This window comes from Lepisma saccharinum, chromosome 15 (assembly GCF_977018435.1).
Source record: "Lepisma saccharinum chromosome 15, izLepSacc3.1, whole genome shotgun sequence".
Lineage (NCBI taxonomy): Eukaryota > Metazoa > Arthropoda > Insecta > Zygentoma > Lepismatidae > Lepisma > Lepisma saccharinum.
Window position 1 is genome coordinate 67014477 of NC_139243.1, and position 288358 is coordinate 67302834.

At 37.8% G+C, this 288358-nt stretch overlaps 1 protein-coding gene across 1 annotated transcript; it reads right to left on the bottom strand.

Annotated features, from left to right (window-relative positions):
* Positions 1–70316: 70316 nt before the first annotated feature.
* LOC145999310 (uncharacterized) lies at positions 70317–208659 on the bottom strand. The gene is made up of 3 exons (XM_083136250.1): positions 208579–208659; positions 195854–196262; positions 70317–70505 (listed from the first exon to the last, which is right to left on the bottom strand). The coding sequence occupies exons 1-3, from the start codon at positions 208657–208659 to the stop codon at positions 70378–70380; spliced, it is 618 nt and encodes a 205-aa protein (XP_082992376.1). The 3' UTR covers positions 70317–70377.
* Between the last annotated feature and the right edge of the window lie 79699 nt (positions 208660–288358).

The window sequence follows — 288358 nt, forward strand, 5'->3', positions numbered from 1 at the left end:
AAACATGTTAAATTTAAGCGCTTTTCACAGCGACCTTCGCCAAACTCCACCGCCCTCTTAACCATAAAAAATAAAAACCCAATAAATAACTTTTTTTAACCCAATACTATAATTAACATATAAATAAGATGCCTGAAAAAGGATTACCATGATAGAGTAAAATATACATGAAACCTAACATGTTCTTATTATCCTATATATTTTATAACTGGAAGAATTAAACTTTCCCCGATTGTATCAAACCCCATAGTGCATCATACACCAAAATATAATAAAAAGGTAAGCTAATTAAGCTAGAGGGCTCATATCCCACATATGAAGGTTTATAATCAATCCTTCCCTTTTTAATGCTCACAACCCCTAAAAAAATAATATTCCTATTGACCCTCACAATGGGAACCCTCCTTTCTATTTCTTCCACCTCATGATATGGAGCCTGAATAGGCTTAGAAATTAATCTAATATTCTTTATTCCATTAATTTCTACATCAAATAATCAACGAAATACAGAAACATCACTTAGATTCTTCTTAATTCAAGCGCTAGCATCATCAATAATTCTGACAGCAGCACTCATTATAATTAACTCAATAAATTTTAATTTAAAAATTCATCTTCTAATCTTAGCATTATTAATAAAAATAGGAGCAGCTCCATTCCACATCTGAATGCCAGAAGTTATAGAAGGAATAACATCAATTAATTGTTTGGTAATAACAATTATTCAAAAAATTGCTCCATCAACACTACTTAGCTACGTAGTTGATGACTTAAACATAATATCACAATCGGGATATCAGCAATTATTGGAGCAATTGGAGGGTTAAATCAAACTTCATTACGAAAAATTATAGCCTTTTCATCAATTAACCACATATCATGAATCATCCTGAGAATAACATCAGAAGATAACACCTGATTAACATACTTACTCGTATACATCCTTATAACCTCCTCCGCTATTATGCTATTTTCAATAAACAAATCATATTACACCCACCAACTCTTCATACTAAAGCTTTGCTCTATAAAAAAGATATCCCTCTTTATTTCAATACTCTCCCTTGGGAGTCTTCCACCATTAGGATTTTTACCAAAATGAATGGTTATTATCCAAATAACCAACTTTAAACAATTACTAATAATTACTTTTTAAATCAGTATATCGCTATTAACCTTATATTATTGCTTACGAACCTCCATGACGTCAATTCTAATAAATTACAAAACCAATATGTGAATTATTAATAATACGCCACTAAATCTAAAAGAACAAGTATTATCAGTAATCACAATTTTTATATCAATTTATGGAATCCCACTAGTTCAACCAATTTATATGTCTTTCTAAGGTCTTAAGTAAATTTTAAACTAATGACCTTCAAAGTCATAAATAAAGGGCACTCTTTTAGGCCTTAATACATTGTATGTATTACCTTGAAATTGCAGTCCAAAATTATATATTAACTATAAAGCCAAAATTAATGAGAGTAAAACTCATAAATAAATTTACAGTTTATCACCCGTAATTCAGCCACCCCATTCTTGCAACGATGATTATTTTCTACTAACCACAAAGATATTGGTGCAATATATTTAATTTTCGGGGTATGAGCAGGAATGGTTGGAACATTGGTGTTCTAATTCGTATAGAATTATGTCAGCCAGGAAGTCTAATTGGAGATGATCAAATTTATAATGTAATTGTAACCGCACATGCATTTATTATAATTTTCTTTATGGTTATATCTATTATAATTGGGGTGTTTGGAAATTGATTAGTACCCCTAATACTCAGAGCCCCCGACATAGCCTTCCCATGATTAAATAATATAAGATTTTGACTACTACCCCCTTTACTAACTCTTCTTTTATCAGGAAGTGGTGTAGGAACTGGCTGAACAGTATATGCCCCCCTATCTGCAGGAATTGTACATGCTGGAGCATCTGTGGACCTGTCAATTTTTTCATTACATTTAGCAGGAGTTTCCTCCATCTTAGGGGCAGTCAACTTTATTACAACAGTAATTAATATACGAACCATAGGAATGTCCATGGAACGAGTACCACTATTCGTATGATCAGTAATTATTACTGCGGTTCTACTATTACTGTCACTGCCAGTTCTAGCAGGAGCAATCACTATATTATTAATAGATCGAAATCTAAATACCTCAATTTTTGACCCATCTGGAGGAGGAGACCCGATTTTATATCAACATTCTGATTTTTTGAACACCCAGAAGTCTACATCCTAATTTTAGGAGGATTTGATATATTTTCGCACATCGTAACCCAAGAAAGAGGTAAAAAAGAAAGCTTTCGAGTATTAGGAATAATCTATGCAATAATAGCAATTGGTTTCCTAGGATTTATTGTATGAGCACATCACATATTTACTGTAGGAATAGACGTAGATACACGAGCATACTTTACTGTAGCTACAATAATTATTGCCGTACCAACACGAATTAAAGTATTTAGATGAATTGCCACACTACATGGGACACAAATCAACTACTCCCTATCAATATTATGAGCCTTATAATTTATTTTTCTATTTACAACAGGAGTAGTATTAGCAAATTCATCATTATATATTGTATTACATGATACATACTATGTTGTAGCCCACTTCCATTATGTACTATCCATAGAAGTGGTATTTGCTATTATGACAGGACTAGTACACTGATTTCCACTGTTTACAGGAGTAATAATAAACCCAAATTGGCTAAAAATTCTATTTATTTCCATATTTATTGGAGTTAACATTCTTTCCACATTTCCTAGGACTAAGAGGGATACCACGACGATACTCAGATTATCCGGATGCTTACACAACATGAAATATTGTATCAAGATTGGGATCAATTTTATCATTTACAGCAGTAGTTATTATAATTTTTATTACTTGGGAAGGCATAACAAGTGCCCAGCCAACACTATTTAATTTACAACAAACATCATCAATTGAATGATATCAGCCACACCTCCATCCGAGCATACATATTCAGAACTTCCAATACTACTAACTAATTTTTAAGATGGCAGAAAAGTGCATTGAATTTAAGCTTCAAATATAAGGTTAACCTTTCTTAAAAATGGCAACCTGAAACCAAATTGGACTACAAGATAGATCATTCCCATTAATAGAACAAATAATATTCCTCCACGACCACACAATACTAATTTGAATTATAATTGCAGTATTACTAGGATATTTAATAATATCATTATTTAATAACAAATTAACCTACCGAATGCTACTAGAAGGACAAGTCCTAGAAACAATATGAACAATTATACCAGCAATCACTTTAGTTTTTATTCCACTTCCATCATTACGACTACTATATTTACTAGACGAAATCAATCAACCCTCACTAACTCTAAAAACGATTGGGCATCAATGACACTGAAGCTATGAATATTCTGATTTTATAAAAGCAGAATTTGACTCATATATAACCCCAACAAATGAAATAATAGCAAACTCATTCCAACTTTTAGATGTAGATAACTGGACAGTATTACTGATTAATATGGATATTCGAAACCTAACTACATCCTCAGGTGTCTTACACTCATGGGCCATGCCATCAATAGGAATTACGATAGATGCCACCTCAGGACGACTGAATCAAGCAGGGGCAAACGTAGTGGAATTGGATTATTGACGATTGCCAATCAGGGCCGTTTTTGCAGATCGTAAATCTTGTTTGTAGTAAATGGGATACTACAAGGTACACACAGTATCTTTATGGCTGAAAAAGCAAATGTGAGAACATTCATATATCACATGAACTTTTGGATATGGAAATATGGTAGACTGAAGTGGTTTGGTTGCAAGATAATCGTTTTATTTCCACATTTAATAACGATGTATTTTGAACTTCTTTAAATTGCCAAATTTCCAAGTATGTCTCAATATCAGCAGAAATTCATATGAGTGTTATCTCAACCCTAGTACGTGTGATGTGCTACTGTTGTTGAGTTGGTGTTTTAAGTCCACTTTATGCACAGAAGGCTAATCGGGACTGGACCTACAGTTTAAAGTGGGATCGGAACCACTTGTGCCTCCACCGGGCATTGAACCCGGGACCCCTTGATTACAAGGCGACGACGCTACCACTGCGCCATCTGGAAGGCCCGTGTGATGTGCTGCATTCAAAGTACTTATGTAGGATGCAATTGAATGGGTTTGTCATATTTTCTATATGATTTTGTCAAATAGGTGTTATTCTGTACAAGAGTAACAGTTCTGCCAAATTCATTTACCCTGAAGTCAAACTCGTTTCATTAATGGAATTAAAATATCTGAATTAAGGTCTGTCAAAGGAGAGAATTCTTCTATAAAACTTTTGAGAGGAGCAAGTTCTTCATGATTGACAGATTCTAGGATGGCACTTAGGTTACTCCACCACTTATCATATAGTTTCCAAATCAACACTACCCACCTGCACTGTACCCTTAGATTAAGGAACTTTAAGAATTGTGAAAGGATGCAAGCACCCATGTGGGGTGTCTATCAGTCAGTAAGTAAGGATGTTTGATACACTTGCTTCATTGCATTTAAGGTAAGTCATGTGATGAAAGGGACAATTTGATTTCCATGTTACTTCATAATTTCATGACAATATCACTTTTTGGTGTATGCACTTGGCTATGAAGATGTATCTGTAAAGCTGTGTTAACTGTAGCAATGAAATTGGGTAAGTAGGTATACAAACATGGGATTTAACCTCATTCGAGCACTACATGGTACATGGAAATCTACTTCCATAGTTTTTTACTCTTTATCAGGTAGGCTACATATTGTAATCCTTTGTTCTTCTTAAAGATATGCATAACCACTTTTTATAGATGCAAAATAATCTAACACAGTTATTTTTAGTGGTTATTATTTTATTTATCTGCGACGTTTCGTTCTGGTTTCCCAGAACTTTTTCTAGCTACACTAAGATATACATACAAAAACACAACCTCACATGGCTAGATTATTTTGCACATTCTATTCCTTAGTGAACTCCATACCAGGTAACTGTAGACCAGGCGAAGGAGAACAAGTCTCTGCGCAAGTAGTGACCCGAGACGGCTGCACCAATGAACAGTGAGAGAAACGGAATTGTGTAATGGACGACGGTTGTTACCCGATTTTTCGCACTGTAAGCATTGCAAACTTTTGAAAACGATAATACCAAATGCACATTGCAAACTGACCATATTTTTATCTCGAGGTGCGTACGACTGGTTTAAGAATTGCTTAGAGAAATATTAGGGATAAAACTGCAAGAGCAAATTTTGACAAGCTGTGCATTTAGCGTACGGACTAAGGTCTGGACCGTACGTCTGTACATGCCATGAAATTTCCGTACATGTATTGTTAGGACCATACGGTTGGCAATGCTGCGCTTTCACCACTCGATTTTCTTCCTCCTCCTCTGCCAATATGCACAGATATGCTCTACAGTTAGCTGGGACAGGGTATAGGTTTGCAATTTTGATTTTTGTGCTTTTCTAGGAATTTTTGTACATGATTTTAGTCACATATGTGCATTCTGTAGTATAACTTGCTTGCTTGCTTGCTTTATTGTGGCTCACACCGCCCATCCTTTGCGGTTTCTAGCCATCGGGACTGCTTTATTTGATCCTACTTCTTGTCTCCTTCAGTTGTTATTCCTTATGGCACTTGCACAATACACTTTCACTTTCACGCGTGATTTTCACTATGGGAGGGTATCCTGTTGGGTATGTTACACTGTGATCTTCCTTATTGTTTTTGTTTACATTAAGATGCTGTGTTTTCGTGCGAAGCTATATAGCATCCACATGATGGGAGCTCGAGGACGACTTATCAGGGTTGGGATTGACACCGGAAATGGAACAGCTAGTCGAAGTACAGTTTGAAGCAACTTTTCCCGATGGGCTTGTCGTAAGGGGCATTGGAAAAACAGATGCGTTATTGTTTGGCTGGGTTCTCCACATTGACAGGAAGTTATAGGTACCGCATGTATTCTTGCCAAATGTTGATTCACCTGAACGTGACCCGTGCGCATTCTCAAGGTGAACACAATCACTGCCCGAGGCATTTTCAAAGATTGATACGAAGGTTGTTTTGTGCCGATGTGCGTGTTCCACTTATAGGTGGTTGTGTTTTTTATTTCGTGTGCACACCATTCATCCCATTCGTGTTGGATTTTCATTTTTACTCGAGGGAGCAAGTTTGTATAAGGCAATCGTAAGGGGGTTGCGTGTTCGAGTGTTCGAGCTTGCTTGGCGTAGATGTCTACGAAGTCGTGAGATTTGTTTTGATTTAATGTGCCTTGATGTAAGTAAAGGTCACTTCTTGTCCCCGTTTTCAGAGCCGTATCGCTGCACTTTGAAAAAAATAAAGAAAAAACATAAGTTTATAGATTGTTGTGCCTGATCTTGACAACGTTTGGAGCACACTCAAGGCGTCGGTCAATATAAGAGACTGTGGAAGGCCCGGTTCTATAATATGAAGTAATGCACTATATATTGCATAACATTCCGCCAAAAAGATTGACACGTGAGGAGGTAATTTAAATTGTCTAATTATGTTCTGGGATGGAATATAAAATGCAGAACCTACTGCGGTATCGTCTTTTCATGCATCCTCTATAGTATAACATTTGAAAAATACACCCTGTAAATTATAACAATTATGGACTTATGCCATAATTTTTTTTAATAAATTGAGAAATTCTACCCGTTACGCATTTATTTTTCATTGCCCAAAGTGCAAGTCATACTCACTCACATTATGTATTTGTTTGCATACACCTACTACAAAACATACTAGTACGATGTGGAATACAGATAGCCAAATCCCGATAAAATTTTATCCGGATGTTGGAAAATTTTCTATTTGGGTTTCAAATATCCAAACATCACATAATCTGATATGAAGATATACCGATTATTCGGATATCTGAATTGTCTGCATTATCCGTATATCCAAATGTGTTCATTAGGTGAGGAGTTTTATGATTTATCTGTTTTACAGGCTATCCAATCTTTTATTTGTCGTATTCGTATTTCACTACACGGATTTCCTACAGAGTGACCAGAAACAAAAAAACCTTCTGGTAAAATGCTTTGCACACCTTTCCCTCAATCCGCTCAGCTCCGTTCACAAGGTAGCATGCTCCCCTCTGTTCCTCCCCTCCTTGCAGAAGTGCGGTGAACAGGAGTCACTGGTCTGCGCAGGTTCATTTGCTGGTGATTCCACCAAACAAATCATCCATCATCTCTGTTCTATCCGAATGATCAGGATATTCAGATTATCTGTTGTATCCAAAATGAATATCAGATGATTTGAATATGGATACCCATTACCTGGATTTTGTGGCCAACCCTAATCTGGTAGTGGTTGCAATATTTAAAAATTTTATTATTTTGATTGTCTTTAAAAATCCTTTCAATGATGGTTGAAAGTTTTAACAAAGAGCAACTTCTCATAGTTTCTTAGATTCATAGTATATCTGAAGTGACACAAGTGACAGGAAGTAAATGTGTGTGTCTTGTAATCTCTCTTCCTGGTCCCCTGCTTATGTTCAGGTCATACTTACTATGGTCTAGCACTGACTGAAGGGTAACTTCAACATGTGATTTAGTTTTCCTATCCTTCAGGGTAGCACCTATTCATGGCTTCTAGAACCTGGTTATACGAAGAGTGCATGTTTTGCTGAATGATTGATCAAGGTGTTAAATACGAACAAGCAGTTTTCTTGGAAAAATATCATATGCAGCATTTTACATTTTATTAATAATGGCAAGAATTAATTAATCTTGAAACTTGAGATATTATGCTAACATTCTTAACTTCTGGTTGTTTGTTGTTTTGTTACTCTATTCACAAACTTGAGTTATGGCATATTACAAATGCAACACTACATAAGATCACTTTAAAATTAGATTTTAGAAGTACAAATACTAAGTATCAAACCAGAATTAGCATCCATAAAGGTTTATAAAGACATAAAGCTAACTGGATAAAAGAGTCTATACTATTACAAATTAAAATATATTACATCATCAGAAGATGACTGTCATCTCATAACCACGGTAGTTTTCAATTCTAGGATTCTTATATTCCAGTAGTATCTTTCTGTTCTTGAACCTCAAGTGTACTCAATCTATTTTCACAACTTCTAGTTAATGGTGAATTTGTTTGGACCACTGTGCAAAGACTGGCCCAACAGAAAATGTTACATACTGGAAGTTTGTGTGTGTGTGAATTTATGTTGTCTTATAATAGCTTATTATATTGCCATATCAATTAAAAATATTAAAGAAAAGTTGAACACATCTAAAGAATAAAAATAAATTATTCAATCAGAGCCACACATGTCATCGAAAGATTTCAAATCTGTCTTAAATTCTGTCTTCACACAGCAATCTTGTTAATTACAAAATTCAACTGTATAGATTTTTTATGTACCCAGAGAATCTGCACATTTCACAATCATCTGATTATTATTCAGACATGTGGCACTATCCATAACAAAACTCACAATATTGTCATATAAATTATTTACTCATAATTTGGAAATGAGAGATGCTTAGTAGATAAATGCAAAGAAACTAGTACTCACTTTATCCGCAAAACTGCTTTTTTATATATATTTTTTTATCATTATTAATTTCAGTGGCCACTGCCACTGTTTTATATTGTATTTCAGATACAAACAAGGTTAATTGAATCATGTCACGTCCTAGGGTGAGACAGAGGCACACAGGGGCGTACCTGTGTGGTGGGGATCGTCGGCCGGTCACTCTACTCTACCTAGCTTATCCATATACGGAGTTCACGGGAAGAGTAGGAGACATACCTTCCTCTGATATGACTACGGACTAGCCTTCACCTATTTTAGTTCATAAAGTTAGAGAACTAGTGACTTCCTGAGGGGGGAGAAAGTGTAATTGCGAGAGTTATTCCAAAAGAGATGGGAGTGTTTGTGTACTTGTGTGGGGAATACTTACATTAAATAGTATAATCCTATTCGTCCCTTTCTACTGTGGCGGCAGGAGTGCCTTCATACGCACGACTGCTCCAGGTCTTCTTAAGTCTTCGTCTTAAAGTAAACCTTTAGGCTAACAGCAGTCACTGTGGACTCATATGAATTGGAAATCATGGGGGATAACAGATAGAGCAAGACGTTGGATTTTATAGTTTAATAAGCAACAAAACAAATAAAGACAAAGAAATAAGATGTGATACAAGAATCATGATCTACAAGCTTTTAAGACTTAGTTATGCTTACAATATGACTACATTGGCCCCTGGGGGTTTTTGGGTTGATTACATTTTAAGATGCTATGCTAACTGACATGAATCCTTCACATTCTACTGTGTAAACAATGATATAAGGGCAGGCGTACAAATATGGCCCTTCTGACATTAGTTTGTTTGATACAAACATAGCTCTCCTAACAATGAAGATGTGTCACTATACCAATGAATTTACTTATTATCATCCTAGCTAGTTCTGGATGTGTGTGTTAGTGTAATTGCTGGTGTTTGTAGGCGCGGTAGTGTATAGGCAGAAAGTGTGCCATAGTTTGAATATAGGGGAGTCTATTCCCTTGAGAAGTTAGTTGATTAACATACTAAGTATTAGAGAGTTACAGAAGATTATTCTTACCTTCGTAAGAAGAGGCTGTTACCACCGAAGAATCTCAGCGATCGTCTCTGGTGAGGGTGTCGATGAGGGTAACAGACTGAAGTCAAAAGCTTCGAGCATGACGTTTTAAAGTCAGATTATCAGCAAGTGGGAGGTTCCTTGCTCTGTGCAGTGCTCGCCCACGGGTCTCAAAAAGGAGGGGGGGATAGTGGCGGATTGGAGGGCAAAACCACAAAAAGGAAATAAAAGGAAGTTAAGCCATATGTGTGCTGGTGACGCCATATCCTATGCTTGGGAACAAGGGTCATGTTGTATCCCATGGGCTTACGCCTGGGATTTATCACTTTAGCGGAGACGGATGGGTATTTGTATCTGTCTGGGACGGTTAGACATCAACTAACCTTCAACTTTCCCAGTATGGTGTTGGCAAAGAATGCCCTTATTCAAAGTTCTTAGTACCACATGTGCACAGGCAGGGATCCAACAGGGGTCCCATTATGATCACTATTCTGTTGCAAAGTTCTTAGGAATTACATATGGCATGCTCTTATATAAGTTGTAGGCCCTGAAACAAAATCTACCTAGGGAGCATACAGGGTGATCACTGCCAGAGAGGACTCCATTTGCAATTTGGAATAAAAAGAAAAAAAAAAGAATTGTCCAAATTTCTGGAGGTGACAATCTCCTCCTCCTTAAAAATTTACTTATTTTCCCAAATAAGTGTTTGCAGTCGGGGTAACAGCCCTAGAGGGTAAGAAGTGTCAAGGGTCTGCCTTGTTGACCCTTTTGGTTTAAGTACCATTAGTAATTTACCTTTTAACTCAATACTTTTACCATGGTGATATTAAATTTTCACAAGATATGTTCCAGGGTAAGGAATGTCTATCGAATAATTGTTTAACATATCTACTCTGAAAATCATCTAAAAATGACAATTTCTTAAGATCCTCCTCTGTGTATGTCTTAAGACACTTGGGATCAAGAGAGAGTACAATGTTTCTGATAGGTTCGGAGTGAAGGACATGGTAATGTGGATTATTATACGTTGCACAAGATAAAAACCAGACGGTTAACAATTAACAAATTTAATAGAAACTGGACGTTATGTCCGAAACATTCAAATACATTGAACCATGATATAGCAAGAATTACACACAGAATACATCTGCTTATGATTTATCTTCTTCTGGCCGTGAAGATCAAGCCTTGTAGCCATACGCTTAATACCTGGACCGTATCATCCCTCCAGGTGTCCCATTAAAAAAAAAATCAGGTATGTGACCGTATCGATCTGGTGGGCGGCGAACCCTGGTAGACCTTCTCGGAGATGAGTGAGGTGTGCTAGGACCTGGTCCTGGGTATCCGGCTCTGCCTGGGGTAGGTTCTGGTACTGTTCCACCGGGGTTGGCTGAATTTCTATTTGGTATTGTAACGTTGAAGTCGTCGTCATCTGCAGTGTCACGTGAAACACGTCTCTTCAACCACCTGGGATGTACCACTCGTTTGATTCCATCTTCCAACATTATCTCGTAGAGGATGCTATCCCCAATTCGACGAATGACAACTCCTGGGATGTAATTTGGAGTACCGTGCTTAGGTGATTGAACCCAAACTGCTGAGTTGATGGCGAAAGTACCATATTTCGACGAAGAGTCGTTCCGAAACTTTGCTGACTTCCTCGGCTTGAACGGAGATTCACTCGACAGAGGCACATTGTTTGGTTCCCACCAAAATCTGGGTTGGTGTTTCAAGACCGAAAGTGCTGGTAGGCTTCCTTTTCCACCCAGTCGCGTGTTCCGAAGGATGAAAAGAAGGTTGGCGATCCCCATATCAAGTTCAAGCGTGCTCAGATTGGGTTTGTCAGTTATAAGCTTGACAAGAGCGGTTTTGACAGTACGAACGTATCGTTCGGCTAAGGCGTTGCTAGGGCTGTGATAAGGCGGTGAAGTAACATGTTTGATACCATTCTTAAGGCAAAAGTTACGAAATTCGAGAGAAGTGAACGTTGGGCCGTTGTCGGATACGATAGTATTTGGTATCCCTAGCGTTGCGCAAGATTGCATAAGCCAGCGGATCGTTTCCTTTGTGTCCAATGTGTGTACAGGCCACACTTCTGTCCACTTGCTGAAGGCGTCTACTATCAGTAGAAACTTACGCCCTGCAAAGAAAAAGTGGTCTACATGCCATCTCTCGTTCACGTACGAAGCGAGAGGCCATGAAGAATCGGGTCCGTTGCGGACCTTAGGAGCATTAGCTCGGCATGTATTGCAGCTCGCTACAAAATCCGTAATCTCTGCTGACATGCCTGGCCACCAAAATCTGGATAGACATAACTCTTTCATACGAGTTGAACCTATGTGTCCATTGTGTAAAGCTCTAAGTACTTCATTCCGTTTAACTGTGGGAATGATAAGTCTACCCGACCACATGAGCGTTCCCTGCTCGTACGTAAGATGAGCTCTTCTTTCGAAGAAAGGTGCGAGCTTCTTGCGTTCGGTAGACGTGTCAAGTTGATCTCGCCAACCATTTACTACACAGGAGACGACTAATGAGAGCAGTGGGTCTTCTGAAGTAGCGTTCTGTATTGAGTCTCGAGAAAGAGGAGTTACAGCGTCTTCAATGGACCCGAAATATGCATGAAGTTCTTCTTCTCCAGCTGGTATTGTGTCACGTGTTTGCGTAGGCAACCTGCTTAGCATGTCAGGTACTTCTACCTTGCTGGAATGAATAATATTATATTGGTATGAAGATAAAAGTAGAGCCCATCTCATCAATCTATTGGATGAATGTTTTGAAATGGCTCGATCTGGAGAAAATATAAACTTTACAGCACGTGCGTCTGTAACAATCTCGAACTTGGATCCGAGTAAAAATTTGTGAAATCGCTTGATACCGTGAACTAAGGCTAGAGCTTCTCTCTCTACCTGGGAGTATCTCCGCTCCGTCTCACTGAAGGTGGTAGAAGAGCAGGCGATGGTCTGTAGACCGCTATCAACTTGATGACACAATTGCGCGCCACAGCCGAAAGGAGAGCCATCAGTGATGAGTACAACTGGCTTCGTTGGGTCGAAAGGCACAATAGGATTTACCTGTCGAAGTTCCGCCATGATGCTGTCGAACTCGCGTTGACAGTTATCGTCCCAGTTCCAAGAGACGTTTTTCTTGAGTAAAGAAAGTAAAAAGTGAAGTTTCGAAGCTAAGTTCGGTACAAACTTTCGATGAAAGTTAATCATCCCGATGAAGGAACGTAATTGTGATTTGTCTTGAGGTGGTGGAGAATTTAGGACGGCCTCCAAGTTCTTGTCTGACGGCCGTATACCAGTGACGTCAATCTTGTATCCTAGGTACTCGATAGATGAGGTTAGGAATTGGCTTTTGCTGGCGCTCGCTTTGACATTGTGTTTGGCCAGACGATTCAGGACATCACACGTGCGTGTGAAGCATTCTTGCAATGTTTCACCTCCAATGATGACGTCATCAAAGTAGAAAGAAACTCCGGGAATGTCATCTGGAATCTTCGCTAGGACCATTTGAAACAGATCTCCACTTATGTTTATGCCAAAAGGTAGTCTGTGAGGTTTATATAAGCCCCAAGGTGTATTGACGACAGTGATGCGTTTGGCAGCTTCAGAAAGTTTCAACTGTCCGTAAGCCATTTGAAGGTCAATTACCGTAAAATATTTACACCTGGCCAACTTAGAGAAAATATCCTCGACTCTAGCAATGGGAAACTTGACGTTTTCAGTCATTTTATTCACCGTTCCTGAGAAGTCAGTGCAGAGACGAAGTGAGCCATCTTTCTTGGTAACAACGACAAGTGGTGAGGCCCAATCAGAATATTCGACCGGTTCCCATAACCCTACTTTTACTAGATTTTGAATAGAATCCTGAACACGGTCTCGAATACCGTAAGGAACTTCGTAATGTCTACGAAATATCGGTGCAGAGTTGGATCTCAGTGGTATATCGACCAAATAAGGTGCAATTGGCTTGGACAAATCACCATCAAAGATTTTCTCGTATCTAGAAGAAATGTCTCGCCTTAGGTCGTCGGCACCAGCGTTAGTAATAGTACATTGTACTGTGTTAGTTGAAAGAACACTGGCTGTAACTAATAATCGCCTCCAAGATGGTTTAATAATGTCCAACCATGTACGACCGATCAATGGATATAAAAGTTTCTCCTGACAGAGAAAGACAGGTAAAGTATAATCCCTATTGTCTAAGTAGAGTTTGACGGATGTTTGTGCTGTAACACGTACATATCCTTCGTTTACGCCTCGTAATCGTAGGCTGGAATTAGATTTATCATAGTGTGGAAACAACTGGTCAAAATACTTTTCGTTGAAAAGTGTAACAGCAGACCCAGTATCTACTTCACATTTAACAATACACTTATTGATTTGGAGATTTATTATGAAGCTATCCGAACTGAATTGTTGCTCCAAAATGTGTTGAGTAGAAGTAACCAGTGTGGAATGATGACTGAGCACATCAGTGTTGAGATGGTTGAAGCTGAACGTAGACAACTCATTGGATGTTGTGTTCCGTAAAGTTGAACTGGACGTTCTATTCTCGGCTCTATCTTTCTGTTTCTTTCTGCATCGTGTATTCCAATGGCCTTGTCGTTTGCAGTAGCTACAGATTGCGTTTCTTGCCGGACATAGACCTTGTGGGTGATTCTTTGTGCAGTTGCCGCACTGGGAGTGAGGATTTTGCTTGGTAGCAGTGAATTGTGATGTTGATTGTAGCTGTTCTGCCTCGTTTCGCCCGAGCGTGAACTCGTTGAAGGGCCTGTTTGACGATCTGGATTCATCCGCGTCAAATTTCTTGAGCTGGTGGCAAAAGTCACAGAATCTGCATTGTACTTATTTGAGAATAATTGAACTTCTCGTTCTAATAACTCACAATGTAAAGCAATTTCTTGACATTTAGCAAAGGAAAGATCACTATCAGATAATATTCTTTTCCGAGCAGAATCTGAATGTATACCAACTATGAATTGTTCAACAAGTGCCTCATCTAAATACTGCTCATACACACATTTGGCTGCTTGTTGTTTGATTCTCACTACGAATTGAGCAACTGATTCTCCTTGAGACTGAATACATTTTCGAAACTTGAACCTTTCTGTAAACTTGTTGGTTTTGGGCCTGAAGTGCTGAACCATTTTGTCTTGAATGACAGCATATGTTAGATAACATGGCATTTCAGGAGCAGTAATATTGCGATGTATTTGGAATGCCTTAGGACCAATGACTGCTAATAGAACTGCTGCTTTTCTTTCATTTGCCACATTCTGGGCGAGACAGAGTTGATCAAAACGCATAAAATAACTTTCGATATCTTCATTTTCTTCAGCAAATTCGCTGAATGTAATGTTGAGAGCCATGTTATCGAAACTTCAAATTACATTAAGTGATAGAAATAACTGGAAAATATAAAAGTTACGATGTGTAACTGAAACTTGCTTTTACTTAAGCGTGAATAAAATTAGCAAACTGAATGTTACCTGGAAAACACCGTCTTGTTGATTTGCTACATGAAATCGTACTTGTTATAATCCCGTGCCGATAAAGTCATAAAGTCATCCTGACGATACGATTAGAATCCTTCAAATTTTCTATTCACTGTCCACAGCGCCAAGTTGATAGGTTCGGAGTGAAGGACATGGTAATGTGGATTATTATACGTTGCACAAGATAAAAACCAGACGGTTAACAATTAACATATTTAATAGAAACTGGACGTTATGTCCGAAACATTCAAATACATTGAACCATGATATAGCAAGAATTACACACAGAATACATCTGCTTATGATTTATCTTCTTCTGGCCGTGAAGATCAAGCCTTGTAGCCATACGCTTAATACCTGAACCGTATCAGTTTCTTTTATCATCTGGAAACTCGTTTCGTTTACATGAGGAGCTTTTGCACTGATACCATTCAAACTTAACATGTAAATATGGATATGGAAAGATCAGAAGACATAACACTGTAAAGTCGTTTTCATAGACATAAGAGCCAATGTCAAAAGCTTTAAATAAAATTCTAGCAATATGATCCATAAGAGGACAGTGTTTGGTACGAAAGGATTCCATACCCAAAGAACGTACTATCTCAACAACATAGAACGTGAGATGGTAACGAAGGGAATATGGGATCGTATGTCCCGGTGGTAATTGAAATGTAGTATTGAATGCTTGGTACCGGTCTGTTAGAAAAAGCTGAGTATCATGAGTAATTTCATAGAATTTGTGTTGGTTGACTATGTCCACGCTTCTGCGTTGATTTATGTTTTTCTCCAAGGTATACAGGTTATGTTCTTTTCTCTTCTTTCTATATAAGGGTTTAAAACAATCAGGCATACGGTTTATACAGTCGTCCATGTCAGAAATTTCCAGGGTTATGTCTCTTGTAAATAAATGTAAGAAATCAAGCAAAAATGAACAAAAAGTAAAAGCTAAAAATAAATCAAAAATCGGAATAATAAAAATGAATAAACTTAAACTTAATTGAGACGTGATCCTAGGAATTTATAACTTTGACGAGATAAGTTACTGCAGGTAAATTAAGTGCGTATTTATAAATTGTCGATATAGATATATAGTTCTTGTAAGTATCTACCATGGAGTACTAAGTACTCCTACTCCAATTTTATGTTAGTTGATATAGTTTTAAGTGTAGTATGTAATATGTGTAATATGAAAAAGCGTAATGTTCCCTAGCTAACTTACAAATTAGTACTTACAAACTAGTGTGACACGTTTAAATACATGTGTCCTTAGTATTAATTCATTGTTTACCTTAGGTTACACAAAACAATTATAGGACTTTGCACAAACAACTGTGATGAAAAGAAAAAATAATAAAATAAAAAAAAAATACAAATGTTCTTAGTCACACTGAAAGTTTCTTTTGGAGAGTTTTCTTTAGAGTTCCTGGGGTCCTTTTTGTTTCCTTGTGACAGTGTCTTCTTTTCCACTCGTCGATGTCTTCATTTGCTGATGACTGTTCTCATTTGTTGATTTCTTCCTTTGCTGATGACTCTGCTAGTAACTCTCAGCTCTCAATTCTCCAGCCACGCAGTCTGGGGTGTGGAAGTTTCTAAAATATATAAAAAGACAACTACAAGTATCATGTGATCGGTAGGAAGACAATAGTGAGTAGTTAAACAATTGTTATGTAGTTTAGTTCCACCTGTCTGGGAACTTCATATACTTCAGCTGTCGCTATACTTGAACGATCAGCGGTGGCTACATTAGGCGGAATGCCTGGTAAGGGTCTGGAAGGCGAAGGTTCATCCAAGGTTCTAGTAGACCTCTGTTTAATGAACGTTTGTGACCCGGTGGGCATTACATCATCATAAAGCAGAAAAGGTGAAATTAGCCACTTTTTGCATATTAACCAGAAGGGGATGGCACAGATGGCCATAGTTAAGCAGATTAGCCAAATTATATGGTTATTCACAGGCGACTTGCTGTCGTTTAGGGGTGCATCCATTGTGCAATCATTCTTACATGGGTACGGGAGTTTCCTTATGCTGTTCCTGATTAAAGCATTATTGTTTATCCATTGTATTGGTATTAGACGAGATAGCGTCGCTTTTTCAACATGTGGTAGTATACAAGGAAAAGTGGGTTGCAGACGATGACTATCATTCAATTGCAATTCACATTGACATCCCACATTAATAAGCAAAACTCCATCATTATAAGATGGGTGAAATCTCACAACAATATCTTTACATTTTATTGAAATGGCTTCATACTCGGAGTCCAATCCGATAAAGGCATAGGTCGAAACATTATAAGCGTATATAGGTGTTGTAGGAGTATGTAAAGAGCATTCTATTAAACAATGTTGGCGAATTTCCATAACATGATTTGTTATATGTGCTAAGAAACATCGATCAATGTCAGAGAGACTGACCTTTCTTGGTGTTACAAAGCATAGATTATCTTTACTAAAGTCACAATGTGGGTCATATAATATTTTCAAGGATACGTCCAGGGTAACCTGGTACAGGGGTTCTTGGATAGACTTTACATTACAGATTTGATTTTTCCTACGAAAATAAACAGGAGAGACGTTCCAACTCTTCAATTGAACATTGTGTCTCATTAAAGGTACTTTAAGTGCGATTAATGCCTTCTCTTTGGAAATCACACATTCCAAAATAGGTAAATTATAATATTGACCCAAATTTTCTAATTTAACAACAAGGGAATAACTGAAATTACTTATCCTATGTTGAAGAATAGTTCCGCATTTGGCTGAAGTGTATTACAGATGGGTGTGCAAGTTTTGTCTGACAGGAATGTAGAAGCAAGTTGAAGGAATGCATATCATTGAGATTGGAGCTAGTTAAAGAAATCCAATCCTTAGCAGGGGATTCATAAATACGTTCTTTGATATTGTCATAACTATGTTTCTCTACAAACAGAGTTTTAACGTGTACTTTTTCTGCTCTGAAATATTGCCATCCCAACAATATAGAATCCGTTGAGAATGTATCATTGTGTATAAGAGAAGTTAGGGATTGCCACTGATAAGTGTCTTCTAATTTAAATACCTCGTAAGTGAACTCGTATAATAAAGGTAAGGAAGTCTCATAGTAGATTGGCAAATCTGTTTGTTCTGTGTGTAAGCCTGATATAACATATGATGGTATGTCCAAGGAATTTGCATTGGTACTGAGAAGAAGAAACACAAGATATACTAGTCATGCCAGTAAAGTATCCTGGGCTCTGAGTGGTGAGATGACGGTTTGACCGTTACTCTTTTTCATATGTCTCATGCTGGGAGATGGTCGGGTGGAGTTGGCGGTAACTGATTCGGCTTCTGCTAGGTTAATAAGTCTTAGACTTGGGGCTGACGGAATCGGAGGGGGTGACTGAGTTTCGGTAGACTGTCTACATTTCCAGCATAATTTTCTGATAAATACTATCCAACTTAAATAAAGCGCGAAAATGGCTACAACTATAATGATGATAGCTCCAGAGTAAACGGCTACTGTTTCAATTAAGGTTGGTTCACACGCATGTGCATCTACTTTACCTACAGCCATTGTGTCAAAAGGGATTCCAATATTTTGGATAGTGCGTGAGGTGTGTTGCATTTTGTAGAGTAACCATAAGGTGGTTATGGTTAAAGCGATATTCCAAACATACAATGTGGTGGGGGTAGGAGCGGAGGGTACTAAAGAATCACCTACATCTGATAGAACTTCATTTATCTCTTCCATTCGCATGACTCGTTCTTCTTCCATTTTAGTCTCTTTTACTGGAGATATTTTTATATATGGTATTTTCCTAGTCCAATTTTTATCTAAGCAATCATCGTATGATTTAAAAACTAATCTCTCTTGTTTTCTCTGCATATCTGTAATTTTCAAGGTAGGAATGTGAGACCAACTTGCAGGTAATATGGTAGAAATTTGGAAGTTGTGTTTAGCATTGGCTGAACAAGGAAAAGTGGTTGGAATTGAAATTTCATGGTTCACTTCTACAGAGCATTGACAGGGTAGGTCAATTTCTGCAGCTCCTGGCTGTTTACAATGAGTTTGAATACGTCGTATTTGTCCGTTACAAGTAACATTTATTGAATCAGGAGGGTTTGTAATAACATACCTATCAGGATTTATTTCGGTAATGATTATTGGATTACCAGAGATGCATGAGAAAGTACAAAATTTAGCTAATTCTTCAATCGTTGCTCCTTGTCTTATTTTAAGTGGGCATCCTGTGCCTACTACAGCATCATGTCCGTAGCGGGGAAGATAACACAGCTTGTCAATATGGGGGTCACAAGTGGATAAGAAACTTCCTGATAATATTCTAACTGAAGTTTGAGTTATGGCTGCATAACTGGTGGAGTGAACCAAAGTACATGTGGAGTCATTCCATCGAAAGGGGACCGTCTGAAATTCTTCTAGAATAATAGGGTCTCCTCGTTTAACGATGGGAACCTTGATATGGATGGCTACTTGTGTATCAGAAAACATGCAGTGGGAAATGGGAAGAGAGTAATACTTGGTTAATTGATTAATGGGTAAGGCCAACTTAAAATTTTCTCCTGCTATTTTGGATGCAATGGTTAATAAATCTTGCCTCAAAATGGTGGGTTTGATTAAGACCATAGGTATTTTATTTTGAAAACAGGCGGTTTGTAAATCTCTATATTCTTGTTCTACCATTATATTCAAAAATAGTTTGTAAAGAATAAGAGATCTTAGTTGTTCTGTAAGAATTTGATATTCCAAAACTTCTGATTTGTTTAATAAGGAATCAAATTGGCGTTTCTCAAATAAGGTTAGTCTATCAATTTTGTCTTCGACATAAGCTAACGACTCATTAACTTGTGACGCTATACTGGCAATATTGGACTGTAACACGTGGATGTCAGCGTTGTGGTGCTTTAGTGACTGAGTTATTCGCAAAACTGCTTCCTTTAATTTACGCGTTGTTGTCACACTATCGTCAAGATCAGAAGTGACAGCTATTCCACAACACCATTTAAAAAAGGTTCCTACAAAAGGTAGGGGGCTTCTTTTGTTACGTGTCACTTGATCAGAAAAATATTCACTGGTGGGAAAATCACACAGAGATTGATTGACGTGTTGATAAAGCACATTTTGCATCTTATCATTTAGCTCATCAATATAACAGAAAAGAGAATCGTGCTCCTTACACATATTGTTGTTTTCAGCTGTGACCATGTCCATCAGAAGTGGGTCCACCAAGGGTGGCTTGGTTAACATTTCCTCATACACCAATGGCACGGAGGCCTCATATACCACTACATTACCTAAAGGTTTCCAGTATCCACCACTAATCAACTTGATGGCAGGTTTTTCTGGATCTTCCAACGCCGTTGCCTGGGTTGCAATGGTTACAATCAGCAACAAGAACATGGAAGGAGTCATCATTAAGGCTCAATCTGTAACTTAAATAAATATTAGAATCGTTCGTCCTTATATATGCTATATAAAAACCAAAATGCGATTTTGAAGATTATGTACTTGTGTCTTCTGAATGTTATATCAGTGTAACAATTTACTGATAATATCACCTATCGACGATTAATATGAAACAGGGATGTACCCATAAAAATGCAAAAGTTAGGGAAATTATAACAATAATAATTATCGTGACTTTAAATGTCAGGCAGTAGGGATAGTCTCATTTCTGTTAGAGAAATGACGATCATCACTCTACCTTGCCAAGTGCAAATGCCAAATAATTTATTTTTAAAAAAACGTCGTTGTTTAAGGACAGGAACGAGGAAAGCCTTATAACTCGTTCTTTCCTGTTATTTGCCTAGAGGGTCGGCCGAAGTAGTATATTTGACCATCTTGGCTATTCCAGAGACAGTGGAAAGTCCAACGGTCGCCGAAATTTAAAACATTGCCCTGTACAAATGTTTGTAGCTGCATGGCGCACTGATGTAGCCAGGCATGCCGTTCTTCAAGGTTAGGTCTTAGCCTTAATCCTTCTCGTATATAAAAGGGGACGGTGGTTAACACATAGTTTGGGTCATGTCTATGACCTGGGGCTACTCTATCGAAAATATTTATTCCGGAGAGTATATGAGGGTTTTCTGGAGTAATAAAAGCATCTAAAAAATCATGTGTCATGAAGTGAAGAGTTAGTTCGTTAATGGCGGGATCACATATTGGATCCTCACGATAATGCACAGGCGCTTCATCCGCAGATGAACAATCTAGTCCTTCGGTACTTCTAGTACGGTTAGATAGAGAAGTAAACCCTGTTCTAAAACTTTGGGAAGTGTCACTCTCCACTGTAGAAGGTCGTATAAGGGTTGATGCTGATCCTACACTCCTTGAGGCAGGACTAGAAGGAGGTACTGAGAGGAATGCTGCCTCATCCTCTGAGCTTACTCGGCTTGTTGGAGAGTATGAAAGCGAGAAACTCTCTACAGGACGTGGTTGAAGAAAAAGAATTTCCGATATTATAGACTGGCTAGGTCCAGGCACGGATGTAGAAGGTTGTGCCTGATCCTCTAAACTTAGATGATCATTATCTGAAGGCAAGGTATCATGTAATGCGATTAATTCATTAACAACGTCTTCTTCAACAGATGTAAGTGGACTAGAAGTAGTTTGTGGCAATAAAGGTAAGGTCTCTGAAGATGGGGAAGAAGGATCACCTTCAGTTGAAGCTTCATTTAGTTGTTCAGCAGCAAATTGTTTAACAATTTCATTAGGGGTTAAACTGCTTTCTTCAGAGGGTTCCATTTTTCTAATATGCAAATAATCCTAAACTGTTGTCAGAGGGGTGATATACACACTCAAAGGTCCACTCTAGGCCATAGTTGGCCATGCAGGTGTAGATAAAACGTCGGAGTGTGGTAGCCACTCGTTTAAGAAATAAGTCCTTACAAGCAGGAGTCCGTACTGGTTGGGCTAAATTAGCCTCCAAAAACTGTTGTAATCTAGCAGGGGAGTCCACCTGGACAATTTGTTCTTGTATACTTTTATTAAGAGGGGGTATGGTAAAAAGTGTGTCAAAGTGGGTTTTGATCCAATCGTTAGAGGCACATATTTTTGGTAAATAAAAAAGCAAAATTTCGGTACAAAAACTGAGTCAATTTCGGGTTCAAAAGCGGTAAATAAAATAAAATATCGGTGTTATAGCGGTGAAAAATTGGATGAAAGGTGGTATATAAAAATACATTTTGGTTTTAAAATTGTGAATATAATCCTAAATTTGATTTAAAAACTACACTTATTCCACAGAATTAACATTTCACTTCTAATAGCACATTTATGTAGTTATCAGAGTATTAAGTTTATTTCTGTGTAAAGGAGTCTATTTTTGCTTCTCCAATATTAACAGCAGAATTAATCAATTTTCCGGGAATTGCATAACTCTCAGGATAATTCAGACCTCGGAAGGTGTCGCGTCGGTATATAAACGGTAAATTTCGTGTTTAAGAGTTAATTTCGCTTTTTGCAGTTCATTTCGCATTATTTCGTGACAAGACATGGTCACAAAATGCATCTCACACCTTTCAAAAACATGAAAAATTAACACTACAATGTGTTTTTTCAAATTTCGTTTTTTCGTCAAAAACGAAATATGCATGCCCCTACCAATAATTAATTATTACCATAATTGAAACAAAGTTAGAAGGGAGTCGTGTTAAAGTTGATTTAATCTCAGGATCGTGTAAAGTTATAACAGTACTTTGTGGTAACAATAAAAAGGGGGAGTTTGTATATGTCCAAGCATCAGGGACAAAAAGGTGTCAAAGTGGTAACAAGAGAACATTTTACTTGGTGAACACTGTAGCATTAGTTTCACAACAAAGAGGTGCCATAAAAGATAACACACCATTTAATGTTGGTCACTAAAGTGGTAACAAGAGGACATTTTATTTGGTCAACACAGTAGCCTTAGTCTCACAATAAAGAGATGCTATAAAGGATAACACACCATTCAATGGTGGTCACTAAAGTGGTAACAATGTGGTAGCACTAGTCAATGGTCGTGGGATTCGATGCGTGCCATGATGCTTCCAAATGCGAGGAAGGTAGTGGTAACAATTTAATTAAGGGAGAAGCTATATTACTTCTGACACAATTTGTATAACAATGTGCTGTATGATAATCTGGGACTAAGTCCTGACAAAATACAGCGGTTGACATATAAAATGATTCACCTGGATTTTAATTGGGCAGGTACTGTTATGGATTATCTTAATGTCAGGAGTGAACAGGCCAGGGAGTTTGGTAGAGTATACAGATTTCATAAAAATCGGTGACTCTCATGTGTTCGTCTAAAGTTCTGCCAAAGGCTAAACGAGAATGAGCTCCACAGAGCCATCGGCTTTGAAAGATTACTAACTTATTAAACAAGGTATGGAGGTGTTTAAGATGGATGTCCCTAAGGATATAGATATGAAGTGTATGTGGGCCAGCCTTCAAATGTCTAACCTCGCATTGAGGGATTTGGGAGTCATTGGAATGGCCACATAATCCTAACAAATATGCCTTCTCACATAAAATTAACCTATTGAAAAAAAAATACTTCGTCAAAGAAACTGATTGTGCAATGGGGAGGTAAATAACCGTGCAGATGAAAAGAGTTTATGTCTCTATTAGGGGCCTCGTTTATAATTAGGGTCCATAAGTCCATAGAGTTAACATAGAACAAAATGAGACGAGAGAAAAGAGAAGAGAATATATATATATATATATATATATATATATATATATATATATATATATATATATGCAAAATGGAATGTCTGTGAAGCACAAGTGATAGTTCAAAAACTTATTCGTTGATGCTTACCTGTTTCTTCAGGATGAACGAAGAGTTATATGGGGGATCCTAAAACAAAAGAACATGACGTTAAGGCATAGTCGCCTTCATTATGAGGAGTGATGTGTGTGGGATCAGTGACTCTTCGAAAGGGCATGAAGAGTAACGGATCTCACACCTCCAACCCTATCCCTCTTTGTACTTATGACGCCCAACCCCGGGGATCTGTGCAATAAAGGTTAAAAAAAATATCCCATGAAAAAACGTCTAAGTAAGACCGATGTTAATTATGCGTTTCTCACGCAAAAAGGCAACAGATCCTTCAAACCGAAAATGACATAATATTCATAACATCATAATATAAATATGTAGATATATATATATATATATATCCACATATGTATTCGACGATGGAAGTAGAGGTGCGCTATGCACAATTCTTCCTTGTAACTCCTGGCGGCCTTAGCCTCTTCTTCACCAAAAAAAAAATATTATCCAAGTTACCCAAAGGTGCCAATTATTCTCGAAAGGGTGGAAAATATAAAAATTTGTTATAATGTCCCATCCGGGTTTCATAATTTTTTTATACGGTTACTATATGAAGTATATTTATTTACCCTGAGTGGGGATTAAAACCGGTCCCCGCTCATATTACATGCATGACTGCAACATTATTGTGGTATTAATTATGATGGTATACTTACCAAGGGAAAGTAACAAAGGAGTAAGTAGGTAAAACCTCTCAGGGGTTGTGACCATTTATACTCAAGAATAAAACAAAAACTGGTATTTAATTGCACTTATATGTATTCCCAGTGGTCAGGATTTCGCAAAACACCGAATAGAAAGAAAAGAGAAGAAAAATAACTGTCTTGAAGAATGAATGAAAGAAAAGAAGAGTACAACTATGTGTACTATCATTATTGTTGCCACCCTATAAGCCGTGTTGTTAAGAAGGCTCCTCAACCAACCACCCATAGAGCATTGTTACATCGGAATTTCAAAAGTAGCATTTTTGATTATTTTCAACTTTGGCGCAAATGGTGTAATCGCTTGTTGATTTTTTTTTTTTTACAATAAAAATTTTGACAACGCAAAAGGAAAGGAATAATTTAACAATGTTATCTATGTAGCATGTGCAACTTTGCAGGGCTGAAAAGCAAGTTCTTTTCACGCCTCAAAACATAGGTTTTAAATTTTTCACCTTTCTGATTAATGCAATATAACCGTGTGGTTTACGTTGCGGATAGTAAATGTGGCCTCGTTTATAGGCTCTCTGCGTATTGGTCGCTCCACGAGAGATCTAGGTACTATCTCCAAGGGGTTACTTTTCCATAGCCTACCTGCACCAACTGCATGAGAGGTGGCGGTCCATAATTGGAAACTAAATAATACATTTGATGAATCACATTCTTAAGATAAATTTGGAAATCTCTCACACTTAGATTTTCCAAGGCGTTGTTAATTTCCGGCTCCAAGGCACGTATTTCAACGTTCCTCATCAATATATCCACCGTGGTGTAGAGTGGGTGTGTAAAGCAGTATAGGAAGGCTCTAAAATCTACTCTTCCGTTTCTCACATGGAGAGGTACATACTTGTACTGTCCTTGGAGACGCAACTCCATATTGGCAGGTAGAAAGAGAAGCAACTACAAGTTGAATTGGCCTGCTGGCTATATTAATACTGCAAAGAAACAAAACAAAAACTAGTGCACATACGACACTTATACTAGGGTCCTGTGTTAGTTAGTGAGCTTATAAGTAACCATGCATTTTAGTTGGTTTCCTTTTTTTTTTATTGGGGGGTTATTGGTGCGATATGGACGCAACCCTCGCTGTCTGCCATGACTCTTAGCTTCCAATTAAGATTATACTCTTGTCTCCAAATCTTTAAATGATGAACAAATCTTACCTTTACTTCCTGACGAACCCATTCAAACCATTTTTGGGGGGTCACTTTAGGCGGAAAAAGAGTGCTAACCAGGTAATGATTTCCTAAAACTTGTATCAGAAAGGGAATTGACTTTTCACCTAATATTCCCGCTAGTTGTGGTATGGTTAGGTCGGAAAAAGCTTCTGACATCATTTCGTTTACTAGTAAATAAATCCATTCGATTACTACTTGAGGTACTTCAATTCTCTGCAAAGGGGTCAAAGGTATTTGCGCGTTCTCGCGGGCCGCCATGGGCAATTGGGGAAGGACACACTTGACGATAAAGAATTCAAATCCTCTTAACTTGGGAAACAAGATATTTGCCTTCGGGTTTGTGTTTATTAAAACAACTTACCACGATATGGGTCAAAAAGTGTCTCTGCTTAATAGCGGAACGTCCGTTTCCTGGTCTACTAAAGGGTAATAGGCATCGTTGTCAAACGTCTAAAAGAAAGAAATAGGATAATGATGGATGAATAGTAATGAGGTGATCAGTCCTCGTTACTCACACACACACAAATGTGAAATAGATTTCATGAAATAGGGGGAAATGAGGTAGTGTGTAATTATATACCCGTAAACAGGATTCCTGAGTGTTTTCCTTCTTTTATGTAAAAGGAATAAGAGGGTGATGAATAAAAGAGTTATGATAAAGTCATATGTCGAGAGGAGAGAAAAAAAGGAAACGTAGCAGCTTTAACCTGACAAGATTCAAACCTTCTTTGCCGGGTTTCTTGAGACTACTTAAAGTTCATTAATCTAAGTTCAATGGCAAGGAAACTTTAGCAGGTAATACCTGGAAGTCCTTTCTTTTATTCAACTATAGATATAAAATACCAAAAGGAACTTAGGAGACTTTCTGACTCAGGCAATTTTTCCTTTGTATTGTTCCTGTCATTGTTGGGATGCAGGCCTCTTTAAGGAGATTCTACTTCCGTCCATTAAAAGCAAAATAAGGATTGGTTCTTTTACGTTCTTGGCGGGAAAGCGAATGTAATCGATATATTTCCGTACTTCCAAAACAAAATATTCCCTTTTGGTGGATTGGTTTCTTCTTTTTTTTTCTTTTGTAACTTCCTATCTTTTACCACTGGTTAGGAGGGTAATAGCGTTTCAAACGGTTAACGTTTACTCTTTACTCTTGTTGACCTTTTTCCTTCTTAATTTGAAACACGTTGTTTCCCGAATATTTTATAATTCTCCATGGACCATTCCATTTTCGTCTTAGTTTTTCAATTAACCCTACTTTGTGAGCAGGTTGATATAACATCACTAAATCATTTTCTTTAAACTTTACCTCAGTTCGTTTTGCATCATATCTTTTCTTGTCATATGCTTGTCTTTTACTATGTTGCCTTCTTGCAATATCCCTAATATCTTCTAAGTGTTCTCTGAATTGAATGGTGTGAGGATTTGGAGTGTTGGAGCGCAGGGGTTCTATCCCTAACGTTTCAAGAGGGAACACTGGTAACCGGCCGTACACTAACTCAAATGGCGAATGACCGATGTGATCAATCCTCGAACAATTGTATGCGCATACTCCAAGTTTCACGTAATCACTCCAGTTTTTCTGATGTTTGTCAATATATTTACTTAACAGAGTAGCAAGGGATTGGTTAAATCGCTCGGTTTTTCCATTAGTTTGAGGGTGATACGCAGTAGTATTTATCTGCCTTATTTTCATGAGTTCAAACAATTCCTTAGTAATTGTCGCCATGTATACTGATCCTCGATCCGAAAGTAATTCACGGGGACATCCGTGTCTGCAAATAACTTCTTCTAGCAAAAACTTCGCTACAGTCCTAGCTGTGGGGTTCCTTAAACATCTGGCTTCTACCCAATTTGTTAAATAACATGTGGCAGTAATAATGTACCTATATCCTTTGGATAACGGAAGAGGGCCCATTATATCTGTCCCTACTCTAGCAAAAGGCTCACCTACGGGTATGGGCTTCAAAAATCCTTGTGGTTTACCTGTATTCCTATTTCTTTCTTGGCAAAGTGGACATCCCTTTACATATGCCTCTATTTCCTTTTTCATGTTAGTCCAATAAAATCTTTCACATACTTTTCCATGAGTCTTGGTGATCCCAAGATGTCCTCCTGAAAGTGGATTATCGTGCATTTCTTTAAGTACTGTAAGCTTTAACTCTTCTGGGATTACTAACATGCTTCTGTTGCCGAAACGTCGGTATAAGATGCCATTTTCTATCTCATAATGCCTAACACTTAATTCATCGGGGTCTTTCTGTTTTAATGCAATAATGCTTTTTAGAAGTGGATCTCTCTCTTGCTTTTCTTGAATGTCATACCCCTTTGGGGCTGTAGGTGGTGGGGAAGGAGAGGGAGTTACCTGGGTGAAGGCAACTATAGCTCCTTCTTCGATGTCTTCTCTTTCTTTCTCAGACAATGCCTTACTGGGTATCCGGCTAAGGCAGTCTGGGGCGAAATGAATTTTTCGTGACTTATGGACTACAGTGTACACATAAGTTTGCAATCACAGACTCCATCTTGCCAAACGCCCTACGAGAGACTTGCATTTCTTTAGCCAACAAAGGGCATGCGAGTCAGTCACTACAGTGAAAGGAAAATCCGCTAAATAGGAATGGAAATGTGTAGCACCAAATACTACTGCAAGAGCTTCCTTTTCGGCAATTGAATAATTCTACTCAGGTCCTGTTAGGGTCCTACTTGCGTATGCTATAGGATTCACTAATTTATTTTTCTCGGAGGGGTCACAGGGGTCGTTTCGAACTTGGCAAAGTACAATTCCTAATCCCGAATTAGAAGCATCAGTATGGAGTTCTGTAGGCAAGGAGGGGTCAAAGTGCCTCAGTACTGGAGCTGTCATTAAACACTCTTTCAGTGTCTCAAAGGCCTGTCTCTGATCTGGACCAAAATGAAAAGCTACATTCTTTCTTGTTAATTGACTTAGAGGTCGTGCTATGTGGCTGAAATTTTTAACAAAGCGGCGGTAGTAACCGCACATTCCCAAAAAATCTCCGTAATTCTTTTAAGGTCCGTGGTTCTGGAATTTCCTTTATGGCTTCTACTTTCTTTGGGTCGGTTTTGACACCATCTCTTCCGACGATAAATCCCAAGACTTCGGCCTCGTGGTACCCAAAATGACATTTCGTCGGGGAGAGAGAAATATTATTCTTCCTAAGTCTTTTCATTACTTCTGTTAATCTACTCATCATGTCATCCCAAGTGTTTGCGAAAATTATTAGATCGTCAAGGTATACTGCTAAGCTATTCCATTTCATAGAAGCAAATATTTGATCCATGCAGCGCTGGTAGGCTGCTGGGGCTCTACTTAAACCCATTGGCATGCGTTTCCACTGGTACAGACCTTCGCTGGTGACAAAGGCTGTTTTATGCTTGTCTTTTTCTGCGATTGGAATAGACCAATATCCGCTTCGAGCATCCAAGGAGGTAATATACTGGGCACCTCCCAGATATTGGATAATGTCGTCTATCCTAGGTAAAGCCGAAGAATAGGCGTCTTGGTGACTTAGCTTATTTATAGCTCTGAAATCAATAGTTACTCTAAGTTCTCCATTTTTCTTTGGTACTAGCACTACAGGGGAAGCATACGCGGATTCACTTTTCTCGATCACACCGATGTCCAGCAAGTTTTGCACTTCTTGCCTAATAACTTCCCGTTGTTTTGGGCTCACCCTGTATGGAGGATGGCTAACGGGGTCATCTGATTTCAGAGGTAAGGTAAATTCATATGCATTGGTCTTACCTAACTGATCTACTGTCCATGCAAGACAATCCTCGTATTCAGTCATTAAACTAATAACTGCTTGTCGCTGCCCTTCGGTTAGTTCCGGATTAATATCCAATTCCTTACTTAAGTCGTGATATTCCCCTTTACCTAACGTAGTACCACTACGAAGGTTATCAAGATCAATGGCGTTACATGGAACAATATGTGCAAATGCATCATCATCATTCATCCCATTATCCAAGTCAAGTACCTCTGTAGTATTACATGATTCCGTGAGAACTGGTTCAAGTCTCCCTATTACTGTTCCGGCTGGAATAGTAAGTTGAATATACCCCATATTGACTATTGGAACTGAGTATACTTGGTTTGGTATTACAAGTAGGCGAGGAACTAAACACCTATATTTGGAGTAAACTCCATCACAAATTTCAAGAATATTTTCAGAGTTCATTGCAATATTGGTGGAAGGATTTTGATATCTAATAGCAATGAATGTGTGTTGCCGTGAGGGCAAAAGGGTGTCTGTTGCTACGATGGCACAAAATTTTAACTCTTTCTTCTTCTTTACTGAAGGCTCTGAAACGCAACAAGACGTAGAAGGGAAAGCCTTTTCAAGGCCTGAATTTATAAACTGAAGTGAAGCTCTGTCTGTATTCTCGGGTAATGTTGAAGCAACAGGCTGTTTATAAAACATTGTAAAAGAAGCATACTTTCCATCTGGCGTTAAAGTTCCTGCTGAGTCGTGAGATATGGTCTTCGTCTGACTTTGTTGACATAAAGTGGATGCCCTTGAGGTTGAGTGCAAGTTGTTATTGGTAACAGCTGCGGTTTGCAGCGTGGTGGGGGGCGGTCCGGCGATCCAAGAAGGAGGAGGGGGAAGGCTCTGCCTCTTGCGGTCTCCAAGTATCCTGCCTTATCAAATCTTCGTCGCCAGACTTCCTGATCGGCGTTCTATCAATCGCCCTTTTATTCCGATTTTGCTGGGCCTTTGACTTTACATATTTTGCCTTCCTACTCTCCCTACAAATCTTTTCCAAGCCCTCGCGTCCCACTGACTGTAATAAAACTTCATACATATATTCGCCTAATCCAAGATACGGGTCTTCAAGCTGGATTAAAGGTCCATAGGATGAAAAGAAAGTATTATCACCCTGATCTGGTGTCGAACTCTTGTCCAACTTCTTCCGAACTATAGAAAACCGTAGGATCTTCTTCCTTGATAGGTTCTAAATGTAAATGGTCACCAAATTGGTCGTCAAGGGGGTCTCTACATTCGGGTCTAAGGTAGGGTATTCGCGCTTGCCGTCTAGCTTGTAACCTTAATCTTTCACTCCTACGCAAATCTTCCATTTACTAACACACATAGTAACATGCATTGCATACACAACTACAGGTTATGCTATTAAAAGAAATACATGGTAATAAGAAGAAATCATATAACTAGTAACGTGGAACTTATAGATGTAAGGGTACAAAGTAACAACGCCAGTGTGTATGTTATGGTCTTATAATAGGGTTTTGCCTATTAAACAGGTGACGACATATATATATGTCAATTTCTAAACACAAGTTTGAAGAGATGCCCCGGATAGTGTCAATAGCAGTTTGAAGAGGTGCCCCGGATAGTTTCAATAGCAATTTGAAGAGGTGCCCCGGATAGTTTCAATAGCAATTTGAAGCACCTCCACCATTAAATCTGTCACGTCCTTGGGTGAGACAGAGGCACACAGGAGAGTACCTGTGTGGTGGGGATCGTCGGCCGGTCACTCTACTCTACCTAGCTTATCCATATACGGAGTTCACGGGAAGAGTAGGAGACATACCTTCCTCTGATATGCCTACGGACTAGCCTTTGCCTATTTTAGTGCATAAAGTTATAAAGACTAGTAACGTCATGGGGGGAGTGTAAGTGCGAGAGGTATTCCGAAAGAGATGGGAGTGTCTGTGTATGTGTGTGGGGAATACTTACATTAAATAGTATAATCCTATTTGTCTCTTTCTACTGTGGCGGCAGGAGTGCCTTCATACGCACGACTGCTCCAGGTCTTCTTAGGTCTTCGTCTTCAAGTAAACCTCTAGGCTAACCGCAGTCACTGTGGACTCACATGATATTGGAAATCATGGGGGATAATAGATAAAGCAAGACGTTGGATTTTATAGTTTAATAAGCAACAAAACAACTAAAGACTAAAAGATAAGATGTGATACAAGAATCATGACCTACAAGCTTTTAAGGCTTAGTAATGCTTACAATATAACTACATTGGTCCCTGGGGTATTTGGGTTGATTACATTTTAAGATGCTATGCTAACGGACATGAATCCTTCACATTCTACTGTGTAAACAATGATATAAGGGCAGGCTTACAAATATGGCCCTGCTAACATTAGTTCGTTTGATACAAACATAGCTCTCCTAGCAACGGAGGTATGTTACTATACCAATGAATTTACTTATTATCATCCTAGCTAATTCTGGGTGTGTATGTTAGTGTAATTGCTGGTGTTTGTAGGCGCGGTAGTGTATGGGCAGAAAGTGTGCCATAGTTGGAATGTAGGGGAGTCTATCCCCTTGAGAAGTTAGTTGGTTAACATACTAAGGATTAGAGAGTTACAGAAGATTATTCTTACCTTCGTAAGAAGGTTCTGTTACCACCGAAGAATCTCAGCGATCGTTTCTGGAGAAGGTATCGATGAGGGTAACAGACTGAAGTCAAAAGCTTCGAGCATGACGTTTTAAAGTCAGATTATCAGCAAGTGGGAGGTTTCTTGCTCTGTGCAGTGCTCGCCCACGGGTCAGTTGCAAAGTTCTTAGGAATTACATATGGCATGCTCTGATATAAGTTGTACTTAGGCCCTGAAACAAAATCTACCTAGGGAGAGTACAGGGTGATCACTGCCAGAGAGGACTCCGTTTACAATTTAGAATAATAAAAAAAAGAATTGTCCAAATTTCTGGAGGTGACACATCATACTCCAGGTGGCGTGATTACGAAGACGGCAAGATAAGCACAGAGCAGCTGCCCTCTGTTGTGTGTTGCACTATCTAGTTTTCCATCCAGATTCCTTAAATAGGATATTTTTTTCCTATTTGTGGCCAGTGTTATTTGCTTCTGCTTCAGTGTTAGTGCCATTGTTGTTCAACCGCCACACCAGAAAAGTTCCATTGCACCCAGGGGTTGAAGACTAATTTAAATTAATTTCATAAACTGAACTATGATATGTAATAGTTGATATACTTGCTGTCAAATATAAAATTAGATTTGATTGTGTTCTAAGTCCACTTTATGCACAATAAGGCTAATCAGGACTGGACCTACAGTTTAAAGTGGGATTTGAACCACTTGTGCCTCTACTGGGTATCAAACAGAGGACCCCTTGATTACAAGGTGACGACGATACCACTGCACCTTCGGGAAGGCCTGTAACATTAGATTTAAATTATTTAACCCCACGGTGCATATTAATATTAATTAAGGGTGCACATTAATTTCCATATAAACTTTAAAGACCAGAAATGTAATTGAGTGAAATTGTTGGGATCGGGATATTGACTTGTAAAAAATAAAATTACTGGGCTGTGGTCTGACAAAGGTTGAGAATTTCGCAACAAGCAGCAAAAATACATCACTAGTTGCCATTTAACCAAATTATACATTATGTACTGGAAAGCCAAAACACAAATATACATATTTTACTGAACAGAAAATTTAATGTAAAGAGATTTGATACTAGATTTTCAAAAGGATTTTTTTTTTGCTTCATGTATATATCCGTATAACAAATTCAAATATAAAAAAATCGTAACATAGTAAATCATAGTATTAGGTTCTATTAAAAACGCTTACAAAACTACTCTACTTATGTGAATATGATTATACTACATAGATTCAATAAGCCTACTTACGTAAATATGAAGATAACACTGAAAGAACCTCCCATTCAAAAAAGCCAGCTTTTCTGAAAACTGTTTGTCTATAGCTACGAATTTCATATTTTAATTTGTATTTTATATTTTGAAATGAGTGTATTTTCCAGTAGGGAGATAAATGAAATCCATGGAACAGTAGAAATACTGCAAACTCCAGTATTTTCATTGCTTTTAAAAACTTTGTGAAAAAAGTAAAAAAAAGCACAAGCAAAAAGAGCACTGAAAAAGTTTTTCTTCAAAAAGCCTTTTTTTTTTTAGACCACTTCCAACTCTACTGCTGATATGTTGTACAGACTTTTCAGAAATCCCACAAGCCTCCGCAGTCAGTTTTTGTACTTGTGCAAAGTTGCTGTTCTGCCTTGCTTCTTCATTAGATGCAAGATTTCTGAAAAACTATTAAAAGTTTCCAATATTTACCTTACTTTGTTTTTATTGTCTGTTTGCCAGTCACCTACACCACCATCACTTCCACCTGCTATTCTACCGCACATAGGATGCTGCTCCTCAATGTCAACCATACTGAATGCAAAACTAAATAATCCGAACATAATACACCAATGAAGGTGCAGTCAACTGCATACGAACATTGCACGAAGTGTAGACTGAGGAGTTTAGAAGAAGGGTTAGAGCTCAAAATTACTTATAAATGCATGTACTGTTGTTGGGAAAATGGCCAGATTTTTGATTGAATGTTATACATTAAATTAAAACGTTAACATAATTTATTGGTCTATTCATAATGCATAGATTACTTAATACTGTATTATTATTATGTGAATAGGTAAAAAGAAGGTATATACAACTGTACTATATGTCCAATAACTAAATTCTCAGTGGCTGTGGCCAGATCTGGAACTAACAATGGTATAGGGCCTGTCTATATATTCCGGAGGGACAATTCTTCACTTTGTTAATTTTTAAAACCACAATAATATTTCTTTTTTATAATTACAATTTAAGATATGAATTGGTATGAACTTCTCAGATAAAGACTACACAGGGTGAATTCCGGGAATTATACATGGATTTTTGACTCTGGGAATTATGCATGAATTCTACTCGATTTTTCTCCGTAGAATTGAAAAAATGCAACTTTTATTAATACAAATCAAATTGAGTTTATATTAATTTATAAATTCCCTGAGGCAAGTATTTCACAGTTTACCTTCTATTTTTATGAAGGAAGGAATGAAAAGATAGCTGTGTGGAAAATAAAAACTGAATTCTCTCAATCGGTTTACTTTGTTGGTGCCCTTTATAAAACAGACAGAAGGACGTTTATTGAGATTGTGAATTTTAATTGGGTACATTAGAGTTTGAAATTCTTGTATAAATAACAATTTTTTGTAGATTTGTATATTCCGCAACATTTGTGACTTTTTGTAGATGTATTTCGAGTGAGTATATGAAATGGCAAATGTAAACTCTAGGCCTTAGATTAAATACTTATATATATATTCCATTTAATGGAATTGAATCAGAATTTTTGGATACATTGGAATCACCAAGACACTTTATATTATTAATATACTGTATTTGTGTGTGTGGTGGGGGGAGCAGGGTGTGGTGAGAGCCAGTAATACGCAAGGTTGAAACAGTGATAACATTTTCTTGTAACTTTGAATTTTGGAAATTTCACCTTGAAAACTGGGAATTAAACTTGAATTTTATAATGGTCATACAGTGGCCAGTTGGCTACTTTATGCAGAACAATTAACCTTTCATTTAAGGAAAAATAAGAAAGGCAGTGTTGTAGAACAGAGTTGGTTCTTTTTCTATTTATAGAGTATCATTTAGTTATTATTTTTTTTTCAAAAAGTAATATATTTGTCATTGAAAGATTTTAAGCTAATTTGTACTGTAAAATATACATGCGAGAGTTAGTATGGTGATTCTAATATCTTGTATTTTTCTTTTCAGATGTTTTCAGAAACTGTCTATTGATATGGCAAGAAAAACCTGATGCAGGGAAATTCTTAATGTGCTAAGGTGAAATGAAACCTCCCGTCAGCACTCACATCATCTTCTTGTTGCTGAGCACCATCTTTCCGAAAAGGCATTTAGTTTACTCTTGAATGTTTAGAACTTGCATGAATATTTTCATTAGTCGCTTTGTGCTTACGTTATACTTTCCTCAGGCTTTCTCACTTCCACATCTTCACCCTCACTGCTTTCTGTAGTTTGGCATTTTCACATTTTCCTGCAATCTGGCACCTGACAAAAAATTATTTGTTTGAGAACAGAAACATAGTGTAATGGAGATGAACAAGATGTTTGCTCTGGATAATAAATAAAGAGGCAGAGAAAGGGTGAGTCCCTTATTGAAAATTGGAGAGGAATTTGGGAAAATGCCAGACTTCAGAAAGCACCGAGGGTGCTTGTGGAAGTGAAAAAGCATGAGGAAGGTAAAGGATCAAATAAGCATGAGGCAACAAATGAAAATGTTCATGCAAGATCTAAAAATAAAAGAATAAACAGCATGACATCTCGGAAAGATGATGCTTGGGACAAGAAGATGTGAGTGCTGATGACATTTCCATTTCACAGAAAAGCCATAAAAAGAATGAAGACAAATCACTAAATGAGCCATTAATCAAGCATATGCTTCTTGAAGCTCAATTAGAAAGAAGCACTTAGTGAAGAGATATAAAAAGGAATCTCAAATTTGGTCCACACTATGAGGGTGAAATCTAATCACAGTGTGACTATGCATAAGAGAAAGAAACATAAATTGTATAATCAGGATGACTGCCAAGGAATTTATGTAAAAAGTACATTCACCTGAAGAAAGGGAAGAGGAAGAGGGGGGCATGTTTTGGTTAGATGATAATTTCCAGCCTGTTGGCACAAACAAAAAGTTGACACCTACGGCAAACAGAAGAAGAAACTGTATAAACTCTCATTAATGCAGATGACACTACTGGTATTGAAACTAGTGCTTCAGCTAATTTTGTGAATTCTGCACATTCTGTAAACATAGTTCGATAAGAGGATCACCTCATTCTGTAAGAAATTGTGTTGGTTCGGATACAGAGGAAAATCTAAAGAACTGAGTCCTGTTGTTCCAACAGATTACAGATCATATAGCAGACATGAAGCTTGGAGTTGGTCATATCTGCGAACTTCAGGTGAGTGGATAAACTTTGATTAGTGGAAGTAATAATGCAATCCAAAGTAATGTGCATGAGAATATTGGTATTCTAGTGAAAAGTTTGCATAACCAGTGTTGCATTACATAATAATGGTACATATTTTATTTGGGTAGTGATTTTTTATTGCTTTACGGTGGCATATGACTTCACTTTTTCCGGAGTTTCTAACACCAAAAGTGCACAGAGCCTTACATTGCTAGGTACTATACATTATTATTGTTGCCATGAGGAGCAAGAACCAATATCAAAATAATAATTACAATATGATTTCAGAATTTAGATCAAAAGTATCAGTTCAAAGGCTCTACTTTGCCTTCTGTGGAGGTCTTTGGATCTTGGTATAGATGCAGGGTGGCTACTCACCCATAGTTCGTAATTCCGGGAATGATTCGTGAATTCTGTGTGAATTTCTTTCCATAGACTTGAAAATTTTCAACTTTTATCAATCCAAATCCAATTGCATGTACACAACCTGAGGCATTTTGTCACTAAGTTTTTACTTTTATCGAGGAAGATTTAAATTCTGTTAGTAATGAACAAGATGATTTCATATGTTAGTCTTACATTCGTGTTTTATTTTGTATGTTGCAATATGGCCTGTACCTAATTTTTTAAGGTGCTAGATCAAAGAACAGACATCTGAAATGCTTTGAGGTTGATTGAATTATGTTATTTTGTGTTGCTCTTTTCCAAGTTTTTTTTATCACTTCGATGACATGATGTAATTAATGGAGGATCACACTCGCAGAAAACACCAATGCCCAGATGGATTCAAACCCAGATGCCTTGGCATTGTAGCGTGCAGTGCCACAATTGTCAGAAATGGTCTTGGAGTATTAGATGTGACCACCAATGATGTGATAATACTGTGCCCATTTCCTTGCAAGGCTGAGAGTTCTGGATAAGTGTGGCTGGCGGTGCAAGTGGAGATGCAGACATTTTCGACCAGTAACATCCCGCTTATTTTTATGGACATATCTTTAGCATGCAGATATGCATATTAATATTGCAAAACTAGCTGTTCAAAGTGATGTCCATCTACATTCACAAATTCCTGGCAGCGTTTGATGAAATTTTGATTCACATGCAAAAGTCAGCAGCTTTTGCTTAGGGGTTCTAAAATTTAACGATTAAATTTCTTGTAATTTATGGACAAGATGTCTTAACAGTCTCTCTACCTGGAGGTGAACTGCCCGTCAATTTGTCAAATTGCCTACACACGTCTGTTTTCACGTAAATGTCATACATAAAAATTTTCTTGTAACGTGAATTTTGTGGCTGGCATTTCAATCACCACACTTACACACAACACACACACACACTGCACAAAGAGCAAATATCCAAGAAACACTCTTGCAGTATGAAATCAACACACTCATGGTTCAAGGTCTGTTTCTCACTCCATTTGCAGCTCTGTCCAGGGCACCTGTAGTTGCGAAGGAAAGAACAAATCAAGCTCTGAGCTTTCATATTGCCAGCAATGCTCACGAAAACCATAGACTTTTAACAGTTTAGTTTGCAAAGTAATCTTGATACAGTGTTGCACATTTGAAACCTCCAAACGATTCAGAGCGAAGCAAATGGCTTTTGAGAGTAAACTTAAGTGTGACGTTACTGGTCGAAAATGTCTGCATCACTAGTGCCCCCCTCTCGGCCTCGCATTGAAATGGATGCTCAGTATTACAGCTAAAGATAAACATACAATTGTAGAGTTGCAATAATTATGGTGCAAAGTAACAGGAAAAAAATTCAACTCACCGATAACACTCCACCCAAGGCACAGCAATGAGCAACAGTCTCTTACAAACAAATGTGTTGCACGTAATGTAATCTTATTGATTACATTCAATTATGAGGTATTCGAATAGTTCTGCATTGCACAAATTAACAAGGTTTTAAATTTTCTTTTACGGGTACAATTTAACATTCATAATAATTCTGTGTTTGAAAAAAATATATATTTATAAATTAAATGATGCATATTAGTTATTATTATAATAAAGAACATGGCTAAATGTGAGTTAACAAAAAAAGGGGGGCATTTTCTCATTACAACTGTAGTTCGAAAAGAGTCAGGACTAAAACTTTGAATCAGTACGTCTTGTAGCCCTGTATCAAAGGTTATAAAACTAACGGTGATACTCTAATTGTAAAATTTAGAACAGAACCTGCTTGTGATTGTTACATATGCGCATGCAACTGCACATTGTCCTCTGGGGAGCCCATTGGTCATTGTCGGTGATTTCAATATCCTTGAAATTAAAAATTCCAACACTGTCGCGAACTGAAACACTTCTTGAATTCAATGACCTGAATAGCAAAAATTCCATCCAGAACTCCAATAGTGGAATGCTTGACCTAGTTTTAACAAATATCGAAAATACTAAAATATTTTATCAAAAGTCACTAGCAAATGAAGGTAAAAATCATCCTGCTCAAGGAATAACTTTAATGCAAACTGTGCCTAAACTAAAACCTTTAAATGCAAACATGAAACTAATATAAATTCAAGAGAGCAGATTTTCTTAATGTGTATCAGAAACTTGATTTAGCTGACTTAGATCAGCTAAAAGAATGCGAAAATTTAGATATTGCTGTTGATAAATTCTATGAAATAATTAAAACTGTCTTTAATGAATGCATTCCATGCACACGCTCTTGTGTAAAAAAAAATCTTACCCATGTTGGTTCTTGCAGGAAATTATTAGAAACCTGAAAACACACAAAACACCACAAAAAAGTAGAAGCAAAGAATGGGGAATGTAATATATCATGAAATTAAGTACAAAACTTTAAGAACTTAATTAAAATGGGATATCAGTAAAGCTTACAAAAACTACCTTGAAATTTCCAAAATTAATCTTGCTCACGACACTATTAGAACTTGGAGATTTCCAGCAATGTGGAAAACTCAACTGAAATCTGTCAGATTCCCAAAGCTGTTGCTGATAAGGCCTACATATGTAACTACAGGCCTATTGCAAAATTGTCAGTACCAGCAAAACTCTTATAGTAGATGATAATATACAACCATATACCGTGCGTTCGTTTCGATCTTCAGCCGAGAAATCGGGAGAAGCGTGGCGGGCAGCGCTGACAGAGATGCCGACATTTGAGGCCTGTAATGCCCGCTTATTTTTATGGACATATGCAGACATTTATATAAATATTGCAAAACGAGCACTAACCTGTGTTATAAGAGTAGGTTTTAATTTTAGTAGCTTAGTGGCTGTATGTGCTAATGATTTTGACACGCCCATCTCCTGTGAAACACGGCATAGAGGTTTGTTTGGAGAACGTTCTAACGCTGCACCAATTTCATCGAGTTTTGCTTCGGTTAGAATCCGTCGTATTTGCTTAGGTGTTTTAAAATTTAACGATCCAGTTTCTCGTAATTTAAGGACAAGATGTCGAACCGTATCTCTATGTGGAGGTGAAACGCCTGGGAATTTCTGCACAAATTGCCTACACACATCTCGACACGAGTCTGTTTTCATGTAAGTGTTCTACATAAGAATTCTTTGTTCTAACGTGAACCTTGCAGCAGGCATTCCTATCTTCTCACTGACACAACACACATACACACTGCAATAACACCAACAAGTAACGGTAAGTAACCAAGAATATCACTCTTGCACACAGTATGAAATTAACATGCTCTTTGTTTACATCTGCTCGCCACTATATTCACAGCTCTGTCTTCATCTAGTCGCCAAGGAACAAAAAACTTGAGCTCGGAGATTTCTAATTGCCAGGAACCTCACGAAAACCATTGACTTCTAACGGTTTCGTCTGCAGCGTAATCTTGATACAGTGTTTCACATTCGAAACCTACAAACGATTCCCATCGACGCAAAACTCTTTCAAGGATATAAACTTAAGCAGGACGTTACTGGTCAAAACTATAATTAAAATGTTTTATTATCTGTGGCTCTTAACATCGTTTCTAAAGCGTATTTATTTGTGTATATAAGAGCAGAACTTGGATGAATTACAGAATAACTTTTGCATGTTATAACACAGGTTAGTGCTCGTTTTTTGCAATATTTATATAAATGTCTGCATATGTCTATAAAAATAAGCGGGCATTACAGGCTGCAAATGTCGGCATCTCCGTCAGCGCCGCCCGCCACGCTTCTCCCGATCTCTTGGCTGAAGATGGAAATGAACACACGGTATATTCCCATATTAAACCCATTTTATCCTCTAATCAGCATGGATTTGTCAATAGCACTCAACCATAACTAATCTTGTCAGACAAGCTATATTGCATCCAGTATAAATAATAAAGGGCAAGTTGACGTATTATATACAGACTTTTCAAAGGCATTAGACACTGTTCATCACCATATATTAATACAGAAATTAGCAAACAGCCTATGTCCTCCACTTATAACCATTCTCTCTTCGTACCTGTAGAACCGTCAGCAATGTCATGTATCATGGCTGCAGATCAACTTAATACATGTTCAGTTCAGGAGTCCCACAGGGGTCGAAATTTGGTCCCTTGCTATATTTAATTTTTATAAATAATTTGCCAGAGCTACTCACAAAATTTGAAACATGAATCTTTGCTGACAATGTTAAAATATATAATAATATTTTAAATTATGACTGTACAATGTTTAAAAAAAAAGCTGGATAACTTGCTTCAGTGGTGTGAAATCAATAAAGTCAGCCTGAACTTAAAGAAATGTAAACATGTATCATTCACCCAGAACAAACACGCTACTAAATATTCATATACTATTTCTAATGTGTTAGTACAAAGTGAGAATATAGTTAGTGACTTAGGGGTCACTTTTGACTAAAAGTTCCAACCACACTTTGCCTGCATTCTAAGTGAAGCTCACAAATTTGGGATTTATGAGAATGGGTAATCAATTTAGATGAAAGGAAACATTATATTTCTGTATTTATAAGGTTGTCAGATCTAAACTTGAATATGCCTCTTGTTTGGAACCCACAATTCAAAGATATCGAAAAATTAAGAGAAACTTGAAAATAATTCAGATATTTACTATATAAACTTGATGGTACATATCCAAAACTCACTCCGTAACATATTATGAGAAATCTTTTAATCTTTAACATCTCATCACTTGTAGAAAGAAGGCAAATAAGTCAATCAATTTTCTTTTCCAAACATATTAATGGTAAAATAGATTCTTCTCATCTGCTAAGGACCAGAACTGACCTCTTCCAAATCCCCCTCGGAAGGATCAAAATGACCGAAGCTGAACCCATGAGAAAGTTATTTAACTCATTTTTTAAGAATAACACAAGCGTATACTTATTTAAATGTAATTTTTAACTTTAGATCTAATCTTTGAATTTTTATATATTTTGTTCTATTCAGAGAATTTGTTTTCAATTAGCTTGTAGATGTAATTTTAACTTTAGATCTAATCTTTGAATTTTTATATATTTTGTTCTATTCAGAGAATTTGTTTTCAATTAGCTTGTAAGGTTTTATCCGACAATTTAGTTTCATTAATATTGTATTACCTGTGTTTTTTGTGTCTATAATCTAATAATTAAATTCTTTGTGCAATTGCTATTTAATGCAAATTGTATATTACATCATTCATATGGTGAAATCTCTAGTATGATATTGGTAATGTAATGGTGGCATCCAATATTGAACACTGTAATTGGGCATGCACCTGATGTGTTTCAATTAAATAAATAAATAAAACTACTAAATATGGCAAACTGCAGATTTCTGGAGCCTACCTCTTTACACAAAAATCACATTTATTAAATTTGTTGATGTTATTTTCATAGCTCTTTTTAGGTTCATTTTATATTGGTAATTTAATGGTGACATCCAATATTGAACACGAATTGGGCATGCGCCTGATGTGTTTCAATTAAATAAATAAATAAAACTACTAAATATGGCAAACTGCAGATTTCTGGAGCCTACTTCTACACAACAAACACATTTATTAAATTTGAAAATTCGTTGATGTTTTTTTCGTAGCTCTATAGGTTGACATTTAAATATTCCATAGTTCGATGGGCCTGACCTCCAGTGCCCCTTCGCTGGGTAATGGCCTATGTGCTATCAAAAAATTGTACTCTTTTTATCAAACCTTCCTCTCATAAGAAAATGTATTTTATGCAAAACTTTCTCCAACTGGATTTTTTTCAAATAAAATTATCCACAGTACTTGAACTTGGTAATTTTAAAATTAGTTGCTAGTGATCTACCTGTCCAGGATGCAGTTAACAGTTCAATGTCAATAAAATACCGAGATTTAACAGCACATTGTAAACACTTTAATTTTGTTCTTTTTGCAAAAATTAAAAAATATATTGCTACTGTAGTCTGTGATTTTCAGTAACTTAATGCACTTTTTTAAAAATATTTTCAGAAGTAGATGTTTCCATTGATATTACTTGGAAGTGTGCAGCAGAGAGACAGTTTTTGGATAACCATGTCAAGAGTATCCAAAGAGGCTTTTCCAGGCAAAGATGAAGTGATTATGAGGAACTGCAGGAAGTTTTGTGAAGTAAGTGCCATGGACAGACTACATACTCACGAAGACAAGGGCTTGCAGGAAAAAGCCATATTTTGAGAACTGTGTTTGTAACTTACAAAATGTAAAAATTGAATTTCTTGTTTGATGCCATGTGTCTATAACATGAATCAGAATCAGTTGATCACTTTTCCTTGGCTTTAGTTAGGGCTGTAGGTTTATTTATTTTCCAGCTTCAGGTATACTTGATTGTTGCTGATGTTGTAAAGAAGTAAGTGCTATCCATTGTATTGTCATTTCATTTCTAACAAACCAGCAGTAGTGGTAAAACTGACCATCTTATTACGATCGGACACACATTATGTAAATATATCCTAAAAAAATAAAATGCTAATTATGCAACTTAAAAACAAAACTAAATATATTCAAGAATTTGTTCTGATTTAAAATGTTCAATTAGTTATAAATCGAAAAATTACCCTTAACTAGAAGAAGCCCAAGATATGTTATAATGGTGGGGCAGTTAATTTTGGCAGTAATTTTGATTACACAATTTGTTTCTTTCTCTTGTGCATGCTTGCCATGTCTTGTCATATACTGGATTATCAGTCTCACTGTGATGAGATTTCATCCTCATACGGTGGACCCAATTTGAGTTTTTTCATTTTCTTCACTAAGTGTTTCTTTGTAAATGAGCTTCAAGAAGCGTATCCTTGGTTAATGGCTCATTTAGTGATTTGTCATCATTCTTTTTATGGCTTTTCTGCGAAATGGAAGTGTCATCAGGACTCGCATCTTCTTGTCCCAGGCATCATCTTTCCGAGATGTCATGTTATTTGTTCTTTTATTTTTAGATCTTGCATGAACATTTTCATTTATTGCCTCATGCTTATTTGATCCTTTACCTTCCTTATGCTTTTTCACTTCCACAAGCACCCTCGGTGCTTTCTGAAGTCTGGCATTTTCGCAGAATTCCTCTCCAATTTTCAATAAGGGACTCACCCTTTCTCTGCCTCTTTATTTCTTATCCAGAGCAAACATCTTGTTCATCTCCATTGCACTATGTTTCTGTTCTCAATAAACAAAGAATTTCTTTACATCATGACATCAGATTTATCTTGCCATATCAATGGACAGTTTGTGAAAACATCTGAAAAGAAAAATACAGGATATTAGAATCAATATACTAACACTCAGATGTACATTACACAGTACAAATTTTGTTGGTTCATTGATTTTGTTTATTTATGCCACTTTTGGCTACTTTGCGAAGATGAGGATGAGTGATGATATGATGAAATTAATGGACACCCACAAATATCCATGCCCAGGCCGGGTTTTGAACCTGGCCCCCCTGGTGTCGTAGCATGATGTGCTCACCACACTGCCATGGGGGCTGGCAGTACAAATGTTATACCACTCTTATTTTTACTTTTAAATAATACTACATAAATAGATAAATTGAATCAACTCAGTTCTACAACACTGTATTTCTTATTTTTCCTTAAAGGTTAATTGTTCTATGTAATTTGACCAAATGTAGATGGTCTGGGATTTGCAATCAAGGAGAATTATGAGAAACAGGGAAATTTGTTTCTGAAGTCTCTTCTAATGTTTTTAATTTTTTGTATTGCTTGTAATAGTAATTAATCATGTTGCATTGATCTAATTTTATCAGATCTGATTTGCATGCACACTAATGAGCTTGTAACGTGTTATGTAAACCATGTTTGTAAAATGTACATTGTGGGCAAAAAACACTTTATCTGTTTTATTTTAAACAAATAAAAATGAGATATTATGCACAATATTATTTACTTCCTCATTGACGGTGAAAATTTACATTGTACAGTATTCCTACGTGCTAAAAATAGATGAGATTTAAGAAATTTTTTATATCTGGAATGATCACATACTTAAGGTGGTGAGAAAGTTACTGATGGATGCACATCTGGAAATAAAGGACCCTTATTGCCATAATGTGACACATTGCACTACCTTTGTGTGTACGAGTTGTAGGAGGAGCAATTATGGGAAAATTTGTGTGTACACACACATATAAGGTCACGTGGGGCTCAGTTTTTTTTATTGCACATGCCCTTTCACACTGGACCAATATGGACTATGAGGATGAATGATTGTTAAACAGTGGTCTGATTCATGAAAATCAGTACCCAGTATTCTAAAATATTGGAACCTTGATTAATTACCGATAAGGCTAGTTATAAGCTTGAGATGGAAATTTCATGTTTAATCGATTGATTGAGTTTGTGTTTTAAATCCACTTTATGCACAGTAAGGCTAATTGGGACTGGACAGTTCAAAGTGGAATCCAAACCACTATGTGATTTGTCTTCATTTTGGATAGATGCAAGACAAATATGGAGTCACTTGCAATAATGTTTAATGTGTGTCGATGGTCTCAAAAGGAATTTATCGAATTGATAAAGAACAATACATTTTATGCATTCTTATGTAAAAAAAAAGGTAAAGTTCCCCATGCAAAGGGCACCATGTCATGAAGGCACATTAGGGGACGGAGTAATTCTATGCATTACAAATGATTTATGGGTTTAATATTTACATAGAGGTGAGGAAATAAAGGGGGAACCACCAAAGGAAGCCTGCCTACTTTCAGGGGCAGGTGCTTATGTCCCGGTGCCTTTCAAATAAGCCAAGATGTCATTTCCATTGAAAGACTTTTCCCCTGTATATTTTATTTTTGTAAACTTTGTTTCAAAATAATTTAATTACAATAGTAATACAATAATAGTAGAACATAATTTTTGACCAAGTTTGTTGTAGTTTCCAGGACAGGTTTGATTTTCATAGTAATTTGTATATTTTTATTATTAATTGGGTGGTACAAGAATAATATGGAAAAGAAAAGATAAATAGATTGGTGAGGAAGCATTAATTACAATGAAATGAATTTGAATTTGGAAGCTCAATCTGTTTAGTCAGATTTAATTATGCTGTGACTATTTGTCTACAAATTTCATGATAAGATGAGTAATTAGGATACTCTGCATTTATTGTTATCATTATGTTCGAGGTTCAAGATGGAATGTTTGATGTAGTGTGAGAGAAGGAATAAATGAAAAAAAAAATGATGCAATATATTAAAAGCATATAAAGATTTATATGATTAGGAGATAAGTAAGTAAATGTTAAAGCAAACTATACTAAATGGTAAATATTATATTATTGATTTGTCTCTTACACTATTTTGAAAAAAGTCATTGGATTCCCCGGTTTCAACTCTGAAACGAACTAATCATGGAAAAGAGAGTACAGACTGGTACATATACGGCATCAGGAGGCTTCTCGGATCATTCGCTGACTGTAGCCTTTGTCATGAAGTGGAAGGAAAGGTGACACTGCAGCAATGCATCACGCAGTGGAAGACCCAAGATATTGGATGGCTGGGACAGGAGAGTGCTGAAGAGAGATTCGGAAAAACAGGACCTGTCTGATGCATTAGATTGCAGAAGAGTTTCAAAGTGAGACCAATTTGACTCTTTCGACCAAGACACTTCGCAAGGAGGCCTATGTGCTCGGTTATTATGGTCAAGCCGCTGCCCACAAACCCCAGATAACAAAAAAAACAATAAACGGCAGACTACACTGGTGTAAAGAGGAGAAACAGGACGGTGGAGCAATTAATCACGCTTCACACTCTTTCGATCAGAGGAGAGTGTGGGTATGGCGATTACCTGGAGAACGTCTGTTACCAGATTGTGTAGTGCCCACAGTGAAATATGGTTATGGCGGCTTCATGTTCAGGGGTTGTTTCAGCTGGCATGGCGTGGGTCCACTGGTACCGGTGTATGGCCAAATGATGTCTGCGTCCTACTGAGAGATTCTCGAAAACTCCATGCTCCCAATGTTGTGGCGTTTCTATGGAAACTAAGAATGTGTGTTCCAGGACGATAATGATACTTATGTTTCCATGGCTACCATGGAGTGATATGAAGAAAATGTCGCCAGACTGGATTGGCCTGCTCAGAGCCCTGACCTCAACCCTATCGAACATCTATGGGATGAACTGGCACGCAGATTGAGGTCTCACCCTTCTAAACTTCCAGGGTTGGTGACTGTACTGAAGGTGGAATGGCAGAATATCTTGCTCGGTGTACTACACGACCTTGTGGGCAGTTTACCACGATCAGAAGCTGCTGTTATCACTGCCAAAGCCGGGACAGACCTCATATTGATTGCAAGAAAACTGATTGTATCTGCTGAAACTTGGTGTCAAATGACTTTCTTCCACATGGTGTATAATGAGAATATATTTTATGTAGAAGAAAAGAAAAAAACAAATGAAAAGTTATATTATTGTAATCATTGATGGAGTCTTTGTTAATTTCCATCTTATTTTCTGTTTAAAATATTTTAGTAGGAGGAGAGTTTGTGAAGGAAGTTCAGTTGAGGGGTCAAGGTAGAGAGTGTTTGCTGGGAACACTCAGCATGAAGAGTATTCTACCAGAATGTTCTTTGGTAGAAGTTCTTTCCTGGGATGCCTGAGGAGGTTTGATAACACCCCCTGGTAACATCAGGAAGGAAAAGGGAAGTTAGATATGATGAAGGTTTAAGGATAGGTTTTCCTGTTGCTCTGTGTGCTGCCTCACTCTCTCCAATAACTTGTGCTGCACTCCTGTTGTCACCCTGATATTATTCGTAGTCTTGCTGTGATCTCTTCATGTCCCTCCGAAGCGATGTAGTTTTTTCTTTCTGCTCACTCTTTTTGAAGTCTCCCAAGTGTTCCGGTCTAAGAGTGGTTGTAATCATTTGCTCTGGCAGCAATGCGCTTAATCATCTCAATCTTCTTGGTTCTTGCATGGCTTCAAGTTGTGGCGGTCTGTGCTTCTGGTAGTTGTTGGGCAGGTTCCTCGCTGATTATTTTCAGCTCAACTGTTGATTCTTCATCTGCTAGTGTTTTCAGTGTTTCCCAGTGTTTAGATTTTATTTGGTAGGTGGTATTGTATTTTTTCCCCTTTTAATTTGATTTGAGGTGTTTTGTTTTCATTCAATTTGCCCTCTAGGACTACAATGTCTTATTTGCTGTGATTTGTAATTTTGCAGACTCACACCATTCAGCGAAAGAGTTTAAAATGGTCGTTGCTTTTTCTTCAATTTGCCTTCTAGAATTTGCTACAACCAATATAATTACATCGTCTACGTAAGAAACTGTTTTTTTCACTTCTGCCCGACGCCACATTGTAATCAAGGGATCCCAGGTTCGATATCCAATGGAGGCACATAGTGGTTCTAATCCCACTTTAAACTGTAATTCCAGTCCCAATTAGCCTTCCTGTGCATAAACTGGACTTAACACCAACTCGATCAACTTCTGGGATGATTGTCATTTTCCACGGCCGATTCTAGATTTGTTACAAAGTTCTGGCACTAACATTCAACCCTGTGTGCACTCTGTAGTTAAGGTCTTGGTTGTTACAATTAAGTTGTTACTCCTTAAGTTTACTTTCCTATTTATGCAGTATCAAGTGTTAGTTTGAGGCTTGTTCCTAATTTCGTCCCCAGTCATGTTCCTAACTTTGTCCACAGGATCCACTGCACAAATGTTTCATATGGTTCCACAAAACCTGCTCCAGTGCCAAAAACTGTGCAATTTTTTGTGATGCTTCAAAGGCTGAAAGTTCTTGCAAACAAGAAATAACTTACATTTATTGTTTTATTTTTCATTTTTGTTTAATTTTTTCAAGTAAACATAATCTTGTTTCTGAGTAGTTCTAAATTTGTTTTGAGTTTGCCACGTTCAACTAATTATGTTCACTTGTGCAATGACATATTGCAAGTAACATGAATATCTTGGCAAATCATTATTACTATTTTTTCCCGAACTTGTTTTGGGGACTAAATTAGGCACGCTTTCTTTGGTTTTGCATTATGTGAGTACTTTTGAAATTTTTTGTTGGTACTAACAATTGATTATACAGGCGCTTTGACTTTGTTTTTAGGTAAAGAGATAGTTGACGAAGGTAATATAAAATTTTGGAGCTGTTACGTAATTTAATATGGTCTCCAGGTAAGCAAAAGTGACTAGGGGACGATATTTGGGTCCCCTACTTTACTAATCATTATTTTTCCAATATCCTGAATTCAAGCAACAGCAATCACTACTATACAATGTGCTAAGAAAGTGCCATGTCCAATTCCCAACTTCTATCATCACATTATTATCACAACTGCCATTAGATATAATGTGGATACTATATGGATATGCCAGGAGATGCAAAATACTCATTTAAATATATGCTTTTAAAAATATGTAAAGCAATCAAACCACAGTTGGGGAAAACTATGTGGAGTGTGACATAAAAAGTGAAAACAATATAGTGATTCAGTACATGTGACCAAAGTTGACATAACTCGACGGGTCAAGAAGAGGAGGAGGTTAATTTTGCAGCAAGTTTTCACATATATAGACCCTAACGTGCACACAGAATGTAGTTGAGCTGCAAGACTGGCACGGGAGATGCTGAGCACCATTCTAGACTGGATTAATACATAAAACCTGCTCCAAACCTAACCTGTGATGGGGCTTAGGACAGATCGAAAATTCCCTCCACAGATCACATATTCTGATAAACAGGTATCCTACATGACAGTTAGACATCCTACTGAGTGGACCATCATGGTTCTTTTCTCTTACCATGATGTAGAAAATCTACAATTAAGGCCGTCATGCTGTTCGTCCAAGCGTGGCAGTTTCTCCCCCTTTTTTTTTTCCTGAAGAGAAGTTTCCCCCATTTACTTACATTGAAGAGAAGAACAGTTTTATATTTTCCCCTGAACTATTGGACTTAGACCTTCAAATTTTTAAGGGACATTACTGAAAGGCATATTTCATGGTCCGTAAATTCAATGTTTGTGTATCGCATATGGGTTGATACTTTGTTTTATTTACATTAAGTTTGACTACATTGTTTCAAAATGTCTTTAGCAAGTGCAGTCAACCTCGTCCCTTTACATGGGAGGGCTCTTCCCTGGTGGTTGGCGCGTGTACTTTCCTTTCTTGACCATTTCGGCAGGGTTGGAGTGGGGAGGGGAGGGGGTGCGAAAGACCCAACCACTTTTGGCATTCCATAGAATCATTGGACAAGAATATACCGTATTTACGCGTGTATAATGCACACTTTTTTCAAAATTTTAGCCCCCCAAAACTGTGGTGCGTATTATGCACGGAATAATTCGGACAGCCAAAATGAAATCACGCATTTTTTTTCACTGTCTCTGCGTATAACTTGTATATATCTACAAATTGTTTTTCTTTAGCAATAATAATTCTTAAAAATAATTTTTAAGGGTGAAATGGCAGTTTTCCATGAGTTTTCACTTAGTATTGGAACATTTTGTGAGATCAGGAAAAGCAGCACCGTTCTGGCAGAATCCAAACACGCGCCTCCCGTCACATGGGAGGCGTATCAAGCGGTATTTTTCGCGGGAGAAATAACTTCCACAAAAATTGATTTCGCCTTAGAAACTGTCATGAAGAGAAATAGGGCGATAAATAAGTCTTTTCCACTCATTTTATTCACACTCATTCCCTTCATAAGCACACTACCGCTCGCTAGTGGGTCTGATCTAAAAATAAACACCAGACCACGCTTCAGTGATATCCAATAACATTTGACCTCTGCCCTCCCATCCCCCAAGTGCACCAATGTTACCCCGCAGCCGACTGCCGCTACCAAACATGCCAGGCTTGTTTTGCCATTGTGATTTCGTTTGCTCTTGGATACGCGAAAGGAGATCAAATATGCTTGGATGTTATTTTAAATCGACCTTGTAGCGTGTTCTTTGTTCCCTGTAACACATTCATAAAGAAGCGAAACTGTTAGATAATCACAGCCACATAGGTCCATCCAGGTTTCCGCAAAATTTTAACTTGATCTTACGTGCATCATAACTCCCGTTTACCACTTCATACATTTTCATAACTGTGCTGATGTCCTAATATTTGCCAAAAGTGTTCCGTTGGCCGAGTGACTTCTCCCTCTTTTCTTCTCAGCAAACGTTTAGGGCAGGGGGGAGGGGTATGCCGATTGTTTCCTTGCTCGTGTGTGCACTAGGGTGATGACATTTTTACAACCTCATTTCCCTGTATCATAATTTGATGAGCTTTCATTAAAGATTAGATAAAATCTTACTTTCAAGGTGATTAGATAAAAAAAACCTCACGCACAAAATGATTTTAAAAATTTTATTTATCAGTTTTTTTGCCCATTTTTTGAAGTCACTGTAAGCAGATATAATATTGAACACAAGCTTTAGAGTCACATGTATACAGCATTATATAGGGTCATCAAACACACAAGGAAGTCAATTATTCACGATAATGTCATTGGACAGGATGAATCTCGGTGGGAGGCTGTCCTTGTTGCGGCAGGAGTCGTGCAAGTCTTGCATAACTTTGATCGCACGCTCACAACACTGGTTACTTTGGGCAATGTTGATTGGCGATTCATCTGTTTTCCAGTGGTTTTTTCAAGCATTTGAGATCTGTTGGGTAGTCATTCAGAACTGCAGATAGTTCATCATAATCTTCAGCGTGGAACAATTGACTGCTGAACCAATGGTCAGCCCATGAGTAGGAAATGAATGAACAAATTTTACGCAGCCTGTTCCAGGTTTCAGGCATCAGAATGAACTCAAGAAGGGCTAGAATGGCACGAGAGTTCCGTCGTGATTGCTGATGTTTGGGATCTGTTGAAACTTCACGAAGGGGATCTCATTCCTGTCAGTGAAGTGACGGAAGACACGAGTGAGGTGGTAGAGAAACTTCATGTCGTCTCTCCAGCCGCCTGTTTCCTTAATCTCAGTTTTACCGTTGCTGAAGGCTGCTTTCAATTTATCATAATTGCTTATCAAATCCTGCACAAAGAAGTACTTGATGTTTGGTGATCTAGTCGAACCATGGAGCTCATCGTCCACGACAACGCGAAGATCGCGATCCAGCACATGGTGCTGGCAACTGATGAACTTGGGTTTGGGGTGACCTTTCTCTTCGAATATTTGCTGCTGCCGAACAACAATGCCTGTCTTCTTGCCGGTATTCACGCTTGTTGTGTCAGCAACAATCATCACAATTGATCCCCACAGGTTGAACTCCTCTAACACATCCTAGAGTCCTTCTGCGATTGTTTGAGCTTTCCCATCTTTCAATTTGAGTACAGACAACTTAATTTCTTTTGCTTCATTCTTGAGGACCACGGCCTGATATTCAAAGCCATTAATGTGTTTGCCATCAAAGTGTATGCTCCACTTCTCCAGATGAAGCGTGCTCACCAAGTGCTTCTTCATCTGAGCAGATCTAGTGTAGTGTAGATAGCCTTGTGGATTGCTGACTGACATGGGGTTGGGATGTCAATGCCCTCGCCAGAAAGCTGGCGGCACATCTTTGCTGCTCCGTGGGATGACAGCTTTGAGCTTGTAACAAGGCGTCTTGCAATGCCTGTTTGGTTATGCTTCCTTGTGCTCGTTGATGCTTCATTCTTATCCTCCCAAGGACTGTCTTTGCTGTTGTTGGACGAGTGCATGCAACTGTCGGAATAATCAGTTGGCTCTGAGCTGGTAAGTGTTGACACAGTCGCTTCCATTGCCTTCTTTTGCTTGGATGGATGGATGGTCTTCGCACTAGCACGTTTGCAACTGGAATAACCAACCTGACCCTTGCTCTCAATTTGCAGTTTGTAGAGGTTCTCATCCTCTTTGCACATCCATTCGCCTTTCACCTTGGTCACATCAAACAGTTCATTCAATGAATCAAAGTTTTGTTTCTTTCTGCATCGCTCATAGTCTTTCAGAAGGTTTGCTAGTTTTACACAAATGGCTTGATCAGATACATGTGGAAAGTTCAATGTTTTGCTCCATAGGGCTTTAAGCTCCACAGCAATTAGACCGATCCTCTCTCCGTTCTTTGGCAGTGGATTCAAGAAATTTGAAGCATCCAATGACGTGGCTTTTCAGGGGCATGCGACTCCGTTCACTCAAGGGTGTTTCATAAATTGCCACGTTGCCTCTTCTTGATGGCACTTGAAACTGGACCTTTTTCAATATTTCAATGGAATATACCTCATTTTAGTCATCAATAGGCAAAAGTTCATCCATTTGTGCTACAGGAAATAATTTTTGAGAAAAAAAAATGAAAAAGTCATCACCCTAGTGTGCACACAGGCTGATTACAGGTGAGAGTAGAAGTGGCCCGCTCTTCCTTTCCTTTGACTTCTAAAATGTGCAGCCAGTTCTGGATGCATTCTTGAAAACTAACAAACACCATAGGATAAATAATAAAAAAAAAGTGCCCCCCCCTTATTTACGATGTATTTTACACAGCTGAACGAGAACGAAATTTACAGCCCTACTTTTTTTTTGTGCCTAGAAAGGTAAGATCTTCCCAGAGATCTTATCTTACCAGTTCATCTTGTAACAGAAATGTCCTAACTTCCATCCATCCTGTTACTTGAAAACTTTTGATCACCATTTCCAGGGAGATGGAGTTCCATGCCTCACAAACCCATTCACAATCGGCAGCGACGCACGTTTCACCCTCCCGCTTGATGCGAATTCATGCTGCATTGATGTCATCCATCTATTGTAAGCATAATGAACTGCGATCTTGAACGGGCGGATGATAACTTTGTCCCCTCTCCTATAAAAAGCCTACCATCTGGAAGTTCAAGGTCGCATGGTGAATGCAATAGCTACGAAAGCAAGGAAAAGTTAGTTTTTATGATCTACTGTTTAATTTTAAACGAAATACGTAAATGTTAGTCCGACACTAAGAAAGCAATTTCTGGGACCTGAATTGTACTGTGCATTATATAAGAGATAATTTCTTTTGTTGCTTTTCCTCATCAAAAACGAGAGTGCGTATTATACACGCACGCACATTATACACGCGTAAATATGGTAGTCATCAGTATGCCTTCCCATTGTATACCACGGCATGGCACGTTTGAATTTCTGAATTCAAACGACAATGAGCTTAACTATTTAAAAATGCTTTGTTGGTAAGAACAGAGAGCCGGAAAAATTCCAACCACTTCCAGGGATCGAACCTGGATCTCCCACGTTGTTGTCAGACACCCTCCTACTAGACCACTGCAGCTTTTTGATGAGTTCCACACTATGATTATTTAAATATATTGTCTTGTTTTTATGGATTTTCTTTACACTTAGGAAGCACCTTGTTGACTAGACAATTATTTCGGGCAAGAATTTACAATATCGGACCCCTCTTTGATTTTTGTAATATTTCACATACTCACTAATTGAGTCCTCCTAATCACGAATTTGAAGTTACAATTTGGGGGTCACGTGTAGAAATTGCAAAATAAGCTAAATTGAGAGGAAATTTTGCCGTTACAGTGCTACGAAACGAACATTTTTTATCGGTCCGTGATCGCAATTGGCCCACGAACCATTCTCGGTAAGGCTAGGCTATGCAAACATAGTTAAAATTTGGGGTCGTAGAACCATGTACGGGTAGCCCCAGAAACCATTCACAGTAAGGCTAGGTTAGGGAAGCATAGTTAAAATTTGGGGTCATAGTAATATCAGGAATATATAAATTTCGTTCTAAAACTTAAAATATTGCAATAACCATTGTTTTCGTGGAGAAATAGAAGGTTTCTCTTCCGGTCGCAGACCACTCAATTTAGCTTATTTTGCAATTTCTACACGTGACCCCCAAACTTTAAATTCAAATTCATGATTAGGAGGCCTCAATTAGTGAGGATGCGAAATATTACAAAAATCGGGGAGGGGTCTGGTATTGTAAATTCGCGCCTTATCTTGTAACAAAAGAACAAAAATATTCTCCCTAGAATTTGTTAAGAATTATGAGTACTATTATTTAATTGTAATATAATTAAGCCTTGTTTCCATATTATAAACACTATTTTGCTGACCAAGGCAGTTTATTAAGATAAAAAACACTTAACAACTTAACAGGTAATGTTTCAACCCTGTATCAGGGTCTTCCTCAGACGAAGAACTCCTCTTTGTCTGAGGAAGACCCTGATACAGGGTTGAAACGTTACCTGTTAAGTGTTTTTTTTATCTTAATAAACTGCCTTGGTCAGCAAATTAGTGTTTTTATTATTTAATGAAAGTATAATAAAACAATGGTAATGTGAATTTGGAGAAAGTTTTAAAAATAATTCCCCCCCCTTTCATGATATTCTGCGTACACTACTGCCACATAATAAAGTATTAAAATTAATCTCAAATGTTCGACATCATTATCTTGTGAAAGCACACAAATATTAATGAATTAATCGTGGCGAGTCTGGCTTGATAGAGATAAAATTGTCTCGCACACAAAAAAAATTAAAAAAATTGAGCAACAAAAATGTACTATCTTTTAGGCATTTGTTAGCACATGATTTATTTTAACCTTGGGGGGGGGGGGTTTGAGGGAGTGCTGTCAGGCGCACCATCACTATTTTTTTTCTATTTTTCAACTGAATTTTTATGAAAAATTGAAAATAAATTACATTGTTCCCTACGGCGTTCTCAATATTTCTGTATTTCCTTCATTCATAAAAACCTAAATGTAATGCAAGGAGGACGCAAAATGCATTAGGTGAGAATATTGGGCGTCATCTTTGAATGCGTGTTATTAGACACACTCATGACAGTGACAGTGTAGAATAGGTTGGCAATGATAGTAATTTTTGTAATGATTATCATTAATAAACAATTTCCCATCTATAAACAAAAAGAGAATTAATAAAAAATAAGTTTTTAGTGAGTTTTAGCGAATGGTAAAATATGTGTGAGACACTCATGCAATTTTATTGGTTATTTTTTATTAATGATTGTATTTTTTGTAATTATAATTAGTTAATAAATAACTGCACATTTTGTTGATATAAAAAAACTGTTTTGGACTTTAGTGATAAAAAAATGTCGACCTGTGGGCCCCCTTCTGGTAAACAAGTTTCTCTTACGGCACCAGTAAGCTAGGGTTAATTATAATTAGCACAATAATAATAATGAAGATATTAATAGATTAATCATGGTGATTCTGACTTGTATCAAGTTAAAATCGCCACAAAAAAAAAAAACAATTAGGAACAGAAATGTACTATCTTTTAGGCATTCGTTAGCACACAATTTATTTTGAGGAGAACCCAAGTTGAAATGTAGATATAATGAATTACTCTTGCCGATTCTGGGTTGAAATCAACATCGTCCACAGGTTTTTTCCTCGGGGGAGATAAGATTTCATGTCTTGCCCTTCAGTCTAAGCTTCATTATTATTATTATTATTATTATTATCTCTCTACAAATCATAAAATTCAAATTGAATTGAAAATTTGGCATGTATACAAGTTCAGGTTCGAGCCTACTATTTAAATACTAGAAACTTGATTCGCATTGCTTCCTTTTCATAAACACCAATCACTTTGTTGATGAACAGTCTTTTTTTGAACTTTTTTTACAATGCACAGATATCAAATAGTAGTGGTGTGCAGGATCCTGAAACGTCGGGACCAAGATCGGAAAAAAAAATTCCCATCCCGATCCCAACTTTGGGAAATGATTTCCCGACTTTTCAGGATCCTGAGCAGTTGGGAAATACCGAATGGTCATTTTAAAGGTAGTTAATTATCGACGTTTTCTGCATTGCAAGTGTCTGGAACCTATCGGAAATTGTTTGTTTTTATTCCAGAAGAGCAAAAATAATCACTTAAGTTGAAAGTGATGTGTAGAATTAGAGATTTTCACATCTTCGGGTAATATCAAACATTTCCCGTCCTTAATGTCGTAATTAAAAAAAAATTCTGTCCCGCACACCCCTAACAAATAGATCACTTGATCTCATTTACTTCATGGTTTCTATGATCTATGTTTTTACGCAAAAAAAGTAGAGGAAAGTACGTGAATATTTAATAGGTTTGTAACAAGTTGAGGACTAAAAGTGGTAAACGTAAGTGCCAAAAATGAAAGTGTTGGGAAACTGCATCGTTCCGAACATCAGTCCATAAGAACGTCCACACTAGTGACCTCTTTACATGCCCTTTTTACTACTTGGAGAACTACCAGCCACTTTTCACGTTTACCACATTATAAAGCACGGCACATTGCACAGTTTGATGTGGAAAACGGTGTTTGAATTATTGTGGCACTTACAACGTTTACCAATTTTAGTCTTCAGTTCATTAAGTATAGTTGCATCAAATCAGGAAGTGGTATTGCAGAAGATGGGAAGGGAACCAATTTTTTCACCAGAGTTGGAAAAACAATTTGCGTAATATCTCATTATGGATATCAAAAGTTTTGTTGGAGTGCTACCTCTCGCTCCTGTCCCATCTACCTCTGACGTTTTGTACTATAACCTCTGCTCACAATGATATCGCTTCAACGTCACCTACACCTAGTACATCTGGTGATGAAAGTAAATCCATGCTTGGTTTTTCTAGTGCCAATTGTATAATTGAGGTGGTTCCGAAAATGTTGGGTGTACAACACCCCCCCCCCCTCCTTTCCCGTAAATCCTGTAGATATAGTATTTTAGATTTTCAGAAATGGGATATATCATAATTACTTTTCGTGTATTTATCTAAAAAGTTATGGATTAATATTCTGTGTTATAAGCCCTTCTTTGTTCATTTCCTGTGGTATTTGAAGCACTTTTACTGATAGATTTTTTTTTATTTTTTACAATTTCACTTCTTTTCTTTCGTTGTTTCTTTGGTTCCTGTTCTTAAGGTAACTGAATGGTGGATACTCTCAGAAACATATGAAAGTGTAACATATATTTTTGCAGTACTAAAATACGCCACAGTCAGGCACGTATCCACAAATATGTTTCGGAGGTGGATGGGGTCCGAACCAAGTGTCTCAGGAATAATAATAATGTTTAAATTAAAATACTTTATTGAAATAAGTGTTTATTGTAAAAGTGCAAAAACAATCACTAGAAGGGGAAATCATGTGTACAATTCAAGATTTTCACTGCATCTGGAAATATCAGAAATTTCCAGTTTCGGAAATTTCCCAATGTCAAGAATTTTTTCAGGCGCGAACGCCAGGATTATTAATATTTTCTTAACAATCCCTTCCCGCACACCCCTAATTACAACACTCAACATGATTGTAATCTTTATTGTGAAAAAGTTATCTTATTACTTTGTTGAACATGGCAATTAATTACTTACCTGCTGTAACAGACAGCCTGTAAATCGCAGAAAATAATATTCTTTGTAATAAAATATCGCTATAAATTCACCATTCAAATTACATAAAACATTTTCCAGATATCTCGGAAGTGCAAGCGCCCCCTCTTCCTCCTCATGCGGATGCCCTTGCGTGGTGCAATATACTTTTAATGTGCACACTAACACCCTATAACGCATCCATTATAACTATTAACAAAAAGGTAATAAAAATGATTACACGATAGTAATAAGACTTCAACCCCCCTTGCTCATCCATCGCTAAGGGCTCGCTGTAGATTCAGTCCAAATTAGACTATCTGTGCATAAAGTGGACTTAAAAGAAAAAAACTCAAATGAACCAATGGACAATGTGCCTTTACCGGGGATCGAACCTGGGACCTCTTGATTATAGGGGGACACTGAGCTATTGGGAAGGATCTTTGTAATGTCCCTCCAAACCACAAAGGCAAACGAGTAGACCTGCATCCTCAACCTCTTCAGTTCTATTTATCTTAGTCATTAACTAAACTTGATAGAAATTCCTAGCTCCAGGATTTTTTAAATCACTTTTAGTTGAATTCTACGACGAAGTGCTTTCTGTTGTACTACTACGAAATCTGTGAAGAGACAAGAACATTACTGTGCTGTAAGGTAAGTTTTCTCTTTTAAAATCATATTTATAAATGTTTATTTCATGTGTACATATAATTTTTGGGGAACCCCTATGTTCTTTTGAAATTTTGAAATCTTTAATACTTTAACACAAATAACAGTATGTAATCCAACCCCACCACAGGCCCAGTCAGTACTTTAGTGTCTCAAAAAAGAGGGTGTATAGATCTAGGCACGATGTCGTTTACATTGAGTGCTGTTAAAAGGGTCGCACAATGATTGATTTTGAGTCGCTTTTCTACCACTGCCACTTTGGCTAATTGCGACGATGAGAATGAGTTATGAAATATGAAATTGATGAAGAGACACTCACGAATGACACTCGTGCACAGGCAGGGATTAGAAACTGGGATCTTTGGCGCTGCAGCGCATTTTTGCTAACCACTACGCCACGAAAGTCTGAGAGTTACATATTGAATACTAACTCCAAGATGAAAAGTGCAATGTCCATCAATAGTATTGATGTTGTGGTCTACATTCTCCAAAATTAACTGAATGCACTACGTTTTAACTAACGATGGTTAGTAATGTATTGTAGCAGATATCTAGTATGTAATAGTCTGTTTCACTGTATGATTCAGTGAGACGATACAGAATATCAATAAGTTGTTTTGATTCATATCGTGTATGAAGGTCGATGCAGAGATCAATTACAGAACACTGATGAATACAAAAACAATATTCCTGGGACTAGATTTTTTCAAGGAGCTGATCTAAGTATGCATCCCAAAGTTATTTAGTTCGAATTCTGGGTAAGCCATAGATGTGTGTTGTTCCATTATCTATTCCATCACTTCATCTGTCATCCTCATCATTGCTCCTGACCAAAGAAATAGAAAACCGACGTAAAATAATAAAAATACAGTCAGTTCATGTGAATGATAGGATTATGCCTTCAATGAAAACCACACGTGCTTTGTTCTTTCAATGTACTTTGCCTTGTATTTATTTCATCGAAGTTAGCCTAACTGTGACGTAAATATGTATATCGTCCGATTAATGAAGACTTGAAAGGGCACGTTTATCCCAGTACTTGACCCCAATACGAAAATTAGTTTTTGTGCCTCGGCCCACTAGACTTGCAGTAGGGTAACCAGACGTCCTGATTTTCGCAGGACAGTCCTTTATTTGAGGGTTATGTCCTGCAGTCTGCGATGCTACTCCAAAAATCCAAATATGTCCTATTTTTCAACAGTATCCTGCGAAATGTCCTGCCAAATATCCAGACGAATTGTATACCTCTGTGAAACTGTTAGCACCTTTTAAATAAATAGTATTGTATGGTTGGTGGACTACAATGTGATCCTCCCAACTAGATCCGAGGGATCCGCTGACCAACGACAGGTGCGGTCCTCCATTCATATTGGGGGTTAGGCGTAGAGCTGACAACTCTGCACTGTAAAAAGATGTCAAGAAACAGCAATATGAGGCCATGGATGTTCCCAAAGGTAAAATAGTTCCTCATTGGGATCTCCGGGTGGGGACTACTTTGGGATGTCCCTGGGCTAAGGATAAGATCTACATTAGGAATAAGGATATTAAATTAGGCACATGGAATGTTCTGAGCCTTTACCGGCCTGGGGCATTTCAGTGTACAGTTAATGAGATAGTTAAGTATAAATTAGATGTAGTAGCTGTCCAGGAAGTTAGGTGGCCAGGAGAAGAAAATTGTAAAACTAAAAATTCTACTTTTTTCTATGGTGGTACTGAAAATCATAATTTTGGAACAGGCGTTTATAAATAATAGGATTATCTCGGCTCTTAAAATAGTAGAATTTATTATTGATAGGATATCATATGCAGTTTTACAGGGTAGGTGCTGTAAAATTATTTTAATAAACATACATGCACCAATGGAAGATAAAGATGATGATACTAAAGATGATTTTTATACAGAGTTAGAACAGGTCTTTGATAAATTTTCTCAGTATGATATGAAAATTCTGTTAGGTGACTGTAATGCACAGATTGGCAAAGAAGAGACATTTAAACCCACAATTCGTAAAGAAAGTCTTCATGAATTAAGTAATGATAATGGTATAAGATTGATTACTTTTGAAACCTCAAAGAATTTAATTGTGAAAACTACCACTTTTAAACATAAAGATATCCATAAATATACCTGGTCTTCTTCAGATGGTAAAACTCTGAATCAGATAGATCATATTCTCATTGATAAGAGAAGGCATACTAGTATAATTGACGTTCGTACACATAGAGGTGCTGACTGTACAAGTGAACATTATTTAGTAATTGCTAAATTAAGAGAAAGACTCGCAGTGATAAATCATCAGCAACAAAATCTAAAAGCTCTAAAATTTAATACAGGAGAGTTTGCTGATGAAAGAATTAAGAAAGATTACCAAATAAACTGTCAAATAGATTCGATGTTTTGCAGGATTTAAATGATGATGAAAATATAAATGAAACAGACGTAAATAAGAATTGGGAGCACATACGTAATGCAATAGAATCAGCAGCTAAAGAAAGTTTAGGATACCATACACCAAGAAAAAGTAAGCCATGGTTTGATAATGAATGTCATAATCTAATAGAAATAAGAAATCAGGCCAGACTTGGGTGGTTAAATAACTCTGATGATGATACAAATCTAAGCAATTACAATAGAATAAAGCGATAAGTTAACCGCACATTTAGAAGTAAAAAAAGAGATTACTTGAAAAGCAAAATTTACGAAATTGAAACAAGCAACAAAAACAAAAATATCAGAGATTTATATAAAGGTGTAAATGAATTTAGAAAGGGGTGGCAAAATAAAGTAAACTTGATAAAAGATAGACTGTGATTTCCTACCTGACCTAATTTGACTGAAGTTAAAGATGCTATTAAAAGGCTAAAGAATAACAAAGCACCTGGTATTGATTTAATACCAGCTGAGTTAATTAAATATGGTAGAAATTCGTTAGTATGTCAAATTCATAAATTAATTTGTTTAATATGGAATAAAGAAGAAATCCCTCAACAGTGGAAAGAATCCATAATTGTTCCTGTGTTTAAAAAAGGTGATAAAATGAACTGCAATAATTACCGAGGAATTTCTCTACTCTCAACAACATATAAAATATTATCTAACATTCTTTTAACGAGATTAACCCCCTAAGCTAATGAAATTATAGGTGATTATCAATGTGGATTTAAATGTAACAGATCAACTACAGATCAAATATTTCACATCAGACAGACACTTGAAAAAAAAGTGGGAATATAATCAAAATGTCCATCAGCTATTCATTGATTTCGAAAAAGCATATGATTCGGTCAAAAGAGATAAATTATATAATATATTAGTAGAGTTTGGAATACCTAAGAAGCTTGTTAGTATGATAAAAATATGCACCAGTGAAACAGAAAGTAAAATTCGTGTGGGTATTAATGTGTCTGACAAATTTACTATTCATGATGGGTTAAAACAAGGAGATGCATTATCTCCATTGCTCTTTAATTTTGCCTTAGAATATGCTGTTAGGAAGGTAAAAGAAACTAAAGAAGGACTAAAATGAAATGGCGTGACTCAGTTGTTAGCATATGCAGATGATGTAGATTTATTAGGGATGATATAAATACAATTAAGAATAATGCTAAAATATTTTTCAAAACTGCTAAAGAAATAGGTTTGGAAGATAACAAAGAGAAAACTAAATATATGCTTACAGGTCGAAACCAAGTGTTAGGTAATAATCAAAATCTAATTATTGAAAACAACTCGTTTGAACCAGTTTCCAAATTCAAATACTTAGAAGTAATATTAACAAATGAAAATTATATTAAAGAGGAAATAAAAAGTAGGCTTAATTCAGGAAATGCATGTTACTTCTCTCTTCATAAATGTTTGTCTTCTCGTTTAATATCTAAGAAACTAAAAGTTAAAATATACAAGACAGTAATTGTGCCTGTAGTATTATATGGGTGTGAAAGTTGGTCCCTTACATTGAAAGAGGAACATAAATTGAGAGTATTTGAAAATAAGATCCTTAGGAAAATATCTGGACCTAAAAGGTATGAGGAGACAGGTGAGTGGAGAAGGTTACATAATTTAGAACTACATAATTTGTATTCATGTTCAGATATTATTAGAATGATTAAATCAAGAAGACTTAGGTGGGCAGGCCATGTGGCACGAATGGGAGAGGAAAGAGGAGTTCACAGGATTCTTGTTGGGAAACCCGATGGTAAGAGACCTGTAGGAAGGCCAAGATGAAGATGGAGGGACAACGTTGAGATGGACCTAAAGGAAATCAGTAGGGATGGAAAAGAGTATATAGATCTTGCTGAAGATAGGGACAGATGGAAGGCCTGTGTTGCTGCAGCCATGAACCTTCGGGTTTAAGAAGGCTAGAGAGTTAGTTAGTTAGTTAAATACTTGTAGATCTAAAACTTTTCACGCTCGCTTCGCTTGCGACCTTGGTCTTACTGTAAAGCTTATATTTATTGCTTGGAAACAGAAATTACATGCAGTCTCTTCATAATATGATATGCAAGGTACCGGGTGGAGTGATGACAAAGTATATGCTGGGACGCTTTCAAAATTAAAAATAGCCTAATTATGGGATTTGCATGTTTGATGCATTGATGAGATGATTACTACAGCTGCAGCAAGAGACAAATATATTCTCAGTATTAATATTTTAATAGCTATTATTTTACAATGTATGGATCTTTGGTAAGAAAGGAAGGAAACACAAAAAAAACGAGAGAGAGAGAGAGAGAGAGAGAGGAAGGTTTAATAAGAAGGAACGAAATGAAAAAGGAAATATACAAGAAGGGAAAGGGAAGACCTCCGTGAACGAGTGGTTGAACGCTAGGATGCCAGGGGTCGAATCTCGGATGTTCTTTGTGAGTGTCCATTCATGAACTTTAATAATATCATCACTCACATTCATTGTTGCAATTAGCTGAAAGTGACTAAGGTGACGTTAGATAATACAAATAAAATAAAGAAGAAAACATATCAAAAAATATTGTGTAATATTTCAGGAGACATAAGCAGCGTGACTTTTTCATTGCCAAGGGGGGGGGGAGGGGTGCACTTGATCTTGTGCTCTTTTAGTTACAGCAATCACCCCCGTATGCATCCATGGATGTCCTGCTATTCATTTCAGAAAATCTGGTTCTGGTCATCCTAGCTGCAGGGACATGAATTGTGAACGAAGTTCTTTCATATCTCAGAGTCCATGGCTGGCAAAGACCAACAAGGCTCTTTTCGAGAACACAGTCCACCCCTATCCCCTCCTCCTGCAAAACAGATGACGGACTGCCTGCTGGATTCTCAGAACCTGTTTACCATGGCTGAAAATGAGGAAGACTGAGCTATTAAGTTTCAGCAATTGAGATCATTTCACAGGCAGTTCTACTCTGTTGCCAAACTTAATGTAAATAAAACCAAGTATCGATCTATTTGTGATACAAGAAATTTGAATTTACGGACCGTAAAATACACTTTTCAATAATGTCCCTTAAAATTCTGAAGGTCGCAAGTCCAATAGTTCAGGAGAAAATGTAAAATTGATCTTTTCTTCAATGTAAGTACATGGGGGAAACTCGTCTCTCTTCAGAAAAGGGGGTGGGGGAAGGGGAGAAAGTGCTGTGCTTGAATGAGAGGTATGATTTCCCCTTAATGTCATGAATAGTGAAGTATGATAAATTGTTCAGTAAAAGCAGAGAAAGAAATGAGGACAAATAGAAACTGCAAACCTTTTATCAAACAACAATATTATGTTAATCAGTAGGGCCTGGTAATTTGTTATATTTTTTATTTGGCATATCTTTATGTATCTGATGAAAATCAGCCAACATAGACGAACTTGATAAGGCATATTTTGATATATTTTACCAATTTTGTACTTTTTCAACATTTTTCTTCAATTTTCTCAAAAAAAGACATATTTCTGTATAATATCATAATTGTCTTCCAGATAATTGTTTTGTAATTTATTCCTTGTACTTTTAGTACAATGGATAGTTTATATTACCGATGGCAGGATACGGAAATTAAGGACGAAGAAATTAAAAGCATGACATATTTTCTTACCAACTAGTACGGAACAATAATACCCCTCCCCCCTTTCTTTTATAGAACCAAATTGATACCCGTGTAAATATTATTGAGGAAAAATGTTCTCGGTCATTGTTGTGCTGCAGGCAGGAAGTAAACAAGTTTCAATTGTTCTCATTTCTTTACCTTTCTTTTGCTTCTCACAACAATCAGTCAAAAGTAAAAATAGTATTCAGTACCTTGAGTTCCTATTCTATCAGCAATCGAGTGTGAGAGTTTCAAGATCACTTATCGTTTGAGCCAGGCACATACCAGTGTGTTACAGTGGGAGTGAATGGAATGCCTTGAACAGGAACCTCAGCAGCAACATTGTAAGTGCATTGTGGAATGGAAACTTATTTAGTGTAACTTGTTCTGACGAATAGTTTGTAGTCTCTTTCTCAAATTCACATTCCTTAAAATCCTCGTAAAATGTTGTTTGTGAATTGATTGCTGCCACAAAATATGTGTATTGTGGAATGGAAATAATATTGAGTGTAACATGTCCTGACAAATATTTTGTAGGCTCCTTTTAAGATTCTATATAGTTAAGAGATCTGCCTTAAAACGTTTGTGTATTGATTGCCTAGATTTACCAGAGCTGTAGCAAGCTGCCAATTATGAGGTGTAAGTTGACAGTAGTAAATGAAACTTAGGATAACTAAAGTGAACCTCATGATATTTTCAGTATTTTTCAACTACATTCCTTGGTTAAAGAAATTCTGACTTCATTTAATACACCACCATAGTCGATCTTCCTTGGAAGATACTGAATTCCTGTACATCTCTGTTCCATATCAATCTTCGAACGCTTTGATATAGTCCATCATCCATTTGTCCTCGTCTGTTTACATCCTCATCTATTCTTCCACTTCTCTCAATTACGATTCCACTATACCCTCAACTCTTCTGTGTCCATCTTTATTCTTGGTACATTTCTGGCTCTGTTTCTTGTTTTTACCACCTCACTGTTTTCTGCAATGAATTTCATTCCTGCTCATCTAATTTCCTCATTCCAAATATCAAGCTGTCTCTGTACTACTTCTTCCCTGTCTACCCATATTACTAAGTCATCAGCAAACAACAGGGCCTTCATCCCATCTCCACCTCTTCATTAATTTCATCCATTGTAATTATAAAGAGCAGTGGGAAAAGAGCACTTCTCTGTTTTAGTCCATTAGTTATACTGAACCACTACGTTCTTCCCACTGGTGTCTTCACACAGCTCTGGTTGGCCTTGTATGAGTTCTGCTCTCTACACTCTCTCTCTTCCTTGACTCCCCTCTCTTAGAACCTTCGAAATCTTTGTGCTACCCACGTTATCATATGCCTTTTTTATATCTAGGACTGCTATAATCAAATCATTTGCATACTCATAGTGCCCTTCCTGTAATTGCCTTATGGTGAATATCAGATCTATTGTTGATCTGCCTCTTCTAAATCCATACTGTTCCTCTCTCATGCTCAGCTCTGTTACTTCCCTTATTCTTTCCTCTAATATTTTCTCATACACCTTTGCAGAGTGGCTGATTAATGTTATTTCTATGAAGTTTTGACATTCCTTTCTGTCAACCATTTTGAATATGGGAGCTATTAGTCCCTTTGTCCAATCACTTGGCACTTCTCTCTGTTGCCACACTGTTTTCAACACTTTGTACAACTACTGCACACCAATCACTCCTGCTCCCTAGTATCATTTCCATTGGCACTTCATCTACTCCAGGTGCTCTACCTTTCTTCATTCTCTTCAGAGTTTTCTTCACTTCTTTCCATGTGAGATTCACTTTTTCCACCACCCACTTGTCCCATTCTGTTTACCTTCTCATCTATACAGTAAGATAAAAAGTAATCATCTCATATGGGGCTCACGCCTTCACAATATAGGCAGATAAAAACTACTATTCATTAATACGAGGGTTACTGCTATTTATGTATCCGGAATGGGCAACACTAATGTTGATAGGTAACATCTAATATATCTATCGTAAAGTTGGACATTTCTATGGTATATGTACACAGAACGTTGTGCTTATGGTTGCTATTTTTGTTTGTTCCAGGGACTTGAAAATTTCATTGGAGGCCAACAATGGAATTAACCCGAGAACATTTTTGAGCAATGATTTTATACGACTTTCGACGTGGATTATATCAACAACAGTGCATCGATCAACTCACTTTGATTTTTGGCGATGAAGCACCACTCAAAGGCGCTGTATATAACTGGTTTAGTGAATTCAATCGTGGCCATTGTTTGCTCACGGACGAATCTAAAGAAGGCCGTCTAAAAGAGGTTGCTGTGCCAGAAAACATTGATGCTGTGCGAGAACTGAGAATGCAAGATGGTCATGTGGCATATCGTGAGATTTAAGCATCCCTGGGCATTAGTATGACTAGCATACATAAGATATTGCATGAACATTTAGCCGCGAAGCAGATTTGTTTCCGTTGGATCCCGCATAATTTGACAATCGCTCAAAAAAGGCTTGTGTCGATTGGTGCAAACAAATACTCACAAAATACAATCATGGTGATTCAAAAGCTGTGTATAACATCTACACAGGTGACGAATCTTGGATCTATGCATATGAGCCTGTAAGCAAACAGCAGGCGATGGTGTTGGTGCTCCAAGATGAGCCAAACCCAACAAAAGTTGTTCCTGCAAAAAGCACTTCGAAGCAAATGGTCGGCTTTTTTTTTTTCTTCTCTAGTGGCTACAGTGCCACTAGAGAATCATAGAACCATCGATTCTGAATGGTACACAACCATTTGTTTGCAAGAAGTCTTTGGGGAAATCAGAAAAACAACCAGCGACGCAGGATCATTCTTCACCATGACAATGCAAGTTCTCACACATCGATCCAAACGACTCAGTATTTGACCGGTGAAAACATTGAATTGATGGGTCATCTGCCGTATAGCCCTGATTTAGCACCCAATGATTTCTTTTTGTTCCCGTTAGTGAAGAATAAGCTACGTGGTCAACGAATTTCGATGCCAGAAGAAGCGATTGATGCGTTCAAAATGCATGTTTTCGAGATACATCAATCGGAATGGACAAAGTGCTATGAGAATTGGTTCAAACATATGCAAAAGTGCATCGATCATCATGGAGAATATTTTGAAAAAAAAAAAAAAAAATACAACCATTTTCAATTATACATATTTTTTTTGTTTCTTATTCTGGATACATAAATAGCAACCCCCATACTAATGATACACTTCAAAGCTCATGTAGTGATAAGAATATTTATTTCTGAACAATATCTAAGTAAAAGAAAATTCCAAAAGGTACAGTGCAGCTGCGTATTGGAAAAAAAATCTGCTGGTGCAGAACTTGGTTCAAAACTCATAAAAAGGAACTCTACTAGATCAATATACAGAGTGACCACTCTAGGATCATGATAAAATTCAAGTATAATTCCCAGTTTTCAAGGCAAACTTTTCATAAATTCAAGGGTACAAGCAGATGGTTTCTCTATTTCAAAATTATGTATTACCACCTTTCACCATACACACACAAAAACAAACACATATATTAACAAAATAATGGGTCTGTGTGATTCCATTGAATCAAAATATTCTAATTTAATTCAACGAAACAGTATGGTGTATATATACTATTTAATATATTCAATTTAAGATGTGGAGTTTACATTTGCCATTTCACATACTCAGGCTTCAAATACATGTACAAACAGAAGTCATACATGTTATGGAATACACTATTCTATGAAATTTTTTTAATTGTAAAAGATTTCCAATGCAAATTTACACAATCAACTTCATCATATCTTGCAATAATCTCCGTCAGATTGTTCTGCAAAGGGCACTAATGAAGTACACGTATTGAGAGAGAATTCTGTTATATTTTCGATGCAGCTTTCCTTTCTTTTCTTCCTTGATAAAAATAAAAGCTGAACTGTGAAAATCTTAGCTCTGGGCATTTCTAAATGTATGAATTCATTTGGATTTTTAGAAGTTGCAATCTTTACATAGAATTCATGCATAATTAGCCACCCTGATTTAGTATAGTTGTTGCAGAAAACATATATTTTTCAGTATGTATAAATGTTCTGAACGTGAATAATTGTTACAGTGTTGTGCCATCAAGATCAAAGGGGAAAGGGGACAACAAGATTATTGGAAGTTGTCTCAACTCTGTCCTAATTATATTCAATAAATCTGAGGCTCAAGTAAAGTATTCATTCATTTTGTTGAAATATCTATGCAGAAACTACACATGAACGCTATGGGAATATAAAATTGATAATTTTGGTTACATGCTGCCTTTTATTTTTGTGTGCAGGTCACAAATTTTTCCATTTGAATTTCCTTTGCTATGAAGTCTCACATGTACGTGTATATCTTCATGGGTAAAATCTATGTTCAAAATTAAACAATTAAAAGTATTCTCTTTTTGATGTGAAACCTAATTTGCACATAATATATGGAACTTTAATGTTGGGATTTAAAAGATTCTTCATTGTGATGAATACTTGAAACTTTGTTTCAACATCAATCTTTTGAAGTATTCCCAATAAAATAAATTACACAGTCATATATAGTGTTGTATTACAAAAAGACAGGATATTACATACAGAGTGCAAAAAATATAAAACAAAACATATAATTTTAAGGTTCTGCCAGTTCACATGAACCAGTGAAATTATATGTTGATTTCTCAAGAATGGAAATTTTTTAAATATATTACATGTTATAACTTACAGAATTCTTTAGCATGCATAAAACAATATATTCATTCTGATTCACTCAAAGTAACTCTAAAACAAACCCAAACTTGATCATAAAATCTGTGTGATTCAAAAGTGTGCAACCACCCATACAATTTCTTCACATATCAATGTACACGAAGGGAACCATATGAAGTAACTGGAAGACCTCTTGCATCATCCCAATCCAACATCTTGAATTTAACTTAACTTCTTCAGATGGGAATAGGGGGCAAGTGAAGCATCAAAATCGTGTGAAATTTTCTCGCAAAGAGAATGGGAAATCCATTTTACAATGCCTTTAATCATTTCAATTTACTCAATGATAAGAATAAAGACTCCCATTGTTACATGCATGCTATTCATCAATGTTTGTTCCTTGTTATGCAGTGAACCAAGATCCACTGAACCAAGATGCCACTGATCAAAGAGCACATTGACACTAGCTTACATTGTGGTGTACAGAGTGCAAGGAAAGTTGCAGATCTCTTCAACTGCAGACACACTGCCAGGTGGCCAGCCAATTGTTTGTAGCACAATGGTGAAACTCATCCACAAATTGATGCAAAGGGAAAGTTTGTGTGGTGGTCACTCTGAAGCTGCAGCCATGGTTTTGGCATTGCTTGTGAAATCAGTTCTGTAGGAATGCTGATATTGTTGATATTGAGAAGCGCATCTAGGAGGAAAGTCAAATGACGAAAATTAAATTGATCTATTTTAAGTTCACATTAAATGTTACAATATTAATTTTTCTTAGTGTGTCAGCTGCGGGTGAGAGAAAGATCTTCTTACGACCTACATCAGTGGTTTCTAAATATCATTATAACATGTTGTATTATGTAATCTGTTGAAATGTGATCATGCGTACATAGGTGACAATATGCACAGATCAGGTCAATAAAATCCCTATCCATAATGTTCACAACGTACAGGTGAAAGTGCCTGCTGTGACTGCTTCCTTCTCTGTTTTGTATCTTGGATAAGGAATAGGCATAATAAATGGTTTGTCTGTTAAAATTCAAACATCAGTATTATATTTGAATTACTGGTGGCATGTTTGAAAGCATGGATGAGATGCCTGCAGGATATAGAGACATTCCTCCTGATGTGCAGACAATTGATTCTGATAATGTAGATGTCAAAATCCTAAAGCATGTGAGATGTTCACAGTCAATAGATTGCTATTTACAAATCCATTTAGAAACACTGATGATATGATTTCTAAACATTCAATACAGATCACTTGTTGCAATACTTCCTTAATGATTTTTGTTTGGTGTGTAATCTCCTTACCTGCATAATAACTTTATGTTTGCAGACAAAATATTTTATTCAAATTAAACAATTAATATATTTTGTTTCATGTGTGCGTCACCACATGTACTCTGAAGTTATCTTTACAGGAAATGTCACAAATTCAGTTTCTCCTTGAGATGACACATCCTCATATGTCTATTAAACTTATCTTTCCAGCCAAAATATATGTTACAAATTGAACAATTGAAAGGCTTCTCTTTAGTGTGAACAGCCATATGTACACTAAGTTCTCCTTTACGTAGAATTTTTTTATTGCAAATTGAACAATTGAAATGCTTCTCTCCACTGTGACCCCTCTTATGCTTATTAAGATAAACTTTAGAGTCAAAATCTTTGTTGCAAATTGAACAATTGAAAGGATTCGCTATTAAGTGAACATTCATATGTACACTAAGATCTCCTTTACGGGCAAAATATTTATTGCAAATTGAACAATTGAATGGCTTATCTTCAGTGCGACATCTCACATACTCATTAAGATGACATTTACGGCCAAAATCCTTGTTGCAAATTGAACAACTGAATGGCTTATCTTCAGTGTGACATCTCACATGCTCATTAAAATGACCTTTACAGGTAAAATCCTTGTTGCAAATTGAACAGTTGAAAGGTTTCTCTTTAGTGTGGACTCTCACATGCTCATTAAGTTTATCTTCACAGGAAAAATATTTATTGCAAATTCAACAATTAAGAGGGTTCTCTTTTGAGTGAACTTTCATATGTTTCCGAAGATCTCCTTTACGGGCAAAATATTTATTGCAAATTGAACAATTGAAAGGCTTCTCTCCAGTGTGACCCCTCACATGCACAATAAGATTAACTTTATAAGTAAAATTTTTGTTGCAAATTGAACAATTGAAAGGCTTCTCTCCAGTGTGAACCCTCACATGCTCAGTAAGAAGACACTTATATGCAAAACCTTTGTTGCAAATTGAACAATTGAAAGGCTTCTCTCTAGTGTGAACCCTCACATGCGCATAAAGATAAATTTTACTGGCAAAATCTTTGTTGCAAATTGAACAATTGAAAGGTTTCTCTCCAGTGTGACCCCTCACATGCAAATTAAGATTAACTTTAGAGGCAAAACCTTTGTTGCAAATTGAACAAATGAAAGGATTCTCTTTAGTGTGAACAGTCATATGTTCACTAAGATCTCCTTTACGGGCAAAATATTTATTGCAAATTGCACAATTGAAAGGCTTCTCTTTACTGTGAACAGTCATATGTACACTAAGTTCTCCTTTACGGACAAAATTTTTATTGCAAATTGAACACTTGAAAGGCTTATCTCCAGTATGACGTCTCACATGTTCATTAAAATAAAATTTACGGGTAAAGCCTTTGTTGCAAATTGAACAATTGAATGGCTTATCTTCAGTGTGACATCTCACATGCTCATTAAGATGACATTTACGCCCAAAATCCTTGTTGCAAATTGTACAACTAAATGGCTTATCTTCAGTGTGACATCTCACATGCTCATTAAAATGACCTTTACGGGCAAAATCCTTGTTGCAAATTGAACAATTGAAAGGTTTCTCTTTAGTGTGGACTCTCACATGCTCATTAAGTTTATCTTCACAGGAAAAATATTTATTGCAAATTGAACAATTAAGAGGGTTCTCTTTTGAGTGAACTTTCATATGTTTCCGAAGATCTCCTTTACGGGCAAAATATTTATTGCAAATTGAACAATTGAAAGGCTTCTCTTTTGTGTGAACTCTCACATGCTCATTAAGATAAATTTTATGGGCAAAATTTTTGTTGCAAATTGAACAATTGAAAGGTTTCTCTCCAGTGTGAACCCTCATATGCGCATAAAGATAAACTTTACGGGCAAAATCTTTGTTGCAAATTGAACAAATGAAAGGATTCTCTTTAGTGTGAACAGTCATATGTACACTAAGCCCTCCTTTACGGGCAAATTTTTTATTGCAAATTGAACAATTGAAAGGCTTCTCTTTAGTGTGGACTCTCACATGCTCATTACGATGACCTTCACGGGAAAAATATTTATTGCAAATTGAACAATTAAAAGGATTCTCTTTTGAGTGAACTTTCATATGCTTCCGAATATCTCCTTTACAGGCAAAATATTTATTGCAAATTGAACAATTGAAAGGCTTCTCTTTTGTGTGAACTCTCACATGCTCATTAAGATAAATTTTATGGGCAAAATCCTTGTTGCAAATTGAACAAGTAAAATGTCTCCCTTGTGTGGGAACACTCATAAATGTATTACGCTCAGCTTCTTGGACAAAAGTTTTCTTGGAAACTGGACAATTAAAAAACATCTGGGGTTCATGGGGTATCAAATCTCCTTTGTCAGGGAAAGTGTTGTTGGAAATTGGGGCTATACATTGCTTTCTCCTGTTATTAGGCTTGGAACCATCAACATGTGCCTTGCTTGCAAGGGTTTTTGTTGCAGGTTCAGCCTCGAATTTTTCTTCTCTACTGACACATTCTGTAATTTCTTTTGACTGCTCTTGTTCTCTTAAGTTTCCCTCAGACACTGACAAATGTGTAACTGACCTTGGAACATCTTGTACCTGTTCTTCCACATAGTTCTCGATCAGGTAGCTGAAAAAAATATGATAGAAATGTAGTTTCAGTTTCTGAGTAAATAATGAAAATGACTTACATGTGCAAATCAATGAAAAGAAAGGAGAGTAGAATAGTCTGTTGATGGGGACGTACTCATGAAAAGGTAAATACATGTATAATATTATGTAGAACTTTCAGCGAAAAATGCAGCCTCGACCAGGACTCGAAGCCAGGTCTCTGGCATTTCATGCTATTGCTCTACCACTGAGTTACTGAGCTGGCCTGACTTCGCCTGATTTTTTACTTCCACTGTTTTATCTGTGTGGAATCCTGTCGAGTCTGAATTTTTCGCTTAATGTTCTGCATAGTACATCTCCTGTGTGTGCCTAATTTAATGTATATTATTCCTGCAGGAATGAATACATAATATTTTTTTACCATTTAGTCAAAAAATATTCATATTTTTGCTGTAATTTTCATTTGGTTGGCCATAAAGCTTGGAGCATATCAATAGTGTTGTCATTGCCTCGCACATTTACATTCATTCAATCTTACTTTTCTTCTTCTTTCTGTTACAGGGTAAAAAAGAGTTACTACAACCATATCTACTTGTGACCAGATATGTCCATTTGACTTAGGGCTGCCACTGCACACTGTCAAAACTCGAGGTCAAACTCCATGATCACATGCCCTCAGCCTCTGAACTCCCATCTTGGTCTCATCCCTCTCTTAGTGCTCAAGGTAGACCCCTGGTCTTACATGAACTCACACTTGTAAGTCTCTTGCAGGCTGGGGACCAATCTCTGGAAGCTGAACATTTGCAAGAGTAATTCATTCACAGTAGTCGGAATTGGGGGATGCCTCAAGTAATTCAGAAAGTGATTTAAGTGTTGTATTCACCTGACATTTTCAGCCACACTATGTCCACTCCAATAAAATTTATTAGGCACAAGTACACGTTACCGTTCACCCTTCTCTTTCCTTTGATTTGGTGTTTTAAGTCCACTTATTGCACAGTAAGGCTAACTGGGACTGGACCTACAGTTTAAAGTGGGATCTGAACCACTATGTGCCTTCACCGGACCCCTTGATTACAATACAGCGACGCTACCACTGCACCATCATGGAAGCCTACAATGCTTTGAAGATTGTAATTCCTTGTACAGATAAATGCCATAGAAATTACCAATTGCTTCTATAAATATTCTCTACATATTTACAGGTACAAGTTTCCTGGGTAAGTGTAACAATTTTTCTCATGAGATTTCGGCCAGTGCACGAGACCATGGCCACCTTCCATCATGAGAAATTTGGGAAGCTATGAATGAGTACTATAACACAGTCATGGAGACCTACAACAACAACTGGGCGTTTGTTGTGCTGACCACACAACATATCATAGCTGGTTGGATGATCGCTCACCTCTGCTGAGGCATGTGGGAGTGAGCCAGGCAGTCATTAAGTAGGTCCTCAACTTTATGGGCTGTTACACAACAAGTTTAGAAAAAAAGCAACTGCAATCAATGAATTTTTTTTGTAGAAAAAGGCCAAAATTTAATCATTTTTGAAGATATTATCAATGTACATTAATATTTCGATTTGGTGTCTGTTGCCATTGAGAGTCATATGTTAATAATAACAGAACCTATTATTTTGTAAGTACAAGTGCTAAGCAATTATTTTTAATATCCACATGGTTGGTTTATTTCTTAAGCAGAAGTAGTAAATCATCCATCACATAGAACAAAGTGTATTTTTGGTAAACGTAGATGTAGCAGTAGAAAAGCTATATTTTTGGAAGATTAGCTGTAGCTGTAGATAAGCTACTTTTAAAGTATAGCCTTCTGATTATTTCTAATATATTTGTTCAATACTGATGCAGTACCAAAGCACAAATAGTGACAGGAAAAATAAAATGCTATCTGCTCTAACTTTTATATTAATGATATACAATTAAATTAAGTATACAAAAATTCATAAAAATGAAATGTGTGATGTATTTGATGAAAGGATGAACCTAGATTTATAGCCCAGTGCAGGTGCGAGAACATAGAGCTTTTGCTATACCATTCAAAATTGGACAGGCCAGGTTCCAGACATATTACTGAATGTAAATGCTGAAACTAAAAAGCCATGGAATCTTGCCACCTTTTGGTATGGTGATACTCAACTTTGGGCTAGGAAGAAATAAAGGAGTCACTTGGTGGAGTTTATTGCCTTTCTGATCTGTAAATATTGTTCTTAATATGCTGAACAGTGACATATATTGTATTATGTAATCTGCTGAAATATTATCATGTGTACATAGATGACAATGTGCATAGCTCATGAGAATAAAATCCCTATCCACAATGGTCACAATGTAAAGGTGAAAGTTCCTGCTATGACAGGTTCCTTCTCTGTTTTGTATCTGTCGTGTATGTATGGAAAGGTTAATTCATGCACACACGTAGGTCCTTCGTGATATAAAGATTAACACGAGGATACAAAATAACGATGATTTAATAATAAACTTACAAGACCATTTGAATTGACTTTATTGCTGGGCGAAGTTCAGCTGTTGCTGGTCTACCACCTAACCCCAAAAAGTACAGATTAAATAAAATTAAAATAAAAGTAAAGATTACAAAGAAATTAAACAACAAAGTACAATAAAATACAAATGGAATAAAATTCCATACAATAGAGCAGATTAAAATAAAAATTAATATAAAGTTCAAGATTACAAAGAAATGAAACAAGGAAGTACAATAAAATACAATAGGAATAAAATCATATACAATGGAACAATATTAGCAGTGAATTAGATAATAAAGTAATTGAAGTGGACAAAGTTGATAGTAAGATAAAAATAAATTCTGGCAACTCAGTATTTTTCATTATTCATATGTTGATTTACCCTGCTTCTGATCGTTGATCAGTGATTCATGGAACATATCACGAAAATGTCTGAAGTTTTGCTGTTTGGTGAGATTTCGTAGTGCATTTCAGCCATGGGTGCTGCATAGCTGAAAGATGCCTGATAAGCTGAAGTTCTGCAACGAGGTAAGCTGAAACTGGCAGCGTTTCTGGTTGAATGCGAAGTAATTTTGCTTTAAAAGTTTAATTTCGAAAAGAGGTAGTTTGGGCTTCTGATATTAATTATGTTGCTCAGTGTACAAAACAAGTGCAGTTTTCTCCTTCGTGCCATGGAGAGGATTCCATGCTCATTAAGCACGGGAAGAATGCGTTCACACTTTCTTGTTCTATGTACATATCTAATGCATGCGTTTTGAACTTTCTGTGTTTCTATTGCAAGCTTTGTGTTATTCTTAGCCCGTAAATGACATCAGAATAGTCAAATAGGAGGAAACAAGAGACTGCACAAGGTTTAATTTTATCTTAGGAAAGAGGAAGTCTACCAGAAGATAGAGGCTTTTTAATATTGAATATGCCTTGCCACATTGTTGTATCACATGCTCAGACCAATCAAGCTGCTGGTTCATAATCAGTCCTAGGTTTTTTTACTGCTTGAGAAAATTTAATACGCTGTGTGTGTAGAATTATTTCGCATCCATTGATGTCGATATGTTCCAATGAAGGTAAACATTGATTTGTTTGAATTTATTACTAATCCATTAGAAGCGCACCAATCGCTTATATTCTTCAAATCTTGGTTTAAAATTGCGAACGCGTCCTGTAATTTTGATATACGTGTGGATATACACAATTGAGTTTCGTCGGCATAACAGTGAACGTTGCATATTTTTACTGACATGACTAAATCAGCGGGCGAGAGCGTGAATAGCAACGGACCAAGGATCGAGTCCTGAGGCACTCCAACTCGTACGTGAAGTGAAGAAGATAGTCCGGCTGTCTTAACCCACTGTTTTCCTCCGCTAAGATAAGATTCGAACCACTTAAGTGCTGTAGGCGAGATTTTATAATAATGAAGCTTGGCTAGAAGGAGCTTATGCGGTAGAGTATCAAAGGCTTTTCTAATGTCGAGCACACTAGTAGTGAGTGTTACGTTAGATTGATCCATCGAGTTAAAAATGCCGTTCGTTACTTTTAAGAGCGTCATTTGTGTGCTATGGAGAGGGCGAAAATTGGATTGCTGCCAGGCAAGGATATGAAATTTGTCAATATGCTTTCGAATTTGATCATTTGCAAATTTTTCAATGACTTTGGAAAGCGCAGGCAGAATGCTGATGGGCCGCAAGTCATTCACAGAAACCGGGTTCTGCTTTTTAGAGATGGGAATTACCGTTGCCTTCTTCCACGAATCAGGGAAACTGCCCGTGAAGAGTGAGTAGCTGATTATGTGCGTTAGTGGTGGGAGGATATGATAAAGAGAGAGCTTTATCATTTTTATTGATACGTCATCAGATCTAGATGCATTTGATTGGATTTCGTATATTGCTTTCCTGACATGAGAACCATCCACCTCACAGAAACTGAACACCTCTGCACTGTGGTCGAAACTGCAGGCGTAACATTTCTCACATTGCTGCGAGACTAGCTCTTCATTAATTTCCATTTTGGAGGATAGGTTTACGAAATGGTAGTTCAGTATGTTTGCGTCATTTAATGCAGGTGCAAGGTTCTCGATTTTGTTTTTCCTGCCATATCCCAAGCTTTGCAAGTGTTGCTAAATGTGTTTCAAATCATTGGATGAATTTACGATGTATTCAAAATACGCCTTTTCTTCTTGTCTTACGACTTCGGATGTGCGGGATCCCGGAAAGTCGGGACTGGGATCGGGACTGGAATTTTTTTCCCGATCCCGGTCCCGACTTCGGGAAATGACTTCCTGACTTTTCGGGATCCCAAGCAGTACCGAATGGCAATTTTAAAAAGTTGTTAATTCTCGACGTTTTCTGCATTGCAAGTATCTGAAACTTACCGGAAATTGTTTGTTTTTATTCCAGAAATGCAAAAAGAATCACTTAAGTTGAAAATGACGTGTAAAATTCGAGATTTTTAGAGCTTCGGGAAATTTCGAGCACTTACCGTCCGGAAAGTTTCCCGACTTTGTCGGAAAATTAGTGAATTTTTCCCGTCCTGATCCCGACCTGACCAAAAAAATTCTGTCCCGCACACCCCTACTGACGACTGAAGTAGAAAAGCTATGCAATCTCTTGTATTCGTTCCAATGGTTAGGATTATTTGTTTGCTTAAATTTTAGCAGCATGTTTTCGCGTAATCTCATAATTAATTTAACATTATCTGTAATCCAGGGTACTTTTCGTTTTGTTGCATGAACGATTTTCAGGGGGGGCGTGTTTACCAAACACTTTAATCAATTTCTCCGTAAAGAAACGTACCTTGTCGTCAATGTTTTCATAGTGCATCGAAGGATTCTAGTCGATGCTCTCTAGATCTTCATTCAGAGCATCCTTCGCTATTTCACTGTAGTCCCTGTATGTGAACGTTCTGCTCTTGCTTTGTGATTTGCCGCAACATAAAGTGAGACACGCCAAAGAGTGGTCAGAATTGGTGACTGGTACCCTAACACCAGAATTGATAATATCACTTACATTATTCACAAATATTGGATCAATGAGCGTTCTAGTAAAGGCGTTTATTCGCGTTGGTTCATTTAAGATTTAGGAGAGCTTAAACTGATTAACAAGTGATTGAACATAGGAAGTATCGGATTCGTTTGGTTTCAAGAAATCTACATTAAAGTCGCCTAAAACCACTAGATGATGGACTTTGTGTGGTTAATATCTGATATAATATCTTCTAGGATTGAGCTTAGAATAAGTTATATCTCCGGGTCTATAAATCCTACAGATCCCGACACTTTCTTTCTTTAAAAGATTATTTACTATTATATATTCAATATTTGTTTGTTCTTCCAAAATATATGAAATCTCTTCAACTTGCAGTTCAGAGCGTACATATAATAAGAAGCAGCCAGCAATTTTGTGCTTTCTGTCTTTCCGCAAAACTGAAAACCCAGGGATATTTATGGGTTTTGTCATCAATGTGTCCTTTGAGTCACGTTTCGATAACTAAAAGGGCGTCCACGTTCATTTCCGTTACAGTGTGACGTACTTCATCCAATTTGCGCATCAGGGAGTGTTTATTTACATGTGCAATCGTGAAAGAGGAGGGAGGGCAGGGGAGGCAGCAGTGGTTGCCCTGGCCGGGAGCAGGGTTGGCATGTTTAAAACAACTTGTTTTAAATGTTTAAAACACATGGCTTTGTTTTTTACAAATGTTTAAAACAAAGTGTTTTAAACATGTTTTTTTTTATTTCTTTAAAACACAATTTGATAGTCTGTGATTATTTGCAGGTTTGTAACTTTGTATTTTCATTCATTTTGTGTCATTTTGTTTACTGTGCACAGAAATATGTTCAGTAGCTGAAAATGTATATCCAATTAACAAAGAAGTATATTGTGCTGAATAGAGATGAATACCCATGGGCCACTTTTAGAACACCTGGCAATGTTTCTTTTACAAGCATCTAAAACATTTTTGAAATTGAATACTACATGGATGAAACTGTTTTGTTCTTCACTTAATACACTGCAGATAGTTGTTAATGGCAATATTTTGTTGCATTCACGATAAAATGTCTTATTTCGAAAAACAACAGATTAGTTGGATTGAGTGGAGCTGGCAACTGTGGATTAGCTGAACCTTCTCGAACAGCCTGCATGCGAGATTCAAGACTAACATAAATATATTTTAAGAAGTTAGTTAAGTGTTTACTTTTTAACTATGAATATAGTCTGTTCTTGGATGATTAACAGATTCCTTATTAATCAATATTCTTACAAAATATGCCTTCTTGGCATTGAGTTTTGGATGTATTATTTGTTTAGACCATGGTTTTTCCCCGTTCTTGTTTAAAACGCTGTTTAAAACATGTTTTAAACAAAAAAACTGTTTGTTTTGTTTCTTTTGAAAAAAAACAACACAATTTTGCAAACCCTGGCCGGGAGCGATTTTCTTGGAAGAAAGCAAAGGTCTGTCCCCCATTTGTCACTGCAGTGAGGTTGAGGATGATGGAATACACTGAACCATTCGAGGAGGTTCTGCTATTGCTGCTGCTGTAGGCAGGAATTATCTGAATATGACATAGGCGGATGGTCACCTGGCTTTGAAACTTCAGCTCGCACTGTACTACTGTTATCGTTTTAATTTCTTCCAATGATCAATAAGTCTTCATGGTCGAAAACTGATGCACCGCCTTGACCTGTATCTGGCACATGTACTCGTTCATCATTATCCTCCTCCATCTTCTGACTTCCACCACGATATCTATCTTTCTTGTCTTGTATCCACTTCAACTGATCTTCATGCATGACCCGGTTTCTACCTTCAACATTCACCAGCCATGTAACTTTGCTTGTCCATGCTATAATTGTTCCCTTGACATACCTCATATCATTCCTCTTGTTTGTAAATGGTAGCATAATCCATACAAAATTGCCTCTTTGGTTCACCTTCTTCTTTTGCTTTATCCCTTTCGCAGTTTTGATCTATTATTTCTTCCATTTGGGCATCAAATCTATTCCTGAGAATGTAGGAAAGTATAATTTGCTCTGTCATTTTGTCACCTGATGCGCCATATTCGCTTCTCTAAGCCACCAATATTCTCTGCAATAATTCTTCAACCATGACATGTGAATTCTTATTCAATTGCTCCTGTACAGCACAATCTAGCTTTGTTTTCACTGACCATTGCCTGGTCATAGAGAGGTATAACAATGACTGGGGGTTTCTTGTGTTGTGCACACATCATCCCGTAACTGGTTGGATGATCACCTACCTCTGTTAGGCATGTGGGAGTGATGCTGGCAGTCAGTTGGTAGGCACTGTCCCTCACAGGCTGTTGCACCACGGGTTGAAAAAAAAAAAAACAACAAAGCAACTGTATTCACCATAAGTAATTGTCATTTTTTTTTACGTAATACTAAATATAGTCAGAAGTAAGTAATTTGTGACAATTTTATCAATACACTTCAAAAATTCTTATTAACACAAGGTGAGTTCATACCAGTTTCACCTGTACTAATATCGAAAATCTCACGGATACTTGAAAATTGTAACAATTAAAGGTTCTTCAAAATGTTCGTTAATAATTGTGTAAGTATCCCACTCTAATTGTATTCATCAATTGACCAAGATATTTGCTTTAAAGTATACAAAAATTACATTAGAATCTTAAATTATGTGTTATGTCTTGACAAAATTTAGTTTATTCACTAAAAAATGGTGCAAAATAATGAGAAACCTCTAACTAACTAACTCTCTAGCCTTCTTAAACCCAAAGGTTAATGGCTGCAGCGACACAGGTCCCTATCCTGAGCAAGATCTTGTAGGGTATTTTCTCGGCCTGCTATGTATTACCAAAAATCCGCTAAATAGCTCTAGTGATGCTTCTCGACACATCTAGTTCATTTGTTTGTCACTAGATGGCTCTGTTCTCAATGTATTCTATTTTGACAGTTAACGCCTCAGACGGCGCTTTCTGTAACTAAAATTCGTGCGTCGTTTGTCTGCCCAATCTCAAACCCCAAAGTCGTTTCTTCTTCGCTGGCCGAGGAGAGAGAGAACAGCTGCATATTTGCTGCGGCTTCCCGGCAGAATTGAGTTGCTTGGTGTAAGTAGAATTGATAATACTTACCGGACATTAATTTATTCATAACGACGCCCACCTATTGTTATTCTGTCATTTTAATTGACATTAATAGCTTTTTATTCATTATCGATGGGTGATGCTATTGTTAATTAATCAAGCTTAGAGTATAGGGAGAGGGGGAGGAGATGAGTCATCGATGACTCATGCACACGTGGGAGTTTGGAATTAATGGTTTTCCATTAGTGCACAAAATATACTATTATGTATCCTGTTTTTACTCTAACCTAACCCTATTGTTGTATTTTATATATGCGTTACAGCCAGATATGAGTCATGGGTGCCTCATGCACACGTGGGAGTTTGGAATTAATGGGTTTCCATTAATGTACAAAAGACACTATTATGGAGTCCATTTTTACCCTAACCTAACACTATTGTTGTACTTTATATACACATTACAGCTGGATATGAATCATGGATGATTTATGCCCACGAGGAAGCTTGGAATTAATGGTTTTCTATTAGTGCACAAAAGATACCATCATGGAGACTATTTTCGGCCTTTTGCATCTCCCATTTATGTTTCTTTTATATGTGCTTCAGCCGGATATGAGTCACGGATGATTTATACAGACGTGGAGCTTGGTTTTAAGGGTTTTCCATTAGTGCACAATAGATACTATTATGGTACCCGGTTCCGGCCTATTCTAACCCAAGGAACCCAGTTCCGGCCTATTCTAAGCCAGTTTATGCTTTTCTTATATGCGAGGATGAGTCAAGGCTGATTCCTGCAGTCGTGGAAACTTGAAGTTAATGCGTTTTCAGGACACGTTTTTGGCTATTCTAATCCAATTTCTACTATTTATGCGAGGTTTGCAGACGTCGATGGCGTCATGACCTGCCAAGTAGAGGTAATGGTTCGTCGGTGAACATTTATTTGCTATTTATTTATTTTACCATGATTTCAGCCAATTTTCTAAGGGGGAAAGATCCAAAAAATCCAATTTTTAACATTCTTATAGTATAAAAAATAATTGTTTTTTATCAAAGCTCAACTCATAGGGGGCAAAATTTACTTTTTGAGCCTATATCAGTATATTTTAAGCATATATTTACAATTATTACATTTTTAAGAGAAATAGATATATTGATAGTGATTTTGAGTTATTTTACAATGCTGTACAGCACTGTGTACAGAATATACGGCCGATTCTGGAACATTTATTTTGTATTTATTTATTTTATCCCGATTTTAGCTAATTTTCAAACAGGAAAATATCCAAAAAAATCCAATTTTTATTATTCTTGTAGTGTAAAAAAATTGTTTTTTTATTATTAAAAGCTCAATTTCATATTTCACACATTTCTATAGCGCAAAATTTACTTTTTGAGCCAAAATCGATATATTTCAAGCAAACATTTATAATAACATATTTCTTACATTTCTATAGGGCAAAAAAAAAAATTACTTTTTGAAGCAAAATCACCAAATTTCAAGCAAACATTTACAATTATCATATTTTAAAAAAGAAACTAGATGTGTACAGTACTTGCCGTACAGTGCAGCATAGTGCGGTGAATGTGTCGATATATATACAACCTCTGACAATAAAGTTCGGTGAATGATCCTGAATATCGAAAGTAGACGAATTCTTAATGAAACCTATCTTACTGTCCTTCGAAGTAGTCTCCTCCCATGGCTATGCACCGTTGAAAACGGCTGTACATGTCCTGGAAACTTTTAGAAGTCTTCTTTCGGGATGGTGTTCAAGACCCTCGTCCCGTTCCGTTGGATGTCCGGAATATCCTCAAATCTCTGACCTTTCAAAGCGATTTTGAGGCGTGGGAAGAGAAAGAAATCTGGAGGATTCAGATCCAAATTTCTTGCAATGCATTGCTACAGAGGATGAAAGCTGGTGTGTGAGGTACGACCCTGAAACGAAACGCCAAAGCATGGAATGGCGTTCTTCTGCATCACCCCGTCGGAAGAAGGTCAAGGCGTAAAAATCACGCATCAAGACGATGCTTATCACTTTCTTTGACAGTGATGGCATGATCCACAAGGAATTCCTGCCGGAGGGAATAACAATTTTTCCGCCTTACATATATATATATGTACTGAATAATAGCCAAATTGGAAAAGCAACCAAAAGTGTCAGTGCCAGTAATGTATATCAAAAGTTACCTTGAAGAGGTTTTTTAAAAAATGAAAGAAAATCTTGAAATTATTTTATATGTTAAAAGCTGCTGCCACAAAAATACAGTATTAAAAGGAAGCCAATGTTCTCCCTCTGATGGAGGGACCCAAGTCCTGGCAGCCTCGGACACTATGCTATGTATATAATATTTCAAGATGCAATTTTTAGATTTAGCATGCTTATTTACTTACAGGCTCAAACACAAATGGTCTTAACCGAGGAATCATATGTGTTTGCATATATACGTACGGTCCCATGAAATGACGAAATGTAACGGCATTTCTATTGGCTGCTGTTGCCCGCACTAAAGAAAGGGACTTTCCCAGTACAGTAGTGACGAATTTTTCTGACGCAATGCGGTTGGATTACTGTGAATCAGTTAAAAGTTGTAGTCATGAACTTAGTGATTCACCACAGTTGAATAGACAGAAATGAAGTCCCAGAATGTCTGGGTCAAAGTAATGCTGTCTAAAATATCAATACTTATTACATGCAAAGCCACTATTCTATATATTGCATACAAAGCTAACATGGAAAAAACATTAATTATTCATTTTATGTTTGCATGGGACAGACGGGAGAAGGAAATATACCTGCATTATTCTATAGCATATGAAGATCAAATAAGAGAATTCAACATATATTCTTTGTTCTGTAATGTGTGCAGAGATAAGATATCTCGAAACACAGAATTGTCGTCGGATCCAGAGGTGTTCATTTTGAGTCAACCTCCCCTCACCCTCACCTTCCGAGATCGCAGTCGCCCTCGCCCTCCACCGCCCTCACCCTCCGAGATCGCAGTCGCCCTCGCCCTCACCCTCCAAGATCGCAATCGCCCTCGCCCTCCACCACCCTCACCCTCCGAGATCGCACATCGCTTTCGCCCTCCACCGCCCTCCGAGATCGCAGTCGCCCTCGCCCTCCACCGCCCTCACCCTCCGACATCGCTCTCGCCCTCGCCCTCCACCGCCCTCACCCTCCGAGATCGCAGTTGCCCTCACCCTCCACCGCCCTCACCCTCACAAGTCTTCTGGAGGGTGAGGGTGAGGTCTGCCCTCACGAGGGTCGCCCTCCGGAGGGTGAACACCTCTGGTCGGATCAGATAAGAGAATTTTCAAACATGTAAAGGGTTATTATTTATTCATCTATCCGACACGAAACGGAGAAATATATGTTATATTCTCTTAAATGATCTTCACATGCTATAGAATGAGCCCGATACTTCGATTTTTGCTTTTCCCATCCGAAATTTAACTGCGAACTATTTAAATACGAAAATCTCGAGAACGGAACAACATAGAAAGATAGGATTTTCTGCATTCATTTCATCTTGAAATTCTCTTCCATTTGACACCTGACTCGATATAGGTCATCATAAAAGAAGATAAAACTTTTATTTTTTATATCTCAAGAATTAGTATAGCATCCTTGCCTTGTAATCAAGGGGTGCCGGGTTCGATACCTAGTAAGGTATAAGTGGTTCGGGTCTTATTTTAAACTGTAGGTCCAGTCTCGATCAGCCTTTCATATCAACCAACCAACCAATCAAGAATTAATAAAATATAATATATTAAAAAATGATATAAATACCCAAAAGGAAGAAAAAATGCCAATGAATGTATTTGGATATAAGAAGCAACATATTCCCCAAATAGAGAGAAATCCAGATAGCATGCAAGTGATTTCCGATCTTCACCGTAAATTGAGAGGCTTAATTATTGTCCATTTAAATAGCATATGGTACGAAATTAATGAGAATACCGGACAACAGCTATATGCTATCAATAACAATCATCCGTCTTATGAAATCCCTGTGACAGAGAAGATCCAAATAACTATCTCAACACCTAATGCTGCGATTGTGCATACAGGAATAAATCTCTATAGGATCAAGTACAATAATATGATTCCTGGCACAATATATGTGGAAGATGGCCATTTCCTGTATGCTGAAATAAATGGGGACTGTGGTAAACTAATTCCTCTCTTCATCGAAATAAGAATAATTTATCCTCTCATGAATATATAAAAATACCGAAACAAAAATAAAATAAAATAAATAAATAAAAAAACAAAAAATGGACATATTTGGAAACAGAAGGCGACAGGAAATACCGGATAACTCCAGCGTTATTGCCAGATTAGACGAACGTCTTAAAAAACTTAAATGAGATTTATTAATATTACAGAATTCTTTGAATGTAAGCCTACAAGCTGAGATTACTAATCTACAGTCTGAATTAATTACTAAAATATAATAACTTAGCTTCTATCGATTAGGTTGAAAATTTAAAAGAGAATTTAGCTAAATTAAAAAAATGATCTTAAGAAATTCCGTCAAATTTAAACAACTACTTCGGAGCATCTAAAGCAAGAACTAAATAACCATGCGAATACTATTCGTACCGAACTACTTTCCATAACTGAAACTATCAAGACTCGAGAGCAATATGAACTGCTCAATGCAAGCATTCTTGAATTACGGGACCAATTTTTATCTTTTGAAATTCCCTCACTGGAATATATTAAATCCGAACTGCAAACAGACCAATTACATGCAGCCATAAAAGAAGTTCAATCCAAACTACAAACATTAGAAGACTTTATTAATAATTTAGATTCATCTTCCGAATTGAATGTCATCGCACGCAGTGTTGCCAGTATCAAATTACAGTTAGAAACTTATCAAGGTTTCGGAAAGATACAGGGTACCATAGCTCATATTGAAGACACTTTGACAACCATGAGAAATGAATTGACAAATGTACAGGAAACTATGGAATTCAAGTTACCAAGTATAACCGAATCTTTAAACATAATCCAAGAACAAATTACCAAGCTGGAAAACCTCAATACCGAATCTGAATTATCCCATTTTCATCATCTCATAGATGACATACAGATCAAATTACAAATATTACAGCAATCTACGCCTACATAAGATTACATACAACAACTTAAAGAAGCTTTGAGCAATGTTGCAGGTGCTACGGAGTTAGATACTGTCAAGAAAGCTTTGACCACACTTCAAAATACCGTAGCTAATTTACCCACTTCCCAGGAGATAAGATCTGTAAAAAGAGCAGTAAATCGAATACTCAAGTCAGAGGACATCAAAAACATTCAAGCGGAAATTGCTGTAATTCAAGATACCATTGCTACTTTGCCTACCAACCAGATAGTCAACGAACTTTATGCATTGTTTGAAGAAATCAGAAGTCAGGTACACGATCTTGCGAGCCAAAGTATCAAATTGAAACTTGTAGAAAATTTACAAGAGATTATTTCTAACATTAACCTACAAATCAGTACTCTCGAAACAAGTCAAGAATCTGCTTCACCAGGTTTTACCTCGCAACTTCATGATCTCAAAGAACAATTTAAACAACTGTATGTCGATGTGAAAATCAAACCTAGCTACGATGAAGTGGTACGCACCATAAACGAATATCAAGAATCGGTATTAATGAGATTAGACGATCTTGAATTACGTCAATTTTTCACTGTTCAGATAGTTAGACTTGGGAGTGTAGCAAATGTACGAGGGCACTGGACTTATGTTAATGCAGGAAATGTTTACAAAATGTACTCTTACAGTCGGTCTCATGATTTTTTTCTTGATGGCGAAATTAAATTTTTAAAATTTGGCTATGTAAAGAAGGGAAAGTATGTGGAAGTCCCAAAATTCACCATACAGAGAAAAGATGGCGTCTACAGAGCACTTCAGATACCTATTGCATATTGGGATGAATCTGGAAAGAAATATAAAATACATGAGGATCTAGAATTATCTGCTTTCCCTGTTCAAGCCAATGAACAATTATTATTTGAAGTGAAACAATTATACCCCGAGGATAATCCATTTTATGTTATATTTTCTTATCAAACTAAATGTCAAGACAAGATATAGTTTAGGAATTACACAGACCAGCCCGTCGTAACTACAAACGACTGAGTGTGGTAACGAAAGGTGTGAATGAATTCTTCCAGGCTGATCTGATTGAAATGGCTACAGGGACTTTAAAAAATTTGGATAAGATCAATCATGGTTACAAATATATGCTTACAGTAATAGATAGATTCAGTAAATATGCATGGGCTGTTCCCCTGAAATCTAAGACTGGTACTTGTGTTACCGGGGCTTTTAAGTCGATATTTAGCGAGGGAAGGATACCAAAATATTTGCAGACAGACAGAGGGAAAGAATTTTACAATTCATCATTTCCTAAGTTAATGCAACAACATAATATTGAACATTATTCTACATACAGTGATCTGAAAGCTAGTATAGTGGAACGATTCAACAGGACATTAAAAAAATCGCATGTGGAGGCAATTTACTCTGCAGGGCAATTATAAGAGGGTGCAAATTTTACCCGAGCTAGTTCATAATTATAACAACACAGTACACAGTACTATTTACATGAAACCAGTTGAGGTAACCAAGTCTGACGAGGAACGATTGATTTCTACTGTTTATTGTCAAAAATATAAATACACTACCAAGAAGCCAAAGTTAAAAATAGGGGATCAGGTAAGAGTTAGTAAATTTAAACAGTTATTCGAAAAGGGATTCACCAAAAATTGGAGTACGGAGTTATTCACTGTGGTTCAAGTTCTACCAGGGAAAAGAAATACCTATATCATAAAAGATAATCATAACAAAATATTCAAAGGGAGATTCTATGAAGAGGAACTCAGTAAAACAAAATATCCAGATACATATTTAATTGAAAAAATATTAAAGAAGGAAAATAAAAAATTGTATGTTAAATGGTTAGGATTGCCAGACAAAAGTTGGATCGAAGCAAACCAGGTAATTCTTTAACACCAACATGGAATGTTGTACAGCGTTTACTAGATGTAGTGGAAACTAGTAAAAAAAACCGGAGAGCTTTTACCCGATAATATAAGGTGCCTTATTGCAGGCCCATCTGGTTGTGGAAAATACACTCTGCTGGTTGATAATTTCTTGCTCGCCCCCAATTAGTTGGATTGGAAAAATAGACACTTGTATGTATTCTCTAAAAGTTTAGAACAACCAAAATATCAACAACTGATGAAGCTGTACGAGGGACTGGGTATATCCACATTTGCATCAAAAATAAAACCTCTCGGCCAATGTTTGAAAAATTCTGTTGTGGTATTTGACGATGTTATTATAGAAAATCAGAATGAAATCCACAATTAGTTGGATTGGAAAAATAGACACTTGTATGTATTCTCTAAAAGTTTAGAACAACCAAAATATCAACAACTGATGAAGCTGTACGAGGGACTGGGTATATCCACATTTGCATCAAAAATAAAACCTCTCGGCCAATGTTTGAAAAATTCTGTTGTGGTATTTGACGATGTTATTATAGAAAATCAGAATGAAATCCACAATTTCTTTACACAGGGTCGTCACAAAGAAATAGACTGCTTTTATTTAGCTCAAACTTATTCCAAAATTCCCAAACAGATACTACGAGATAATACAAACCTAATTTGTTTGTTTCGTCAAGATCATACTAATCTTAAACATGTATACGACGATTACGTGGGGGTGACTTAAATTATAACCAATTTTCAAAATTCTGTTCATCTTGTTGGAACGAAGACGATTTTGGATTTGTTACTATTGACATGACTAGAAAACGTAATAATGGAAAATTTAGAAATAAAATCAACGACTTTTTGAACGTTGAAACGAAATAAAATAACCTCTAATCAAAAAATAAATATGTCAAAACATAAAATTGAAGAAAACTCGAAATTACGAGAGACTTGTCCAAACGGTTCAAAGGTTGGAAATCAGAGAATCGAGGCTTTTACGAACAACACAAACGTCAAGACCAACCAATTATCGATGCAATCAGTGGTCATGGTAAAGAGATTAAGGGTGTGACACAACAAAATAAAAATCTCATAAATGAATTGGTACACTTCGCAACATGTTATTTGACCGCCCTGAAAAATTTCAAAGTCCGGAATTCGTAAATTTGGCAGCATAGCGCTTCAGAGCCAACTAAGAGTAGCCAACTTTGCAACATTTCTTCTTTCTGAATGAAAACGCTCTTGTGATTTTTTTTCAATCTTTCACATTCCATAAAGTAAAGATACCCTAAAGCAGTAATAAAATATATGAGTAGACAAAAATTGTTAAGTTGAAATACGAATGTTGAAAATATTTCAAGATTCTTCGTTCTGAATTTGAAAATAGGGAAATTTATGTGCATTGTGAAACACTGAACAGGTTCTCATGCACCTGGAAAGAATTGCGGTCACATTTGAATGCAAGAAGGCAAATTTATGATGATTTTGTGCGAAATGTTTAGTAAAGATACCTTGCACAACACCACACGATTCTGCAAAGTGTGTCTTTTCCTTGGTTCTTGGCGAAAAATGGTTCAAAACTCCGGCACAATATTGCTTCAACTGGGATCAACCTGCTTTACTGAGTTTTCCGTTAGTAATCTCCTGGAGTAGTTGGTTAGACGGCAGCACTTTCGTTTTTTTACTGTTTTCGTCAAGATCGAAACATCGTAGGTTCAAATCCCACCCTTCCCTTATTATTTTCTCCTTTTTATTTACCGAGTACGAAGTGTTCTAATAACGTAATATAATATTATATGATATTACTGTAAAAATGTATGCGATGCATGCTGAGTGGCGGCGATGGGGTTTCAAAACTGATGGGGCAAGGTGGGAGGGGGGGGGGCAAGGACAGTTCCTTTCCCTTGGTAGATAATGTTAAGCATAGTGCTGGGTCATCTGCCCCTCACACTCCATAATCGTCGCCACTGTGCATGCCTGAAGTAATGCTTCTACTAATGTTTTTAATCTTTCAGTGATTGGCAGAATTTTAGAAAATACTTTTCCTTTCATTCAGCTGATATAAGTTAACACATATTAAGAACTTACATGTCAACTTTCTGCATCCGGAAATGCTGGACATAAATCGCATAAATATCAACGGAAATATCCAAGAAACGTAGATAAGCATTCTCGTCCAAAGCCGTTTACTTCCCGAAAAAGATTTTCCAAAGAAGTAAGTTTGAACCTATGACCTTCCATTCCATAAGCAAACGATCCCCCTACAGCACACGGTTCGCGTTATTTTATGCACTCGGTTCGGATCCCACTTTAAACTGTAGGTCCAGTCCCGATTAGCCTTACTATGCATAAATTTGACTTAAAACACCAAATCAACGAATTCATCTCCTTTCAGAGTGGGCCTTCTATGATACTGTAGTCGGCCAGCATCCGAAAATACAGTTCTGCTTCGCGTACACCAGAGTGTAATTGTATTTAATATTGTGACTAATTTTACTTTAAAACTACAGACTAAAGCGATAATAGGGTCCAGAAAAAGAACTTCAAAGTAGATCTTCACACAGAGTATTTTATTCCATTGCCAAACATTTCAGTTAAGAATAATATTATGCTTTTCCATTGACCGTATTTTCGATTCATGGTGAATTTGCTAAAAGGACCATGTCAAGAAATCTAAATATGTAAGTTTTACTAGTAAATGCATTTAAAATGCACGAAACAACAGGGGAGGAGAAAAATAAACCTCAAAAAAGTAAAAATGCAACAAAAACTGTTAAAAATACTGACAAATAAACTAAAAGCCAAAAAAGGCCGAAAAATGCCAAAACAAAATGTAAAATATAAAGTGTTTTCCGGCTCTAACTGAAGGGAAACGGACATGATATCAGGTTTAGTATTGTTTTTAAGGGTCAGAAAAATAGTTGATTTTTCATCAACTTTCGGACCCTAATTAGTAATTATGACCATTGAAAAAGTTAGAGGTAGCTTACTTAAAATTCTCTTGCTGAGGGATCGTATCGTCCCATATCTCCACTTTATAATACAGAAAGAAATCAAGTTCATATTTCGAAAATGACTTGGAGTTTTCCACCACGAAAATATGTTTTTCATAGTTTGAAGTTCGTTAGTATTATCTTTCAAGGTTTCCATTGTTTTAATTTCAAACGTACTTTATATTTCATACGTTGCATATCCATTTCCTCTCTCTTTTCATACAGTCTTTGGGAAAAAGCTGTAGTTTCTTGTTAAACGGGGTCTGGTTCAAATGACTCCTTTTCGTTCTCCTGTTCCTACTTTAAACAAAAAATAACATACTTCGTAACTAAACGATTACTTGTTCAAAACACGGAATTTTTACACAATTTACAAAATATGACAAAACGCCAATAGATATGTTCATCATTTTTCCCTTCAGCGATTCTCGATTTTATCTGAATTCGTTTCCTCATGAAAATTGCCATGAGGAAATTATAGATATGACATTATGTGTGAATTGGTTTCTTGAAGCTGGTAGCAAATTTTAACATGAGCTATATGGAGAAGAGGTAGCGTGCTTGATATTCACGAGGGAGGTCGTAGGTTCGATTCTCCAATTAGGCAGGAATTTTTAAGGAATTTATCGTTGGATGTAAAGTTTATTCGCCGTGCTAAGAAGTTAACATTGGTCGTCTCTGTATTTCACGAGGTGAAGGAAATAGTAAGAGGAAGTTATTTCGATGATAGGAGGAAGTCACATGCCACGTGGAATGCGCAGAATCAAGTTACATAGAGCAAAGTCTGTAATGGTGGTTTCTAATATTGCAAAGTTAGTGCGGAAAGTTTGTTACATCTGATACTCGGACTTTCTGTTCAAAGAAGACAAACATTTTAGATACAAAGCAGTGAGGAATTAACGATCATTACGAGGTTTTGAATTTTTTGTTTGTCACTCACTATACTTATTAGTAATTTCTATTCGAATCGGCCTTCGTCGCAATAACAATTTACTTATATTAATTAGCGATTTACTGTTAGTTTTAGACGAATGGTAAGATGGTGGTGAGGGGATTGAAAACAGTCATTATGAAGGAACGGACATAAAATTACCAATCTTAGCAATTTAAACTCATTAAACGCTCTCTTTTGTTACAGTACTGCACTACATTTAACATAACTGTATATCTTTTTTTAGTATATCGAAATCAAATAATCAATATTTTAGGTGTCACTGAAGAACAAACAATACATAACTTAAATAACATTACATTTTGCATCCTGAATAGATATATGTGATTTGTGAATTAATCATGATGTGTGTGTTAACACAACATACGAACAATAACTAACAAGAAAAGTTTTAACTTTAAATCCTGGAAATCTCTAACTTCTAAGGAGAAATATGAGCAGAAGTGTGCATCGGATTCATTTTTTAAATATTCTAACATCAACGGTATCTGTTCAGCAAACATAAAAAAGAAAGAGTAGAAGGTGGGATTTGAACCGACGACCTTTCACGCTTGACGAAAAATAAGGATAGTAGCGCCTAACCAACTTCTCTACGTTGACTTAATGACGTCATACCCTTAAAAACATGTTAACGTTTATGGAGACTCCCACCTTCCTGTGTTTCAAGCACATTTTCTCGGCAAGTCGTGTAAAATATATGTTTTTGAGAACTGTTCCATATTATGCAAGGTATTGTAAACAAAATGTCGCATAAACTCTTCACAAATTTGCTTCTTTCTGCACAAACTTGATGCCAATTTCCTCCAGGTGGAGAAATACTATATTGAGTGTTTCAAACTCCCAATATTTCAAGTCGAGCAAGTAGAATCGTAAATATCCCTCAAGGTTATTTTTCCAATTTATTATTTCTGTTTGATTGTGTATTATAATAGCGGTTTATAGTTTGTAAGTTCATGGCAAGTGTTAAATTGAAAACCTCTCACCGCGGCGTTTTTCGTCTAGTGGAAGGACCTACTCAAAGTTGGCTACTCTCACTTGGAGCTGAAGTGCAATGTTGCTAAGTTTACGATTTAGGGACTTAGAATTCTTTCGGGGCGGTCAAATAAGATGTTGCGAAGTGTACCTCTTACTGCTAAAAATTATGCAGATTTTCCCCCTACGCCATTATCTAGAATTCACACGCCACTGGTACTCAAGAAACCACCTAAACCAGCAGCTATAGAAGAAACAGAAAAAATTGAGTTGGGTCCCCTGGCAAGGGATTACCTGAGTACAAGTAAATTTGAAAAAGATGAAGTGTTTGGATTGTGGAAACAGTGGACTTATCTACTATGGGGGAACTTCTAGGATTCAAAAACAATAGGAAATTAGAACCTAGTGTTAGGCACATAGGTAAATTTATACCAAAATTCCTAGCTATAGAAACATTGAATATTCACTGTAATATTACCAAACGTATGATTATCAAAGCAGAAGAAAATTCGATTGGTAGCCACGAGGAGACAGGTATCATTGCAACATTTAAACCAAATTCGGAATTTATGGAACCTATCTTCTATTCCCCAATCCCACCAGTCTATTTCCCTGTTTCTATTGATAAAGATAATTACATAGAGATAACAATTACGAATGAGAAAAATGAGATCACTGATTTTGCTGGTGCTAAAACCACTGCGATAATAGAAATTAATATTTAAAATATATAAATAAATACCAAGATGGAAAATATCGAGAGTTATGAATTACAGTCCTTCCCTCGAAACAGGAGGACATTTGCTAACCTCAATGAAACGAATAAGGATATTCAATTTGACATTACAACAGGGGACGGGTTCATTCATTTACATAGATCAGATCTGTATATAAAATTTGATATTGAAAACAAAGTAATGGTGAAGAATATCCAGGTACTGCTAATATAAAACTTACAGATAATTTTGTTCCATTCTTATTCTCACAAATTGAAATTAGGAAGCATTGTATAGTCATTGACAGGATTGATTGTCCTGGAATTACATCTACTATGGTGGGGACATTGAAGTTGTCCAAATCAGAAAGTGCATATTATAAAGTTGGTGGGTTTGAAGCTGGAACAAAAATTAAAACAAAGGTCACACAGTACTGTTCCCTATGAGATTGCTATTTGGATTTTTCTCTGATTAAAAAGAAATTATGTGGAAAGGATGTTTGAATGTTATATTTCGCAGATCACCCAATCATTATAATGCTATCATGAGATACAAAACTTAAATGCAGATGGAACAGCGAATGAAGCTAGTTTACCCGACGCTGTGAAATGTGTGATCCAGTAACATAGATATGTATTATAATCCAGACGAGTTTATAATTCACAGACCAATGTTTTTAATAAATGCATCAAAAAGAAAATTGGTAGTTATTAATGATCGAACAAATATAGTTAATATGTGAGTTTCATGAAACTTTAGCTGAAAATACAGTATGCAATGCAATTTTAATTGTACAGAAATCATACATATATGATGTAAAGAATGAAAGAGTAGTAGAACAATTTTAATTTTTATACTATTTAATACTAATATGTATAATGCAATATAATACAATATATTTTTATTTATTTTAGAGCAAAATTTTAGCCTTAGGCTACTCTACCAGCACCTAACTCAAATAGATATTACAATAAATAACAAAAATATTAAAAAATAATAATATTAATATTTATATCAATTTTTTAATTCATAAACATTTATCACAATGTTTACTTGTGTTATAGTGTCCATATTCTTTAGTATGGACATTGCAATCTAATATTTGCAATTTATTATTATTATTACTATCAAGAGCTACTTCATTTTTTGTAGTATAAACACTAGGTAATTTGCTAGTTAAATAAATATTTTTTTAAAAATATTTCATTGTAAGTTCCCTTGTTCATGCTCAACTTACATTTATCACAATGTTTACTTGTGTTATAATATCCATATTCTCTAGTATGGACATTGCAATCTAATATTTGCAATTTATTATCTTCCCATTAAGGGCTATTTTGTTTCTTTTTATTGTATGCAATAAATGTTTCTTGTATTCTTTTCAAATAAACATTCTTTAAAATCTTCCATTATAAGTTCTCTTGTACATGATCGACTTACACCCTTGGCTCTTTTAATTTCTTCTTTGCCATCAATATTTAGGCAATACATTTTTGGTCTTAGACCAGCAAATTCTGTTATTATGAACCCTGCTGCCTCATCTTTCATTTTCCCAGGGATCATCTGATTTTCGAGGGTATATAATGGATGATTTTCTGGATAATTGCTAAAGACAAAATATTCTTTCATAGAAAGCAAATCACTGTACAAATCGGGTGTTTCTATCACATACACAAAACTATCAGTATCCATGTATGCTATTTCAATTTTATTTTTGTATATAGGTTTCATAATATCATAATGAAATTCATACATTTCTAATTTACCTAATTCTAGAACTGCAACACCCACAGCTATTGGTGAATCACACATTACTTTGTTATTGGATCTTTCAATAAGAGTTAAATCATCTGTAATTCTTGTAAAACCTTTGTATGTAGGATCGGCAATGAGTTTCTTGAGTTTTTTTGGATTGCATACCAAATTACACCTTACTCGATTTCTTCTGTTTTCTGTACATTTTCCAGATATAGAGTTAATTATTAATTTAAAAAGATTTTTTTCAACTTTAGAATTTGGTTGTATTCGATTGTTTGTATTTTTCATAATATATTGAGCTAACAATTTTTCTTGGTCAAATTTTAACCCTTATGGATTTTAGTAAGTTCCATACCTTGCTCCAAGTAATATTGCAACAGTCGATAGTGAAGCACACACACACACACACACACACCATCACACACACACACACACACACACACACACACACACAAACACACACACACACACATATATATATATATATATATATATATATATATATATATATATATATATATATATATATATTAAAGATAATATCAATTTTGTTTCCTTTGTACCTGGGACTTTCTGAGAAACTGGTGCCATAGCTAATCCGTGGTGTTTGTCATGGAGATCTGATGGATATTCTAAATCAACTTCCAGTAGACAACCTTTTGGATGATCTTCAGACCAGTTTAAGAAATCCCTGTCTTCAAGTTCTTTCTTGCTCATCCATTTGTAATTACCAATTGGCAGTGATTGAGTCATCGCATAACCATATAAATTGTTCATATCAATATAAAATATGTATATAGATAGTTTGCTACGATCATAGTTAGGTAAATATTTATTGTTTGCTTTTGCATATCTTAAAGGACACTGCACTATACCACCATGTTTAGCAGATTCAACAAACATGAACTGGTTAATATCGTTGATGAGACCAATTTCAACTTTCGTATTTAAAAGCATGGCCTGCCAGGATAAACCGGGTGTTGTGTACATAAATACAGGATCTAGTTCATATAATTTAAAACAACAATCTCGAAAAATTTCGAAAACATCAGCCAACTGGAGAGTATCCAAAATCAAGTAGTTGTTATGATAATCTCCCATTGTTTTGCAATCTAGTGTTTTCCAGACTCTCTGTGCATATTGAAAATCTTCCTCGCTACATTCTTCATCCTGAAGTTTGTTCTAAAATGTATCTATCAATGGTAACTGTGTCTCTTTAAATTCTTCAAAATCATCCATGCGATCATATGGGTAGACCCCTTTTCTTTTCAACAATTCCATCTTATCCTCACCAAAATATTATTTTGTGCGAACAAATTCCTCATTGGTTAAATGGCTCACCAGAGTAGCTAAACTACTAGATAAAAATTGATATGAATCTAAGAATCTAAGAACAACTTTTTTTTCCATTTTCTAATTTGATAGTTTTCTCTTAGGTAATATATTTATCTTTGCTGCGTGGTATAATATTGATATTCTCTGTATCATATCCTAATTCTTTGATAAATAAATGTGCATCAAAATTTTGCAAATTGTGAATAAATACTGGAATGAAGCTAGGTTTCTGTATTTTCAAGTTACATGAATTACAAATTGTATGGATAAATTCTCCATTAAAATGGTTGTGGTGTTTCTTTTTTTCACTATCAGAAATAAACTATTACAGTATCTGCAACTTAAAGTATTATCATATTCCTGTTGTTGTTCTGGTGTAAAAGGGTTCATTGGTATTTCATCATTATATAAGATTGGACCATATTTTTCACCCCACTCTCGAAGTTTTTTAATACATTTTTGGTCTGCATCTTCACCTCAATAAAAATATAGTTCTGAATCATTTTTTTCATAAGTGTTTACTAATTTTGGTGCAAAATCACATGCTTTATGTTTAGCTATACTTGTTGTACTTGATGCATTTGAATCTGGGAAACATGTTGCCATTGGTTCTGGTATTGTTTCAAAATCTGTGTAAATTACTATTGGTTGTTTTACCAATGATTTGAAATTACTAAATTTTACACTTTTGGATGGAACATCATAAGTCCCAGGAGGGTGGAGAGAACAATATTTAATATGTTCCTTTAATTTCCCTTCACATGTTTTCCCACCTCTTCCATCAAATTTTGACAAGCATCGATCACATATTGTTATTTTACCATAATTTGATGTTATTTGGCTATGTACCAATCGTCCTAGATCCTGCATGAGACAATAACGTTTCTTGTTTCTCTCTGTAACGTATAATAAATGTATAACACGTGTACCATCTGCTGCTGGATAGTGACGCAGTGGATAAATTTTATTCTTTTTATCAATACCATAAACTTGCACAGCTATTGGTTGATTCTAGTGTTCTTTATATTGTTTTTCAAATTTACTAATATCTGAGATATCTACTGGATATTTTATGCCTGACATATTTTTTTAGACTCTTCTATATATTCAGGATAATTGTAATTAGAGATACGATATTTATTGTTAGATGCTGGATGAAAATGAGCTATGAGATACCATAAAAAAAATTTATTGTCTTTATTTTGAATATTTATTATAGCATTCTTGTTTATTATGTCGTCAGGTAATTTAATATAAATAGATCCCCCAAGGGGGACATATTTTGATTTTGCTATTTTCAATTCAAGTTTATGGTTTGTATCACAAAGTGACCAACCCGAACCTCTTCCTTGGAACTTTTTTGTTTTGAGAAAAGTTCTTTACAAATTTTTTCATAAATATCATACAAAGAACGAATATCACTCTTGTGTAAAATTAACTCACGGGTACGATGAATGTATTGTTCTTTTTCACTATGAGAATTTATATACATAGAGAATAGATTAAAATATATTTTGAGAGAACATATTTAAAGTTTATTTTGAATTGCATCTATAATTTTTTTGTTTCAGTTTAGATAGAAAATTTGGAATATCTGAGTCTTCATCATTTATGTCTGATGTGGTATATTTTTTTGTATACAAATTTTTTGTTTTTTGTTTCTATTAATTTTTGTTATTCTTTTATATAATTTGCATATATATAATTATATATTTTTTTTAAAAAAAATTTCTTGGTTTTATATATTTAATTTTTATTTTTTAAAAATTCTTTGGTTTTATATATTCATTTTTTTCAAAATTAAGTCTTATGTTAGAACAGTTTATATTTAATAAAAAAATAATTTTAAATTTATATGTTATTAGTATTCTACATACCAAAGTGCATATATATTTTTATATATAGCCTTTTTGCTTTCTTTCTAAAAAAATGCTCACATGTGCAATCTCAGACGTAAAAATTAAACAGAATATATTATACATTTGAAAAATAATTTTATATACACTACATAGCACTGCAGCACTCATAACTTAAAAAAAACAGTATCTACATTTTCAGACGTAAAAAATTAATCAGAATATACACACATTTAAGAAATAATTATATACGCAGCAGTATACAGTGCTGTACAGCATTGTAAAATAACTGAAAATCACTATCAATATATCTATTTCTCTTAAAAATGTAATAATTGTAAATATATGCTTAAAATATACTGATATAGGCTCAAAAAATAAATTTTGCCCCCTATGAGTTGGGCTTTGAAAAAAAAAACAATTATTTTTTTACTATAAAAATCTTAGAAAATTAGCTGAAATGAGGGTAAAATAAATAAATAGCAAATAAATGTTCACCGATGAAACATTACCTCTTCTCTGCCATTTTGTGTAGCTGGCGAAGGAGCTCGAAGTGTCCTGGGCAGAGGCTAGAAAATATTAACCAATGAGAGAAGGTTTTTAATAAATGAATCAACCAATCAGAGAATAGCAATTAAAAATAATATTCATATTGATGGGTTTTTTGTCTAAGAATCTATAAATAACGAGCGGAAGACGAAGCGGTCCAAGAGAGTTCTCAAGTGTTTGGCTTGAAAGATGTGCTGATTTTAGCGTGAATGAGTTGTTGCAGTGTAACTAAAGGCTTTTTAACTTGGTAAGTATCTTTTTTGTGTACTATTCTTTATTTCAAGTTGTTTTTAACTGCCATGGAAACAAAGTTTAAGCGTTTTACATTATTTTTGAAAATATTATACAAAAAATACCAGAAAATAACACTAACAATACGTATTGGTATTGTTCCAGGCTCTTTCTCTCTCTCTCTCTTAATTCAACGTACGAATGAAGAATGGCTTTCAGCTCCAGGGCCAACATCAGTGTGGTGAGTACTGCCGAATCCATTTTAACCCATTGCCCTTCTTCAGACGATATTATTAACGCATATTACAACTTTTGCGAGAGGGTAGTTATTTACAATGATTACCCATATTCTGATCAGACCTTGTTTTGTGAGACTGCTCACAACATACTGAATCAAATTGGGGTGGGCAAGCCTATTTTTTCAGTGGTATGAGAATGAAACAGATATTTCAGGTGCTTTGCCATGCTAGGACGGGAGGATTCCATTGATATCCCAACGAAGGTAGTTGGGGACCCCCAATCTTTTGTCACTGCGATGTTTTTTTTTTAAATATTATACAAAAAATATAAGAAAATAATACTAACAATATGAATTATTATTGTTGCAGGTTCTTTCTGAGAAGCAGTTGTGAAGTACTCTGCAAAGAACTGAAGGGCCGATAATTATTTGATTGGAAGAAACGAATAGTGAAAACTGACGTTATTGAGCAGGTCAACAGAGAGATGAGCGATTTGGTACTTATATGTCCATGTTTCTTCGATTATATCGATAAGGATTGCTTGCTGGAGGCTTTGAAAAAGTATACTCCTTACAAGTACATTACATGCTGGGATGTTATTCAAAGGAAGGCAACCAACTAGCCCACGATTGCTTTATTAAACATTTTTACGAGTGCGAGGATGTGCGCGGTAAAGATGAAGTTCAACTCTCCGATTGTTTTATAATTTGCCAAGAGGAATGCGGAGTGAATGAATGCCAGAATTGTGTAGAGTGGATGTGCGAGAGAATACAGTGTTATCTGCAGGATCCAAACAATACAAGCCATATTTTTTATTTTTATCTTGCTAACCATGAAGATGTAGCTGATGCTTTGAAGGCACAGGAAGAATCGACAGGATACAGAGACTTTTACAGTGCCTTGTGTGAAATTTCAAATGATTTCGAACTAGTAAAAACTCTTATAGCCCCTATACGTGAAGCGGAGCTTGCCCAGGGTTAACAAACATTTTTTTTCTAAATATCTCAAGTGAAAATGGCGCAATATATTAGATGCGCAAGGTTTTATGTACAATAATAAATTTATATTGCGTGAGATGTGTGTTAGTTCTACAAATTTGGATACTGTGTATTATGCTCTTGTAAGAGTGCCAGAATATTTCAAAGACAATAATGAATCCCATTGGGTGAAAGAAAGTACTCATGCATTATCGTACGATACTCCTCTGGGATGTGAAGTGTACTGTGTTCGTAGTGTAATTAGAAATTTGAACTGTCAAGGTGCAACTTTCCATTGCAAGGGAGAAGAAAAATTTGTATATGTTTCAAGGAGGATTGTGCAAGTATCATTCTGATACTTCGCCTCCATCAGAACAAGGTTGTGCATTCAGAAATGTACAAAGACTTGTATCTTGGTACAATACTAAAATTACCAATATGTAATGTATTTTAGTGCAAATAATAAAAGATTTGTGAAAAATAATTGTTTTCTATGTTGTTATTTAGCCTTACAGGCTTTCTTTCAAGAACTACTGACTTTCTTGAGTGTTTGATTAATACCAGGGTTTATTTGTGTCTGTTATACTGTATCATACGAGGCTTATTTTTACTACAATCAGAACTAAGTTCCACTTATTGAAACCTTATGCTTAGGCTCTATAGCAGACTCCTTGGTTCACAGGCTGTCAGTTAGTGACTGTGAAAACATGCCGAACTCTTAAACACTAATGCACTGACTGAAACATGACTCACTCCCCCACCCAATTCCATTAGCAATCCTTTTCTTTGAAAAGGAAACTCACTGCATTTGTCTGATTTCAGGAACAGATCGTTTTGCCTTTGAAAACCCATGTTTAGGGTACAGAATTGAAGAACAGGAGTGATATTCAGAAAATAGTTTATTTTAAAAACTATGCATCTAATATGGGACTTCCCCTTCTCAATATAGGCAGAATGAAATTATACTATTGATTAATGCTAATGATACACTTCAAAGCTCATGTAGCGATAAGAACATTTATCTCCGAGTAAAAGAAAATTCTAAAAGGTGCAGTGCAGCTGGGTATTGGCAAAAAAAAAAAACAAAAAAAAATCTGCTTGTGCAGATCTTGGTTCCAAAGTGATAAAGAGGAACTCTACTAGATTGACACACATGGTGGCCACTCTAGGATCATAATAAAATTCAAGTATAATTCCCAGTTCTTAAGGCAAACTTTTCAAAAATTCAAGGCTACAAATAGATGCTTTCTTTATTTCAACATTATATATTACCACCTTTCACCATTCACATACAAACACACACACATATATTAACAAAATAATGGGCTTGTGAGATTACATTGAATCCTCAAATTCTAATTTAATTCAATGAAACGGTATTGTGTATACAGGGTGGTGCAACAGTTAGTTTAAAAAAAAAGCACATTGATAATAGTATTACGATAGTGTATGTGCATCATCACCGGCAGACTTGGATGCACTGAAAGACTCAATTATCAATGCGTTTCATGTCATCAACAATGATACAAGTTTACTGCATGGTATTTGCAATTCTGTTGATCGTTGCAAACAATGGAGGACACTTTGAACAAAACCACTGAAACTGGAATTTGTGTATGGGTGAACTGACTTTTGCACCACCCTGTATATACTATTTAATATATTAAATTTAAGGCGAGGATTTTACATTTGCCATTTCACATACCCAGGCTTGAAATACATCTATGAACAAAAGTCATAAATGTCCAACAATCAAATATGATGACCAAGGCAGAATTTATATTATTTTAAAACATAAACTAAATGTTATATTTCAACCTTATAGCAAGGTCTTCTTCAGACTCTGTACCAAGTACAAATAGAATAAGGTACAAAACAGGAAGATATATATACACAAAAATCACTCTCCTCCAGACAAAAGTATATTAGATAGTTGTTTATCTGGAACATTCCTTTCCAGGTGTTCCAGTAGGTGGCCTTCTCCTGTCAACTGTTGTTTCACCTGACGGGCGATTTCGATAAACATATCCTCTCATCTGGAAAGTAGTTGGACTCCTTATCTCATGCTCTTTTTCCTTTCTTTCTTCATTCCTCTTCCATCTTTTCTCCCCCTTCCCTCTTGTCCTTTTCACTCTTTCTAACACCTTCTTCCATTCTTTGTTTATCTTCAGTCCCCCATTCGAGTTCATTGTCTCTTCTTCCCCTATCTTTTATATTTCCTTGCAGGGAGGGTGCGACAGGTGGGCGAGGAAGCACCCACCCTAAAATTCCTCTGCCCACCTAATCAAGTAAAGACTTAAGGGTTCAGAAAAACATGATTGATTGAATAAAATAAAAGTATACATTCTTGTTCTGACTTCATGCACATTTTTCTTATGAAAATTGTAAATACTAAAAAGGTTCTCAAATTATTCTAAGAAATTTCCCTGTTATTGGATTTACATTAGTTTACTGATTAAGATAAGGAAAATCGTTTGAAAATTTGTTGATGAAATGATGGATAATACCTGTCAATCTTATCTCTGATTTAAACTGATCCAGTTAACATGTTTTCGAAGGTGGGGAGTACAAAGTAAAGCAGGTTAATAGAAATATCTTAAAACAACCTATCACGCAAATCAAAACACCTTCTTCCCTTCCATATGCCAAAACAATCGTCTACATATCTGCAAAACAGAATTATTTTGTCACCTCCTTTCTCGACCACTTTCTTTTCCCATTCATTCATTACCAATTCAGCCAATGCTGGGCCTAGGCTAGAGCCTATGTTCAGTCCTTCACTCATTAACATTATTTTAACCGTTGCTCCGAATGGTTTTCATTTGTACCTGGTACAGAGTCTGAAGAAGACCTTGCTAGAAGGTTGAAACGTAACGTTTAGTTTATGATTTAAAATTCTGCCTAGGTCAGTATATATGACTTTTGGTTATCATGGAAACAAGGCTTAATGGTGTTGTCATAAATGTTACGGAATATGCTATTCTACGAAAATTGTTAATTGTATAAGAATTTCAAACTCAAATTTACACAATCAACTTAATCATATCTTGCAATAATCTGTCTGTCAGATAAATTGTTGTGGAAAGGGCACTAACAAAGTAAATGTATTGAGAGAAAATTCTGTTATATTTTCGATGCAGCTTTCCTTTCCTTCCTTCCTAGATAAAAATAAAAGCTGAACTTTGAAAAACTTACCTCGGGGCATTTGTAAATGTATGAATTCATTTGGATTTACAATAGTTGCAATTTATTACATTGTATTCATGCATAATTAGCCACTCTGAATTGGTATATTTGCTGCAGAAACATATATTTCATTATGTATAAATATTCTGAACATGTATAATTGCAGTACCATCACGATCACAGGGAAGGGGGACTATAAGATTATTGGAAGTAGTCTCAACTCTGTCCTAATTATGATATGCAATAAATCTGAGGCTCAAGTAAAGTATTCATTTATTTCGTTGAAACTTCTTTAGAGAAACTACACATGAAAGCCAAAGGAAGATAAAATTGATATTTGTTGTATCATGTTGTCCTTTTTTCTTGTGTGCAGGTCACATTTTTTCAATTTGAATTTCAATTGCTATGAAGTCTCATATGTATATCAAATATCTTCATGGTTAAATTCTATGTTCAAAATTAAACAATTAAAAGTATTATCTTTGATGTGAAATCAAATATGCAAATAATATATGGAACTTTAATGTTGGGATTTAAATGGTTCTTCATTGCGATGAATACTTATAACTATGTTTCAACACCAATTTTTTGGAGTATTCACAACAAAATAAATAACAGTTATATATATTGTTTTATTATAAAAAGACAGGATATTACATACAGAGTGTAAAATATAAAACAAAACATGTAATTTTAAGGTTCTGCCAGTTCATATGAACCAGTGAAATTATATGGTGATTTCTCAAGAATGGAAATTTTTCTTAAATATATTACTTGTTATAACTTACAGAATTCTTCAACATGCATAAAACAATATATTCATTCTGATTAACTATCAGTGTGATTCAAAAGTGTGGAATCACCCATATAATTTCTTACATGAATGGAACCATATGGAGTAACCGGAAGACCAAAGGCTTCATCCCAGAGGTATGTTACAAACCTAATCCAATATCTTGAATTCAACTTAACTTCTTCAAATTGGAATACGCGAAAAGTGACAGATCAAAATCATGTGAAATTTTCTGGCAAATAGTGAAATCCATTTAACAATGTCTTTAATCATTTTCAATTTACTCAGTGTTGAGGATAAAGCCTGCTAATCATCAATGCTTATTCCTTGTTATGCAGTGAACAAACATGCCATTGATCAAAGAGCACATTGACACTAGCTTACACTGTGGTGCACAGAGTGCAAGGAAAGTTGCAGATCCCTTCATCTGCAGACACATTGAGAGGTGGCCCAGCCAATTGTTCATAGCGCAGTGGTGAAACTCCTCCACAGTGGCATGCCAAAGGGGATGGGGGGGGGGTGGTTATAACACCCCCTTTCTCCCAGTATGTCTTAAAAAAAAAAAGAATGTTAAAAGTAGGAAAATATGACAAAATGAGGGCTACCAAAAGAAAGTATATGTAACTCTTCTCTTTCGAAAATCCTGGGGATGCCACTGCTCGTGCACAAATTGATGCGAAGGGAAAGTGTGTGTGGCTATGAAGCAGCAACCATGGTTCTGGCATTGCTTGTGAAAAACGTTCTGTACGAATGCTGATATTGTTGATATTTAGAGGCACATCTGGGAAAAAGTCAAAAGATGAAAATTAAATTCATCAATTTAAAGTTCAATTTAAATGTTACAATGTTAATTTTCTTAAGTGAGAGAAACATCTTTTTACAAGCAATCAGTGGATTTCGAATTTCATTTTAACATGTTGTATTATGGAATCTGCTGAAATATGATCATGAGTACAATGTGCACAACTCAGGCCAATAAAATCCTTATCCATAAATCTCACAATGTACAGGTGAAAGAGCCTGCTATGACTGCTTTCTTCTCTGTCTTGTATCTTGGATAAAAAATAGACATAACAAATGGTTTGCTCTGTTAAAAATCAAGTATCGGTATTGTCTTTCAACTACTGGTGGCATGTTTGAAAGCACGGATGATATCCCTGTTGGATTTAGAGATGTTCCTATTGATGTACAGACAATTGATTCTGATAATGCAGATGTCCAGATCCTAAAGCATGTGAGATGCACACAATCAAGAGATTTCTATTTAGAATTCTATTTAGAAATCAATTTAGAAACACTGACGGTATGATTTCTAAAAATTCAACACAAATCAATATTTCCAGCATGCAATACTTCCTTAATGAATTCTGTTTGGTGTGTAATCTCCTCATGTGCATAATAACTTTGTTTGCAGAGAAAATATTTGATTCAAATTAAAGGATTAATAGATTACTGTTTCATTTGTGTCTCCCCATATGTATTCTGAAGTTATCTTTACAGGAAAATCTTGTCACAAATTCAGTTTCTCCTTGAGAGGAAACATCCTCATATGTCTATTAAACTTATCTTTCCAACCAAAACAACTGTTACAAATTGAACAATTAAAAGGTTTCTCTTTAGCATGAATGCACATATCCGAATTAAGACGTCTTTCAATCCCAAAACATTTAGACTGTCAGGCTTCATCAGGGTGGCTAAAAACAAGTAAAAATGAAATTCCCTGACTTTTCCAGGTTTTCTAGGACAAAATTTATATTTTTCCCTGACAATTAGAAACTAAACTAAATCGATGTTTTTGCAAATGGAAGTAATAAACTCATACAGATCCAGGTATGGATTTGTTAAATACCAATATTATTTTCTATGAAATTGACTTAACTTCTCTATTCTCTATGACTGAATTCAAACAGCAAAATAGTGAATTTGAAAAATTATTACAATTCACAAACTAGGGAATGATTACGGAATTTAATCGTACGCAGTAAGTTTAAAATAAAATACTTGATTATTTTTAAAGTTACGACTAAATAACGTAAGAGTGATGAGTTACTGATTAAAAAATACAATTTGTAATTTATCAGTTTCCTTATCCATTCTTGGTATTATATGCTGATATTTCCACTGAGGTTTGGAACCCTCTGCTTGCAAGAAGCAGTGCAGACTCATTTTTCGATGCATAAAGCTACTTCTCTCTTCTCTGTAAAGCAAACAACTTAACTCTTGCATATAAGTGAAACAATTGAATTGTACAAGAGAAAGTGTCATATTTCCTTACATTATCAATGGGATTTATCCTTCAGTACAGTATATCCAAGTGAAGTATGTACTGTGAAACTGACAACATGCAGTTATACCGTTATTGCTGATGAAAAAGGTATGTAGGTATTAGAAATTTAATGCAAGGAATTTATAGAATTGCATTTTATAGGTACCTGATTTAGCTAACCACACACTAAAACAAAAACACACTGTTAATAACAGCTTCTGAAAGTTCATATATGAGGGGCGTCCTGAAAAAAGCTTCAATGGTACCTGTACGCAGCACTAGTGGTCGAAGAGCGAATCACACATGCATGCAGAAAGAAGTGGCATGTAGCTGTAATCTGGCACAGTTGCAATGCAGCCGTTTTAGGACAGTTCTAGGTTAAAGATTGCAGCTCTCATACAGTCTCCCACAGACTGCGATGTTGCGTACGTGTAGTAATCAGATTTTTGCATGCTCAGAATCTGGCACAGCGCCACCAGCAATCATGTGAGGTGTGCAGACCGGACGTCGTGAGTGATAGTATGGTCAGACGATTGTGCAGACAATTCACGGAAGGCCAATCGAATGTGCACAACCGCATACAGGTGAGAGATCTTGGACCACTCCCTGTACAGCCATGGCCTTGCATGTACCTCCTTTCATCTCTTTGTTTAACTGAAGAGGTTTCTTGCAGGGCAAGGATTTGACAGCTACACTACGGTAGAGATAGTTCCAGTCTTTGCTGTCAGACACATATGCCATGGGCAGACAAAATTTAGTGCCATGCAATGACAAATGTCAGAACAACGGTGGTGATTATGCCAAAAATTAGGTTAGGACTCACTGTTACTCATGCAATAAATTACAACTGATATTCTTGTTTTATTTATGCCCAATCGGTAGGGACCTTGATTTTTTATTTTTTTCTTAAAATTGGTGTATTTTTTATGTTTTATTTTTTTACTATTCAGTGTTATTTTTCCCAAAATTCACATTTTCATTTTAGCACATTTTCTGGCAAATATCTGAAATTATACCTTCATAGTGTTTTTAAACTACTGTTTCAAATTATAAGTCACATGGCCTACGCCTCTTTGTGCGAGTTTGATGTATTGAAAGTTATTTTGGGAAAGTTATTTTCCATACCCCCTTTTTAATTTTAAGGTAAGGATTGTAGATAATGGAATCTTCCCCATATATACTGAAGGGTGCATAATGGCCATAAGAATCACTTCAGGTGAGAGACAAAAAAATTAAATCAATCAATCTCATGTGACAGATACCAATATATTATGGCACCAAAAATTGGCATTATCTTTTTTTGACTTGTTAGTGTTACATTTCCCAACATTTGCGTTTTTGTTTTAGAACATTTCTCTGCCAAATATACCAAAATTTCATACTCCATTGCGCTTTTAAACTATTATTTAAATTGTAGGTCACATGGCCTATGTATTTTCATGACAGTTTGATATGTTGGAACAGAGTTTTCAGGAAGTAAATGCTCCCCTGCACTTTGCCATGAAGGTGTATAGGGGTGTGGAGTTAGGGCCCCACACTTTCTTGATCACGGCTGAAGGTGTGATCAGCACCATGCTCCTAGCTACCTTTATCCCTCAAAATTTCGTCCAGGTCCCGCTTCATATGACGCTGGGTGGGTGTCGGAGCAGTTTGAATATGTAGAAAAGATCCCGGTTCTTCCCCGCAGGGGATTGACCCCGGGTCTCTCGCATGGTAGTCAGATGCCCTAACGACTGAGCTCCATTATTTCTCGCTCGACAAATGCTGGTGGTGCGCACCTAGCTAGCTTGGTAATTCAAAAATATCTCGCGTGACAAATACTGAAGATGTGGCTCCCGTGTGACGGTAGATACGCACTCGATCTCCTGTTAGAACCCTGTCACTTTGCTCTGTGATGCAACGGTTTTGATAATTGAAAAAATCGTGGGAAATACATGATTTAATGTGGCTGTCAGAATTATTCCATGTACATATAACAAGCATTATAGTTTACTCTTGAATAAAATGTTGGAAAACTTGCACGTTCTATGTACACAAACATGGCCTAGAAAGGACAAGAATGTAGGATTTCATGGAATTTTTCATTGTTTAGGACATTTTTTTAAAAAAAAAACGCTAAAAAACGCCAACATTTTATGCCACATTCGCGTTATTCGATATTTCGAACGGGCAAAAAATGTGTCCAGACATCACTGCACATTCATAAACACACTTCACAGCAATTACAATTTTTCACGCCACCCACTCCCTGTTGATAGTTCTATCCCCTTACTACCCCCATCCAGACAAGAAGAAAATTCAATGCAATTTCCACGTAAAATTTAGAGGCTTAACATTTTTCTGCCCCTCCGGAAATGCCTTTCACTTTCTCTCTCTCTCTCTCTCTCTCTCTCTCTCTCTCTCTCTCTCTCTCTCTCTCTCTCTCTCCTCCTGCCATCACTGGTTTCTGGCACTGTAGTTGTGTTGTGCATAAAAGGGGCCTACAAGTTGAGGCAATAAGATTTCCTGTTCTTGTGCAGAGTTCAGTCTTAAACAAAAAAAAAAGGTCAATCAAGACAAAATTCCCTGACATTCCTGGACTTTTTTGACACCTCAAATTCCCTGACTTTTCCCGGTTTTCCAGGTCTGTCGCTACCCTGTTCATGTGCACATGAAGTGTACACCTCCAGAAAAAACATCTTAGCAAATTCAACAACGGAAAAGCTTCTCTGTACTGTGAATGTTCACATGCACATTAAGTCGATCCTTAGGACCATAATCTTTGTTGAAAATTGAACAATTAAAATGCTACCCTTTTCGTGAACATTTATATGTATACACTAAGATCTCTTCCACGTGCAAAATATTTATTGAAAATTGAACAATTGGTATTTTTTTTTGTTAAGCTCCTCTCGCTTGTTCGTCGTTTTTGTGATGGCTGAAAAGTTTGAATAACACTACTTTGAAATTCTCTTTTCTGTTAGAGAAAACATTTCTAATACTTGAAAGGGAAAACATTTCTAATACTTGAAACAGCTTTCAAGGAAGCTGCTGTGGGTAAAAACACAAGTTTACAAGTGGTTTTCCTGCTTCAGGAATGGTGATTTGTCACTTGCAGACCAACCTCGCTCATGATCACCCTAGACCTCCCGAATGGATGAACTCATCTTGGAAGACCATCGCAGAACAATCAATGAACTTGTTGATTTGTCTGAAACGTTTGCATGACACGGTGAAATGAAAACGCCCCAAGTTGGCAAAGTGGGGAGTCCTGGTTTCACCACAACAACGTGCCAGCACACAAAGCCTCGAGTGCGAAACAATTTTTAACCAAAAACAGCATGACCCAGTTTATCCACCCACCACATTCACCTGATCTTGCTTGAAGGAGATTAAATTTGTAACACCTAAAAATAAATACCCAGTTTTTTTTATTACAAAATTCCAGATTCTTGTGGGTTCCCTGCTCGTAGTATGGGTATGGCCTTGCCAACTCTCACTCCCCCGATGGCAAGCAAGCATATGCTTACTCTGATCCCAAGACCTCGGAAAGTAACAATAAATCATCAATTCATGTTAGATTAAATTAGCAACACCCTTCCTTCTCTCCTCACCATAACATCTAAAGCTGACAATAAGTCTTTGATTAAGGTAATTGTTGAGCAGAGAGATTTTACATCAAAGCGATGAGTGTCACTTCACCACAAGTGCATACACTTAAATAAAGCACTTTTCCCTCCAGACTATAAACACTATCTGATGAAAAGTATCCTCAAACTAAAGTCAAACTTTCCCTGTGACACAATTCCCAGTACAGAGATTGCCATTAACAGGGCCCGGATAGTTATGCATATTGCATGAATCATATATATGAAAATCTTGCATATTTTAGACCAAACAACAACTACTAAAATTGTATTTTATGTCTGGGCATTGGACATATTGTCTTCTTAATAAAAGTACTTCTTCCTACTTCCTTTCGTCACTGATACTTATTCTCCTCTTTCTTTCACAAAACAAGGAGATAAAACTTTTGTTATTCTCGCGGGAACAGAGAACAACTATTCTTTTGACAATGCAATGGACAGTCTATATATGATCTTGAACTTGACATGTTGGATACTATTGCCTTAAAATATTGTCCAGTTGTATCTTGTGAAGTCAAACTTCTTTGGTGCCTCTTTGGACACACTGTACAAAGATTTCGTGCATTACCCAAACCCACCATTATGAAAGTTTTGAAAATTTTTCAAGGCTGTCTAATTTGTTTGTGTTTGTCTTGTGTAGTAGTTGTGGTGTGTAGTGTGTTTGTGTTTATATTGTGTAATAGTTGCGGTGTGTTTGTGTTTACATTGTGTTATAATTATGGTGCATTTGCAGATTGGTCGATACGGGGAACTGTGTATGTTTACACATCTTTTTTATGAGGAACCAAATCGTTTCTGGGGAACTGACTGCGGTTCCCCGCAAAAAAATGGCGCAAAAAACATTGCAAAATGACGTTATAATACCCTGGGAGGAGTTTTACATGAATATTTGATGTTCCCCAGAAAATCTATTTTCAGTGAGTTACCTGTGTTAACCGTGTGTAACTTGTAACTGTTAGTTCATATTCTGCTATCCAGAGGTCTCTGGAAATGCTGCTTGCTGTGTGTCTCGGTATCAGATGTGTTTCGCTCCGCAGCACGGCCAGCTCCGTGTTAGCAGATGATGGATAGAGGGAATTTCCCTTGCTGGAGGGAATTTTTTCCGGACGGAAGAAAACTTGAAGGGGCAATGAAACAATGCGAAAGGAAGTAATATTCCTCAAAATTCTGCTCTGCAACATCTGAGATGTTGATTTCGCTTCGTTACAGCTTTATCTGCAAATGTTCTGGCAATCCAGACGATTTTAAAATGCTTCAAATTGAGGGATTTTTTCGAATTTTGTGTGGGATTTCGTGGTTGTCACTTCGTCTGCTCATGCCGCGTAGTTAATCAGCTAAAAATGGACACGAGATCGAAGAAAAGAAGAATAAAAGAAGGTAAGTTTTCTTTATTAATTTAGGTTTGTTCTAATTAACATTTGGTCACCTGTGTCTTTTCATGTTTAGTGCAGCTGAACTTGATTTGTTCGATAAGACTGAAACCAAGTAAACAATATTGACAAACGTTACTAAATTTGTGTATGTCGTGCACATGTGTTGGAAGGAATATTCGATTTTAATAATACGGGTTTAACATTCACAGATGGCACATTTTTTACAGCTGATGTTGATTTAGAGAAAGACACTTTATCTTCAGCAATACAGATTACAAGGTAACTTAAACAAATGACGTGTTCGTGGATGAAAATTCCAGTAAAATTATTTGCTTTCTCAATATTGTAAGCAAACGCATGATGTGAACATTGGATAAGAGACAAAATTTCTTGGGAAACTTTATGGATATTATATAGAGTAGAAGGGCAATTAATATTTTAAAATAAAAACATAGTTAAATCATCAGGGCCGTTTACCCATCGTACCCCCTCGAGAATTACGTTGAAATTTGTATTAATCGACAGATTTTTATGTTTTATGTAATATAAAATGAGTTCCAGTGTGCGGACAACACAAATAAAGGAGATATTCGATCAAAAAGTATGACCTGCGTAAGCACAAACCTACCATTTCGGAGTGCTTTCACCGCTTTTTATTATTAAAACCCTTTGTATGCACACTCAAATAGCGAAAGAACACGTCGATAATAAGTAAATAACTATTGGCACCAAACTAAACAATCCTAAGTTAACTACGTAAAATTATGCTGTTTTGAAATGTCGTTTTGGTTGCTAGATTCACTTGCACGAAACCTTCGAGCTGTTCTTCACGGTAAAGTAACACGCTAAGGTAACAGACGCACTTTGATTCACCATAACACATTTCCATGAGCTAAAATCAAACTAAAACGTTCATAAACAACAAAATCTTCATATAGCTACTATGCGAAATATCACTTTCTCTATGGGATACAGAGGGTCAAGGGCACGAAATCATCTTTCAGTTTTGCTTATAATTACTGGTAACTATGTATGTTTATGAAGTTTAGAAAGTCAATAGATGATATACATACAGTTGTTTGCTAGTTGTTACAATGGATATATTCATAACTGAAAAATTGCTTAAAAATGATTTTCAAGTTTCTTTCTAAATAGATTCTGGCACTGGGTTGCTGTTACAGAGGTTAGAAGGAAATTTCTTACATGATTTTTTGCAACGTTACATGTTGATGCCGGCTTGAGTTTGTGTTCAGTGTCTCAAGAAGATATCGAACCAGCATAAAGTTGCTTGCTGGTTAGTACTTTATGTGGCACAAGTTCCAATTGTTTAATTCCGAATTTATCATGGTTACAGGTTTGTTTACGCTGATTGATTTCTAATTATGTCTGCTACCATATACTTGAGTGCCTTGCTTATAACTTACTGTGTGTTTTCTGGAGAATGGCCTGTTTTCCTTCCGCATGTGATTGTGAGCAACCATTCATTTACTGCCATTCAATTCATGTGCTTGTGGTGCTTTCCTTGTTAGGTTAGGAGGGTCAGGTTTAAGGCTCTTAGCATTAAAATAATGCATCTAAATGCTTTGAACACCTGATAATGTAATACCTAGTCTGGAACACGAAAGCTCTTTAAGTCTCCTATGAAAAAAAGAAAAAAAAAACTTGTTTGACTCGACCAGAAACCAAGAACTCCTGCTCGCACAAGCTACATTTCAATCATAATTTATCCAGGAAATAATACTTAGCAAAGCTTTTAACTTTGCTAATTAATTTGCCCAAGCTTCAAACTTGCTCCCACAATCATTTCTAGTATTCTAAAGCACCTCATAATGCTTCTATAAAAATTGCAAAAAGATCATTAGTCATTTGGAACTGTTACTCTGGTAACTGTTCCGATTGTTTTATGATTTCTCCTAGCACAAAGACTAATTATCATAGAATTTTGAAAATCATTGTCACACGAAATTTGAACTAACCGTAAAGTAATGAGCGCTGTTTGGACTCGAAAAAAGTTATTTATGTTGAAAAAAAAACTTGAAAATTACCTAAAGCACTTCTCATGGACAAGATATTCTCCATCGACAAGCGACAGTAAATATCGTAGAAGCGTGGGAATGAATGTAGAAGTAAATCAGAACCTTAGTAGAATGCATTTGGGGACTTTATTTTAATGCTAAGGAAACCAAACCTAACCTGCCTAGCTTAACCACGATAGCATATATTGAACAAAATATTAAGTGATCGCTAAAACTCCGCAGTATGTGTTAACAGACATAAATCGAAATTGAATCATGTAAAAATTGCATTTGTAGCATGATAAAATCGCAATAAAACAAAAGGAACTTGGGCCGCTATTTGTTTCCATGTGTGCTGTGTTTGATTGTTACGATCAGTCTTCCTTCGCAAATACTATACTTACGATTATTCCTTATGTCTGGCAAGCACTGGAATGCATGTATTCCATTAAAAGTGATAGATTTCACTGAATCCTATTACAGATTTTGTTGTGTTGTGGAACATATTCAAATATATGATGTTACGTAAAGTCTTGTTCAGAGCGGTGTATCTGTCATGTGTCTATTCTTACATTCAGACATTCAAAATCCTTTTAAGGAGACACTTGCAACTAGCACCCTGCATGAGCAAGCCTCTTTCTGTTCATACCAGGAGATAAATATGTTCACTCTCCAATATGCTAGCTTTGAAAAGCAGAGTTTCTGCCCCCACAATGAAAAATGCTCAATCAGTTATGATTGTTACATTTATATTATCATGTGATGTATTAACAAATATTAAATAAATTTAAAAATTGGTATTGTTTTTGAAGGAAGAATTTAAGTATATCACACAGAATATTGGCATTTACAAAATACATATCATTTATTTTTGCACAAACATTGTTAATGTTTTCTATTATCAGTAGGATTTTGTGATGTTATATTTACCATCAATGATAGCATGCTTACTTATTTTTTATTAATTTTTAGAAGAGTGCATTTTCTTTCATTCTAAATGCAACATAAAATGCTTAGTATGAAGGTTTTTATTCACAATACTAAGCACATTTATTTGCTTTTGGTTGAGGATTGCAACATCATGTTGTTACATCCCAGATACACTTCGTATTACTTTGCCATCTTACTCAGGAAGGTCATACACCTCCATAAATAAGGAAATAAGTGCCAATATTTGGCAAATTGAACATTTCTTTCACCACCCTGCCAAATTATATGTTGGATGTGCATGAGAATCATGAATCATTTAAAAAGCAGACTGTCTTATTTTGATATGAAATTACATTTTTATCTTACAGATTGCTGGACTCTAGTCCAGTACATGGAAGATAACATTTTACAAATGTGTCCCATAGACTTGGAAAAAGACTGTATAGATGAATATAAACCAGGATTAACAAAATTGATAAAATGGCGAGACGGAAGAAAATACCCAGCAAAGATTTTAATGGTTGGATGTAAGTAACTTGATGATAAGCAATTTTAAAAAATCCTGCAGTAGGAAGAAATATGGTATATATTTAATATCCATTAAGAAGATCACAATGGAAATTGCCATCTTGTACATGTTGTATAAGTTTATGTACCTAGTCATGTTGTTTACAACAATGTTTATAATTTTTGTAGATATTATCATTTCCATTATTATCAAATGACCATTTACATTGACTTAAAAAAACATTTCAGTGCTAGACTTTTGTGAAATCTCCTGATATAAGTATGCTTTCCTCATAGGTACCTACATAAATTTGATTTAGCACACAAATGATCTGTACATGCATGGGCGTCCGGAATGGGGGGCAAGGGGGGCCGTGGCTCCCCCGTGGAAAAAAAGTCAACAAAAAATTACATATAATTTAATTTCAGCCACAATAATGTATGTTAATTATTGCACGAACATGATAAATTCAAATTTAATCAATGTTTATTGAGAGATGAACACTATTATTGGGGAAAATATCTGAAAAAAAAAATACCTTTCTTGCCCCTCCTTGGAGAAAATCCTGTGGACGTCCATGTGTACATGCACATGAAAGCTGTATATGTCACTACCTAGGTGCAATGTTCTCGGTAATGAATGAAATGAAACTGGAGAAATAAAAGGAAATGTTCACATTTATTAAAGGATTGGGAACTAAAAATTCTTCCATCATAGTTCAGTGTGGTAACCACTGAAGCATGATACCAGCAAGCAGCACTTGACATTGATTTATTGAGTCCTGCATCTAACTGGGGGGATTCTTCTAACGTTTAACATGGTGACAGTCTGGGTTATGCTTTGTGAAAATTTTATTAGCTGAGGAGATAACATCCCCACCTCCGCATTAGGGTGGATCGAAAAACCGTTTTTTTTCGAAATCGGTCTGCGGCTAGTGCTTAAAGTTTGTGGTTGGTGGTCCTTATAACCCATAAAAAATTCGAACTTGATCGGATAATATCTTCAGGCTGCGCTTTTTAGTCAAAATTTTAAATTTTTATGAAAAAATGTAAAAAATTTGGAATCTTTCCTGATGGTTTCTCGATGATTCTGGAGTGATTAAATGGCAAAAAATTACATATATTTCTTGTATGTTGCTTAATATTAACGATTTAGTGTGTTTGAAATGGTTTCTTAGTTCGCCAAAATTCGTCAAAAAACGCCAAATATACAGAAATGTTACGGATGTTGGGTAGGCAATAAACCCGCTATAATTACTCAATCCCACCGACTTAAATTTACCAAAAACGATAAGGTTATAGGAAAGGAAGTAAACTGCAGCTCTTAGTTTATCAACTAATCGACTATCCAACACTTACCATGAAAAGTAAGTAAATACATTAATGACGCCAGAAAGTGCGTTGCTTATATCCTGCACCTGTAGGACTTTTCTTCCGTCACCCTAGTGCTCCCATCCCCCGTGTGATTTTTTTTTTTTCATTTTCAGAAGTGCGGCAAGTGGACGAAGCTGAAAATGTCGAAGACAAGGAAGACTTACCTGGCGATGATGAAGATGGAGAATTAATTCCGCAAAAGAAAAAGTTTAATTCAGGAACAAGTAGTCAGACCAGGGTAAATCTGAGTTCATTTTCGCGTGCATGTGAGAGGCGTGGTGTGTCAGACAGAGTAGCTGCACATTTGGTGTCAAGTCTTCTGAGTAATATAGATAAAACACTACCTTAAAAGGAGAAATTTAACATTGTTATAAACAGAAACAATCTCAGGCGACAGTGCTCACGAACGCGAAAAACACTAAAAGAACAACAATGTCCCCAGAACAAGAAAATTTTGTCGCTGTACTTGGATGGAAGGAAAGATTCTACTTTGTTGAAAGAGACATGTGAAGAGACTGGAAAAACGTACCAACGGACTTGTCAAGAAGAGCACATTTCTCTCATCGAGGAACCTGGTTCATTCTACCTTACCCATGTTACGCCCAAAACAGCCGACGCAGAAGGAGCAACTGCCGCTATTTGGAACTTTCTCTGCGAAGAAGGCTTAGATTTGATGGAATTGTCGTGCTTAGTATCCGACGGAGAGAGCAAGAACACGGGGAAGCACACCGGCATCATCTGGCGTTTAGAAGAATATATTCAGCGTCCTCTCCAATGGATTGTGTGCCAATTGCATTCTAATGAACTGCCCCTAAGACACATTTTTGAGAAAATTGACGGCAAGACGTCCGGCCTGAAGGGATTTCATGGCGACGTAGGAAAGAGCTTGTCTACCTGCCAAGACCGGCCCATCGTCCAGTTTCAAAAAATTGAAGCAGTTCTTCCTGATATTGACGTTGATGTTCTCAGCACAGAGCAGGCTTACCTCTACAAAATGTGCCAGGCTGCAAACAGTGGAATGTGTCCAAATGATTTGCGATTTGTCTTCCTGGGCCCATTCACCATGCTCGATGACTGACTCTTGCGGGGCGCATCTTTCGACTGTATGTAGCAACGTCAAATCCATCACCTGCTCTTAAGACATTGACAGAATTTGTCGTTAAAGTTTACGCTCCCATGTGGTTTTACATCAAATGCAATGTAACTATCAAGGACGCGTCAAAATACCTGTGGCTAACATTGCAGAAAATGGAGTACTTACCAAACGATTTAAAGACTTTTCTCTATGAACGTCTTCAAAATCATGCTTTCTAGGGGCATCCAGAAAACATACTTGTTGGTATGTTTGGCAGACAGTCGTCCAAATGTGCGTCAAAACGCGGCGAAGAAGATCCTGGAAGCAAGAAAAAGCCAACCAAACAACACCATTAGAAAATTTGCACCCCCAGTGATTAACTATAATGCCAAAGATTACACAGATTTAGTGCACTAGGGAAAATAAGAAATAACATCGCCTCCAGTAGCACACCTACTTACGAATGAAGACTTAGAAGAGATCGCAGCAGGAAGAGACGATTCCCTAGGAAAACTGCAGGCTTTTTTTTTTGACCTGCCGTGCCATAGCCAGGCAGTGGAACGGTGCGTCAAAGATGTAACTGCTGCATCAATTGCTGTATGTAGCAACGTCAAATCCATCACCTGCTCTTAAGACAAAAGCTGTATGTATGCTGTATGGTTATGAGTCCCGAGATGGCTATATTAGAGCTCGATTGGAGGACAGGAGAATATTACCAAAGTTTGATACCAAAGCGGACTTTAAAACCTAAAGAGGCCAGTCTACCTGGGCGGATGGGAGGGCGGCAGTGGCGGCTGACCAAGTGCAACAAGTGCAGATGTTTTCACCTAATTTTCAAATTAATATTGACATTTTTCATTTGCTTGTTAAATTAAACTATTTCCCAGCAGAACGCCCACGATAATACTCAAATAATACGCCGCTCGGTGCTACGCACGTGAAGAATTCGTCGTAGCATAAACAAACCAAGAGCAGACGCCGCCAGGTTACGGAAGACTTTAGCCGGTTGTCATGGCAACAGTGACGTCACCTAGCGTTGGAATTGAACGGGTGTCGCCATCTAGGTGCAGCAGTTCTCTCGTCGACAGAAAATATTGCATACAGTGGTTGGGCAAAATCGTTGCGTTCTCGCGAGATCTTGTTCCGCGTGTGTGTTTCGCGTTTTCTATCGTGTGTTGTGTTCATGTGTTGAGCTGTGGTTTGTGCAATGAACCCAGTAAATTACTGTCAGTGTGTAATTTGTTGCAGGCACCATTTTCCAGATGGACGGATGAAGACAAAAAAGACATTTTAAATTGGGGGCACTGACACTTACTATTTGTTTTTCATTGCCTATAAATGTACTTCTTCACCTGTTATTTTAGGCACGAGCCGCTACTGGAGGGCGGTGCTCGATTGCAGCCACCTCCTCGTGGTAAGTGTTGGATAGTCGATTAGTTGATAAACTAAGAGCTGCAGTTTACTTCCTTTCCTATAACCTTATCGTTTTTGGTAAATTTAAGTCGGTGGGGTTGAGTAATTATAGCGGGTTTATTGCCTACCCAACATCCGTAACATTTCTGTATATTTGGCGTTTTTTGACGAATTTTGGCGAACTAAGAAATCATTTTCCCTGATTCAAACACACTAAATCGTTAATATTAAGCAACATACAAGAAATATATGTAATTTTTTGCCATTTAATCACTCCAGAATCATCGAGAAACCATCAGGAAAAATTCCAAATTTTTTACATTTTTTCATAAAAATTTAAAATTTTGACTAAAAAGCGCAGCCTGAAGATATTATCCGATCAAGTTGGAATTTTTTATGGGTTATAAGGACCACCAACCACAAACTTTAAGCACTAGCCGCAGACCAATTTCGAAAAAAACGGTTTTTTGATCCACCCTACTCTGCATACCCTCTCACTTTGAGCAATGCAGCAAGAAGAACATAGAAGAGCATACTTGGTCTCAGTGGATGTGTTTTAAGAAATTGCTTACAGTTGGGTAGAATTATATTTTTCGTGGAAAACTAGTCCGAGAGACATAACTCTTTCTAATAGAGGAATGAGAAGTTTTTGAAAACATCCTCCACAACCACATTCTTTACCATATATACAGACTGTGTAATCATTACCATGCTCCAGTTTACTTTATCCCTTAGGACAGTGGTTCCCAAAGTGTGTGCTTCTGTGCCCTGGTGGCTGAGGCTAGCTTACAATGGCACCATTCCAAAATGTTCCAATATTTTCACTGAAATGATATATGATTGTTCCAAATATGTGCTTAATTACTGTAGTACTTTTTACACATAAAATCTTTCTGACTTTAAAATATATGTTTATTTCTTAACTTAAGTCAAGTGTTAGATGGGGCTACATTTTGACTTTGGCACGGTGGAAATATTCTGAAACACTAAGGGCACCATGAAGCAAAGGAGTTTGAGAATTAAACTTCAGGCACTGGAATAATTTTAGTATTTATCATAATCAGCCATTAGTAGAAACAACTATGCCTTATTATGTGAATGCCAAATTCCATCATGTGTGAATAATCACAAAAAATATAAATGATTCTACAACATTAAATGCATTAATTTAAGAATAGTTTTAAATTGTAATTAGAATTTTCTAAAACATAAATCTTGAATCCATGCCATTTGAGCAATAATCCCAATATTAATTTAGATGCAAATTTTTGCTTGTTAACATTTTTCACATGGTAATAAACGTCTTTTATTATTTACATATATATATATATATTTATTTATATTGCAGCTAAGGAAGAAGTGGATCTTGCTGCCGGGAACCCAAACATAATGGACACACATGACCAGAAAGAAAATGGTAACGTTCCAGGTGACTGTGCAAAGAGTAAAAGTACTCCTAGTGATAACAATGTGAGAAAAGTTATCACAGAAAATTCTTTCCGGAGTGAACTTTCTGCTTCAGAATTTGCATCTACTGGAGAGCAGGTAGAAGAGAATCCATCCAAGTTCAAAGAGGAAGAAAATGGTTTTGTTCCGAGTGACTGTTCAAACACAAAATATACTCCTACTGGTTTAGTGTTAGTAAATGATAGCAAGGTGAGTGAAGGTAACACAGGAAATTCTTGTCAGAATGGACTTTCTGCTTCAGAATTTGCATCTACTGGAGAGCAGGTAGAAGAGAATCCATCCGAGTTGAAAGAGAAAGAAAATGGTTTTGTTCCAAGTGACTGTTCAAACACCAAATTACTCCTACTGGTTTAATGTTAGTAAATGATAACAATCAGGATCCAGTGTATGTATTGCGTTCTCCTCAGAATTGTTTTCCAATTTCTGAAATTATGTATTGTACTGAAAATGCATCAGAATTAGGGTATAATTTTTCTGAAAATGAAGAGAGTCAAGTTTTAGTATTGGATTCTCTTCAGAATACACATCCAGTTTCAATAATGACAACATTAGTACATGATATGAACATTCCTGAACCTAAATGTAAGGATGAACAAAAGTCAAATTTTAATTTTAATGAGGATCAAACAAATGCTTCAATTTTAAAATCTGTAGACTCAAATGAAAATAAGAATCTGTTAAAATGCTACCAAACTTTACCAGAAATGTTTTCAGCAAAGGTAAATTTACCAAGAAATGACACATTCCCTTCTGATGTTAGCACTAAAACAAAAATCCAGAATTCAACAAACACTGCATATGTCCAATCAATGAAATTTGGTAGTGATGCTTCAGAAGATATGTCTCATTCTGTACTTGACCCGGATTACAAACCATCGGAAACTGACAGTTCCATCAGTGATGTAGACATGGATATTGAAGCAGGCAGTCAAATCAATTGTGTTACAGATGTTGTTCCTTGTTCTTCATGTTCAGACTCGGATCATGGATTAGAAGTATTTGATCTCAGGGAAACTGCTTTAAAATATGTATCTAATGAAGGGCCCAATTGCATAGCTGTTGCAACATCAAGTAACACATTGGACAAAAGAAAATATGACAGAAAAGCAGCCTGCTTTTATTGCTCAAAGTTGGTTTCTAAGCTAAGCAAACATCTCATAACTGTGCATGGCACAGAATCGGAAGAAGTGGAAATCTTATCATTTGACAAAGGCTCAAAGAAGAGAAGAGAGGCACTTCAAAATCTTACAAATGCAGGCAATTTTCAACATAATCAGTTAGCTCTTGAAAATAATAAAGGAACAATTATACCTAGCAGACGCTCTGCAAAACCTGTTTCACCAACAAAATATGTTCCATGTGAAAAGTGTCTAGGTTTTTTTTAGGAGATCTCACATTTGGTTGCATGTTAAGAAATGTTTAGGAACAAAGAAACTAGGAAGAACACATGTAAGGAGAGTGGCAGCTGCAGATATGTTAATGAATCCTTCATGTAACAGCACAGGTTTAAAGGAAATAGTTTTACAAAATATGAAAAAGGACATCATATCCCTTGTTGTTAAAAACGATAAACTAATTTTAGCATATGGTTCACGGCTATTTCAAAAACATGGTTCTGAATCTCATTTAAATACATACATAAGCCAAAAAATGAGAGAACTAGGACGGCTGGTTTTGCAGATGAGTGAGATAGATAGTAAAGTTGTTAGTTTAAATGACTGTTTATCAGTTGATTACTTTCCAACCATAGTTAATGCTGTAAGAATAATATGTGATTATGATGAGGAAACACAGACGTACAAAAAACCTAGTTTGGCTTTAAAAATTGGTCATTCCATTAAAAGTTGTGCTATAATAATGAAAGCAAATGCATTAAAATCAAGAGATTCACAATTACGGATGCAAGCAGAGGAATTTGTGGAGCTCTGTACTATGGAATGGACTAATGAGATTTCTTCTCATGCATTAAAAACGTTAGACCGAAAAAAATGGAATAGACCTGAGCTGTTACCAATTGCAGAAGATTTGCTGAAACTGAAGAAATATTTATCCAATGAAATGTTGAATGCTACCAAATCTTTGACGATGGCTGCTAATAGGAAGGATTGAGAAAAAACTTCCTCAAGCCACTTTAGCTACAATAATACTCTTTAACAGAAGGAGAAGTGGCGAAGCTCAGAGACTGGAATTAGCAAGCTTTTCACAAAGGCAAAATTGTACTCAAAATACTGAGATTCTACAAATGCTTTCAAGTTTTGAAAAGCATTTAATACAATCTCTGACACTTTTGCACATAAGAGGAAAGAAGGGCAAAAAAGTACCAATATTACTTACTGATGACATGAAACAAGCAATTGAGTTACTCAGGAACAAGAGACAAAATAGGAGTATCAAAAACAAATAAATACATTTTTGCAAGAACTCAATATGGTTCAGAGGATTGTGTACGAGGAAGTGACGTACTTCATAAATATGCACGAGACTCTGGTGCAAAGTATCCACAATATATAACATCTACAAAGCTTCGTAAACACATTGCAACAATGGCACAGATTCTTAATCTTAAAAAGTGTGAAATGCAAAACATTGCCTCTTTTTTGGGACATGATCTCGATGTGCATAAAGAATTCTACAGACTTCCCGATTCAGCTCTAACAGTAGCCAAAACAAGCAAATTATTTATGGCTGCAGATAAGGGGACCTTAGAAAAGTATTATGGAAAATCACTTAATGATATTGAAGACCTCTCTGTTGAGGAAGACACTGATGGTGAAGAAGTGGACAAAGAATCCATGATTGAAGCAGTTCCCGGAACAAGTTTTGACAATGAAGAAGATAATTCTGGTGAATTATCTAACAAAATAACTCAGGTTAGGAAGGCTAGGAAATTAAATGCACAAAGTAGGATGCAGTGGTCTGATCTGGAGAAGGAAACAGTGAAACGATTTTTCTCTAAATTTTTGTTGTTGAAAAAAGTTCCAGGGAAAACTGATGGTTTGGATTGCATTAAGGTGTCAGGTGATATACTAAAGGAACGATCTTGGAAACAGGTCAAAGATTTTGTCTATAATATTGTGAAAAAGAACAGACATTCTTAAGTTACCTTTCCATCCTTCATAAAATCACCATTTACAAAGTCTGTATATGAGTGAGTGTATTGATTCACATGAACCATCTATATTAGGTTATTATTTCGCATAACTGATTTTAGGTATCAATATTTGTGAAAAAACAAAGATTGAATCTTATGGGTTCAAAGTGTATTGTTATTACATTTTAATGCTCTCGTCTCCATAATTCAACCTGAATTGTGTTAAAAACTTTCATTCTTGAGTGAATTTACACAAAATCAACATTTTCAATTTGTTTTTTTACCATTTTTGTGCTTTAATGCTATTTTACCTATAATTTCATATGTTAATCACTTTATATCCATGCTGAAGGTTCAAGGTTTCACACAGAAAGTAATTTATTTCAAACTAACAATGTTTGCTCAATAATGTTAAAAGTACAATTTTTATAATACGAAATTTAAATGGCCTAAATACTTTACTTTTGTACTTTGAATGTTCCATTTTTTCTTAATTTTATATATTTGATCCACTGTGAAATTTAGTAACACAGATTTTAACTTTTCTGACACTATACTAACATATATGTGTTCACATATTGTTCTTCCACTTTTGCATGCATCTATCTTATTGTACACATATATGATGTACCGGAAAGTACTGATTTCTTTAAGATTTCACCAAAAATGTCCGTATTTTCTAATTGTATTTTGGCGCAATCGCAACACTACTGATATTTATTATTTCAGATGAAAATTAGAAATGGAACAGAATTTGTATGTTCGAAAGCAGTAGGAGCGATTTTCATGCAAATAACCTGCATTGTCATAACATTCAAAATAATAATTAGTATACTTTTTATTCATATCCAAAAATCATATCAGATATATAAATACAAGATCCCTGAGAATGAAAGGTCATTTTTGTGATTTAGAATGAAATATCGTTACACAGTGTACATTGTTTTATTAGGTTCGGCAACACAAACAGTTTCTATAGTAAGTAAGAACTGAAACTAATTTTGCATTAACTGAAACACATGCTGGACTTTTCGCTATGAGCTTTCAATATGCACACCACACAAAACACAACAGATCGTAACAAAACACACTAGTTAGTCTGATGTCCTTGGTCTACCTGATGATTTTATTTTCTCCACACTATCAATCTTCCATAACTGTGCGAACCATCAATCGATACTGTTCTTGTGCAGTGAACGCATTTGAAATGTGTGTCTAAATTACCTCTGCACTAGCTACAGATTACAAGCATTTTTCTCTTGCATGATGTTCATTGCTTTACAACCCACTAATTTATACTGCAAGTTCTTCCCTGATAGTGCACAAAGCAAATTGCAGTTCTTGCAGTTTTGATTCCTCATTCTCCAAACTTCAGCAAGGTGAATATCACGATTTTGTGTTATGTTATTGTGTTAGCTGAGTTCAGGTGTTTCAGTGTATGAAGAAGACACTCAGTGCATGTGCAATTAAAATTTACTCTCTGTATTGAGATCTTTAAAGGACTGAGTTTGTAAATCATTTTATCTAGCAAAGTATGAAACTATTATTTACATTATCACAATTTTCATGTTTTCATCTTCTGATCATGATGCTTTTTTTTTTTAATAAAACTTGTAAAATTATTACCAACTTACTGGAATAAAAAATGTTTCTTAATGTAGAATTTGATTTGAACTTACAGGTAATCCATTTAATAATATTTAGCATACATGAGGTAAATTAATAATATTATTTGTTGGAATGTGCGTGTATTGTATATGCACATTACTAAGAATTGACTGGTTCGTAATTAAATGAACATTTCTCGTACCATTAGGTTAACTGAGACACTTGAGATCATGATTGAAGGAATCGGACAAATAAGTGTACACGGCTATCATTAAAAGTTTTCCAGCATTTTGTCTCTGTTAACCGACGAAAACATTGGTAAAATCTCATGTAGATGGCTGCAAACCGATTTTGACTTCCAACTTCCCAAATGTAAGTTCAAGTGAGATCTTAACCTATAAGACTAAAGGATGAGCAAGAAGAAATTTGAACCAAGGAAGAGCTTATAAATTTCTCAATGCTCAAATGTGTGATGAATTTTTTGACACCTATAGTATGTTACAAATATACAACAAACCCAAATTGACCGATTTTTCATCATATTAATGACAATCGACATATGTTCTTTATGGTTTGGGAGACTTGATCATTGTAGATTATGTTTCCTTCAAACATAAGTATCACTGACAACAATTGGAATATTACGTAAACTACTTTTGTTTTTTCAACAAATCCTGTACCATTAAAATGGATGTTTAGTCGTTGAACAGCTAAAAAATTCTGAAAACTTCAGTTTGAGTACAGATGGGTAGCATTTTGTCTTTTATCATACTATGCACTCCTTTACCTAAATTATCTAGTGTTAACAGTGATGCATATGTAAAAGTAAACAACATTCTACTTGTAACTTACTTAATTTCTTCTAGTATTTCAGTTGTAATAGACTAGTACTCTGAACTAGTGTTAGGTGAATACAAGGGAACAATTTGGATCAAATTATTTGCGAGGTACTGTTGCACCTTCCAAAAATTTAGAATTATACAGTAGACCCCTGTTCCTGCATCACGGCTGGCATATCTAAATGCACATTTATCTATATTGTATATGTTTATCTCTTAAGAAAAGAATTTTTAGCTCCAGAATCTTGTGGTTTCCTTGCCACATTGATGTAAATGCTTTTTTCACTTATGGCAATACAGTAACGCAAATAACTCAAGAATGCTGCTATCATAATATGACATGCATATTCCCCACTTAGCTGTTTGACTTAGGTTACACAGAGTTCAAAATCCACCTGTCAATGTAGTGTAAGCACATTGGATATACTCATGGGCATCCGGAAGGGGGACAAGGGGGGGTTGTTGTCTCCCCTCTGGAAAATGAAATTCGACCAAAAATTTTGTATCACACACACATAATTGTATTCTAGCCACAATAATATATGTTAATTATTGCATGAACACCATAAATTCAAAATTAAGCAATGTTTTTTTTTAGGGGATAACACTATTTTTGGGGAAAATGTGCCTTGCTTGCCCCCCCCCCCCCTTGAAAAAAAATACCTTCCTTGCCCCTTCCTGGAAAAAATCCTGCGGACGTCCAAGGATATACTTATCAAATAACAAACAGTTCCCCAATTAAAATGTTTGTCACACAGTTCCTCACATAAGAAGAAGTTCCCCGGTTAATGGACTCTCACCACATTGAATACACATATGAAAATCACACAAATTCCCCAGTTCGACTTCAAAAGTTCCCCACTTTAGATGTTTAAAAAGACACAGTTCCCCGTTTGACAGAAAGTTCCCCTCTTGGTGGAAATGAACCTCATTAATTACACTCATCATCATAGTTCCCCATTGGATACGTTTTAAGCTTGTAAGTTCCCCAGTACACAGGTTTAAAAACAGTTCTTGATTTCTCGTGAAAATGACATTTTTCATTCATATTTTAAAATTTGAAGTATCAATTCGACCTCAAGGATGTCAAATATCATAGTAAGATATCAATATTTGATGGTCCCCACAACAAGGTTTTCCGATAGGTTCCCCACATTGACCTCCCTGCAATCCGTGATGTGTTTTGTGTGTGTCTTGTGTAGTAGCTGTGCTGTCTAATGTGTTTGTGTTTGTCTTGTGTAGTAGTTCCTCCATTCATATTGGGGGTTAGGCGTAGAGCTGACAACTCTGCACTGTAAAAAGACATGACAAGGCAAGGCCATGGATGCTCCCAAGGTAAAATATTCTGCAGGTAAAATAGTCCCCCATTCGGATCTCCGGGTGGGGACTACTTTGGGAGGTCCCTGGACTAAGGATAAGATCTACATTAGGATTAGGGATATTAAATTAGGCACCTGGAATGTTCTGAGCCTTTACCGGCCTGGGGCATTTCAGTGTACAGTTAATGAGATAGTTAAGTATAAATTAGATGGAGTAGCTGTCCAGGAAGTTAGGTGGCCAGGAGAAGGGAATTGTAAAACTAAAAATTATACTTTTTTCTATGGTGGTACTGAAAATCATAATTTTGGAACAGGCTTTTTCATAAATAATAGAATTATCTCGGCTCTTAAAACAGTAGAATTTATTAATGATAGGATATCATATGCAGTTTTACAGGGTAGGTGGTGTAAAATTATTTTAATAAACATACATGCACCAACGGAAGATAAAGATGATAATACTAAAGATGACTTTTATACAGAGTTAGAACAGGTCTTTGATAAATTTTCTCAGTATGATATGAAAATTCTGTTATGTGACTGTAATGCACAGATTGGCAAAAAGAGACATTTAAACCCACGATTGGTAAAGAAAGTCTTCATGAATTAAGTAATGATAATAGTATAAGATTGATTACTTTTGCAACCTCAAAGAATTTAATTGTGAAAAGTACCACTTTTAAACATAAAGATATCCATAAATATACCTGGTCTTCTCCAGATGGTAAAACTCATAATCAGATAGATCATATTCTCATTGATAAGATAAGGCATACTAGTATAATTGACGTTCATTCGCATAGAGGTGCTGACTGTGCCAGTGACCATTATTTAGTAATTGCTAAATTAAGAGAAAGACTCTCAGTGATAAATCATAAGCAACCATATCTAAAAGTTATAAAATTTGATAGAGGAAAGTTTGCTGATGAAAGAATTAAGAAAGATTACCAAATTAAACTGTCAAATAGATTTGATGTTTTGCAGGATTTAAATGATGATGAAAATATAAATGAGACAGACGTAAATAAGAATTGGGAGCACATACGTAATGCAATAGAATCAGCTGCTAAAGAAAGTATAGGATACCTTAAACCAAGAAAAAGTAAGCCATGGTTTGATATTGAATGTCATAATCTAATAGAAATAAGAAATCAGGCTAGACTTAGGTGGTTAAATAATTCTGATGATACAAATCTAAGCAAATATAATAGAATAAAGTGAGAAGGTAACTTACTTTTAGAAGTAAAAAGAGAGATTACTTGAAAACAAAATTAACGAAATTGAAACAAACAGCAAAAATAAAAATATCAGAGATTTATATAAAGGTGTAAATGAATTTAGAAATGGGTAGCAACCTAAAGTAAACTTGATAAAAGATAAAGACGGTGATTTTCTAGCTAAATAAATGGAAGAACTACTTTAATGACCTTTTAAATGTCAATGTAGGAGATAAATCAGAAGTAAATGAAGTACACACAGCAGAACCTTTAGTTCCAGAACATAACTTGACTGAAGTTAAAGATGCTATTAAAAGGCTAAAGTATAACAAAGCACCTGGCATTGATTTAATACCAGCTGAGTTAATTAAATATGGTGGAAATTCGTTAATATGTCAAATTCATAAATTAATTTGTTTAATATGGAATAAAGAAGAAATCCCTCAACAGTGGAAAGAATCCATAATTGTTCCTGTGTTTAAAAAAGGTGATAAAATGAACTGCAATAATTACCGTGGAATTTCTCTACTCTCAACAACATACAAAATATTGTCTAACATTCTTTTAACAAGACTAACCACATATGCTAATGAAATTATAAGTGATTATCAATGTGGATTTAAACGTAACAGATCAAATTTTTCACATCAGACAGACACTTGAAAAAAAGTGGGAATATAATCAAAATGTCCATCACCTATTCATTGATTTCAAAAAAGCATATGATTCGGTCAAAAGAGATCAATTACATAATATATTAGTAGATTTTGGAATACCTAAGAAGCTTGTTAGTATGATAAAAGTATGCACCAGTGAAGCAGAAAGTAAAATTCGTGTGGGTATAAATGTGTCTGACAAATTTACAATTCATGATGGGTTAAAACAAGGAGATGCATTATCTCCATTGTTCTTTAATTTTGCCTTAGAATATGCTGTTAGGAAGGTAAAAGAAACTAAAGAAGGACTAAAATTAAATAGTATGACTCAGTTGTTAGCATATGCAGATGATGTAGACTTACTGGGTGATGATGTGAATACAATTAAGAATAATGCTAAAATATTTTTCAAAACTTCTAAAGAGATAGGTTTGGAAGTTAACAATGAGAAAACTAAGTACATGCCGAAACCAAGTGTTAGGTAATAATCAAAACTTAATTATTGATAACAACTCCTTTGAACCAGTTTCCAAATAATACTTACGAGTAATATTAACAAGTGAAAATTGTATTAAAGAGGAAATAAAAAGTAGGCTTAATTCAGGAAATGCATGTTACTTCTCTCTTCATAAACTTTTGTCTTCTCGTTTAATATCTAAGGAACTAAGGAACTAAAAGTTAAAATATACAAAACAGTAATTTTGCCTGTGAAACTTGGTCCCTTACATTGAAAGAGGAACATAAATTGAGAGTATTTGAAAATAAGATCTTTAGAAAAATATCTGGACCTTAAAGGGATGAGGAGACAGGTGAGTGGAGAAGGTTACAAAATTTAGAACTACATAATTTGTATTCATGTCCAGATATTATTAGAATAATTAAATCAAGAAGACTTAGGTGGGCAGGCCATGTGGCACGAATGGGAGAGGAAAGAGGAGTTTACAGGATTCTTGTTGGGAAACGTGATGGTAAGAGACCTGTAGGAAGGCCAAGACGAAGATGGAGGGACAACGTTGAGATGGACCTAAAGGAAATCGGTAGGGATCGAAAAGAGTATATAGATCTTGCTCATGATAGGGACAGATGGAAGAGTTGTGTTGCTGCAGCCATGAACCTTTGGGTTTAAGAAGGCTAGAGAGTTAGTTAGTTGGTAATGATTCTCTTTACTGTGAAACCTCACAAACTATGATGAACCTTGCGGGTAAAAATCTTTGTTGTAAATTGAACAATTGAAAAGCTTCTATTTTGAGTGAACATTCATATGTACACTAAGATCTCCTATATGGACAAAATTATTATTGCAAATTTAACAATTGAAAGGTTTATCTTTAGCGTGAATACTCACATGCTCATAAAGATGATCCTTACGGGCAAAATCTTTCTTGCAAATTGAACAATTGAAAGGATTCTTTCCAGTGTGACCCCTCATATGCGCATTAAGATGAACTTTATGGGCAAAATCTAGCTTGCAAACTGTACAATTGAAAGGTTTCTCTTTAGCGTGAATAGTCATATTTACACTAATATGATCTTTACGGGCAAAACCTTTGTTTCAAATTCAACAATTGAAAGGTTTCTCTTTTGAGTGAATTTTCATATGTACACTAAGATCTCTTTTACGGACAAATTTTTTATTGCAAATTGAACAATTGAAAGGCTTCTCTCCAGTGTGAAGCCTCACATGCACATTAAGATTAACTTTATGGGCAAAACCTTTGTTGCAAATTGAACAATTGAAAGGCTTCTCTTTTGAGTGAACATTCATATGTACACTAAGATCTCTCTTACGGACAAAATTTTTATTGCAAATTGAACAATTGAAAGGCTTCTCTCCAGTGTGACCTCTCACATGCTCCCTAAGATTAACCTCAGAGACAAAACCTTTGTTGCAAATTGAACAATTGAAAGGCTTCTCTTTTGAGTGAACATTTATATGTACACTAAGATTTCTCTTACGGACAAAATTTTTATTGCAAATTGAACAATTGAAAGGCTTCTCTCCAGTGTGACCTCTCACATGCTCCCTAAGATTAACCTTAAAGGCAAAACCTTTGTTGCAAATTGAACAGTTGAAACGTTTCTCTCCAGTGTGAAACCTCACATGCTCAGTAAGATGATACTTAGATACAAAATCTTTGTTGCAAATTGAACAATTGAAAGATTTCTCTCCAGTGTGAAGCCTCACATGTGCATTAAGATGAACTTTATGGGCAAAATCTAGCTTGCAAACTGTACAATTGAAAGGTTTCTCTTTAGTATGAACAGTCATATGTACACTAAGATGTTTTTTACGGGCAAAACGTTTGTTGCAAATTGAACAATTGAAAGGTTTCTCTTTCAAGTGAACATTCATATGTGCACTAAGATGGCTTTTAAGGACAAAATTTTTATTGCAAATTGAACAATTGAAAGGCTTCTCTCCAGTGTGACCCCTCAAATGCTCCCTAAGATTAACCTTAGAGACAAAACCTTTGTTGCAAATTGAACAATTGAAACACTTCTCTCCAGTGTGAACCCTCACATGCTTAGTAAGATGATACTTATATGCAAAATCTTTGTTGCAAATTGAACAATTGAAAGGCTTCTCTCCAGTGTGAAGCCTCACATGCAAATTAAGATAAACTTTACGGGCAAAATCTTTGTTGCAAATTGAACAATTGAAAGGCTTCTCTCCAGTGTGAAGCCTCACATGCGCATTAAGATTAACTTTACGGGCAAAACCTTTGTTGCAAATTGAACAATTGAAAGGTTTCTCTTTTGAGTGAACATTCATATGTACACGAAGATATTTCTTATGGACAAAATTTTTATTGCAAATTGAACAATTGAAATGCTTCTCTCCAGTGTGAACCCTCACATGCTCAGTAAGAAGATACTTATATGCAAAATCTTTGTTGCAAATTGAACAACTGAAACGCTTCTCTCCAGTGTGTACTCTCACATGCTCGTTAAGATAAACTTTACGGGCAAAATCCTTGTTGCAAATTGAACAATTGAAAGGCTTCTCTTTAGTGTGGACTTTCACATGTTCATTAAGTTTATCTTCACGGGAAAAATATTTATTGCAAATTGAACAATTAAGAGGATTCTCTTTTGAGTGAACTTTCATATGTATCCGAAGAACTCCTTTACGGGCAAAATCTTTGTTGCAAATTGAACAATTGAAAGGCTTCTCTCCAGTGTGACCCCTCACATGCACATTAAGATTAAATTTACAGGCAAAACCTTTGTTGCAAATTGAACAATTGAAAGGCTTCTCTTTAGTGTGAACAGTTATATGTACACTAAGTCCTCCTTTACGGGCAAATTTTTTATTGCAAATTGGACAATTGAAAGGCTTCTCTTTAGTGTGGACTCTCACATGCTCATTAAGGTGATCTTCACGGGAAAAATATTTATTGCAAATTGAACAATTAAAAGGATTCTCTTTTGAGTGAACTTTCATATGTTTCCGAATATCTCCTTTACGAGCAAAATATTTATTGCAAATTGAACAATTGAAAGGCTTCTCTTTTGTGTGAACTCTCACATGCTCATTAAGATAAATTTTATGGGGAGTAAAATGTCTCCATTGTGTGGGAACACTCATAAATGTATTACGCTCAGCTTCTTGGACAAAAGTTTTCTTGGAAACTGGACAATTAAAAAACATCTGGGGTTCATGGGCTATCAAATCTCCTTTGTCAGGGAAAGTGTTGTTGGAGATGGGGGCTATACATTGCTTTCTCCTGTTATTAGGCTTAGAACCATCAACATGTGCCTTGCTTGCAAGGGTTTTTGTTGCAGGTTCAGCCTCGAATTTTTCTTCTCTACTAATACATTTTGTAATTTCTTTTGGCTGCTCTTGTTCTCTTAAGTTTCCTGCAGACACTGGCAAATGTGGAACTGACCTTGGGACATCTTGTACCTGTTCTTCCACATAGTTCTCGATCAAATACCTGAAAAAAAATATGATACAAATGTTTTTTTACACTCTAAGTAAATAATGAGAATGACACATGTACAAATGAATGAAAAGAAAGGAGAGAAGAATAGACAGTTGACTGGGATGTACTCATGAAAATGTTCATACATGTATATTATTATGTAGAATGTTCAGCACAAAATGTATCCTTAACCAGGACTCGAGCTAACGTCTCTGGCGTTCCATGCCATTGGTCTACCACTGAGCTACCGAGCCGGCCTGACTTCGCCTGATTTCTTGCATCCACTGTTTTATCTGTGTGGAATCCTGTCGACGCTGCATTTTTACTTAAAGTTCTACGTAGTACATCTCCTATGTGTGCCTAATTTAATGTGTATTATTCCTGCAAGAATGAATACATAATATTTTTTTACAACTTAGTCAAAAAGTATTCATATTTTTGCTGTAATTTTCATTAGGCTAGCCATGAAGCTTGGTGCAGATCAATAGTGTGACAATATGTTGTCATTCCCTCTCACATTTACATTCACTCATTCTTTTTTTTTTCTGTTGCAGGGTAAACAAGAGTTACTACATCCATATCTACTTTCGACCAGAGATGCCCATTTGACTAAAGGCAGCCATTGCACAGTGTCAAAACTCAAGGTCAACCTCCAGCCTCACATGGCCTCAGCCTCTGAACTCCATTTAGGCCTCACCTTCACTCTCAGTGCTCAAGGTCCACTCCTGGTCTTACATGACCTCACACTCATAAGTGTCTTGCAGGCTGGGAACCAGTCGGGGGGTTGAACATTTGTAAGAGTAATTCATTCACAGTAGTCGGAAATGCCTCAAATGATTCAGAAAATAATTAAGGTGCTTTATTTGCCTCACATTTTCAGCCACACTATGTCCATTGATTGAATTGGTATTTTAAGTCCACTTTATGCACAGTAAGGGTACTTGGGACTGGACCTACAGTTTAAAGTGGGATCCGAACCACTATGTGCCTTCAGCGGGTACCGAACCCGGGACCCCTTGATTACAAGGCAAGGACGCTACCACTGCACCATCAGGGAGGCCCACACTATGTCCACTCCAATAAAATTTATTAGGCACAAACACATGTTTACGTCTCTTTCATTACAATGCTTTCAAAATTGTAATTCCTTGTAAAGATGAATATAATGTGTATTATTCCTGCTTGTATAAATATTCTCTACGTATGTGGGTTAAGTCATAAGTCATGGCAATTATTATTATTATTATTTTTTTTTTTTTCGTGAACTGGGGACAACACAAATAATCTAAGATATACGTTTGAAAGTGTATGGAATGTACTTTTGAAGAAGCCACCAGATGAAGTCTGGATGCAGGAGACTCTCGTAGGGAAGAGGCAGAACACATGACTTTGGACAAAAGTATTTTATTTAGGCAGTTAACACTCTGCTCCATATGAAGGCCTCCACCAACCTCACCACTGTTTGATAGGACACAACATGCACACCCAGTGCTTCCCGTAGCTCTGTATGGCATTCCCGTAAATTTTTATCATGGAGAACTGCTATTTTAACATACGAATGTTGCTCCTGCTTCATTACCTCCATTTTCGAATGCTGTCACTCACCGACTGATTTTGTGTGGATGCTTACTACCCCAGCGTTGTTCACATACACCATCTGGTGGCTTCTTTTGAAAGTACATTCCATACACTTTCAAATGCATATCTTAGATTTTTCGTGTTGTCTCCTGTTTGTGAGAAAAAAAAAGTAGTTGCCATGACTTATGACTTATCCCACGTATTTACAGGTACAATTAGAAAAAGTCATTGTAAAAGGGAAAAATTATTTTTAAAAACTTGACAATTGAAAAATGAAGCTTCACATATTTCAGGTTTTCTGAGTTCTCAACATACCTGTACGTGCTCCTTTATTTCGGTCCCCACCTACATGAGTTCAAAATTCTGGATAAAGTATTCTGATATTTAAAATATTAGTGAGATATTATCTTTTTAACAAAAAAGTTCTCGGCTTAGTGAAATGATTATCAATCCACAAGTATCACATGTTTTTCTGGGCAGCCTTAAAAATGGCCATCTTCATAAGCTTCAGGATACTCTTTGTTATTACCTACTAGCAAATGCATTTGTCCCGCACTGTGGCCATGTGGTCTAGGACATCAGCCTTTGGGCTCAGGGTATGGAAAGCATGCTGGTTCAAGTTTCCTCGACAAGTGTAACAGCTTTTCTCATGAGATTTCAGCCAGTGCATGGGACCATGGCCACCCACCATCGTGAGAAAATTGGGGAGCTATGAATGAGTAGCATAACACAGTCGTGGAGACCTACAATGACTGGAGTTTGTTGTGCTGACCACACAACATTCCATAACTGGTTGGATGATTGAACACCTCTGCTGAGGCTTATGGTAGTGAGGCATGCAGTCATCAGGTAGGGCCTGAACCTTATGGACTGTTGCCTCGAAGGTTGAGAAAAAAATGGAACCAATGTCCATTAATATTTCTATTTGGTGTCTGTTGCTGTTTAAGATTGTATGTAATTTTGCCTTCCGCTACTCATTTGTTTTCTTTTTACTCCCGCTGGGAACCTCTTGTGAGCAAGCGGGATTCTGGAAGCGTGATATAGAAGCGTGATATAGCAAAGCGACATGGTGCATGTCGGCTCGCGGCAGCAGGAAGGGCATTTTCATTTAGCCTGTCAGTTGTGGGCTTTTGTATTCATCAGTGTGTGTGCAAACGTTTTACTATTATTGTATATAGTATGTCAGTTCATTAAAGAACCTGTATGAAATCAAATTTGTTGCTGTGTACGTGGTTCCAGCCCTATGGTAAAGCGTCCAAGATGGCGTAAGTCCCAGAGTGAATAGTATATTTTCTTGGTGCTACCGGGAAGGATTCTTCAGACAATTATGGTCCTCCGCATTCCGGATATAGTGACAGTTTGTGTTTCGTGCATTGAGCTGTGATCATCAGTTGTGAACATTTATTTGTGACAGTGCTAACCGTGAGCGTGTTACAGCAGAAATAGTGTTTTTAGTTTGCACACGTACAGTGTTTTCTGCGCTTTCGTAATGGACATTGTTTCAATGCGCATTTTGCAGTGACCTTGAACTCGGTTGCGATAGCATTGGAATCAATCGTCATGGCACAGTTAAATCAGCTGTTTCAGGAACTCTTGTTTTGTCGTATGACGCAATTTTTCCTACGCTTTCGTCTACAGTTGTGTGACTAGATAGTGTCTTTCTTTGCGAACGAATGAAGCAACACCTGACCATGAACTTTTCTTCAGCTCTTCAAGATTTTGTTGGAATCAAAAATGAAGCTCTGCAGAGAAAAACACATTCAACAATCAGTTTCATGTGAAGTGTTTTAACTGCGGCAGCGGTGAGTACAAAGGTCTGGTTTCTTATTAACATTCCTTTAATTATTGTTTCATAGTTCCTTGCATTCTTGTGTTTATTTCTGTATTCAGTTTCATTTCTCAGCAAGCATGGCAAATGTAAGAGCATTAATCAAAGATAGAAGCTCGTTCAAGGGGAAACTTACACTTATACAATCGTATGTCAGTACTTATGACGAATTCTCAGCAAAAATACAACAAATAAAAACCCGCATGGAACATGTAAATGCTATCTAGAGTAAACTGGAAGGCATGCTTGACACAATAGAATCAGAAACACCCGAGGGTGAGCATGACATGGAAAAGAATGAAATCGAAGAAATGTATTTAGATTTAAACTCAAATGCAAACATTAATTGACAACCATGAAAAAGCAACATGTGTAGAAAACAAATGTGTATCTAAAACTTCAAATATGCAGGTGAAACTGCCGGCAATTGCATTACCACATTTTAGCGGTAATTACACGCAGTAGGTGTCTTTCAAGGACACGTTCGTGTCAGTGATACACAACAATGTAGATATTTAAAATGTTCAGAAGTTTCAGTATTTACACGTATCATTGAAAGGCGAGGCCTTGCATCTAATTCAGAACTTAACAATGACAGAAGCAAATTACACTATTGCTTGGGAGCAACTCAATGAACAATACGACAATAAAAGATTGATTGCAGCATCACATGCAAATTATATTTTATATATCAATCCAGTTGTAAAAGAGAATTGTCAGGAACTTCGCGCATTTACAAACACTACAGTTAGCTCTATTTCAGCGCTCAAACTGATAACTGAGGACATGTCATTAGCCAGTGGCGCAGGAACGTTTTTCATTTGGGGGGGTACAAAATTCAGTCTCCCATATTATATATATACAACCTTGGTGACAATGAAGTTCGACCAGAAATGAATACGTGATTAAATGCACAGAGGCATAGGCGGTGAAATGGGTGACCCGCAGAAGTGACGCATGTGTGTAAGAGGAGGCGTGTGAGCAGGCAAGAATCGTGATCCCAGCATGTTGCACCCAAGGTCACATAAAGAACGAAAACAGGGAACTATACGCGTGACATTGAACTTTGACCAGGCACCAGACCCATACGGATTAATTCCAGATAGTGGCGCATTCGATGGAAGCATGAAGTCTCGGACACGATAAGGGAGTCCGCCGTATATAAGCGCGTGCTGTGCACTGAGGAACCGCAGTGCATCATCACCATGGCCAGGGGCAAACCTATTGACAACACCGTGAGGAGAAGAGTGGTGGAGTTGCAACGGGATGGACTCAGTGAACGGGAAATAGGGCGCCAACTGAACTTACCCAAGTCAACCATCCACTGCATCATCAAACACCACCAAAATACGGGTACTACAGAGCCAGGTAAGGCACCCAGTCGAAAACGCCTGCTGAGCGTGCGTGACCTACGGATATTTAGGCACTATATCCAGACCAACAATCATGTTTCTGTGGCCGAATTACGACTGTGGACTCGTGAATGCTTTCACATTGAAGTGTCAACCAGAACCATTCGCCGTTACCTACAGTGATGCGGTTACCGAGTGTACAAGGCGAAACGTAAACCCTTCCTTTCCATGTTGAACATAAGCAATCGACTACGGTGGTCACGAATGTACCGGGGATGGACATTTCGGCAGTGGAACAGGGTTTTGTGGATGGACGAATCCATTTTCAATGTTGTGTATGGGAAAATACGGAAAACAGTCATTTGTCGGAAGGAGGAACAGAATGAAGCAAAATGTTATGCACGTCGGGTACAGAAACCTGCGTCAGTGATGGTATGGGGATGCATGACGGCATCTGGGGTTGGCCCACTACACGTCTGTGAGGGCATTGTGAATGCACACGCCTATACACGCATACTGGAGCGGCATCTTCCCACAGTGCGGAGGCAACTGTTCCACAGGCGGCGTCTCATCTTTCAACACAACAATGCCAGGCATCATACAGCGCGGCTGACAAGAGAATGGTTGACTCGCCATCACGTGCGAACTCTGCCATGGCCACCATCGAGTCCCAACCTCTCGCCAATTGAGAATGTGTGGCGTGTTCTTAAGCGACGTGTGCAACAGAGGGGACCCACGACAGTGGCTGCTCTTATCGCCTGCCTGCAGGAGGAATGGCACCGCATCGATGTGGAATACCTTGAACGACTCGTCCGCAGCAAGCCCCGACACATTGCCGCAGTTATTCGCCGACGGGGCGGCGTCACACCATGGTAAACAGGATCCCCTCTAACAGTGGTCGAACTTCAATGTCACGTGTAGATGGACGAAAATGTTTTATTTTGTGTGGACACCATACATTGCTGCGTTGCAGCGGAAATTTATGTTTTCCTTTGTTCCATGTAGCCTGCTGAATAAAATATGTTCAGCATATGCATGTGTTCTCCTTCTTTCACAACGCACTCCTATATTTGTGACTGGTAGAACTTCATTGTCACTAAGGTTGTACATACACACACACGCTCGCAAATATGTGTGTGTGTGTATACTACTTCAAAGGTAGTACCTATAGGTATGATGTGAAGGCATCGGAAATATTCCATTTTACAACAGCACACGAATTTCCTGTTCATTTTTTTAAAATTAAAAATTGGCATAAATAAATTTTATTTCTTTGTCTTCCTTAGTATTTATGGTCATTTTAAAAACAGATTTTAATCAGAGAACAATTCCAAAAAATATAAATCTCTGGACCATGTTCATGGGCTCCTTTTGAATTTAACGAAACGGAATATCAGGAGTTCGAAATGTGAAAATTGCGAACAGATACATCTATTGATTTTTAATGCAAGGTGAGAATAAAGGGGGTGAGGAGGATTCTCCCCCTCTCCTCTATCTTCAGCCATCCCAACCAGGAACAATTGTCTCTCACCAACTGGATATAGAATATATCATACTTATAGAGTTCACATCAGTTCAGTTCATTTTAATTTTACAGTCCCATAGCTAAGCATAAAAATATCTTTAAACAATTTATGGCAGATGTGTACCACATCCCATGCCTTTTAGAAGCCATGTATTCAGTATTTCCTCAGACATCTATAGGGTGTTGTATTTCTTTAAAAAATATTGAGTTGAGATGGTTCCCGATCAACTCGTAAGAGGTCTAAGTTTGGAATATTTGTAAAACATTTGACAAAGCATTTATTTGTAACATACCGGTAACTATTTGTACCTAACGACGTCTTTCAAGCACTGAAAAAATACTATCATTACATATACAAAACCGAAATCCTTCAGATCTCAGAGCAAGCAAGGAAAGCCAAACGCTCGAAAGTTGTTTTATTTCTCTTTTCAATCCTCGGTGGATAATATGAATAACCGGCCAAAGTTTCTTTTCGTATTTAGTAGTATTAAATGCATATACAGTACATACATGTTTTAAGGCATCTTGTCAATTCCTCGTTTCCGTGAAAAGGTGATCTTTGATGTAAGCAAAAGCATGTGCGCATCACAGTTAAGGATTTTCGCATCGACAAAGAAAATCCAAAACACATTCCCACCTCGCTGGCCTCTGTGGCGGAGGGATTAGCATAGTGCGCTATGATGTCAGAGGTCCCCCGGTTCGAATCCCGGCCTGGGCGTTATTTGTGAGTGTCCCTTCATCAATTTCATCATACCATCACTCATCCTCATCTTCGCGATTAGCCAGAAGTGGCAGAAATGCGAAGTAAAATAAACCAAATCACTCAATCAAACATTCCCATCTTACTCAAAGACCTCGTGAATTCAATCAAAAATCTACCAATATCTACCAGCCGAATGTGAAATGTCATAAACCTAACCTTAACTGATTAGAAAAATAATTTAGAAGTTCTAAACATACTTTTACTTTCCTTATATTCCTTATACTCGCAATGCATTGCTTTCATGCAGAAAAATTTGCAAGAAATTGAATGACAAGCCAACTGGCAAACCATAGGACCTGCAGTGAGTTTCATTTATCCCGTGCATTCATTTGACTAATGTAATTTTCTTCCAGTTTGACTTTAGGGTTTAACTTCAAATGGCGTTGTGTTTGTGTTGCATTCAACATCAAAATTAGATTTTAAGCGATTAATGTCCAATTCTAAGTACTATGTCTAATACTTAGGTAAAGTAAGTTGTCGTCCTTTGATAAAATCACAAAATTCACCCTGTTCTAATGTCTAGGAAAGGAAAACCTTTCATTTGACCTAGGAATGACATCGAGATGAGACGAGTCGAGAATTGTCACAGCCTCCTCTCGTCTCCTGTGTGGTGAGTTTGAGTTGGTGTTTTAAGTCCACTTTATGCACATTAAGGGTAATCTGGACTGGTCCTACGGTTTAAAGTGAGATCCGAACTACTGTGCCATGTGCCTCCACCGGGTATCGAACCCGGGACCCGTTGATTACAAGGCGACGAAGCTACCACTGCGCAATTGGAGAGGCCCTGCTCTGTGGTGAGGTCCTTCTCGTTCTTGTTTGTGCTCTTCTTTTGTTTCGGTGTCTACTCAGAAGTAGTTAAAACTTATATTCACTTCATGGGCTAATCGGGACTGAATCTGCAGTTTAAAGTGGAATCCAAAGCTCTGTGCATTTGAATTGTGTAATTGAAGGTGAGATATCTCGCCTTCAATTACAAGGTGAGGTATCTCGTCCTGACCCACGAAATGTTTAGTATAAGCAACACGTACATTGTGTCACCACTCAAAGTTTCAATAAAGCAAAACTTTTCTTAATAACGTTTTTCTGCATTATATCTTGTTTTGATGCTGTGAACCGTCGAAATACGGAATTATATTATAAATAGATTAAACCCGGCAGCACAGGCTCGCAATTGTTACTAATGCATTAACTTTGCAATGACAGTAAACAAAATACACGACATTTTGAAAAAAAAAAAAAGAAGCCAATAAATTATACGCTTGGTACGTCTGATAAGACACACAGTAATTTAAATTTATTTTAACCATTTTCTTCAAATATGATAGCAGAGTTTCGAACGAGATCATCTCGGACATCAAGTATCGCCTCGTTTTGATTTTGCAGAGATTTATCTCAGTCTCGTTTCGAAAATTGAGAGGAAACACAGACTTTTCCTGTCTCAGTATCATCTCTATGTTCAAAAATCTCTTAATATATAGATTAAGTATAGTTTTCCCTCTTACAAAGTTATGAAGTATGTGAGTACATTGTACCCCCCAATGTCTCGTCTCATTTGTGTAAGTATTTAGTTTCGGAAAATTCCATTTGAAAAATTCAAAAGAAAAAGTCAGTCATAGCCTATGCTCTTCTGATGAAGATTTATATATTATCTTTGAATCGACGCGACCGCTTCTTTTGAAAAGTGTACCCCCCTTACGCAAAGGAGCATTCATCTGGAGCGTGATTTTCTGAGAGTAAACTTTATGTGATTCCATCGTTTCACAGAAATTTTACACATTTTTCATCTCCTTAAAGAGGTTTCCAAGAACACAGGTCAATTAACTAACTACATAGAAGCAAGCACAAGGTAGTAGAATAAGTTTACAATGGTTTGAATTTCTGCGGTAGCTAAGTAAGATAAATTAGATAATGCTTGTACGTTATAAACAATATACCTAAACCTTTTTTTATTGAGCGAATTGAAAATATGTTCCTTTAACAGTAGCACCTTGCATCTGTCAAATTATCTAAGGGGGTACAGGGGGTACAAAGAGATTTAAGAATTTAAGGGGGTACAATGTACCCCTGTACCCCCCCCCCCCCGTTCCTGCGCCACTGTCGTTAGCTGACATAATTTTAGTTCAGCATTTTGTTTCAAATCTTGATCCTGCAGCAAGAAGAGCATTTAAACTAGAAAGTAATGGTACTGAATTTAGCACATTAGATCAGCTTTTTAGTTTTCTAGAGCACAGATGTCAGGCTCTTGAAAAGATCAATCCAGTTACGAATGAAAGTAACAAAGTAGCAACAAAATCATCTACAAATATGAACAAACAGTAAAGTGATAAATGTCAACAACCTTCGAAGTCATATGTTGCAACAGATTCTTCATTGTGCACGTTTTGTAAAGCAAATAAACATCGCTTATTTTCCTGCGAAGCCTTCAAGAAAGCTTCAATCTCACAAAAGTACAATTTTTTACGTGAGAATCGTGTATGTTTTAACTGTCTCAGCAGCAATAATCACATCTCAGCACAGTGTAAATATGGAGCATGCAAACGAGGTAAACAGAAGCATAGTACTTTACTTCATGTAGATGAAGGTACTTCCAATGCAAACCACCAGTGTCGTGAAGCATCATCTGGAGGTCACGTGAATACATTGATAGTAAACAATACAAGTGATTCTTCGCAGCATTCAGATCAAGCACCTCAAGCTTCTTATTGTTCAATTAAACAAAAAACTACGTCACAAGTGTTACTTGCTACGGCAATTGTTCAAGTAAAAGACATAGTGGGCAGTTGGGTTAATTGTCTTGCTCTCTTGGATGTGGCGAGTCAGAATAATTTCATTATTGAAGATGTTGTTCAAGGTAATCGTCTTTGAAAGGTAAAGCATCGAATTCCCATTCAGGGAATCAACAATACGTCAGCTGAATCGAGTCACTCAGTAGAGATCCCTCTCAGATCTAATTATAGCAAATTTACGACATGTATTTTGTGTTAAGTGTTGCCAACCATCACAGGACTAATGCCTTCAGAAAGGGTTGATGCTTCTGAATGGAACATTCCAACAGATATTCGTTTAGCAGATCCAAACTTTTGCTCACAGGGCATAATACAAGGGTGGTTTGAAAAGTTCTCGGAATGGAATAGAAATAAACGACTTACAACAGTGATTTTTATTTTATTTTTCAATGTAGCCTCCCTGTACACTAATGCACTTGGTCCTGCGATGTTCCAATGCCTTGATCCCATCTCGAAAATTAGATTCCTCCAGGCCTGTGAAATACGTGTCAACTTCGGCTATTAGTTCTTCCTTTGAAGAAAATCTCCGTCCACCGAGGAAACTTTTGAGTTTGGGGAAAAGATGGAAGTCTGAGGGAGGCGAATAAGGCGGATGTAGCAACAATTCGTAACGAAGTTCATGAATTTTTGCCATGGCAACGACACTTGTGTGGGGGCGCACATTGTCCTGATGCAAGATGATTTTCTTTCTTGCCAAACCTGGCCTCCTTTCCCGTATCTTATGCTTTAGTTGGTCGAGGAGATTAGCGTAGTATTGTCCCGTAATTGTTTGACCAGTGGGAAGATAATCGATCAACAGAATCCCTTTCGCATCCCAAAACACTGACGCCATTATCTTTCCGGTCGACCGTATTGCCTTTGCTATCTTTGGTGGTGGAGAATCAACATGTTTCCACTGCTTTGACTGTTGTAGTGGACCCACGTTTCATCTGTCGTCACAAACCGGCGCATAAAATCTGTTTGGTTTCTCTTAAAACGAGTCAAACATTCTTCGGAAATGTCCACTCTGATGCGTTTATGGTCCTGTGTTAAAAGTCGCGGCACCCTTCTTGCAGATAATTTTCTCATATCCAATTCAACTGTTAAAATGTGATACGCCCGTTCGGATGACATTCCTATAGCTTCAGCAATTTCACGCACTTTCAGTCGACGATCCTCCATGACCAATTTATGCACTTTTTCAATAATTTCTGGGGTAGTAGCACATTTTGGGCGACCACTACGTGGATCATCTTCTAAGCTGTCCCGACCAAATTTAAACTCGTTTGTCCACTTTGCAACAGTTGAATATGAAGGAGCAGAGTCCCCCAGTGTGTGCAGAAAATCGGCATGAATTTCCTTTGCTTTCATACCTTTCTTTACGAAGTACTTAACCACCGCTCGAATCTCGATTTTTTTCCATCTTCACAAAGCACTGCACGGGAACAACTACAAAGTGACGTCCGCACCACAGATCTCTACCCAGAACACTGACGCGCCACGTGTTTATTAATAAAGGATGGTCTATTACTATGCAGGAACCTCGTTGTCCTAGCACTGACATCTGGTGGTGATTCCGAGAACTTTTCAAACCACCCTCGTACACATTCTGCTTGGTACAGCAGAGATTTTCTTTGCCATCATGAAGCCTGAAAAGAGAACAAGACCAGGAAATTTCCCCATTCTGCAAGACAAAGAGTTTGGATGGATTATTGCAGGGAAAATTCCAGCAACATCTTCTAGCAACACTGTTACTAGGTCATTTTTCACGAGGAAAGAAGATTCTCTCAGCTTTCAATTGGAACGGTTCTGGGAAATAGAACAGCTTCATATGAAACTGCAATCACCGTAAGAAATTGCTTGCGAGCAACATTTTCAGCAAAGCATAACGAGAGATGAAAGTGGCCGTTATATGGTCAGGCTGCCATTACGTAAGGATCGTTCAGTGCTGGTGACTCCTCACACTCTGCATTAACTCGCTTTCACCAATTAGGAACAAGGCTTCAACGTCAACCACAATTAAAGGCTAATTATATACAATTCATGCAAGAATATTACCAGTTGGGGCACATGGAACCCATAGGAAATTTAAATGATGTACAAACAAATGACAGGAAAAAATTTTACATTCCTCATCATTGTGTTTCCAAGGATTCTAGTAGTACGAAAATACGTGTTGTTTTTGATGGGAGCTCACCATCAAAAGTGGTGAATCAATAAATAGCATACAAATGGTTGGACCTACCATACAGGAAGATTTTTTTCCATTGTTCTGAGATTCCGAACTCACAAGGTGGCATTGGTTTCTGATATAGCAAAAATGTATAGAATGATTAATATACATCCAGATGGCAGGCCACTACAATGCATTCTGTGGTGCCTTTTAGCAACCAGATGTCTGAAGCAGTTGGCCGAAGATGAAGCAGTTAACTTTCCACATGCATCCCAAGTGTTACAGCGTGATTTTTATGTTGATGATTACATTGGAGGAAGCAGTAGAGTGCAAGGTGCGTTACAACTTTATCAAGATTTATCAGAACTTCTGAAAACAGGAGGATTCATTTTACGAAAGTGGTGCTCCAAAAGCACTGAAGTACTCGATGCTATTCCAGAATCACTGAGAGAGACTCAAAATCTTATTTTCATACAGAGGGTGTGAAAACTCTAGGAGTTTCATGATATCCCTCGGCAGACATTCATGATTAACATCTGTTAACATGATGTCACACAAACCAACCAAACGTCAAGTAGCCAGTGTTATTGCACAGATATTTGATCCAATTGGACTACTTTTGCCAGTAACAACACTGGCCATGGCGTGATGTTAACGGGTTGTAATTGTGCTCTGCCTTTGGATAAACTTTTCAGTGTTTATTAATAATATGGAACTGAAGATTATAGTGATTTCTTTCACGTAAGTACTCTGTTTATGTAATTATGAAGCTGCACAGTGGAAGAATGAACTATATAAATTGAATTAGTTAATTTAAGGTTGAACTGCTTAATGTAAACAAACCGAGTCACAGAATAGAACAGAGTCTCATGCTTGGCAAGATTGCCAGCTCTTATATTGCAACTATATGGTGGAGCAGTCACACAATCATTTGATTATTTTTCTCGATTATTTTTTGCCTGATTTTTTCTTCTTCGATTATGTTTTCAATTATCGTCAATTATTAACAGACATTAAACTGAACTTGTATTTATTGTTTTCTTGGTAGTAGTGTGTGTGAATATTAGTACAAACTTGGGACTTTGTAAGAAATGTTCTAAGCCAATTACTCGACAAGATCAAAATTTAAAAGTGAAGTGTGGATCTTGTGCTGGTGTTTTCCATGGAGCATGTGCTGACTTTACTGAAAACGATATCGAATTCTTACATGAATCAAACCAAATATGGCACTTAAAGCAGTGTGATAAAGCTCGAAGACCAAGTTTAACAACTGAAACCCCGGTTTTGTTGTCAAATGATTGTCCTGCAATACAGGAAGTGTATCATTTATAATTAGTAATTAAGAAAGAAATAGAAACATTAAAGCTATCTCAAAAAACGATTGAAGAAGATCTGGGAAAATCATTGATACTTGCTAATGAAAAACTAGATGAGAATACTAAGCTTTTGAAGAGTCATGGAGAATCTTAGCAAAAGTGTTACTTGGGTCGTTCGGAAATGAATCGGACTGGCAACACTCCACTGTTGCAAATAAGGTATGTCAAGCGAACTTAGTTTTGCTTAACGGTCAGACATCGTTCTACATTCCACTACCAGAGAATCGATGACTCATAACGTGAACGGGTGTGAGTGAATACGTGGACAAGCTACGAAATGGAAGGTGATTCTCGTGATCAGAGGTGGACTACGTGGTTCCTGTTTAGAGAGGGTGCTTCGGCATTCAAAATTTATCGCCGACTTGTGGCCGTTTGTGGTGGGTCAGCACCTTCACGGAGTACAGTGTTTCAGCAGGTTCAAAATTTGAAAAGGGGAAATGAAAGTGTGGACAAAGGTGTCAGCAGTGGTTGCCCAAGGTAAACGCGTAGCCCAGCAGCAATCCAAAGTGTTTCCAACTTGATTATGGGAGGTAGACGTATAACAATTGAACAACTGCAACATGAAACTGGTTTTGGGTGAGCAACTCTGCATGCATTCATTCATGAGGATCTGCAAATGAGGAAAATTTGTGCTCTGTGGGTGCCTCGCGATCTGACGGATCAGCAGAAACAACAGCGAGTGGACATGTGCAGAGAATTGTTGCGCCGTTACAACCCAGACAGAGAACATTTTTTTGAAAGACTGGTCACTGGCGATGAATCTTGGCTCCTCTTCGAAACTCCAGATAAAAAAAGGCAATCCATGGAATGGAAACACACTGGAAGTCCATGCTCCAAACAACCTCGACCGACTCACTCCCAAAAAGCAAATGGGTACAGTTTTCTAGGATGAAGATGGAATTTTGCTGGTGGACTGGCTTCCCACTACCCAAATTGTAAACAGCGACAGCTACTGTGAAACTCTACAAAAGTTGCGACGCAGAATTCAGCAGAGGGGGCAAGGAAAATAGATTCTCGGGGTGATTCTTCAGCATGACAATGCGAAGCCACATACGAGCCGGCATACACAGGAGGCATTGGCAACAATGGGATTGACGGTGCTCCCACATCATGCATATTCACCGGATTTAGCCCCCTCGGATTATGCACTGTTCAACAAAATGAAGGACGCATTGCATGGTCGACACTTTCAATCTAATGAAGAACTCCAGACCGCTGTCCATGAGTGGTGCAACTCTACTCCAAGTGAGTGGTTCTCTGCAGCCATCAGGAAACTTCCCAATAAATGGGAGTGGTGCATTCAGTCAGGGGGAGATTACTGGTAATGTACCTTTGTATTGCAGGTAAAATGTAACAAATGTGGATTATATAATGCTCGTCCAATTCATTTCCGAATGCTCTTAAAATGATACAATTGACAATATAAAGTCTGAGAACTTAAGATTGCGAAACAAGTACAATCTTTGGAATTGCAGATTGATGAATTAGATCAGTATGAATGAAGGGACACACAATTGGAACTTCATGGCATTCCTTGTCAGGCTAATGAGGATACAATGCAAATAGTGAAGGATGTTGGTCGAGAATTGGATTATCAAATAGACATCGTGAAATTTGTTAAACGCGTACATAGGGATAATTTGTTGCGAAAAAAGAAAACTAAAAAGACATTAAGGAATTGTGATTTGGGTTATAGTACTGGTAGTTTGATTTATATTAACCAAAATTTAACAAAACGTCGTAAACAAATATTTAATGAAGCCAGGAAAGTAAAGAGAGATAAGACGTTTGCTTATGTTTGGATAGACATGCCGGGGAATATTAAGCTTAGAAAGACCCCTAATGACCCCCAAGGTGTACATTTTAAACAGTATGGATGATGTGCATGCCCTAAGCCTGACAAGTTAAGTCCCGATATGCACAGATCGCTGCGGAGCACTTCCTATTACTTCATCCTCCCCACCACTCTTCTACGTGCTGGTCTGGCCTTGAGACTACGAGTAGTGCCAACTCAGCAAAATTAAGCTGAAACAAATATGACAAATTGTTTTTACTGTGTAGATTGTCGGTGCTGGCTCATATCAGATATCAGTTTATCAGTGGTTCATTTGATTTAATCCGGTCTTTGAAAATGCATGTGGTGCGCGGATCGTAAACTGTAGTATTACGCACGCACGTTAACGTTGAGAAACTACTGGGTGAATGACTTCATTTTCTGAATGCGACATCGAGCAGTGGCCTGTTTTTTTGCTTTTTTTAAGCCGAGTGGGGTGGGGTTACTTTGTTTATCATACAGCAATCACTACGATAAAGCAATCTGATAACACGCTTGCCTGTGTTCTTTTTTAAAGCACTGAAATTTTCTTGCTCTTTACTCTTGGCTGCATATTTTTGAAATGCAAAAATCAAATCATGCTGGGTCCAATGAAATCCACAATCTGCTCTGGAAAGCCCCTTAGAGGACAGGCCAGAGAAATTGTTTACAATGTTGGAACATATTTGCGAAACCAGAAGGAGTTATATAAACTTAAGTATAATGTTGTCGAGTCCACAAGCACCGCCATGAGAGTATCTAAATGGATGATTTCTCAAGTTTTAAAAGAATTAGTTGGGATTGATTTCTTGTTGTAAGTCCACTTTATGCACAGTAAGGCTAATCGGGACTGGACGTACAGTTTAAAGTGGGATCCGAACCACTATGTGCTTCCACCGGAAATCGAACCGAGGATCTATTGATTACAAGGCGATGACGCTACCACTGCGCCATCGGGGAGTTCTAGTTTTAAAGGAAGGAAAAAAAGTTGTTGGCGAAAGGTGAGCTGAAGTTCTGTACTCCGACAGGTAGAAAACAGCCCACGAAAAAGCAAATACAAATTTCGATGAAAATCCTCAGACCATTCCGCTCCCTCCAGGTTGCAACACTGCGAACCAACATCGCTGCGGAGAATGGAGTGGGGAAATGTGCTGTGAGCTGCGCAACAGCTATTTGCAGCGTCTTGTTATTAAACTTGTCAAGTTATAGCAATGCCGCCAATGGAGAACAATAACTTATTATGCTATTATCAAAATGTAAGGGGTGTGAAAACCAAATTAACTGAGTTGCACTTGGCTGTCTTAGCAACTGATTATGATATCATTGATCTTAGGGAATCTTGGCTGACAAGTGATGTTCAAAATTCAGAACTATTAGACAATAGGTGTCAGATATGTAGACAAGATCAAACAAAAAGGAGGGGGAGGTGTGTTGGTCGTCGTTTGGGAAACTATTTGCGTAAAATGTATTGAGATGTCAGTTGATTGTATAGAAATTGCAAGGGATTATATGAAAGCATTGAAAAAACTGAAATCTGAGAAATCAAGTGGTCCAGATGAAATACCCTCATATATTTATAAAGGTTGTGCCGACCCTGTTCGACTCCCACTATGTTTTATCTATAATTTAATTTTATCGACACAAATCTTTCCTGATCAATGAAAAATTAGTAAAATTATGCCAGTTTTTAAAAACGGAAATATTAACAACATTGAAAATTATAGGCCTATTGTGTTAATCTCAACCCCAGTGAAGATATTTGAATAGATCCTGTATAGTAAACTTTTATTTCATGTTCAGCCTTATATCTCTGATGCTCCACATGTTTTTTTTTTTTAATTCAAAAAGATCCACTTTCACTAATTTAATGTATTTTACTCAATATATTTCGGATTCTTTTAATGAAAACATTTAGGTAGACGTTATATTCACTGATTTTATTAAGGCGTTTGATAAGATTGATCATACATTATTATTAAATAAACTTTCTTCATTTGGTTTATCTGATGTTTTATTAAAAATATATAATTATCTCTTATTTCAAAAACAGGAAATACAAAGTGGTTTATAACTATGCTACACCGACAGTATATACAGAATATTCAGGTGTCCCTCAGGGATCAAATCTCAGTCCCCTTCTTTTTGCATTATATATAAATGATCTTCCATCTGTTATAAATTGTTTCCACACTGCTTATTGTATGCAGATGATTTAAAGATTTTTAAAGGCATTATACTTCCAGAACATGCTATCTTATTACAAAAAGATATAGATGCTTGTTATCAATGGAACGTTCAGAATAAATTATATTTTAAAATTAGTAAATACCCAACAATAACATTAACGAATAAAACAAAAGCCATACTTACAAATTATATTCTTAATGGAAGTGTACTTACACACGTAGATGTAATCAATGATTTAGGATTAATATTGGATAAGATTTTTTGATTTTGTTTGATTTGATTTAGTTTATTTTACTTCGCGTTTTGTGCCTCTTGGCTAATTTGCGAAGATGGGGATGAGTGATGAAATGATGAAATTGATGAATGGACATTCACAAACAACCAAGCCCGACCAGGATTCGAACCCAGGACCCTTGGCGTCACAGCGCGATGTGCTAACCACTCGGCCACAGGGTCGTGCATATTGGATAAGAATTTAAACTATAAACATCATTATTCTTACATCTGCTCGGATTCATATAAATATCTTGGATGTATAATTAGGTCAACTAAAGATTTTAAGAATATGCAGGTTTTAATGAACCTATATAATGCAATCCTTCGTTCAAGGCTTGAATACTTGAGTGAAATTTGGGATCCATTTTATCAAGTACATTCAGATAATATTGAACGAATTTAGTTTAAATTTTTACTTTATTTGTATTTTAAAAAGTATAATCATTCAGCAGTATTAAATAGAATTTCTTATAATTTTTTACTTCTAGATTTTCAGGTGCCACCTTTGAAATCTAGAAGATTAATAGCTCAATATTTTATACTTTATAATAATATGAATTAGTTAATAGATTCACCTGAAGTGTTGCAATATTTTAAACTTAATGTTAAGACAATAAATTTTAGGTGTCTGCTTCCTTTTTTTATTGAAAAATTAAGAAACAATATACAAAAATCTTCAATTGTTATCAGACTATGCACAAATTATAAGAACATTGTTCAAAAGAGAATTAAAGTAGACTTCGTGCTTCCTTTTATAACATATAGCTCAATAATAAAAAGACATATATTGTCATTGCCTAATCAATTAAATTCACAGTAAATTTGATTGAAACTGTGTTTGTATTATGTTATTTTTATCACTACTATGTATTTAAAGTCATGCCTTATTTACTCTCATATGGATATGATATTTGAAAAAATTGTGTAATTAATCTTAGTGTTCATCGACTATTGTGCGATGCATAATATGTTTGTATCTGAAAGTATATAGCAGTACTCTGTTGTGATTGTAGTCGTACTATAGTGTTTTTGTATTTTGTTCTGTTAATTTGTGTAACATACCTACTTTTTCTTTGTATTTTGTAATATTGTAATTCTGTATTTTTGTATTTTTGTAATTTTTAAATGTATTTAATCTTTATTATAAATGTTTTTAATATGATCCTCTCTAATTGGAACTATTGGTTCTGTTAAGGATCTTGTGCTAAATAAATAAATAAACAATAAAGTATAAGTATTTTTTACAACAGTTGTGGCTTCACAACATAAACTGCGATGATCCACTTCCAGAGACCCTGCAAGTTGAATGGGTTCATCTTCATTTGCAGCTAGCAGTCATCAGCAAAATGCAAATACCACGTTAGTAGGGGAGTATAGAGAATTCTGCGGACTCATGCTACGAGCGTTGATTAATATTAGGGCCCATTTTGGCTTAAATGTACTAAAATTATGCTATATTTTATATCTTCTGGTGGATTTTAGTTAATCTATAAGTGTAACAAATTGACGGATCATTGTACGAAATTTATACTAAGATGATTTACCCAAGTGCCAAGCTGGCCTGAAATGCTGTGACCCCCTGTTAATTGTTTGAGTGTGTATATAATATTACTATAGCCCCCTACCCCCTCTCTCAGATTCTTAGAATAGGATTTTATACTTGTAAGTGAATGTCCCGAGAACTAAGCTGGATTGGGAATTTCCCATCAGTGACTATGGTAATATTGTGAGAAATTAAGCTGGCTCGAAAATTCTGAGAAGTTTAGCTGGATTGGGAATGTCTCGTCAGTGACTGGTGGGAATTCTGAGAAATTAAGCTGGATCGGGAATATCTCGTCAGTGACTCTGGTGGGAATTACGAGAAATTAAGCTGGCCTGGAATGCCCTGACCACTGTTAATTGGTTGACTGTCACATGCCACCAGTGTCCTCAACCTGTTTTACTGTGACAGTTCATACTAGCAAACCACGTTTGATCGCACTGCGAGAATGTCATCGACCCATTCCATCAATACTAGGCACATGTGGATATCGACCCATTCCATCAACACCGGGCATGTGTGTGGACATTGATCCATTCCATTATTACTGGGCATGCGTGTGTTGACCTCGAGGCATCGACCCATTGGAAATGTCCCGTCAGTGCCTCTGGTGTGAATTCTGGGAGCTCAGGATGGGCATTGCCATTAGTTGTTAAAAAGCAGTTGTCATTGAGAGTGGTTGTAAGCAAATTTCCGTGAGAGCAATTGTGATACATATGTATAGTTACTAAATATACCAAGGTATAGATAGACCTGTCTCTCTAGTAATATAAATAAACTACTAGTACCCAAAATATTTTTTTTTATATACTTAGGCATAGACTTTGTGTCTCCAGCAAAATCTATATATAAATACCAATACCCAAAATAATTTACTATTTTTCATAAAATTTATATAAATACCAAATAAAAAACAATAGCTAAAACTGAATGCCCCAATTGTGGTAAATTCATATCCAAAACAAATATGTCAAAACACCGGGCAATATGCACCGGTCAACCGAAAAATTCTCTATTACCAACCCAACCCTGTCCCTATTGTGGAAATTCTATAAGCATTCCCAATCTGAACAGACATAAGAAGAGTTATGAATATCAACCATCAACCAGTCAGACCAATCCTACAAAAAGACAAGCAGATATAGCACAAACCGATGGCCCTCAACCAAAACAAATTAGATCTTCAACCATACCTGGTGTAACAACTTTTGGTGGACGACTCAATGATTACTCCTTTGAATCAGAGCCACCCTGTGTTATCAACAATTTCTTAAAAAACATAAAATCCTAAATAATAGACCACCTGAAAATTTGATTTGATTTAGTTTATTTTACTTCGCGTTTTGTGCCTCTTGGCTAATTTGCGAAGATGGGGATGAGTGATGAAATGGAATGGACATTCACAAACAACCAAGCCCGACCAGAATTCGAACCCGGGACCCTTGGCGTCGCAGCGCGATGTGCTAACCACTCGGACACAGGGTCGGGCAGACCACCTGAAAAATAAACTTAAAAATAAATCTATTAAGTTCTATACTATCCTATCCTCTGAATATGAGAAACCAGATGAAACACATCAAATATTTTGCCATTGTTCCAAAACCCAGACTCTATATTTGTGTGATATAGATAATTTGGAACAAATCTATGCTCAGATATGGACACACTGCTCACAAAACACGAGGAATTTGAGGCAAAAGGATCTGGTTGGAAATTGTGTGGTAGTTCACATAAACTGGAACTGAAAATAAGTCAATTCTCCCCCTCCTCTGCTTCTACCTATGCCCACCTTCCAGTGAATATTCAGAATAAGAAAGCAGTGCTCAATACACAAAATAATGATAACAAGTATTTTCTGTGGTGCGTCTTGGCAAAACTTCACCCAGTGGATAGGAAAAACAATCCAGAGCAGATTCATCATTATATGCAGTATGAGGCAGAGTTTGAGAATGCTATGTCGGGTATCGAGTATCCTGTTGCCACATCCGATATAGCAAAATCGTGTGCGAGATCCCTTGGCAATTAATGTGTATGTCTATACAGAAAATAATTTTGTATATCCCCACAAAATAAGCACTGTCAATAATGATAATGCTACTGTCATCAATTTGTTACTTATTTTAGATGACAAAAATTCCCATTATTGCCTTATTTGCAATTTCTCCTGTCTAGTTAGAAGCCAAGCAACCAAGCATAAAGGGGAAATCAAAATTTGTTATAGATGTTTGTCCACATTTGATAATCAGAACGGTGATGCTATCCAGAAACGTGAAGAGCAAAAAAAAAAAATATTGTGGTGAGAACAAACCTGTGCGTATGATTATGCCCAAACCAGGAGAGGTTCAGAAATTTAAACAACAAAAGGCCCTGTTGGAGCATCCAGCTATAATAATAGCAGATTTTGAGGCATTTCTCAAACCTTTCAACTATTCAGACCCTGATCTGAAATCTCTTTGACTACACCTTACCAGCTCCATGAGGTTTGTAGTTATGGTCATGTAGTTGTGTGGTGCAATTCATCAAAACATTTAAGTATACCGAGAATCCGATGCTGTCAAACATTTTTTTCAAAAAATAAAAAATCAAGTGAGGGAAATTGATATGGTATTATCTGTGTCAAAACTAAGAGCACCATTATATGCTGCTGAAAAGCAATTACATGATGCTACTAAGATTTACACAGAGTGCAATTCATATTTTACAGATGATAATAAAAAAGTTTATCATCATTGTCATTCCACAGGAATAAATTTGGGAGTTTTGTGTAATAGATGTAATCTCAAAATACAGAGAGAATAATTTGTCCCCATATTATTTTCATAATGGCAGCGGATATGATTTTCACCATTTTGTTAGACATCTCAGTATTGATATGGAGAACATAGAAGTCCTAGGAGAGAATCAGGAGAGATATATCAGTATCAGCAAAACAGTAAAGATTCCTGGTGGTGGCATTATAAGAATGATATTCCTGGACTCCATGCGATTTCTCTCTGCTGGCCTGGATGCCCTTCCTAGCAAATTATCTAATGACCAGTTCCAAATCACAACTAATAGTTTTTCCGGCTTCGGCATAGAACATATTAGACAAAAAATGGTGTACCCATATGAATATGTGACTCACCATACAAAAATTTGATGATGAGTCTCTCCCTCCTCAATACAAGTTTTAAAGCCAACTTAGAGTAGAAAATATCACAGATGCCTCCTCAAGATAAGTTTTACAGCCAACTTAGAGAACAAAATAGCACAGATCAAGATTACCACAATGCACAACTGATATGGGAGAAATTAGGGTGTAGGACACTGGGTGACTACCATGATGCTTATCTAAAATTGGATATGACAATCCTTGCCGACGAATTCCAGGCTTTTAGAAAATTGTCTATGAATATCTATAAATTGGATCCAGCACATTTGTATACCCTCCCTGGGTTAGCATGGTCAGCTATGTTGCTCAAAACAAAAATCGAACTGGAGCTAATTACAGATATGGACATGCTTCTCTTCATAGAGAGAGCAATACACGGGGGCATGGTGCAATGCACACAAAGATATGCGAGGGGCAACAATACACATATGACAGAATATAACCCAGATAAACCCTCCAGCTATATATTCTATGTAGATATAAATAATTTGTATGGTTATTCGATGATGCAGAAACTCCCCTATGGTGGTTTCGATTGGATGGACTCCATATCAATAGATATCCAAAATTTTGATGACACAGAGTATGGTTTCTTTGCCGAGGTGGATCTTGTTTTCCCTTATAATTTACGCAATCTGTTTTCCGATTTGCCACCGGCTCCCGAGTTTGAGTGCCCACCCGAATCAAAACAGAAAAAGCTTCTAATGACTCTCGAGTCTAAAGAGAGATATGTTATCCACTATAAGAATCTTAGATTTTTGATGGACAAGGAGGTCAATCTAGTACAAATTCGAAGTCCTCAGATTTAGGCATTCGGAGTGGTTGAAACCTTATATTGAAACCGACACAAGACACAGAACAGCTGCCAAGTCAGATTTTGATAGGGATTTCTATAAATTAATGAATAACGCAGTCTATGGTAAGATCATGGAGAATATTAGGAAGCACGTAGATGTGAGGCTGTTCTCTAATCCAAAACAGTGTAATAAATTGGTGGCAAAACCAAAATTCAAATTGCGTACAATATATCATGAAGATTTGCCATATTTCCAAATGGAGAAGCCATGGATCAAATTTGACAAACCAATCTATATGGGAGCTGCAGTCCTGGATATGTCCAAGCTACACATGCTGGAGCTTCACTATAATACAATGAAGCCCTATTATAAGGATAACATTTCTCTCCTGTATATGGATACGGATAGTTTTGTATATTACATCAAAACACCTAATCTGTATGAAAATATAGAACACCCTGAGTTGCTTGATTATTTTGATACATCTTCATATAATCCTAATTTTGGTATTCCCTCCCAAAACAAAAAGGTACCGGGCAAGCTAAAAGATGAGAAAAATAATATTATTATAGAGTTTGTTGGAACTTAATGCCATTGCTCCTAATGTTACTAACATCAAACTCCAGTTTGAGACTTACGAGGATTTTGGGAAAATTCAAAGTACCATAGCATACATTTAGGATACTTTGGCAACAATGAAAAATGAACTAATGAGTGTCCAGGAAATACTGGAATCAAAATTACCTGGCATTACTGAAACTCTGAGTATAGTCAAACAGCAAATTACTAAGTTCGAAAATCTGAACACTGAATCTGAATTATCTCATTTTCATCATTCGATAGATGACATACAAAACAAATTAGAAAAACTTCAGCAATCAACACCTACACAAATAAAAATAACATAACTCCAAGATGCCCTGAGTACTGTAGCTGATGCCAATGAATTAGATGCTGTAAAAAAAAAAGCCCTCACAGCACTCCAGAATACTGTAGCTACCTTACCTACTTCTCAGGAACTCAGAGCTGTGAAAAGAAAAGTAAATCGAATACTCAAATCTCAGGATATCAAAAACATCCAGGTGGAAATTGCACAAATTCAAGAAACTATTACCACTTTGCCCACCAACCAGATCGTCAGTGAACTTCACTCACTGTTTATGGAAATCAGAAACCAAATACAAGATCTTTCTAGCCAGAGTTCCAAATTGAGGCTTGTGGAGAGTTTACAGCAAAATATTTCAAACATTAAGCTTTAAATTGGGACCACAGAAACAAATCAAGAATCAGCCTTATCAAGTTTCACCACACAGCTTCATGATTTAAGAGAACAATTTAAATTACTGTATGTTGATGTGAAAATCAAAAACAGCTATGATGAGATTGTTTGTACTATAGGAGAACACTTGGAACCATTGTTGAGCAGATTGGATGAAGTAGAATCTAGTCAGTTTTTCTCTGCTGAGATTGTCAGACTTCACAGTATTCCAAATACTAGAGGGCACTGGACATATGTTAAGGCTGGCAATATTTACAAATTATAACCTTACTCACAGACTCGTGAATTTTTCTTCAATGGTACTATTCAATTTCTGATGTTTGTATATTTGAAAAAGGCAAAACAATTTGAGGTGCCACTTTTCACTATAGAAAGAAAATATGGTGAGTTCAGGGCACTTCAAATACTAATAGCATCTTGGGATAATACTACCAATAAACATAAAATACATGACGATAAACAATTGTCTGCTTTTGATGTTGAAACTGGTGACCAATTATTATTTGAAGTCAAACAATTGTATCCTGAGGATAATCCCTTTTATGTAATCTTCTCTTACCTAACTCAATGTGTAGACAAGATATAGTTAATGAACTACACAAACCAGCTCGTCGTAACTACAAATGACTATCTGTGGTAACAAAAGCAATTGATGATCTATGGCAGGCTGATTTGATTGAAATGAACACAGGAAATTTGAATAATCTGAATAAGATAAATCATGGTTTTAAGTATTTGTTAACTGTAATAGACACTTTTAGTAAATATGCTTTGGCTGTTCCTCTGAAATCTAAAACAGGAGCTTGTGTCACTGAGGCTTTTAAGTCTATTTTTGAACAAGTCAGAATACCTCATCACTTACAGAAAAGGAAAAGAATTTTACAATTCCACATTCACCAAATTAATGGTCCAACATTATATTAGACAGTATTTTACATACAGTAATTTGAAAGCTAGCATAGTTGAGAGATTCAACAGGACACTAAAAAATCTTATGTGGAAACAGTTTAGTTTGAGGTAATTACAGGTGGATAACAATATTATCTGATCTTGTTCATAATTACAATAACTCTATACATAGAACCATACATATGAAGCCTGCTAAAGTAACTAAATCTAATGAATGACAATTGATTTCCTCTGTTTACTGTCCTAAATATCAACACACCATCAAGAAACCCAAGTACAAAGTAGGAGATCGAGTAAGAGTTAGCAAATTGAAACACCATTTTGAAAAAGGTTTTACTAAAAATTGAAGTACAGAGTTGTTCACTCTGGTTGAAGTCTTACCAGGGAACAGGCATACATATATAATAAAAGACAATTGCAATGAAATATTAAAAGGAAGATTTTATGAAGAAGAACTTAGCAAAACTGAATACCCAAATACATATCTTATTGAGAAAGTATTACATAGAAAAAAGTTATTAGTAAAATGGCTGAGACTTCCAGAAAAATGTTGATTACCACAGACCAAATAATTCTATGACAACTACATGGAATGTGGTAAGACGTTTGCCTGATTTACTAGAAACTAGAAAGGAAAATGTTGAGCTGCTCCCTGACCATCTTAGATGCCTCACTGTAGGTCCATCTGGTTGTGGAAAAACTACACTACTTGTAGATATTTTTTTGCTTGCCCCCAATTGGTTAGACTGGAAGAACAGACACTTGTATGTTTTCTCAAAAAGTTTGAAACAACCCATATACCAGCAGCTTATGAAACTGTATGAAGGACTGGGCATAGCTACCTATAAATCAGAAATAAAACCACTTGACAATTGTTATGAAAGCTCAGTTGTAGTCTTTGATGATGTAATGTTAGAAAATCAAAATGAAGTACGTAATTTTTTACTCAGGGTCGTCACAGGGCAATAGACTGTTTTTATCTGGCTCAGACTTATTCTAAGATTCCCAAACAGTTACTTCGTGATAATACAAATCTAGTTTGTCTGTTTCGTCAGGGCCACACTAATCTTAAACATGTATATAATGACTATGTAGGGGGAGATTTAAACTACAGTCAATTTTTAAAATTCTGCTCTTCCTGCTGGAACAAAGATGATTTTGTATTTGCTACAATTGATATGACTCAAAAACCAAACAATAAAAATATAGAAACAAAATTAACAATTTTATAAATGTTGAGTCATTATAAAATACGTTGTGACGTTATATATAACCTATAAACAAAAATGGCAAAACATAAAATTGAAGACAATTTGAATTTACGTGACTATCTGGCTAAAAGATTTAAAGGCTGGAAATCTGAGAATAGAGGATACTATGAACAACACAAACATCAAGATCAATCAAATATTGATGCTATCAGTGGTCTTGGTAGATAAATTAAGGGTGTCACAGAACAAAATAAGAATCTCATAAATGAGCTAGTGCCTCTTGCTGCTAGAAATTATGCAGATTTTCATCCTACACCATTCTCTAGTATTCATACTTCTCTAGTACTCCAACAACCACCTACTAAGGCCATAGGAGATTCAGAAAAAATTGAGTTAGGTCCCTTGGTAAGAGATTACCTGAGTACTGTGAAATTTGACAAAGATGAAGTGTTTGGATTATATCGAACCATGGAGCCTAATGATAGTTTGGAAAATTGGAAAATCTAGAGTTACATTTCAAGGGGATGATGTAAAAGTCAATTTGGGTGGAGGAAATAGCTGGTCTAGATATCCTGGCTCTGTGGGAACTCATCACCAAGAAACTTCCTAGAGATTATACAGATGAAGATAACCAGAGTTACACAGAAATTATAATACTGTCTGATGCACTATACCAAAACAATGATGCTAGTCAGAATCGAGTTAAATCTAGCAGTGGGGACAAATACAAAAATATGATTAAACCTATATGGAACCAACTTAAAACTGGTAGTGGAATTAAACACTACAATACTCTACCCAAAGAGTTTGTGTGGATGGATGATGTGAGAAAACTCATAGATAGATTGTTGGTCATAGCAGGAGAAGAAAAAATAGGCATTGTAGATATGATTAGTACTAAACTAGCCAATTTTATTGTAAATGACAGTAAAGGCATAGGATACTTAATTGAAATTATTAATACTCTACTGGTAAAGACCATGCCACTGCCTACAATACACTGATCTTGGTGTTCGTCATGAGGCTGATCAAAAATTGGAGCAAGCAGCATTTGGAAGACTGATCAGCAGAGATGCTTCATTAGGTGAAAATATAGCAGCATTAGGTACAACCATTGTCATGAATAAAAAACAAAAATTGGGGTGGGACTCTAATCCTAAATATATACAGGGTGTCGCAAAACTCTTTCAACAACGCTTGGGTGCTGGTAGATATCATAAAAACAAGTAACTTTTCCCTATAAAGTTTACCTCGAAGGCGCTTAGTTTCTGCGCTATAAGCGCTTAAAATCTATCCTGTACGTATGCAACCCAACACAGCAAACGCTTGCTCTGACATAACTACCAGGGGCGCGTGGCAGGGTTGCCACTAGCGTTACTCGTTAAGGGAGACTACTTCAAAACAACAACTTGAGAGTCTTGTCTGAGCAAAATCCAAAACATTAATGATATTTGCGATGTTGTAAGAAGCATTCACAGTATTTATAAACTGGCCAAGACAAATAATGGGCAGAATGAAATTCAAGATTAGCTACTAATTCTAAAATATCTCCATAATTGATTGATTGATTTGGTTTATTTCAATTCACTTTTCTGCCTCCTTTGGCTAATTGTGAAGATGAGAATGATATGATGAAATATCAAATGACACCAATGTCTAGGCCAGGATTTAAACCCGAGACACCTGGCGCCGTAGCGAGCTATGCTAACCACATCACCACGGAGTGTTTCGTGTATCATGCAATATCAACAATTGCAAGGAACACGTGAGATAGGGGAAATCCACGAACGAACCAATGTAAATATGATGTGTTTGCTGCCTCGTTTCGAACACGCAGACTGTAATGTTATTACAATTTATTTATTACAAAATTGTGAACTAGCGTTATTGCGAATAGAGTTCGTTATAAAAAGCAGGCAAACCTCTATACTGAAAAGAAACAAAAATCTCCGGCAGATGAATATTCTTGAGCTACATCGGTGACGGAGTACGTTTAGTGATCTCTACCGAATGTTCCGGACACGAGTTCCGATCTGGACAAAGGTGTCACTGGATCTTTCGTCCTAGTATTTACTATTTGGCTGAAAGTGCAGAAAAATGACGTACAATGAGAAGAATAGAAATTCACAAGAATTATCCCGGAAATTCATCTAGATGTCAGAATCTCGCTCGTTTACTACAAAACGTTGTTTCCAGGGTGAACTAAAATTTGACATTTTGGTGCCTTCCTAAAATGTTACTCTTACATTTCAATGTTGATATCAAGTTGCTACAATGAATGATAAATATGTACAACTTATGACGTGTACTGAATGGTTTCCTTTTGATCATTTTTCTTTCACGTTCGATGATAACAATGCGAAGCAAAGACACAAAATGAGAAAACTAATTCCCACACATGAAAAGAGTGTAAATTACGAGGATTTCTCTTGATGTACCAATATCAACGACATCGTCAAGTGCGGAACAGTACAGGCAGTAGGCACCGAACTCAATGTAATTCCTTTCAATGAAATATCAATTTCTTCCTACAAATTCTTTAAATAGAGCATTCAAGATGAACCAGTTTGAGTGGAGAGAGAGAGAGAGAGAGAGAGAGAGAGAGACGAAGAGGGAGAGTTTTTAATTCGCATGTTCCTAGTATTGCAAATAATCGTTGGAATTTTCTTGAAACCCACTATTAAAACACATAATTTTTCTTACATGCATATCAGTTCTCGGTAAAATTTATAGGTTGCCACTGTTTTCTAAAATAAGCCAGGGGTCTTGGGTTCAAATCCCGGCTGGGGCATGGATGTTTGTGAGTGTCCATTCATCAATTTCATCATATCATCACTCATCCCCATCTTCGCAAATAAGCCAGAAGTGGTACAAAAAGCGAAGTAAAATGAAGCAAATCAATCAAGCAATGAATCAATCAATCATTAAATTAAAAGAGCCTTGCAATTAATTCCTTATGAGTAGAACACGATTAGCAATAACGCTAGCCAAATAGGAATAATTTTCAAATAAATTGTAATAACATTACAGTCTGCATGTTCGAAACGAGGCAGCAAACACATCATGTTTAAATCGGTTCGTTCGTGGATTTCCCCTATCTCACGTGTTCCTTGCAATTGTTGATATTGCATGATACACGAAACACTCCGTGGTGATGTGGTTAGCACAGCTCGCTACGGCGCCAGGTGTCTCGGGTTTAAAACCTGGCCTAGACATTGGTGTCATTTGTTATTTCATCATATCATCCTCATCTTCGCGATTAGCCAAAGGTGGCAGAAAAGCGAATTAAAATAAACCAAATCAATCAATCAATTATGGAGATATTTTAGAATGAGTAGCTAATCTTGAATTCCAGTCTGACCATTATTTGTCTTGGTCAGTTTATAAATACTGTGAATTCTTCTTACAACATCGCAAATATCATTAATGTTTTGGATTTTGCTCAGACAAGACTCCCAAGTTGTTGTTTTGAAGTCGTCTCTCTTAACGAGGAACGCTAGTGGCAACCCTGCCACGCGCCCCTGGTAGTTATGTCAGAGCAAGCGTTTGTTGTGTTGGGTTGCATACGTACAGGATAGATTTTAAGCGCTCATAGCGCAGAAACTAAGCGCATTCAAGGTAAACTTTATAGGGAAAATTTACTTGTTTTTATGATACCTACCAGCACCCAAGCGTTGTTGAAAGAGTTTTGCGACACCCTGTATATATATAAATACCCATTATGATGAAACCTAAAGATATTGTATACCAAGTACCTTATTCAGATCTAAAATCTCTAGGATCCTAAGACAATCTGCTCACTAAAAAATAACAGAAGAAAAAATCTTGATCGAGTAGAGGTCATGGAATGAAATTAACACTTAGTACACCTCAGTTGAAAACAGGGACGTGGCTAGGTTGATCAGTTCGGGTGGGCCCAAACGTAAGATTTTTTCTATCAAACTATTATGAATTAACAAACTATTTATACACCATATAGGTTTATGCTGTATACATACATTATATATGCATGTGTGTGTGTGTGTGTGTGTATATATATATATTTATATATATATATATATATATATATATATATATAATCTTGGAAAGAAAAGGATCAAGGGCCTCCTCGGTGGCACATGGAAGCATTGTCGCCTTGTAATCAAGGGGTTCTGGGTTCGATACCAGTCCCGATTAGCCTTACTGTGTATAAAGTGGACTTAAAACACCAACTCAATCAATCAATAAATTGGAAAGGAACATCATTTTCTTCTGTAGGCCCCAACAGTCTACGGATATACTCTCGTGAAATACACACCCATTATTCGGGAAAATAAATGCAGAATGAACTCATTAGCTTAATGGCTTATACACCAAGAACAATGTTATTAGTCTTTAGATTTGTAAATTTGCTGGAAAAAAATTCAGAAGTAGATAAAACTCTTTTCCGTTGTTTTAGATATAAAGTGCTGGAACCAGGTTTACAAGTATTGGCAACAGTGCAAACATGAAATGTGTGCGTAATGAGTTCAGGCTAGGCATCTCATGTATACAGTTCATACCGGAATCGAATCCGATATCTCTTAGTTCAAGGGCGGGCCCGAGTCTTCTATGGCATCTGATTGTTCACTTGCAAAATGATGACGATAAGAAATGATACGCACACGTCTAATTTCTTAAAATTAATCTTATTTGTGTGTGGAAAACTGAATATATGATGGCACTGGATAGAACAAAGTTCCCACATGCTCAAATCATTACGCTCTCGTCTTTGGTTCGGCAGGTTCAACAACCTGCCCGGGTTCGATTCCCGACTTAAAACACGAACTCGATAATTGGAAGGTTTTAGAAGAACTAAATATGGCTTTTTATGCATCATACAACTTTGCATCTTTTCACCCAACTTTTACAGTTTTTCTTCCTAAGAGTATAACACGCTACAAAACCAGAGGTCCAAGGTTCGGACATTTGACAGGTATGGTTGTATCATGTCTGTCCCATCGCCATTCCTTCGGCTCATCATTCATCCTCATCGTCGCCTTTAACCCAAGAGGTAGAAAAGCGGCGTAATGTAGAAATATATAAATGATTGATTTGGTTTATTTTACTTAATGAGTGATGTGAAAATGATGAGAGGACCATCATAATGAACACACATGCCCAGTCCAGGATTCGAACCCAGGAGCCCTGGCATCGTAATGCACCTTGTTAACTACTGCACAACAAATAGAAACAGAAAATGCTTGATAAGTTATTTGTTTCTCCATAACTCATGATTATATTATAAGTATTATTCACTGTATGACTAGGGATTAATTATATTTGTATGTCTAGCCAACCTAGCCACCTAAGCAGCAGCAGCTTCCGCATTTGCAGGTGGAGACTAAATGAAGAAAAATCACAGAAAGTCAGAATGATATACAAATTTTGTAACATGACACTTAGAGAGCATGCAGACTGCTGTAAAAACAATTGCTACATACCTAGTTTCCTTCCTTAATTCAAACGTGGTTTATTCTTCATTATACATGAGATCAACCACCCTGGGAGTCGAACCCAGGATCTTGTGTGGTAGTCAGACTCTCTTTTTGAATGCCAATATGTTGGATATTTGGTCGATCAGTCGATCTTGATCCATTGTTTACAGAGGAGGACAATCTGGCAGCTTCTCATTCGACATTTTACTCGCGATGTAGGACAACCAGATCAGAAACCCTTTGGGATGCTATCTTCTCGCGTTTACAGAAGTTTACCACCGTTCGGACAACAAATCCTACTTCAAACTAACAGATATGAACGGTCCACCAAATCAATAGATGAACCGACAGCTTCGATGTTTCTCCAAATTTTCATAAAGTGGCCTTTTCCTCCTTTCAGGGCAGATCATTAGCAGGAGGGATGAGTGCATGTGAGAAGAACCGTTATGTAATTCATTCCCGCGCCGAAAAATGGAGCCAGATGAAGAGAAAGTGCGGGTTTTGGGGGCATCCTGGATATGGTGTGCAGCAGAGAGGAAAAGTGCATTTTCAATAGGTCTCAGACTTCCTTGACCGGGGCGGACCACAAAACCATTAACTGCATCCCCTCCCAATACGTCTGTTTGTGTTCAACAAGCAAGAAACAGGGAAATAAGAAAGAAATGCCTTGCTTGGGGTTCGTGCTACTGAAAATTGAAGAAGTGTTTCAAACTGCAAGCAAAATTTACTGAAGAATTATTTTGCAATATTCGTTATCAAACAAAATAAAATTTCCAGCAAATACAGAACAGTTTCCCGGGGCCATGTGGACGTTTGCTGGGGCCAGTGCCCCCGCGTGCCCCCCTAACGATGTCCCTGGTTGAAAAGATTGCAGAGTTCCAGAAAAAAGAAACACACTGATGGTGTCATATTCAGTATTCCAGCTATTTTAGCAGCTCTGGGTGCTGTGGGGAGTCTAGCAGGAGGTAGTGCAGCTATAGCAAAAACAGTAATTGATGCAAAGAAGAACAAAGCTGAACTAGAAGAACAAAAACGTCATAATCTGGTAATGGAGAAGAAAGGCAAGGGTATTAATGCTTTGAGAAAATATACAAAAATAGAACCATTATCCAACTATGATATTGAAAATATGATTAAGTTAATGAAAATGAAATACTTCAGAGGTGTTTACATGTCAGATTCTCTACCTATCAAGGGGACCATATAAAATAGTGTGCGGAGTAGTCAATTTGGATAGTTTCAAAAATCAAGGCACTCACTGGATTTGTTATTACAAACAACCTAACATAGCTTTTGCTTTTGATTCCTTTGGTGGAATACCACTATCAGGCTTAGTTAGTTATCTTAATACTTCTAATCTTTATTATAGTGTTGAGCGTATCCAGGGCTTTGAGGATGTAAATTGTGTCCACCTATATGTTTCTATGCTGGCTTTCCTATCTCATACAAATAACCCAACAATTGAAGATTAGCAGAAAGCATTGTGGCATCAAAGCATCATGGGAGTATTCCATCTCATTAATGAGACTTCAGTATTGAAACTTAGCTTACACAATGATATTATCTATCCTAAATCTATAGCTCTACATGCTTTCTACACTGTGTATCTTATTCCTAATATCACAGAACACAATAATAGGGTTGCAGTAGGAAATGAAAAAAAAATATTATTACTCCTGGTTAGTATAATCTATCAACATTACAAGCTCATCTGCCTAGAGGTGTGTTATTATCACAACATTCTGTTACACACAGAGTAGAAATAGTTTCTGCAACTGAAACAGTTGATCTAGGTACACTTGTTAATCTACTAGGTTTTGAGAATAACACAAAACTTGAGCCTGGCATCAAACACATAGGTGGCAGAAGGAATGATTGCCAATTCTGATGGCAACATAGGTTGTCACAAACAAACTGGAATCATAGCAACTTTCAAACCAAATTCTGAGTTCATGGAACCTATCATCTACACACCCTCCTCACCTATATATTTTCCAGTATCTCAAAATCGTATAGACCACATAGAGTTGGTGGTAACCAATGAAAAAGGAGAAGTAGTAGATTTTGCTGGTTCTTCTAAAACAACAATCATAGAAATTATTATATAAAATAACCATTAACACGGAGCATATAGAAAGTTCTGAATTAAAATCTTTTCCTCCCAATCGTCGTACATTTGATAATCTCAATGAACCCAATCATGAAATTGAATTTGATGTGTATGTGGGTGAGAGTTTTGTATATCCTCACAGGGCTGACTTGCATATTACATTTGAAATAGTAAAAAAATGAAAATAATGAGGCATTTCCCCCTGGTGCAAACATAAAACTAGTAGATAATTTTGTTCTCTCAAGTAGAAAAATTTAGATACCTTTCAGCAAGACGCTATTCGTCGCCATATTTACTTTTATTATAGAAGAAAAGATCATCCCACTGTTGGGAAACTGCACGTTTCATTGAAAGATTCAGGACTTTTTCAAGGTTGTGGAAACATCTTTAAGGACAGTCATAAAATCTCTGGGATTCTCATACAAAAAACTTAATGGATGCAAAATAAATTAAAGTATGGAGGCATACGGGGATGTGGAGTTAGGGATCCACACATTCTCGACCTAGGCCATATTATGGAGGTGATGAGGTGCACCAACCACCTTTACCCCAGGTTTGCCCCAGGTACTCACTTGGGCTGAGTCGACCCTGGAGCCACTCGGGATGTTTGAAAAAGTTCCACAAACCACCGTAGGTCTCCCACGTGAAAATCAGATGCCCCACCAACTGGACTTTGTGCAATTCAGTTACGGTCTAATTGAAAGATGGGCAGACTTTAACGGCGACTTCGGAAATAAATGGTTACTGCAAGTGTATATATTCAGTATTTTCAGAATGGATTGAAAAGGTAACCTGTAAACAATGCTCGTTTCGTTAATTCGTTCATGTTGTAGGGAAAATGGAAATGAAGAGAGAAAACAATAACACATTTCATCATTGTTGTTGTTATAGTTGTTATCCCGTTTTCCTCGAAAAACAATAACACATTTCATCATTGTTGTTCCTTTTCATAATACGTTTTCCTCGACACAGCATCAGACGGCCGCACTGCGTACCGTACCGTACTGCATGATATGGCAACACCGTGACACGTGTTCCTTCAGCTCTCAATACCAAACTGATTTTGAGGCAGGTTTAATGTTCAATCTTTGAAATTATATATGTATGTGTGTAATATGCAAATATAAGGGTTTAAAGCAAATTAATTTTTGTCATGCTCAAAATAATATTCCATTTCCATTAAATAGTCTTATGTATCAGAATCTTTCCAAACGTTATCCTTGAGTACATCAGCATCAGCAAACTTTCAGCTTCATCATATCACTAGTCTTTATAAACCTATTGGATGCCAATTCTGGTTTGAACCTTATTTTTTGTACTTCTAAGCTCTAATTTTAAAGTGATGTTTTCAGAATCGGTTTTCATCAAGTGTTTCATTTTTAATATGCCATTACTCAAGTTTCAAGATTCATTAATTCTCTCCCTTTTGAATAAAATATAAAATGTTATTGAGTAGGTGACATTTTTCCAAGAAAAATGCTTGTTTGTATTTCAATCTTTCAGCAAAACATGCACTCTTCATATAACCAGGTTCTGGAAGCCATTAAGAGGTGTACCTGAAGGAGTTCATGAAAACTAAATCACATATGGAAGTTACCCTTCAGTCAATGCTAGACCATAGTAAGTATGACCTGAACACAAGCAGGGGGCCAAGAACAGAGATTACAAGACACAGACATTTACTTCCTTTCCCTTGTGTCACTTCAGATACACTATGAATCGAAGAAACTGAGAAGTTGCTCTTTGTCAAAACTTTCGATTTTTAAAGACAATCAAAGTAATAAAATTTAATGCAATACCTAAAACACCTAAAAAAATATAAATAATGAAGCTAAGTGACCTGAAATATTTAGGCAAAGTTGAGAATCTCATGGAAAAAGTCTTCAGATAGAGAAATAGTAAACAAGTCAGCATTCATCTCTTTCCAATTCAATGATTCGAGAACAAATGTAGTGCTGGCAGCTGGCAAGTTGCTTCTCCCTGCTTCTGTTCTTTGCTTTGCAGATGAAAGTGTCAAGGTACACTCGCGCATGGGCTGGACAAAGAGTGATGGAATACTTGGCATGGAAATGCGAAGTTTAACACTACCAGACCATCGAGTTGTAGACACCATCAAAATTGGTTTTGGAAAAAGCATAATGTTGTCGATAGTCAGTCCGGCTTTAGGCAACTAACCACAGAGGTGGTTGTATGTATTTAATTCAGAGTGAGGACAAGAACATATCTAACTGATCGTTCTACATTTTTTAAAGATTGCGACCTACCTCCAGATTAGGGATGGACACACAAACCAGATAATGGAGATCCATATTTCAAATAATCCAATATCCATTTTGGTTGCAACAGATAATTTGGATATCCAAATATTCAGATAATTTAGATAGTAGAGATCTGATGAGCAATTTGTAGGAAATCTGTACAGTAACATATGAATATGATTAATAAAGGAATTGCATAGCCCTTAAAATGGATAAATGGTAAAACTGCCTGGATAATGCACACAATAAGATATTTGGACATTTTGGACATTTGGATAATCCAGACAATTCATATATCTCAATATCAGAATATCCGATATCTGAATATTTGATAGCCAGATAAAAAAATATCCAATATCCAGATTTGGCTATCCCTATTCCAGATCGCACTAGTATAGTGCAGAAGGTAGAGCTATCAGTCTGCCATCTATGTGTGTAATGCAAACAAATACCTAATGTGAATGAGTATGTCTTGCATTTTAAGCAATGACAAATAAATGTGGGATGGATAGAATTTCTAAATTTATTAAAATTAATTATGACATAAGTCCATAATTGTTACAATTTACAGGGTGAATATTTCAAATGTTATATTATAAAATGCACATATGTGACTGTAAAATCATGTGCAAAAATCCCTAGGAGGAGGATAAAAATCAAAATTGCAAACCTACAAAGGGATATAATATACCTGATCAAAAGTAAAAACTATGGAAGCAGATTTCCATGTCCCGTGAAGTACTCCAATGTCAAGTCAAAGGCAGTGAGGTTAAATCCCATGCTGCTGTACCTCTTACCCAATTCCGTTGCTACAGTTAACACAGCATTACAGATACATTTTCATAGTCAAGTGCATACAAAAATAAATGCGATATTGTCATGAAATTATCAACTAACATGGAAATCAAATTTGTCCCTTTCGTCAGATGACTTACCTCAAATGCAATGAAGCAAGTTTATCAAACACCCTTACTTATTGACTGACAGACAGCCCACAAGGGTGCTTGCATCCTTTCACAATTGTTTATTGTTCCTTAGTCTAAGGGCACAGTGAAAGGTGGGTAGTGTTGGCTTGGAAACTAAACGATAAGTGGTGGAGTAAAATAGTGCCATCTTAGAATCTAGCAAATAACTGTCAATCATGAAGAACTTACTCCTCTCAAAATTTGTATAGAAAACTCATTTCCTTAGACAGTCCACATTGGGGTCTCACGACGGGCATAGCCCACAGTGCACTTAACCCGGGAGAGATTGCACGGGTCACCATGAACTGCACCTAAGTTTTCTTTCTTTACAATTCCGTTAGGGTCCGCAATAAGTGGATGGTACTTGTAGTAGCTTCCTACCTTCTGTTGTCCTTTACCCCCCTGCAGACGATCTTTAGTTTGCCTTGAGGTGTCGGCAGGAAAGGGTGTGTGTGGGTCACAGTGACCCGCAGCGACCATTAACGTTTGTGCAAATAGTCAATGCTCAGTTTGTTGCAGTAGCATGGCATTGTTGCATCATGCATTGTTTTAATTTCGGTGTGATGGATCCAAAAGCTATAGATCGAATTCGTCGTATGCTGAACGAAGTGGTGTCACAAGACAAAGAAGGCCAAGAGTTAGGAAGTGACGACAGCGAAATTGAAAGTGAAGTTGACGGGGAAGAAGAAAACAGAGATAATGAAAAGCATGACACTGACACAGAACAAAGTGACACTAACGATGAAGATAAAAGTGGTGATGATGCTATGTCAGAAGATGACATTCCTTTACTCGAGAGAGGTTACTTCATTGGGAAGAATGGGACCAAGTGGAAGAGGACTGAGCCTTCTCAATCATTGCCCACAAGACGCCACAACATAGTCAATCACCTTCCAGGATGTAGAGGCAAAGCAAAGGAGGCCAACACACCGGTGAACGCGTGGCGGTGTTTGTTTACTGATCCAATACTGCAGAAGATAGTGGATTACACAAATAAGTATATTGAAGTTTCAAAAGCTAATTACTCTCGTGAAAGAGATGTAAAATGTACCAATTTGGTTGACGTGAAAGCCCTTCTTGGACTTTTGTATTTGGCTGGTGTGTTGAAGACATCACACGTGCATATTGATGAGTTGTGGAGTGATGATTGAACAGGAATCAGTTTTAATACGGCGGAAAATATTCCACAATTTTCCTCATTCCCATTTCGGTATGCAGTGCATCATGGTTTTGTTTAAGAGTGTTGATTGTAAAAACAGCCACTAGAGGGACGTATTGCACGATCGCTCTTTCCCCACTTCGGCTGAGAACTCGTACTGGACATGCCTTTGAGAACACACACGTACTGTACTTCAACTCACAGCGTCATCAGTCGTTCAGACTTAAGTTTTATCGTCGGTTTTGGAACAGAAGAGCATGGACAAGGAAAATTCATTATTGAAGTGAGTGCCTTTCTTACATGATGCCTCAGGGAAGTATTGTGTTTACTGAAATGTCATTCTGGAGCAATGAAGGAAGGAAGGAAGCATAAGACAGCACGATGCTTTTACCGTGGTCCAATACTACGATTTCGTGGCAAACGATTATGAACGTTTTTGGACTTTTGGGTTTGTCATATTTCTTGGAAGCAGCATGCATGTGGATTCTTAATGAAGAGGTATTTGGCAACGCAGGAACTGTTTAAACACCTTGATGTCTCGAGTTGAATGGAAGTTGCGTCTCTTGGAACAAGGTATTAAGAAGAATTTTGATTCGTATCCAAAAAGAACGGTCGCAGAGTTTGGATTCTTACGTCGTGGGAATGCATTGATGTTACGAAGGAGAAGACGATCGTCCGAAGTATTGGTTGTTTGGACGTCCCATTCAACGCAGCTGTTTCCTAAGGTGCAGGAAGACTCAAACGTGGAACGGCAAGGAGTGGAATTTGAGGAACGTGCTTTTGCAACACAAAAAAACAATTAGAATGATTCTTCACTCTTCAAGAACTCTCGCCATGTGTGGTCAATGACAAATGAGTAGAGGCACATATTTTTGGTAAATAAAAAAGCAAAATTTCGGTACAAAAACAGTCAATTTTGGGTTCAAAAGCAGTAAATAAAATGAAATTTCGCTGTTATAGCGGTGAAAAGGTGGTATATAAAAATACAAATACAAATACAAATTTGATTAAAAACTGCACTATTACATAAAATAAACATATCCCTTCTAATAGCACATTAAATCATTACCAGAATATTAAGTTTATTCCTGCATAAAGGAGTCAATTTTTGCTTCTCAAATATTTACAGCAGAATTAATCAATTTTCCATGAATTGTATAACTCACAGGATGCTTCAGACTTCAGAAAGTGTTGCGTTGGTATATAGATGGTAAATTTCGTCTTTAAGTCTATTTCGCATTTTGCAGTTCATTTCGCATAATTTTGTGACAAAATAGGGTAGGAAAATGCACTTCACACCTTTCAGAAACATGAAAAATTAACATTAGAATGTGTTATTTCACATTTCATGTTTTCGTCAAAAACCAAATATGCATGCCTCTACGAATGAGTTATGTACATTTCTTAGATAGTGAATTTACAGTGATTTATTGACATAACAAAGGGGAGTATGAACTGCTTTTGTGCATAGACTTATATTTGTTTTTGAGGGTTGAAAACCACGAGTGGCTGAGTCGCTTGTTTAATTTCCACAAGTACAAGTTGATACTTACATATTCAACAAAGGGAATGAACAGTTTCGGATGCTTGTTCCCCCATCGACAATTGTGTTTTTATCACGTTGAAGTTAGATTGTCCTTGCGAACATTGGATTGCATTCATGAACAACTGAAGGTAAAAATGGTTGCCGTTGTTAAAAATTGCAACTAGCATAAACATCAATCTCGCCCCCATAGACAAACCACTAAAGGAGAAATGTTAACTCAATGTTAAATTCTGTGGATTTCGTCACTCCATGACGTCACTGGTGACGCTAGTGACATCTAGCAAAGATTTTAAGGAACTACTTGTTTCTCAATGCTCACGCTAGATGGCAGGCCTCAGGTCTGACAAAGGGGGGCGACGTGGAGGGGTAGGCTAGAAAGAAACTTCGTTTTATTTGAAATTCAAATGTTTGTGTTCTTCTGCTATACAGCTTTTAAATAACCTACTGTGACTATGATCTTCCTTCATTGCAAACATAAGAATAAATTTCTTTGCAGGTGTAGATTACGATAACAAGTGTGGACTAAACACTAAACAGCACACACTCGTTGCAATTGTTTATGGGTACCAAAACAAAGCAGACTCCGTGCAACACACGTCACCATCCTTGTCGAACTGACCGAGCGAGCCTGTCTGGGATGGTCATTTCAAATTCAAACCCGTGTGTTGGCCCAGTGTTGCAATCTTTCCCCACAGAAAACGAGCTAAGCACTGGATGGTAAATCCGTTATACATAGTGTCCGGAAAGTCACGCAACCCGGTGTTTACGACCGTATAACGGAATAGCGAAACGGAATGAGAAGAAATGCTTTCTGCCAAGAGAATGCCATGTATATTGGGAAAATTTAGAGAGACAAACATATGTAAAACATGCATGTTTTAATAACAAATAAGCAAAGTGTTGCCAAAGGCGGAAAAAAAATATTTGCAAATCGTGTGTATTGATGCACAGAACTCATTGAGGTAAATTATTGCAACATTTCACAATACCAACGAACAATTTGGATGGCCATCTAATGAATTTGACAGAAAAAGAACTCTGACGAAGTTTCAAAAACATTGCAGAAGGGAATAAATGGGCTGTTCCAAAAATCGATGTTTTCACAATATTACGCAGGACACTGGCAACACTGTTGGTGTCACGTGTCGCTAACAGACGTGTTTCACCTCAGGCTATCACACTAAGGCACTTTTAACGACAAAGGAGAAAGTTGGTTATTCTCGAACATATGCAATAAATTACATACACCTTGCAACCTTGAAATGTGGGTACAGAAGAACGTGTGTCAATTGTTATGTTTTCTGTGCCTTAGGTGGTTGCTGTTTGCCGCGAACGGCATTCCAGATTGTGTCTACTTATGCTGACGTCGTGTGTGTGTTTTTAAAATGCCATATTCTACACAGGAAAGAGTGTTTATTGTTGAAGAATATATCAGAACATCGTCACATTCTTGCGTAAGAGAAGCATTTACAGTAGTGGAAAAGTATATATAACCAGCTCGATAAATGATGAACCCCCCTCTGGCAGATTTGTCTATACTTAAAACTAGCTCAACATGAGCATATGAGCTTTTTGCTCAAGTGTGGAACCCTGTCTAATCCAAGATTTTTGTAAAAATGCCCTCAGGAATTTCCTGTGAAATGATGAGCCCCCTCAGATTGATTTGCCCATACTTACAAAAATTGCATCAGCCAGATTTTTGTCCATAAACTTGTCAAAAATTGATATTTTTTTGGCTACACCTGAAATTAAGCTAAAACCCATACCCACCCATACATATTTATTTCCGGTTTAAGTTTAATTGGATACCAGCTTCAATTTGTTTATCTAATATTAAAATAATGCAATTCTTCTAGAATTGCTCTGTGACCCTCTCATTTCTTACATCATATGTTTACATGTTTCATATTGATTAATGTGTGCAATTTCTGAGTATTGAAGCTTTGCGTGCAAACAAAATTGCACCAGCCAGGAAATTCCCGTGAAAAATATGCCCCCTCGGAATTTCCCGTGAAAAAGCCCTCGGGAAATTCTTGTAAAAACAAAATTCATGGGAAATTCCTGTTTTTTTCTTCTCGGCCCGGCTTAGGGTATATAAAGAGATTTTGCATTGCATCAGCCAGTATTGTGAGAGTGGCTGAGGAGTACAGATGTGTTGTTACAGTGCTTCTCATACTACAGGCCTGTTTGTTTTAATATAAAACATTTCTTATTGTTGAATTTCTGGTATATTGAACAATAAAAAATCTGATATTTGTTACATCCAGCTTGTTTATTATAATCCACTTATATTTAGAGTGAGGCTTATATCTGTCCCAGCCTGTTATACAAAAATCAATACATAACAAGGTCATTGCCATTCTAGACATGCATGTCCGTGCAGGTATTTGTGCTAGGTCAGTGTGAATCAATATTTATTCTCTTTTTCCACTTGTAGGCTATTGGCTTTACAACCTGTCATAATAAGCATAGAGTTTTGATTTGAACCCCAGGAAATTTTATATAAATACCAAAGCCAAAAATATTAACACACACACACACACACACACACACACACAAAAATATACAAATCACACAGCTGAACCCAACTGATATTTTTTATTAAGCATAGAATTTTGATTTGAATCCCAGGAAATTGTATATAATAAACAACAACAAAAATGCCGAATCAAAAATATTGCAATCAGTGCAATAAAAATATATCCAGCCCCAATTGGGTTAAGCACCAAAAGAATTGTAGTCCAGATAAAAGCAGAATACTCACAAAAATATGCCCCAAATGCCATAGAGAATATAGCATGCAATACTTCACATATAAACATACAGATACTTCTTCTGCACAGTCATCAACATTTCCAAACAAAATTGATTGGAAATATTTGTGTGATTGCCCTGTATAACTTAGATTGCAAGGCCAAATTTTGTAATTTCCTAGATCAGGAACTTGACCCTGTGCACCAGAAACAGGCCATAAGATGTTTATCTACAAATTAAGCAAATATAATACATTTTACAATTTGGATAATAGAAGATGAAGAAAAATATAATATTGTTCCCCTATTACCCAGGTTGTGCTCAAATATTCAATATGAATACCTGATGATGTGCATGTATTTCCAGGATGACAATAAAACATTTACAGATGTGAGCAGGTGCCCAATATTGGATCTGCAAAAATTTGTTGCACTGATGTGAAGAGCCTATTGAAAATTAAACTTGTTAGAATTGACAATGTTCGTATCACCGATAAGAATAATTATTATAAGATTACAGATATGTTTTCAGGTTTATTTTTTTGTTTAGATTATGAAGTTGTTAGAGCATATAATCACAGAACATGTAGCAGATATTATTACAGTGATGGCCCATATGTTGCTGAGTACATATACAGGGACAAGACTGAAGTGTTTGTAACAGCAGAGCTTGAAAAATACAGAAACATAAAATCAATAAAAAAAACATCACATACATCCAAATTGTTGCAGGTTGTCATATCTTATAGAGGTTTGTTCTGAGTACAATTATATCTTATCAATTATGAACAGCTCTGCTGCATGTTGTGATGATGAATATCTAGTCCCTAAACCTAACAGAGCTGTGCAGTGATGTTGTTATTGGGAACAGGATTCAAATCCTACACAGATTTATGGATAGGAGTGAAGAATTAATTTTTGCTATGAAATTATATCTAGATATTCAATATCCCTGTGCAATAATGCTGTTATTGGCAACAGGATTCAAATCCTATACAGATACAGATTCTTGCTGAGCTTAAAAGGTGATTGTCATGGAAGATACTCAATATTTCTGCTGTTATTAGGTACAAAATTCAATTACACAGACACAGATATAATATCTAGATAAATAATAATGCATACAGAACTGTGGTTTCTATAAATCTATACTCAATATCCCTATACCTGACAGCTGTGTGGTGATGCTGTTATTGGGAACAAGATTCAAATCCCACACAGAAACAGATTTTTGCTGGGCTTAGAACTATTATGGATAGGTGATTGCCATGAAATAATATCCCTATTCCTGACAGAGCTGTGTAGTGATGCTGTTATTGGGAACAATTTTAACAGAGCTGTGTTTTCCATAAATCTATACTCAATATCCCTATACCTGACAGAGCTGTGCAGTGATGCTGTTATTGGAACAGGATTCAAATATACAGATTCTTGCTAAACTTAGAACTATACCATGAACAAAACTGTGCGGTGATATAATTATTGGGAACAAGCTTCAAATCCTCGCACAAATACAGATTCTTGCTGAGCTTAGAGTGAAGATACCAGTGATATAATTATTGGGAACAGGATTCAAATTTTGGAACTATTATGGATAGGTGATTACCATGAAGATACTGAATATTTTTGTTATTAGGTACAAGATTCAATTATACAGATACAAAAATATTCATTAACATAGCTGTGCAGTGATGTTGTTATTGGGAATAGGATTCAAATCCTATACAGATACAGAGCCTTGGAATTATTATGGATAGGTGATTGCCATGAAGATAGATACTCAATATCCCTATACATGACAGAGCTGTGCAATAATGTTATTATTGGGAATTGGAACTTAGGTACAAGATTTAATTACACAGATACAGATACGGAAATAATATCTAGATAATAATTTTTAACAGAGCTGTAGTTTCCATAAATTTATACTCAATATCCTATACCGTGCAGTGATGCTGTTATTGGGAACAAGCTTCAAATCTCACACAGATATAGAGCTTTCGAATTATTATAGATAAGTGATTGCCATGAAGATAGATATTCAATATCCTATTAGACACAAACACAGTATCAATAAATTTATAATATTTTTATATTTAACAGAACTGTGCTGTGATGTTGTTATTGGGAACAGGATTCAAATCATAGATAGGTGATTGCCATGAGGATAGATATTAGACACAGACACAGAAATAATATTTATCAATAAATTTATAATATCCCTATACCTGACAAAACTATGCAGTGATGCTATTATTGGGAACAAGCTTCAAATCATGGATAGGTGATTGTCATGAGGATAGATATTAGACACAGACACAGAAATAATATTTTCCATAAATCTATACTCAATATTCTTATACCTGACAGAGCTGTGCGGTGATGTTGTTATTGGGAACAGGATTCAAATCATGGATAGGTGATTGTCATGAAGATAGATATTAGATACAGATACGGAAATAATATTTTCCATAAATCTATACTCAATATCCCTATACCTGACAGAGCTGTGCAGTGATGTTGTTATTGGGAACAGGATTCAAATCATGGATAGGTGATTGTCATGAAGATAGATATTAGATACAGATACGGAAATAATATTTTCCATAAATCTATACTCAATATCCCTATACCTGACAGAGCTGTGCGGTTAATATTATTAGGAACAAGCTTTAAATCTTACACAGATATAGAGCGGAATTATTATGGATAGGTGATTGCCATGAGGATAGATACTCAGTATCTCTGCTGTTATTGGACACAAACACAGAGAATGAAATAATATTTAATAACATAAATCTATACTCAATATCCCTATACCTAACAGAGCTGTGTAGTGATGCTGTTATTGGGAACAGGATTCAAATCATGGATAGGTGATTGCCATGAGGATAGATATTAGATATAGATATAATATTTATCCATAAATCTATACTCGATATCCCTATATTTAATAGAGCTGTGTAGTGATGCTGTTATTGGGAACAGGATTCATATCATGGATAGGTGATTGCCCTATACCTAACAAAGCTGTGCGGTGATATAATTATTGGGAACAGGATTCAAATCTTACACAGATACAGAGCGGAATTATTATGGATAGGTGATTGTCATGAAGATAGATATTAGACACAAATACAAACAGATACAGAGCCTTGCTGAGCTTGGAATTATTATAGATAGGTAATTGTCATAAAGAACACAGAGAATGAAATAATATCTAGTAAATAAATTTTTGTAAATCTATACTCAATATCCTTTCGACAGAGCTGTGCGGTCATAATGTTATTGGGAACAGGATTCAAATCATGGATAAGTGATTGCCATGAAGAGGTAAATAATATTTATCCATAAATCTATACTCAATATCCCTATACCTGACAGAGCTGTGCGGTGAAGCTGTTATTGAGAGGATTCAAATCCTACACAGATACAAATCCTTGCTGAGCTTAGAATTATTATAGATAGGTGTGTTATTGAGAACAGCATTCAAATCCTACACAGATACAAATCCTTGCTGAGCTTAGAATTATTATAGATAGGTGATTGCCATGAAGATAGATATTAGACACAAATTTTATAAATCTATACTCAATATCCCTATACCTGACAGAGCTGTGTGGTGATGCTGTTATTGGGAAGAAGCTTTAATACTGAGCTTGGAATTATTATAGAAGGCATGAAGATAGATATTAGACACAAACACAGAAAATGAAATCATAAATCTATACTCAATATCCCTATACCTGACAGAGCTGTGTGGTGATGCTGTTATTGGGAAGAAGCTTTAATACTGAGCTTGGAATTATTATAGATAGGCATGAAGATAGATATTAGACACAAACACAGAAAATGAAATCATAAATCTATACTCAATATCCCTATACCTGACAGAGCTGTGCGGACTCTATGCTTATTATGACAGGTTGTAAAGCCAATAGCCTACAAGTGGAAAAAGAGAATAAATATTGATCTAAACTGACCTTCCACAAATGCCTGCACGGACATGCATGTCTAGAATGGCAATGACCTAGCTCTGTGTTATGTATTGATTTTTTGTATAACATGCTGGGGCAGATATAAGCCTGAATCTAAATAAGAGTGGATTACAACAAACAAGCTAGATGTAACAAATATCAGGCAAAATATTGTTCAATATATCAGAAATTGAATAATAAGAAATGTTTTATATTAAAACAAACAGGCCTGTAGTATGAGAAGCACTGTAACAACACATCTGTACTCCTCAGCCACTCTCACAATACTGGCTGATGCAATGCAAAATCTCTTTATATACCCTAAGCCGGGCCGAGAAGAAAAAAACAGGAATTTCCCATGAATTTTGTTTTTACAAGAATTTCCCGAGGGCTTTTTCACGGGAAATTCCGAGGGGGCATATTTTTCACGGGAATTTCCTGGCTGGTGCAATTTTGTTTGCACGCAAAGCTTCAATACTCAGAAATTGCACACATTAATCAATATGAAACATGTAAACATATGATGTAAGAAATGAGAGGGTCACAGAGCAATTCTAGAGGGTCTCTGCATATTGCATTGTTTTAATATTAAATAAACAAATTGAAGCTGGTATCCAATTGAACTTAAACCGGAAGTAAATATGTGTGGGTGGGTATGGGTTTTAGCTTAATTTCAGGTGTAGCCAAAAAAATATCAATTTTTGACAAGTTTATGGACAAAAATCTGGCTGATGCAATTTTTGTAAGTATGGGCAAATCAATCTGAGGGGGCTCATCATTTGTACACTGTAGTTTCAGAGCATTTTTACAAAAATCTTGGATTAGACAGAGTTCCACACTTGGCCGATTGGGGCATATGCCCGATTTGCCATTGTTTTAAGTGTGGGCAAATCAATCTGAGGGGGCTCATCATTTGTTGTCCTGGTTATATAGCCAATACAACTACTATTTAGTAATACCCACATTTCAAGGTTGCAAGGTGTATGTAATTTATTGCATATGTTCGAGAATAACCAACTTTCTCCTTTGTCGTTAAAAGTGCCTTAGTGTGATAGCCTGAGGTGAAACACGTCTGTTAGCGACACGTGACACCAACAGTGTTGCCAGTGTCCTGCGTAATATTGTGAAAACATCGATTTTTGGAACAGCCCATTTATTCCCTTCTGCAATGTTTTTGAAACTTCGTCAAAGTTCTTTTTCTGCCAAATTCATTAGATGGCCACCCAAATTGTTCGTTGGTATTGTGAAATGTTGCAATAATTTACCTCAATGAGTTCTGTGCATCAATACACACGATTTGCAAATATTTTTTTTCCGCCTTTGGCAACACTTTGCTTATTTGTTATTAAAACATGCATGTTTCACATATGTTTGTCTCTCTAAATTTTCCCAATATACAGGGCATTCTCTTGGCAGAAAGTGTTTCTTCTCATTCCGTTTCGCTATTCCGTTATACGGTCGTAAACACCGGGTTGCGTGACTTTTCAGACACTCTGTATAATAAATATCCATGTCAAGTGCTACGTAATGTAAGTTTTACATTATGTCCCATAAGCAAATATCAATGATTGGAATGATGCGCCTCCCTGATGGCGTAGTGGTGATGTAATGTAATGAACGTGTGTCGGGTTTGATACATGTTGGAAGCACGAAGTGTACATTTCTAGATGTACCGAGCGAGTGAGCCTGTCCGGGATGGTCATTTCAAATTCAAACCCGTGTTGACCCAGCATCGGCTTTGTGAATGCAAATAGTTTGAAATTTGCAAGTAATCATGACAAAATACCACTTTTGAACATGTCACCATCATATTTAAAAAGTACATGCCTGGAATGCACAGTTCTCAGAAGGTTCATTGGAAAAGCACGTGTGCATTCTTAGAGCATTTTCTGTACTACTGTGGTGGGGCCATATGTAAATAACATGAAATTTGTTCTGAAGATTATTACTGATCTTAATAAAATAAGTAGATTAACCCGGCATAGCTCATACAAATACAAACACAAGTATTAAATAACCTTCATGCATCTTATGGCCATAAGTAAACGTTTGTCGGGATCCCTTACCTTTTATTGTCACTTATGCGATGCACTTCCTCACACACACTGCTCCTATTATAGATTGAAGGGGATGGCTGTGGTTCGTTGTTGAAGGGGATAAAAAAGGACTGTTCACGGCTTCGGGTCAGGCTGGCTGACGTCCAGTCACATGGTGTGATCTGTTTCATGTATTGTTCAGTAACCACACGGAAGTAGTTCCATTTACACAAAATTAAAACACAGCTCTCCTTGCTGCACTGTACTGTGAGCTGTCACAAATCGCACTTCACCTACTTTGGTGGCCGATGCTCCGGCGACATGTTGTGATTAACACGCGGAAGTAGTTCAAATTACACGGGAACAAAACACCGCTCCTTCGGCTGCACGGTGTTGTCAGTTGCTCAACAATCACACTTCACCTACTTTAGTAACGGGTCTCCTTGCATCGCAGTATGCACATACGCCAAGTTTAGCCACACTTCCAAAATACACCTCCTCACTCCTCGCACTCTATATCCTTGTGTCCCGTCTTTCCCCCAAAGACGCTCAAACTTCCCCTGTGTTCTTCCAATGTTGCCGGTTTTAGCCTTGTACAGTGGCTCTAACACACACACACAAACACACAAATACCCAAAAGGAAGAAAAAACTAAGAAAAAAAAGAAAGGACACCCTAGCCAGTGTAACTTGCCTAAAGAGCCCGGTTCTCCCTTTCGCCATGCCAAGCAAGGGACTGGGTGCGACTTTGAGAAAAATACTGGTAAACTAACTGATAAAAGAAAAACGAAAAGCCAAAATTATATAATAAAAAAATTTAAAAAATAATAAATTTTAGGGTGGCACTACATCTCCTCCCTCAGATAATTAGGATAACGAGTATGAAAATAGTATCATAATTATCTGAACCTATTTTCTTAAACTTAAAATAAAGGCTAAACCGGGGTAATGCCCCTTCTTTCCCCCCGGCTACGCAAAAAAAATAAAAAATAAAAAATATAAACAGATCCACTAAAAGCATTCACAATAGCAATAATCACTCTTAAAATGATCCCAAAAAATATTATATAATTGCATTCCTAAAATATGTTTACTCCTATTATTTACAGCTTTCCTTTTCTCCATTAACTCTTATACCCCTGCCTGGTAAACCTCACCCGACAGGGTGCAAGGTAAAAGGGGAGGGGTTTAGCTTCGACCTTTTTCTCCCTCCTTTCTGCAGGCCAGAGCCTCTTCTTTCCCAACCACTTGGGTTCACGCTCTCGAGGGTCCCTTTGTATTCGGAACAGCAGGTTGTTCTTGTCCCTTTGCCGATGTATAAGGTCGCAGGTTCGATGTATTATACACTCCAGCCTCTTTGTTACATTGAAAGTCCCACAACAAATATGCATTTGGTGCCACCCGTTTCTTTATTTGGAATGGGCCCACGTAAAGGTGCACAAATTTCTTGCAAATTCCCTTTTGCACGTCCGAAAACGCAAATGACTTTCTTAAAACAATATCTCCTGCCTCGAAATAGGTGAGCCTTGCCTTGACCTTGCCTTGTCATATTGCTTTTTTCGGTTCTCGGCCGCTCTTTCTACGTTTTCCTTTGCTCTCAGCAGCTTCCATTCATAGCGTGGGTCATCATTCAATGAGGGCAATTTAAAAAGTTTCTTGATCTCGTCGTCCGGTTTCCTGTTGAAAAACAATTCCACTGGAGCGAAGCCTGTGGAGGTGTGAACTGCCAGATTTAAACACTTTACCATATCCGGGATGTGTTCCGGCCATTTCTTGTGGCTCCCATCTATACACAGCCTAAACAAGCGTGAGATCTCTCTCATGCATCGCTCGACGGGGTTCGACTGAGGATGCTTAGCGCTTATAAAGCGTGCCTCGATGTCTCTCGACTGAAGCTCTTCTTTCCACAGTCTTGAGGTGAACTGACTGCCCTTGTCTGTGAGAATAGTTCTGACGTTGGGACACATTATCAAAAATTCGTTCACTTTTCCCAAAACGGCCTTGGTGGTGGTCTTTCTCAGAGGGTATATCGCGATGTATTTGCTAAACAAGCAGCACATAACGAGGCAATATTCCAAGCCGTACCTAGCCTTTGGCAACTGCCCGTACAGGTCCACCGAGATCACCGCTCCCGGTTTGTCGGCGATCACGGGATGCATCGCTCCCTTCACTTCGTAATTAAGGTGCTTTGTCCTCAAGCAGAGGTCGCACTCGTTGACAAACCTTTTAATTTGATCCTTCATTTTTTTCCACGTGAAGTGTTCAGCAACAGCCCAGTGTGTCTTCTTTTGTCCGAAATGGCCCCGACCGTGATAAAATGCGATTAGCTCTTTGGCAACTTGCTTCGGAACGCACACTTTAAAGACTCCTCGCTCTCTTTTGCACAATATTCCATCCTTCAAGGCATAATCTTCGAGCTTTCTCGCCCTTTTTCCATCTCCCGATTTCAACATCTCATCTCTTATTCTCCCAAGTTCAGGGTCCTCTTGTTGACGATTTGGCAACTCTCGCATGAATTCACCAATTCAGGCGATGGCTTGAAGTGTATGTTCGCTATCACCTCGTGAGGCTCCTTTATCTCGTGAACGGTAGCGCTCCTTGTGCCGCTAGGGTAACGCGAAAAGAAGTCCGCCATGTTTTCTTCACCCTTGATGTACCGGACATCAAAATCGAACGACTGTAGGAACAATATCCATCTCGCTATTCGTGGGTTTGTTAACCTGCATGTGAATAAGAATTGTAGCGCCTTGTGATCCGTTCTGACAGTGAACTTTCTTCCCAGTAAATACACGGTGTTTTTCTGTATGCCATAAATAATAGCTAATAACTCCTTCTCCGTTATTGTGTACCTCGATTCGCAGTCGCTGAGGACGCGGCTGTGGCATGCAATCAGCCGAGGACCCCCTCCATCTTCTAACTGGTACAGCAGACTGCTGACAGCTTTGTCGGAAGCGTCTGTCTCCAGATACAGCGTCTTTCCAGGGAGAGGGCTACGGATTATCACATCCTGCAAATACGCACGTTTTATCTTCTCGAATGCTTCCTGGTGCTTAGGCAACCAGACGTACGTCGCTCCCTTGCGAAGAAGTTCGAGAAGGGGCACCGTGAGCTCTGAATGATTCGCCTGGAAAATCCTGTAAAACTGCAAGTGGGCTAAGAACGACTTCAGTTGCTTTGCGTTCTTTGGCCTGGGAAAATCATTGACGGTCTGTAGTTTCTCTGGGTCCTTCCTTATTCCGTCGGACGACACCTTGCATCCCAACAACGAAGCTTCCTGCCTCGCAAACTGGCACTTTTCTAATTTTAGCGTTAATCCTGCTTCTTTCAGTTTGGAGAAAATGACTTGCAAATGCTGCAAGTGGTCCGAAAAATCATCCTCGGCAAGAGAAATATCGTCACAGTAGGCCGCCATGAAATGACAAGTTTCATCATCCAACACTTGCCGCAAACACCTTATAGCGCTTGCTAACGCTGTCTTCAACCCAAAGCAGAGTCTCTGAAATGTGTACACAATGCCCTCGTACATAAAACCCACATATTGCTGGTGTTCTTCTTTAAGGCCGATTTGGAGAAAAAATTGCGATAGGTCAAGGCAAGAAATATATTTCTTTACTTCAAATCTCTGAAGTACTTCTACTACGGAAGGGGGAGAGTCGTATTCTGGCTGTATTCTCAAGTTGGTACCCCTGGAATCGAGACAAACTCTGACTGATTTTCCTCCCGGTTTTCTCACGCAAACAAGTGGATTCACGAATCGTGCCTTTGCTCTTTTGATAATCCCCCACTATAACCACTGCTTAATTTGTTTGCTTACATCCTCCCGGTACTGGTAAGGAATGGGATACACTTTCTGAGTGAAAGCTTTATCATCTATTACGTCGATTTCATGCTCATATCCATGGACCAACCCTGGTTTGTTATCAAATATCTCGCGATATTCGAAAAGCAGCTCTCTTAATTTTCCCTTTTGTTCAGGAGTCAACCCTTGCGCCCTTTCTACGCTCTCATAAATTTGGATGTTGGTAGCCCTAGTTTCTTCTATCGCGTGGCTCTGTGATTCTTTGGTCCTTCTCTCAAACCTTCTAAACGAATCTGGCGGCTGATCTTTATTCCTGGAGTCCCTCTCGTATATAGCTTCATTTGAAATTACATTCACATTGTGTACATCTCCCTCCATTACATTCTCGAAAGATTCTCGTCCTCCTTTCTCCCTAACCACCGAGTGATTTTCTTCACAAAATTGATCTCCCTCTACTAAAAACGCAGGCTCCTTCTCGTGCCGGCAGCTACATCCTTCAGCCCCGCACACGTTTCCTGTATTCGGGCCCACAGGACCCATGGTTGACATAACTTCGTCCCCACAACGACAAATAGGCTCCATACAAGAGTAAACTATTCGGAAATTGTGCAACTCCTGACACGCCGCTGGCTCATTAAATGTTGAAAATTCCATTTCTGTGTACCCCTTCTCAGTTCTTAATTTTAACCCATGCTGCTCATAATTCAGGATTGCATGGTTATCCTCCATGAAATCAGTCCCCAATAAAATCGGCTTTACTAAATTTCTTATCACTAAGCAGTTTACATCTATTCCAGTCCCTCCAAAATTCATATTTAAATACGTCTGTGTGATTACTTTTGAAGCTTTCGTCCCGAATGCCGAGACAACTTTCAATCCGCCTACGGTGAGGCAAGGCAACCGTGGGTTAATTTTCAATAACTCCAGCCACAAACTCTCGCTAACGCATGAATGTGTAGCCCCTGCATCCACGACTGCATCATAATACTATCCTTCTATAATCACATTAATTTCAGGCAACGACCTTGGGGTCTCTTTTCTCGAGGTCTGGGGTTCCTCTACAAATTCCTTTAAAATCGAGCATACATTCTTCACAGCAGTCTCGCACGAGTCGGCTTCCCTATGGCTATCCTGAGGCTCACTTTCTTCGGGTTGAAGTAAACAACTTTCAACCTGCCCCGAAAAGCCCCCGCTCAACGTGCTCTCCCCTTGTCATGCTTCGTTGTCAGGAGTGGGAGGCCCCCTCCCACTCTGACTTTCAAAAGTCATGGCGTTAATGTTAGGGAAATTTGTGGGTGACCCTTCCCCTCGGGCACTCCATCCCCCCCTTCTCCATCGTTGCCAGATGTCCATCCTACTTGTCGATTTGGGCTCCGTCTTCCTCGCTCGAAACGTCCCCTTCCCCGAGAAGGTTGGTTGGGACGGTTGTCAAATTCTCTCCTGCGTCTGTTGCCGTAATTGCCCCGTGACCGAGCTCCCCTCTCGGAGTTGCATGGGCCTGGGTTCGCGTCCATAAAATTTATGGGTCTCGGACGATGACGTGGGGATGACTGACTCGCAACACCGTAGTTCATTGTTTCCTGAAGTTCTTTCAGTAACCCGAGTAACTGACTGCTGGTGTCGATGGTCAACCCAAGGAAACTCCTCTGCACAAATGGGGGAAGTTGCTTTATCCCCAATCGAACCAAGGCCTTTTCACTCAGGGGTTCGGGAAGGATGGCATTCCTTTCGATGAGTTCCATGTAGTACTCACAATAAGTCTTCCCGCCCCCGGCAACATAGCGGTTCGTGAAAATCTCAGCTTTCAGGCGCAATAATTTTTCTTCAGATATGAAATACGACGCAAACAGTTCCCTGAAGGTGGCAAAATCTCTGCATTGCTTTCTGTTAACGTTGAACCAGCTGAGTGCGGCCCCTTTCAATGACAAGCTCGCCACGCCTACCTGTTGTTCAGCCGGGATTCGAGCCAGGTTCATGTAAGTTTCCAGCTCCATGAGATAAGAGCTGGCTCTCACTTCATTCTCCGAACCAGAAAAGCTTGGCAAGCGCATGTCCCTGTGCAAGTACACATTACTTGGGGTTGTACTACTATCGCTGCTCGTCGCAGGAGATGCCACGAGCAACTGTTCGCTCGCCTCTCCCGAACCCTGGACTTCGTTCAAGCGGGCGTTTAATGCTTCTACTTCTTCCCTTAAATCATTTTTTAGTCGACTTTCATGACGCTGCAAAACCCCATTAATCTGCTGCGCAACATTTTGTCGAACTTCCTCTGCTACATTTTCCTGAAGCTCTGCAACAGATTGCCTTATTTCGGCCGCATTTTGCCTACATACCTCCGGTTCGCACCCGGAAACAGCCGCCAATCCCTTGCTTAAATTTCCCACAGTTTCTTCTAAAGTACTGGTTCTTACGACAAGCTGATCCACAATTTTCCGTGTCCCTGCGCTACCTTTTGCCACATTATCTATCCTACGGGTCAGATTTCTTTCCATTTCAGATTGCGACTTTTCGAACCGACGCGCCTGTTCCTCCATCCCTTCTCTAAATTCTCTCCGTAATTCTCTCATTTCCTGCTTGAAATCCATCATCATTCTCGCGAGGTCATTTAATGTAATCGGGGCAGCTTCCCCCCTTTCAGATTCAGACTCCATACTCCTGTCCCCAGTATTTTCCGTATCCCGTTCTAAATTCCCTAAATTTTGTACATCCTCTTCTAAATTTTTTGTGACCTGATTAGCCTCGATGAAACTAGAAATTCGCGTTTGCTCCCTCGTTAAAACCATGATTGTCCCGAACAATACAAAGAAAACATAAAATAACTCTATAAATGCCTAAAAAAAAACTATGATAAACGAAACTTACAAAAAAAAATGAAAATGACTCACAAAGCATTACTGTTTTTAGTGGATTTCTCCCCTTTGCTAAGAAAAAAAAAGAAAAAAGAAACCCGCATTATTTAGGAAAAAATAATATTTAAGAAAATTGGCCAAATGATGTGCCTGAATGTAAGGAACTTCCCCTTCAATTTAAATAAAATTTCATCAATCCAGTCGCTTGGGTGGCTTGACAAAAGACAAACCGGAAAATAAGTTTGAAATCTAAACAAAGCATGACTGATACTGGCTACTGACAACATAAGTTAGTTGCTGATATCAAGATGAAAATATGCTAACTTTACTGATAAAGTTTTGAACAAAAGTTGTCCTTTCTTTTGTTTAAGCCTAAACATCGGTGGTAATCGTGCCCCTTAGTTGGGCCGCCAGTTGTGGTGGGGCCATATGTAAATAACATGAAATTTGTTCTGAAGATTATTATTGATCTTAATAAAATAAGTAGATTAACCCGGCATAGCTCATACAAATACAAACACAAGTATTAAATAACCTTCATGCATCTTATGGCCATAAGTAAACGTTTGTCGGGATCCCTTACCTTTTATTGTCACTTATGCGATGCACTTCCTCACACACACTGCTCCTATTATAGATTGAAGGGGATGGCTGTGGTTCGTTGTTGAAGGGGATAAAAAAGGACTGTTCACGGCTTCGGGTCAGGCTGGCTGACGTCCAGTCACATGGTGTGATCTGTTTCATGTATTGTTCAGTAACCACACGGAAGTAGTTCCATTTACACAAAATTAAAACACAGCTCTCCTTGCTGCACTGTACTGTGAGCTGTCACAAATCGCACTTCACCTACTTTGGTGGCCGATGCTCCGGCGACATGTTGTGATTAACACGCGGAAGTAGTTCAAATTACACGGGAACAAAACACCGCTCCTTCAGCTGCACGGTGTTGTCAGTTGCTCAACAATCACACTTCACCTACTTTAGTAACGTGTCTCCTTGCATCGCAGCATGCACATACGCCAAGTTTAGCCACACTTCCAAAATACACCTCCTCACTCCTCGCACTCTATATCCTTGTGTCCCGTCTTTCCCCCAAAGACGCTCAAACTTCCCCTGTGTTCTTCCAATGTTGCCGGTTTTAGCCTTGTACAGTGGCTCTAACACACACACACAAACACACAAATACCCAAAAGGAAGAAAAACTAAGAAAAAAAAGAAAGGACACCCTAGCCAGTGTAACTTGCCTAAAGAGCCCGGTTCTCCCTTTCGCCATGCCAAGCAAGGGACTGGGTGCGACTTTGAGAAAAATACTGGTAAACTAACTGATAAAAGAAAAACGAAAAGCCAAAATTATATAATAAAAAAATTTAAAAAATAATAAATTTAGGGTGGCACTACACTACTTGTCCTTAAACTTGTATGCAAGAGTTCATTTGAGTTTTTTTTGTTTTAAATCCACTTTATGCATATTTGGGCTAAATGAGATTGGACCTACGCAACCCGGGTGGCAAATGGAAAAGCTTGACTTGAAGTATGAATAAAATGTTTTGACTGATTTTGAAAGCTTAGGTTATGTACATCGCAGATCCGATTGATGCCACACTGTCAACCTTGAGCGATTTGAATAATTCAAGATGGCGTCCAATATCTCAGTAACCAATGGTCGTAAACAGAAATCCTATTTGTAGTTTTGATCCTCATTAGATGCACTAAAAAAAAGATTGTGTGTAGTTTCTCACTAATGTTAGTACTTCTACCGTAATTTAAAAACTAATCCTTAAAATATGTAATTTTTCTAGCACCTTTTGAAGTTTTTGCCTTGTAACTTTTGAACAAATTAAATGACAGGAAATTGTTTTGAATAAATGTGTTAGCCAAATTCATAACATTTACAACAATACAAGACTTTATGCATTTGAATGAAAAATGTGCTATAAAATATGTCCCAAAATGGATGATAGTGTCAAAAATGTGCTTCACTGTTATATTCAAGTCCACCTGTGATAAGGATGCAGTTTTTTGGCACTATCCTCCATTTTGGGACATATTTTATAGTGTATTTTTCAATCAAATGCATTAAGTCTTATATTGTTGTAAAGGTTATGAATTGGGCTACCACTTTTATTCAAAACAATTTCCTGTCATTTAATTTGTTCAAAAGTTACAAGGCAAAAACCTCAAAAGGTGCGAGAAAAATTATATATTTTAAGGATTATTTCTTAAATTACGGTAAAACTACTGACATTAGCGAAAAACTACACAGAATCTTTTTCGTAGTCCATCTAATGAGGATCAAGAATAATAAAAAAAATTATCTTTACAACCATTGGTTACTGAGATATAGGTCATTAACTGTATAGTCTGCCATATTGGACGCCATCTTGAATTTCTCAAATTGCTCAAGGTTGACAGACTGGTTTGAGTTTCCTAGGGAAAACTCAACAAGAGATTTCGGCCTATGTGTGGGCCCGGTGGCCACGCACCATTGTGAGGAAATTGGGGAGTTACAAATGAGTAGGACTGGGGGTTTGTCGTGCTGACCACATGACACCCTGTAACTGGTTGGATGATCTGCCACCTAGGGAGAAGGTAATGAGTAGATCTCCCACTTCGGGAGAAGGTACTGAGTAGGATCAGGTTGGAGTGAGGCCAACAGTTGGTGGTAGACCTGGGCCCTCAATGGGCTGTTGCCATGTTTTATATAAATATATGGCCAATATTAGGCACATGATGTTTGTGTATGTTGACAAAACTTCAGCTTCATAGTGTTTTCTATAAGCTCTAATACTAAGTCTTGATTCCCCAATTGGTCAAAGAAACATTTTTCCTCCCTGCCAACTGAGTGTATTGTAAATTATTTCACTGTCATCTAAATACTGTGGTCTTATGCTTTGTTTGTGTTCATTATCAATGTAATTACACATTCTTTGCTTGTAACAGTTACTCAATTTACAATTTTGAGTCTGGACCGTATGTTTCTTTATTGTGTTACTGCTAAAATTCAGTGGTTACAACAATCAGTGCTATAAGAACATGGCAATAAAATGTACTGGAAGATTAAATATCAATATTATTAAAAATAGCCACTGAAGTGTGAAAACGAAAATTGTGGATGATATTGGTCAGTGTGCTCTGTCATTCATGCAGTACTTCCCTTGTTTAACACACACACACACACACACACACATATGTAAATGACTGGATCCATACTTGCTTCAGTAATTTTTTGATGGAGGGAGAAATACTGGTCAAAATTGTAAAATCAAGTTACATGCTTCAGTCTGGTTGCAGAAGTTATTACTAAAAACAAGTTTCATATTTCATTTGCACAAATGCAAAATTTCAGTTTATATAAATAAATCAAAATGAAGTGCACAAATTGTGAGTTCTATAGTTAAGGTGGTTTGAATTATCGGATGAGATTTTGGTTATAACCATCACATGAAGAGAGAAGAAAACAGGTTAGTTTCATGAGGTAAAATTATAATCTAGACAGTACAGTGGGATCCATGAGTATTACTGAGCAAATTGTCCATGACTTATTTTCACTAATATTTCTCTTTCAGTCTGTGTGATTTTAAGCAATGGATTTTTATGTATGTTGGTGCAGAAGTTGTCAGCAGCTTGTTTTGAGTTTTCGTTTCATTCTTGAAGCTCTTATTGGGTCAAATAGAGTGCACGAACATGGTGATGAACAATTTGCACGGTAATACTCATGGATTTTTCTGTACATATAAGCATAATGTCCACAAAATGAAACTTGCTAGAATGCACAAGACTACACCAGCAACGCCCTTTCTGCATTCAAAACTAAGCATGTAATGTCACAATGTGGTATCTTATCTCGAGTGTGCACAGTTTTGCTTAAAACATTGATAACAACATTTATGTTGTTTGGCATGGTGTTATGCATGCTGCGTCAAACTTAATTTTTTAACAAATTTAAATAGTATAAGGGGAAACGCCACATCTCATCTCATCTTTTACTGTCAGGCAACCAAAATATGGTAACGGTTCCAACTGTTTTGATTTAAAATTCTCCCAGCAGAAAGACTAATTATCATAGAATTTTGGAAATCATTGTCACACGATATTTGAAACTTTCTTAAAGAAGCACGCTTTGATTCTAAAAAAAAGTTATTTATGCTGATTGATTGAATTGTTGTTTTGGTACTACTTTACTATACTGGAGACACCTATCAATGATTTATTTCGCAATTTTTTACATTGCTAACGTACTATTCTGCATTGCGGAAGATTTCTTTAGGTGAAATAATGAATTTCTAATGAAAATAATGTCTATTTCTTACATTAACGAGTACTTACTGTTGTTCCTTATTTCCCACAAACCATCCACGGGTAGCCCCAAAAACCATTGACGTTAGCCCAAAAATTCACGACAGCCCCACGAACCATCACAGGGACGAGGTATGCCTACTAGGTTAGGTTAGGCCTGTTGGGTTAGGTTCCATTAGCACTCCTTTCGTTCAATTTAGGGCGGCAGCAGCAATAGCGCGTCGGAAATAGATTTTCGTAGAAAACCATATGCATTCGCATTAAAATGAATCAAAACTACATTCCCGAACATCAACAACGCTACAGAAAATGATTTGCGTAAGTACTTTCTCCTGTAAATGTGAAGAAATCCGTCTCCGGTATAGTAAAGTGTTACCATTGTTTTAAATCCACTTAAGGCACAGTAAGCTAATTGGGACTGAACCTACAGTTTAAAATGGGATCTGAACCACTATGTGCCTCCAGCGGGTATTGAACCCAGGAAACCTTGATTACAAGTCGATGATTTTACCACTACGCCATAGGGGAGGTGCTTTATTAATGTTGAAAAAAAAATCATAAAAATTACCTTACGGAAGCATGTGTGCTTCCCATGGAGAAGGTATTCTTCGTTGACAAGCGACAGTTACTATGGTAGACTAGTGGGAATGAATGTAGAAGCAAATCAGAACCTTAGTAGAATGCATTTGGGGACTTTATTTTAATGCTAAAACTTCCCAGTATGTGTTAATAAACATAAATCGAAAATGAAACATGTAAATATTGCATTCGTAGATTGATGAAATCACAATAAAAGAAAAGGAACTTGGGCCCAAAATATGCACATGCTGTGTAACCTCAAGGGGATGGGGAAAGGCAGGGGACATTACTCCCATTTGGCCCTTTATTCCTAAAAAGAAAATAAAGGCAGGAAAGGATGACAAAATGAGGGCTGACTATCAAAAAAGTATATCCAAAATTCTGGATACACCACTCTACACATGGCTTGATCCCATAAAAAAAAAGGCATCAAATGGCAGGAAATTTCAGAGGACTATAAATTCCAAACTAGAATTGATATTCCAAAAGCAGAAATAAATCCTATGGGTTCTTATATATGTCTAAGGATATAATGTAACAAATTTTATCCCAATCTGACATGGTGGGGTGGACACTTCTGGAGAATCTTCTATTGAATGACCAGTAACCCTGCAGTACTGCTGGCACAATAGAGAAATTACATGAATCATAATCTACAAGCAAAAAGGTCAAATTTTGAACCTTAGTACTGCCATGCTCATTTTCAATCCTTATACTAAAATTTTCTTCACCTACCTTTCTGCCATTTCGCCTTCCACCTCATCAGGATTCTCTACAGAATAATTCATGTCTTCTTGATCTTCACTTAAAATTAATTCACCATTGTCACTGTCCTCAGATGGCATTTTTTTAACAAGTTGTCCATGATAACATGGATAAAATCCTTCACTTTTATGTACATTTTGCCCACTAGGAACTTCCTGATTTCTGCCTTCAAATTGAATCCAACTATCACCACTTACACTTTCCACTTTACAATCTGAAGTTTCTTTCATGTACTTACTTGATAGTTTGATGTCAACAGAAGCATCCTGTATGCATTGCTTAGATTCTTTGATATTGACAGAAACATCCTGTATGCACTGATCAGATGGTTTGATATCGACAGAAGCATCCTGTATGCACTGCTTAGATTGTTTCATATCGACAGAAGCATCCTGTATGCACTGATCAGATGGTTTGATGTCAACAGACAAATCAACATCAGGAGGCTCCTTGAATGATTCAGTTGCAGTCTTGACACATGACTCATCCGGAAGCCACACATTCTCCAGAGATGTTTGTTCACAAACTAATGGATCGGCACTTTCTGATTCAGACTCAATGCGCACTTCCACAGAAGAGAAACCTGTGTCAGACACTTGAAGAGCCAAATTTTCTTCACAATCATCAGACCAGGATGCAGAAGCCTTCTGGAAGACAATAACAAGCAGTGTGGATTAAAAATTATGATCTTTAATTTAAATGTCTTTTTTACTTCTTATAAAAAAAAAATAATCAGATTTTTTTTATTTATGAGGCTCAGTCAATAAATAACAAGGCAGAGGATATTTCACAGTACTTATGTAACGTCCCTCAGAAGTATTGTCTGCCACTGTTAGGCATTTATCCCATTGTGACACCAGTCGCAAAATGGCATGGTCGTAGAACTCCTTTGGCTGCTGTTGGAAACAACTGGACACGTACTCCTTGATGTTATCGTCCGATTGAAACTGTTGTCTCCGCAGTGCTCTTTTGAGCTCACCAAAGATGTGGAAGTCACACGGGGACAGATCTGGACTATAGAGAGAGGACTTCCCACTTGAATGTTTTCAGACATTCCTTTGTTGTGTTGGCTGTGTGTGGTTTAGCATTGTCGTGCAATAGGCAGGGTTGGCATTTTGCCTAGATTTCTTTAAAAAAAAACCTCAACCCAGGTGGGTTTTTCTATTTTTTTTCAGATAAAACCTGATAAAACCTGGGTTTTATTGGGTTTTTAAGGTTATATTTAAAAATATATATCATAAGAATGAAATACATTATTCCCCTAGTAGTAATGTATCATAACATTTTATTTGTACTGCTTTATACCCTGTCCCAACTCTCTCTGGAGCCAGCGAACAAAAACAAGTCTCTGCACAAGTAGTAACGTGAGATGGCTCCACCAATAAACATGGGAGAGAGAGAAATGGATTGCCTGGAGAGGAGTAAGCGACTACAGTTACCAACCTTCACAGCAGCATGTACTGCTTTGCACTGCCCACTCTATTTCCTTCCTTTTTTCTGATGCTATGCACACCCTTGCTCCAGAGATAATTGCCACAGGAAATAGTTATTTAATATTTCTGTTCTAAAATATTTGTCCAACAACTTGAATCAACTCTTCCTGGATGGTGTAATAGTTAATGCTGTTGCTTTGTCATCAGTTTTCAGGGTTGCATTCCTTGAGGAGGCACATACTTTGGTGTATCCAAGAATCAAATTAAAGGGTGGGAGTACAAAATGTGGCATTACAAGTGCTTTTTTTTTCCTTCTGGTAGTCAACAATGGCACTCCATACTGCCACCTTATTATAGGTGAGGACTAATAACATTTTATTCTAACAAGAAAAATGCCTACAATGCCAGAGGTCCTGGGTTCGAATCCCAGCTTGGGCATGGATGTTTGTGAGTGTCCATTCATCAATTTCATCACATCATCACTCATCCCCATCTTCGCAAATTAGCCAAAAGTGGCACAAAAAGATAAGTAAAATAAAGTAAATCAATCAATCAAATACATTCTGAACTTTAGTTTATGAAACAAATTATTTTGTGAATGCAGTGTTGTACATATGTTGGAATGAATTATGCTACAAACACATTTTTTCTAATTTATTTCATATGCCATAGACCATTAAATAATCCAAAAATACTATGTAATACAAAGTTTTAAATCAGCTTCATTACAGTTTGTTCACAGTTTATCACAGTTGTGTTTTCCCATTATTTTTATGGACTTTTCAAGCATAAATAACTCCTCCATGTATTAACCATGCCAAATTATAACTTAGTCATTTCTAATTGTCTGGCTGATTTCATCCAAATGGAATACCTTATACATCTTCCAAAATATCTGGCTAGCATTAATGCTGAATCAGAAACGGAACGAGTAATTACTCCTGCTTGATCGAGAAAACTTGCAAATGCAATCATACCAAAATGTGAACACCTTCCGTAAGTTGGCTTTATTCCAACTACTCCACAATAAGCTTCAAATGCTATGAGAATGGCAATTCTCATGGTGAAAACATTAGTGACCTCCAATTTGGTCACAACGAACCCAAAACATGCACTATATTTCAAAACATTTATTGTCAAATTATAGCTTAAGAAAAGTCCTAAAATTCTTACGACCCTTTTCTTAATCTCCAAAAATGTAGTTTAGGCTGAGATTTGAAAGTATCATCAGAATTTGGAATCTACCTCAGCATAAGAAAAATCCATTTTTTTCTACACTCTTAAAATGCTTTGAACAAATGCAAATACAAAACAGTCATTCCCTAGATGTATCTACTTGTGATTATTTTCAACTAAAAACCTCTAAATTTGCTGCAGTTATTGTTGTCTCAAAATGGGTGACTTACCCCCCCTTTCCTAAAACACACACACTACATTACACAGTTTTTACTAAAAACTTAAAACTCAAGTGATGCAGTAACATTGCTGAGACTTGTGTTTCTAAATGTAGGAAAATATAACCTAGTCAAATACGACCATAATTTAAAGTTCTCACAAGATATGTTAAACCAGCCTCTCGTCTACTATTTTTAAACATGGTGACCATTTTTTCTCAAAGACAATGTGAGACAAATCCTTTAAGTTATATTGCAACTCAAAAGCTTTGCATTTATGGCGGTTATCAAAAATAGAATGTGTGTGATCTTACCTTTTACCGCCACTCCTCTCAAGCTAAGAAATATTATTTTAAAAGTTTTACTGCAAAATTGCAGACCAATGAAATCTCTAAAATTACTGTTTAATTCCTTATACTCTGAAAATGTATTCTAGACCGTTTTGAAAAAAAAAAACATTGTAGGGCATAGCATAGCATTCTGCAGCATGCAGAAAATAAGTTTTTCATCCACCATCTAGAAACAAATTGTTCAATTTGGTTTACACATTTTCTAGCTGCAGAAATAACTTTACCTAAATTATTCTAAATTTACAGCAGTTATCATGGTCATTAAATAGATGACTTATCCCTTTCTGCCCATCCACCCTAACTCATGCTCCTACTAAATCATGAACCATATTTTGAAAATTTTATTGTTAAATAATTGTGCAAGTGCATGATATTCCTTAAGTTTCATGCACAAAGCTAATATTGTGGTAACTATGAAGATGCACGACTTACATGGGTATAGAGCTTCTAATCAGACATAAATAACATTTTACTGCATAGGCAAGCAACCCATTAGGATGAGAAATGACAAAAATCATTTAAGGTGTGTTCCAATTTAATTATGACACAATTAACGACATTTCAATAAAATGTACTCAATTCTCCCTTGAAATGTTTAAACTTGCAAAAAATTTTGTATCAATTGAAACAGTTGAAACTATGATCTGCCACTATCGTTTCCCCTCACATAAGGAAGTAACAGATAACCAAAGGGCTCCCACATTTCAAAATTATAAGCTTCGTTCAACTATGCGGCATCAATAAATGCAAAGGTTTTATCTAAAAATTTCCGATACTTTTCTGTTTTGTTTCTTAGATATATAATATCTTTACTTGTGTTAAAAGTCCATTTCTAGCATCATTTGAGGATAATTGCCTGAAAAAAAACACTGTGACTTGTACTACATTCATTATTTTTAGTATTTAAAGCTCTGCTAATTCTTTTCATTACAAGTTTTCCAAAAAAAATTTACAATCTTAGAACCTCACAAGTTTTTAAAGCAATAATTTACATTTGGGTCATTCCATGTCAAATCATCCAGAATTTTGTGAAAATGTCACCCACCATCTCAGATTTTGATGAAATTCAGTATACTTATAGAACTTTTGATGCTAAGTACAAAAATGACAATTTTTTTTAGATTGGTCAAGGGGTTCAGAAATTACGCGATTTTAAAAATCTCCCTGTACGCCACATGCGGCTCCACTTTGAATGACACGCATTAGGTTATAAATTATAGTATCTTCTCTCAGGTTTGCCGTAGAAACTTCAAGTTTGATTTCTTTTGCTCAGGATAGTGTAAGCTTTCATTTAAATAAGGTTTCTGATCAGTGTATCAATAATCATGTATTTTATGTATAGTTTCATGTATTTTTTTAGAAAAATAAATGACTAACTTCTAGAGCGAATTTCGTGCAATCCTCCCCCCCTCAATTTCACCCAAATTTTATATACATGTAGCTGAGAGTGGTTACTAATGCTTGATGGAAAAATTGGGATGGGCGGTTCAGAGACAGGGTCATCAAAAAATCATTTGCATTAAAAATTAATCTTATTAAAAATGCTTATGTATTAGCACAAAGTCTGAAGTACAATATGTATTGAGGTATAATATTCAAAATTTCTGTTCAGTAAGTGTGAAGGTAAGCATAGGCGTAACCTGGTGGGGGCAAAGGGAATAATTTTCCCTATGCAAACTTTATAGATTAATTAAAACCTACAAGTCAAATATATTTTGTGAACCTCCTGGCACTTGAGGAACAAACAAAAAAAGAGTAATTATTGTGATTTTTCAAATGTATTTAGCAAATAATCTTTGACACTATTTTTATGGGACTGAAAACTTTGATTCTCTCAACCAAAGATAGTTCCCAAGTTCCCAAGTTACGCCCATGAAGATAGTACCGAAAAATACTTACTCGATTGTATTCTATGCATTGCCAAAATTTCATGCACTACAAATTGTGCAGTTCACATTTTCTGTTCCCAACTGTAAAAAAAAAAATATCTGTACCTTCTCTGGATGCTACATAAAAGGATTTTCTTGGATTTGCTGGCCTGTCAAGGAAGCTATGCTTTGTTGCATGCTAACTTCATCCACACTTTACTTCCTTCAATTCATATCTACTTGTATGTGAAAACTTCAGTGTTTTAGGTGGACTGTCGAGCTAGGAAACAGTCATCGTTGAAGGAGTGGATCTTTGGATTTTGTTGAACTTGTAATGGGGGAGAAAGTAATAGGTGCAAGTGGAATCAATGACACCATATTCAAAATACCGTGGTCAGCATTCAAATGATTTATTAATTAAAATCGTTCAAACAAAGTTGATTCTGTATTTCATCATTCATTTGCAGTAGTAATGTAGGTATATGAAGACAAACGGATTATGTACTAGGAACACAATTTGTAATTTTTACACAAATCAATGATCATTAACTGTAAGTTTCTTTCACAGTAACTGTAAAGTAACTCAGTTACTTTCAAAGTACCAGTAACTGTAACGGAGTTACTTTTTAAATGAGTAACTGAAACTCTGTTACTTGTACAAAGTAACTTACCGAACACTGTAAATAACCTGTAGCCTAAGTTCAAAACAGTGCATACTTAATCTTCCTGGTGCTGTTGTATAGTACTTTGCAATCGCTGACATATTGTACTGCGGGTTGTTATCATTTCACTTTACTTGATTAATAAGAAATTTATGCCTCTAATACTATTTCTATGGAATTGGTACTTCATTGCTGAACTTGTTACTTGATACTGTTGATGTCTATACAAGTCTTCTAAGTGTTCCAACCACCCCATCACAAGGAGATTTTCTGTGGTATGTGGCAAGAAAAGCTCCATTTGGAAAAACTTCAATCAGCACAAATGTGTATTATTATTTCTTACTTCATATTACGTATCTCCGTGAAGAGTATAAAAAAAAATCCATATTGAGATAAAATGCACAAAAAGAAGAATGTTCTCGAAGAAAATTTGCTAAGCTTGGGAATGCTAATGACTATGATTATATATTTTTTTAAAAAATTGAAGACAGTTGAAACTAACTTAGATAGAGTGGAACTTCGATTTTACGTTGTTCAGGGGACCAACCTCAAAAAACTTAGAATGCGAGAAAATGTAAAACCGAGGAAAATATGCTATGTTGGGACCACCATGAATGTAAACTGCAGGGAAATGTAAAATCGAGGAACTTGAAATCGGGGTTCCACTGCAATTATTATTTGTAGGTTTTAATTAATCTATAAATTTTGGATAGGGAAAATTATTCCCTTTGCCCCCCACCAGGTTACGCCTATGCTTACCTTCACACATAGTGAACAGAAATTTTGAATATTATACCTCAAAACATATTGTACTTCAGACTTTGTGCTAAATTTACTTACTTAGTCGCGTCCTCTTCTACCTGCCGGTGTCGAGGGGTTACAGAGAGTTCTCCAGACGTTTCTGTCCATCGCCTTTTCCTGTGCCTCTTTCCATCTTATGCTTCGTTTCTCCAAAATCTCTTTGACACTCATATTCCATGTCTTTCTTGGTCTTCCTTTTGGTCTTGTTCCTTGTGGACGTGCTTCCCATATCTGCTTTGGCAGTCTCGTCTCACTCATTCTGCTCAAATGGCCGAACCATCTGAGTTGATTACGTTCAACTGTTTCTTGTAGTGGCTGAGCATTTAAAGATTGCCGGATGGTTTGATTCCTTATCCGATCTTTCCTGGTTTTCCCACTTATTCTTCGAAGGTACCTCATTTCCATTGTTTGTACATTTTGCAGGTGTTTTCCAGTCATTGTCCAATTTTCACTGCTATATGTAAGTGTTGGTATATAAATTGTTTTATATACAGTGAATTTTGTTTTTGTAGATATTTCTTTTTTGCCTATAAATCCTCGGTTTATCATTTGATATAGCTTTCCTGTCTTCATGATTCTATCTCTTATTTCTTCCTCTTCTTTTCCTTGACTGTTTATAATTACTCCAAGATACTTGAAATTTGTCACTTGTTCTAAAGGTTTGTTATTCAGTTTTAACTTATGGTTTGTCTTTTCTCTGCTAATTATCATTGTTTTAGTTTTCTCCGTATTTATTTCCATATTCTTTTTCTTTAATTCTTCATTAAGAATATTTAGGTTATATTGTAAACTAGCCTGTGTATTAGCTATTAGTATAATATCATCAGCGTATATGAGCTCTGTTAGTTTAATTGATTTCATATTCCAGTATCCTACATGAAATTGTTTCATTTTTATATGGCATTCCTTTATTACTTCATCTAATAGGATTATAAATAGATATGGTGATAGTATATCTCCCTGTTTAACTCCTGTTGTTATTTCAAATTCCTCTGACTGGTGGTTTCTCGTCCTCACGTAGCATCTGCATCCTTTGTACCAACTTTGGATTGCTTTTATTAGGTTTTTATCCACTCCTTTCTTCTCTAAAGATTTCCATATCTCATTCCAAGGAACTCTATCAAAAGCCTTTTGTAGATCTATAAAACATACATGTGCCTTTTTATTGTATTCTATTGTCTTGTCTGTTATTTGTTTGAGGGTGAAAATATGGTCTTGTACACTTCTTGCTGGTCTAAAGCCTGCTTGACTTTCTTCCAATTGCTCTTCGACATATTTTCTAAGTCTGTTCTCCAGGATTCTTGAATATATCTTCCCTGGCACACTGAGCAATGAGATTCCCCGATGGTTTCTGCATTCTCTATTATCCCCTTTCTTGAAGATTGGGATTATTACTGATATCTCCCATTCCTTCGGTACAGTTTTCTTTTCCCATATAGCATTCAATAGGTTCAAAAACAGTTGTTCTCCAGCATTTCCCATGTACTTAAGCATTTCTGGTGTTAAACCATCATGTCCACTAGCCTTACCTAACTTCATTTTCTTTAATGCTGCTTTTAATTCTACTTTGATATCATTTATTTCCTCTTCTTCATCCTCCATTTCTGTATTTTCTGTTCTTTCGTTTCCTGTTTGAACCTCCGTCCTGTGAGTTTGTGTTTCATCCTTCAGCAATTCTTCGAAGTATTCCTTCCATCTTTGCATGATTTCTTCTGGTTTTGTTCTTAGTTTACCATCTTTTCCTTTTATGTATTTTAATGGGCTTTCTTTATCTTTTCTCATAGTCTTTAAAACTTTGTAGAATAGTTTTTGATTTTCTCGGCTGTTCTCTTCCATACTTTCCCCAAATTTTCTCCATGAGTTCTTTTTAGCCTCTAACACTTTCTTTTTGACTATGTCCCTTTGCCTCCTATACTCTTCGAAGCTTTCTAAATCATTAACTGATAGGTACTTTTTCCACAGTATTTTCTTGTGCGTGACTTCTTCTTTCAGCTCATCTGTCCACCATGCCGTTCTTTTCATTTTGTTTCCGATGTATGTTGTCCCGCAGCTTTCCTCTGCAGACTGTAGCAAAATATTCTTAAATTCATCCCACAATATATCAACATCTCTTTCTTCCTTTTCATGTTTCTCTTGTATCTTTGCTTCTATTAGTTGCTGATATTTTTCTTTAACTTTTGTATCTTTTAATTTATATGCCATTATTCTTATTTTATTTTGTTTTTCCTGTCTTTTTCCTTTAGTTTTTAGCACTCTACTTTTTTGTACTACTCTTTCCATTATTAATAGTTTATGGTCACTCCCAATTTCCGCCCCTCTTTTGACTCTGGCATCTCTTATCTTTCTCATCGTATTTCTCTCTACTATGAAATAGTCAATTATAGATTTTTCCCTTCTTGTTGGTTCTTCCCTAGTGTATTTATGGATTTCTTTATGTGGGAAGTTAGTATTTACCACTACCATGTCATTTGTTACACATAGTTCTAAGATTCGTGTACCATTATCATTTAATGTCCCTTCTCCATGTTGTCCTATTACCTGTCTCCATTCTTCCGTATTATTTCCTACTCTTCCATTTAGATCTCCTACTATCAATACTTCTTCCTTTCTTTCATCTATGATTTTCTGTAGTGAATCATAGAACATGTTTTTATTTTCTACTGTATCATCTTCATTTGGACCATAAACTATTATCATTGCTATATTTTCTTCTTCTTCTTTAATGTTAACAATCATTATTCTCTCACTTATGAATTCCCAATCTATTATATTATTTTTCTTTTCTTCGTGGATCAGAAGTGCCACCCCTCCTCTAGCTCTTTCCATTCTCGATACTCCACTATATATCAGTACATATCCGTCATCTAACTCAATTTCTCCATTTCCTTTTTTCTTGGTTTCAGTTAGGGCTAAATATTTTACTTTGGTGTTCTTCATTTCTTTTACTATTTCAACTTCTTTTCCATTAAGGCCTCTGATGTTCCAAGTTCCAAAAGTCGTATACCTTAGTCCTCGCCAATTATCTTTCCTATAGATCCGTCCGGCCAACTCTCTGTCTTTTCTTTTAATCATCTTTATTTAAGAAGTGTAGGTGATTGGCCTGCAGCTTCCTAGCATAGTGAAGGGGCTGCCTTCTTGTTGCTGCTATGCCAGCAATGGGGTTTGGATGTTTCTCCCCTTTTTCTTTTGTGGGCTCTATGCTCCAACCTCCACTTCCTTGGAGGACCTGGGATTTTCTGATAGGGGTTTACTCCCCTTAGAAGGATCGGCTTCTCTATGCCTAAGAGTTCCTTCCACCCTTTGGTTTTCTGTTGGGGTGACCTTCCCCTAGCCTTTGGAGATCCCTCTCCTCCCTGCAAGGCAGCAGGGGCAGTGCTTATTTAATGGCGGCACTTTCTCGCCATGTCGTAGTGCTGTTATGGGGCTTTTCTGGGATTTTATGAGGATGATCTTGCCATAATCCTTCCTCCCCAGACCTCTTGGTCTGGGAATGGGAATTAGCTTGGGAATGCTAATGACTATGATTATATATTTTTTAAAAAATTGAAGACAGTTGAAACTAACTTAGATAGAGTGGAACTTCGATTTTACGTTGTTCAGGGGACCAACCTCAAAAAACTTAGAATGCGAGAAAATGTAAAACCGAGGAAAATATGCTATGTTGGGACCACCATGAATGTAAACTGCAGGGAAATGTAAAATCGAGGAACTTGAAATCGGGGTTCCACTGCAATTATTATTTGTAGGTTTTAATTAATCTATAAATTTTGGATAGGGAAAATTATTCCCTTTGCCCCCCACCAGGTTACGCCTATGCTTACCTTCACACATAGTGAACAGAAATTTTGAATATTATACCTCAAAACATATTGTACTTCAGACTTTGTGCTAAATACATAAGCATTTTTAATAAGATTAACTTTTAATGCAAATTATTTTTTGATGACCCTGTCTCTGAACTGCCCATCCCAATTTTTCCATCAAGCATTAGTACCCACACTCAGCTACCTGTATATAAAATGTGGGTGAAATTGAAGGGGGGGATTGCACGAAATTCGCTCTTGAAGTTGGTCATTTATTTTTCTAAAAAAATACATGAAACTATACATAAAATACATGATTATTGATACACTGATCAGCAACCTTATTTAAATGAAAGCTTACACTATCCTGAGTAAAAGAAATCAAACTTGAAGTTTCTACGGCAAACCTGAGAGAAGATACTATAATTTATAACCTAATGCGTGTCATTCAAAGTGGAGCCGCATGTGGCGTACAGGGAGATTTTTAAAATCGCGTAATTTCTGAACCCCTTGACCAATCTCAAAAAAGTTGTAATTTTTGTAATTAGCATCAAAAGTTCTATAAGTATACCGAATTTCATCAAAATCTGAGATGGTGGGTGACATGGCCTGGATGATTTGACGTGGAATGACCCATTTTCTGAAAAAACTACACATTTTGTCTGTTTTTTTTTGGTGTTTTTTTTTTTTGAGGTGGGTTTTTTTAAAAGAAAAAAAAATGCATGAGGAAAACTGATACATGACAGTCTGTCTTGATTAACTCATCCACCTGCATAACATGCTGGTCTGTGACACACTTTGGTGCCCCACTCAGCGTGTTCTTCTTGTTCCACTCCTGCACTCTTGCCCGGGACGTACGGTGCACCCCATATACCCATATATCCTTTCCATTCGTTGATGGAATTCACGACCCCCTACACCTTCCGCTGTCAAGAAGCGCACAACATCCCGCTGTTCCTCTTTGGATGCATCCATTACACGTCGCAGTGACACACGGAATGACTGGACATGGCCACTGCTCAGTTAACAGCCTTTGCGCATACCTTGCCAGACATGTAACACCATCTAGTGAGAAAACATGTGCAAATCAGTTTAAATCAAAACTGATCCGCACATGTTTTCTCACACCTGCACCTCGATTTCAGGCATGTTGACCCATTTCTAACTACCCTAGTTTTGGTGTAATATCCTCTGCCTCATTATTTATTGACTGAGCCTAAAAAATCACAGGTTGTTAAAAAAAACACCACACAAACTTCTGCACACTGCATGCCTTAAGACTTTCTAAAACAAAGGGGATGTGAGGTTTGATACACCCTAGTGGATACAGGGGCAAATTGGCTATAACTAGATGTAGCACCTCTTTCGAATGTCAATTGTGACATGCACTATAGTAAAGTCCCCCATGCATTTTGCAACCGTGCCATTATGGCACATTTAGGGGAAGGGGATGTGGGGGATAGAGCTACACACATTCTCGATCTTGGTTCACTATGGAGGTGATGTGATCAGCACCATTCTCCAGCTGCCTTTACCCCCAGGTACCTATATATTTGGGGCTGGGTGATCTGGCCTCAGATCACTCACCTTGGCATGAAACAAGCTCTATGGTTTCAGTAAAAAGACAGATGGGCAGAGACTTGAATAGACAGGCAGAATACTGGAAATAATACAGAAGACAGTCAGCATGTTCCAATGGAGCAATCTAATATAACAATGGTAAATAATTCTTTGGTCCATTTTGTCCATGCTGTATCTGAATGCTGCTCCAAGTAAGAAAATGCATAACAAGCATTACATACACTTACAGTGTAACTTAGAATAAATATTCCTCAGGGGGTAGTAGCTAAAAAGGTAAACTAAAGTTGGGGAAAAAAATAAAAAAGAGAAACTTAAATTAAGGTTCCAGTGTATGTGTGATCCGATTTTGTTATGTAAAATATACAATAGCTATAAAATACCTTCTACGACTGGTTATTAAAAGATAAAATCCAGTGTTTTGATCTTCTAAACAAAGGATTCCATCAGCAATGTTGTAATATGTTATTATACATTTGTCCTACACATTAGCCTTTCAACCTCCTCATTTTACAAAGTTCCTGATCAACACTCATGTCATAAGATTGAAAAGTTGGATGTGGTGTTTTTATTACCCACTCTAGGTGCGGCTTTCATTACTAGTATTTTATTATGATAGGTGCATTAACATAGACATTTATCAAGAATGTATGGTAAAATATAACGAACACATGCAACTCTTTCACATTACGTAACTCAATTGAATTTTAAATATATTTTTTAACATGGCAATATCTTGTTCTGTAGATATATTCCATTCCTCATGTATTTAAAAATAGTTTTACAATGAGGTCCATGCCACACACAAAATTGATTTGCTGTGCCAAACAGGAGAGAATAGTGTAATATGAAACACAATTTTATTCACAAGAACCTTGATACTTAGCGTACATATCCCTTTCACAGTGGTTCTTCAAGAAAGTATACATGATTACATTATTAGTAACAGCAGGTGTAAAAATAATACTTTTTCATTTCTTAGAAATACATCTATTACCACCCCAAGAGCAAATAAGAGTTGACTGTATTTTTTAGTACATCACAACTCCTTCAAGTAAAAAATAGTAACTTTACCTCAAAGCCCATCTCCCTTATCTGCTTCTCTTCTGCAGATGCTGGGTTTTCATTCAGAAGGTTTTCCGATTCAGAAGACATGTTATGGAAGTCCTGCAAGATTCTCTGTCTTGTCTATGCACGGATAGCACACTTGGCAAACTGTCATCCTCTGAAACCTAAAATGAAGAAAACTGAAGTCATAAGTAGGGTAGGGTTGGGACATGGGTATTTAAACACTGGGTAGCTAAATAAAATTTGGGTAAATACTGGGTATTTATGAACATTTTAGTCATCTACCAAGAACCGCCATAGCTCAATTCGTAGAGCATCTGGCTATCACTCAGAAGACCTAGGCTCATCCTGGGGCAGGTGAACTTCACAAGGGAAAATTTTCCCTGTTTCTGCATGGCTCTGAGGTTCACCCAGACAAATAAATCAGGAAAACCCTGGAGGGTAAAGGCAGGATGCTAATCACCATCACAACTATGGCTATGATCAAGAATATGTGGAGCTCTGTACTTCCACACACCTCATGTGCCTTCACAGCATGTGTGCACAACAAACAGGGATACCCTTGCCCTTTCTTTTTTTTTAGTTACCTACCTCAAAGGTAGATATTTATTACAAATTAAATGTTCCCTTTATATTTTGTCTTGAGACAAAAATATAAACATCCCTCTTTGCAATTGTTACAGTTGAACATCTGGATTCCCTACCAAACTTGTAAAATTTATTGTGAACTGCATTTTTAAATTTTACAAAGCTTTGTATATTTCTATTCCTATTATATTTTGGTCATTCCAGTTATATATTACATATCCTCACTTTCCTAGCTACATTCACATCTCTTACTCAGTATGGCCACTATTGGACCATAATAAAATACAAGTATAATTCCTGGTTTAAGGCAAACTTTCCAAAAATCCAAGGGTATAAACAGATGTTTTCTCTATTTCAACCTTACATATCACCACCTCTCACCCTCCCACAAATATAATTAACAATCTAAAGGGTCTGTGTGATTAAAGGCCGACACACACATCTCTGCTGCAGTGCAGATCTCAATTTTCATTTCATCTCCCTGCCTCTTAGCATCACATGTTCTACCCTGCTCGCCAACCTTTGTCATTGTTGCCGATTGTCATTCTATTCCTGGACACACTCGCCCAAACATAATTGAAAACAATTGAATAGCGCTCCAGCTCACGGTTCACACCGTTCAACAGGAACATTAATGTGGCAATATAGCATGACGTAATGGTTGCTTCTTTTATGCAGTGCATTTTCATTGGCTAGTTAGTAACTAGTGTGGCCAACTGTATTAATGAAGCACTTTTCTATCACGGAAGGACAAAGACAGAGTGAGTGTGAGTTTTGTTGGATTGGAAGCACCAAAATATTATTTTAAGTACTTGACCGGCTTGACGTTGTCTGTGTGTATTGCGTGTGTATGTTAGTGAACATTGCATTCCATAATGCCTCCAGTAGTAATGTTCATACTTCATCACTTTAGAATTGTTCAGAAGAAATAAATTATATGGATGCATGAGTATTTCTGTGTTTCAACTCTCGGCTCTGTCACGTGTTCTTGTAGGAATTGTAAGAAGGAAGGAAGCTGGTATTTTTGCTGCTTAATGCGATGCATATTGATTTCTTTGTTAAAATTGGCATGCTTTGATGGAAAGTTCATAAAAGAGAAATCCACACAGCTTATCGTCTGGTGGCAATATATGTACTTCTTATTCTTTTCTTCTTGTTATTGTTGCGGAAGCCAATATCATTTGTAAATGTACAACAAAGGCAGCAGACTGTCGCCAATCATAGAGAGGCAATAACACTGCTTAAGGAGAAGTGTTTGTGGTCCAATTGTCGAGGTTTAACACGTTCGCAGCACAGGTTATTAGTTCTCAAACCATTAGTAGTGTCAGTCATGTATCACATGTCGTTGTAGTTCCAGTATTAGTGTGGGCTTATTGGGAGTGAAATATTAAAATGCCACCAAGCCAATTAATGCAATGGAAAAATAATACATTATTTACTTTATTTGAAATCACACAAATAATGAATCACTATGAAGAAGTCTTCTTTGCATCATTTTGGGTAATTTTACGCATGTGTTAGTCCAAATTTAGCGAAGTTTTAGTCCATATGTATGTACATCGAACAGATTAGCAACACTGGTTCTCGCATTGCGATGCACATCAGCTGGGCTTGTGAATCTGGTGAAACCAGTTATTTTGCAGACTTATGGGACACTCTAGGCGAAAGCACAGGTGCAGCATTTTGTTTAGAGAATGTTTCCACATGGCATCCAGCAGAAGGAATGTTCTTAATGGCAAAAATAAACACTACTGCGGACACTGTTACTCATTTCAATCACATTCTAAGAACAGTTGAGGCATACTCATCTTGTGCATGTTGCTTCATATCGCTATCTGTTAAAATTATAATAATTTTCGAAGTAGTTCAGTTTGGATCCATCAAGCAGACGCATTGTCTGCAAGCAGCAGACGATTCTCACCGAACAAACCAGCCTCCTGGCCCATGCATTTGGTGAATCTTGTTCTTGCACGAAACGTACAGAATGCGACTTTTGGGACAGCATAATAAATCTCATGAAACTTATGGGACAGCCAGTTACCATAACTCGTTTAACGTGTTAAAATCGTGCAACTTTCGGAACGGGACCTATACTCTTGAAAAAAGAAGAGATGAAGCATTTTCAAGCAGATCAAAGTTTCAAGCAATGAGGGTGCATTTTTCTTATGTGATCAAATGTATCAGTGACCTAGTCAATGGAATGAAGACTGTATGATAGAACAGGGGTTCCCAAACTGTTTCATATCATGACACCCTTCGTATTTCAAGATACTTCTGCAGAGGCCCAAGTCAGAATTACTTCTAGCACTTGCAAGGCTCAGTTAGTGTAGTTTGGTTGCTTGCCTTAATCACATATTTCAAACAAACATTTTACATGTAAAAAGTACTAAATAAGCATATATTTGGAAGCGTCATTTCAGTGAAAGTATTGGAACATTTCGCGACACCCCTGTAAGCCACTTTGATAGAATATTTTGGAAAGGATTTTTTTGTACATATATGTGTAGTCAATTTGCAACCATGTGAGTAGTGAAACTTTTAGTTTGGTTTTGTTTACATGGTTAATTGTTCTCCAGAAAAAGTGTAGTAAGTAGTCATGAAACCTCTGAAGTATGTTTTAACAGACATAATTAGAAATCAAACCATGTAAAATACCACAGTGGTCTAGTCGGTAAGGACCAGCCCCCCGTGACGGAGTGATTAGCACATCGTGCTACAATGCCAGGGGTCCTGGCTCTGAATCCAGGTCTGGGCATGAATGTTTGTGAGTGTTCATTCATCAATTTCATCATATCATCACTCATCCCCATCTTCGGAAATTAGCCAAAAGTGGCACAAAAAGCAAATCACTCACACTCTGGTTGGTAGGGCATTTGACTGTCACGTGGGAGACCCGGGTTCAGTTTCCAGGGTGGGTGATCTAAGGTCGGAATTTTTCTGACCTTGTCCCTGCAAAAAGTGGTTCTGGGGTTTGTCTGGGGTACCTGGGGGCAACCTTGGGGGGATAAAGGCAGATGGAGCATAGTGCTGGTCACATCACCTCCAAAAGAGCAGAGACTGAAAATGTGTGGGGCCCTAAATGTGCCTTCATGGCATGGTTTACCTTACTATGTAAAAAATACACTGGCCATGAAAGAATTTCGACAATTTCTTGGTTGTATCACTCTTGATTTTCTGCCTCTCTTTACTAATCATGATGATGAGGATGAGTGATGATCAGATGTACAAAATTTTGTTGATGGGATTGAAAGCCAACCAATTGATATGCTTGGCCACAGAGCCAACAAAATTTACCTTCGATTCCAATTAGAAACATGCTTGTCATGAAGATGCTGATATATTCAGGAATATCATTCAGCATATTGCCATATACCATGTAGGCCCCTACATGGCCTTGTCTGTAGTTCATACGTTATCCATGTGCATTTGACACAATGCACAATTGCAAACACATTCTTGAAAAATTTACATATTTTAGCATTTCTTAGTATTTACACATGGTTCTACACATTTTGTATGTGCATGCAACTGGTTCAGACACACAAAAATTGTGGAAGTACTTCATGATAGAAGTACGTGGGCCACATGTCAGGACTAAATACATCAGATATTCGATTCTGCATTGTGAACAAATTTTATGTTATGTAAAACATAAACATATATTAATTGCAAAAAAAAATAAAATAATAATAAATCAATTTAGATCGGTACATTTGGTCACCAGCCCTACATGGGTAACGGTTTCGAAAGTTGAATGATTTTTTCAACGTTTTTACACATTGTACAATTTGTATGTATAATATGGGATGTAGTTTCATTATTTATGAAATGGGAACTTATTATGTGGAGACAAAAATGTTATGCTTTCTTCTTTTTTTCCAAATATAAAATAAATAATGATTAAATAACAAATATTTGCTCACGCTCTCTCTCTCTCACTCTGGTTTTACTAGTGTTTTATTTACATATAGTAGCTCTTGGTTTCCAATGAAAACAACTGAGTAAGCATGTATTTATTTGGGCAACAGAACAAGTGTTTTTATTGTTGTTGTTGATTAGGATTATTTTACTTCGCTTTTCTGCCACACTTGGTTATCGCGAAGATGAGGATGAGAGTGATATATGATGGATTGATGAAGGCCAGGATTCGAACACGTGACGAGAGTGTATTCTTGTTCCTGTGTGTTGTACTCTGCAGTGAATAATGAAATGAAAAATTTATTTCAAAACTCAAAAAGCCAAATGAATATCATTGAAGAAACTACAAAAATGTGTGTATGGTTACCTGTTTATCCCCTTAAATATATTGAATTTTTAGTAACAGTTAGATATAGTGAAAACACATTTCTTCAAATTTACAGGAGAAAAGACAGGAAAGTACTTACGGAATTGAGTTCCTGTGGACTTTTGGAAGCTGGGAATAGTGTTTTTTCCATTCGTGCAACTTATTGGGCCGGTAAATAATGTAATTTTCGACATTCATGTATCTCCATTGCACGATAGCTCGTGCCACCATTACCATCGATTACGTGAATCAAATGTTCCGTGCATTTGATTATGTAACCCCCTGTCACTGTAGCAACCACGCGGTAGTTTTACAAGATGACACGTGAGCGTTTTTTTTTTTTTTCAATTCAATTTTCTATGTTTGCTTAAGCAGCTAACTGAACCTAACTTTCCGTGAATGGTTTGTGGATCAATTTTAGCCTAAAAACCATCATTTTTTTGGTTAATAAGTGTTAGTGTAGCAACCACGCGGTAGTTTTACAAGATGACGCGTGAGCGTTTTTTTTTCCAATTCAATTTTCTATGTTTGCCTAAGCTAACTGAACCTAACTTTCCGTGAATGGTTTGTGGATCAATTTTAGCCTAAAAACCATCATTTTTTTGGTTAATAAGTGTTAGTGTAGCAATCACGTGGTAGTTTTACAAGATGACTTGTGAGAGGTTTTTTTTTTTCAATTTAATTTTCTATGTTTGCCTAACCTAACTGAACCTAACCTAACCTTCTGTGAATGGTTTGTGGATCAATTTTCACTTAAAGACCTTTTGTGAATAGTTTGTGTAGCATTTATTGGTTCATAAGTTTGGAAACACTGCATATCAGCTGACGATAGACAATGTGAATCAAGATTTGCCCGCCGAATCAGCAATGACCAAAAAAACATAATCCCAAGTTGAAAAATGTTCCGCTATGCATATAAGGTAAGTAAGTACAAATGTAAATAATTCGGAAATAAACTAGTTAAATGTGTTTTCACTATATCTAACTAGTACCACAATTTTTACATGGTTCTATTCGATTGTGATTTACGTCTGTTAACATCAGTGACATGAGGTGACCTCGACCCTTGGCATAGCAATCCGAGGGGTGCCGAAGGGTGGTTTTTGGGGGTCATAACCTCTCCCCGCCCCCCACACACACACACTTTAGCACCCAGTATTTCTAAAAAAGTACACATAACTCCCACCCCCTTTCGAAAATAAAAAACGATTTCATTTGATTACTAAGCCAGAGATCCCGGCTTGCCATGGGTGTTCTTTGTGTGTGTGTGTTTTCATCAATTTATCATCTTCACGATTGGCCAAAAGCTGCAGGAAATCGAAGTAAAATAAACCAAATGTAACAATCTATCAATGATTTGATTTGATATTTGTTACTTAGAGTAGATTTTTTGTCACATTTGTTTAACTGTGAAGATGATAACATAACCCTACAGCTCTACAGCACCATGGCGGGCCTTGGCTTACCTACCGACTGCTGGTCTCCCTCCCACACTGTTCCGCCGTCACCTGTTATAGCGTGGAGGTCTCAAGACCAGTGTTGGGGTGACGGGTGATCAGCCCGACGAACCCCCAGCCGTTATTGTAGGTCTTCTTGACCAGGTTACGCTCACTCACTCGGAGCTTCCCAATTTCCTCACGATGGTGGGTTGCCACCGGCCCTATACGTAGGCCGAATAAATTCCGACCAGAGCCGGATTCGAACCTACGCCGTCCCGCAGCGAACGATCTCAAGACGAGTGAACGCCTTAACCCGCTCGACTACGGAGGAGGACACTGTGAAGATGATACGATATAATTAAGGAAGGGACTAACACAAAGAAAACCCATCCCCAGGTGGGGATTCGACCCCCACTGTGATAACCACTCCCCCACGGTTGGTTGATTTGGTGTTTTAAGCTCACTTTATGCACAGAAAGGCTAATTGGGACTGGCCCTACAGTCTAAAGTGGGAACTGAACCACTATGTGCCTCCACTGGGTACCGCCATCCCTCGTAGAAGAGTGGTGTTAGCATATCAAGCTTCGACATCAGGAGCCCCGGATTCAAATCCCGGCATGGGCATGGATGTTTGCCAGTTTCCATTCATCAATTACATCATGTCATCACTCCTCCCCATCTTCACAAATTAGTCAAAAGTGAAACAAGATGAAAAGAAAAATTAAGCAAATAAAAAAATCCACTGGTTACCGATCCAGGACCACTTGCATTCCCCCATGGGAATGTCGGCCGACAACAAATACTAGAGGAAAGGGCTAACCATTCGGATAAGTGGGTGTCGGTAAAGCAAACTGCATTTTCCCCCAGTGATAATTTTCAATTGGTGTTTGAAACACCATCTTTGTGTATGATTAACTTTTTTTCAAAAAAAAATTGCATTGCTTGATTGGTAAATGTCTGTTATATCGGAGACACATTAAAATTTGATATTTTGTGTTTCGGATGGTTCGTACTTACCAACTGTGTATTGCGGAACATAGTTGAAGGTGCCATTATGATTTTTACACGAAAATAACTTCGATTTTTCACATTACGAGTAATTCTTTTGGTTCCTTTCTTCCATTGCGGAACATACAATATGGCGCACACAGCTGTGGATCATCACACATCGTGCTTGTGTTTTGTCGATTTGGAGTGGGTATGCAGTGTTTCCACCTTCTTAACTGAAAAATACCTACTTTCGTGTTCATTATGTCATCACAAACTATTGACGGATAGCCCCACGAACCATTGACAGATAGCACCAAATGCCATTCACCATAGCCCCATTAACCATTTCTGTCAAGGTTGGGTTGGTTAGGTAAGCATAGTTAAGAAAAAAATTATCATAAAAAAGGCACGTTTGGAAACACTGGCGAGACCGCGTGACTTTCAACCCTCGCACCATCTGCAGGAACATAATGGAAGCGATGACTTAATGTTGTCGCTTTGCACAAAATGCAAGTTTATTATACCAAAAGACCTTATTTCCTGTTGTGCAGCATTCTACGATGAGAAAATACCTCCACGAGCTTTCCAAAATGCTATAGAAACTCATTTCCGTAAGTAGTTTTTTCTGTAAAAATGAAGAAACGTGTCTCCGATATAACAGACATTTACTGCTTGATTTCCCTTATTTCTCCATCTCACGAACTCATTACTGAAGGATCCGATTTCAAGCCCTGGCCCGTGCATGAGCGTCTCTTTGTATCCACCCTTCACACATTTAATTTAATCAACATTCAATTGTCATGACAGAAGTTAGGTAAAGTGATGGCAGAGCAATGCTAACAATAAGAAAAGGTACTAATCCGATATTCCCCGGAAAGATTTCTTCATTTTTACAGAAGAAGCTACTTACGATAATAAGTTTCTGTAGCATTGTCTAACATCTGGAAGGTGTTTTGTGTGATGTGGGAATGTTTAATAGCGGAAATTCAACCATTGACGCATAGCCCCACGAACCATTTCTGGTAAGGTTAGGTTAGGTAGGGTCACGTATAGGTTACAATAGTTAAAAATTGGTTTAAAAAAAATATACGTAGCCCCACACAGCATTCTCGCATAGCCCCACGAACCATTGACACATAGCCCCACAAACCATTTGCGGAAAGATACGTTCTTCAGTTACAAAAACACTTTTTTTTTAAAAAAAAAAAATGCAATTACTTTGATCAAAAAAACGTGAATACACGTTAAAGAATGTTCCGCGAAACAGATAGGTAAGTACGAATGTCAAAAATTGACAAAACGAAGAAGTTATAGGTGTCTGGGGAATATCAGATTTTTACCATAAAATACAAATACAAATAATTTTCTCCAAGTGCATCTGCAGGGCACTGTGAACCCTGGAGTCCAGAGTCCTCTGTTTACGATTGCCCTCATGACTTAAGTTCATTAGCTACTTATTGTGATTAAATCCATACAGCTAGAAAAAGTGATGGTAGGTGGCAAAAATTCGGTACTAGTTAGATATAGTGAAAACACATTTAACTATATCTAACTGTTACCATACCAAAATTGCATTTCTTAGCATGATGAAATCGCAATAAAACAAAAGGAACTTGGGCCCCTTTGGTTTTAGGCTCCGCTCTCTTCCAGCTTTAATTCCTTGCTAATTTCACCCCTCTAAAGAACACACATAGATGAAAAATTCTGCATAAACCCCTGGCACTGATACGCAGTGGAATTACATTACACCCAAAGTATATACTACTGAAGGTACTAATTTTCTTCCAGAAGAACAAAATAACCAACCTTACCAACTCCTTGTGTTCGAGGTAAACATACTTCTTCTTCTTCTTCATTCGAGGTAAAATAAACAAGAGAGATGAAAAACAAAACAGTAACCAAAGCGCCAATTAGGCTGCAGAGTTGCCAGATCAAAATTACAAAGGTCCGGAATTGACAACTTATGCAAAGGCTTATCGTACAAACTTTCACAGTGCATAGAGATCGCAAAGACAAAATAATTTTTCTTAATTATTTTTTGTTTGTTTGTTTGACTCCTCGTTTCAACGCTACGAGCCTTCTAAAACTGGATATGATCCTGCTTATACGTGTATATGCAAGCCAAACTGCCGATTTAGAATTACCACGAATGAACTGGCGTTGTAATTATTATACACAAATTCATGATTTAACTGAGGAACTCACAAGTTCCAGGTTTGACTCTCGAGCTGGGCATGACTGTTCCTTCGTGACTGTCCTTTCATTGAAGTGAAGGTTGTTTGGTGGAGGAGGGGTTTGCCCGAGCCATTCGGGAACAGTAGGCCTTAGGGGATACTTCTATCATAGAATAGTTAGGTTATAGAAGGGGAGCTACATTTAAACCTCGCTGCGCTTAGAAATTGCAGTTCCGTCGGTGGTCAATAGATGGCGCGGCTGTCTCCTTTGGCTGTTTCCAGCACAAATTGGGGGTAGAGCTCTTTCGGTGACAGTCACGTGGGTTTCAAACGTCCTTATTGGTCAGATCTCTTGTATCCCAGCAAGGCTGTTACCAATGCCAAGGGCTTTATTTTTCGCTGGTTCCCTTCCAAGCACCGCTGTTAGGGGTGGGGTGAAGAGATGGGATGGGTGATGCGTTTCCGCCACCGCAAAGTCCTTCGGAATATTTTACTCGAAAGTAAGGTTGCCTTTCCTATGCAATTGTTAACAGATTCTTTGAGTGATTATTTGAAGGCGAAATTGGGAATGTAAAATGTAGGCATTTTCAACTGGCATCTGAATTTTCAAATTCAGTTCTCAAAAAACTATTTTTTTAAAAAAATATTTCAACTTCTCTTGTGGAAATTTCCATTACCACTTTTGAAATAACAAGTACAGTGTGTCGGCCTCCCCGATGTAAGACTTCGACCATATCACTAACACCAAACCCCATGGTTTCAAGTGTATCGCCATTATTTTCATTTATGAGTCGTGGCGAATTCTGAAACGTTATTAAAGGTAGTAACAGTTTTTCGAAGACACCCTTCTGACTTTTTAAAACATGTCTCTTATTATAATTGGCTTACGCAGAATTTTGTCGCGAGGTGTTTCAAGTTTGTTTAGATTTTAGTATTTATAGTAATAATAACAATACATTGTTTTTTGATTGATTGATTGATTGATTTGCTTTATTTTACTCCGCCCTTTGTGCCACTTTTGGCTAATTTGCGAAGATAGTGATGAGTGATGATGTGATGAAATTGATGAATGAACACTCACATACAACCATGCCCAGGCCAGGATTCAAACCCGGGACCCCTGGCGTCGTAGCGCGATGTGCTAACCACTCCGCCACGGGGGCCGACAATACATTGTTTTTATTATAACATTTATTAACAATAGTAATCTAGTAATATGAACTGGATGTGACACTAAATAGTTTAAAACAGAGCACGAATTAAACATTTCTTCAGTTTGCCCAGTCAGTGATCACAACAGGTTCATTGAATGGACAGTGTTCCATAAGATATACACATATCATTCTGATCATGTACAATTAACTACACGTATGCTAAAATTGTAGTTTTACAACTTTGCTGTTACAACGAACAACGCTCACACTGGAAGAGCAAAGTTGTGCGTTACTGAATTAGTAGTCTTTCTGTATTATTTTCTGCAGATAAAGTTTATTTCGTGGTGAAGAGTAATGAATGGGATGATGAGAACAGACATTGCCATCTACACCGCAGGGAATGGAGTAGACTGGTTTTTCTCGAGGTACATTTATTTTTCTTGCTTAAGGCCGTACTAAAGGCAATTTTGTGGTAATTTTTGGATAACAGATGGCAGCACCGTTTGCCATGGCAACCGAGGGCCATGTTGCCAGATCTCCGCGTAAATATAACCAAGGTAGATACATACAGGTAGGTCGATTAGGGTACTCGATGTGAGATGACGCCATATTGGTTAGAGGTGAGTTAGTGAATTAAAAATAGTAGTAAATCAGGGAAATTCATAATCATGAGATTTTAGTTATATGTTGTTCTTACAGAAATAAGCAATATATCATCAGTGGAAGGTAGTAATAGTCGAAATATTAATATAAAATCCGTTGTTTTATATTAAGTATTTGTTTTAATATTTAGAACACCGAGAAGAAAATGCAATAATGGGTGTAGTTAAATATTAATATAAAATTCGTTGTTTTATGTTCAGTATTTATTTTAATATTCAGAACGCAGAGAAGAAAATACAATAGTAAGTGTAGTTAATTCAAACACAAAACGGACCAAGTGAGGACAGTAATTGAAATAGTTGAAAACATTTTGTGAATACGTTTGAAGCAAATGCTGCGTTGACTCAGGCACATATACAAGGGGGCTCAGGGGGCTAGAGCCCCCCGGAAGTTTTCGGTTTACACTAGATAAAATGAGGCTTTTTGGTTTCTTGTGTGTGTGAAATAAAATGATGTGACGAAAATATAAGGAGAGAAATAATTATCGAGGCAAGGTAAATTTTTCTACAACCCTGTAATTGATAATAGTACGTGTTCAATGTGCGGATAAAGAGGGTCGACCCCCTCAGGAAATGTTTCAGTTTACACTAGATAAAGTAGGTTTTTGGCTTCTTGGATAATGTGACGATAATTTAAGGAGAGTAATAATTATCAAGGCAAGACAAAAAATGTTCTATTACCCTGTTATTGATAATAAAGCATGTATCCAAGATGGGGATCAGGGGGGGGGGGTCGAGCCCCTTCCAAGGGAAATCTTTCAGTTTACACAAGATAAAATTAGGTTTTTGGTTTCTTGAAAGATGCAACGATAATTTAAGGAGAGAAATAATTATCGGGGCAAGGTAGAGAATGTTCCATAACCATATTATTGATCATAGCACGTATGCAAGGTGGAGATCAGGGGGCCGAGCCCCCGCAGAAAATCTTATCAGTTTACACTGGATAAATTAGTTTTTTTGGCTTCTTGAATAATGTGACGATAATTTAAGGAGAGTAATTATCGAGGCAAGACGGAGAATGTTCTATAACCCTTTTATTGACAAGATTGCACGTAAACTTTTCTTGCGTTTTCATTGTTGTTGTTGTCGCAGTGAGCGCGATCTTTGTGTAAAGATTTGTCATCATTTGGAAGCTGCACAACAAAGCGTGCCACGAGTAGGACGATTCTTTGTATTATTTATTCTTTGGAAAGCAGGAAAGGAAACGTTCTTAAATAAGAGGTGTAGTCGAACCACTGGTAATATTAACGAAACGTTTTACCTGTGGAACATTCTAGAATATAATGAAGACGTAAATACCCGGCTTCAATTTCCCGGTTGATCAGTACAACAGATTCTATTAGTAATTTAATTACAGTCGGGACGCGCTAGCAACCGGCGTGGAACCACCCGCTCTGGTAGCGACGCGCTGTTGCCGGATAGACTTACTTCAGGATTTTCGCGAGCCCACAGAAACACGTGTAGGATTAAACATCTGGTTAAACATATAACAACGGGACACTTCTATTGTTCTCAGTCCGACTCTGTTCATATTTGAAGGAACAACGTTAATAGGCGCAGAGCTTTTGGCTGAGTGAAGTGCGTTTTTTAAAAATATTCAGTCCGATTTCTGTATTGAGCGGGCGTTTGTGTGTGTGTTTGTAAGAGTTGTTTGGAGAAATTGTACTGCAATGGCGGAAAGAAGAAAGAAAGTAATTGGTAGCATCCCAAATTATCTCACTTCACACACCCACATGTGCCTCCCCGATGGTACAGTGGTAGGGTAAGCGTCGTCGCCTTTTAATCAAGTAATCCTGGGTTCGATACCCTGTAGAGGCACATAGTGGTTCGGTTCCCACTTCCAACTGTAGGTCCATTCCAGATTAGCCGTAGTGTGCATAAAGTGCACTTTAAAATACTAACTCAATCAATCATTCACACACAATTGATTTGTTCTTGATAAATTCTTCTCCGTAATACAGTAACTCAGTTCTGTGAAATTCTGTTTTAGAGGTAAATTTTTGTAGGTTCCGCAAAATATAAATCAAAAACGTGTTAACGAAACCAAGTTGTACGTAATTTGTTTATACGTAATTCGCCCTAATTTTGAAGAAATACATTTCATTTGTACGTTCTGAAGCTTCAACAATGTCACAGAAGTATAAATTTCATGTTGTTACAAAACAAAGGGCGAGTTTCGTATACAAAAACAACAGGCGGGCATAGCTGCGGTCGGTATCGAGGTGAGAAAAAGACGAACGCCGCTGTGTGACAAAGATGGCAAAGAGAGGCGGCATGAAATCAAAGAAGAACGATTTGCCACAGTTGTTCAGAAGTTGAAGTAGAAGCAAGAAACTGGAGTAGAAAAGCGATGTTGCCAAATTAAAGAGATAAAGAGGAAAAGCAGAGGTAAATGGTAAGGAAAAAAGAAAAAGAAACAAAATTAAAGAATATGGAAAGAGAAAATAAATACAGATAAAGATTAAAAAGGAAGTGTTTAAGGGTATTATCGAACGGGGAGAAATATCCAACTCTTACATATTAGGCCTTAATTGACACGGGGGTTCTGGGGGAAGGGATTCTGAATTAAACGTGGGAAGGGGGGGCAGTATCCAACTCTAGGTCTTACATTATAGCTGGTATTTTAGTTAGAGGGGTGATTGAACATTAAATTGAGGGGGTATCCAATTCTTGTGTATTACTATTGTCCTAGACTGTTGCGGAAATTCTGGTGTGCACCCTGAGAATTATTTTTTTTGGAGGAAGCAATGCTGTCTAAAATTAGCATGGAAATTTTGGAGTATTGTATTAAATTTAAAGGAGGAAATAGGAAGCTCTTGATAAAGTGTTAAATCTTAGATTGTCGAGAGATTTCTGTAGTGGAGAGAGAGTTCGAACATTAAATTTTGGAGACTGTATTTAGCGATATTGTATCTACACGTTTTCGACCCCAAACGTGCCAAAAGAGAAGCTGGAAAAGACAAAATATCTCGGGATCTTAAGGAAGTATTGACACCCCATTAAATTAATATTCTTGAAAGCCTGCAAAGAAATGGGCGTAAACATTTTCTTGCTCGCTTCACTCGCAATCATGTGTTGCGAGAATGCGTGTTTGGTGCTTTACTGAGGTGAATGTGAAGTTTTATACTATAGCTGCATTACAAGACATAAGCGATATTCTCGATATTCATTAATAATATCACTTCTTAAAATATAATGCTTAGTGTTGGTATACTGCTTAATTTAAAGCAGGTGCATCATGTTGGACAAAAATATATCGAATCCGCATTTCTAACTAGTCACAGGAAAATTTTAAATTTGCACTGAAGATAAAATCCAAGTAATTATTGTTATGGATTATGGTTTGTTACTAAAATAATTATATTTACCCCAGGAAAACGGGGGGTGGGGTGAGTTCTTTGAAAGAGGAACCCTGTTATATTATCGCCCCGAGGTTAAGAATTTCTAGCTAAGGTCTCGTGAAACAAATTGAATCTACCATACGGCTGGAGCATATTATTTGGTTTGCCAAGGTTGAATTATTCTATCTTTATCTTAAGTTGTGTAAAAATTTGTGTTAAATACCCAAATTGAGTTTTATAAACCCACTCAAAAATACTATTTATATGCATATTTACATATTATAATTTAGTACATTTAACCAATCAATGTGCTAGCTTTAAGTTTTTTTCGAAAATCGAACAATCAAAAAATATGGACAATGTAACATGGTATTTCATTCAAATACACATCAACTATTACACATTCATCCAAACTATTTTCGGGGGGTTATGAACGATTTTAGGGGTGGTCTTGAGTGATGGGCACCTCTGTTTAGGGAATAAGGGCAGATCAAGTATAGTGTTCTGTAAAGCTAAGAAAAAAGTTACTTTCGGTAGACACACTGTCGTAATTAAATACTTTGTGGGGATTACGATATGGTTTGAGGGCGCGAATGATGTTTTTTTTGGGGGGTACACATGATATGATCTGGGGTGACGCATGACATGATTTTGGGGGGAATGCGAAATTGGCTTTAGGGGGGGGGGGTGGACACCTCTGCTCTCCATGAAGGAAATAATATCCTGCAATGTTGTCTTCATACTTGGGATTTTCACTAGCAGCCGTGAGTGATAACTTGCATTATGCAAAGTCTAAGGGAAAAACTAAAAGCACAACACTATAACAAAGCAACAAAACAGCACCATAACACAACAATAAAATAACACAACACAACTAGTTTTAAAAAATCAACCCCGCACGTGCTTATGGAGCAAAAATAACGAGAGGCGCCTTGCAACTACAAGAAATGTAAAGAAAATGTGGCAACAACGTCTCAGTGCGCGCTTATCGGGAGCGGTTTGGCTATTGTTTCCTATTGTTGTCAGTGTTAAGCTTCATGAAAGGGTTGCCGATGGGGACATAATAAACGCGCGGACTGTAACACAAGACGCATTTTCTTTTGTAGGTAATTGTGATACGATACAACACAAGTAAAAAGATTCCGGTAGCTAATGCTTGCAATGTACCATAATAAAAACACAACAGAGGTTCTTTCATTGATGGTTTTCGCTTGCTGTGTAGAGCAGGAAGAGAAAATGTTCCATGCTTGCCAGAAAGTAAAATTCAAACGGAAAGTTAAAATTAACCTACAAGAAATTTCAGATTCAAACTTGTAGATTCGTTAATTTATCACTTTACGACGAAAATAACATATATTAGCATAGTGATACGTACGTGCTTAATTCGCGTGACGTTTTATTTTTTCCCGAGCTTGCCAACAGCTGATTAGCCTGTCCGCCTGTTTGTGCGAACGTGGCAACGCAGACAACCCTCAGCCACATGGCAGCCAACCAGGAGACAGAATTTGGTCACGTTCTGCCTTTCTGCGTTCTGATTGCACACCGATTCTTATCGTGGCCCGACTGTAGAAAATGAAGAGGACTAGTGAGACAATTTCCCGTAAACTACCGAAGTCTACTTCTAGTTCGTGTCCAAAGATATTGACGTCTGTGGAACTCTAGGAGCCTCAGTGTAGTGCTAGTTCGGGACATGAGCCGAAGAGATCGAAGGTCTAAAGTGAATATTTCCGGAGTACCGGATATTGGGGCGGTTTATTAAGACATAAATAAATTGCACAGATCAACTGTAATTTTATTTGTGCCCTAGCCAAATTTCGTGTATGAAGTCCGAGACTTTCATGGGATAAAAATGACTTTTATTTAAGCCAACTGGGTTCGACACACACTCAAATACTTAACCACTACAAAGGGGCAGCCGAAAATTATATGATTGTCGAGAAGAGAAAGCAGGAAGATGTTGCATATGTAGATATTTTAGCGGAATTTTCAGGCTCTGCCAGGACCCGAACCAGGGTTTCTGGCATGTCGTGCCGTTGCTCTACTGGCATACCCAGGATTTTCGAAAGGAAGGGAGGGGGGTGGTGTTACGTCAAGGTGTGCTCATTCGGCGGCGTAGATCGTATGCGCAGTTGTCCGTGGATGCATGACATCATCATCGAAACACTCGGCACGGAAAAGGCTGGTTCCTTATGCAAATATTGAGAAATTTGACAACGAATATCTTCTAAAATATAGTAGCAAGGGAAAAGTTACAACTTTTACTGTTAAGATTCATCCTTTCTAATCAATTTATCACAAAGTTGATTCAAATGTGTAAAATGGTTTTCAAGAACCCCTGTTTTGTTCTCTCCAGGCTTCCATGTAAGGGAGTTTTAACTTAAGAACGTTGGATTTCTTTTTTATCTATGTTTTGAAATAAGATTATTTTGTTCTTGTCAACTGAAATCATGCCTAAATGCTATGGAAAGCTGTGAAAACTATTATCAGAAAACTAACGGAATAAATCTAAAATATCACAGCTTGACTGATATATAAAATGCGGGATTGCCCATTTTTGTGAAAAAGGCATTGTGCGAGATCTAAAAGCAGAACTTTATAATATTGTATGTAAATGTAAGGGTGTAATAAACGTGACTGCTTCCCAGGCACGTATCCAAGGGAGGGACTTAGGGGGCTCAAGCCCCCCCGAAAGTTTTCGGTTTACACTAGATAAAATGAGATTTTTTGTTTCTTGTCGTGTCAAATAAAATAATGTGACGTTAATTTAAGGAGAGAAATAATTATCGAGGAAAGACGGAGAATATTCTATAACCCTGTTATTGTTAATAGTGCGTATCCAAGGTGGGCATCAGGTGTCTCGAGCCCCCTCCCCCAGGAAATTTTTCAGTTTACACGAGTTAAAATTAGGTTTTTGTCTTCTTCAATAATGTGACGATAATTTTAGGAGAGAAATACTTATCAAGGCAAGACGGAGAATGTTCTATAACCCTGTGTGTGATAATATTGCACGTAAACTTTTCTTACGCTTTCGGTGTTGTCGTAGCGAACTTGAACACTATGTAGAAGAGACTTGTCAGCATTTGGAAGGTGCACAACAAAGGTAGCGCCGCAGGTAGGGCGATTCGGGTTTATTGTAATTTTTTAATCTCTGGAAAGCTCGAGAGGGAACGTTCTTTAGAAAGAGAAGGAGTCGAACTACTGGCAATATTTAGTAATCGTTTTATCTGGGAAACGTTCTAGAATATAATGAGGATATTAATACACGGCTTCAATTTCCCGGTTGATCTGTACAACAGAATAGGTGGAGACTTCAGAGGTAAGCATGACAATTCATACAGTCGATTAGTGATCAGTTAGTGTCCATTGGTTGCTTTATAAGATCTAGTGATTCGAAAATGAAATGGACTAAATACCGTAATGTAACGAAGTCTACCACTAGTTCCAGTTAGGTCCCAAAGCTAAAGACATTGACGACAGCGGAACTTCGAGTAGTGCTACGACTAGTTCGGGTCGAAAGACGAAGAGATCGAAGGTCTCTCTCTGTAAAGTGAATATTTCGTCAGTATCGGCCTGGGCATTGGAGCGATTTATTAAAAAAGAAATAAGCTGCACAGATCAACTGAAAATCAAAGTTTTGAGTGATGATTTGGTTGTGCGAGGACCAAATTTTGTGTATGCAGCCCGAGAATTTCATGGCATAAAAAAATACTTTTGTTTAAGGCTACTGGGTTCGACACACACTCAACAGACAATTTTGCACACTTGCGAGTGCTTAGGCATGAATATGAACAGTTTGGTGGGTTTCAGTTTTTATAAGAGCTGCAAACATGGGAGGACAAGACACATTAGTGGTGTTCAGGCTCGAATGAGAGAGAAATATTCGTGAACTGTCTGCGTCCAGTTCCCAGCACACAGTTTGAATCTCGCGTTGTCGAGTGGATTGTGCATTCCGTGCATGTGTAACACCTTCGTAAAAACACTTCTGGTACATAGATATTTTGATGCCTGATGAGAAGAAATGGACAAAAACACATACTGAGATAGTAGGTGAAATGGGCGATTCTGGACACGTCCTTTGACCTACTTTTTATTTTAACGTTTCAACGTTTCGGTAAACGTTCTTATACGTTCTTAAACGTTTCAACGTTTATATAAGAACGATAAAAAACGTACTGTAATACTCATCTTCACGATTAGTCAAACGTAGTATTCATTCGCTGTACATATTTTCCGTCCTTAAATTCTAATAGTAACAAAAACCTTCCATCTCTCATTTTATATTTAATTCTGTGCAAATCACATGCCTGGAAGCTTGCGTGTATCACCCTCACTGTTTATTCAGATTTTGACCTTAACTATTGATCATGCATTTTTTTATTGCATATTTCCCATGTCAACACAAAATATATATTTTCTCTTGAATTAATTTTAACAATAATGATGAAAATTAGAGAAAGAGTAGAGAGAGAGAGAGAGAGAGTCGTCTTCCGTAGCTGAGCGAGTTACGGCGTTCACTCGTCTTGAGATTGTTCGCTGCGAGACGCCATAGGTTCGAATCCGGCTCTGCTCGGAATTTATTCGGCCTACGTATAGGGCCGGTGGCAACCCACCATCGTGAGAAAATTGGGGGAGCTATGAGTGACTGGTGTAAGCTGGTTTCAGATATCTTCTATAACGGCTGAGGGTTCGTCGTGCTGACCAAGATCACCTCGTTGCCAGTTAAAGATAACTCTAGGTAGGATTCCCCATCCAAAATTTTTGTTTCGTGTTCATGGCGATGGTAGTGCCCAATGCTGCAACTTTTTCTCGCAAAGAAGCATCTTTGCTCATGACCCTCCTGAAAGCGGCATGCTCCAATTTCTTGTCTGCTTCGTGACGTGCATCCAAATTCGTGTGCGTGTTGTAAGCAATATCGTAATCTTTGCATGCCGCGTCCAACAGATTCACACCCTTGTCTCCTCTCTCCAATCTTTTCTCGAGTTTGGTACCCGGTCCGCAGTATTGGTAGCCAAGTAAATGCATCTCGAAAAATAACTTGTTGATGATGTCGTTCACGAGTCCCTTTCCTTCGGCAACGTTCCAGAATCTCGGAGGCAGCATGTTGATAATTTTGATCAGGTAGCCGATACCTTTGTCGTCGTTCACGATGAAGTTGGAAAGTTTGCCAACATTGTAATTGGAGAGTGATGTTACCCCTACAGATTTTACTTCACAATAGAGGTTGTTGACACTCATCGAGACACACACCACAGAAGACGACGGGTGGATGGATAGTTGTGTATGCCAGCCACCAGTTGGGCCTGCGATCAGTTTAGTTGTTTTAAATTGTGAGTGTGTGTGTGAATTGAAACACTACAATTTCTTACCAAGTGGTAATATATCGACGTCTTGTAATCAGTGTGTCCTATTCCGAGTTCCAGTCAGGTCGCATAATCAATGTTTCAGATTCCATTTTAAACGTATCCCGAGTCGTGATTAGCCTATGTGTGCAAAAAGTGATGTTAAAACAAACTCTTGACCTCAATAATACAAGTTGTGTATTTTCTTTCAGCTGTGGTTCCCTCTTTTTTTTTCGCGAGAAATAACGAATTAACCTAATCATTAACTCAACAAATAAAAAATGCATCTCTAAATTAATTAATGAAAACTGTTATTACACCCAAACCTCTATTTTATCGTAAATATAAATAAAATATCATCTCACGTAGTGAAAACAATATGAAAATTGTTCTAGTAAGTGATATATGATTGTCAAACACATACATGAATACATTATGTTACAGATTCCACCGATGTAGTTTCCGGTAAAATAATTATGATGAAATTACTTTCCGGTTCTCGTCGGTGAAACCTTTGATCGCACACCAGACACATTTCAATGTTATTGTGAGATTGAAGTTCATCGCTGGATAATAAGAGCATTTTGGTTTCGATTCACATAAGAGGCTGCCAATGGTCTCAACCTCTTCAACTATCTTTTCAAAAAAAAAAAATATTTGATTACGTCTGGTCCTCGGTAAACATACGGTTCATCTATCCTATCCTGTCGCACAACAACAATATCCGAAACTCGAGGCTTCGTGCGGTGTTGTGGGAAGAAAGTTGGGGGATGAAGAATATACACAACTTGATTTATTTATTTCTTCTCTTGTTTTTTTTTTCTGAGGGCATATGCGAGTCTTATTCAAGAACTGGAATGATTGTACCTTTCGAATCAAATTTATGGAGGGGTAGAGAGAGGGCCAATATGGACAGGTCAGAAACAAGTGATGTTATGATGATAGCCGTCGCCATTTCAGAGTGGCAAATGTTTAACATTAATTGTTGAATTTTATTTTAGGCTAGGCATATTGACTTCGTCAATTTTATCAAAACAACCATTATTCATCCTCATTGTTGCCATTAGCCGAAATAGCCTCGCTTCTTTCTTTTTTCCCAATTTTCGTAGTGATCTCCGTTCGCACTTGGCTTTTGTAGATTAACAAAAATCATCTGAAGTTTGAACACGTCATACCGGTGCAAGCTGTTTTTGTGATTGTTCTCCTCGATTATTCAAAGTGTCTAATTTTCGCATATTCAAATACACACAAGTGGAGGGGGTTCATGCCACATTAGTGATTTTAAATTGTATTCTCGGAGCCATGCACACATTTCCTAACATTGTTGCCTTGTAGTCGATGAGTTGTGCAGGTACAGCTGTGAAGTTGTTAATAAGACCCAACACAGACAAGTCACCCAACATTGCTTTTCGACATAGATTTTTAACTAGAAAAATTGTTATGATTACAGTACACCCATATCAGCATACAATAACATGGTGGCATTTTTTCTGTTTCTGTTGCCAACAAAAGCAAATCTACAGACCACAGGTTCGAGAAATGAGACATTAACTATATTTTGCATACATGTAGGTACGCCCCCGCGAGGTATGTTATTGGAAGACTCAATACATGTGAGCGGTGGAGTAAATTTTTTTTCTTTTATTTTGATGTCCATGCATTTATCTGAACCCCTTGTCCAACCAAAACAAAAGCTCCGGTCCCATCTGGAGACTGCAAAAACTGATATGTATGTTTATTCAGAAAAACCATCCATAGACAATACCGTTGCACCCTCCATGTGCATTTTCCTTGTTGGCTGAACGCGAAGATGCCCGAGACTGCTTTCGAAATTGCTTTCAGCCTCGCATCACGATACAGCCGTTTTCTACAATTCTATTAGCCTACTATTATTATCTAAAACTATTTCATCACACACAATCAAAAAAAAAAATAACATTACATGCAAGGGACTGCATATCTTGTTTACAGTTTATAGTGGCATCATATTCCTTCACTCGGGAGACTTGCAAGACAGCTCATTACTAGATCTGTTTTGTCAATATGAGAATGCTTGCTATCAGTAATGAAATTTTTATGGTGTTTAACCTAACAGCTGAGGGGGGCAGGGCATTCCACATTTACCTTTGCTAGTACAATAAATATCAATGTTTTTAAGTTATGCAATAATTTTTGACATTATATTCATGTCCATTTCCAAAACTAGATTTAGATTTATATACACAAACAACTCGCTCTTGCAATATATTCTCTATTGTGAAAGATTCTCGCATGTTCGCGAAACAGGAAATACACGTCATAGCTTCCGTGAATCGAGCGCAAAATTACTGGAGCACGCAAAATACCGTATGCCAAGAATAAAATATTCCAAATGCAGGCATCATGCACAAATAGAATAATCGGGTTGAATTTACAGTCTAAAACCACCATGTTCTGGCAGCAAGTATCAAAAACATGAGGTTAGGAAATTTTGATAGGGGGTGAGTGAAATAGTTGTTGCAAGTTACCTTTTAAACCCAGTACATGTGTAGGAATATATTGCATATAAGCTGTCTCACTCTCTCCGTATGTGTGTCAGGTAGTCGTGTCGATCGTTAGTTGAATGTCACAGCTTAACCGTACTAGGTAATATTTTTACATGAGGTAAGTTGGCATAATCTGCAAGGGTATATGTTTCAAGCTTCTAGCTGTAGAAGATTAGCTTTAGCCTATTTGCAAAATATAAGTTTGGCTCGTCGAAAGCAACTCAAACAGTGTTGCCAGCTGTAGGTTAATTTTCCCGTTATACAATTGCAAGAGGTAAGTTGCTTATACCCTATCTGGAAGATGTGTCCATGGCTTATGTCGTAGGTTAATTTAGTTTGCAATAGATCTTGTGTGTTGGCCCTTACAAGTGATATAGCTGCCTTTCTGCCTTTGAGTCACCTGTAAGGCTATATGTGAGTGGGCGAGTAAGGTTAGTTTAGTTTACGATAGATCGACCTGTCATGCTATGTACTACTTTCTGCTTTTTGAGTTACCTGTAAGACTATATGTAGGTGGGTGAGTGAGGTTAGTTTAGTTCACGATAGATCACACTTTGAATTTGCTCACACTCTCTCTGTCTGTGTGTCAGGTGGTCGTGTCGATCGCTAGTTGTATGTTACAGCTTAACCCAAACTAGGTAATATTAACTGTACTTCAAAAAAATAAAAATTGTGCGTATCTCATGTCAAACTAGAAATAAAAAAATCAAACATTAAGCATTCATGCAGATTAATTAAGCCGTAAGTTCAAAATTTTGCCCCCCACACAAATCGCATTACATACATACATACATGTGGAAAAACAGAAGTATGCATGTTTTTTCGCTCCCGTGGCGTTACAAAAGCCCCCCTGTAAGTAAGACTAATCGGGGCTGGACCTACAGTTTCAAGAACCACTTGTGCGAGTATCGAACCCTTGAATACAAGGCTGCCACTGCGCCATAGGGGAGGAGGCCCGGTGAGAGGGGGGTAGAGAGCTGGAAACATTGACACCGCTATTGCCAGTTAGCATCTTCTTCATCTTATTGCATACTTATCATCTTATAGAAGATTACGCCGTCAACTTGTAACTTGTAGGTTAGCCTCGCCTGTGAAATATCATATGTTTAAAAAACAAAAGGTTTGTGAAGCAACTAGTCAGTGTTGCCAACTCCTAATTGTAGGATAGCTTCGTCTGTAAAAGTGAAATTTTCTTGGGGTGGGTTGGCAACACTAAACCCCACTTGATGACGTTAAAACAGGAAAATACATTTACTCGTACCGGCTTTTTTCTGCGCTGTAAAACATCGTCAGCACAATAAATAAGGCGCGGAACGTAGAGAGAAAATTAGTATTAGGTCGTAGTAGATTACACTGAGGCCCCATTGACAGACGATTTCTGCCTTACAGAAAAACATCGTAAAAAAAAATAGTTTTATAGGAAAATATTGTAAATCATTTCAAAAGTAGGTCACTGAACACAAAAATTTTTTCCCCTTCACACACCACAGTCAATTTCAAATACCACTACAATACAATTTTTGGATCATGAGGAGCAATTTTTACAGAAAAACATCGTAGCAGGGACCCAAAACATCGTAGGAGAGGTCCCGTTAGGTCGTAGCAGGGGCCAGAGATTTCCTTAACAAAAATAAATTTTGATTATCACACACACACACACATATTGTAGAAGATCACACATAAGAGTTTTAAAAACAAAACACATCGTGGCAGATTACGCTGAGAGCACAAGGTCGTGGTAGATTACACTGAGGGAGCTTACAGTAAGAGGAGACGGCCGCCTTATAGGAAAATATCGTAAGTCATTTCAAAAATAGGTCAAAAAATAAGTTAGCATAAGAGCAACATTTGAAATAGGATAAAAAATAGTTTAAAAAATAATACCAGAGCTTTTTCTGTTCATTTTTCTCTCATTGTAGGTTAGTTTAGTGCATAAAACATCGTAAAATAAAAAATAGGTCAAAGGATGAGTTAGCATAAGAGCAACATTTGAAATAGGATAAAAAATAGTTTAAAAAATAATGCCAGAGCTTTTTCTGTTCATTTTTCTCTCTCATTGTAGGTTAGTTTAGTGCATAAAACGTCGTAAAATAAAAAAATAGGTCAAAAGATGAGTTAGCATAAGAGCAACATTTGAAATAGGATAAAAAATAGTTTAAAAAATAATGTCAGAGCTTTTTCTGTTCATTTTTCTCTCATTGTAGGTTAGTTTAGTGCGTAAAACAAATTACGCTGAGAGCAAAAGCCTATTAGCAGGTCGTAGTAGATTACACTGAGAGAGCTTACAGTAAGAGGAGACAGCCTCCTTATAGGAAAATATCGTAAGTCATTTCAAAAATAGGTCAAAGAGCAATGTTAGCATAAGAGTAGGAGGTAAAAAAATAGCTTAAAAACTGATGCCAGAGCTTTTCTTCTGTCTAATTTTCTCTCATTGTAGGTTAGTTTAGCCCGTAAAACAAATTACGCTGAGAGCAAAAGCCTATTAGCAGGTTGTAGTAGATTACACTGAGGGGAGGGGGGGGGGCCTTACAATAAAAGAGGGGCAGCCTTATAGGAAAATATCGTAAGTCATTTCAAATGTAGGTCAAAAGGCAAGGTAGGATAAGAGCAAGATTTGCAGAAGGTAAAAAATAGCTTAAAAACTGATGGCAGAGCTTTTCTTCTGTCTAATTTTCTCTCATTGTAGGTTAGTTTAGCCCGTAAAACAGATTACGCTGAGAGCAGAAGCCTATTAGCAGGTTGTAGTAGATTACACTGAGGGGGGCCTTACAGTAAGAAAGAGGCAGCCTTATAGGAAAATGTCGTAAGTCATTTCAAATGTAGGTCAAAAAACAAGTTAGCATAAAAAATAGCTTAAAAAGTGATGCCAGAGCTTTTTTCTGTCCATTTTTCTTTCATTGTAGGTTAGTTTAGTGCATAAAACATCGTAAAATAAAAAATAGGTCAAAGGGCCCAGCCAGAATCGCCCATTCCACCTCAAGCAGCATTGCCAGCTCCTTGCTTTAGGTTAGGTTAGACCCAAAAAAAAAACCTTGGTGATTTTTTCGAGTGAGGAGTTGGCAACACTGTCGGTTGTTTAACTCGTCCTCCTCTCTCTCTCTCTCTCTCTCTCTCTCTCCTTTTTGTAATAGGGTAAAAAATAGCTTAAAAAGTGATGCCAGAGCTTTTTCTGTCCATTTTTTCTTTCATTGTAGGTTAGTTTAGTGCATAAAACATCGTAAAATAAAAAGTAGGTCAAAGGACGTGTCCAGAATCGCCCATTTCACCTACTTGAGATGGTTCCGGCTCACAATGTTAATGCATGGAAACAGAGGAGTCGAGTGGTAGAAAATGTCCCGATTTCACGTTCTTATTAAAATGACAGCCTTAAACAGTGGCGACGATTTAGGAGATAGTTGCTCCCCATTCTTTTGCCTCCACACTATCACACTATGGCCTCTTAATGCTTGCCTCCTTGTCCACCCCCCCCCCCCCCCCACATTTTGGAACCCAATTGCCACCATTGGCCTTAAACATACAATTGTGATATCCCTTTAAAAAATGGTGTTCAGCAGCCGCCCCGAAAGGAATTCCTGGATACGTGCCTGCTGCTTCCCGTAAAATATCACTGCACTCTCCACGTTCTTCTTCTTCTGTCTTTTCTTTGGCGCCGTCAATAGCTCCAACACGTTGTTTTTTATATATATATATTTGTCACATATTTGTTTTAATTAGTATTCTGCTCGTTCCGCCACCTGAACGCAGCAGCTATGGCTCAAAGGGCAGTGTAGTTACACCGGAAGAAGGCTCGGAAATGGCAGGCTTCAGAAGTTAACTCATCCAAATTAAATTAAACAGGTATGTGCTCTCTCTAAATTTAAATCATAGTTCTCAAATAATTTGATTAAAAGTTTTAAAAGTATCTGTTTTATTTAATAGCGTATTAATTGGTGCATTCTTCTCCAGCATAGCCATAGGCAGTGACCATACTACGGGGGGGGGGGGGGGGCAGGAACGCCCCCAATTCTCGTTCGACAATTTCTCTATCTCTCTCTTATCTGCCCCCAGTAAAACGACAAAATAAAGAAATGAATGAATGCTCCTTTAGCCAAAATATGCATTTTTGTGTCGTATGTAACGGAATAATAAAAATTTATTGCCCCGAGAAAATATGATTTACCCCTCCATCTTTATTATTGCGCTGTCACTAGCTACAACATATTTTGATTTCTATTGTTCCCACATATTTATTTTAATTTTAGTATTGTGAATCATATTCCACTGTGATACCTCACGTAGCCACCCCCCCCCCCCCCACACACACACACGTACGACTTCAGTTGTAAATTTTAGACTAAGCTTGTCAAATATCCACTTCTATCTTTGTATTCTTGAGTAATTTTAAAAAAAAATCATTTCGCCCCTTCTTCTGGACTATTTCATAGGAATGTTTTCCCACTGGAAGCCCCTTTGCAGATCGAGATCCGGGGCTATAGCCTTCCCAAGCCAGCGTCCCCTCCAAATACTCTCTTGGCCTCATGAAAGACAAAAATATATGCATTTCTACGAGATATTAATTTGACTTGGCAGTTTCTCTTTTCGAACAGGAATAAGTTTTAAATTTTAATAGCTTATAAATTTACACTAGCAATTTTGAGTAAAGGTTTTGCGTAACCCTAAAGTACATTTAGAGACTGCAAGGTCAACTCCCAATATTTCAGATATATTAATAATTTTCATCACAACGTCTCGCATATTTAAACATAGATACCAATTTCTGTTTATTTCCTTGTAATGCTGACCTCCGTGGCGAAGTGGTTAGCACAACGCTTTACCATGCGAAGGCACCCCAGGTTCGAATCCCCGCCCGGGCATGGGTCTACTTTCCTTTCTTCAATTTCATCATATCATCACGCATCCTCATCTTTGCGATTAGCCATATGTGACAGATAAGCGAAGTAAAATAAACTAAGTCTATTAATCAATTATTTTTTTAAACTTTTTAATTCTTCTTTAGCATGCCACGTTTTTGTTAAAATCATATTACGATTTGTAAAATGACGAAATTCTAAAGGAGAACATGCAACTTTCTTTGTAGCGCATCGGTCAGAAAGTTTCAGGAATATGGATTTTCAAAATACATTTTTTCACATGTACTTTGCCCCCTTTTAAAAGTAGCGCGTTTTCAATTATGTTACTAATCATTAAAAGGATGCCTCAATACCATCTTGGAGGATGATAATTATTATTGTTTTCCCCCTCCTAAAAGTAATAATATACTTTCGCTCTCTGAATCTCCCATATAAATGCTAGGGGCCGTCTGCTTCAGCTGAGCTCACTGCTTCTCCGGTGACGTCACGCGTTCGTGCAAGATCGGCAATCTTCGGATGGCTTTACCTAATCTCTATATTCCTTGGTGTTACGTATACTTTTTTTGGGTAGTCAGTCTTCATTTTGCCATCTTTCTCTGCCTTTGACGTTCATTTTTTTTAGAAATACTGGGCCAAAGGAGGGTTATAACCCCCATCACGCCACTGGAGATAAATGAGTGAGCATTTTATCATGTAACTAAATTAGTACGTTTTAAAGCTACATTAATTATAACTAAATTAATTTCTCAAGTGATTAACTTTGAATTACCTTTGAAAAGTAACTTTCCAAACACTGTCGATATCTTAGAGTTCATCATTACTCACATAAGAATTGTGAGATAAATTTTCTAAGATACAATATGGTAATAATTACCATTAGAATAAAATTCAAATCATTCAAAAATAATTGCATGAAGGGACTTCTAAAACTATATATTCGGGATATACGTGTAAATTCACATTAACATTTTTCTTTCAATGTAACTTCATTCTCCTTCTTGCCCATCCTTGAACATCATGTGGTTCTCTCATAGATGCGTATGCTTCTTGCTGTCTTGAAGTCGTCATTCAATTCAGAAAGCAATGAATATCCTAAGATTGTGGGCAAATACCCTTCAAAATTGGAACTAGCAAATATTTCAAGAAATGTGTGCTATAACTTGACAGACAAGACAAACAAGTTATACCATTCCCATTATTTTCAGTTTCTCAAATATACAGTTCTCAATTGCTGACTACTTGCAACCAGATATTAAGAAGTCTTGCAACATCATTTCTTGAGTATATTTTGGACTCTTGATATGTTGTAAACCATCACCATCCATGTAATGTGCAAATTGTATACGGTTCAAACAATCCACACAGACGATTTTGATTCCATAGGAGCAAGCATATCCACAAACTTCCACGGCATTGGGTTGCCATTGTTAGTCAAATCTGTTGAACTTTTTACAAATTTCAAGGTATTCTTAGAAGACACATGAAATAGATTCTCAAATGTTCATCTGCAAAAGGAGCAAATAAAAATATTGTTAATATGGTGTATGAGACTATGAACTTAACAAAGATGAAAAAAATAATTTTCATTACATTGTTACAACCACAGACAAGTTGAGTTAATAATAAAATGAAAACAACTTAGAGATGTTGTGTAAGTGGATGTGAATATAATTGATCTAAACTGCACCATAATGGTTAACGAAGTGGTCCTTTTATAACAGAATTATAAAAGGTTTGATTCACGGTATCAGCTCACTTCAGTGACTCAGATCTATCTTTACAGTGCATGTTAAATATGACCATAGGCGTGCGCAGACTCTTTGATTAGGGGGGAGGGGCAAAAGCCTTGAAAGTTCAGTCGGGAAAGAAAAACTTCACTTTATCTCACTGTTCTAGTTCTATTGCATTGTGTGTATATGACATATTATTTATATACATTATATACATTACATAATCAATTCATCCGCCCCATAACAAACCAATAGCAAAAATGTTATAAATTGTCTCTGAAATATGCGCGCTCCTTTTCCTCCAAACCAAGCTGTTACAGAAGTACTTAATTGTTCTTACACTGACTCTGGTAATTTACAATGCACTACAGAAAATAAATTGCGAGCGAAGCGAGCAAGAACATTTCACGATCCAAATTTTTGCAAAGTGAAAACTGTATTGATTTAATATGGCGCAAAAATAATCACGGGTTCGCCATGGCGTTCTCTATTACAATTTTACTCATTCAGATTGTTCAGCGTTGAGGGACAACTCCCGCCGTCCCCTACCTATGACTCTGAACTTGACAAGACTGTAAGAAAAGCAGATATTGCGAGCGAACCGAGCAACAAAATTTACGAAATGTATTTTTGTTTGTATATAAAATTTGAAGTCGAGGGGCAATTGCCCATCTGTGACACCCTAGAAGTCCTCCTGTCCGTCTGGTAAAAAATGATGATAGAAAGACGTGAGAGGTAATTCCATTTTGAGTATATCCTATTGTCCTGATACTCTTAATTTCTGCTAGTTTCACTTTCTCTTACTTCAATGTTTGCCTTCCTAGAATTGATTTTCGTCCAAGGTTGGGATAAGGTAATGTCCCTCTGCCCCCTTGTGGTTGCGCCACTGCAACCCCTTCCCCGTAGTTGCTTTGAATTTTCATCGGCTTGAAATACTTCATTTTCTTCAATAATATCATTTAATAAGTCATAAGATTCCTCTACACTAAATTTCTAGTTGAAAGTATAATAATGTAGGGGCATGGAACGTCTAGAAGGGGGGCAAGGATTACCCCACCTCCCTCTTCAAAAACGAATATCTACCTAAAAGTATATATTTCACACGTATAATTTGATTTCAGTCATAGTAATTTACATTAATTATTATGTAATGGTGGGACGCAAGTATGCGATAATTTCAAATTCAAGTGGTGTTTTTGAGGGGGCAACACTATTATCGAGGTAATATGCCCCACAGAAAAATATCTTGCTTGTCCCTATGTGGGAAAAATCTGCGAACGTCCGTGAGCCCCTCCCCCCTTGCTCCCCGTGCGCACGCCTTTGAATATGACTTGGACTTTAGTAGGTTATTGAATCAAATATTCGTAACATAATCTGGACAAATTATGATTTCTCTGAAAATCAATCAATCTTACCCACAAATAAATGATTGGCCTTGCACTTGTAAAATAAGTGAACTTCTAATCTTTACTAATCTATACTAATTTGTAAATTGTCAGTAAACACGAAAACTATTGTTTGGTAGACTGTTAGGACTTTACTCTTTTAGCTGTTAGGGTGTACTTTTACATTTTAAATACATAAAGCTTGAACTTATTGGAAATGCTGCACTACCATTACAAGGCGTTCAAAATTATGAAAGAACGAGAAAACCGAAGTGTTTTATACAGCTTACGGACCGGTTTTCTGATCTCATTCTGTGAAAGAAGATAACAGAACGTTGTCCAGAACTTGCACAAAATTCGGGGATCTCACATTAAATCTATTCCAATCCAACCTAACAGCTTAACCTACTTAATGCATTTAACATTTGCGAGCTTTATGAACTGTGTTCAAGTTTCAAAAACATAAAAGAGAAAAATCTTGTTCAAAACAGGTCAGAAACGACTCGTTCCAACCTTGTACAAGGGCAAAGTGAAACTATAATGAACGACTGATTGATTTGTAATACAAATTCCGATGTACGTACATTTGAATAGCACCAGTGAAATACGAAAATAATCTCCCAGGAACGATAGTAGAGCATTTTGTGCAATATCGATTTAATGTCAGAATATAATCTATATCAAGGTATTTCATGCTCTAGTAATAATCACAAAACTGTAATGTCTGCATTATGCCTAATTTATAACATTCTCTTCTGATTTTACAATTGCAAAGAATTATGAACTTCGTTTGTAAGAAAAAATGCGTGCTGGTTTGTAAAGGTTGAGACGTTGAAGCTACAGTATATTCTCACAGAAATTATATCCGAAGGTATTTCCTCAACATATAAATACATCATACATTCTGCATCACTCTTGCATATTGCAAACGTTTTGCTTCTGATGGATTAAGCAACAGGCATTTAAATATAAGACTTACCTTTCAGTTTTTCCGATGTTTCCTTCTTCCAACATGTACTGGATTCGTTATTCTCTGGTAACTTGGTTTAACTTTCACGATTTCGACGCACTTGTATTGATCATATCGTTAGAAAACACGGAGTGAAATATCGGCAACAGTGTTGGCTAAAATCTGCACCACGGAGTATATTGCGACGAAACACCACTTCAAAACTTTTAATGATAAGCACTACTCTCAGAAGGTACGAAATATTTTCATTTTTTCACATAGTATTTCAGATGCTTGCGGGAAGAAAATATGATCTTTGTTTCACCACGAAATTTTCCATACTAGTCATAAAAGAAAAAATGCACCAGTATTGACAAAACTACCACTTCAGCGCCATCTGTACGCAGAAGTTTGAACATGACGGAGACCTTTTATTTTCTGTTATTTACTTATAATTTTGTTACGATTGAAGGTATATAAGGCTCACATTTTTTAGTGAATAAAACAATCTTTTATATCGGAAAATTTCTTCCTTACCGAATCTATATTAGTCGTACGATTATATTTTCAAATTTGGGCCTATGCTTTAACATGGCTTTAGAACCCCCTTAATTAAGTGAACTGCTTTTGTTTCGCCTTCTTCGTAACGTTGAAGAGGTTTGAGCATAGTCTAGTCTGCACTTCAGCTAGGGCAATAATGATAGGGGTAAAATACAAAAGCTGTCTCATATTTCAAGAAATATTCTGACCCTGTTACACCTCTCACTCTACCACTCACAGCATTATCTCCAACGTATGTGCTACACAATTACAGCCATCTATGGAGTTCTTGGAGAAAAGTTCTTTGATATATACAAAGAGAGAGCGAACTGCATCTAATGATTGAATAGTAGCGGATCCTGAAAAGTGTTCTTTTACCTCCCGGCGAGACATATATCGGACAACTGACACCTGTTCCTTCTTCGCAATGTATTATGTTTCATCTGCCATCAATACCAATCAAGGGCGCCCGCAGGAGGTGGGGGGGGGGGGCTTTTCCTCTCTGAGATTTATGGAAAATGTTAATGAAATTCGAATGGTGAAATTGTAGCGATATATTACGACAAAATATATTGTTTTCTGTGACTTATGCCACAAGTTATAGCAATTATTATTATTGTTGTTATTATTATTATTATTTGAAGTAGGATTACATTTAAGCTTACAGTTTATTTTACACTGATTTAACTACAAAAAAAAACAGCTTTTTCTCCTGCAAGAATTAGTGTTAACATGATATAATGCAACACATTCTAAACAATTACACATAATTTATTCATTCTGAACTATGATGGATATTAGGGGAAGTTGGGGGGGGGGGGTGGCCACTCACTTTTTTCCACTTACACTTAATGCTAACAAGACTTCTCTCCCGAGAAAATGTTAACTGTCCTTCCCCCTCCGTCCCCCTCGAGTTTTGGCACCCAATTGCCGGTAGTGATCTCCGTAGATGCTTCGTCGCTTGAAAACATTAAATTTTTTATGAGAGCATAATATTGTATAATAACAGTGATAATATTCCTTTATACTAACTTTCTAAGTAAGAGCATTAAAGGGGGCAACTGCCCTCTCTTGTCGCCCCCGTTCGCACTCCTATGTTTGGGCCTCTTCCACTTCCTGGCTTACGTTACTGAATAATTATGGACATTACGCAAATTAATTAGTTTGGGTAGAACTGTGATTAAACTTTGCATCTAGATATTCAATACGTTTCCGAAGGATATCGGTGTATTTTGAAACTGACTTCAAGAAAGTCTCATCTAGAAAAGCAAGTCCTTGGACTGGATAGCAAGATACTGCAATACATCCACAACTAACATGTAGTGTCGGTCTCTTGGAATCTCTTTTGAAAGTCCTTCACTAATTAGCGTTGACATTGACTTTCCACTAGAGATGATTTGCCCGTTCTACATTTCTCAAGAATTTTAATGCTGTTTTATTCTATCCGTAATTGGTTAATCTCGACGATTACAGAAGAATGAAATACAAATCACATATTTCCTGGTAGGCGCTGGAATCTTGAATGAGAACACTCTATATATTAAAACAAAATTATTTTTTGTAAGTCACGTTGGTATCTAAAGAGGAAAAGTGGTAACATGCAGAATACACCACTTAAAAATAAGTAAATCGAAGTACATTTAGGACTGAAGTATATTATTCGATACGTCATTAACGCCAGTGGGGGGAGGCGTGTAGAACGTCTGACTGTGGATATGTCCTCTTCTGACGCTGTCGTTAGTTAGCTGTTAAACGGATATTACCTAAAGAAGAACACAGGCATCAAATTCCTTCTAGAATGTAACACACATGTCTTAGAATTCAATTTCACCGTTAGATGGTAGCTTAATTTTCATTGCAATTTACTAGATATCTAAGAGAGAATTTTACAACGACAAAAAACAAGTTACAGAATGTAATACAGCAAAAACGAATGCAGTAAATTTGAAATCCACAGAATCCAATATGTCATTGAGTGCGCACAATTTTACCTAAAAGGCAAACCCTTTGGAATAAAATTCTGATTTGATATTTAATATACAGGATAAGTCTTTAATTAATGTTTTCCTAATCTAAACGAGGACTACTGCGTTGTGCATATTAATATTAGTAGAGTAGTGTCCCCGGTTCGCCAACCGAAAATGAGGCTCGGTGAGGCTCGCAGTGTTGCCAACTCCTCACTCGAAAAAATCACCAAGGTTTTTATCTCGGTCTAACCTAATTTAAAGCAAAAAGCTGGCAATACTGCGAATCTCACCGAGCCTCATTTTCTTGCAGTGTTGCCAGCTCGAGCGAGGCGTAGCCTTTTACGGTGTATGTTAACGGTTTGCTCTCGTAAGGCATGAGCCTCATTTTCTTGCAGTGTTGCCAGCTCACCCCAAGAATATTTCACCATGTGATATTTTACAAGCGAAGCTAACCTACAAATGGGAGTTGGCAACACTGGCAACATCAATTGCGGTTTAGTGTTGCTAACTCACCTCAAGAATATTTCACCATGTGATATTTTACAGGCGAAGCTAACTTACAGAGTAGAGCAGTGGCACCGGTTCCACGCCCGAAAATGAGGTATAGTGAGGTACACAGTGTTGCTAACTCCTCACTTGAAAAAATCACCAAGGTTTTTGTTTTTGGGTCTAACCTAACCTCAAGCAAGGAGCTGGCAATACTGCTTGAGGCTTTTCTCGCAGTGTGGCCAACTCACCCCAAGAAAATTTCACCATGTGATATTTCACAGGCGAAGCTAACCTACAAATGGGAGTTGGTAACACTGATTAGTGGAGGTAGCCGGGTTCACCAGCATCAATTGGCGATCAGTGTTGCCAACTCACCTTAAGAATATTTCACCATGTGATATTTTACAGGCGAAGCTAACCTACGAATAAGAGTTAGCAATACTGATTAGTGTAATCAGCTTAGTTGAGCGCCATCAATTGGCGATCAGTGTGGCCAACTCACCCCAAGAATATTTCACCATATGATATTTTACAAGCAAAGATAACCTACAAATGGGAGTTGGCAACACTGACTAGTGGAGGTGCACGGGTTGAGTGCCATCAATTGATGTTGCCAGTGTTGCCAACTCACCTCAAGAATATTTCACCATGTGATATTTTACAGGCGAAGCTAACCTACAAATAGAAGTTGACAACACTGGTAACATCAATTGCGGTTTAGTGTTGCTAACTCACCTGAAGAATATTTCACCATGTGATATTTTACAGGCGAAGCTAACCTACAAATAGAAGTTGACAACACTGGTAACATCAATTGCGGTTTAGTGTTGCCAAATCACCTGAAGAATATTTCACCATGTGATATTTTACAGGCGAAGCTAACCTACAAATAGAAGTTGACAACACTGGTAACATCAATTGCGGTTTTAATGTTGCCAACTTACCTGAAGAATATTTCATCATGTGATATTTTACAGGCGAAGCTAACCTACGAATGGGCAACACTGACTAATAGAAGTGGCCGGGGTTGCGTCCGAATCAGCAGCAGATGTCACCTAGAGCGCTGTTCCATCCGGGACTCAGCCAATCTCTGTTGTCCGAATTTGCGGTAGACGTGGAGTCGGAGGGAAGAGCAGAGAGGCGCGACAGATGCACGCTTGAACTCGCTGTGACGCTGCGCTTGGCAGCCATATTCTAACTTTCACTTTGTACAGACAACATTTACTGATTAGAGGATGTAAAACTCAGTTATATTTTAATATTTTATCGATAATGAATGCAGAAAACGTAAATGATGAAATAGCGTGTTATATTTTTAATGTGAGTAGTTAGGTGGAAATCATTGTCATGTTTGTTTGCGCCCCAGAGTGCGGTGGGTGAAGTTCGGGCTGACACCTGGCGGGAAAAGTGACAGGCGTACTACAAGGGGACATGCAGATTCGGACGACTTGGACGCGACTTCGAGTGCACGCGAGAGCAACGGGGGAGAACGGGATGGAGCGCTTGCCAATCCGGACACGGCTTTTGTAAACCTCTCTCGGGAACGATGTGCCACACACGCGCGCGCGCGCCTATCGGTAGATTATGTTTCGCGTATTTATTTGTTGTGCTGGCACAGCGTGATGAGTAAATAATGCATTTTCTCATTTTTGAAGTACGAATGCACTTTATCGTAATCTTCCAAGTGCCGGGGGCACTAATGTTTGTATATCGTGACTTTTGTAAACCTCTCTCGGGAACGATGTGCCACACACACACACGTGCACGCGCTGGCGCCTCTTATTATTTGTGCAAGAAAAAAGATGTTAAACATGTTAAAACTGCTCTGTGACCCTCTCGTTCTTCACGTCGTGGACGAAGGACTTCTCGGCGACCAGGATCACACTGCATACGGTGTCCTCGGGCAACGGACTGTTGAACTCGCAGACGATCTTGATGTTGGTTCGATCGTTGACCACCACCTGCTTTCTCTTAGATGTGTTGATGACGAACATCGGCCTGCGGATTTTGAATTCGCTGGGGGTGTAGTACATGTCCATGCTTCCCTCGGTCACGCGTTTGAAAGCCGTGTAAGCTTCGTAAAGTTTGAGATAATCGTCTTTGGTCATGTCGAGGTTGTAATTCTCGCGCGGGAACACTTCGTTGCGTCCATTTTTGAGATAAATGTTTTTGATCTTGCAGTCGTCGAATTTGCTGGAATCTTTTTCCTGGTTGTTATCGCGCCCGGTTTGAAAGAACACTACGACGAAATCTGGCATGTCGAACTGTATGTTGTTGAACTGCGTCGTCACGTCGAATTCCATGTGACTTCCCGACGCCATCTTCTGCACGCACTGGTAACCGTGAAAGTGAATCGGCACCTGCGGATTCTTCAAGATCTCTGCTTTGTACTTGAGGGCGTAGTTCGTCTCGTATTCCACGATCGGCATTCTCAATTCCATGCTCCGGATGACGCACTTGGCTGCTTCGGGTAATGTGTTGGCTATCGGCGTGCCGTCGGCGTTCAAGTTGGTGTATCGCATCAGCGCGTCGTTGTCGTTGGCTGCTCTTCGAAACGTGACGCGCAATCCCCCCTTCCACATGATTTCTTTGTAGTCGGAGAAGAATCCCGGTAGCAGACGCATGGGAAAGAGTACTGTGTGATTTTTTGTTGATATTTTCGTCCCTGCTTCGAATCCTCCCGCCTGGTAGTATGCCGCGTCTGTTTTGGATAATTTCAATGTTCCCACTGCCGTCGACGTGATGCCTGGATAATCGATTCTGTCGATGACGGTGTTGTGTTTCCTCACCTCCACCTGCGAGAACAGATGAGGCACGAAGTTGTCCACGAGTATCAAATTTGCATTGGGCGGAAACGCGTCTTCGCTTTCCTTCTTCACCACGTCGAATTGAAGGTAGAGGTCCGCTCTGTGAGGATGAACGAACCCATCCCCTACGTCCACGTCGTATTCGATCTCCCTGTTTGCTTCGTTGAGATTGGCGAACGTGCGACGGTTGGGAGGGAAAGATTGCAATTCGTAACTTTCGATTTGCTCCATTTTTACTATGCGTGTTATTTATTATACGTTGATCTCCACGATGGCAGTGGTTGTTGCACCTGCGAAATCCACCACCTCTCCTTTCTCGTTTGTCACCACCAACTCTATGTCGTCTATGCGGTTGCGGCATACTGGAAAATAGATCGGCGAAGAGGGTGTGTAGATGATCGGTTCCATGAATTCGGAACTAGGTTTGAATGTGGCTATGATTCCCGTCTGCTTGTGACTTCCTAACAATCCGTCCGAGGATTTCGTGATCATGCCTTCCGCCACGTTGCAGTGAACGTTTAGAGTTTCTATGGCTAGAAATTTAGGAATGTTGGTTGCCGTGTGTTTGATGCCAGCTTCGAGTTTGGTGTCGTTCTCGAAACCTAAAAGTTCTCCCATGGTGCCCAGGTCCACGGTCTCCGTCGCCGATAGGATTTCCACTCTGTGCGTGACCGAATTTTGAGAAAGGTACGTGCCTTTGGGTAATTGAGCTTGCAAAGTGGAAAGATTGTATTGGCCTGGCGTGACGATGATGTGTTCGTTTCCAACGCTAATTTTATTATTGTGCTGCGTGACGTTAGGTATGAGGTACATGCTGTAGAATGCACGCAGAGCTACGGATTTAGGATAGACGATGTCGTCGTGCAGCGTGAGTTTCAGGATCGAAGATTCACTCGTGAGATGGAACACGCCCATCGTGTTTAAGATTCCACAATGCTTTCTGAAAATGTTCCACCGAGGGGTTATTTATTTTAGACATGTATGCGAGAACGGAGAGGCATAGGTGGCCACAGTTAACATCGGTGAAACCCTGGATGCGTTTGTTATTGTAGTAGAGGTTGGCAACACTGAGATACTTCACCAACCTGGCAGGTGGTGTGCCACCGAACGAATCGAAAACAAATGCATTGTTATCGTCAATTTTGAGGTAGCATATCCAATGTGTACCAGGATTTTTGTAACTGTCCAGGTTGACCACGCCATACTCCCTTTTCTTCACAGCAGAGGGTAGAGAATCGGACATGAAAACACCCCTGAAGTTTTTTATTCCCAACAGTTCGATCAGAGATTCAATATCGAAGTTGGACAGGGCTTCTTCTTTTTTTTATATTTCTTCAAAGCATCGAGGTTGCTTTTTTTTGTTTTTTTGGTTATACCTTTCCCCTTCTTCTCCATAGCCAGGTTGTGACGTTTCTGTTCTTCCAATTCTGCCTTGTTCTTCTTCGAGTCGATGACGGTTTTTGCAATGGCGGCGCTACCGCCGGCCAAACTTCCAACGGCCCCTAATGCTGCCAGGATGGCTGGGATGCTGAATATGAAACCTCCGATCTTTTGCTGTTTTCGCGAACGCTGCAAGCGTCTCAATTGAGGTGTGCTGAGAAGTAATTTCATTCCGTGTCCTTTCGTCAAGCAAGAACGTTTCTTCTCGCGTTGTTTCTTGGTGAGTAACCCATCGAGGGCACCTAGATTTTTCAGATTGGAGTATGGTATCTGGTACACGACACCCTTGGGCTTCATGATGATGCTCTATATGCTATCTTCACGGTATGTTATTTATATATATGTTCTGAGATTTTTTTTGTTTTGTGTAATTTTTTTTTGGTATGTTATTTATATATAAATGTTCTGAAATTTTTTTTGTTCCGTGTAATTTTTTTTCAAGAATATACTCCGCGCAGAGCCGTTACACAAATTCTATTACATGCTTTGTTTTCTTACCAAGAAGTTCCTTTGTACCCTTGTACACGATTTGAGTTTTGTTCTCGATTAAAATAGCTAGCTTCTCGTCGGATAACATGTTAGCGTATCGATCTGGTAAAAATAGACTGTATTGTGCGTTGAGCAACAGACGCGCCTTGGGGCCATACTGGGTAGAAACAATTGAACCGGAAGTTATCGTGTAAGGTTTGTCCACTTCTAATTCCTGAATTTTTACATATTCGACTGATGAATTTAGCATTTGTTTTAATGCTTGGGCGTCTAGTGATTGTTTACTCATTTTATAAATGGCAAACACAATTGGAGTTTTTTTTTTTTTTTACGTAGTGTTATTTATATACCGAAGAAATTTTTTTCACGGTTCGAGAAATTCTTTTATTTCTACACACCCCATCCAAGTTTTTGTTTCGTGTTCATGGCGATGGTGGTGCCCAGTGCTGCAACTCTTTCTCCCAGCGAAGCGTCTCTGCTAACGAATCTTTCGAAAGCTGCGTGCTCTAACTTTCTGTCTGCTTCGTGACGTGCATCCAGATCGGAGCGAGTGGTGTTGTAAGCGATGTCGTGATCTTTGCATGCGGCGTCCAACAGATTCACACCCTTGTCTCCTCTCTCCAATCTTTTCTCGAGTTTGGTACCTGGTCCGCAGTACTGGTAGCCAGGTAAATGCATCTCGAAAGGTAACTTGTTGATGATGTCGTTCACGAGACCCTTTCCTTCGGCCACGTTCCAGAATCTCGGAGGCAGCGTGTTGATGATTTTAATGAGGTACCCTATGCCCTTGTCGTCGTTTACGATGAAGTTGGAAAGTTTTGTGCTGATCATGTCCACGATGCCAACCTTCTCGTTGTAGAAATTACGATTGCCTGCATTCTCCTCTCCTGCAATAACCAACAACCTGTCTATGAGCTTGCGCACGTCGTCCACCCAAACGAATTCTTTGGGTAACGTGTTGTAGAGTTTGACGCCGCTGCCTGTTTTCACCTGGTTCCATATCGGCTTGATGAGATTCCTGTATTTTTCGCCGCTGCTCGATTTCACCCTATTCTGCGTAGCGTCGTTGTTCTGGTACAAGGCGTCCGTCATGATCAGAATTTCCTTGTAACTCTGGTAATCTTCTTCGGTGTAATCCTTCGGCTGCTTTTTGGCAACGAGTTCCCACAGTCCCACCGTACCCGGATACCTGTTCCAGCTATTCTTATCGCCTAAATTGACTTTAATGTCGTTGCCTTCGAAACTCACCTTCGATTTTCCAATCTTCCATACCACACCGCCGCCTTCGTTGGTTTCCATGGTGGGATACAATCCGAACACTTCATCCTTGTCGAACTTGCCCGTGCTCAGGTAGTCTCGTGCCAAAGGTCCCAACTCGATTTTATCCAAAGACGACGACGTGCTGCTTATGGCTCGATGTCGTGCCGGTACGTCCTTCAGTTCGAACGGCGTTGAAGGAATGCTCGAAATAGGCGTGGGTACGGTGTAACTTTTAGCTGCAAGTGGTACGAGTTCGTTGATCAAATTTTTATTTTGTTCTGTGACGCCTTTAATTTCTTTACCTAGATCGCTGATGGCATCGATCACAGGTTGATCTTGACGTTTCTTCTCTTCGTAGAATCCGCGATTCTCGGATTTCCAACCTTTGAAGCGTTTTGCGAGGTAGTTTCGCAACTTGAGATTTTCGTCTTCGATTTTTCGTTTCGCCATAACGTTATTTATACACGTTGTTGCTCACAACGTTGCAACGTTTAGAAAGTCGTTGATTTTGTTTCTGTATTTTCCATCGTTGGGTTTCCTCGTCATGTCGATCGTCGCGAATCCGAAATCGTCACTGTTCCAACAGTGGGAGCAGCAGCGTTCCGAAAATTGATTGTAGTTCATGTCTCCGCCTACGTAGTCATCGTACGCGTGCTTCAGGTTGGTGTGATCTTGACGAAACAAACATATGAAATTAGCGTTGTCGCGTACTAACTGTTTTGGAATTTTGGAAAACGTTTGAGCTAGGAAGAAGCAATCTATTCCTTTGTGACGACCTTGCGTGAAAAAATTGCGAATTTCATTTTGATTTTCCAGGATAACATCGTCGAACACAACAACTGAATTTTCACGACAATCGTCGAGTGGTTTTATTTCCGAAGCGAACGTTGCAATGTCCAGACCATCGTACAGTTTCATCAGTTGCTGGTATTTCGCTTGCTCCAAACTTTTCGAAAATACGTAGAGGTGCCTGTTCTTCCAATCTAACCAATTCGGTGCGAGGAGAAAATTGTCCACGAGCAGTGTTGTTTTTCCACACCCCGAAGGACCTACGATCAGACAGCGGATGCTGTCGGGAAGCAACTCACCGTTTTTTTTTCTCGTTTGACTTTCCGAATCCGGTAGACGTTTCACCACGTTCCACGTACTTACAAGATCACTTCGTTCGCGTTGATCCAACTTTTTTCCGGAAGTCCCAGCCATTTGACAAACAGTTTGTCGCCTTTTCTACGCAATACTTTCTCGATGAGGTACGTGTCGGGATGTTTTGTTTTAGAGAGTTCCTCTTCGTAAAATCTTCCTTTCAAAATCTCGCCGCTACTATCTTTTATTATATACGTGTGTCGGTTTCCGGGTAAAACTCGAACCACCGTAAAAAGTTCCGTGCTCCAATTTTTTGTGAACCCCTTCTCGAAGGTGCGTTTGAATTTGCTGATCCTCACCTGGTCTCCAATTTTGAATTTTGATTTCTTGGTAGTCGTGGGAGTGTACTTTGGACAGTAAACTGTAGAAATTAAATGCTGCTCGTCAGATTTCGTAACGTCAGCTGGCTTCATGCCTATCGTTCTGTGTACCCTATCATTATAGGTGTCGACGAGTTCCGGCAGTATGTCGACCCATTTGTAATTTCCTCGAAGCGTGAATCGTTTCCACATGTGTGTTTTCAAGGTTCGATTAAATCTTTCCACGATGCTGGCTTTGATGTGACTGAAGGTTGAATAATGTCGAATGTCGTGTTTCCGAATAAACTTTTGGAATACGGCGTTGTAAAATTCCTTCCCCTTGTCCGTTTGCAAAAACCGTGGCCGTCTGTCGCTTTCGCGAAAAATTGTCTTGAATGCTTCCGTGACGCACGTTCCTGTTTTGGCCTTCAAAGGTAGAGCCCATGCGAATTTCGAAAACGTGTCTATGACGGTGAGGAGGTACTTGTTGCCCTTGTTCAATTTATGCAAATTTTTTAGATTGTCGCTACTCATCTCCACGAGGTCACTTTGCCAGAGGTCGTCGATGCCCTTGGTCACCACCGCCAAACGTTCGTAGTTGCGGCGTGCAGGTTTATGCAATTCTTCGACGATGGCTTGCCTAGACATTTTTTAGAGATTACGTTTGAAGAGAAGCACCAGCGTGATGGGATTCAAAGAGGGTGGCACTTCGCTCGTGTTTTGAATGATCAGCTTATCGCCGGCACTCACGTCGAAAACGGTGAGATCTTCGTCTTCGTGTATTTCATATATGTTGCGCGTTTCGTTCCAACGTGCCAGAGGAATGTTTCCTGCTTTCTGAACACCACGATTCGATATCAAGGTCATGGTGGGAACGCTAGCTTTTCTACCGTGAGACCAGTACGAAAATTCATTTATCTGAATCGTGCCATCGAGGAGAAACTTGTAGTACGGATGATAAGGATGCAACATGTACAGTTTGTTACCTTCGACGAACGTGGAGATTCTCTGTTGATTGGGTACGCTGTTGATTTCGATGGCTTGCAGAGAATGCAGTTTAGCGAATTTAGTATCGACGCTAACGAGGTTGCTGTGAAGCTGTCCCAGTGTATTTTGTACGGGCAACAAATGTTCGACTATGGTATCCGTTACGGTAGAAAATGACGGTTTGATTTTCACTTCCACGTTCAACTGCTTGTAGTTTTCGTTGAGTTCTTGTAACTTGGCACCGAAAGAGGCCAGCGTCGATTCCTGCGTGGATTCCAGCACTCCAACTTGATCCCTGATGTTGACGACAATACTCTGAAGGTTCTCGACTTGATTCAATTTCGAACTTTTCTCGGTGAGATCGTTCACGATGCTTCGCATCTCGGTAAACTGCGTGTGAAGATCGGCGACGCTCTGCGAAGTGGGCAGCGTCGACACCAGCGAAGCAAGTTCGTCTCGAATCTGTTCCACGTTCGCCGTTTCTGTTTCCAGTCGTTTCAGCATACGTGATATGCTTCTTTTCAAAGCGTGTAATTCTTTGGAGGTGGGGAGATTGGCCACCCTACTCTCGAGATCGCTCAATGAATTTTTGATGTCGCTCGAATCGGATAGTGCCGTCACGGCAGTTTTCAATTTTTCCAAATCTTCGCTCGAAGGTACGCTCGTCCGTAACGATTCCAAGTCACCCTGTATGTTGTCCAGTACGTGATGAAAATGAGCAAGATTCGTTTCGACGTTCAAATTTTCTAAATATTCGATCTTCTGCTGAACCGTGCTTAACGTGTCTTGTATGCTCGTCAACGCACTGGCTTCAGTGTGAATATTTTTAATTTCTTCGTTGATCAACTCCAGAGACGCCTGAAGCGTAGCGATGGTGGTTTGAATGTGTTCGAAATCTTGATAAGCCTCCAATTGAATTTTTATGTTCGCGACGCTTTTGCTGATGACTTGCAGTTCGTCTGACGATGGTAGGTTCGTCATGGTATCTTCCAAAGTCTGTAACTTGGATTTAATTTCTTCCAACGTGCCGGCGAATTCTTCTTGTAATTTGGAAACAACAACATGCAAGCGTTCTACATCAATATCCTTCACGACGGTTTGAAGTTCAGAGAAATTCTTTTCGATTGTCGAAGTTCGTTCTTCGATTTCGAGTTTCAATTTTTCCAAATCTTCATTTTTCGATTGAAATTGCTGCAATTTGGCCAAATCATTTTGAAGCTTATCCACGCTCAACTGTATATTTTGAACGTTGTCGTAAGAAGGTACGTCGACATAATTTTTTATGAGCGTTTTCAGTTCGGAATCGATTTTCAGAATAGGGTCGAGACATTGCGTTTGGAGCGTAGCGATCTCCGACTCTAAACTTTTGTTTAAGGTCTCCTGCAAAGCGATCAAATCGCTCCTCAACTTTTTAATTCGGACGTCCAACATAAGAATCTCTTCTGCGTGGTCTACACGCTTAGTGTTGCCGAAAATGTCGTTAGGCATTTTGGTTAACGGTTATTTATAATAGGATAGACGATTCGTAATTCAACGAAGAGAGGAATGAGTTTGTCGTAATCTCCTAGGAGTTCGACGTATAAACAATCTCCTGCGGAAACATCGTACGTAATGTTAGAAAGCATCTTGTCGTGCTTGATTCGAAAAATGTTCTTGCCGGTAGATATTTTGATTTCGCCTACGTTTTCCGGATTCACGGTGATTTGAAGTTTTCCATCGATCGGAATTTTGTAAAAATGTAAATTGTTGTTGAAGACGTAAAACATCTTGCCCACATCGTCATCCAATTTCGTCCAAATGCTGTTAAGGTGAACAATCAGTAGACCGTTGAGTTTAGTTAACATGGAAGGTAGAAATTCATGATCTGTCGTCGTGTGGTGTACAGTCTCCATGTTGGTTTGTTTTCGGAAACCAAAGAGATTCATATTATGCTGGTTATTTAAAATACGGTCAAAGTTTTTTTGTAATGACAGTCAGTGTTTTTTGTAATGACTAACAAAATATTTTTTTTTTGATTTTTTATGAATCTTCTGTTGAAGATGGGCATATGTTGCAGGTTTTGCTTTCTGCTAAGCGATAGTGCCCCCACGGCAGTGTGTGGATTCCACATTGAAGAACGCACCTCTTGTCGTCGCGTGCGTCCAGGGCAATCTTCCTCACTTTGTTGGTGGTCAACACATGGTCGACGCTCTGGATGCGCTGTTCTGCTCTTAAAACCGACGACTTGGTTTTGAGGCAATCCACGAAGTCCTCGAATGTGAGATGCTCCCGAACCACCTGTCTGCCAACACCCTTGGCCTTCTTGGTAACGCCGCCCTCAGCTTTGATGGTATAGGCCTTGGCGCGAAGACCTGCAAACTCGAGAATCACATCTCCGTCCTTCTCGTCTTTGAGTTTGCCAGGCACCTTTTTGTTGCGGGCCAGGATGTCGTACTGGTTCGGCTGGGGATAGCCCGAGGTGTCGAAGAGTTTAACCAAAGATAGAACTGTGGCTATATCCCCGTATGCGTCGGCTGTGCGAACGTGGTACACCAAGCTGTCCGTGTCTGTGTAGAGAAGCGAGATGTTGTGGCCGTAGTGTGGACGTAATATGTCGTAGTATGTCTCGAACATGTGGAGCTTGCTCAGATCCAGAACAGTGGCTCCAACGTAGATGGGCTTGGTGAGTTTCACCACACCTTGCCTCATGTGAATCAGAGCCAGCTGCTCGTTGTAGATTGTTCGAGACTTGAACAATGGACTTGCAACAAGCTGACGACATCGCTCTTTCCTCGTCACCAATTTTATGTCCACGCGATTCCGTACATTCTCCATGGTTTTGCCAAACACTGCATTATTCATGAGCTTGAAGAAATCCTTATCAAGCTCGGACGTGGCTGCGGTGCGGTGTTTGGTGTTGAGCTCGATATATGGACGTAACCATGGAGAATGCTCGAACTTGAGGATGTGGTGAACTGCGTGGACTGTGACCCCTCGCTGCATCAACCACCGGAGATTCTTGTAGTGCAGGACGTAATTCTTCTTGGGCTCGAAATCCATGACGAGCTTCTTCTGGTTGGAATCGGGTGAACACTTGAACTCGGGTGCAGGGGGAAGATCGCAGAACGAATCCTGCAGCTTCTCGGAGAACTCAAGGTCCACCTCGGCGAAGAACCCATGTTTTGAATCGTCGAAGCTTTCGATGTCAAAGTTGGAGGGATCGGTCCACTCGAACCCTCTAAAAGGGAGTGGCTGCATCATGGAGTGCCCGTACAAGTTATTCACGTCCGTGTGCATGATGTAGCTCGACGGTTGGGTGGAGTCGTAGCCAGTAGCCATGTGATGGTTGTTGGCGCGCGCGTGCCGTTGCGACACCTGAACCATTCCACCCCGCACGGCACGTTCTACAAACAGCATCATGTCCACGTCCGAAAGAAGTTCCAGCTTGATTTTCGTCACCAGAAACATGGCTGACCACGCCAGTCCGGGGAGACTATAGAAGTAGGCGGGGTCCAGGTGGTAGATGTTCATTGCGGTCGCCCGGAACGTCTGGAACACGTCGGCGAGGAGCGTCACATCAAGTCTGAGGTAGGCGTCGTGGTAGTCTCCGAGAGTTCGACAACCTAGCTCGCGCCACATGGACTGGGCGTGATGATATTCTTCGTCGGTGATGTTCGAGCCCCGTAACTGACTGTAGAACTTTGCCTGGGGAGGTAGCGACGTCTCCGCAAACTTGGTAGAGTCGGTGACGTATTCGTAGGGGTAGACCCCCTTACGCCTGAAGAGACTGGCGTCCAAGTTTGGAAAATTCGCAGAGGTGATGCGCATTTGCTTGTCGCTAAGCTTCCCTGCGAGAGCATCGAGGCTGGCCGGGAGGAACCTCAGGGAGTCGAGGAAGCGAAGTTCGGCGGTAGAGTCGGATGCTGGGATTCGAACCAACTTGCTCACACTGATGTAACGCTCCTCGTTTTGTGCCAGGACGTTGATTCTTGCATTGTCGTACCCAAGATGCTTGATCAGGTGGTGGAAGTCGTATCCCGAGCCATTGTGAAAAAACACAGGGATGAAGCGTGGGTCCTGGGCCTTAAGGTTACATCTGTTGCACCAAGGACCAACGTACCTACCGCTAAAGTGATCGTGGTGATGGACTTTACGGTTGTTGGCGGTGTACTCCTCGACGCAAACAGGGCAAGTGATGGCCTCGTCGTGTCTACGTTGATCATCGGGGGACAGTGGGAGCATAGACTTGGGGGTCAACAGCACCTTCCCTATCTCGTTGGCTTCCACAACCATCCTCTCGAGGAAGTGTTTGGCTGCGTCGGGACCACGGTACACGTAGGGCTCGGGCGCGATGTGTTGATCTCGTCGCACCACAACGTATGCGAAACTGGATGCCTCGTGGAGTTGGTAAGGGGTGGTGGAGGAAACTTCGGGGTCGGGATCGCAAGTGGACAGGGGTTTGAGGAAAGCCTCGAAATCCGCGATGATGATAGCGGGGTGCTCCACCATGGCACCGTGCATGTGGAAACACTCCACGGCACCAGGTTTGGGCAAGTCTGCCAACCCAGGTTCGTTGGCTTTGCAGTAGAGCTTGTGGCGAGCGAGCTTCTCGGCAGCGATGTTGCGACCTCTGATGCGCTGGTAATCCTGCCGTTCTCGATTACGAAATATAGACAAGCACCTGGGACAAACTTCTATGTGGTGTTCGTCTTTGCTTAGCTGGCTTGAAACAAGCCGAGAGAGCGAGCGAATGAGGGTGTAATGGTGGTGGGTCTCGTCCTTGATGAACAGAAGATGAATTTCCTGCGCACTATCGTCGTCTACGTTGCTCACCCGGATAGGGAAAACCACATTTTTGTTTTCGGTGAGGCCATAAACGTTGATGGCCAACCGAGGGTTGTGTGTACGGGCCTCGAACTTGCGAATATCCGAGACCTCCACCGGGTAGTTGATCCCAGCAATGGCATCTTCCAGCTCTGGCTCGTAGGGTAGGTAGTGGTTAACTCGGTGTGGTTGTTTTTTCCAGTGAACAGGGTGCAACGCTGCAAGCACCGACCAGAGAAAGCACTTGGCGTCTCTGTTCTGAATGTTCAGGATGGCCATCTTTTCCGCAATTGCTTCTGGTAAGGGGGCGTAGCTGGAGGCGGAGAGAGGCACAAACTTTGAAAGTTTGACGCGCAGTTCGTGAGGCTCACCACACAGCGAACCCCCCGAGCCCTTGGCTTGATGTTCTTCTTGCTTTGCCACCAGCTCCTCGACAAACTTGTTGTAGATGTCCTCGAGGTTGTCGACATCCGCCAGATGCAGCGTCTTCGCCTTGGTGTTGTGGCAGAAGCTGTAAATTTCATCAGACGGCCTTTTGTACCAGCAACGAAGCGATGCGTAGAATTTAGTGGAGTGCGTAGCCAGTGCATCGCCGAGGACGGAAATAATTTGCGCTTGCACGTTCTCCAAAAAGCTACGCACGTCGCATGAGCCCTCCGAAATAAAAGGAAAGTCCTCTAACGAACGCTGGAAAGCAGACTGGTCTGCTTTTATCGCAGGCTTGACGCGTTTGGCGGGTGGTGCATTGATGGAGGCTGCTTCTGCCTTCCTCTTGGTTGAGCTGGTCGACGGTTGAGCTCCAGATGTATTTTTGCTTAGACAAGTAAGCTTATGCTTCTTGACATACGCAATTGTAATGTATTTATTGCATCCGGAACACAGTTCGGTGGCAGCCAAATGCTTGCTTGGCACGCAGGTGCGACAATGTCTTGCAAAATTTTTGCTTAATATGGCTGTTTTGCACACAGGGCAACTTTTCATGGAGCGCATTTTTTTTGGGTATGTTTATTTATATGTGATCGGTTGGTGGTAGAGCGTTGTCTTCTTCAAATATGTGCTTTAATCAACCCTATAAAAAAATTGAAAAAATATATAAGAAAAATATGATTGTAGATAGAAAAAAATAAATATTGTATGCATGTGTAATTCTATTTAGCTTATTTTTGCTAGACACAAATCTTCTTCAGATTTTATTGCCCACTAATATATTTTTTCTACCAATTTAATAGAAGTGTGAAACTATGAAAATGTTCTGAGACAATCTTCTCTAGAATATTCTTCCCCAAAGCTAATATTAACAACCTGTTGTAATCTAAGCATCGTGTGTATTGCATCCGGCGAAGCCACGCTAACGCCCAAGCAGCTCGCTATTATGTACCTGCACGCTCCGGATATGCTGATGATCTTCCATCCCAGCTCGCTGTTGTGTGCCTGCATGCTCCGGTTATCTCGCTTGCTTTGAAACAAAATATAAATAAAACAAATTGTATACACCCAAGCGACCCGCTATTTATGTATTTGCACGCTCCAGATGTTGCGGGGTAGGTGTGTAATTTTCGTCGTCCCAAGGCTTACGTATTGTTAATAGCACACGCAGAGAGGAGAGGGAGCAAAATTGTAGTTTTTCTAGATGTGTTTGCGCCATAATACAGAAATAATAAGAGGCGCCAGCGCGTGCACGTGTGTGTGTGTGGCACATCGTTCCCGAGAGAGGTTTACAAAAGTCACGATATACAAACATTAGTGCCCCCGGCACTTGGAAGATTACGATAAAGTGCATTCGTACTTCAAAAATGAGAAAATGCATTATTTACTCATCACGCTGTGCCAGCACAACAAATAAATACGCGAAACATAATCTACCGATAGGCGCGCGCGCGCGTGTGTGGCACATCGTTCCCGAGAGAGGTTTACAAAAGCCGTGTCCGGATTGGCAAGCGCTCCATCCCGTTCTCCCCCGTTGCTCTCGCGTGCACTCGAAGTCGCGTCCAAGTCGTCCGAATCTGCATGTCCCCTTGTAGTACGCCTGTCACTTTTCCCGCCAGGTGTCAGCCCGAACTTCACCCACCGCACTCTGGGGCGCAAACAAACATGACAATGATTTCCACCTAACTACTCACATTAAAAATATAACACGCTATTTCATCATTTACGTTTTCTGCATTCATTATCGATAAAATATTAAAATATAACTGAGTTTTACATCCTCTAATCAGTAAATGTTGTCTGTACAAAGTGAAAGTTAGAATATGGCTGCCAAGCGCAGCGTCACAGCGAGTTCAAGCGTGCATCTGTCGCGCCTCTCTGCTCTTCCCTCCGACTCCACGTCTACCGCAAATTCGGACAACAGAGATTGGCTGAGTCCCGGATGGAACAGCGCTCTAGGTGACATCTGCTGCTGATTCGGACGCAACCCCGGCCACTTCTATTAGTCAGTGTTGCCCATTCGTAGGTTAGCTTCGCCTGTAAAATATCACATGATGAAATATTCTTCAGGTAAGTTGGCAACATTAAAACCGCAATTGATGTTACCAGTGTTGTCAACTTCTATTTGTAGGTTAGCTTCGCCTGTAAAATATCACATGGTGAAATATTCTTCAGGTGATTTGGCAACACTAAACCGCAATTGATGTTACCAGTGTTGTCAACTTCTATTTGTAGGTTAGCTTCGCCTGTAAAATATCACATGGTGAAATATTCTTCAGGTGAGTTAGCAACACTAAACCGCAATTGATGTTACCAGTGTTGTCAACTTCTATTTGTAGGTTAGCTTCGCCTGTAAAATATCACATGGTGAAATATTCTTGAGGTGAGTTGGCAACACTGGCAACATCAATTGATGGCACTCAACCCGTGCACCTCCACTAGTCAGTGTTGCCAACTCCCATTTGTAGGTTATCTTTGCTTGTAAAATATCATATGGTGAAATATTCTTGGGGTGAGTTGGCCACACTGATCGCCAATTGATGGCGCTCAACTAAGCTGATTACACTAATCAGTATTGCTAACTCTTATTCGTAGGTTAGCTTCGCCTGTAAAATATCACATGGTGAAATATTCTTAAGGTGAGTTGGCAACACTGATCGCCAATTGATGCTGGTGAACCCGGCTACCTCCACTAATCAGTGTTACCAACTCCCATTTGTAGGTTAGCTTCGCCTGTGAAATATCACATGGTGAAATTTTCTTGGGGTGAGTTGGCCACACTGCGAGAAAAGCCTCAAGCAGTATTGCCAGCTCCTTGCTTGAGGTTAGGTTAGACCCAAAAACAAAAACCTTGGTGATTTTTTCAAGTGAGGAGTTAGCAACACTGTGTACCTCACTATACCTCATTTTCGGGCGTGGAACCGGTGCCACTGCTCTACTCTGTAAGTTAGCTTCGCCTGTAAAATATCACATGGTGAAATATTCTTGAGGTGAGTTAGCAACACTAAACCGCAATTGATGTTGCCAGTGTTGCCAACTCCCATTTGTAGGTTAGCTTCGCTTGTAAAATATCACATGGTGAAATATTCTTGGGGTGAGCTGGCAACACTGCAAGAAAATGAGGCTCATGCCTTACGAGAGCAAACCGTTAACATACACCGTAAAAGGCTACGCCTCGCTCGAGCTGGCAACACTGCAAGAAAATGAGGCTCGGTGAGATTCGCAGTATTGCCAGCTTTTTGCTTTAAATTAGGTTAGACCGAGATAAAAACCTTGGTGATTTTTTCGAGTGAGGAGTTGGCAACACTGCGAGCCTCACCGAGCCTCATTTTCGGTTGGCGAACCGGGGACACTACTCTACTAATATTACTGCTTTGAACGTCTAATATCAACATAATCATCGCGAAGATAAGATATTCATTCTTATGAAATTTCGTTTTTTCTTATAGGGGCTATCCACCGGAAGGGAGTGCCTTCGCGCGGACGCCATAATTGTAGCACAACAACTTCCGGTTCGTAGGCTTACAGCATGCCGCTAAAGGGAGCTGAGATTGTGCCATGTATCAAAGGAACGATTGAGTGTGTACGTGGAGGATGTAAACTACGATCAGGGCTAAATAATTTTCCAAAATTATTGCATTCAAGCTGTCAGGCGTGAAAATTGGAAGCCCATTAGCAGGAGTAGACTCCGCAGTAATGACAACGGATGTGCAGGAACCCAAAAAGTCGACCTCAAGAAAAAAATCCGTTCGATCCAGACTTCGGAAAAAAAAATAGCGTTTAAAGTTTATTCTCCACGTTTTTTGTACTAAATGTCCGAAATTTATTGAAATTAGCAGTTTTTATTCCAGAAATGCAAAATAAATCATCTCCCGAGGGTGAAATTGTGTGTATAATTAACATTTTTTAGTATCGGGTAATGTTTAATATTTTCTGCCCCTCTAATCTCCCAATTTTTTCGGGAAATTACATTATTTCTCCCGTTTTGAACATCAGGACTTTAAAAATACCCCGTCCTGTTTCCTTCCAACCAAAATTTTTACGTTACGCACGCCTTGTACTTCTAGAAGAGAAATCATTCAAACCTCGATTTTCTCTCTGTTTTAGTGATATGAGCAAAATATTACTTTTCCTTTAAAAAATGCTCGGTCATAGTCAGTTAGGTTACACGTTAGGTTCTTGAAGAACACACGAACTGCATTAAATTTTAGTGTAACCAGAAAAAAAATTGTGCGTAACCAGAGGAAATAATTTTTTGTGCAACCAGAAAACTATTATTAATTTTCGTCATTCGCAATGGAAATCTCTTCAACTTTGATAGAGGCGAGGTCCTAGGTTTAAAAAATTGTCAGGCAAAGGTGTATCATTGTGTTTGTCCGATCATTAATTTTTCCGGTTTATTATTCATCTTCGTCGTCATGTTCAACACAAATAGCAGAAAATTTAATTGAATTAAAATAACAATGAGCGTTTTGTATTTCTGTGTTCAAACGGGAACGAAACCAGCAAGTGTGTATTACCACATCCCTCTGACTCGCCCTGACTGAAGAAAGAAGAAAAAATACATTTTTCCGTTTTTTATATGTCCGTACATCTCGCACTTTTTTTTGACTTAAAACATTAATGTACGCATCCAAAGATTTACACGTTTTAATGTCAATGTCAATGTTGTTCCCCCTTGGCCAGATAACGATTGGTCATCGCCAATTTCAAATTCCATGCCGCAGTGGCCTTGTACTGGGGGTGTTAAGTGACTTATTGAGCCACCCTGTATATTTAATAAGAGGGTGCACCACCACCCTGGGCTGTAGACGCGAGAGATGTCCTGAACAGAACATTTCTAGGACGTTGGATTGGAAGAGATGGTCCAATTACCTGGTCTCCTAGATCACCTGACATTAAACCACTAGACTTATTATTGTTGGGTTCTTCCAAATACGAAATGTACAGAACTTCTGTTATTGATCTTTATGATTTGAAGGCCATAATAAAAGCTTCCATTGCCACAGTTGACAGGAATTTGCGGGATGGACAAAGTAGGAATTTCGATTATTTGTTGGACGCGCCACCAGAGGTGCGCATGTTGTAGTAGACTAATAAACAATAAAACGTCATGCCTTCGTTAATCAAATGGGACATGGTATGTTTCTTTATGTCAATTACAAGTTGTGCTTTATGAGATTAATATTGTAAAGTACTTTTAACGACACCCTGTTTTAAAAAAATTCTATGAAGTACAGAATATTAGAAAATGTTTGTTCTGTAGAATAATAAGCTGTTGAGTAGCGTGAGTGTATAGGGGCTATCCACGAGTAAACAAAAACATATCGAACGCCACAATCGATTGTGGAACTGTAGCACAGCAACTTCCGGTCCACGGCGGCCGGTTAATTCCAGCGCGTGTTGTGCCCTATCTTCTCGTCTTGTATATTGAATGAAATGGATCGTATAAAATCACTTGACGACGAGGAGAAGAATAGATATCTAGGCAAAGTAGAGGCCTTTCCATATCAATTGGATGAACATCTAGGAAGTAATACGGCATTATTCCAGGATGAGATCTATTTGCTGACCGTCGTTGCATTTCCAGCAACGGAATAGCCCTCGCTTCCCCTACCAGGGAAAGAAGATTCCCAGCAACGGAATAGGCCTCGCTTGCCCTACCAGGGAAAGACGATTCCCAGCAACGGAATAGGCCTCGCTTCCCCTACCCGGAATAGAATAATCCCAGCAACGGAATAGGCCTTGCTTCCCCTACCAGGGATAGAAGATTCCCAGCAACGGAATAGTCCTCGCTTCCCCTACCAGGGATAGAAGAATCCCAGCAACGGAATAGGCCTGTCTTCCCCTACCAGGGATAGAAGAATCCCAGCAACGGAATAGGCCTCGCTTAACCTACCAGGGAAAGAAGATTCCAAGCAACGGAATAGGCCTCGCTTCCCCTACCAGCGATAGAAGATTCCCAGCAACGTAATAGGTCTCGCTTCCCCTACCAGGGAAAGACGAATTCCAGCAAAGGAATAGGTCTCGCTTCCATAACAGGAAAGAACATTTCCAGCAACGGAATAAGTCTCGCTTCACATACCAAGGATAGAATATTCCAAACAATGGAATAGGCCACGCTTCCCCTAGCAGGGCTAGAAGATTCCCAGCAACGGAATAGGCCTCGCTTCCCCTACCAGGGATAGAAGAATCCCAGCAACAGAATAGACCTCGCTTCCATAACAGGAAAGAAGATTCCCAACAACGGAATAGGCCTCGCTTCCCCTACCAGCGATAGAAGATTCCCAGCAACGTAATAGGTCTCGCTTCCCCTACCAGGGAAAGACGAATTCCAGCAACGGAATAGGTCTCGCTTCCATAACAGGAAAGAACATTTCCAGCAACGGAATAATAACACGGTCAGCGGTCATCTTGATGTCCGCCATCTTGAATTCAACTTCAGAATTTTAAATGGGAAGGGGGTCGTGCGACATATCAAAATGGGCTAGAATTTCACGAGAAATGCATGGTGAAGTTTTTTTCGACGTATCTTTAACCAGTAAAAAGTTATGACTGAATTCGTGTACCAAATTGCTCCTTTTCGAGGTGTTAGAAAAATGCCTTAAAATTTGTTTAGCGCTTCGGTAATGCATCGAGATCAAAGTGACGTCTATGGAGAGACGGTCGAATGCCATTGCACATTATTTTAATCGGATACATCCATGAAGAGCTGTGCATTATGAATGGTTGTCGCGAACAATTTACAGTGTGACGCTTCCATTGAATTAAAAGTCCTTCACAGTAACAAGGCTAATGTTTATGTTCATAAGGAAGTTTATAAACAGAATATGTGACCCTTGTCATCTGATAACTAACTTTGGACAAAAACTGGTTCATAACGTTCCCATAAGTGTTCTTCCCTACTGAAAAAACTCTGTAAAAAGTATCTTCTTACATAACCAAGGATGAAAAAAACAGTTAATTTAACAAATCCAAGTAACCCTAAGCATTTAAGGTTCCGTTGATGGAAAATTGACTAACCAATCGTGTTCCACACAGCACGCCACACAATTAACTTACCAACATTAACCATTCAGCTTTGATCTGTCGAAAATGGGTTATCAGATAAAAATCATCGAATATTCTGTTTATGAACTTACTTATGAACATAAACATTAGCCTTGTTACTGTGAGGGACCTTCACCATTTCATTTCTCGTGAAATTCTAGCCCATTTTGATATGTCGCACGACCCACTTCCCATTTAAAATTCTGAAGTTGAATTCAAGATGGCGGACATCAAGATGGCCGCCGACCGTGTGGGTGGCGTCAATGTGGTTCCCCCTTGGCCTGATAACGATTGGTCATCACCATTTCCATGTTGCGCGCTGCAGTGGCCTTGTACTGGGGGTGTTACGTGACTTATTGAGCCACCCTGTATAACTAAAAATCTTTAGGTGTTGGTGAATCACTTACAACACCTCTATTTAAGTTGTGCTGTGCAACTTCAAATTTATAAAGTGCTTTTGGGACACGGTGTATATTGTAATATAGATGACAGAAAAAATCATAATGTGCTCATGCCCATTCAAAAAGCTACATTTACAGATATAATAACAAGCAATTAGACATTGAGATTACTTCTGCTCGATGACAAACATCTTAAGCAATACTTTATTACAATTAAAATAAATATTATAAAGAGGTATTCTACGACAAAAGATAACAGATAAACAAGCTTGTCTTTAAAAATTCATTGGCGACCACTGGGAATTTTCTCTCCCTGGTACGTGAAGCGAGGCCTATTCAGTTGCGGGATTCTTCTATCCCTACTAGGGGAAGCGAGACCTATTCCGTTGCTGGGATTACTCTATTCCGGGTAGGGGAAGCGAGGCCTATTCCGTTGCTGGGAATCTTCTAGCCCTGCTAGGGGAAGCGAGGCCTATTCCATTGTTTGGAATATTCTATCCTTGGTATGTGAAGCGAGACTTATTCCGTTGCTGGAAATGTTCTTTCCTGTTATGGAAGCGAGACCTATTCCTTTGCTCGAAATCGTCTTTCCCTGGTAGGGGAAGCGAGACCTATTACGTTGCTGGGAATCTTCTATCGCTGGTAGGGGAAGCGAGGCCTATTCCGTTGCTGGGAATCTTCTTTCCTGTTATGGAAGCGAGGTCTATTCTGTTGCTGGGATTCTTCTATCCTTGGTAGGGGAAGCGAGGCCTATTCCGTTTCTGGGAATCTTCTATCCCTGGTAGGGGAAGCGAGGACTATTCCGTTGCTGGGAATCTTCTAGCCCTGCTAGGGGAAGCGAGGCCTATTCCATTGTTTGGAATATTCTATCCTTGGTATGTGAAGCGAGACTTTTTCCGTTGCTGGAAATGTTCTTTCCTGTTATGGAAGCGAGACCTATTCCGTTGCTGGAATTCGTCTTTCCCTGGTAGGGGAAGCGAGACCTATTACGTTGCTGGGAATCTTCTATCGCTGGTAGGGGAAGCGAGGCCTATTCCGTTGTTGGGAATCTTCTTTCCTGTTATGGAAGCGAGGTCTATTCTGTTGCTGGGATTCTTCTATCCCTGGTAGGGGAAGCGAGGCCTATTTCGTTGCTGGGAATCTTCTAGCCCTGCTAGGGGAAGCGAGGCCTATTCCATTGTTTGGAATATTCTATCCTTGGTATGTGAAGCGAGGTTTATTCCGTTGCTGGAAATGTTCTTTCCTGTTATGGAAGCGAGACCTATTCCTTTGCTGGAATTCGTCTTTCCCTGGTAGGGGAAGCGAGACCTATTCCGTTGCTGGGAATCTTCTATCCCTGGTAGGGGAAGCGAGGCCTATTCCGTTGCTGGGATTATTCTATTCCGGGTAGGGAAAGCGAGGCCTATTCCGTTGCTGGGAATCTTCTAGCCCTGCTAGGGGAAGCGAGGCCTATTCCATTGTTTGGAATATTCTATCCTTGGTATGTGAAGCGAGACTTATTCCGTTGCTGGAAATGTTCTTTCCTGTTATGGAAGCGAGACCTATTCCTTTGCTGGAATTCGTCTTTCCCTGGTAGGGGAAGCGAGGCCTATTCCGTTGCTGGGAATCTTCTATCCCTGGTAGGGGAAGCGAGGCCTATTCCATTCTTTGGAATATTCTATCCTTGGTATGTGAAGCGAGACTTATTCCGTTGCTGGAAATGTTCTTTCCTGTTATGGAAGCGAGACCTATTCCTTTGCTGGAATTCGTCTTTCCCTGGTAGGGGAAGCGAGACCTATTACGTTGCTGGGAATCTTCTATCGCTGGTAGGGGAAGCGAGGCCTATTCCGTTGCAGGGAATCTTCTTTCCTGTTATGCAAGCGAGGTCTATTCTGTTGCTGGGATTCTTCTATCCCTGGTAGGGGAAGCGAGGCCTATTCCGTTGCTGGGAATCTTCTATCCCTGGTAGGGGAAGCGAGGACTATTCCGTTGCTAAGAATCTTCTATCCCTGGTAGGGGAAGCGAGGCCTATTCCGTTGCTGGGATTATTCTATTCCGGGTAGGGGAAGCGAGGCCTATTCCGTTGCTGGGAATCTTCTAGCCCTGCTAGGGGAAGCGAGGCCTATTCCATTGTTTGGAATATTATATCCTTGGTATGTGAAGTGAGAATTATTCCGTTGCTGGGAATGTTCTTTCCTGTTATGGAAGCGGGCCCCATTCCGTTGCTGGAATTCGTCTTTCCCTGGTAGGGGAAGTGAGGCCTATTCCGTTGCTAAGAATCGTCTTTCCCTGGTAGGGGAAACGAGACTTATTACGTTGCTGGGAATCTTCTTTCCCGTTATGGAAGCGAGGCATATTCCGTTGCTGGGAATAGTCTTTCCCTGGTAGAAGAAGCGAGGCCTATTCCGTTGCTGGAAATCGTCTTTCCCTGGTAGGGCAAGCGAGGCCTATTCCGTTGCTGGGAATCTTCTTTCCCTGGTAGGGCAAGCGAGGCCTATTCCGTTGCTGGGAATCGTCTTTCCCTGGTAGGGGAAGCGAGGCCTATTCCGTTGCTGGAAATCTTCTTTCCCTGGTAGGGCAAGCGAGGCCTATTCCGTTGCTGGGAATCTTCTTTCCCTGGTAGGGGAAGCGAGGGCTATTCCGTTGCTGGGAATCTTCTTTCCCTGGTAGGGGAAGCGAGGGCTATTCCGTTGCTGGAAATCTTCTTTCCCTGGTAGGGGAAGCGAGGACTATTCCGTTGCTGGGAAACTTCTATCCCTGGTAGGGGAAGCGAGGCCTATTCCGTTGCTGGGATTCCTCTATCCCTGGTAGGGGAAGCGAGGCCTATTCCGTTACTGGGATTATTCTATTCCGGGTAGGGGAAGCGAGGCCTATTCTGTTGCTGGGAATCTTCTATACCTGGTAGGGGAAGCGAGACCTATTCCGTTGCTGGGATTATTCTATTCCTGGTAGAGGAAGCGAGACTTATTCCGTTGCTGGGAATCTTCATTCCCTGGTAGGGGAAGTGAGGCCTATTCCGTTGCTTGGAATCTTCTTTCCCTGGTAGGTTAAGCGAGGCCTATTCCGTTGCTTGGAATCTTCTTTCCCTGGTAGGTTAAGCGAGGCCTATTCCGTTGCTGGGAATCTTCTATCCCTGGTAGGGGAAGCGAGGTCTATTCCGTTGCTGGGAACCTTCATTCCCTGTTAGGGGAAGCGAGGCCTATTCCGTTGCTGTGAATCTTCTATCCCTGGTAGAGGAAACGAGGCCTATTCCGTTGCTGGGAATCTTCTTTCCTGTAATGGAAGCGAGGCCTATTCCGTTCCTGGGATTCTTCTATCCCTGGTAGGGGAAGAGAGGCCTATTCCGTTGCTGGGATTCTTCTATCCCTGGTAGGGGAAGCGAAGCCTATTCCGTTGCTGGTCATCTTCTTTCCCTGGTAGGGGAAGTGAGGCCTATTCCGTTGCTGGTCATCTTCTTTCCCTGGTAGGAAAAGCAAGGCCTATTCCGTTGCTGGGAATCTTCTTTCCTGCTATTGAAGCGAGACCTATTACGTTGCCTGAAATCTTCTATCCCTGCTAGGGGAAGCGAGGCCTATTCCGTTGCTGGGATTATTCTATTCGAGGTAGGGGAAGCGAGGCCTATTCCGTTGCTGGGAATCCTCTTTCCCTAGTAGGGGAAGTGAGGCCTATTCCATTGCTGGGAATCTTCCCTTCTTGGTAGGGGAAGCGAGGCCTATTCCGTTGCTGGAAATCGTCTTTCCCTGGTAGGGGAAGCGAGGCCTATTCCGTTGCTGGGATTTTTCTATCCCTGGTAGGGGAAGCGAGGCCTATTCCATTGTTTGGAATATTCTATCCTTGGTATGTGAAGCGAGACTTATTCCGTTGCTGGAAATGTTCTTTCCTGTTATGGAAGCGAGACCTATTGCTTTGCTGGAAATCGTCTTTCCCTGGTAGGGGAAGCGAGACCTATTACGTTGCTGGGAATCTTCTATCGCTGGTAGGGGAAGCGAGGCCTATTCCGTTGCTGGGAATCTTCTTTCCTGTTATGGAAGCGAGGTCTATTCTGTTGCTGGGATTCTTCTATCCTTGGTAGGGGAAGCGAGGCCTATTCCGTTTCTGGGAATCTTCTATCCCTGGTAGGGGAAGCGAGGACTATTCCGTTGCTGGGAATCTTCTAGCCCTGCTAGGGGAAGCGAGGCCTATTCCATTGTTTGGAATATTCTATCCTTGGTATGTGAAGCGAGACTTTTTCCGTTGCTGGAAATGTTCTTTCCTGTTATGGAAGCGAGACCTATTCCGTTGCTGGAATTCGTCTTTCCCTGGTAGGGGAAGCGAGACCTATTACGTTGCTGGGAATCTTCTATCGCTGGTAGGGGAAGCGAGGCCTATTCCGTTGTTGGGAATCTTCTTTCCTGTTATGGAAGCGAGGTCTATTCTGTTGCTGGGGTTCTTCTATCCCTGGTAGGGGAAGCGAGGCCTATTTCGTTGCTGGGAATCTTCTAGCCCTGCTAGGGGAAGCGAGGCCTATTCCATTGTTTGGAATATTCTATCCTTGGTATGTGAAGCGAGGCTTATTCCGTTGCTGGAAATGTTCTTTCCTGTTATGGAAGCGAGACCTATTCCTTTGCTGGAATTCGTCTTTCCCTGGTAGGGGAAGCGAGACCTATTCCGTTGCTGGGAATCTTCTATCCCTGGTAGGGGAAGCGAGGCCTATTCCGTTGCTGGGATTATTCTATTCCGGGTAGGGAAAGCGAGGCCTATTCCGTTGCTGGGAATCTTCTAGCCCTGCTAGGGGAAGCGAGGCCTATTCCATTGTTTGGAATATTCTATCCTTGGTATGTGAAGCGAGACTTATTCCGTTGCTGGAAATGTTCTTTCCTGTTATGGAAGCGAGACCTATTCCTTTGCTGGAATTCGTCTTTCCCTGGTAGGGGAAGCGAGGCCTATTCCGTTGCTGGGAATCTTCTATCCCTGGTAGGGGAAGCGAGGCCTATTCCATTGTTTGGAATATTCTATCCTTGGTATGTGAAGCGAGACTTATTCCGTTGCTGGAAATGTTCTTTCCTGTTATGGAAGCGAGACCTATTCCTTTGCTGGAATTCGTCTTTCCCTGGTAGGGGAAGCGAGACCTATTACGTTGCTGGGAATCTTCTATCGCTGGTAGGGGAAGCGAGGCCTATTCCGTTGCAGGGAATCTTCTTTCCTGTTATGGAAGCGAGGTCTATTCTGTTGCTGGGATTATTCTATTCCGGGTAGGGGAAGCGAGGCCTATTCCGTTGCTGGGAATCTTCTAGCCCTGCTAGGGGAAGCGAGGCCTATTCCATTGTTTGGAATATTATATCCTTGGTATGTGAAGTGAGAATTATTCCGTTGCTGGGAATGTTCTTTCCTGTTATGGAAGCGGGCCCCATTCCGTTGCTGGAATTCGTCTTTCCCTGGTAGGGGAAGTGAGGCCTATTCCGTTGCTAAGAATCGTCTTTCCCTGGTAGGGGAAACGAGACTTATTACGTTGCTGGGAATCTTCTTTCCTGTTATGGAAGCGAGGCATATTCCGTTGCTGGGAATAGTCTTTCCCTGGTAGAAGAAGCGAGGCCTATTCCGTTGCTGGAAATCGTCTTTCCCTGGTAGGGCAAGCGAGGCCTATTCCGTTGCTGGGAATCTTCTTTCCCTGGTAGGGCAAGCGAGGCCTATTCCGTTGCTGGGAATCGTCTTTCCCTGGTAGGGGAAGCGAGGCCTATTCCGTTGCTGGAAATCTTCTTTCCCTGGTAGGGCAAGCGAGGCCTATTCCGTTGCTGGGAATCTTCTTTCCCTGGTAGGGGAAGCGAGGGCTATTCCGTTGCTGGGAATCTTCTTTCCCTGGTAGGGGAAGCGAGGGCTATTCCGTTGCTGGAAATCTTCTTTCCCTGGTAGGGGAAGCGAGGACTATTCCGTTGCTGGGAAACTTCTATCCCTGGTAGGGGAAGCGAGGCCTATTCCGTTGCTGGGATTCCTCTATCCCTGGTAGGGGAAGCGAGGCCTATTCCGTTACTGGGATTATTCTATTCCGGGTAGGGGAAGCGAGGCCTATTCTGTTGCTGGGAATCTTCTATACCTGGTAGGGGAAGCGAGGCCTATTCCGTTGCTGGGATTATTCTATTCCTGGTAGAGGAAGCGAGACTTATTCCGTTGCTGGGAATCTTCATTCCCTGGTAGGGGAAGTGAGGCCTATTCCGTTGCTTGGAATCTTCTTTCCCTGGTAGGTTAAGCGAGGCCTATTCCGTTGCTTGGAATCTTCTTTCCCTGGTAGGTTAAGCGAGGCCTATTCCGTTGCTGGGAATCTTCTATCCCTGGTAGGGGAAGCGAGGTCTATTCCGTTGCTGGGAATCTTCATTCCCTGTTAGGGGAAGCGAGGCCTATTCCGTTGCTGTGAATCTTCTATCCCTGGTAGAGGAAACGAGGCCTATTCCGTTGCTGGGAATCTTCTTTCCTGTAATGGAAGCGAGGCCTATTCCGTTCCTGGGATTCTTCTATCCCTGGTAGGGGAAGAGAGGCCTATTCCGTTGCTGGGATTCTTCTATCCCTGGTAGGGGAAGCGAAGCCTATTCCGTTGCTGGTCATCTTCTTTCCCTGGTAGGGGAAGTGAGGCCTATTCCGTTGCTGGTCATCTTCTTTCCCTGGTAGGAAAAGCAAGGCCTATTCCGTTGCTGGGAATCTTCTTTCCTGCTATTGAAGCGAGACCTATTACGTTGCCTGAAATCTTCTATCCCTGCTAGGGGAAGCGAGGCCTATTCCGTTGCTGGGATTATTCTATTCGAGGTAGGGGAAGCGAGGCCTATTCCGTTGCTGGGAATCCTCTTTCCCTAGTAGGGGAAGTGAGGCCTATTCCATTGCTGGGAATCTTCCCTTCTTGGTAGGGGAAGCGAGGCCTATTCCGTTGCTGGAAATCGTCTTTCCCTGGTAGGGGAAGCGAGGCCTATTCCGTTGCTGGGATTTTTCTATCCCTGGTAGGGGAAGCGAGGCCTATTCCGTTGCTGGGAATATTCTATCCCTGGTAGAGGAAGCGAGGCCTATTCCTTTGCTGGGATTATTCTATTCCAGGTAGTGGAAACGAGGTGTATTCCGTTGCTGGGATTATTCTATTCAAGGTAGGGGAAGCGAGGCCTATTCCGTTCCTGGGAAACTTCTATCCTTAGTAGGTGAAGCGAGGCCCATTCCTCTGCTGGGAATCTTCTCTCCTTGGTGTTCTGGAAAATTTACCGTTTATAATTATAATAATGCCATTCGTTTCTCGTGTTCACAAACATACCTTTAATTACATTGTAAAGTCCTAATCTGAACTGTCGTATTATAGATAATCATCCAAAATCCAGTTCGCAAATTCTAGTAGCCAATTAACTCTTTGGGTTTTGGGTTTGATACGCGGTGGAGGCGCAAGTGGTTTGGATCCCACTTATAACTGTAGGTCCAGTTCCGATTATCCTTACTGTGCATAAAGTGGACTTTAAACACCAAATCAACCAACCAACGAACCAACCAATTAACTGTTTGAATTAGGTGAGTCATGTTAGCAACGTTTGATTAAATTTAGATATATGCTTAACAAACAACTCATAGTGTGCCTTTTTAATGGGGAATGATGAGTTTGAAATTGAGGGCCTCCCCGATGGCGGAGTGGAAGCGTCGTTGCCTTGTAATCAAGGGATCCCGGGTTCGATACGCGGTGGAGGCACGTAGTGGTTCGGGTCCCACTTTAAACTGTAGGCCAGTCCCGATTAGCCTTACTGTGCACAAGTGGACTGAAAACACCAAATCAAACCAAACGAAACGAGTTTGAAATATTTATTGAATTTATGAAGGACCAACGCAAATATTCAATTCTTGGATTTCGTAAACGAAGAGTCTTGAATCACTGTATTTGATCGCTTTTTTGCCACGTGAGACTCATTGCGACCAATGGCACGAGTAAGGATATTAATAAAGGGAAACACACAAGGAATACCTATTTCAATGACGGGGTCCCTGACGTCGTAGTGCTCCGTAATAACCGCTCCACTACAGGGGGCGGCTCCTGGTTCAAATACTGTGTAATTAAAGATTATTTCCTGAATAATGTGATAATCTCATCAATCGTTCACTCATTCCTACCATCGCATAAAACCCTTGGGCAATTGTGGGTGTACTGCCCCTTTTCCTCTTACGGAGCTCTTTCACTGAACCATCAAGCAACACGTGTCACATGGAAATGAAAGACAAGCTATAAGTGCATGCGCAGTGAATGCTTTTACAGACTGGAGGTGCTCATGTCGCTTGTGAACTCGGTGTGAAACCCCGTGTCGCGTTGATCTGAAAGTTTCCTTGCGCTGGGCTGCCAAGTTTCTGGAGTAGGGTTATCGTATGCAGGTGTGGACACCTTTGGAGTTGTGAAAGTTTGTGAAAGGAGGGAGTTGTCGGAAAAGAGGCTTCGCCGGTCGCGTTGGTCAACTGTTTGGTGACTGTTTCGTACCTCACAACGCAATCGACTCCCCCACTCTCGCTCTGCTGCTAACTTGCCTTGAAGTGTAGTGTGCAGGTTGGAAGCTCACACTGCATGTAGCGCTAGAATACGCACCGGAGGTCATAATGAACCGACCCCGTCCAATATTTATGTTAAACTGAAAGCTGGTTTTACGTGAATCTTAAAGATGCATTTACTAATTGCTTTCATTTTTAATTTAGAGTGTTGCGTTTTCATCGATTCAGCAGCCATATTAGAATGTTGTTTGTCAGTATATAGTGTCTGGTAGTTTCCGTTTAATAGTTCTCTGAATGTTTATGACAATGGTTCTACATTAGCATGCAATGTTACTTGAAAATTACCCATTGTCTAGGGTTTGAAACTCTATTTTATTCTAACCCTATCTTTCACGAGACCATCTCTGCTGTCGTATTCAGGTGACATTTGTTTTTCCGGTGATGGGAATCGAACCTGCGACAGTACTGTGATTTCTTACTACAAATATGTTGCTCCAACCAACTACTCAACAGCGCCCTCAGAATTCTGTACTAATCTTTGCTCGGTTTACGCTACTATTTGTAATTTTGGAGGAGATGGGACCACACGTGCTTCAATTCTCCACTGGGACGACTTTATCCTTCATAGCAATGATCCAAAACCCTTGGAGTACCTCTCCGTGTAGGGTATAATTGATTACAGAGCCCGGTACCAGGTCGTGACCCGGCGGTTGAGAGACACAGCTCTACACCAACAACTGGCTTCCTATAAGACAGATGTCTCAAATGCGAGTCAACACAGCAAAGTTTAGCAGCATTGCACTTTGTTTTACCTTTTATTAATCACATAAGTTAAACTCTGCTGACTGAAACAAATTTATTACTACACTAATGTAATTCAATTAATTATTATTTTTATCTTAACTTCAAAGACAATCTGACCACATATAAAGTTATTGATTCATTATTCTTGAAGAATTTATAATTTCTGTACATACATAAATGTTCCACCGTGATTATGAAAGCCAAACGAACAGATTAATTAATATTTTTTAATATATCAGCACATATGACCAATTTTCACCATTTAATATATAAGGAGGGGAATCCCTTTATCTAAAGTCCTTATCTGAGAGTTAAAAAAAGGTGTGTCGAGAGCTACTTCAGAAAGGTTAAAAGTGCATGTTGTAAAGCGATCTGTACATGACATACAAAACGCATGGAAAACGCAAGGATACCCTAAAATACTTCCTCACAGAGAGTGGAATAGGTCCGCTTTTCTCAATAAGCTAGAAACATTAGCTAAGACACTCCCATCTTCTCAGAACATTGAAAGCAAAATAAAGAAATAAGAGAACTGCCCAAAAATAAACTATCTTGCATGTATTTACCATGGGCGCAATTAGACTGGGGCGGCTGTTGCCGAGGTAAAGGGGCTCCAAAAGCCTGAAACTCGGTTATGAATTTTCCTGACTTTGTGAGACTGGCCACCTGAAGGCAAATTATAGCCACCAGTAAGGCCCAAGGCTGGTTTACACGTCTCCAGTAATTATGCCACGGTTTCCCACTATGTTAAGCAAAAAAGCCGGCGTGGTAAAATTATGGAGGTTTAGACACAATTATGTAAGGATTGAAACGCTGCCTTGGAAATCGGTGTACGTGCGAAAAAGAACCTAGCAGCTTGCACCTCAAAATTACGTTAGTCATAATTCAAATTTGGTTCTTAATGCTGTAGAAGGTAACCGGGAAAGAGTACTGTTTTTTCTAACATAGTTGGGTTCGGCTAATTTCTTGGTCAAGAATTGACTCTTGCTATCGAAGAACTGTTCATGATGTGTATAACTGAAGACTAAAATTGGTAAACGCTGTAAGTGCCACAATAATTCAAACACCGTTTTCCATGTTAAACTGTAAAATGTGCCATGCTTTATAATGTGGTAAACGTGAAATGTGGCTGGTAGCCCTCTAAGTAGTTCAAAGGGTGTGTAAAGAGGTCACTAGTGTGCACGTTCTTACGTGCTGATGTGCGGAACGATGCGATTTCCCAACACTTTCGCTTTTGACACTTACAACGTTTACAACTTTTAGTCCTCAATTTCTTATGGTATTCTGCGACGGAGTCATTCCATGCGAAATCAACACAGCCCCCAACCTGACCATCTCCGATTTTCATGAAATTTGGGGAGTTGAAACTATGCATGGAGCTTAGTAACTATGAAAAGTTTTAGTTTCGTGCGTCTTCACACCCTTTCCTTTGAAATTTTTGCGTTGAATTCAATATGGCGGTCAACAATGTGCCGGACTTGCGCTTGACACACACAGCTAGAGATCTCCCTGTACCTAACATATTTCTTTCATGACCAGAATAACTCCTTTACATTTTGTAGAGGGTGTTAAGGGACTTTTGACTCGTCATAGTTCATATAATGGGGCTTTTATCAGTCACATAGTTACACATATTATTTTGTATCTTCTGATCCCATTGCAGTCCCAGAATGATTTTTTGATATGTTTTATAGTATGGAATGAGGGACCAAATATATTTTTTTCTCGATTCTTGGTGATGACATGTTTTGAGATATTCACATATCACTGGAAAGCTTGTTCAATTCCTTATACAATAAGCTTTATTTGGGCGAAATAGTGGCGGAGTTACAGCACATTTAGTATAGCTAAGCGGACTCAAAAAGGGCAATTTATGCTAACTTTGACCTTGAATAATTTAACAATTACAAGATGCACGAAACTAAAAAAATTCATAGTTACAAAGTTCCATGCATAGTTTCAACTCCCCAAATTTCATGAAAATCGGAGATGGTCAGGTTGGAAATTGCACAAAACTGTGTTGATTTGGCATGGAATGACTCGACGGCGAACCCAACTATCCAAGCATAATCCAACACGTCGGGCAGGAAGATATATTGTGTATGATCTTAAAGAGAGGCTTTTTGAAGTTTCGAAAGTTTCTTAATCTTACATAATATCAAAAAGCAGTAAGCCAAATGAAAGGAGTTGGGAAAATTTAATCTTCCAGTTTTATTTTATTATGAAAACTTTTCAAGATAAGGTCTTGGAGCAAATGAATATCACTTCTAAACCATTTCAAGCAGACTGTGTTTGATTGGCATATGATATCTTACGGAATTCCCTAGGAGAAATGACTGAGCTTCGGGAATAGTTTTAATCTCTTGTTGAAATGATGAAAATGTGTGCCAAGTAGGAAGATTCCAACCGAATTCTTTGACTCTGTCCAAAGACTTGCCAACCGAGAGAGCTGGTTCAACTTATCAATATTTTAAACTATTTTAAACTGCACAATCGTTTCAAAGGTATGAAAGCAGTTGTAGATACCTAAAAAATTGTACAACCTTCTTACAAAGATTATTACAGACTGATCTTCGTTAAGAACCTGAAAGATTACAAAAAAACATTTCCAAACCGAGTGACAAATATTATCAGAAGTTATTTGAAATACAAGATAAAGAGCATGAATGATGTGAAAGATCTTGCTCATATTCTTGTGATACAACATAGTTTATTCACCTCCAGTTATCCTGATATGTACACGGCTTGTTTCATGTCCAGTAACCGACAATTATGTATTTAATCTATAATGTAAGCACTGTAATTAATCTTAATTTGATAAAAAGTAAAGAATGTATTTCACAGCATATATTTTATTAGTTACTTTGTATCGTCTCTACTATTTACGAGGAAGAAACATATCTTTAATCATAATAAAGATAATTGTATTTGCTTACACTTCATATGCTAAAATTAAGCATTTTTTGCATTCGTAGATCACCCATTGTAATAGCAGTAACTGGGGACCCACTTATCTAGTCTGCCCCTGCGATTCCATGAGTCTCATTACCCCTTTTATTAACATTACAGAAGGATAGCTTATTTCTACTCACCTCTCCTGCTGTCCCAAGAGAGTCTGTCTATCGGCGCTACTGTTCACAATTATTAAGTTGAAGAAGTTGATACAAGTATTATTTATCCAGTTGAACATCTGAAAGTATTCACGAGACTACTAACTCAGTACATTTCGTGCTTAAATGAAAATTGTCCTTGTTTCATATGCTCTCTGCATTGTTGCCATGGAGAGCTAAGGACTGTTAAGTTCTTATTGTTGAAATGTGCGCTAGCATATGGATGATATATTTTCTGGAGGGAACTGGAATTGTAAAGGGTTGATATTACACAGCTCTGTTCCAGTGCGGATACAGTATTAAAAACTCACAATTGACATTTTTAACCTTAGTTTTTAAAATTGTTCAAGGGCAAAAATGGTTAAAGAAGGTTACTTTAAGGGTCATTCCACGTCAATTCATCCAGGCCATGTCACCCACCATCTCCGATTTTGATGAGATTCGGTATGCTTATAGAACTTTTGATGCTAATTACAAAAATGACAACTTTTTTAAAATTGGTCAAAGGGTTCAGAAGTTACGCGCTTTTTAAGATCTCCGTGTACGCCACATTCGGCTCCACTTTGAATGTCACGCATTAGGTTATAAACGATTGTATCTTCCCTCGGGTTTGCCGTAGAAACTTCAAGTTTGTTTTCTTTTGTTAAGAATAGTATAAGCTTTCATTTAAATAACGTTTCAGATGAATGCATCAGTAAACATGTATTTTTATATATAGTTTTATGTATTTTTTTAGAAAAATAAATGACTAAATTCAAGAGCGAATTTCATGCAATGCCCCCCCTTCAATTTCCCCCCAATTTTATATGTAGGTAGCTCAGAGTGTGTACTAATGCCTGATGAAAAAATTGGGATGGGCGGTTCAGAGACAGCGTGATTAAAAAATCATTTGCATAAAATGACATTAAAAGTAAATCTTCTTAAAAATTAGCACAAAACCTGAAGTACAATATGTTTCAAGCTACAATATTCAAAATTTATGTTCACTATGTGTGAATGTAAGCATAGGCGTTACCTGGCGGGGGCAAAGGGAAGCTCTTGCCCTCTCCCAAATTTATAGATTAATTTAAAATTTGCAAGTAATAATTACAGTGGAACTCATATTGAAGTTCCTCGATTTTACATTTTCCTTCATTTTGCATTCAATCTTGGTGGTCCCAACCTAGTAAATTGTTTAGAAATTTTCTAAGATTTTACATTTTCCCGCGTATTAATTTTTTTCAGCTTGGTCTCCTGGATAACGTAAAATCGAGGTTCCACTGTATCTAAGTTAGTTTCAACAGTCTTCATTTTTTTAAAAAAAATTATATATTACATAATTATATATATATAATCATTATTAACATTCTCAAGTTTAGCAAATTTATCTTCGAGAACATTCTTTTTGTGCATTTTATTTCAATATGGAAGTTCTTTTTTGGCTACTCTTCATGGGGATACGTAATATGAAGTAAGAATTAATACTACACATTTGTGCTGATTGAAGTTTTTTTTCAAATTGAGCTTTTTCGCCACATACCACAGAAAATATCCTTGTGACAGGATGGTTGGAACAGAAAAAAATACTTGTATAGACTTCTATAGTATAAAGCAACAAGTACGGCAATTATGTACCAATTCCGTAGAAACAGTATTCAAGGCATAAATTTCTTAGTAATCATCTAGGGTGAAATGACAACCCACAGTACAATGTGTCAGCGATTGCAAAGTACTACAACAGTACCAGGAAGTATGCACTATTTTGAACTTACCGGTTCCGTAAGTTACTTTTTACAAGTAACTGGGTTTCTTTTACAGTTACTGTAACAGTAACGTAGATACTGTTAATGATCATTGATTTGTGTAAAAGTTACACAAAATCAATGATCATGAAGAATTCCGTGTTTTACTTATGTTTCTAGTACATAATATGTATTCATATATTTACATTATTACTGCTAATAAATGATGGAAAACACAGTTAGCTTTGCTTGAACGATTATAATTAAAAAAACATTTGTATGCTGACCATGGTGTTTTGAATATGGTGTCATTGATTCCACTTGCACCTATTTCTTTCTCCTCCATTCCAAGTTCAACAAGATCCAAAGATCCACTCCCTCGACAATGACTTTTTCCTAGCTGGACAACAACATTCCAAACGAACACAGCAGTCTACCAAAAACAATGGAGTTTTCACATGCAATTAGAAATGAATTACAGTAAAGCGTGGATGTTCTAAATTTAGCATGCAACAAAGCATAGCTTCCTTGCCAGCAATTCCAAGAAAATCCTTTCACGTAGCATCCCGAGAAGGTACATATATATTTTATTTTTATAGTCTTGAACAGAATTGTCCAATTTAGCTATTTCCCTACTGCAAAAAGTAACTCTGTTACCGTTGTTAACGTTACAGGTACTTACTTTTAAAAGTAGCTAGTTACAGTTAGAATTCCTTAATAAAAAGTAACTGTACTTGTAACTTTGTAACTATTTACTTCGAAACACTAGTTGTTTAACAGTCAGAGCAAAATAGTATGTGCTGATGTAATATGTTTTGTATAACTGTATGGTTTGACTTTTGTGAAGAAGTGGCATTCCGAATTCCAACTGTAAACAGTTATGTAGTAGCATGTGTGTGCGTGACTCAAACTTGTTTGTAGGATTGCTTCAAAAGTCCACGTGAAAATGGAGATGCAGCTATTAAATTCTCGCATCCACTTGATCCATCAACTTCCTACTACTGGCCACAAAATATTCTGTGTCCAGTGGACATTAACAATACAAATGTATGGACATATGTACTTATTGATAAGTCAAATACTTTAGTGTGTTTGGAATGGTCAAAATATCCATGTAAAATGTGAACGGCACAATTTATAGTACATAAAATTTTGGCAATGCATAGAGTACAATTTTTAGGTACTATCTTAATGGGTGTCACTTGGAAACTATCTTCGGGTTGAGATAATCAGAAAGTTTTCCATCGCATAAAAATAGTGTCCAGGATTATTTGATAAATACATTTGAAAAACCACAATTATTACTCTTTATTCGTTTGTTCATCAAGTGCCAGGAGGATCACAAAATATATTTAACTTGTAAATTTTAATTAATATATAAATTCGGTAGTGGCAAGTGTTTCCCTTTGCCCCCGTCAGGTTACGCCTATGCTTACATTCACACATAGTGAACATAAATTTTGAATATTGTAGCTTGAAACGTATTGTACTTCAGGTTTTGTGCTAATTTTTAAGAAGATTTACTTTTAATGTCATTTTATGCAAATGATTTTTTAATCACGCTGTCTCTGAACCGCCCATCCCAATTTTTTCATCAGGCATTAGTACACACTCTGAGCTACCTACATATAAAATTGGGGGGAAATTGAAGGGGGGGCATTGCATGAAATTCGCTCTTGAATTTAGTCATTTATTTTTCTAAAAAAATACATAAAACTATATATAAAAATACATGTTTACTGATGCATTCATCTGAAACGTTATTTAAATGAAAGCTTATACTATTCTGAACAAAAGAAAACAAACTTGAAGTTTCTACGGCAAACCCGAGGGAAGATACAATTGTTTATAACCTAATGCGTGACATTCAAAGTGGAGCCGCATGTGGCGTACACGGAGATCTTAAAAAGCGCGTAACTTCTGAACCCTTTGACCAATTTAAAAAAAGTTGTAATTTTTGTAATTAGCATCAAAAGTTCTATAAGCATACCGAATTTAATCAAAATCGGGGATGGTGGGTGACATTTTCACAAAATTCTGGATGATTTGACATGGAATGACCCTTAAGGGAGTTTACATTTACCATTGGGTTTTCCCAAGATCATTGCTGCTTTCAATTGAAAATTTTCATTCTTTCAATTTTAGGGAGGAGCTGCAGCTCCATAAGCTCTCCCTGCTTACGGCAGTGGTTACGTAGAAGCGAAGGCAGGGTGGGGCAAGAGGCGTTGCCTCATTTTGTGTTAAAATCACCAATGGAATTTTATGTAAGTAGTTGGCAACACTTAAAGGGACAATCTTACATATTCGTCTATAGAGCGACCACAAGGAGAAAAAACCTTGGACGAAAAGTCCCCGCGCACCTTTCCCTTCTTCCGTTCAGCTCCGGCCATAAGGAAGCATGGTCCACTCTCCCCCGCCCCTCCTCGCGGGAGTACGGTGCACAGGAGTCGCGGGTCTGCACAGGCTTTTTTACTTGTGGTTCCACTATAGGTGATGATGTGTCTGAAATCTTTATTTGCAAACATACTGGAACTCTAAAAATCGTTAAGAAATTACAGTTTAGAACACTAGTTCGTACTTTTCTTCAGATAAACCAAGATAAGAATGACCTCAGCAAATTTAAACTATATTTTTATCTTCTTCTTGCTTCTCCTCTCGTGCCTTTGACAGTGCTGAACAATTTGTCAACACAGTAACACGGGAACAATGCAAGCAGCTGATTGCATCGCCCACGCTCCCTCCATTCGCTTACGACTGAAAATTCGACTGCAGCGCCACAAGGACGTTCTTATCTTGGTCAATATGTGTTGTCTATCTCTCTAATTCTTTAAGCCTCATAATAGGTGTTTTGGTGTTCGAAAAATAATAATTGTTATGTGGTTTTATTTCACTGAACCAACGAATTGCTACCATTCAAATCATCTCTACGTCATGGCACGAAATGTTTATTTCTTTATCAGCAATCTTGCTAAATAACCTTTCGTGTGCTTAAACTTTTATCAAGGTTCTTCATATTCTATCATTCACTTACCTTGTATCCATTGTTCACGTTTATCATAGTATAAATTTATCAAACTCATCATTTCTATTAGTAAATTGCAACCAAATTTTCTCTGACATGTCTTACCTCGAAAATACCGAAGCTATTGTGCTGCCATCTCTTTTTATTGCAGTAAGTTTTCGGCCCATGTGGCGCGTTTCATTTTATCATAAATCATAAATTGCTCACTAGATGGTAGTGAGATGCTACGGCATGAAAGATTCAGTCATACGTTATCGTACGTATGTATGGCGCAAAAAAATTTGAAGAATTGCGTTTGTGTATGAGTGAGGTTAGGTGCGGTCACAAGTACTTCTGTGTCTACAAATGGAGTTTACTTTGTCTAATAGTCGCAGTAGCGTACGCAGGATTTTATCAAGGGGGGTTATTTCTAAAACTTTCTCCAAAATCACATTACCATTGTTTTATTATACTTTAATTAAATAATAATAATCACAATTAATTAATAATACTTATAATTAATTAATTAGCTGAATTACTAGTAGTGGAAAGGTATTGTTTCACCGACCCTCCTTGTAGGTATGCCTAGTATTTAGCCTCAGTTGTGACATATTTTGATGATTTTGATGATTTTTTTATGGATTTTATTGCGTTCGACTCTATTTTTTGCTCAATCTCATTTTTGGAGCCTCTTCTTTGTAGGTATGCCATGATCTTACGTGATATAACTTAACCTATTCACTTTTGTTTTACTGCCTTTTACGGGTTAAAATAACCTACAAAGTGTAAAATGATTGTTTCTACGCAACCCTTGTAGGTGGGCCTAGTATTTAACCTCAGTTGTGACATATTTTGATGATTTTTGATGATTTTTTTTATGGATTTTATAGCATTTGACGATGTTCTAGCCCTATTTTTTGCTCAATCTTATTTTGGGACCTTTTTTGTAAGGTGGTGGGCCCTCAACGTAAACGCCTACGTAGGTGGGGTGGACCCTCAGCGTAAACGGCTACGATGTGTGAGCCCCCCTTTTCACGATGTATGTCGTGGCCTTGGTTCAATGCCCCCCACTACTACTTTTGGAGGGGGCCCACAGTGGGGGGGGCTCGCAGTGTTGCCTACTTACTCCACAAAAATTTCACCATATGATATTTCACAGGCGAAGCTAACCTACAAATAGAACAGTGGGGGGGGGGGCTCGAAGTTATAGAACTCGTCGAGCAATAGCAGATAAAGCAAGAATTGTTTTCCTACAGCCCATAGTTTATGAATTACAAAACATCTTAGAAATTACATCTTGAAATTTTAATCTAAAATTACTCGGAACCAGCAAGCACTAATCATCATCTGTCTAATAGGTTGTAGAGTACTTCTAATTTTTTATCGAATGCTATTAAAATTTTCGAATTAGGGTCAAAACTAAGCCAGCAAATCAAGTTTCATAAAAAAGGTAAAAAAAAAAGGTAAAGTGTTCCCCTGTGCTTAGCACCACGCCATGAAGGCGTATAGGGGGTGTGGGGGTAACGCCCCACACTTTCTTGACCCGGTCGTGAGTGGGGGTGATGTGATCAGCATCACGCCCCTGACCGCCTTTACCCCCCAGGGTTTCCCCCAGGTACCCATGTTTCATAAAAAAATTTAAAAAATGTATATATTTCCGAAACTTGAGGAGATGGAATTAATTTTGTTTGCTAGTCGAGAAGTTTTCGTCAAACTCTATCCAAGAAACCTATAATTATCATCCTAGCTCAATTAGGAGCCAAGAAAATTAATGTCTTAAAAAACGTCTTAAGATATTTGTCTTAAGAAAATTTTCTTGACAGACCGGATGTCAACTTTCTTAAAGATTAAGATATTTGTCTTAAGACATTTTATAAGACGTTGAGTATCTCGACTCCTATGGGAGCTAGAACCATGTAACTTTGGTCTATCTATATACTTGTGCTTTTCCAACATGTTCACCCACCTTAGAACCTTCACAGATAAAAAAAGTAAAGTTTCCCCTCTGCACATGTATAAAATTTAAACTCCAACCCACCAACATTCCTATTATCATACTGATTTTTTTTACCTTCCCAAAGCTTTTTTAGCACTCTATTCACACACCTCCACTGTAGACCTCATGGTAAGTGAATTGGGCAATACAATTCAGTCAGTTATTTCATTTGCAATAACAGAGCCATCTATGTGCAAATGTCTGAACTCGATGAATGCTAGAGGGGGACAAGTCATTTTTTTCAGTACGTCAACATTTTTAACTTTTATTGCCAGTGAATGGGTTAGGTGACTTGCAACGACGAAGGTCTTCTAGCAATACGAACTTACCTTAAGCCGGCGTAATTCGCTAAAATATCTTGAAATTTGCATATTTCTCATACCGCCGTATCTTGTTCCATTAGACCTCTTCAAGAAAATCGCCAATTAGTGAAAACTAATTGAGCACAACAGCAAAAGAGGTGCTAATAGGGCAAGCATACAATGGTATGGGGATATGTGAATTGTCGGTTTCTTCGATTCAGATAAATGGATCGAATTGAAACTGGGATATTTTGCATTTTTTTTATATGATAGCTAAAATAACAGAGATTTTGATTGGCTAATAATTTATACGTGGTGTTTTCTGATTGGTTTAAGTAAGCAAGATTTATATTGGCTCTATAAATCTATATAAGTCAGAGCACAGTGCTGATTTCTCACCTTTGCTGGATCGGCAGAGGAACCCAAATCGCGGGGGATAGAACCTGAACGGGCTCCACCAAAGTATAGGAGACTAGAAGCATATAATTTGGCGGAAAAACCCAAGTAAGGTCATAGAGTTTTTCATAGGGAATAGTATTATCAGGTTGAATTTTAAGTTGGTGATATCCCATTAAATTTTATATAAATAACATATCTGAAATTTCTATCGTTTGTTTGCTCATATTTTAAAGCATATAAAAAAATGGAATCACCTACCTGTTTTACTCGTAAGAATGATAAGATCGAATGTGTCACTTGTGGGAAACTAATTTCAAAGAATAATTTATCGATACATAAGACAAGGTGTAATGGAGCAAATAGTTTGTTACATTCTAAAGCCTGTGCTCAATGTGGAAAAGAAATTAGCATTCGAAATCTAAGTAGACATTTGAAAATTTGGAAACCATCAACCGGAGAAGGAATATTGAAAAGAAAAATTGATTATTCTGAAGCTGAAGCTTCTGCTTCAAAACAAATTAAATTAAATAATAAATATAAACCAGTTAGGTCTGCATTTAATGGTCGACTTCAGGATTTATCATTTACGTCGGAAGCAGGCCGTGACGTTCCTAGTTTCTTGCGTGAAGCGAAAACTTTTGTACTGAATACTTTGAAAAGTAATCTTGAAAATAATTCCATAAAAGTATACGTTGATTTATTTTCCGAATATGAGAAAGTCGATGGTACAACAAAAGTTTTTTATCATCGTACCAAAAACCAGGCTCTTTATTTGGCAGATGTTGAAAACTTGGACGAGTTTTACTCTAATCTGTCAAATGAGTTGATTATGAAACATGACACTTTCGAGGCTAAGTGGTCGGGATGGTCTTTATGTGGTAGTCCTCATACATTAACCGTTTACGTGAACAAATTCATGCCTTTTTCTGCATCGAGTTACGTTCCTCTACCACCGAACATTCAAAGCAAGAAAACAGTGTTAAATATTCAAAATAATGACTCAAAATGATTTCTTTGGTGCATCTTGGCAGCTCTGTATCCTGTTCATTGGAAAAATAATCCAGAGCAAGTTTATCATTACAAAGCAGTACGAGACAGAGTTTGAAAATATAATGTCTAGCATTGAATACCCCGTGGCATTGTCAGACATATCAAAGTTCGAGTCGCGCGCACGAGATTCTGATGGAAAACGCATTGCTATTAATGTATATTCTTATACGGCAGAAAAACATCTTGTGCATCCCATCAGGATAAATGATATGAACGATAATAATGCTCATATAATTAATCTTCTTCTAATTTCAAACAACAATGTTCACCATTACTGCCTTATTCGCTCACTATCACGACTAATCAGAAGTCAAGCAACAAAGTATGGAAATCACATCGAGGTTTGTCCAAGGTGTTTGACCAGGTTTAATGATCGAAGAGAATTCAATCACCAAATATATACCGCACGGCAAATTGCTATTGAAAAACGTGTCGAACATGAAATATATTGCGGTGACAACAAACCAGCTCGAATGTTGATGCCCAAAAAGAACGAAGTAGAAGAATTGAAAATGTACAAGGCTTTGTTTGATCATCCAGCCATTATCGTCGCAGATTTGGAATTATTTCTGAAGCCACTGTCCTCCTGCAAACCAAATCCAGAAATTTCCTCCACAACGCCATACCAGCTTCATGAACCAAATAGTTTTGGTTATATTGTCGTACGACAAGATGAAATAAATGAAACATATGTATACCGTGGACCGAATGTTATCGAACACTTTTTTGAAAAGATGGAAGAGGAGGTTGAGAAAATTGGCAGCTTCTTGCAAATATCCAAACCGATGAATTTGTTGACAAAAGAGGAACAAAAAATATTTGATGAAACTGTCGAGTGTCCAGTGTGCAATCAATACTTCACAAACGAGAATCGTAAAGTGTTTCACCATTCGCACACAGACGGTTGTTTCATCAGCGGAATCTGTAATGCTTGCAACCTCAAAATTCAAAGGCCCAAATTTGTCCCCATATTTTTTCATAATGGATCGAATTACGATTTTCATCTCTTAATTCGGAAACTTGTATATGACACACACAAAAAAGATATTCTTGCTCAAAATGAAGAAATATACATTTCTATAAGTAAGAAAGTTAAGATTTCGGGGACAAATGAAACCATAGAGATGAGGTTTCTTGACTCGTTCAGATTTCTCTCTGCAAGTTTGGACGCTCTAGCAAGTAAACTCTGTGACGAACAATTCAAAATTACGAAAGCTAGTTTTCCCAACATAGATATAAAACTGATTAGAAGTAAAGGGATTTATCCGTATGAATACGTAAACAATGAATCTAAATTTTAATGACGACACTCTCCCTTCTCAAAAAGAATTCTTCAGTCAACTCAAAAAGAATTCTTCAGTCAACTGAGAAAAGCAGGAATTACGGACATAGAATACGAACATGCACAACTGTTTCTTGACTTTTTTTTTACAGTGCAGAGTTGTCAGCTCTACGCCTAACCCCCAATATGAATGGAGGAACTACTATACAAGACAAACACAAACATATTAGACAGCACAATTACTACACAAGATGAACACAAACACATTAGACAGCACAACTACTACGCAAGACAAACACAAACACATCACAACTATAACACAATATAAACACAAACACACCACAACTACTACACAATATAAACATAAACAAACTACACACCACAACTACTACACAAGACAAACACAAACAAATTAGACAGCACAACTACTACGCAAGACAAAATAAACATACTAGACAGCACGATTACTACACAAACATACTAGACAGCACAATTACAACACAAGACACATACATACACACCACCGATACTACACAAGACAAACAGAAACACATTAGACAGCATAACTACTACACAAGATAAACACAAACACTCTAGACAGCACAACTACTACACAAGACAATCCCAACCACACTAGACAGCACAACTACTACACAAGACAAACCCACATACAAGCACACTACAACTACTACACAAGACAAACACAAACACACTAGACACCACAGCTAATACACAAGACAAACAGAAACACACTAGACACCACAGCTAATACACAAGACAAACCCAAACACACTACACAGCACAACTACTGCACAAGACACACAAACACATAACAACCACTACACAAGAAAAAACATAAACGCACAGCTACTACTACACACAGGAAAAAGATTCTAGCAAATTTGATAATTGCAAGATTAAAAATATTTATCTTAAAAATCAACGTAATGAGATTTTCCACGGTGAAAATTATAATCTGGACATAGCACAAGATGACTATATCAAATTAAATGAAGCATACACTACTTACAAAAGAGTATCTGATGGAAACATAGATGTATACTATACTCCCAGTGAATTCAAGACACACAGGCCAATGTTTGTCATCAACACGTAAAAAAGAAAACAAGTAGTATTTTATGATAATAATACTGTTATTCTTATTGACTAGACTAGACTAGACTAGTCTTTCACATAGGATGCCTCAAAAGTTTTCTTAATATTAATAACCAAAGTAATATCTAAGAAATTATATTAGGTATAAGCAAAGCAGAGTGTCTCAAAAATAATTAGTAATCAGTAGTTTTCATATTTAAGAAATTATTTTGATACCATTTTTCAAACAAGACTGACCACCTAGCAGTAGAGTTGTTTGGAGCATAAGTTAAATACAGTCTCAACTAATCAACAGAGTGTCACATGACCCTGAGAGTAGAGTATTCCCAAGCGAGATATTTAAGAATTAAGCTTTTGTGTTAATCATCTTAGTACGAGGACTTAGAATTCGTAGCATGGTTAGGCAATTTGCGACACCTACGAATTAGAGAAATCCACCAGAAGATATGAAATTATAGCTTAATTTTAGCCAAAACAGGGCCTAGTATCAATTGACCTTGTACAAAGTCGACGGTCAACTCTCTCGTCTGTTCTACTGATGTCCACTTCATAATCATACAGGGTGTCCCCAGTTAAAAGTAACCCGGCTCCAATCAACAGGATCAACAGTTACATGACAAGAAATGAAGTGTTTTTACTGATGACCTTGAATACCTACCACGATTCACGTTACAATGGACTATCACATTTTACTGGTGCAATATATTAAAAAACTCAATATGCTGACCAAGGCGGAATTTGTTTTATTTTGAAACATACAACTAAACGTTACGTTTCAACCTTCTAGCAAGGTCTTCTTCAGACTCTGTACCAAATACAAATTAAGTAAGGTACAAAAAGGGAAGATGTATATATACACAATAATTATTCCCTTCCAGACACAAGATTATTAGAAAGTTGTTTATCTGGAACATAAGAAGTATGGGGAAGACCACTGAAAAGATATGCAAAGTGCTTAGGGAAGCGGGAATTAAAACGTACAGGAAGAGAGGACGAAGCATCTTAACAATAGGAAACAATGCAAACAAGAAAAGGAAAACAGAGA

Coding starts and splice junctions, on each gene's coding strand:
- LOC145999310 (XM_083136250.1), bottom strand. CDS start 208,659: ATGTCTTCTGAATCGGAAAACCTTCTGAATGAAAACCCAGCATCTGCA. Junction 196,263..208,578: donor TAAGGGAGATGGGCTTTGAG/GTAAAGTTACTA, acceptor ATTGTCTTCCAG/AAGGCTTCTGCATCCTGGTC. Junction 70,506..195,853: donor TGTTGACATCAAACTATCAA/GTAAGTACATGA, acceptor CTTTCCTCCTAG/ATGCGCTTCTCAATATCAAC.